We start from the raw sequence: 234835 nt of genomic DNA, 5'->3' as shown, positions 1-234835 counted from the left end.
GTGGACCCTACTACAAATCCTCTTGAGGTAAGCTAACAAAAGTGGGATGAGTTTTGAGGGTTAGAGCACTTATTTGATCTTTAGGAAAAAGGACCCCAGTGATTCCCACCTGGTACTAACACACTAGTATAATCCCTTCATCTTTTTTTTTTTAAGATTGTTTTTTTTGTCGGAGATTGAGCACAATCAGGAGGAGTGGCAGAGGGAGAGAGAGAAGCAGACTCCCCACTGAGCAAGGAGCCCAGGACCCAGGGATCATGACCTGAGCGGAAGGCAGGCACCCAACCATCTGAGCTATCCAGGCGCCCCTATAATCCCCTCACCTTGAATGTGGGTTGGACTTGATGACTGTTCTAACAGGTTAAGTCAAAAGTAGCAAGTACTACTTCTGAGGTTGGGTTACAAAGGGCTGTGGCTGCTGTCTTCTGCGCCCCCCTCTCTGTCTTGGAACTCTTCTGGGCAAACAAGCTGCCATGTGAGTTGCCTTATGGGAACACCCGCAGCCCAACCACCTGTGAGAACCTGCATCCTGCAAACAACCACTGAGCCTGGAAGAATCTGACATCTTAACTGCAGCCCTGTGAGAAACCTGGAGGCAGACACCGTACCAACTCTTGCCAGATCCCTAACCCACAAAAACAAAAAACGTGTAAGCCACTGGAGGTCTGTGGCAATGTGTTACGGATACAACAGGTAACTAATGCAGGGACTGAAACAATGAAAGCATTTAAAATATCCTTCCTGTTCACTTCTCAGATGTAAATGACTAATCCTCTCTTGACCACATCTGCTCAGGCCTACTCATGGTTGGTGAAGCTTGGGCATCACAACCATCCCAACAGCCCAGCCCAAGCCAGAGGCAAGCCAGAAGCAAGAAAGCAATAAGGTGACTTGGTTAGAGGAGTGCTGATTTTATTTATTCTACATACTTCCAAAGAGGAGATTCCTGCCTTTAGGAATTTATATAAGAGTAAAGCTACTTGAGCTGATAAACAGTTACTAGATAGCAACCAAAATTAATCTTGTGATTGGAGAGATTGAATAATGAGTTTCTTTGAAGATAAAGCAAAAGGTCATCTGGGTCATCTGACTCATAAACAGAGTTGCAGATCCTTCCCCAGCACGGGGTCATTCGTAAATGGACTCGGAGCACCTTGGTGAAGCCGGCTGTTCCTGACAAGAGCAAGGTGCAGGCTGTTGGCAGATGCACCCTAAGTCCCCCAGAAGCTTCAGTGGACCACCATAGTTACTATTTTAGCGAGAAATCTTTAGAGGGTAGACTTTTAGAGAAGTTACTACTTACAAAAAGTAAAATTATGAGAAGTAAATATAACTAGAAAAGGCACTAAGCTACAGAATTTATTAGATTCTGTCATTCATCAGGTTTGCATAAAGTAAGTGCCTGACTGAAATAATTCCATCAACACAAGAAAATACAAATGTGATTATTAAGTCCCATCCTAATAGTTTCCATTACCAACAACAGGACAGTCTGTAGTACTCATTCCTAATCCATCTGAACTGTGCAAGAAACCACACTCACTGGACAGGTTGTCAAGGCTTTGATTAAAAATGTGCCCTGTGGGGGCACCTGGCTGACTCAGCCATAAAGCTTCGGACTGTTGCCTAGGTGGTGAGTTCAAGCCCCATGCTGGGGGTAGAGTTGAGTTTAAAGGGAAAAAAAGAAGCGTCCCTTACAGCCCGGGAATGAGAAACCTGCTGTGTCAGTGTCTGCACCTTGATCAAGTAACAAGATCCAAAAAAGTTTTGTTCAGTGTTTACCTCCTCCCCTCTCTTACCAGCGCCCACTTTTTCTCTTTACTGAGTGCTGCACAAGACCAGGAAAAAACACCTGTTTATCAGGTTTATCCACTGTGGATGACCAACAAAACCCAGTTTCCGTGCACCATCCCCAGGCCGGGAATAGCCCAAAGAACCTGTTTGTCTTGGTGTTTGCCACAAGGAGATATTACCTAAATTGAGTTCCCCTCTGGAGGCCGGCAAAAGATGCAGCATTTAGAGTGCCAAACTCAAAGTACTGAGCTTTTTTTTTTTGCAAGAAATATAATCTACTATAACAAATTTCTCAAGCCAGTGCCCAGTTCTAATTGGATCATATAGGGGTCCAAAGGAGAGAAAGTCAGTCTCCTAAGTTTTTAGATCTTGTGTTCACCCAATCTTCATAGGGCTTTCTGATGGATTCAGGTTCTGGTGGCCCCTCCCTTCCTTACCCACCCCAATCACCAATTAAAAAAAAAAATGTGAGAAAGAAACAGAGGACCCCTAAAACCTCCACCTGAAATGATCTAGCACACTTACAAGCACCTCTTCCCCCTCCCCTACCCTTTTAGAGCTAGGTGGCTGTTTCTAGTGTGCCTTCAAACAAATGTATCCTCAGGCAGGCTGGCTGTGGGAAACTCAGACCTGGGAGGCCCCGAGACGGGGACTCACTCAGCCCTCTCATTTTACAAAGGAGAGGCCTTGAGGGGATAAAGTGATCGCTGGTGTAAAAGGGATACGAAGAGAACTGGGGCCCCATCAGAAGAGTACCACCCATTTCTCTCCAAATATCTCTGATGTTGGTCACTGCGGGGCTGCTTGCCCCTGAAAATTTTCTGTATACACACCATGTTCTAATCCTATAGCAAAAGGCTTCAGAACGTCAGGTCTATAGTACCCAGGAACAGGGAAGCATGGAAGGTACAAGTTTTTGTCTCTGAAGAATTCGATTCCTTAATTTTCCATTGTCAGGGAGAGAGTTGACCTGTGGTATTAAAAAAAAAAAAATGCAAGAATATAAAATTTGACATTTTTAAAAAAACAGTCAAAACAAAAAAACTTCCCCATGTATGTTCACATGCGCTCTAACAGTTTGCTACTCAAAAGTGCAACCATTATGAGAAGCAGGTTAGAAACACAGGGTTTATGGCCCCACTCGAACTGAATCAGAATCTACATTTTAACAAGATCTCCAGGTGGGTTGTATGCATATTTGAGTTTGAGAATCATCTAGTAAGTATGGAGGGGGTAGTGCTAGCTTATAATTATTCAGAAAAGTACATCTAAGTGGTCAAGGATTGGAAGGTACTTTGCAAAAATTAAAATAGTTGAAATGGAGATAATCCCTCCTCCCCACACAAAGTGCCTGGCCTGCTGGAGGTCCTCAATAAATGGCAGCATTTGGAAGGTGATACTATGATGGGCCCTTTTTTTAAATGTGTTCCTTAATATTCTCATCAAATCACATTTTGGAAACTTAAAGACAACAAGGAAATTGATATGTGTGCTTCCTTTTCAACCGACATTAAAACAGGTTACATCATATTTTTCTTTTTGCCTTGGCTATTAGGAAGCATAAAGCTAAATTTAATACTCAATACAGTATTTCTGTTAGCCTAGCTTTCTGGAATATTTGTTTTCCTCTCTGTGACTCTTTTATTTTATTTTCTGTTTATTTCTTACAAATCACTTAAAATCTTTCTGAAAATAAAGGCCCAAATTAGAATGCCAATTTGTAAACAGTCTGTTCTTGTTTGCCAGGATCCAGAAAAGGATGAGTTTATGAAACCACCTCCTATTTTTTTTTTAAGATTTTTATTTATTTATTTGACAGAGATCACAAGTAGGCAGAGAGGCAGGCAGAGAGAGAGGAAGGGAAGCAGGCTCCCCGTTGAGCAGAGAGCCCAATGTGGGGCTCGATCCCAGGACCCTGAGATCATGACCTGAGCCGAAGGCAGAGGCTTTAACCCACTGAGCCACCCAGGCGCCCCACCACCTCCTATTTTAAATATTTCTTCCTGTTCTCTGTCTACTTCTCAAGACAGAAGGAGAACTAGAGGGTCTCAAATGCCAGCTAACTCCTGCCAGAGTCCTTCCTCCTCTCCCAGGCCCCACCGCAGCCCACACCAGCCATGCACCCTGCTGAGTCAACAAGGAAACAGGGAGCCCACAGCCCTTCCAAAGGCACACAGACCACCCAACAATGTGGTTACTCACCAAACTTCAGCTGCTTCAGACTTCCTCTGCAAGGAAAAAGAGAACATTATTTGTTTACAACCACGCCTCCTTTTCAGGATAAGTCCCCCCACACTACTCCCTCTCCAAACTAGATCAGATGTCATTTATTCAATCTCAAGAAGGCTTCTTTTTTTCCATAATGCTTCTCAGATTGTAATTCCATATTGCATGTTGTGTCCCCTATCAGATGGCAAGTTCCAATGAGACTGCTTCCCTCACTGCTGTACCCCCACCCCATGCCTAAAGGTGTCGGTGGGCACGTGGGGCCCAGGAGATGGTACTGAGTGGGTAGATGGATGGTGTAAAAAGTTGGAGATCCTGGAAGGACAAAACGGCGAGAGAACTAATAGTTATTAATCACCTGTATAGCGTGCAGGCGCTGTCAGTGCTTTATATGCACTATCTAACCCTTCACACAATCTTTTCATTTTTTTATTCAGCTATAATTCACTAACAAAATTTACTCATTTTAAAGTGTACAGCTTGGGGCTCCTGGGTGGCTCAGTGGGTTAAGCCGCTGCCTTCAGCTCAGGTCATGATCCCAGGGTCCTGGGATCGAGCCCCGCATGGGGCTCTCTGCTCCGCGGGGAGCCTGCCTCCACCTCTCTCTCTGCCTGCCTCTCTGCCTACTTGTGATCTGTCTGTCAAATAAATAAATAAAATCTTTAAAAAAAAAAGTGCACAGCTTAGGGGGCTCCTGGGTGTCTCAGTGGGTTAAGCCTCTGCCTTCAGCTCACGTCATCATCTCAGGGTCCTGGGATCCAGACCCACATGGGGCTCTCTGCTCAGCGGGGAGCCTGCTTCCCACGGGCCCCCTCCCCCTGCCTTCCTCTCTGCCTACTTGTGATTTCTCTGTTAAATAAATAAAATAAGTGTACAGGTTGGTGGTTGTCAATATAATCTCTGGGTTGTGCAACCACCACTGCTATCCAATTCTAGGATATTTCCGTCATCCCAAAAAGAAACCCTGTGCCCATTATCACTCTCAATCACCCCTTCTTCACAGCCGCAGGCAACTACTAAAACCTACATTCTGTCTGCATGGATTTGCCTATTCTGAACATTTTATATCATTGGGATCATACAACACATGGTCTTTCGTGCGTGGCTCCTTTCACTTACAATGTCTTCAAGGTTCATCCCCACGGTAGTAATTCTCAGTACTTCATTCATTTTTAGAGCTGAATATTATTCCTCTGTATGGATATACACAGGTCATCTATCCAAGTCATCATCTGATGCACATTTGGGTCGTTTCCACTTTTTGGCAATTATGCTGCTATGAACGTTTGTATACAAGTTGTGCAAGCATATTTTCAGTCTTCTTGCAGACATACCTAGGAATAAATTGCGAGCCACATAGTGGTAACTCTGTGTTTAACCATCTGAGGAGCTGCCCTTCTGTTTTCCACAGCAACTGCACAATTTTGGATTTTCATTAGCAGCATATGAGAGTTCCAGTTTCTCCACGTGCTCACCAACACCTGTTATTGTTCGTTTGTTTGTTTGTTTTTTCAATTTATCCTAGTGGCTGTGGTTTTGATTTGCATTTTCCTAATGACTAATGATGATGACGACTATCTTTTCATGCGCTTATTGACCATTTGGATATCTGCGGTAGAGAAATGTCTATTCAAAGCCTTTGCCCAGGCGCGCCTGGGTAGGTCAGTGGGTTAAGCATCTGCCTTCTGCTCAGGTCAGGATCTGGGATTCCTGGGACTGAGCCCCGCATCAGATTCCTTGCTCAGTGGGAGGCCGGCTTCTCCCTCTCCCTCTGCTTGCTGCTCCCCTGCCTGCTTGTGATCTCTCTGTCAAATAAGTAAATAAAATCTTAAAAAAAAAAAATCATTTAATCATTTGCCCACTTTAAAAATTGGGTTATCTATATTTTTATTATTTGTTAAGTTGTAGGAGTTTTTAATGTATTCTGGATACTAGAATCGTGATTTGCAAATATTTTCTCCCAGTCTTTGCATTATATTTAGACTTTCTTGTTGGTGTCCTTTGAAGCACAGAAGTTTTCAATTTTTTATGAAATCCAGTTTATATATATTTTTGCTTTGGTTGCTTATGTATTAGGCATCCCATCTAAGAAACCTCTGCCCAATTCAAAGTCACAAAGATTTATACCTATGTTTTCTTCTAAGATTTTTATAATTTTACATCTTACATTTAGGTCTTTAATCCATTTTGAGTTAGTTTTTGTGTATGATGTGAAGTGAGTAATCCAACTTCATTCTTTTGCTGGTTGTTCCAGCACCATTTATTGAAAAGACTATTCTTTCCCTCCACTGAATGGTCTTGGCACTCTTGTTGAAAATCAGTTTGCGGGGCTCCTGGGTGACTCGGTGGATTAAAGCCTCTACCTTTGGCTCAGGTCATGATCCCAGGGTCCTGGGATAAGCCCCGCATCGGGCTCTCTGCTATGCAGGGAGCCTGCTTCCCTTCCTCTCTCTCTCTCTCTCTGCCTGCCTCTCTGCCTACTTGTGATCTCTGTCAAATAAATAAATAAAATGTTTAAAAAAAGAAAAGAAAAGAAAAAATCAGTTTGCAAGAGGGATCTGGGTACCTCAGTCAGTTGAGCTTCTGCCCTCAGCCCAGGTCATGTCCTAGGGTCCTGGGATCGAGCCCTACATCCATTGGGCTTCCTGCTCAACCGAGAGTCTGATTCTCCCTCTTCCTCTGCCCTTTCCCCTCACTTGTGCTCTCTCTCTCTCTTTCTCTCAAAATAAATAAAATCTTTAAAAAAAATCATTTTGCCGTGGATGTTTGGCTTTACTTCTGGACTCTCAATTTTATTCCATTGATCCGTATGTCCATCCTCATGCCAGTACCACACCATCTTGATTACTGTAGCTTTGTAGTAAGTTTCAAATCAGGACATGAATGTCTTCCAATTTTGATCTTCATAATTTGGCTGCTTCTGGGTCCCTTTTATTTCCATATGAAATTTAGAATCCGCTTATCAATCTCTGCAAAAAGCCAGCTGGGATTTTGATAGGGATTGCATTGAATCTGTAGATCAGTTTGGGGAGCATTGCCATCTTCATGTATTAAGTTTTCTGAGTGATGAATATAGATGTTTCCATCTATTTAGGCCTTTGATATCTTCCAACAATGTCTTTTAATTTTCATGTACAAATCTTACACTTCTCATTAAATTTATTTCTACGTATTTTAGTCTTTCTGATGCTATTATAAATGAAACTGTTTTCTTAATATCATTTTCAAATCATTCATTGCTAGTTTATACAAATGCAACAAATTTTTGTATACTGCTTATATCCCGCAACCTCACTGATGTTGTATATTAGCTTTAATAGTTTTTTAGTGGATTATTTAGGATTTTCCATATGCAAAATCATGTCATCTGCTAATACAGACAGTTGTACTTCTTCATCTCCAAACTGGATTTCTTTCCTTTTTTTTTCTAGCCTAATCACCCTGGCTAAAATCTTCAGTACAATCTTCCGCAGCAGTGACAGGAGAAGACATCCTCATCTTCTTGCTGAGCCTTCTCTTGTTCACGACTTTTTGAAGCAGGTATTTTTTACAAATGAGGAGAAACCGGCCACCTCATCTCCATAAAAATGAGGCTCAGATGAGGAAACTGAGACTCAGAGAAATTGAGTAATCTCTGCAAAGTCACAACTAGATAACAATGGAGCCCAAACTTTATTTTTATTTAAATTCAATTCTCATATAATGTATTATTGATTTTAGTGGTAGAGGTCAGTGATTCATCAGTCCTATATAATACCCAGTGCTCATTACATCACGGGCCCTTCTTAACGTTCATCACCCTGTTACCCCATCCCCCACACCCTCCTCCAGCAACCTTCAGTTTATTTCTTATGCTTAAGAGTCCCTTATGGTTTGTCAGAGCCCAAATTTTAAACCCAGATCTGACTCCAAAGCCCACACTCACTCTCTGCCTCCTTAACCCCTCAACAACTATGTACTTGTGCAAGGTTTCATTTCTGCTTTCATTGTTTCGTTCATGCCACACAATAATGGAGGGGACAGAGCAGGAGTTGGTGTCCCCCTTTTCACCTTGAAGAAAGTGGCCTGGCAGGACTGGGACTCAACCTCTGCTTTCCTGACCAATTCTGTGCTTTGACAGAGGCAATAACTACGTCACTGAGTACTTAGATCTATTCAGAAAGGTTATGTGAGTGTTTTCTAACAGGTAATAAACTAAAAGGATAAATTAAGTCCTCCATGATAGTGAAGGAACTAAAATACGGAGAGGAAAAAGTCTGAAAAGATTGATGGCAAGTGCATGGGATCTGAAAGGAGAAAGACAAGGAAGGAGAAAAGAGTGAACAGACATTATGATTGGTAAAGAAAAGTGTCAAAGGGACAAAACCATCTCTTCATAAGAAACCACTTTAGGGGCGCCTGGGTGGCTCAGTGGGTTAAGCCTCTGCCTTCGGCTCAGCTCATGGTCTCAGGATCCTGGGATTGAGTCCCGCATCAGGCTCTCTGCTCTGTGGAGAGCCTGCTTCCCCCTCCCTCTCTGCCTACTTGGGATCTCTCTCTCTCTCTCTGTCAATTGAATTTAAAAAAAAAAAAAAAATCTTAAAAAAAAAAAAAGAAAGAAACCACTTTAGGGGTGCCTGGATGGCTCAGTGGGTTAAGCCTCTGCCTTCAGCTCAGGTCATGATCCCAGGGTCCTGGGATCAAGCCCCGCATCAGGCTCTCTGCTCAGCAGGGAGCCTGCTTCCCTTCCTTTCTCTCTGCCTGTCTCTTTGCCTGTTTGTGATCTCTGTCTGTCAAATAAATAAATAAAATCATTAAAAAAAAAAAAGAAAGAAACCACTTTAAAAGGAATTATGTGACGGCACCTGGGTATCTCAGTTGGCTAAGTGTCTGACTCTTTTTTTTTTTTTAGATTTTATTTATTTATTTGACACAGAGACACCGTGAGAGAGGGAACACAAGCACAGGGAGTGGGAGAGTGAGAAGCAGCCTTCCCATTGAGCAGGGAGCCCAATGTGGGGCTCGACCCTGGGATCAGGACCTGAGCCAAAGACAGACGCTTAACAACTGAGCCACCTAATCTCAGCTTGCATCTTGATCTCAGGGTTGTGAGCTTTGGACTCCATGCTAGGTGTGGAGCCTATTGAATGAATGAATGAATGAATGAATGATGTCAATAGAATTTCTTTCCAGCTGAAAGAATCCCTTCTGAAAAGGAAAGAATGCACATGAGTAATGTAAAATATTCTAAGGCAGGTTGGGCCAGCCTTGAGGCTGAGAGCTGAACAAAATGCCTCCAGCAGCTCCTGCTGAAACTTCCCTGAGAAACCCTCCATCACTGGAGAAAATGCTGGCTGTGCCCATTGCTGCTGGACCCCCCACCTCCAACCTGTCCTCACAGGGTTGCTGTGCAGATTAAATAAAAATGGCTCCTGTGAACAAAACTCACATCACTTCTGCACATGGAAAAGGCTCAGTAAATACTAGTTCCTTTCTCCCTTCCACTTATGGGGTTTACAAGGGACCCAGACCTTAAGTGCTCCCACAATGGAAAGATACCTCACTCTTCTCTCCTCCTTGGCCCAGCTCATTCTAGTAATTTGCTTTTCATCTTTAACCACAAAACTTAGGTGTGTGAGTCTTCTTAAACTCCCAAACAAGGACGAGATGTTTGATTACTTCCTTGTGGAGAAGTGGGTGCTGGGCTGAGCTAGAGAAGACCAGAATTTTGGGTCTTCCTTGTCATCACCTTTTTGTGTGCCTCTGGGTGGGTCTCCCTCCTGGGCTTCAAGTTCCTTATCTGGGAAGGGTCCTTGGTCATGTGGGGGAGGGGGGCAAGGAGGTTTGCCTCTTTCTTGTAGTTCAGGGCAATCGGGTGAAGACAACTATGGGGAAAGGAGACTGGAGAGGTCTCTGTGGAGCCACAGGCCCCTCACAGCGGCCGCCTGCTGGAAGTAGGCATTTGGGGATTGACAAGGGTGTGAGACAGGACTTACCCTATGACTAGGAGATAAAATTTATGTCCCTAAAAGCCCCTTAACACAGGAGAAGTGCCTAATGAGATACAGGAGCAGAAAGTACCCTAGGAGGAAGAAAGGTCAATGGGAAACAGAAAAGGCTGAAGGGTCTGCCTGGCTTTGGGTCAGCTACAACTGACTCTTATGACTCAGGGATAGGACTTGGGCAGGACGGAAATTGAAACAGGATGGCATACAGAGAACCCCAAGGCTCTCTCCCCAGCTCAAGGGAGCACCCACCATCTGCACTCTAAGAGCTGTCACTTCTGCCCCCCTAACCTACCTTTCTCCTCCTGCCCCAACAACTCAGCCCCTCTGCTCACCTGTTGTTCCTCTCTCTACCAAACTCCCAGTGAACTTCCAGACCCAGCCTCAGTGCCACCTTCTACTGGAGGCCATCCCTAGGTCCCAGGCTGGATCAGAGTTCTCTCCCCTGTAGACCCTGATGAGAGTGGGGGTGTGCGGGAGACAGGAGGACACCCTTCTATCACAGACAGCCTCTCTCATCACCTGCTGGCTTGTAAACCCCCACTGGCCCTTGGCTTCTGGAATAAGGGCTGTGTCTGATTGGTCTTGGTGTCCCCAACCCCAGGTTAGGGACAATCCTCTGGCGACTGGTGGAGAGGAAGCCCCACCTCCCAGGGGGATGGTGAATTACCTTTTCCATCTGCCTTGTAGTCATCAGGGAGGAGCTTGTCCTGCCGGTAGCCCAGCACAAAGGCCAGGAAGGAGAGGATGAGGGCGTCTCCAATGCTGAGGATGGCCAGCATGAAGGCCCAGCGGATGGTGCACTGGCCCAGTGTGTACTTGCCTGTCTGCTCCCCACACATGCGCCGCACCTCACTTGAGTCCCAACCGTCGGGGTAGACCAGGCAGCCAATCATCAGGCCTGTGGCTGAGGGGGCAGAAGTGCGGGCAGACAGCATCAGGCTGGATGTGCTCAGCCTGCCACCTCCCACCTTGCACTGCTGCCATCTTGTCACCTCCCTTCTTTTCGTGTTAACAGCCTTGAGAGGTATGGGGCAGTGCCTACCATCATTCTTGTAGAACCCAGGGGAGAAAATTGAGGATCCAAGAGCTAAAATGACTTCCCTTTGGTCAGGAGTAGAGGCAGAAAGCGGAGCTCCCCAGCCCAGGGAAAATTCTGCCATGGCACCAGGTGGTCCTACCAGGCCCGCAGCCACGCCCCTAACTTTGGACTTGATGAAGCACTAGCGACCCTGGCTTCAAACCCCCGCAAAATCCGTTCTCAGCCCAGAGAACTCATCACTTCTAAGATGCACAATTGCTCATACTCCAGTATCTCTGAAATACGTATAATAAGAAAGCTTCAGGCTGTGGTTTGAGTAGAAGTATTTTTCCTGGGCACCTGGGTGGCTCAGTTGGTTAAGCATCTGACTCTTGATATCAGCTCAGGTCTTAATCTCTGGGTCGTGAGTTCAAGCCCTGCATTGGGCTACTTAAAAAAAAAAAAAAAGAACAAGTATTTGCACATAGAATAACAGCATGTCCTACAACTTGGAATCTTAGATTTAATGAATATACAAAGTCTTCCAACCCCCTCTCTGGCTGCTTCCTTTGTGAACCTTTCATTCAAGCAAATAGGTCTCTTGATCTTGACCCAGTACAGGTCAGTGCAGCTACTCACACTTCCCTGAATTTACGAATCCCTAATATTTATTTAAAATACTAATTTCCAAAAAATCCTTTCAGCAGAGCTGTAAGGATTACATGTGGTCATGTAGGGAAAACGCTCACGGCAGCATCTGGTTCATGGTAGGCAACTAGTCCCTGTCCATCGTTGCTATTGTTATTGGCATTGAAGCCAAGTGAATGGAAGCAACTTCAGTGGATGTGGATGGCATTAGAGGTGTTCACAGGTATTTCACGTACATAGTAGGGTTGTACTTCCTTGCTCTTCTCTTTTCAAGTTAGGTAAGGCCTCAAGACTTCCCTTAGACAACAAAATGTGTGCATTTCCAGGCCAGAGCATTTAACCACTAGAGAGAGACCTTCCAGAGCATCCTTTCGCTCTGCAATGACACCAGCCAGATGACAGCAGATGCTCCATCGGCCAGGGTTCCAGGAGAGAACAGTGAGAGCAGAGCCCCCAGCTGGTCATCAGTGGGCACGCACTACAAGCAAAAACTGAAGCTTTGTTTTAAGCCACTAAGATTTGGGAGTTATTTGTCACCTCATCCATCCTGACTGATAAAGTGGCTTTTGTGTTTTTTTCACATTTACTGAGCACCTGCTATGTGTCAAGCGCTGGAGAAGGTGTTTTATGTGTATTAGACATCCCATCCTCACCAGAACCTTGTGATGGGAGGTCTGTTGCTACGTTCTAGAGGTGAGGTTACCAAGACTCAGAGAGACAAGCAACTTGCCCTACCTGGGTTTCTAGGAGCTGGAACCACACACAGCTTACACCTGGCATCCAGAAGCTGGATTAACATTGTTAAACTACAGCCTCACACTGCCCCAGTCATCGATCCTCTTTCCTTTCTCCTGCTCCCCTCCCTGGTCTCAGGCTTCTTGGCAAGGGTAAACTAACTGGTTTAGTCCCATCTGCTGTCTGCCCTCTTCATCCCCCCCTTTGGCTCATCTTTCATTCCCCTCCATTAAAGAATGGAACATAACACCATCTTTACCCTCCCCCAACATAAATGTTTCACAGGATGGCATCCGGCCACCTCTGCTATCACTGTCTCTAGCTTCATGATCTGGAGTCTAATTCAAATGGCCTGCTGATGCCTCTCCCATCCAGGCCTTCCCAAGCACAGTGCCTGTTCAGCAAATGGCACTTGCTGCAGGATGTTGTGGGAGGGGGCAGCATGGAGAATGAGAGAAATGGTTGTGTTTCCAGCCTTCCATAGCTCTGATACGGTGGACCAGCTGGTAACCATGCCAGGGTCCATTCTACTCTTCTTTGTCACAGAACTGCTAAATCTTCATTCTCCCGCCTTCCCCCCAGTGCCCACTGAGATTTACCTTAGCCCTGCCCCAGCCTCTCCCTCAATGTATAGAGACCAGAGGAGAGGGAGAAGGTAGATGGATTGGGGAAGCAGCTCCAGAGCCAGGTGACTACCCTGAGTACAAGATTTTGAAACAAAGGTTTTGTTCATCATTACCTGTGCTAAAAGATAAGTTACCCACTAAGCGCTTATCTATAAAATAAGAGGAATATCTCCCTCACTAAGGTAGGGATGGGGTTCCTCCAAATGATATATATGAAAGTGCTTGGTCAGCCATTATACCTATGTAAATGTGTGGCTCAATAAAAATGTCTTTGGAATACATCCAGTTTCTTAGAACCCACTGCCTTAATTCCCCTAGGTCCTTAATCGCCGGTTGGTTTGCTATAGACTTGGTCAAGTCTTTTCCTTATTCCCAGATTCCTCACTGTAGTTGGCAGGGATACCTACACCTCCCTGGGGTCCCCCTCCAACTCTGACAGAGCGTTTGAGTCTATGTGTCTGGTTGTCTGGGATTCTGATCCCTCCTTTACTCCCCCTGTTATGGATAATACTGCTTCTCATTCTAAGCAATGATGTCAAGATGGTTTTCTCTCTAGTCTGCAGTTCTAGCACTGCTCCTAGACATTTCCCAGTATGGGCAGCCTGTGCCTGGTCCTTGGGATAGGATGGGACCAAGGCCTGCAGGACAAGGCTTAGAGAACAGGACCAGCAGGCTCAAGGGCTGAGAGGCCTGCCTGGGCCAGGAGCAAGAAAAAGGGGCAGGGAAGGCCTTATTTCTGGGCACCATAAGTAGCCACCTACCCCACACAGTTTTAAAGACCCTAGCCACTGGGGGTGCCTGGGTGTCTCAGTTGGTTAAACATCTGCTTTCAGCTCAGGTCATGATCCCAGGGTCCTGGGATCGAGCCCCGAATCAGTGTCCCTGCTCGGCGGGGAGTCTGCTTCTCCCTCTGCCCCTCCCACTCTCTCTCTCTCTCTCTCTGTCAAATTAAAAAAAAAAAAAATCTTTAAAAAAAAAGACTCTAGCCACCACCCTACTCCCCCATCACAAAATACCACTCCCATTTACTGCCTCAAGTATGGAAACCTATAACTAGGGAACAAAGACTTTCATTCCACCATGAAAGGGAACTTAAATGCAAGTTTCTATGGGAAAGGTCACAGCATAACACTCCAAATCAATAACTGACCTTAGAATCTCCCTGAGAGCAATTTGGGGTGGGAGGGAAGGAGTGAGGATAGGGATCTGTGGATCCTTAAAGGAGAAAGAGCAAATGCCCAGAACTGGGAGATGGAGACATCTAGGATGTGCTTGACAATTTTGCCCTGGGTTGGATCCTATTCCCACATGGCCAACAATGGAAGTTTCCTTCTTTTTCCTTCTCAGAGCAAACAACCTCTGATGTGGTGGCCTGGGAGTCAGGACACCTTCTATCAACTAGTTGTGTGCTCCTGGGCAAGTCACTTCCCCTCTCTGGACCTCAGTTCCCATCTACAAGATGAGGGGGTTGAACAATTTGATCTCAACAATTCTTTTGGTCTCAGCCATTCTAAAATTCTCTACTCCTCAGAAGCTTCTGCAGAGCACTGAGTATGGCTGGGCTAAAGGAGAACAGCTGAGGGGCACCTGGCTGGCTCAGTTGGTAGAACATATAACTCTTGATCTTGGGGTTGTGAGTTCAAGCCCCCTTTGGGAGTAAAGATTACTTTAAAAAAATTAAATCTTTTAAAAAAATAAAATAAATGTAAAGGAGAACACCTGGGTAAGAGACCCAGAGCATCCACAGAGGGTGGAATGCTGCAGCTTCCCCGGTGGCCTGGGTTGGGCCCCTGCTAGTCCTCCCATTAATCCTGCTCACCTGCAGCCAGCTGCATCCATGCGCAGATCTTGTAGACAGTGGCCGTGTTGCAGACAAAGAAGAGGCTAAAGCAGATGATGGAGCCAATGATGAGGAACATGGCCAATGCCACAAAAAACATGGCGGTCTTGAAGGCTCTAGAGGGAATGGAGGAGAAGTCCAGCGGGCCACCCTTGCAGATGAGTTCAGAGGACAGCACGTTGCCCACACAGTAGGAGAAAAGGCCAAAGTAGCCTGCCTGGGGTGTGTTAACACTGTCACCGATCCAGTAGGGCTGGATGAAGAGGGCCATGACCAGTACAGAGAAGCAGATGGTGAGTGTGCCCCACATCACACCCACAGCCCTGGAGTTTCGCACATAGTTGGTATGGTAGATCTTGGCTGCCTCCTGGGCAGGCAGCAACTTCACCATGGTGAGGACTTAGGCCCTAGGCTGGGATCCTGTGGACTGTAAGCCAGTGGCTTAGCAGACAGCGGCCTAGGAGTGGGTCACTCCTTAGCCGGGCCGGGAAGGAGGCTGAGGTAAGGATACAAGGTGAGGGTTCCTCCAAGAAGAAGAAAGAGGATTAATAAGACCAGGAAGACAACCTTGGTTTCTTCAGCGTAAGCTTGTCCAGATGCCTTTGTCCGCTCTAGCCAGGCTGTCTCCGGTCTTCTTCCTCTCCAGTCTGCCAGGGTCTTGGGCCTACTGGCGCCGCCCTGCCCCTCCCCCCATTTCCAGCTCCCGGCTCCAGAGAGCTCCGCCTCTTCGCGCGGCTCGGTCCCTCCTTTCTCCCGCCTACGAAAGTGCTGCTTCAGCACCGCGGCCAGCGCCGCGGGAATCGGGTCAGAGGAGGCTTTGGAAGCCAAGACCCGGCCGGGGGAGGGGCGGGGAGCGCCCGGCCCGCCCATCGCGCACTCCAGCCTCAGGAAACTGAGACCTTTCTAAACCCTCCTGAGCGCCAGGGCCGGGGTGTGGGTGGGAGAGCTTCCAAAAACTGGGAGGCTGGGGCTGCGACTGTCACTGTCACAGTCCTCCCGCTCAATTCCTGCTGCAAAACCAAAACCTCGTCCAGAGCACTATCTGTTCCCCCACCCCCACCCCAGTCCCATCCAAACCCTCCCTGGCTCCCTAGTCGCCTTCTCAGAACTCCCAACCCCCTGGAGTCCAGCAAAACCTTTTCTGATTGTGTCTTCTGGTCACTGGTTTCTGGTCTCTGTGGCTTCTCTCAAACAACAATTACTAAGAGCGTACTATGTCCTAAGCCCTATGTTGGAGGATATCTTCCCTAAGCAAAACCACAGAGATAAAAATGACAGAGCCCTTGCCCTCAAAGATGGTGAGATACTTACATACATGTATATGCATATGTATATTTGCAGTGCAGACTGATAGTGTCATAACAACTACGAAGTACCCCAAAGGAAGCCTCCCAAATCTTACACATGATTTGTTCAATACAGTACCTTTTTCCTTTATGTTTTTTCCTGTTTATGTTTTTGTTGCATATTTTTTTAAAGATTTTATTTATTTATTTGACAGATTACAAATAGGCAGAGAGAAAGAGAGGGAAGCAGGCTCCCTGCTGAGCAGAGAGCCCCATGTGGGGCTTGATCCCAGGACCCTGAGATTATGACCTGAGCCAAAGGCAGAGGCTTAACCCACTGAGCCACCCAGGTGCCCCTGCATATTTCTTTTTTACCCCTCTTTTTCAATATATATATTTCTCCTGACTGCATAGGTAAACATGTTTGATGTAGAGAGACGGGAAAATTCAGGAAAGTTACATAGAAGAATAGAAATCATGCACAACCCCAAGAACTAGGGAGAGCCATGATCACCTTAAAAAACACAGTCTTTGGCTTTAGACAGATCTGTATTGAATTAGCCACTTACGACCTATGTGACTGTCTGTGTATTTAACCTTCCTAAGCTTCAGTTTCTTCATCTGTAAAGTGGGGAGGATAATAGTATCTATCATAGAGGTGCTTGGGTGGCTCAGTTGGTGGTTGAGTGACTCTTGGTTTCAGTTCAGGTCATGATCTCAGCGTCCGGAGATAGGGAAAGGGGGCGCCAGGGAGCTCCACACTCAGTGGGAGTCTGCGCGTCCCTCTCCTTCTGCTCCTCCCCTTCCCTCAAATAAATAAACAAAATCTTTTTAAAAATAGTATCCGGGAGCCTGGGTGGTTCAGTTAGTTAAGTGACTGCCTTCGGCTCAGGTCATGATCCTGGAGTCCCAGGAGCCCCAGATGAGGCTCCCTGCTAAGCAGGGAGTCTGCTTCTACCTCCGACCTTCTCCCCCTTCTCATGCTCTCTCTCTCTCTCATTCTCTCTCTCAAATAAATAAATAAAATATTTTTAAAAAATAGTGTCTATCATATAAAGGTTAGGTAAAATAACATATGTAAACTGTTTGGCTCAGGGACTCACATATAAAAGTACTCAAAATGTTTATCACTATTACTACTTCTGTTAACATTTTGGTGCTTTTCCCTCCTTCTGCATATACTGCTTTACACAGTTGGACAATTTAGTACCTAATTTTTTCACTTAGCTGTACACCATTAATATTTTCTCATATTACTATTTTTTCAAAAACATGATTTTAATACTTGTATATTGATACAGAGTATGTAATCATTTAATCATTTGTTTAATTATTTCCCCTTTCTAGAGTATTTTGTCAGTTTCTGATTTTTCACTACTAAAAAATTTTTAAAGAAAAGGGGGGGGGGCGTCTGGGTGGCTCAGTCATTAAGTGCCTGCCTTCTGCTCAGGTCATGATCCCAGGGTCCTGGGATCAAGACCCACATCAGGCTCCCTGCTCAGCGGGAAGCCTATTTCTCCCTCTCCCGCTCCCCCTGCTTGTGTTCCCTCTCTCACTGTGTTTCTCTTTGTAAAACAAATAAAATCTTTAAAAAAAATTTTTAAAGTAAAAACCAAAAAAGGGAAAAAGAAAAAAAAAGTAAAGAAACCCCAAAAACAAAAAAAAATCAGCAGTGCCAAGTGCTGGTGAGGATGTGTAATGCAATTGGAATATTTTTCCTTTGCTGGTAGGAATGCTTTTTTTTTTTTTTCTTTTTTTAAGGAATACATATTAGTTCAGCCCCTTTGGAAAACAGTCTGACATATTTGAGACATTGAAACAAACATTTGCCATAAGACTCAGCCATCTCACTCCTGAGTGTTTGCCCCAGAGGATTGAGAACTTGCACACACACAGAAATTTATACATGAGTATGTATAACAGCTTTATTTTCTCTCTCTTTGTAAAGCCTTATTTTATTTACTTTAGAGAGTGTGCATGGGAAGGGGAGGGGCAGAGGGAGAGGGAGAATCGCAAGCAGAGTCCTTGCTGAGCGTGGAACCCCACTAGAGACTTGAACCCATGACCCTGAGATCGTGACCTGACCCAAAATCAAGAGTTCAGCCCTCAATTAGCTGAGCCACATCAGATGCCCCTTTTTGGTTTTGGGGGTTTTGTTTTGTTTTGGTTTGGTTTTTAAGTAGGCTCCACGCCCAGGAGCCCAACATAGAGCTTGAACTCCTGAGATCAGATCAGAATTCCTCAGATCAGACCCTGAGATCAAGACCTGAGCCGAGATCAAAAGTCAGACGCTTAACCCACTGAGTCACCCAAGCGCCCCTACATATAACAGCTTTATTAATAATTGCCAAAACTTCAGAAATAATCCAACTGTCCTTCAGCCGGGGAATGGATAGGCGCACTATGGTTCCATCCACGCAACACACCATAGCCAGCAATATAAACGAACTCCCTAAGCCTGACACAACATGCATGAATCTCAAATGCATTATGCTAAGAAGCCATAAAAAAAAAAAAGAAAAAATTTAAGTACATACTGTCTGATTTCATCTCTATTACATTATGGAAAAGCCAAAACACTAGAGAATAAAACATATTTGTGGTTGCCAGCACGGCTCTGGTGGTGGGGTTGATTACAAAGGGGTCATCTGAGGAAATTGTTTAGGATGATACAAGTGTTCTGTATCTTGGTTGTGGTGGTGGCGGTGACACGATATATGCGTTTGTCATAGAACTATACACTGCAAAGCACGAATTTTTCTGTGTATACTTTAATATTTCAAAAGAGATTACTGATTTTGGTTGGGTATTCTGACAATCTAGACCAGAGAGTGTGGTAATACACAGAGGGAGCAGAAGGAATGCATGTAGAGCTCAGGAAATGCCTGGGCTGCCTCCCGTTACTGTCACATGCAGTTGTGAAAATTAACAGCAGTCAGGAATAAGTTAGTAAAGACTTTAGTAACCCAGCACAGGGGCAGACCCATCAAGACCCAGATATCTCCGGAATAGAAGTCTGGGCCATGACACAGCCCAAAGAATTCTAATCAGCAGAGGTCCTGACCAAGAGCAAAAGGAACACGGGATCGGGAGCTCCTGACTGGCTCAGTAAGTTCGAGCCCCACCTGGGGTGTAGCGATTACTTAAAAATAAAATCTTAACACAAAAATACAGATTTGAAGGGGTACCTCGACCCCGATGTTTATAGCAGCATCATCAACAGTAGCCAAACTATGGAGAGAGCCCAAATGTCCATTGACTGATGAATGGATAAAGAAAATGTGGGAGGTATAGATAGATAGATAGACAGATAGATATAGTGGTAGAGTGAAGAGCTGGGCTCATTTGTTAGAACGGCTGCTGGAGGCCTGTCTTTGTATGTGTGTCCTGGGGGATCTTGGAGAATATAGAGCAGGGGACACCCAAAAGATGTTGGCCGCATTTCTAGGCCTACAGCCACTGTGCCCCAACCCCACTCACCAAGAGGCATGACATCACCCCAACCCTCACTATCTGTATGCTAGGACTTGGCCAGGGGGAAATCTGCTTTTTAAAAAATACTGAGGATGGGGTGCCTAGGTGGCTCAGTGGGTTAAATCCTCTGCCTTCAGCTCAGGTCGTGATCCCAGGGTCCTGTGATGGAGCCCCGCATCGGGCTCTCTGCTCAGCAGGGAGCCTGCTTCCCCCTGTCTCTCTGCCTACTTGTGATCTCTGTCTTTCAAATAAATAAATAAAATCTTAAAAAAAAAAACCACTGAGGTGCAGTACTGTACTACATACAGTAAAATACTCAAATCTTAAGTGAATCACTAGATATTTATGTATGTGTTACCAACACCCCAAATCAAGATTTAGAACAGTTCTAACACTCCAGAAGGATTCCTCCTGCCCCCTTCCAATCAACTGCCCTCCCAGGGGTAGACCTGCAGATTCTCATCACCATAGGTTAGTTTTGCCTTTTCTTTTAAGATTTTATTTATTTGACAGCACAAGCAGGGAGAGAAGCAGAGGGAGAGGGAGAAGCAGACTTCCTATTGAGCAGGGAGTCAGATGCGGGATTCGATCCCAGGACCCTGGAATCATGACCTGAGCCGAAGGCAGACACTTAACTGACTGGGCCACTCAGGCGCCCAGTTTTGCCTTCTCTTGAACCGCATGTAAATGTAATACACTGTGTGTTTTCATCTATGGTTTTCCTCACTCAACATTGTGTCTTTGAGGTTAATCAATGTGATTGCATGTGGTGTTCCTTTTGGAAGCGAACAAACCCAAAGCACAACACTCTTTAGACTGGGGAAGGGGTAGTTAAACCTTACAAGGTTTGGTACAAAAAGCATCTAATTGGGGCACCTAGGTCATTTAGTTGATTAAGTGTCCGACCCTTGATCTCAGCTCAAGTCTTGATCTCAGGTTTATGAGTTTGAGACCTACGTGGGGCTCCATGCTGGGTGTGGAGCCTACTTTAAAAAATCTAATTAATTTGGGGCACCTGGGTGGCTCAGTGGGTTAAAACCTCTGCCTTTGGCTCAAGTCATGATCCCAGGGTTCTGGGATCGAGGCCAGCATCAGGCTCTCTGCTCAGCAGGGAGCCTGCTTCGCTTCCTCTCTTTCTGCCTGCCTCTCTGTCTACTTGTGATCTCTGTCTGTCAAATAAATAAAATCTTAAAAAAAAAAACTATTCAATTTTTTCTTATGTTTTGGAAGCACAAACATTGGTCAAAGTTCTCTTTGCTATACTCTTCATTAATAAGAGAAAAACCCATTCTTTCTCCTCTGGGAGGCTGGCTGTGACCAGCTAGACATAGGACTCATGCATTTTTCAAAGCTCCCTTCACAGATGGAAATAGCTCCTCCAGTCCCTTTCCCCGCCTCCTGGCCTTGACTTGTGACAAGGAAAGCATAATCACCCTTCCTGTGGCTCAGCTCACAGGGGTGTTGGGGTGGAGGAGGTGCGGAGCAAAGGAGGGACCAGAATGAGCTCATGGGGGAGAAGCAGTTTTAACACTGAGATCTATAAATATATAAGAGAGAACAGTGTTTTTTTAATCAGTGGTATTTCCGTGTCTGGAATTGATAGGTTTCTGCCATTTTGAGGGTCTCCTGGCTGGTTCCTCCAGCTTCTCCCCTATATTCCACCCTCTAGTGGTGTCAGGGGGACAGGAAGGGGCTGGTATCACATGGGCAGAGCGCCTACTACACGCCAGGCACTCCCACAGACATTGTTCAATCCTGACCTTACAGAGAAGGAGCCATCATCTTTCTCAGGTAGATAACTGGAATGGAGGCTCAGACTGCTTACAAATTGAAATGACTTGCCCAGGGTCACACAGCTTGTGAGCGCTGAGTTTAGGAGCCAAGTCTGTCTGGATCAAAGCTTTGCTCTCAGCAACCCGATCAGGGGCCTCCCCAGTGGAGCGGTCTTCCATGCCCTGGGATGGGGAAGGGGTCCTTGGCCGAAACAACCAGCCCTCCAGGGAAAGCTGCTCTGGTCCTACACCTGAGCACACTTGGGCAGCTGCGCCTTTCCCAGCCTCCAGCCCCGGGGCCACCTGAAGCTCACGAGACCTCCTCGTTCTCAGCCAGGACTGACTTACTGTTCATGCCCACACATGGCCTTGGGTAGGGGACAGACAGGGTGAGTGGAAGCCTTCCCTGCAGGGGTGAGTCTCTAATTCTGGGATTGCAGATATTAAAGGAAGGGGAAAAGAAACAGGAAGGGCTCGTCTGAGGAGGACTTTCCTAAGGACCCCTGAGATCGCTCATGCAGGCAGCCCCCTGATTGAGGGCAAGAGGGCAGAACACCTAGAGTGAGAGATACGTGTGTTAAGATACATCTAACAGATTCATTCCCTCAGCACCCCCAACTCTTGAAAGGATCCCCCGTTGACAGATAAGGAGATTGAGACTCAGAACAGAAAACTTGCCCAGTTTATAACTTGTACAAGTAAGAGTGTTCCAGAAATGATTTGTACCCAACCATGATGCAGCATCACCACACACACACACACACAAAAGGTGCCCAGTGCCGCCCAGTGGCTTTATCAGGACCCTCCCCCCAGCAGATTGGCCACAGCTGGGCCTCTGTTCACGTCAAGCCCCGTGGGTCGGGGAAGGTGGGTCACATGTGGACAGAGCCCCTTTTATAGCTCTGCAACCCTAGCGGGCTATCTTCTGCCACCTGACCTGCCAGCTGCCACTTGTCCCAGCTGTGCCCGTTCATCATGGAGAAGATCCTTGTCCTTCTGCTCGTGGCCCTTGCAGTGGTCTATGCAGTTCCTGACCCTAGGGGCATCATTATCAATCTGGTAAGAGGGCTGTCGGGGGAGGAGTCATCTGAAGATCCAGATGGGGATTTTTAAAATTTAGATCTTTACCTCTAATGTCTCCACCCCGGGGCTGCCTGGATCCCTAGAGGCGAGGCATCTCTCCCTTTACTGCCCAGGTCTACCCTGTGCCTCTTTCCCCCTGCGGTGGTGGTTGTGGGGTGGGCGGCTCAGACTAAGCTGATCAGCAGGGAGCATGCTCAGAGCAGTGGTTGGACCGGCTGAGGGAGCTTTATAAAAATCCAGAGCCCTGGGGTGCCTGGTGGCTCAGTGGTTAAGCGTCTGCCTTCGGCTCAGGTCTCGATCCCAGAATCCTGGGATCGAGCCCCGCATCAGCTCCCTGATCTGCAGGAAGTCTGCTTCTCCCTCTCCCATTCCCCCTGCTTGTGTTCTTTCTCTCACTGCCTCTCTGTCAAATAAATAAATAAAATCTTAAAAAAACAAAAAACAAAAAAAAACCCTAGGTCCCTGTGCTGGAAACTCTGGCTCAGAAGGTCCAGCTAAAGTTTAAAAAGCTTCCCCAGTGACTGTGGCTTCTGACCTTGAGTGACACACACTGTTTCAAAGGCCTCAGGAACGTTTACCATTTGGCTCTCATACTAAGCACGCAAGATTACTACTATTAGGGGCGCCTGGGTGGCTCAGTGGGTTAAAGCCTCTGCCTTCGGCTCAGGTCGTGGTCTCAGGGTCCTGGGATCGAGCCCCACATAGGGCTCTCTGCTCAGCAGGAAGCCTGCCTCCCCCGCCCTCTCTGCCTGCCTCTCTGCCTACTTGTGCTCTCTGTCTGTCAAATAAATAAATAAAATATTTTAAAAAAAGATTACTACTATTAGCATCAAACCCGTTTGCAGATGGAAAGCAGTTGTAGAGAAAGGTGAAGCCACCTGCTTGAGGTCATGCCGCTGGAAAGCATTGAGCAGGGATGGGGGAGCCCTGGCTGATGGCCCCAGAGCCCTGCTCTCCCACTGCCCCTTGCCTCCTCTGTACCCAAGGGTTCTTTTCTTTTCTTTCTTTCTTTCCTTCTTTCTTTCTTTCTTTCTTCTTTCTTTCTTTCTTTCTTTTTCTTTCTTTCTTTCTTTCCTCCTCTCTTTCTTTCTCTCTTTCTTTCTTTTTTTAAAGATTTTATTTATTTGACAGAGAGATAGGAGAGGGAACACAAGCAGGGGGAGTGGGAGAGGGAGAATCAGGCTTCCTGCTGAGCAGGGAGCCCGATGCGGGACTCGATGCGGAACTGGATGCGACGACCCTGGGATCATGACCCGAGCAGAAGGCAGACACTTAACAACTGAGCCAACCAGGCGTCCCTACCCAAAGGTTCTTAATGCAGGGGCTTGGGTGCCTGGGAGGGGCCAGGATCCGCCTGAGGTTGTAGGTAAAAGTTTGTCCAGGGAGCGGGGAGTTTTCCAAGGAAGTGGTCCTCCACCTCCATAGACTCCTCAGGGGAAGGCGGGATCCAGGGTCTGGAGATCCTGTTCTGGGTCACTTGTGCACATTCCAAGGGAACACTGAGGCAGAGCGTGACTTGCCCAGGATTACCCAGGGAGCTGGCAGTGCCACGGGTACTAACTAGAACCCGTGTCCCGTTTCGCAGCCACGACCCTGCCCGCTTCTCCCACGACTCGGGGCGGAGGGGGAACGGACGGGCCGCCACCCCCTACACGGCTTCCTCTACACTCGTGGGAGGCAATGTCCGCGGTAGAGGGTCGTGGCGTAAGGGGTGGGGCAGAGGAGGGACAAAGGCGGGGGGAGGGGCCCCGGGCTAACTCCGCCCCCACTGCCCCGCCCGGCAGGAAGACGGCGAGCTCTGCCTGAACAGCGTCCAGTGCAAGAGCAAGTGCTGCCACCGGGACACCGGGCTGAGCCTGGCCCGCTGCGCGCCCAAGGCCAGCGAGAACAGCGAGTGCTCTGCCAAGGTAGGTGCCGGCGGGAAGGGGGACAGCTCAGAGGAGGAGGGCCCTCTGGCTTGGGGGTAGGATCAGGGAGGGGGGAGGGGGAGCCCGGACACTGAATGCTACGATTAAGAGGGGGAGGTCAACAGGCTTCAGAGCACTTTCCCATCCGCTCAACTCTTTTGATCCTCACAACTGACCAGTGAGGTGGGTGCGGGCGGGGATTTGTCATGCCCATTTCGCGCATGGGTAAATAGAGTCTACCCCAGGGAGATTAGCTAGTAAGCGCAAACGAGGTTGAGTGGGACCCAGAACCTGGGTCCTCCGGGCCCACAGCGCCCCCTGGCGTCGCAGTCGGGAGGAGACAGATTGAAAAGGGACGCGGGCCTGGTGTTCTCAGGGTCAGGCCCCGGTGGGCAGGCTATGCCCAAAGGAGCCCCCCACCAGCCTGTGACTTTACTGGCTCTGTGTCTTTGCAGACGCTTTATGGGGTATACTACAAGTGTCCCTGTGAGCGGGGCCTGACCTGTGAGGTGGACAAGACCATCGTGGGCTCCATCACCAATACCAACTTCGGCATCTGCCTCGATGCTGGCGGCTCCAGGGAGTAAAACCCCTGAAGGATGCTCCTCCCGACCACCTCTCCCTGGCTGTCCTCCCACGCCCCCTTGACCAGCACCTCCCTTTTCTGATTGGATTCTCAGCAATTAAAGCTCTTCCTGCAACCTTCCCCAGGCTCCTGAATGTTCTTGCTGAATCAGTGTCTTCCTTGACGTCACATCAAGGCAGGTGTCAGGTCAGGCGAAGGACAGATGGGTCTGGGACCAGGTGGGGAGAGGCTGGACAGCCTGGAGACAAGGTTGTGAAGCAGCCACACTGGGAATCTCTCCCTCTGGGGCCCAATTACACCTCCCTGGGATGCCCTCCTTGGCCCTCAAGTTCTCAGACAGGTTCATGTGCGCACACACACATGCACACACTTCTAGTGGGGAGTTAGAATGGCCCATATTCCTGCCCTGCATCAAAACTTCCCAGTCCTTGTCCTGGGTTCATACCTCCGTTCTGGGCCCAATTCCCAAGCTGACACAAAGCATGTGTTAGGGGCTCAGACCACTAACAATGGCTGAGGGCTGACTCTGTGCTAGCAAATTCTCACAATGATCCAGGAGGGAGAATTTATTGACTGTCTAGATTAACTAATGTTCAGAGAGGTTCAGTAACTTTCTCAATGTCACATAATTCAAAAAAGTTGACACTACATCCATCAAACTTCATCCCCCTACCCTTTCTACAATTCCTGGTTCTTTCTCAATTACTCATACTAAGACAAATGAGTGGAATTGTAGGGAATTTGGGTGCTTTTTTAAAAAGATTTTATTTATTCATTTGACAGACAGAGATGACAAGTAGGCAGAGAGGCAGGGAGAGAGAGAGGAAGGGAAGCAGACTCCCCACTGAGCAGAGAGCCCTACTTGGGGCCCAATATCAGGACCCCGAGATCATGACCTGAGTCGAAGGCAGAGGCTTTAACCTACTGAGTCACCCAGGCGCCCCTTGGGTTTGGTTCAAAAAATGTTATAGCCCCTAGAGCCACCAAGCCTGGGTTGCCTTAGGCAGTACTGAGGTCCCCGTCACTGAGCTGTGCAAGTGGAAATTCACAGACCCTCAATGGGGATGCAGGAGAGAAGATTCACACAAAGAAGTAAGAGAGTAAGGGGCAGCTGGGTGGCTCAGTCATTAAGTGCCATCAGCTCAGGTCATGATCCCAGGGTCCTGGGATTGAGCCCTACATCAGGCTCCCTGCTCTGCTGGGAGCCTCCCTCTCCTACTCGCCCTGCTTGTGTTCCCTCTCTCGCTGTGTCTCTGTCAAATAAATAAATAAAATATTAAAAATCCCAGAAGAAGAAGAAAACAAACTAATTAAAATTGAGATGTTCTCCCAGCCTCAGGATTTTGTAGCTCATGTTAATGAATTAGGTTTCTGAGGCAGAACTAGATTTACCTGAAGGGAACAAAAACTCTATGTCATTATGGCTTAAATGGCTAGGGACACAAATTTCGCACACATCCAGATGTCTGGAGGTAGAAGTGAGGCATCTGTTTGGATGCTGGCTGCCCTGCTGTTCTCGAACCTCCTCTCAACTGGCAGGTGCCTTTCCGACAGCTCCTAACGTCACGTTCTCCCCCCATATTCAAAGTTAGGAAGCATAGAGTAGAGGATGGGTGTACAGAGGGGTGAAGTCAGAGTGTTTCTCTTAGCAGGCCTTCTTATCTCGCCCAAAAGCCTCCAGGCTGACCTCTCCTTATCGGAATGTCTCCAACTGGGTCACATGACCACCTCTGGCCCCAAGGGAAGATGGCAAAGCAAGTGCTGGGCAGAGGGTATGGGATCACCATGACTGGCTTGGACTATATGATCCCTCTCCTAGGGCTGGCCACAGTACTGCCCCAACAGCACCGGGGTTCAGTGAGCAAGCAAGGTGGGCAATGGCTGTTGGGGACCCAAGTAAGTGTCTGTCATGCCTAAGTGAGGGCTCAACCAGAATAGCTTTTTTTTTTTAAAGATTTTATTTATTTTTGCAAAAGAGAGAGAGAAGGAATGACGAGGGAGGGGCAGAGGGAGAAGCAGTCTCTCCACTGAGCAAGAAACCCCATGCAGGATTCGATCCCAGGACCCTGGAATGATGACTTGAGCTAAAGGCAGACACTAAATGGGCTGAGCCACCCAGGTGTCCCAGAGTAGCTTTCAGTACCGTAACCCAGTAGGGGTCTCAGGCCCGAGACAGGGTTGGGTGCCCACATTCAGCCCTGGGTGGAATCTGTATTCATTTGCTTCTTCACACATCCGAATGACCATAGTGTCCACCACTGTGTTACAGACTGTGAAGGACTCAAGGGAAATGTCCCTCATTTCCCAGGATGAGTGGGAAGTTGGGCTCTGTGGGAAGCAAAAGGCAAAGATCCCAACCCCCTGTTCCTTTAATAAAGTATTAAATCCTTTCTACTTGAACTCTTTGGAGTGGTTCTTGTTTTTCTGCACTAATACAAGACTGCTGGGAGAAAGGGAGCATTTGTTGTCCTGTTGTTATTGTTCAAAAGCACCTTCCTCTCATCAAGCCTGGAGCCCAGAGGAGTCTTCATTGTCTAATTCCCACAAAGATGTCCTCTGATGGCGGGAGGGATGCCTGGGTGGTTCAGTCAGTTCAGTGTCTGCCTCTTGATTTTGGCTCAGGTTGTGATCTGAAGGTTGTGAGATGGAGCCCCATGTCAGCCTCTGAGCTCAACATGGAGCCTGCTTAAGATTTTGTCTCCTCTCCCTCTGCCCCCTCCCCACCCCACACCCCCACCCCCGCATGCACACTCTCTCCATAAAAAAAAAGATGTCCTGTGGGTTGTAGCCTTGCAATTGACATACCTTATCTTAATATCCTAATCCCAGGAGCTCCCCATCTTGCTGTAACTTTTTTCTCTAGATCTGCTAGAAATTCAGCTATATAAGCAAGCAGGGGCATTTGCAGGCTTGAATCCATAAAAGATTCCTAATGCTGGACAGTGTAGTAGACATATGCTGTCTAATATAGTATCAATTACCCACACGCTGAGCCCTTGAGGTATGGCTCACCTGAACTGGGATAAGTGTAAAATACAAACTGAGTTTGGAAGTCCCATTACCAAAAAAAGAATGCAAATATCTCAAATATTTTACATGTTGAAATATTATTTTTGATTGAGTTATAATTTAAAATATTATCCTACAACCCAGCAATTGCACTACCAGGTTAAAAACATAGTGATTTGAAGGGGCACATGCACCTCATGTTTATAAAAACAATGTCCAATAGCCAAAACAGAGAAAGAGCCTAGATGTCTAACGACAGATGAATGGATGAAGATGTGTGTGTGTGTGTGTGTGTGTGTGTGTAAAATGGAATATATATATATATGTGTGTGTATATATATATATATATATATATATATGTATATATATATAATGGAATATTTCTCAGCCATCAAAAGGAATGAAATCTTGCCATTTGCAATGATGTGGATGGAACTAGAGGGTATTATACTAAGCAAAATATGTCCATTGGAGAAAGACAAATACCATATGATTTCACTCACATGTGGAATTTAAGAAACAAAACAGATGAACATAGGGGAAGGGAAGGAAAAATAAAATAAGATGAAAACAGAGAGGAACACAAACCATAGAGATTCTTTTTTTTTTAAGGTTTTATTTATTTATTTGACAGAGAGAGATCACAAGCGGGCAGAGAGGCAGGCAGAGAGGGAGGGGAAGCTGGCTCCCCACGGAGCAGAGAGCCCGATTCGGGGCTCGATCCCAGGACCCTGAGATCATGACCTGAGCCGAAGGCAGAGGCTTAACCCACTGAGCCCCCCAGGTGCCCCAAGAGACTCTTAACTATAAGAAACACACTGAGGGCTGCTGGAGGGAATGGATTAACTGTGAGTGATGGGCTTTAGGGAAGACTCCTGATATAATGAGCACTGAGTGTTATAAGTAATAGATGAATCACTAAATTCTGCCTCTGAAACTAATAGTACAGTGTATGTTAACTAAATTGAACTTAAATAAAGAATTTTTAAAAAATAAATAAAATATACTATCAAAATTGGTTCCATTTTTAAAATATGGGCATTAGAAAATTTTAAATTACATATGAAGCTCATATTTCACTTCCACTGAACAGTGCAACTATTTTAAGCTGAAAGCATTTGAGAATAAGCTTTTTTTCTGAAGCCCCTTATCTGCCTAAAAACAGAGCCTCCCAAAAGAACTCAACTCATAAATTTCCTTCTGGGGAGGTTTCTTGCAACCAGGAAAGATTGACTCCTATCTCTGGAGTCTTACCACTGGAGAAGTCAGCACCACACCTAAATAGACATTGTCACAAAGCTATCATATAGGTGCCTGGGTGGCTAGTGGGTTAAGCCTCTGCTTTTGGCTCAGGTCATGATCTCAGGGTCCTGTGATCAAGCCCCACATCAGGCTCTCTGCTGAGCAGGGAGCCTGCTTCCCCTCACCCCCTCTCTGCCTGCCTCTCTGCCTACTTGTGATCTCTCTCTCTCTGTCAAATAAATAAAATCTTTGAAAAAAAAAACTATCATATCTATCATCTACTCTCCTAAGGGCCCATTTATCTTTTTTAAAAGTAATTCACTTTCCCCTAAGTGCCCTTTCTTCCCAACCCTTCCCCTATTAAGAAGCCATTTTCCAAAGTGTCCTTCTCCCATTCCTCTTCTCCAATTAAGATGGTATATATGTCCCAGATTCTAACTGCCCCATTGAGTCACCTTTTTCTGTAAATTCCTCCCACATATGTATGTGAATAAAAATCTGTCTGGGGGGGGTGCAGTGCCTGGGTGGCTCAGTTGGTTAGGCGTCAGCTCAGGTCATGGTCCCAGGGTCCTGGGATGGAGCCCTGCATTGGGCTCTCTGCTCAGCAGGAGGCCTCCTTCTCCCTCTCCCACTCCTCTTGCTTGTGTTTCCTCTCACTGTCTCTCTGTCAAATAAATAAATAAAATCTTTAGGAAAAAACAAAAAAACCCTGTCTTGGGGCACCTGACTGTCTCAGTTGGTTAAACATCCAACTCTTGATTTCAGTTCAGGTCATAATCTTGGGGTCTTGGGATCAAGCCCCACACCAGGCTACCCACTTGGCAGGGAGTCTGCTTGTCTCCCTCTGCCCCTCCCTCTGCTCCCTCTCCCTCTGTCTCACAAATAAATAAATCTTTAAAAAAAAAAAAACCCAAACCTGTCTTTTCTCTTGCCAACCTGTTTTTTTTTTTTTTTTATGATTTTATTTGTTCACTTGAGAGAGAGAGACAGAGAATGATTAGTGGGAGAGGCAGAAGGAGAAGCAGGCTCCCCACTGAGCAAGGAGCCTGATGTGGAGTTACATCCAAGGACCCTGAGCCAAAGGCAGATGCTTAACTGACTGAGTCGCCCAGATGCCCCGCCAATCTGTTTTTTGTCAGTTTAATTTACAGACCCCCCAAACATGAACCTAAGAGGGTAGAGGGAAAGTTTTCCTCCCTTGCATGAAACTAGTTGAATCATATCAGCAATATCATCCCCCTCCCCTACCAAATTTGAAGACATTGGGTATCCTTGGAGGCTGGGTTTTCAGCCTGCAATCTCTCCTTCCAAGGGCATTTCCTAGACTTTCTCCAAATAAGGGTTGCTCACGTACTGCTATGTACTATAACGCCATGTCTTTCTGATGTACATGTAACACTGAGTATCTGTCTGACACATTGAGTACAGGAGCAATTTCTACCAAGATATGGGTTATAGTGTCACTAGGAGTTACAGGGGGTGCTCTAAGCGAACCTCAGTTTCCTTCTCAACTCCTGAGCTCTTGCATCCTGGGGGGGCACCCTTGGCTTAGGTCTGGGGCTCACTTACCCAGAAGCGTAGCCAAGTAGGGAACTTTGGGTCCATAATCTGAATTATTTATCTCCAAAATGTCACCCGAATACAGCAGGGCTGCTGTGAAGCCTGCTTCTGCTGAGAATTCGCGACACATGCAGCAGGAGAGCTCGCATCTGGCTCGAAAGGCTCTCACAACCAGCTGTACAATTTCCCGAAACTCCACTTGATTCATTTTCTGCCCAGAAATCCCCACAGCACAACAGGTGTTTCCATCTTTCTTTTCCTCAAGCTTTTTCCTTGGCTCTACTTTCGTTCTCAACCCTCCTTTCTCTTCTGGTCTCCCAGAAGAGTCCAGAGTCCAGCTTGAAAGTTGTGTGACTGGGAGCAAGTTGCTCAGTCCATCTCGGGCTCCTCCTTTCCCCCATAAAATAGGGGTGATAACAGTTCTGATCCCTCATAAGGTTTTTTGTAGGATTAAATGAGATCATGTGTGTAAGGTATCTAGCACTACCCTGGCATACAGTAAATGCCCCATATATACACTGACAATTTTTTTTTTTAATAATCTCTACACCCAATGTGAGGCCTGTACTCATGACCCAGAGATCAAGTTTTGCATGCTCTACCAACTGAGACTGGCAATTCTTTATACACTTTTGTCTTGTACATTTTCTTTCACATTTCTGTTACTGAAGGTCAGGGGAAACCAAGAGTTCTGGTGTAAAGGAGCTTTTGGAGGGTGGATTATGGAATGGGCTGAAGCTCACTGGGGCGGGGAGGGGAGCTCAAGTCTCCTCTGGGGACTTTCATTCATGCCCCAACAGGGGACTGGGCCAAGCCTAAGCTTCCTGCCTCTCTGTGACCCTTCACTCCCCCCAGCAATCTGTGTAATGCCCATTCCAGCCTGGCCTCCCCAGCCCCCAGTGCCAGGGGCAGCAAACATTGAAAACTATTTCAATGATGATGCATCATCCCTCTATCCCACACTTTCCTGCTGGTGGAGGCTCTCAGAGCTAGGGGCAAGAACATAGTTTTGGGTAGGCATGGGGATTGATGGAGGAGGAAATGGAGGAGGAGGGGGAGACAACAAAGAGGAGGGAGCATTAGGAGAAAATGTTCTTAGCTGACCTCTTTTTATCAATTTTCCTACAACGGCCATACATGATTTTTTTTTAGATTTTATTTATTTATTTATTTGACAGAGAGATCACAAGTAGGCAGAGAGGCAGGCAGAGAGAGAGGGGGAAGCAGGCTCCCTGCTGAGCAGAGAGTCCAATTCGGGGCTCAATCTCAGGACCCTGAGATCATGACCTGAGCCAAAAGCAGAGGCTTAACCCACTGAGCCACGCAGGTGCCCCGGCCATAGATGATTTTAAATGATTTCTCATCTTCAGAAATACACAAGCCAGGTCCAGCAGACAGAGATAACTCATGATACAGGTCTAGGAATGTCTAGGAAAGGGAGGACTTTGACCTTGACCTTAGGGGTTGCTTTGCCCTCAGCCCTAAGAGGCAGCCCCCACTCCCACCCGAGTTTAGCTCTGGGGTCCATCTGCTTGCACACAGCGGTGGAGCCTGGGCTTAAGGGACCCCCCAGACACTGTTCAGTCTGTGCCTACAGTTTCCTTCTCCAGGCTGACCTCTGGGATTGTTGGTGCCCTCCTAGTCTAATCTCTGGCATTACCTTTCCTGTCATTAACCCACGCGCCTATCCTGAGTGAATAAACACTCATCCATAGGGGGCCTCCATCTTTTTTCCTTAAGTCCTTTCACGGGCAAACCAACTATGCTCTCCTGCACACCCATTTCAGAGGCTACCACAGCCCACCACCTCCAGCCAGGAACACCTGGAGCCCTTGGGAAGGGTGGGCGGAGAACCATGATTGGGACCAGACCTTCTAGCTGTGCCCATTTACAGGGCTACTTTCAAAGTTTGCTGAGATAAACCCTCGAGAGCGGCAACTTATATTAGAAGGAGAAGCCTCGCCAAGCTCCACGCCTCCCACCCGGGATTCCAAGCCTTTGGGGTTGGGTCGGGCGAGGGTGTTCCATCTTGGGTCAGTCCACGGGCTCCCCGAGGCGGCTAGAAGGTGCGGTCGCAGCTCCCTGTCATTGCCACCCTCCTGACCGCCTCGGCCCCTCCTTTCCCGGGGCCCTCCCCGCTCACCCCTACCCTACCCCGGGCGCTGACACCCCAGCATGCGACACCCGCTGCCCTCGGACCTCTTGGCGGCGCAGTGCGACTCACAGCACCTCTGACACCCGGCGGCAGCACCCGCCCTTGCGCTTCTTGCTCCGGATGCAGAGCTCCCCGACGTCCTGCGGGGAGCCGGCACCCGGGGTCTTCCCACTTGCTGGCTCCGCCCCACTTCCCTCGCCGCACGCTCACCTCCAAGCTCACCTCCGCGCCCACTCCCGCCAGGCCCCGCGGTCTGGAGCTGGGGACCGCGGATGTCGGCGCCGGCGGCCCCTCACTTGTGCGGGAGCGGGTTAAAGAGATTTTGCAGGTTTACTTTTAGTGTCCCCCTAAGAGGTTACTTCTCTCGCACGCCTGATCCAGGCCTTCCTGTCTTTGCTTCCCGCGGTTCTTTGAGCTGCACGACCTTCTCGCCGCGAACTCCTACTTAATCCTTTTTTTTTTTTTTTTTTTAAGATTTATTTATTTATTTATTTGACAGACAGATATCACAAGTAGGCAGAGAGGCAGGCAGAGAGAGAGAGAGGAGGAAGCAGGCTCCCTGCCAAGCAGAGAGCCCGACGTGGGGCTTGATCCCACGACCCTGGGATCATGACCTAGCCGAAGGTAGAGGCTTTAACCCACTGAGCCACGCAGGTGCCCCGTTTTTTTTTTGTTTTTTTTTTTTTGTTTTTTTTTTTAATGTCGACTTTTGCCATTCTTTTTTTTTTTTTTAAGATTTTATTTATTTATTTGACAGACAGAGGTCACAAGTAGGCAGAGAGGCAGGCAGAGAGGCAGGCAGAGAGAGAGAGAGGAGGAAGCAGGCTCCCTGCCAAGCAGAGAGCCCGACGTGGGGCTTGATCCCACGACCCTGGGATCATGACCCGAGCTGAAGGCAGAGGCTTTAACCCACTGAGCCACCCAGGCGCCCCTCCTACTTAATCCTTAAAGGGGAGCTTGCTTGTCACCTCCAGGCTCCCTCCTCCACCACACAGACGTACACGCGCATATCAGTGATCCCCAGTGCTGGGGTTTAGGACATGACGCGACCTATCACTGCCACCGTCATCTCTCTGTCAGACAAGTTCAGTGTCATTCAACAAGCATTCAGTGCTGAGCCCCTACTGTGTCCGGGCAGCTTGTCGGGCACTGGGAATACAGCTGGGAACAAAACAAACAGAACCGCCCAGAAACGCCATGTTCTGCCCTCCTCCAGCTGACGTTCCAGAGCAGCTGTCCCGTAGAACTTTTGGCAATGACCAAAATGTGCTTTTTCTGCCAGTTCCGGTTTGGTAATCACTAGCCACATACGGCTAATGAACACTTGAAATGTGGCGAGGGGGTACTGAGGAGCTGAATTTTAAGTTTTCCTTAATTTTAATTAATTGTAACTTAAGTAACTCCAGGGATTTGTGACTACGCTATTGGACAAGGGCGCGCAGTTCTAGGGGAGAAGACAGGTAATAAATAAGTGAAATATGGGGCACCTGGGTGGCTCAGTGGGTTAAAGCCTCTGCCTTCCTCTCAGGTCATGGTCCCAGGGTCCTGGGATCAAGCCCTGCATGGGCTCTCTGCTCAGCAGGGAGCCTGCTTCCTCCTCTCTCTCTCTCTGCCTACTTGTAATCTCTGTCTGTCAAATAAATAAAATCTTTAAAAAAAAAAATAAGTGAAATAGATCGGGTGTCACAGACAAAACATTGAAGAAGGAAGCCATAAGCAAAAAATACTGTGTGATTCTATTACATGAAGTTCAAAAACAAGCAAAAGTAATCTACAACAAAAGAGGTCTGGAGAGTGTTATCTTTGGGACTCAGTGACTGGCAGCCAGAGTAAGGGAGCCTTGTGGGGTTGCTGGTAGTATCTTGATCTGGGTGGTGTTTGTGAAGATGTTTGCATGGGTTTTAAATTCACTGATTTTAATGTAAAATCAACATTTGGGCATTTTACTGTACCTAATTTTTACCTAACATATATGTGTTAGTATTAATAATTACTACTTATACATGTGTGATCATCTCTATTATGTTTGACTAAGTACTACAAAGGAAATAAAGCAGGAGGGGGCTGGACTGGCAATAGCCTCTTACTGGTCTCCCTGATTCCACTCTTCCTGGTAACCCAGCCCAGGACTCTGACCTCCACCTCTCAAGGGTCTCCCCCCAACCCCACCTTCCCCAATTCCTCCCAGAACAGGATAAATCTTTTTTTTTTTTTTTAAAGATTTTATTTACTTATTTGACAGATAGAGATCACAAGTAGGCAGAGAGGCAGACAGAGAGAGGGGGAAGCAGGCTCCCCGCTGAGCAGAGAGCCCGATGCAGGGCTCGATCCCAGGACCCTGGGATCAGGACCTGAGCCGAAGGCAGAGGCTTTAACTCACTGAGCCACCCAGGCACCCCAGGAGAAATCTTTTTTTAAAGGTAAATCCCATCATGTCATTCCCTTGCTTCAAAGCCTGCAAGGACTTCCTAGGGCATTTAGATACTGAAATGCTTTGTTGGACCTGCAAGGTTTCCTCATCCCAGGGCTGCCTGCCCATCTTTAGATCTCTTGCTCCCTCACCCCCAAGACATGCACGCACGCATGCACACACATGCGCACACATACACCAGGCAGCCACCACTGGGGATCTGAATGCACCAGATTCACCTGGCCCCTGGCCATTTGCACTTGCTGATGCCTCTGCCCAGAACATGCTGGCCTGTGAGCCCTATCTGGCTGCCTCCCACTGAGGCCTCCCTTGAACACCCAGCTCCAGCAGCTGCCATCAGTTGGCCTCACTATGTTCACAACACTAGGATTCTCTGAAATTATCTTCATCTTTCTCTTTCTCCTTTTGTTTTTAACTTTCTGTCTCCCTCCTGTTCCAACCTAAGTTCCAGGGGACAAGTCTCTTTCCCTATTTTGTTCACGGCCATATTTCTTAGCCCATAGGACTAAAGTCCTCACACACAGAAGGTGCTGAATGCTTAGGTGCTGCATACGTGAGAATATTATAATACTCTATACCTTTAGGTCTTTGTTGAAATTGCACTTGGTCTGTAAGATCTGCCCTACGCACACTGTCTCAAACTCCACCCTCTCCTTACACCCCCATACCTGAAGCCCCTTCCCTGTTTGCTTTGTCACCAGGTGTGTATCACCTGGGCTATATAAATATTGTCCCTATTTGCCTCCTCCAGTGGAATGTCAGCTCTACAAGGGCAAAGCTTTTTGGTCTTGCTCACAGCCCCATCCCTAACACCTAGAAAGATAATTTCCATATATAGTAACATTTGTTGAATGAATGAATGAATGTCTCTCTTACCAGATGTGAGCCTGGGGCAGGGAGTCCTGAGTCTTATTATTCACCTGTGCGGTGGCAGCATCTAGCACAGTCCTGGCATAGCTCCCACAATTAGAATAGGTTTTCTTTCTCCCCGACATCCTCCCCCCAACCTTCCCCACTGCCGGCGGCTTTCGGCTTTTGCCTGCATCAGCCTCTGTGCCCACCCAGCTCCCCAGTCAGCATGGGTCTGGGCACAGTGACTGTACGCTCCAGGTCCTTGCCGAGTAATCGATTTGTCCCTTGTAAAAATAAGCTGCTATGAGGGGGAAGCAAAAAGGAGGGTGAGGATGGTCAGGGGCAGCAGCAGGTGCGTCAAGGCCCAGAGCAGGTGGTGGACTTCAAAGGACCATCGGAGCGCCCTGGCATGTGACTCGGGCCTGGAGGGGAGCTAATGAAGTGTGAATGCCCATTCCTAGGGTTGACTGGAGAGGCGGCTGACAGCTCCCAGGGACAGAAAAACAAGCAATGGGGGTAAAGTGAGAGTTTCCCCAGAAGAGCTGCTGTGTCCTGGACCATTTTCTGCACTCATCCGGCCACCCGCAGAAGAGTCTAGTCCGCACTCAGGTTCTGGCCCTGGCACAATCTGGGTTCAAATGCCAGCTCCGCTGCCTACTGGCTGTGTGATCTCGGGGGGACTTCTTAATTTCCGAGCGAGACTTTGCTTTTCCTTCTCCATCGGCAACACGTCGGCTAATGGAGTCATCGCAGGGGTGGAGGGAACTTTCAGATTAAATAACAGATACTGTGCTTCACTTGGTGTTGACGCCCAGTATATGGAAGCAGTTCTCATTATCTTTAGAATTCGAAGTTCTTCGAGTTCAAGGGATTTGAAAAGAATCTTTCATGTAATCTGATTGTATATTATTGTTAATAAACAGTATTATGAATATTTTGTTTCTCAGATGAGGTGACTAGGGCCCAGAGAAGTTGCCAAACTTCCCCAAAGTCACAAAGCTATCAATTAACAGAAAATGAGGTTCTAGTTTTCATCTTTCCACTCTCTCCCCCAAGAGGCCTTCAATTAGATTTTTTTTTTTTTTTGAGAGAGAGAGCATGCAATGGGAAAGAGGGGTTGCGGGCAGCAGGAAAAGGGAAAAAGAATCTTTTTTTTTTTTTTTCAAAGATTTTTATTTCTTTATTTGACAGAGAGAGGGGGAGGGAACACAAGCAGAGGGAGTAGGAGTGGGAGAAGCAGGCTCCCCACTGATTCAGGACTCAATCCCAGAACCCAGGGATCACGACCTAAGCCAAAGGCAGATGCTTAATGACTGAGCCACCCAGGCCCCTGAGAATCTTTTTTTTTTTTTTTAAGATTTTATTTATTTATTTGACAGAGAGCACAAGCAGGCGGAGTAGCAGGCAGAGGGAGAAGGAGAAGCAGGCTCTCCGCTGAGAAAGGAGCCTGATTCTGGGCTCCATCCCAGGACCCCGGGATCATGACCTGAGCCAAAGGCAGTCGCTTGACCAACTGAGCCACCCAGGCACCGGAGAAAGAATCTTTTTTTTTTTTTTTAAGATTTTATTTATTTATTTGACAGAGAGAGAGCACAAGTAGGTAGACAGGCAGGCAGAGAGAGAGAGGAGAAAGCAAGCTCCCTGCCAAGCAGAGAGGCCGATGCGGGACTCGATCCCAGGACCCTGAGATCACGACCCGAGCCGAAGGCAGAGGCTTAACCCACTGAGCCACCCAGGCGCCCCCGGAGAAAGAATCTTAAGCAGGCTCCACACTCAGGGCAGAGCCCCAGGTGGGGCTGTATCCTAGGACTTAAGGTCATGACCTTAGCTGAAATCAAGGGTCCAATGTTTAACTGACTGAAGCACCCAGGTGCCTCTCAATTAGAATTTCAGTAACTCCCCCTCTGGGAAAATTCCTGTATGCCCAGAGGCATCTCTGCAGGCCAGCAGAAGAATTCCAAGCCAGACATTCCAAGACTGTGAGTGGGTTGGGGTGAAGACAGTCCACAAAGTGACAGCCTTGGCGGTGGGAACAGCTGGTAAGACGGAGGGCAGAGCAGCTGGACATTTTCTTAGAGGCTGGTAACTCAAGCTAGGTAATGCTGTGGGCACAAAGTACCCAGGAATCACAGAGGCTTGACACCACACTCGTGAACACATGTGCAAAGTCAGCTGTGAATCAGGACACTCTCGGGGTCACTGTCCTTCACCCAGTGACTTAGTGACCCAGGCACTGCGCCCCCCCTCCCCAGCCACCACCTTATCCCACCACCTGGTCATGGCAAAAGAGAACTGGAGAACTCAAAGCTTTTCTGGGTGTTTCATGGAGGGGGAGATCAACTCTTGTCCCATATTGGTTTGGATGTTGGGACCTATCATGCACAAACCAAGACGATAGGAAAAGATTGATTACTGGAACACAGGAAACTTCAGGACAGGTGCGAGGAGATGTGAGTGGCAAGGATGAAAGGGTGTGTGGCTTGGCTGTTACTGTGGTGATGGGGCCAGAGTGAGGTTTTCACAGAGCAGGCTGGGGGTCGTGTGGTCTGCGCTGCCCACCAGCACCAAGGGAGGAGATATGTGATTTCTAACCAGCTTGCCTGGTTGTGGCGCCAAAGGGGTTGGAAAGCTATCGCTGGCCAGTCATCCAAAAAGTAGTCTTCCTTTTTATTCTGTCACGCTTGGGCTTCTCTGCTTTGGCTCAGAAGTTACACCTGTCACCTCACTGGCTAGAAATAGTTACACAGCCCAAGCTACCTGTACAAAAGCAATCCTTCTGGTGCCAAGGATGAAGAAAATGAAAAGGGGCTTGAATTCATAGCATTGTCTCTTGCCTTGTATTGGGGGAAAAGAAGAAGGAAACTATTGGGGGTGGGGGTTAGAGACCTCACCTTAGAAATAAGGCTTCTGAGAGAAAGGATGAGAGCCCATGTCTGGGCAGAGAAAAGGCTGATCAGATGGAAGGAAAAAGCTATGTTATATGAAAGATCCCAGCCGTCTTCATGATTAAGAGCCTACTCTCTGGAGCAAGACAGCCTGGGTTCAAATCCCAGCCCCATCCTTTACTCTGAACTTCTGAGAAGGGTACCCTATTTATAAAATATGTTTATTTATTTATTTTTTTAGTGATCTTTACACCCAACATGGGGCTCGATCTCATGACCCTGAGATGAAGAGTCACATGGTCTTCTGACTGAGATAACCAGGCGCCCCCCCTTCCTAAAATAGGGGTAATTATAGTACCTACTCTAAACTTGTAACAATAAAATGAGTTAATATAGATAAGAAAGCACTTTGCGTAGTGTGTGGAACATAAGTGCTCAAGAAATCCTAGCTGTTAGTTATTGTTAGATGACCCCTGGAACTTCTGTGGCTACTGAGAAGGAATCCAGCCTCAGGGGCATGGAGCACCTGGATTCAGCCAGACCTGAAGCCCGCCTGCCACTGAACTTCCAGTTCTAACCATGCATGAATTTCCTGATCATCTATACCAGTTTGGGTTGTTTTGGGTACTTGCAGCAGAAAAACTCCTCATTGAAACCCTCATGGGGTGACCTTGAGAGTCATGTAGCTCTCAGCCTCAGTTTTTTTACCCACAAAATGGAACTGATAATATCTGAGAGAGTGGAGAGAGACCTCAGTGCACCAGGTCTTTCCCCCAACCGGCATGAACATTCTAGCATTTACATTATACATTCTCATCAACATTCTCTCAATGATCTCCATCCTGTGCTCCCCTTGGAAAGCATTTCAAAATTCCTTTCCAGTCCTTCCTACCTCATACTCATCCATGAGCACCCCAACATATGCTCTCCAGCCATATTCCTCAACTCTGCCCTTCCTGTAAAGCCCTCCACACTCTTCCAGGACCCCGCCTCTTCACTCACCTTCCCCTACCCTGTTCCTCTCCTGCAGTTTGGCCTGAGACCACCACAGACAGGGCCAAAATTTCCCGCCCCTGGACTGGAATAATACCTAGCTGGTTCCCTCTCCCAGGAAGTGCAGACAGAAACCAGGGTCAGGAATTGAGTTTAATGTCTCAGGAGCTGGATCATGAGCAATATGGGGGCTCTTCAGGCCTCTGGCCCCAGGGCCGGGGGTGGTCAGCAATCAGCCTATGTCCTCCTCTAAATCAAATGGCACCGGCGGGAACAGAATGGGTCCCTGGTTATGCAACTCAAGCCGCTTTGGCAGGGGCATATGATGTTGATAGCTCCCTTGGTCTGTGGGAAATGCGAACAAGAGTTGGGGGTCACTGAGGTGCAGGGAAGAAGGAGGCTTTAACATCTCGGGGAGGAGGAACACAAGCATGAGTAAAGGGGTGTCAGCTCTGCCTAGGATAGCTTTATGACTTTAGGCAAGTTAATGAGCTTCTTGGTCTCAGTTTCCTCATCTGTCAAATGGGGATAGTAATAGTAACTTGCCCCACAGGGTGATCATGAGGACTGGATAAAATAGAGCAAGGGGCCATAATTTAAAGACCCTCGGGCCACCCCAGCTGTAGAGTCAGAGGACTGGCTGCCTCCCTAGGGCACTGGCAGCTCCCCAGACAGGGACATGGAAGCCGAGCCCATTCTTCTAGAAAGGCATGGGCCCAGGGCCAGATAAGAAATGATGAGTAGTAACAACATGTACGCTGTGTTCTGCATTTCTGCCGGCTCATAACCAAACTCCAGTGAGCACCATTGTTGCCAAGACAACCCAGTGAAGTTGTGGCTTTAGCCCCATTTTACAGATGAGGAAACTGAGGCTCAGAGAGCAGAAGTGACCTGGTTGAGGTCACAAAGACAGGAAGTGGAAAAGCTCAGGTCCAGGGCCCCTGGGTGGCTCAGATGGTTAACCGTCCACCTTTGGCTCAAATCATGATCCCAGTGTGCTGGATAGAGCCCTGCATCAGGCTCCCTCCTCAGCAGGAAGCTTGCTTCTCCCTCTGCCTCTGCCACTCCCCCTGTTTATGTGCTGTCTTTCTCTCTCTCTCTGTCAAATAAAGAACTAAACTCTTAAACAAAGAAACAAACTCAGGTCCCACTCCCAAGCTGTGGTTCAGTTCCCACAGTGCCATGCTCCTCTCAAAAAATTAGGGAAGTGGGGGGACACCTGGGTGGCTCAGTCAGTTAAGCGTCTGCCTTTGGCTCAGGTCATGATCCTAGGGTCGTGGGATCAAGTTCCGCATCAGGCTCCTTGCTCAGCGGGGAGCCTGCTTCTCTCTCTGCCTCTGCCTGCCACTCTGCCTGCCTGTGCGCTCTCTCTTTCTGACAAATAAATAAATAAAATCTTTTTTAAAAAAATTAGGGAGGTGGGGGACGGGTAGGGAAGAGTCTCTTCCCATCGACTTTGTCTCAGTGAGTCAGGGGAGAGATGTTCATTCAACGAACATTCGTTGAACCCCTAATATGTGCAGGTACTAAGTTGGGAGGGAGGGGGTTCAGAGGTGAACCTGCTGTAAGCCCACCCCGGAAGGGCTCCTGCCAGTGGTGAAGGTGGAGGGAAAACAAGGCAAATTGGCTGGAGCCACACTGCACTGAGGGTATGAGCTCCATACCCTTCCATGAGGAGCTCCCCTTGGAGCTCCTATGAGCTCCAAGGAGGGAAGGCTTCCTCGAGGAGGTGACTGGAGTTGTCCTGCAGGACAAGTAGGAGCTTGCCGGGAGGAGGAAGGGGTGAGGGCACCCCAAGCAGAGGGTGGGAAAGCAGGGACAGCCACGTGGGCTTTTGTAGCCTCCCCCACCCCTCAAGGCAGAGTCAGCTGCACCAGCCCAGAGCGTCACCTGGAACAAGCACAACATGGCCATTCTGGCCCTGGGGGCACAGAAGGCTCCAGCACGGTCCAGGTCCATCAGGCAGCAGTCACTGGCACACTCAGAGTGGTGGGAGCACTCAGCCCCATTCACCTGTGGGGACAACCGTCACCAGCTCTCTGGTGGTATGCCAAGGAGAGGGAGGGATGGGGGGCATCGTCAAGGCCCCAGGGGTCCAGAAAGAGAAGCCATGAGGTGGTGACCACCAGGTGCCACTCCCCATCCCGCACCCGCCCCAGCAGTGCTCAGAGAAGCAGAAGAACAGGAGGTTAGTACTTCCCTCTCTGCCTCTCCTTTCCTGGGCCTCCATCTCCCTGGTGCTAGGGGAGCAAATACTCCCAGATCACACCTTGGTTTGGGGGGTGGGGGGTGCGTGGAAAGAAAGGGATGGGGAGAAAGAAAGGGCGGGGGAGAAAGACAGGGAAGGGAAGGAACAGTGATTGTGCTCAGGAGAGGGAGAAGAGGGAGCGCGGGCAGGTTGGTAAGGTGTGGCTGGGGGACCAGGTCTGAGATGGTGGGGGTGGGCACTGGCTCAGGGGAGGTGCTGGTCATAAGACCACTTTCTTTCACCTCCAGGCCCACCGGGGAGGTGAAGCAGAGCTTTGAAGCTCTTTGGGGGTGGGGAGGGACACATTAAGCTTCCAGCCCCGGGAACAAGTCCCCATTTTGGGGTGGTACCCACACCCACCCCCTACTTCACTCTTCAAACCCGACTGGGGCCTCCTGGCTGGTCTGTGATGCCAGACACACACCCCCACCCCCACGCCCACTATAGTAGAAAGTTCAAAATGCTCTTTTGGCTCACCTTCATGAACCTCTTTTTAAAGAGCCGGAAATCGCCCCAGCAAGGGAGCAGGACCCCCACAAGGAGCATGAAGGCTGTGGCCATGGGCCTGGGTGCCAAGGTTAGAGGCTCTGCTGGGGCTGGAGGGGCCGCAGGGATAAACCCCTTGCCTGGCATGTGACCTGGTGCCCCAGGGGCCCGCCCTGGGCTGGAGGTGGAGGGTGAAGTATTTAATGGTCACAGGCTGCTCAGGAGCAGAGGCAGACAGAAGCCCTTTCCAGCACCGCCGAGGACTCCCCCCGGGCCCTGGGCAGCTAATGGAATAAGGAAAAGAGCTCCCGTGACACCCTGAGTCAAGCCTTGGACAGACTGGAGTGCACATTTTAGGGGCCCTAGGAGCCTCCCTAGGCATGACTTCCAAATTGAAAAAAAAAAAAAAAAAAAAAACCTGCGAAAGAAAATTTTGCTTTGAAAAATGATGCAAGGTTGATATACCGAAATGAAATGAGCTTCCTTCCTAATAGTCTGACTCTCTCTTTCTCCTTGTCCTTGGTGGCCCCAGCGGCTCCCCACCCTGTATCTTTTGGAGAAGCCAGCGCCAACTTCTGGAGCTTTCCACTGGACCTCTTGAGGTCCAGTCTTGCTGTCAGTAAGAAACAGGAAGTAAGATAAGATGGCCTCCAAGACCCAGGATGTGTCTGGTCTGGGTTAGATGATTAATTGTCTAAGATTTTGTCTCTGAATTGTATGAAAAGTCAGGGTGTGGGGACAAAAGGGAGGGGAGGAGAGAGGAAGACTCAGAAGGAAAGGGGGTTTAAGGGACAGCAGCATATAGTGATCAGTGGAATTTCGGGACAGGCACCTTCCTCAGGACATCCCTCTTCATGAAACCCCCACCTCACCTCACACTTGCCTGCTTCTGCTTTTAAAAATCTGCTTTTGGGACACCTGGGTGGCTCAGTGGGTTAGGTGTCCCACTCTTGAGTTTGGCTCAGGTCATGATCTCAGGGTCATGAGATCGAGCCCTGTGTAGGACTCTGCACTCCATGGGGAGTCTGCTTGAGATTCTCTCTCTTCCTCTCTCTCTACCCCTCCCCCTGCCTGCTTTCTCTCTCTCTCTCCCTCTCTCTAAAATCAATCAATCAATCAATCTTGAAAAAAAGTTGCTTTTAAGAAGAGATGTGAGAAGGCCTGGCTCAGTAGGGGGAGCTACAGACTCACTTATGCCCCTCCCAAATTCATACGTTGAAGCCCTGCCCCACAATGTGTTGATATATGAAATGGGGACTTGGGGAAATTATTAGGTTTAGATGAGGTCATGAGGGTTCCCCCCTAAGGGGTTTAGTGCCCTCATAGGAAGAGACACCAGAAGGGCACCTGACTGGTTCACTTGATAGAGCATCTCTACTCTTGATCCGGGATCACGGGTTCGAGCCCCACATTGGTTGTAGAAATTACTTAAAAAAAAAAAAAAAAAAAAAAAAAAGACACCAGAGAGCTTGATGTCTCTTTCTGTCTGCTATATGAGGACACAGCACAAAATGCAGCCATCTGCAAACCAAGAAGAGGGCTCTCACTAGAACCTGACCATGCTGACACCCTGATTTTGAGGTTCCAGTTTTCAGAACTGTGGGAAATACATCTCTGTCATTTAAGCTCCCTCGTCTGTGACATTTTGTTATGTTAGCTGGGCTGACAAAAATAGGGGCCTTAAGGCTTTCATCTGAGAATAAGAGCCTCCACTGTACTCAGAGGGTTTGGGATGCATCAACCCATTTAGATCTCCCTGTATTAGTTAGGGTAATTAACACTATCTGCCACAATAGAGAGCTCCTAAAATTTCAGTGGCTTGGCACAATAATGTCTTATTTACCAGTCATGTAAAATCTGGTATGGAACAGAAGATCTTTCTTCTGTTTTGTAGCTACACCATCTGGAAGACTGGCCTCCAGGGTCATGCTGGAAGGTGGAAGAGAGAGATGGAGAAAGGATACAGACACTTCAGTGCCTCAGCCTAGAGTGACACACACCTCTTCCACTCACAGACTATTGACCAAAACTAGTCACATGACCTCAGCTTCTGCAAGGGAGGATGGGAAATTCAAGGAAGTCTCAGAGAATTCAGTGTATTCTATCATTTCTGCTGCATAACTCTTAGCCCCATTTTACAGATGAGGAACCCAAAAGTTCAAGGCACAATAACTTGCCCAAATAGCACAATTAAGTCACAGAGCCTTGATACAAACGCAGGGCATTCTAGCTACAGAGCCCAAGCTCTTACCCCTGTCCCCCACTGCAGTGGGTGACCTTTAGTGGCCTTGTTCCCACTAAAGGGATTTTGTTATCACAGTGTCCTCTCCCTCCAGAAGTCGTGATCTACAGCTCTCCAGACCCGTGGTCTGCTGCTTTGGGCAGCTAGTTACCCACCACGAAGCTCGCAATCTCTCCCAGCCCCACTGTGAACTAGAGAGGATCCCCAGGCACTCATAATTCTTTGTACAGAGTTCTCTCCTTCCCTGAGGTGTTTGGTCATGCCCTTGTGAGTGTTAGGAAACTGGAAAATACTGTTAACTGCCCCCAAAAGGACACATTTGGAGGCAAGAGGCCAGCCACTGTGTGTCAGGATTGGCAAGCTGGGATTCTTGATCTGGGGTCCCAGACCCCTGGGAAGTTCACTGAAGGTTCAGAGGGGATGGCGGAGCCCCTGAAATTCTATGTGCGTGGCTTAAAACAATTTTTTTTAAGATAAGGGTCTGCAGTTTTCCTCAGAAATGACTTAAGACTGGTTTAGAACCTTCATTTTAAGGTGAGGAAACGGACACCCAGAGAAGGACGGACTTCCACAAGCAAAGCAGCAGAGCTTGGCCTAGACCTTGGGCTCTTGTCTCCAAGTCCTGCACTCCTTCTCCTGTACCAATGGCTTGTCTCCCCAGTCCAGCTGGTGCTGGTCACAGGCACAAGTCCAGGACACCTCTGCAGCAAGAAGTGGGGGTGGAAGACAGATCACCAGGGTGTCCAGGGCCAGGGGTATAGGAGTGGTCACTGAGCCACCGGACCTGTGAGTGTGGCCACAGTGCTGCCCATTGGCCAGGGTCCAAACATGGCTGCTCCAGTCTTGTATGAGGAGAATGGGAGTCAGTCCAAAGCAGGGGGACACCTCACTGGGGGACCTCTGTGATCTCCTCCTACCCCCGATTCTCTGTCTCTTCACCTTCTGACATTCTCCACTGTCTCTTCCCTCTTCTGACATTCTCCACTGTCTCTCTCTTCCTTCCTGTACCTTTCTGGAGGTTTCCGTGACAATGTTTTCACTGGTCCTCGGCAAAATGGAGAAAATGGGGGTGATGTAGGATTTTTTGTTAAAGATGAACTTAAAGAATGATTCTTTGTTCTAAATTATGTCCTTCCTGGGGCGCCTGGGTGGCTCAGTGGGTTAAGCCGCTGCCTTCAGCTCAGGTCATGATCCCAGGTCCTGGGTTCGAGCCCCGCATCGGGCTTTCTGCTCAGCAGGGAGCCTGCTTCCTCCTCTCTCTCTGTCTGCCTCTCTGCCTACTTGTGATTTCTCTCTGTCAAATAAATAAATAAAATCTTAAAAAAAAAATAAAAAAATAAATTATGTCCTTCCTACTTTCTTGGTGTTCAAATGTGTTTTCATGAAACATTGGCAATAACACAATGGTCGTTTCTTTTGGTTTTTCCTGTTGTTGTTACATGGTTGTTATATACAACTGGTTAATACACAAATTCTGTCAGTTCCCAGAGTTTTTTGGAAGGGTTTTTTTTTTTTTTTTTTTAAGATTTTATTTATTTATTTTATTTATTTGAGAGAGAGAGCTCTGGAGGGGGAGAGAGAATCTGAAGCAGACTCTGGGCTGAGTGCAGAACCTGATACTTGGCTGATCTCACAACCAAGAGGTAATGACCTGAGCTGAAACCAAGAATCAGAGGCTCAACTGACTGAGCCACCTGGGGCCCCAGAAGTTTTATCAGTCTGGGGAATTCCAAAATAAAATTCTGGAGAAAACTGATGTAATGGAAATTGTCTATTTCTCAATTCATTCCTGAAGGAACTCTCAAGGTAATCTGGGGAGAATGATGAGTAAGGAGGCACTCAAAAGAGTTTGAGATGTGGGGTCAGCCCAGCCAAAGCTTCCTAGAGAAGATGGAGAGTGGGAAATATTTGGGGGTGAAAGGGTGAAGACACCAATGTTCTATATAGAATGCCCAGGACAGTCTCGGATGTCAGCAGGAAAAGAGGGGGGGGTGCTCTTTTTCAAAGCCTTGAAGAGAAACTAGGATTCAGGCAAGCTAAGATTAAAAGGCTTCCAAGCAGGGATCCAGAGTGAGTAAAGATTTGGAGGTAAGAAGGAGCAGAGCACAGTGAGGACAGGCTGTCTGCTTGTGCAAGGGCATGGTGGAGTCGGGAGTCAGTCAAGTTTGGGAAATTTGCAGGGCCCTGAGACTAACAGCAGTTGACGCCTGGGCTAGGGGTGGCAGCAGGGAGATGGGGGATTGCTGGTTCCTGACAAATGGGGATGGATGTTGGCCGGTAGAAACACAGATATCTAGAATATCCCAAGTCATGCCATGTGAGGACTGCTCTAGATCCAGGAAAGGTTCCCGCAAAGGCAAGAGTGGATCATGGACATGTTCCTTTGGCCAGGGACAATGCCAAAGGAAGGGTGCTTAGAAACATGGGCCCACTGCCTCCCATTCCCCAAAAGCATTAGGCTACAATCCACAGACCAATGAATTTCACTTTTTTTTTTCTTTCTTTTTTTTTTTACTAAAGGACATACATTTTTTAAAAAAGGTTTTATTTATTTGTTTGACAGACAGAGATTACAAGTAGGCTGAGAGAGAGGAGGAAGCAGGCTCCCCGCTGAGCAAAGAGCCCAATGCAGGGCTTGATCCTGGGACCCTGGTATCATGACTTGAGCCAAAGGCAGAGGCTTTAACTCACTGAGCCACCCAGGCAATCCTAAGGAGATACATTTTATACTGGTATTCAGACACCAGTAGATACTGTTAACAGCCACTCCAATTGGTTGATGTCTGTGTCATGCTGGTGGTCGAATATTTGGATTACCACCACTGCAAATGTGTGTGTGTCTGTGCATGCAACTGAAGTTTCACAAAGTAATACTTACATTTACTGTATGTGATCTGTTCTGAGATTCTTTATTCATCTTTTAAAAATGTTGGTTGGGGGGCGCCTGGATGGCTCAGTCCGCTGTGTCTGACTCTTGGTTTCAGCTCAGGCTTGTGAGATGGAGTCTTTCTACTCAGTGCAGGCTGTGCTTGGGATTCTCTCTCTCTCCTTGTCCTTCACTCTCTGCCCCTTCCTCCTCTCGGGCTCTCTCTCCCTCTCCCTAAAAGAAATAAAATCTTCAAAAATGTGGGTTAGAATCCACCAAATTGATTTCAGCACTCTACTGAGTCCAGCTGATTTGACTGCAGACATCAGTGTCCATTTATTTGCCCACTGATTCATTCATTCAACAAACATTTAGTGAGCCCTGCTTTATGTTAGGCACGTTAGCATCAGGCTCCAGTTGCAGATAACAGACGCCACTGGGCCTATCTAGCAGAAAGAGATGTAGTAAGACAGACGACTGGGGGTTTACCAGACTGAGCCTCCGGCACAAAACCCCCAAACCACTGCAGAACTGAGCTGCCAGGAAAGCCACAACCTGTGTCACCATCGGGAAGGTAGGATTCAGGAAGCCATCACTGCCACTGTTGGTACCAGGAACACACACCTTAGCTTGATCTCATGATCAGGGACCTACGGTCAAAGGATTGCCTGTGTCTGCAATATCTGCCCTAGCCAAAAAAGAGAATGCCTCCCCCACAAATTCCTCTGCCCCACTCACCTCCGTGCCCATTGGTTCTTAGGCAGTGCAGGGGATCTTTATACCTAAATCACATCTGAAGTCCTGGGTGTGATAGTCTAATGTTTCGCTTTCCAGTCCAGCTCTACAGGAAGGCACACCAGGAGGAGGTGGAACAGAAGTTAAACAAGCCAGTCGACAGCACAGGGACAAAATGTCTGGAAGTGTTACAGGTTACCTAGTGCGGAGGTAGGTTTCTACTCCCTATCTGAAAACTTTTCAATTTTTACAGCTGCATGTCCCTTTGAATGCCAACACATGCCTTTTATTTCTGTTTCTCTTTCATGTATATTTAATATGTTGGATTTTTTTAAAATTACAAATTTGATGATCAGGGTTTTACCTCTCCTCTGGCAGTTTGGTGGGGAAGTCCCATGCCCCACAGCCTTCCCCCTTCCCAACTGTGCTGTTCTTATGTGCCCATCCTGGTCCACTTTCTGGAAGGTCAATGGAAGCTGCTTTGTCAATTTCTTCTGGCAACAATCAAGAAAGAATGCTCCTGCTGCTCTGTGCCATCATCAGCTTTGCTAACAGTAACTTAAACTTGCTCATTCCCTGTAGACTCCCATGGTAATCATAGTTCCTTTCCCTAAAAGTTATAGTGGCTTCATAGACAAAACATGGTATTTGCCACTTGTGGAAACCAAGGCAAGAGATGGTCCTGGGGAAAACAGGCAGATGGATGAGCTCACCTCCCCTGTGTCCCTTGATGGACCAAACTCACTCTCCCCTTTGGTCCTGGCTCTGTGCTCACCTGCCAGCTCCTATTTAAGAGAATACAATAAGAGGCCTCAATGCTCAACAAATGTCTGTCTAATAAGTAAAGTGTGAAACAAATCACTAATAGTGTAATCTCATTTACCAAGACAGGGCTATCGGATATACAATTAGGTGTAGCCGTGGTAAAAGAAACTGCAAAATAAATGGCTTAATTTAGACAGAGGTTTATTTCTCTTTCTTGTAACATTCCAAACATACATAGTCCAGAGCTGATATGGTAGCTCCAAAGCCTCGTGACCCAGGCTGCTCTCTATCTACAGGTACTGCTTTAATAAGCAAGGTCCAAGATGGCTTTCCAAGCTGTTCCTGTTTCAGGCAGCAGAATGGAGGAAGGGGGAAGAAAGGGTGTGAATTCTCCTTTTTTTTTTTTTTTTTAAGATTTAATTTATTTATTTGACAGAGAGAAAGAGAGATCACAAGCAGGCAGAGAGGCAGGCAGAAAGGGAGGGGGAAGTAGGCTCCCCACCGAGCAGAGAGTCCGATGCAGGGCTTGATCCTAGGACCCCGAGATCATGACCTGGACCGAAGGCAGAGGCCCAACCCACTGAGCCACCCAGGCGCCCCCTGAATCCTCCTTTTAAGGACTCTTGCATTCTGTGGACCAGTCATATTCACAGGGCCAAACGTACCTGCAAAGGTAGCTGGGAAATATAGCATCCCACAGAAAATGAGGCATGGCGGCAGTCTAGTAGTCTATGTTGAGAGTGTGTTTGCCAGGGGTGTGCTTCCTGATTCCACAAGGTACATTCCCATTCATGCCCAAGAGTCCTGGCTCTAATCTCCTTAATCATGCAACCTCCATACCTCACCCTCTCTGCCTCCTGGACTCACAGTTGACTCCAGCAACCCCCAGAATCTAAGCACCCAGGGTGATAAGAGAACGGAGAGGCCCTACAGTGAGGATTCATTTGCTTTTGTCATTGTCATCTCAAACTGACAGGGCTGAGCCAAACACAATGCCCACACTTACACCCCTTGGAAACAAAAAATATTTGCCAACCTTGTAACCAGAAGATGTCACCGGAGCCCCGCAGTTAGCCTTGATGGTTCCAGCCTTAGGAAACACGATTCATTACAGTGTCTCTTCTCCACCTTCCAATAATGTGACCTGGGGTACCTCAAGCCTTAGGGAATTTCCCCTGAAGTTCCAACCTGGGGTCAAATCTGAGGAATCTGCTCACTCCCTTGGGAATATCTGAGGTTCTCACACTTGCTCTGGCCACTTGGACCTTCTTGTGCTCCCTGTAGAACACCAGGAAATGGCAAAAGATGTAATCCAAGTTCATGAACTCCGCTCTCTTTCTCTGCCTTCCTTCCCTCTTTTCACTCTATTGTATGTATCTAGGCCACTGCTTCTCAGACAACAATACATCAACTATTTTAAGAAATCCCATTTCTGTTTTTCTATTATTATTTGTTTGCTCTGTTCTCATTCATTTTGAAGTCTCTTACTCATCAGCAGATAAGCTGTAGTAAGTGCCAAACATTTAGGAGAAAAATATCTATTCACTTCACTTTTCCTCCCAATTAAAGAAAGACAGGCACCACTGAGTTTTGGCTATGGGACTCCCTGGCCCAACTCAAGGACAAGAAGTGTCTTAAGGTGGCAATGACTGAGAAGCTCTGGGGCGGAGGACTAAGAGGAGAGGAAGACAGCAGAGAGGAAGGGGGACCTCTCAGGCTGGGGTGTTGATTTATCTTTTGACTTAGTGGGGCCAGGTGTCATGGAGGAGGAAAGCTCTCTATCCACTCACTTTTTATTCCTCTCAAAGGATACCATATCATGTTCCAGGACATTCGAGCGGCTCTAGTTTCCTGTGAGCAGGGATCACAGACATTAAGCTCCCACAGTGAGTGTAGCATTGCAGAATGTTTTGTTCTCATTCTCATTTTGAAAGAAGAGAACCGACCCAGTGACGGGACCCAGGCAACAATCATTTTTTGTATTTGTTACCTATCATTGCGTAATGAAATACCCCAAAGCTTAGTAGCTTGACCCATCATTTCTTGTTTTACAGTCTCTGTCAGGAATCCAATCACAGCATAGCTGGGTCCCGTGACTCTGGGTCTCTCAAAAGGTTACAGTCAAGGTAACCTTCAGGCTTGTGGGGGTTGGATCTGTTTCCAAGCTCCCTCAAGTGGTGGTTGGCAAGTCTTGGTTCCTTGCAGGGTGTTAGACTGACAGTCTCTGTTCTTCACGGGCTTTGGTCTGAGTCTTGCCTGGGTTCCTTGCCACATAGATCTCTCCATCGGACCTCTTGTAGCATGGCAGCTGTCTTCATGGTCATGAGCAAGTGAAAAGCAGGAGAAAGTAGAAGCAAGATGGGAGCCATAGTCTTTTGTACTCTAATCTTAAAAGTAACAGTCTCAGGGTGCCTGGGCGGCTCAGTTGGTTGTCTGCCTTCTGCTCAGGTCATGATCCCAGGGTCCTAAGATCAAGCCCTGCATTGGGCTCCCTGCTCGGTGGGAATTTTGCTTCTGCCTCTCCCTTTGCCCCTCCCCCTGTTCGTGCTCTCTCTCTTTCTCTCTCTCTCTCTCAAATAAATAAATAAAAATCTTTAAAAAATTGTTATTTTTTTAATTCTCTTCCTTTGCCATCTTCTGTTGGTTAGAAGCAAGTCACTAGGTCCAGGTCATATTCAAGGGGGGCAGATTACACAGGGCATATTTAGGAAGTGGGGGTCATCGGGGTCATTTTAGAAGGCTGTCTACCAGGGCACCTGGGTGGCTCAGTGGGTTAAAGCCTCTGCCTTCAGCTTAGGTCATGATCCCAGAGTCCTGGGATGGAGCCCCACATCGGTCTCTCTGCTGAGCAGGGAGCCTGCTTCCCCCTCTCTCTCTCTGCCTGCCTCTCTGCCTACTTGTGATCTCTGTCTGTCAAATAAATAAATAAATAATCTTTTTTTAAAAAAATGTCTGATTTCCTTAAAAAAAAAAAAAAGAAGGCTGTCTACCACACTTGCCAGCTGTTATTATTGGAGAGTGATAAAAGTTATATTTGCTGGTGATAAAAAAAATTTCCTATTTTGCAAAAGATAAATCAATCTCTCTCCTTTCCTTTGTTTCTTCATTCATAACCGCAACTCTGAAGTCCTTATTGCTTTGGGCTCAGGGAGCAGTTAGTGGGAACATGTGAGTTGAGAGGGAAGGAGATGCTCTCCTTTAAGACTTAGCAGCACAAAGCTAGGGACTCCAGTCCCATTTGCTTGAGAATGTTGTGCCAGGATCCTGCTGGAAGTCATCTTGTGGGCACAGCTGAAGTTCCCTTGTCCTGTAACTGACAGTCTGGCTAACTGTCATCTAACACCAAGCCAGCCCCTACCATAGTTCCATCTGAGGGAAACTGACTGGTTTCCCTTTTGGTAAAATTCTCTGCCTTCCTTCCCTCTTCTCACTCTATTGTATGTATCTAGGCCACTGCATCTCAAACAACAATACCTAAACTATTTTAAGAAATCACATTTCTGTTTTTCTATTATTATTTGTTTGCTTCTTGCTCACTCATTTTGAAATCTGTTACTCTTCACCAGAGAAGCTGTAGAAAGTGCCAAAGGTTTCCCACCCTGAGGAGCTCCTCCCTTTCTTTCCTCTCCTCCCCTCTCCTCTTATGAGATCCAGTGCTAGCCCCCTCTTCTCTGAAGCCTTCTCAGAATCAACTGAAAAGATGGAAATTTCCTTGGAAATTGCCTGAAGGTAAAAGAAGGTAAGGAAACAGCTAACCATCTGAGGGAAGAGAGATGATGGCAACTCTCAGTTATGAAATTTCTCTTCTTCTTGAAAGCCAGCCTCTGTAGGGGGAGACAGATGCATTGAGCTTCTGAGCACACAGCAGGTTGTCCATTAGTCCTGGTTGATCAATGCCGCCTGTTGTGGTTCTTAAACATTCACAAATTCTTTGCCACTCTTTCCTTCAAAAGGTAGAGCCTAGGGGTGCTTGGGTGGCTCAGTCGGTTAAGTGTCCGACTCCAGATCTCAGCTCAGGTCTTGATGTCAGGGTCTTGAGTTCAAGTCCTATGTTGGGCTCCACATTGGGCATGGAATCTACCTTACAAAAAAAAAGATTAAAAAAAATTTTTAATGAAAAAAAAAAGTAGAGCCTAATTCTCCCTGCCTTAAATGTGAATCAGCAAATCACTTCTAATGAGTTGAATGTAGCGGAGTGATAAGGTATGACTTCTGACGTTAGGTCCGAAAAATTATTGCAGCTTTTGCCCTGCTTTGTCTTGGATGAACCGCTCTCGGGAAAGCCAGCTGCTACATCATGAGGTCTTCCAAGCATCCCCGTGGAGATGCCCACATGTAGGGAAATTGAGGCCTCCTACCAAGAGCTAGCATCAGCTTGCCAGCCAGATGAATGAGCCATCTTGGACGTGCATCCTCCAGCCCCAGTCAAGCTTTTGGATAACTTTTTGGATAACAGCCCAGGTCAAAAGTTTGACCACAACCGTAGTTTGACTGAATCAGCACTGCCCAGCTCAGATGCGTCTGGATTCCTAGGGGAGATAACAAATGCTTAATGAGGTTTTAAATTGCTAAGAAGGAGAGAGCTGGAGGGAGGTTGCAGGAGAAAAAGATTTTGCTTCCTGGTTCTAGTGTGTGCAACTGGGAATCTCCAGCTTCACCAGTGCCTGGTGCCTGGTGCCAGCAGCTAGCAGCTTCTCCCGGCACTGCCCACCTTGGGCAATAATGTAAGTGGTGTGACTCCTCCCCTTTCAGTGTTTGCAGCTTCTCCAGCACCCAGTCCCTGCTGTACACTTGGCTTCTCTGGCATGAGGCTCCTGCAGCAGTCACAGGGTGTTGAGCACCAGGCTTCTGTGGTACATAGAGGCTAGCTGCGCCCAGTGGGCAGTTTTCTGACTCTTTTTTTAAAAGATTTTTTTATTTATTCATTTCAGAGAGAGAGAGAGAGAGAGAGCACGTGCGTGAGCCAGAGAGCAGGAGCGGGGGTGGGGGGGGGGGGCAGAGGGAGAGGAAGAAGCAGGCTCCCCACTGAGCAAGGACCCCTGATGTGGGGATTGACCCCAGGACCCTGGGATCATGACTTGAGCCAAAGGCAGATGTCCAGCCATCTGAGCCACCCAGGCACCTGGTTTTCTAGCCTTTGAGTTGGCACTTCCCTGTGAAGAAGCTTCCCTGGCATCTTAGAGGGCAGCTTTCTGGCATGTTCCACTCTCATGACAGTACAGCAACTTTTCTGCCATCTGGTGAGCCATAGGCTGTGTTCTCACCAAGGTCTGGGTTTCAGCTTTAGTGGGAGTGGGGGGGGGGTCTCTTCCTTGTGCTATCCTAAGCCTCAGCCCTGGGAGTAGGGCTGCTCCTCCATTTATAATTCATGTATTCTTTGCTGTTTACTAACCAAGTCTTTTGTTACTCTAATCCCCTGGTGTCATAATTATATTAAAATTTCCCTGTTCAGATCACTGTGTGGTTTCTCTCCCTTGATTGGACCCAAACTGACATGCAAAGTTTGGTCATAGTTGTTACACAGCCACAAATAACCAAACCACCCCTCCCCATCTCATCGCCCACTGCCAACTCCCCTATCATTACCATCAGCCAATTGCTATCTTGTGCCTATGCAGAGCAGGCTCTTCCTTCAAGGCTTTATAAGGAGTCAGATATGATCTTCTACAAAAAGAACAAAGTTTATAAGATCAAAGATTTAATTGGCCAAATGCTGAATGAAAGGTTCAGATACGGAGTGCTACAAGAAGCAGCAAAGGCTGCTTGAAGAAAGCTCTAGGCTGCAGTAGGACGTCATTCAACTCTGATGACACTATAGGACACAGCCCAGTGGAAAAGAGAGAAGGGCATTGTAGCCACGGGGAACATTGTATCAAAAGCTTAGAGGCAAGCCCCGACCTGTAGGATTAGGTCAGAAGCGACTACTAGTTCCCTCCAGTTTGGCTTCCCTCCAGTTTGGCAGAAGAGATTTTATATGGTAGGCTAGTGGCAAGCAATAGGACCAGATCATGAAGGACCTTAAATACAAAGCTAATTCATTTGGTGCCATCATGTTAAAAAAAGGGGGGGGGGTGGCCAGTAGCCAAGTCTTTGAGGACAGAACTCAACCTACTTTTGGTATAAGTACAATTATACTTGTCAGATAATGAGACTTGGCTTTGGGTTTGAGAAAAAGTTCATGATGACAGTAGGGAACCCCTGAATGTTTTTGAGGATGATGTAATGTGGGGTTCTGAGATTAGCCTGGAGTATGTTGGGCTGGAGAGAATGGATAACAGAAGTAGAAAATGATACCCAAAAGTCCTGATGGAGGGCATAGGGTAGCAGCAGTGGGAAATGAAGAACTTGGATAGATGTGGGATGTTTGGAATGGCTGGTTGGATGTGGTGGAGAGAAGTTGAAGGTGATGCCCAATACTTAGCTGGTGACATGGGAACATGGGGAGTGGGATGAGGGGTGGATGGGATGATGTTTGCTTTTGACAAGTTCCACTGGGGTAACTGCAGTATATCCAAGAACCAGGAAGAGGCAGCCTCAGGCCTGAACAGGGAGAGAGACAAGGGCTGAGGATTCAGATCTGGTAGTGATAGCCACTCAGGGTGACAAGTCAAACTTTGGGAGATGGTGATGAGGTTGGCTCTCTGTTCAGCCCATCTTCACCAACAACCATCTCCCCACACACCCAAGGGATGAAGTCCTGGGTCAGGAATTCAGTGGGGACATATGTCCTTAAGTAGTTCAGTCCAAAATGGACCCCTAAAAGCCAGAAGCACGGTCCTCCTCAACTGTCACAGATTCTGGTTTAGAATCCATGGTCCACTCCCATGGGGTTCAGCCCAAGGAACTGGAAAGCAAAAAGCCCAAGACTAAGGGGTTCTAACTCTATTCTGGCCCCAGGCCAATCATGTAACCTTGAGCAAGTCACTTTCCCTCTTTGGGTTTGTTTTTTTCCTTCTGCAAAATGCCAGGGTTGGCCTTGGACTAGACTGTGGTTTTAAATCTTGCCTCCGAAGAACAACAGTGTTCCATAGCTGGGCCAACATGTTCTTCCTCCTGAATCAAGTAGTAGCAGATGGAACAGCTCCAATTTTAGGGTTTTCTCCTAATGATTTCTTAAGCCATCAGCAACCACCACTGCTTGTTTTCCAGCAAGGGCTCAAGATCACACAATGAATGAACAAGTGGGAAATGCAATGAAAATAGGTGAAATCGGGAAAAAACAGAAAATTGGTGACCATATTTGGTTTGACTGTCTTCTTGTTTCTGGAGGCTTCATGGTTATGGTTTTTATATGACTCACACAGTCCCTCTGGTTTCTAAAACTAAGTTCCAGTGGCATTTCAGCGTCTTCATAGAGGGTTCTGGGACTCCCCAGTGCCTGTAACCCAAAGAAACTGGAGAAACCTCAGACGCGATGCCCTAAGGACCTTTCCAGTGTCAATCTTTCACTCTTTCAATCTTTGATCTTTGATGAATAACTCTGCACGCAGAACACTGTGTCTTACATTCATTAATTCCTATGATCCCCACATACTCCTCCCAACAGCCTCATGAGATAAGTACTGTTATTATATTCTTTTTCTGGGTGAGGGGAGGCCTGAGGCTCAAATAGGGTAAATGGCTTGCCCAAGGTCACACAGCTAGTAAGTGACAGAGCTGGGATGTGAACCTGAGAGTCTGATTCCAGAGCTCTCACTCTTCCAATTGCCTGCAGTCGCTATAATTCATGCCGTCACCAAATACTTTCAGTTCTTCCTTGGACACATGGTAAGACTGATCTTCCCTACCCCCTTCGGCTAGCAAAATGTGAGCAGAAATGGGGAGCATCATTTCTGGTCTAACTTTTAAGAGCCAGGGATCACTGCCACATTCCCTTTTCCTTCTCTAGGAGTTATAGATCACAATAAGAGCCTCTCTCAGCCTTGGTCACTGAGAGATGATGATTTGAAAAAGATACCTGCTCCCCTACACCCTGTCCGACCTGCTAGGGGCTGTGATAAAGAAATAACCTTGTCATTTTTTTAAGCCACTAAGATTTGGAGGTGGTTGGCTGCTGTGGCACAGGCTAGCCCATTTGGAGGAACCCAGTGCAATACTGTCTCCTATTGATTATCTTTGGCCTCAGTCCCCAAGCACGCCTTCTGAAATTCCCTCTAGGCATTGGCTCCACATTCAAATTGGAAAAGCAGCCAGGGGAGAAGGGAATCTGTTCCCTAAACAGGGAAGTGGGGATGTGTTTTGGGAGATGTGCCCATGCTTTGACCTGCTCAGGGATGAAATCTACAGCCAGCCCTTGGAAGACCCTAGACAGAAACTGCTCCAAGATTTTCTCCCATAGTCATTTATTGGCTCTCCTTAATTATTTTCCCCGCTATGAAAGTAGGAATGACTGGGCCTACAGGAAGAGGGCCGGACTCCCACATCCTGGGAGCACTGCAGGCTGACTATGACCTTGCAGGCCTGGATTTGAACTTCCTCCTCAGGGTGGATGACCAGGGCGAGCAGCCGGTCTGCCAGTCGTGACTCATCCCCAAAGAGAGCTTCATGCAAAGATTGTTCGTTGTAATGCCACTTCACGGCACGGTAGTGGGGTGAATTCCGGCCCTCACTTAGCCGCTCAGCAAACACCAGTACCTCGAACAGCAGACTCCCTGGCTGTGTGGACTGAAACAGGTTCAGGAAGTTGGAGTGCACCTGTGATGGGAGTAGAGAGACCATGGCAAAGAAATCCAAGACAAGTTCTGAAGTTCTCCCTCTTCCATCTTCCAATTGTCTCAACTCCCCAGTACACCCAAGTCTCAGTTTCAACCGTATAGGAATTTTTTAGTTTTCCTTTCATTGTCATTCTCCAACATAATGGCCCTGCGGTCATAAAACATGAGATAGGATCATAATATTGATCCTGGGAAACCTGTTGAGTCCAACATGAAAGCTTAGCATGTGGTTGATTTTTATAAATATTTTGTGTGCTCAAGAGGAATGTATGCTTACTAATTATAGAATGTTCTAGGTGTGTCTAATGGCTCAAGCTTATTTGTATTATTCACAGCAAATATACCCTTACTGGTTTTAGGCTTTTATCTCTTAACTGCTGAAAAAATTAATCTCCCAAATCTTCCATTGTGATGGTAGATGTGTCAATTTTTCCTTATAATTATTCAGCCATGAGAAAGAAGGAAATCCTGCCATTTGTGACAACATGGGAGAACTCTGAGGACATTATGCTGAGTGAGATAAGCCAGACAGAGAAAGGCAAATATTGCATGGTGTCACTTATTGGTGGAATCTATAAGTAAATAAGTAAATAAATAAATAAATATTCACACTTGGAAACAGAGTAGGAAAGTGGTTACTAGGTGCTGGTTGTGTAGAAGAAAGAGGGAGACATTGGTACAAGCTATAAATTGAATAAGGTCTGGGGGCACTTAGGTGGCCCAGTCAGTTGAGCATCCAAATCTCGATTTTGGTTCAGGTCATGATCTCAGCGTCTGAGACTGAGTCCTGTGTTGGGAGCCATGCTGGCTGTGGAGCCCATCTGAGATTCTCTCTCTCCATCTACCCCTCCCCTTGTGGCTTGTGCTCTCACTCTTTTTAAAAAATTTTTTTGAATAAAGTCTGAAGATCTAATGTAAAACATAGTGATTACAGCTAATAACACTGTATTAGATAATTTAAATTTGCTGAGAGTAGAACTTAAATGTTCTCACACACACACACAAAGATACATATGTGAAGTGATGTGTTCATCAACTAGATGATGAGAATACTTTCACAATGTGTCTGTGTGTGTATGTATATATATAAAATCACCACTATGTACATTTTAAATATTACATTTTGTCTCTTCGCTATACCTCACTAAAGCAAAAAAAAAAAAAAAAAAAAAAGGAAAATATTTCCTTGTCATTCTATAATGTTTTGCCATATAAATTTTATGTTATGGGGTTCATATAAGTTTAGAGTTCCTTTATCCTTCTGAACCATTATTATGCAGTGACCCTGTCTATCCTAATAATGGTTTTTGTTATAAGTAATTTTTCTCTAATATGAAAATACCTACATTTACTTTTGTTTTGTCACCTGGATTCCTGGCTCTCAGAGTTCAGAAAGGCCCTTAAAGAGAATCCCCCTCTCAACAAAATGAACTCTCATTCTATTGGGAGAATGGAAGAGGGGATGGTTTTCAATATATCTAGGGCAAAGGCAGGAAGAGAAACAAGATGATCTTGCGAGGACTGACTCTGCCTGGGGTATCCATGATTCTTCCTTCCCTAGGATGTGAGTTGGTATCCATTAACCTTTCTTCAGTTCCTTTCTCACCTGGCAGTTGAGAATATCATACAGAAGGTCATTCTTCTGTGCCAGGTAGCTCAGCAATCGTATGGCTTGCACCTGAATAAAAGAAAGAGTAAAGCATGAGAAGGCAGGTCAAAGTGGGCCCGAGCAGGGAAGGCACAAATCTCTGCTCCTCCCTCTAGGTGCTAGGCCAGGCAGGGCTGGTCAGGAAGGGGGACCAGGGCCATGGTCCTTAGGCACCTGTGCCAGGATATAGTTGGACTGCAGGATCTCCATCAAGGCAGGCATCACCCGTCGCAGCTGTGGATGTACATAGTCAGGCAGTGGGAGGCTGTTGAGGAGTCTGAGGCCTGCAACATGGAGTTCTGAATCCCAGATGGTAGAGATCAGTTCCAGCACCTTGATGGTGTGTTCCTGGAGGGTTGGGTGGGGGGCGGGTAGAGGGGATGAGGAGGGAAGGGTCTGCTTTTATGTGGTGATCCCCAACACTATCCCAGCCTCTGTGTTCACTCTTCCCTACCCCTACCTATGATGTCCAAGCCCAAACCCAGGAGACAACTCTCTTTAACTTAAACTCTCAACGTGACTTGACCTGGTTGGCCACACCTACATCCTTTCTGCACCTGGCTTCTCTTCCACAAACTCCTTTCCTGGTTCTTCTGCCCAACCTTTCCTTCTCTATCTTCCTCACTCTTTCAGTGATATTATCCAGACTCGGTGTTAAATACTGTTGATGCTGGTGCCTTTCAAATTTCTGTCTCTATCCCAAACCTTTCTGAGAAAACTCAGACTTATATTCTGGTGTCAATTCCACTTCTTATCAGAATGCTTCTTTCTCCCTTCCTTCCTTCCTTTCTCTCTCTTTCGCTCTTTCTTAAATTTTATATTTACATAATCTCTATACCCAACGCGGGGCTCAAACACAATTCCAAGATTGAGAGTTGCATGCTCCACCGACTGAGCCAGTCAGACTCCCCTTCCCAGAATGCCTGCTCGACCTTCTCAGAGTTAACACATACCTAGCCCCCCAAACCTGCTTCTCCCACCACCTTCCCTGCCTCTGCTTTTGGTCACAACTCCCTTCCCTCTACTCAGGTCAAAAGCCTGTAATCCTCTTTAACAACTTTCTCTTCACACTGCTTTTCTAGTCCTTCAGAAAATCCTGTCAGCTCTACCTTCAAAATCTGTCAACAGGTTTTATCAAGATCCATTAAGGTCTATCAAGCTGCGTCTACCACCTGTTCCAAGCCACCATCAGTTCTCACCTGCACTTCTCCAATAGCCTCCTGTCTCCCGGCTTCCATCCTCCCCCATCTATTTCCAGAACAGCAGACATGTTAGACACGTCACTCTTCTGCTCATGTCCCTAGTTCATTCAAGGTAAGAGCTAAAGTCCTTCCAGTGGTTTACAAGGTCCAATATGCCCTACCCCTCTCCCCTCACAATGTCTTTGACCTCATCTCCTATTCTCTTCTTTGCTCCCACGGTTGCTGTCACAATGGTCTCTTAGTCATTCTTTGAGCATGCCAAGTACACACTTACCTTGTTTTTGCACAAGCTGTTTTCTCTACTTAGAATGCTCTCCCTTCCAGATAGTTAGAGCTCACTCTTACCTCCTTTAAGACTTTGCTTTAGTGTCACCTTCCCAGTCAGGCCTTCCCCAACCACTACCCTTTTTAAGACTGCAACCACTCCCCACCCAGCCTTCCTTATCCTCCATCTTTATTTCATTCTTCTCCACAGCACTGTCACAGGCAACACACTTTTTATTTTTGAATAATTATAAATTCTCAGGAACTTGCAAAAATAGCATAGAGACATCCTGTGGGCTCTTCCCCCAGATTCCCTCAATGGTTAACCTTATGTACTTACATACAGTATCAACATTGCATATATCGGTACTGGCTCAAGGTGTCTATACAGTCTTTGTCATTTTGTCACATATGGGGATTCATGTAACGACCACGGCTATCAACAGATTGTTCCATCAGAGTTGTCCTCTCACCACAGAGATTTCCCTCATGGGACTCCGTTGTAGTCACATATCCCTCCCCCCACACACACACCAAAACCAGCTCTACCCATTGGTAACCACTCATCCATTCTCCATCTCTGTAATTTTGTCCCTTCAAGAATGTTACATGTTGAGTCCTGCTTTGTGACCTCCTGAGATTGGTTTTCCACTCAGTAGAATGTCCTTGAGATCCAAGTTGTTGAATCAATAGTTCATTCCCCTTTATTTCTGAGGAGTGTTCCGTGGTGTGCATTTGCACAGTTGAACCATTTATCTATTGAGAGACACTTTGGTTGTTTCCAGTTCTTGACTGGTACAAGAGGGGTGCCAACGAATAATTGCTTATGGGCTTTTGTGGGGACGAGTTTCCATTTCTCTAGGATAAATGCCTCAGAGTGCAACTGCTGAGTTGTTTGGTGAATGTATCGTTTGTTTTTTGTTGTTTTTGCTTTTAAGTGGGCACCACGCCCAGCAAGGAGCCCAGCGCGGGGCCTGAACTTATGACCCTAAGGTCAAGATCAGAACTGAGATAGAAAGTCGGGTGCTCAACTGACCGAGGCACCCAGGCACCCTGATGGTTCATTTTTTAAAGAAATGGCCAGACTATTTTCCAGAGTGGGTGCTGTACCATTTTACATTCCCACCAGCAACGTACAAGAGAGCCCATTTCTATCTTCACCAGCACTTGGTATTGTCACAAATTTTGAGTTTGGACCATTTCACAGGCGTATAGTGCTATCTCATTGTGGTGATAATCTGCATTTCCCTGAAGCCTACTGATGTTAAACATCTTTTCGTGGGCTTATTTACAACTCGTAGATCTTCTTCAGTGCAGTATCTCCACGTTTTTTGCCCATTTTCTAATTGGATTTTTTAATATTGAGTTTTGAGAGCTCTTTATATGATCTAGATAGGAATCCTTTGTCAGATATGTGCTTTGCAAATATTTCCTCCCTGTCTACAGCTTGTCTTTTCATCCTCTCAAGAGGGTCCCCCACGAGGCATATATTTTTAGTTTTGATGAAGTCCACTGTATCCATTTTTTTTCTCTTTTAGATCATGCTTCTGGTGTTATTTCTAAGAACTCTTCATCAAGCTCTAAGTACCCCAAATTTTCTCTTTTGAAACTGTACCACCACCCCCATACCAGCCTCCTTATGGCCCTACTTTTATTTTTCCCCCTCCACTTGTTATATGAAACATGCTGTATATTTTACTAATTTGTGTATTGCCTGTCTTGCCCTGCTAGAATGTAAGTTTCCCCCGGGGAGGGGGATCTTTCCTCCTTGCTGTTGCATCTCCAGTGCCTAAACAAAAAGTAAGTGCTCAATATACATCTGTTCAATGAACAAGGGGATCTTGACTTCTGAGATGCAAGATGCTTGGACAAGATGCTTAGGAAAGACAGACAACCCCACAAGCTGTATTTTTTGTGAGCCACATAAAAGGAGGGCTAGAATCCTGGAGTGAGGATCACAGTATTCCCATTAGTACCAGTTTCTGCCTGCCCCAACCCCTTCCTGTCCGCTGAAACCTGAAGGACAGTTAAGAGTTCGTCTGGGTGGTGTTTCAGGCAGAGGAAACAGCAGGTGTAAGGCGTGGGGGGTGGGAGAGCATGAAACATACAGTATGAACGGCTAGGACTGCGGCAGGGAGATGGAGATCATGCTTTTCATGCTGACAGCCCTGAGGAATACCAAGTGAGGGGCTGATGGGATCAAATCCCTTGGGATAGAGTGGTCTGACTTAGGGAATGGGGGCAAGGTCCATTTTGGACATGCTGGGTTAGAGGGTCCCTAGGATATCTAAGTGGAGGAGTTGGCCCTGGATCTGGTGGTTTGGGGATAAAGCAGAGGTGGCCAGCAAGTGGAGACTGAGACCTTTCCCCCCTCCAAAAAAGATGTTTTTTCTTTATATTTTTAAGTAGGCTTCACCCTTAACATGGGGATTGAACTCATGACCCCGAGATCAAAAGTCGCATGCTCTAATGACTGAGCGAGCCAGGCGCCCCTCTCCAAAAAAGCTTGTTGCCAAAAATCAAAGTGTGAGAATATCAAATTGGGGGGAGGAAATATAATGCAATGGGAAGACTCAGGCAGAGCTGGAAGAGCATGTAAATCTTGAGAAGTTGGGCGTACATTGTCACCCAGCCATCCCACTCCTGCATACGGATCCTAGAGCAACTTCTCTATCCTAGAGGGAGATGTGTACAAGAAGCCTCATGACACAATGTGGAAACAATTTCAGGGCCCACCCATGGGCAAGTGGATAAATATAATTGCAGGATATTCATGAACTAGAACTATATAGCAGTGGAAGATGAGGAAACAGCTATCCACACCAAGAAAGGTCAATCCTTCAATGCTGGGCTGGGGCGGGGGGGAGGCAAACCACAGACTAGCAACTGTGTATTTCCAGTTTTATGGAGCTTAAAAAATCCCAAATGGCATTTTGCCTATTCTTGACATTTTGCCTTGCCCTGATAGAATAGGATACCTGAATATACAGCAAAACTATACAGAAAGTCAAGGAATCGATGCACAAAACATGCAGGAAATAATTGTCTCTGTTTGGGAGGTATAGTTTGAGATCAGGGAGGGTCTCTGGAACACCTAAACTGTTGGCCAAGTTCTAGTTCTCAGCCATGCATTTTGTTTTATGGTTCTTTCCACAGTACATATATAAAATGTTAAGTCTTCAATATTTTACTGATTTTTCATTCATGAGAAACCAATCGCTAGAGAGAAATTTGGAAGTCAAGGAAGGAAGAGGGGTTCTTTTTGGAGGGGGTTAAGATTGGAAGAATGAGAGCATGTTGAATCCTAATGGGAGGGAGTAGGGGGGAGGCCATTTCAAAGAGGCTAATTAAGAAGAGAGGCCATTAAAGAAGGGGAAGGGATCCAGGACTGAGACACACGCTGATCCTAGACAGGAAGAAAGCCATTTTTTTCATAGCATCAGGAGGAAAGGATGGATGGGGAAACAGGTAAGCCTGGGAACATTTCGTGGCTTCTATTTTCTCTATGTGGTGGTAGTGAAGGCATCCACGGCTTAGTCACTAGGATCAGACTAACACAGTACAGGGGTGGGGGTTGGTATATCTGATCCTCGTCCCTGGTTTTAGGCACAAAGCTCCTAAAATCCTTGCATTTGGCGGGCGGAGGGTGCCTGGGTGGCAGTCATCTGGGCATCCAACTCGGTTTCGGCTCAGGTCATGATCTTAGGGTCCTGAGATGGAGCCCTGGTCAGGCTCTATGCTCAGCACAGTCTGCTTGAGATTCTCTGCCTCTCCCTCCCACTGCCCTTCCCTGTGCTCTCTCTCTCTCTAAAATAAATATCTTTTTTTTTTTTAAATCCTCGCAATTGCCTGATAGAAGATCCTTTTATTATTCTCTTAGTTACTCCAAACCTTATGCTGACTGGGTGACTCTTGGTGGATGGTAGACAGCTTCCGGATGGGGGCACTCGTGGCCAGAAAGGCCAAGCCATGATTAGGGGGTTGAAGGAGGAAGGGAGGGGTTCGAGATTGAGTTCGCTTACCAATGGCCAATGATTCATCAATCACACCTACATAATGAAACCTCAATAAATACCCCAAACGACAGGGCTCAACAAACTTCTGGGTTGGTGAACACATCAAGGGGCTAACACAGTGGCTTGCCTAGAGGTCCAGAAGCTTCGCACCCTTTCCCCCCATACTTTGCCCTACATGACTCCTCCATTTGACCACTCCTCGGTTGTATCTTTCCTAATAAACAGGTAAATGTTAAGTGTTTTCCTGAGTTCTGTGAGTCATTCTAGTGAATTATCAAACCAGAGGAGGAAGTCTAAATTTATAACCAAATGTACGGGCACTTGTGACTGGCATGGGAAATGGGGGGGTGTCTTGTGGGACTGTCCGTTGTCCTTTACTCGTGGGGTCTCTGCACTATCCCCAGGTAGACAGTGTCAGAATTGAGTTGAATTGTTGGACACCCCCACTGGTGTGGTAGAATTAGTTGGTATCAGAAAGACCCTCTGTGCTTTCCACTGTTTAGGGCTCAGAGACACTCCAGCATCCCAGTTCAGTTTCAGCCTGAGAGTCAAGACTGATGACCTCCGAGGGTCTCACTTACTACAAAGGAAAAGGTTATTTCTGGATCACAGACTCAGACCCAAACAACTTCTGGAACATAACCATTTGCCCTATGCCCATTAAAGAACCCATGGACTATGGACATCTTGTGTGCTCTAATCCACTACTTGCCTCTGGGCTCACCTGGATTTTGAGCCTGAATTTTCTGATGCCAGAGAAAGCTTTAAGTGTGTTCAGAGCTTGGATTTTGACACTGTTGTCCTTGTCATCCAGCATGGAGCCCACCAAGCTGATGTCATCGGCAGTACAAGAGGAGGCCTGGAGTGGGCCAGGAGAGACAGAAGAGGGAGGAGAAGCGGGTGTCCTGGGTCCACTGCATCCACCCCCCACGTCAACAAGACCCCTCAGCACAAGCCCTCCCGCCATCGGCCAGAGAGACAGGTCCCAGGACACAGTGTGGCCAGCCAGGAGGGTAGGGATTGGGCGTAGCCCCCGGGGGCTGGGCTGGCTGGGAGGGGCCTCCTACTTCCTTGCCCTCACCTCGGCCTCCAGCAAGTACACACAGCGGGTGATACTGTGCAGGATCATACTCTTGGCGTACTCATCCTGTTTGTACTCCAAGGAGTTGAGCAGCCTCCGGAGCTCACCCGAGTCCCGCCCGTGCCGTTCGCGCTCCACTGCCAGGCCTAGACAGCCACCCCAGCCCAGTTCAGGCTGTGGACTCAGAAGTGATCAAAGAACGGGGTTGGGAAGCGGGGTAGAGGGACCTGGGGATGAGGCTGCCTTGCCTTTTCTGAAGATGCCTTCTTGCTCTATGCAGGAACCCCCCGTGTACCGCTGAGCCGTGTGTGTTGCAGGAGGGGCGCTAAGTCTAATGCTGTGTCGTTCAGATCATAAGTGTCCTAGTTTTGTATGTTTACTGTAACAATTTGCTGGCCTACGAGTCACGTGCACTCTTTCGTCATAATCACTGCACGGCAGTGACAGCCCAACAGATGGCAATGAACAAGTCTTGCAGAAGGGTGCTTCTTCTGCAGACTAGTGGAGGCTCTCGGCATGCAGGTGGCCCAGCTTTTCCTTAGGGAGTACTGCTAATGCCAGGTGTCCAAGCAGGGGCATCCCGGGAGCTAGAGGGCAGGCAGAATCAGGAGACCCGCCAGATGAGGCCCGAGGATACACTTAGAGTGCCATCTACTCCCTGGGGACTTGGAGCTAGCATCTCTACGGTGGGTTGGAGGCAGATGGAGAAGAGGAAGGAAGGACAGAGGAACTTGGAGGAGTCACCTTTGGGCCCTCCCACACTGGAGGCCTCGGGAGCAGGTGCCTCCTGAGGCAGAGCCCTCTCCCTAGGGCCCGTACACTCACGGGCGATGCAGATGGGTGAGGCAGTGCAGAGGGGCGGCTGGCATTTGATACCAGCCTTGATGGCCTTGTAGAGCAGGTAGATGAACCCAGCACCTGTGGCCAAGCCCACTACACCTTTGCGGATGTCCATTTGCCCCAGGTACTGGGGGATGCTCATACCCATGTCTTCAGTGTGGCCTTGCGCCTGGGTGGGAGCAAGGCCCAAGGCACCTGGCAAGGGCCTTCTGGAACCAGAACTCTGGTGGGGCCAGGAACCAAGATACCAGAATCAAAACCTGGGCAACAAAGGAAACTGGGGAAACGGAATGGAGGGCGGTGATCAGGAAACAAGGCAACCAAGAGTGCTTGGAAGGGGAAAAGATTCGTCTTCAGAGGCTGTTGGAAATGAAGCTCAAGACTCTAGGGGAATAAAAAGTCGGGGGGGGGGGGGCGCAGGAAGGTCCTTCACATCCCCTTTCCTTTAGGGGAAACAGGTTGGTTGGGTCCCGGCAGGCAGCGCTAGATGCTGCTTTCCTCCATTAGAGGGCAGCAGAGGCCCAATTTCTGGCCTGGTTTTTTTGGAAGTTTCTGGGAGGGGTATTTGGGATATGCCCATAGGCAACACCTTTCTCTCACTGACGGGGTTCCCATCTTTGATTTCCTCACCATAGATCCACTGCTGGGCCTTGAGGTGCTTTGCAGGCAGGGCCCCCTTCCATCAAGGGGAGCACTTCATAAAGTCCTGCAGTCCTCAGGCAAACCCATCATTTTCGGCAGCTGTAGTTCCCCTGTAGTAGGTAATATCTACCCGTCTGGCCAGAAGCTCTTGAGGGCAGCCCTCTCCGCATCTCCAACATCCGGTAGAGTCTTGTACTTAGTAGGTGCTCAAATCATGACTTCTGTCATTCTTGAGGACTTGAGGGCAGAACCATGACAAGAGAATCTGGGTACAGGGGCTCCAGGCCCATTTGGCCAGTGTGACCCTGGAGGAGGAAGGGACTGCCCCTGCCTGGGTCACAGTCTGTGACTGTTTGCAACCTGGGGGGATCCACATTTATCATTCTTTAACTCCAGGATTACAATCTGGGTATGCCTTTCCATGATGGGGACCTAAATCTGGGAGTACCACAGTCCAGGGCCCCGCACCCTAGCGCCCAGCACGCTGTCCCATTCAACCCTACAGGACGAGATGAGGTTTGAGGCCCCCTGGGGAGTCAGAAAAATGCCACTATCCCAGAAACATGAGAATCCCGCTTTGGAGGACTTGGTCTCTCTCAATAGGATGGGGCAGGTGAGAGCAGACCCTTCTCTCTTTTCCCCTTCCCTGCTTGTCCCCATACCCTGCAGCCTCGCCTCCTTATACAAAACAGGGAGGGGACAAGTCCCAAGCCAGGCTCAGGCCCAGAACCAGCATGGAGCATTGTTGGGCCAGAAGAGGGCTTTACCTGCCTGGCTTTGAGCTCCTGTTGGAAGGTTCTAAGCCCCGGGCTACCTGGGCTTGAAGGAGGTGGGGAAGTAGGGAAACAGAATCCTCAGGCTGCTGCAGCCAGCAAGCCCTGCCTGCCCAGAGCCTTCACCCGTCACACCCCAGGATGTAGGCAACACTCCCAGGTGGCTGTTCTCTTTCCTTCCTCTCTACTGTTCCTGGCCCTCCTCAAGGTCATTCGTAGCACTCTACCCAGCCCCGAGGTGGGTGACTACTGCAAGGAGGGGTAACAGAAGCCCTTGGAGGTCTCCAGCTGCCATAAAACCACCTGTCATACCCTGTGAACTCCAGGCAGGAAATAGCTGCCTGATGGGACAGCTTTAGGTTCTAAGGCTACCCTAGTGGATCTGAGGATAGATCCTCAAGAACAAGGTTCCTTCCTTTCTCTGGGGTAGCACCCAGAGCTACTGGCCTCTCCAGTCCATGGACTTGATTCTGCAACCCTCGTTTCCTAAGCAAATGCAGTGCTTACCTGCTCTTTAAAGGTTTCTGAAAAAGGAGTTCCTTCTTGGCTTTAATCTAACACTTTTCTGCTACACCTAAGGCCCACTTCTTTTGGTTCTGCGCTCAAATGATGCAGAGGGATGGAGAGGCAGAGGCCATGCCCAGAGTGACATTTTCACTAGTTTATAGCACAGTGAAAAAAAAAAAACCAAACGGGGGGAAGTCCATTTGTTGGTGTGAAGTCAATGACTGTCCCTCCTTGGGAATGACTGCTTTTTATTTAGATGAGTTCTTTCTTATTTGGGGAATTAAAATGCATTTGCTTTTATGAAATGATGATGCTAATAGATGGTAGTTGTGTTTTGAATGTTCTTAGGGTGCCTAAATGAAAGCTGCAACTTTGCAGGAATGTGGCTTTTGTTTCCTTGCATTGTTTCTTCTGTCAAATGCAAAGATCTGGAGTCACTGACTAGAGAGAAGTCTGAGATTCCATATACACACACTGTCAGCCTCCAAGTTTCTTACCTGCCTTCACCAAGGCAAAAAGTCCTGGGCTGCCTGACAACACACCTCTCTGTCATCTCCCCTAGCTTTCTACTTTCAAAGCTGTTGTTCCCATCACTGGCAGGTGCAATTTAGTTTAGTGAAGGAGAGGGTGGGCTCTAGCCAGATTACCAGGGTTCAAAACCAGTTCAGCCACTTAGTTTTGTGCTTTCTTTGTACCTGACTTTCTCTACCTGTAAAATGGGAATAATAATGTCTGTCTCATGGGGTTGTTTGTGAGGATTAAGTACTTGAAACCACCCAGCACATAGAGCCCATCAAATGTCAACTGTAATAATTACCATTACAAGCAGGTTTCACCTGGACAAAAGTGTTGGGTGTGGGAAAGCAGTGAGTACACAGATGGTGGGCCTCAATGACACCTGAAAGACATTATTCATCCCACCTACCCCTCCCACTCTGCTCTTCTTCAGGCTAATCAGTCCCAGCAACCCTAACCCATTTAATTGCCTTGAACAACTCTGGAGGCCCCCTTAAAGTCCTCCCGTCAAATACTTATCAGCCTATTCCCCACCTATGAAACCTCAAACTACCAGGCTCTGGTAATGACTGTTTCAGCCTAGTTAATTAGAAAAGCCTAATGTACTATTGGGGGCCTACGGTGCAAGACACAGTGCTAGGCCATTATGATGGGTGACTCTAGAAGGGACCGGCGCTTGAAGCCAAGGGGAAATTAGCGTATTCTATAATGAAAAGCTCACTGGAGTCCCAAAGGGCTTGGGTTTGGGCAAATTCCATAATCTGAGCCTCAGTTTCCGCCTCCGGAATACGGGTCTATTGACACCTACGGGAAGTGCCGCTGTCAGACTGAATTTGAGAACCTTTGTTGTGATTCTCGGTGAATACGGGGCAATTCACACGTGTGAGCCCCCACCCCGCCCCGCCCCAGTAGAAAGCCAGAAAGTGGAGAGGCGAAAGACTGGGGGTACCGCCCGCGCCCTGACGTAGACCCACACTCTCCGAGACCGTCCCCTCCCCAGCTGGCGCTTACCCCGGCCCAGGAACCAGATTCGGGGGCCTCTCGGTAGCTCGTTACTCCAGCGAAGGCGTGGGGACCGGGAGAAACGCAGCGAAAGCACTGGGAGAGGCGCCCCCAGAGGAGAAGGGCCGGGTGGGGTGGGGGGCGGAGGCCAAGCCTTTCCCCGCCCCGGGCCTCCCCTCCTCTAGCTCCCCCACCCCGCCGGACTACCTCCTCCCCAGGCGCGTATCCGGCGGCGGGCACAGGATGTTCTTTCGCTCCGTCCCCTCCCGCCCCCCGCCCCCGCTCTCACTTTCCCTTCGCTCCCTTCCCCCACTCCCGCTGCGCCCGGAGCCGGCACCTTGTTTAACCCCTTCCCTCCCGCGCTTCGCAGCGCCCCAGCGCCCCTCGGGCTCCCACCCTTCCCGCCAACCCCCCAGGACGCGGAGCGTGCCTAGGGCTGCCCGGGAAGGGGCGGGTCTGGGCTGAGCGCCCGCCCGCGTTCTCCGGATCCATTGGCCCGGCGAGGGTGAAGGGGTGGAAAGGGATCCCAGAGGCTGAAGCCGGCATTCTCCGGACCCCAGCCAGTTCACCGGCGCCGGGAGGGCTGCGGGTGGGGGGCCGCCCTAGAGCGAGCCACGCGTCCGCGGTGCGCGGGAGGGGAGGGGTGGTAAGCGCGCAGCCAGGTGGGCGTGGCTAGCTCCAGGCCCGGAGGCGGGCGGTAGGTTCGAAGACCCCAATCTCATCCTCTCGTCTAGTCTGGGTATGTAGGAGCCAGGGCTCCGGGAGAGGATGGAGAGAGATCACGCCCCTCACGTACACGTCACTGTTTCCACGGCAACCGAAGGCGGGGGAAGCGGGCTGGAGAAGACTTTCGAGAAAGGAGGCTACCAGAGGTTTTGGGACCCGGGTGGGGGTGGGGTGGGGAGGCGGCGGGGGCGGGCTTTTCAATCTGCTTCTCCACTCGCTGCTGCAGCACAAAACTGAAGGGAGGACCGGTTCTGCTCATTCAACAAGCGCTCATTGAGCTTGGGCTCTGCTTGGCGCCCTAATGCTTAGGCGCTGGGCTACGGTGCCTCGGGATCCGAACCCTGCCCTCACCCGTCATTGTAAGTTAGGGTAGGATGGCCTTGCGCCCCGGGTCAAGTCTGTGGAACTGGTGTAATGATTAATAGTGTCCTTTTTCACACTTAAAAGTGTTCCACTATGGAGGGGACTAGTTACGGAACTTTGTCTCCCAATACCGGAAAGACTCCGGCCATACAGGGAAGGAAGACAAGCCACTGTCTGATCACTATGCAACAGGCACTTTCTTGGCCCTTTGTATTCTCTGTGTTATCTTTGCCCCTTTTCTGCAAGGTAGGTATCACTTGCGACTTTTTTAGATGAAGAAACTGGCTCAGAGAGGTTGAGAGACTTGCCCAAGGCCAAACAACCAAATATTAGAATCCAGATCCAGGTTTATGCGCCCTCCAAAGTTGGAACGTCCTATCTTATGCTTCCTTTTCAAAATAAATAGATTATATTAAATACGTAAATGAGATACTGTATAGATTATAAGGAATTTATAATCTATGAGGTTGAAAATATTACAAGACAAAATAAGCAATAAAGAGATTGAAAGCAGCTCATAAGGCTCTGAAGGAAGCTGACAAAATGATCAACATTGGGTGGAAATGATCAGAGCCTTCCTGTAGGAGGTGGATTTTTAAGGATCATGGGCATCAGACCAGGGACCCAGAGCTAGGCAGGCTGGACTCTCCAACTGTGAAAAGACCCCTCTATAAACCCAAAGTCACTGGTTGTGCCCACTCCCCTTTCGGCCTTCCACCCCCTCAGTGGTTTTCTGCTCCCAGCGGGCACTCAAGGGCTCTGCAGTTGGCATTTGGCACAGACTCCTTGATGTTAACTTGGATGTCTGCTTCTCCCTTCCTCACCCTCTCTGAAGATTGGGTAGATAAAAAATTGTGACTTTTCAAAACAGAAGGCCTGAGAAAGTACCAGGAACCAGCAGGCTCGATGGGAATGAGGAGGCCGAGTCAGGAGAAAAAAGTGAGAGAGGAGCACAATCAAGTGGGTTGGTCACTTGACTAATATCTGCTGCCCTTCTGCTATGAACTAGGCCCAGGGCTAGACTCTGTGATCTGGGCACACCACGAATGAGCCCAGGTCCCCTCATGTGGAACACACAGCCGAGAGGCTGGTGTACCCAGTGCGCTTGGCTGAGGAGTCTGAAGTTGAAAACATACACAGTTTTCCAGTAGGCTAGCTAGGAGAAAGGAAAAACGTGGGTCAGAAAGGTGTGGCAGAGGCTGTGGGAATTTGAGCCAAAGGTGGAACCTCTGGGATAGAGAGGAAGAAGTGGATGAGAAAAATAAGGAACAATACATCTTGTAATAAAAGCAACAAAGGAAGGAGTTTGGGCATAGATCAGGTATAGGATGGTGAAGGAGAAAAAATAGTTAAAAATTAACCCACCTTCGGGAGCCTGGGTGACTCAGTGGGTTAAGCCTCTCTGCCTTCGGCTCAGGTCATAATCTCAGGGTCCTGGGATGGAGCCCCACATTGGGCTCTCTGCTCAGCAGGGAGCCTGCTTTCCGCTCTCCCTCTGCCTGCCTCTCTACTTGTGATTTCTCTCTGTCAAATAAATAAATAAAATCTTTAAAAAAAAATTAACCCACCTTCATGGTGAGTGTGGGGGATGGGAAAGTCACCGTGGGTAATGGGGAAGAGCTGGTGTGAGCGATATGAAGATGAGTTCAGCCACTTCCGGGTCATGTGAGGACAGGTGTCCCGTAGGTAACTGAACTCGGAGATAATGGGCTGCCTTGTGAGAGTGTCCCTGTCACCGTGGGTATGCAGACAGCTTCAGAACAATGACTGACCTGGGATATCATGGACAGATTTCATACATTAGGTAGAAGGTTGGAGCTGATAACAGTTAAGGCACCTTCTGGCTGGGAGATTCGGTGAGCACTGGCTGGATGAACACATATATGGGAAAAATGACTGTCTGTGTGGGAAGGGGGTCCATGGCCCAGACCTGCATTGGCATCCATCTCCTCAGAGAATGCCAGAGATGCCATCAGATGGCCCAGGGGCATGAGGCCCAGGTGAGGCGCTTCTGCTGCCTGGGGTCCCTCCCCCAGCCCCACCCTCCAAGGCCCTGGAGCCCAGGCCTGTGCTGGCTGCCAGGGCCTTTCCTGGAACTCAGCAGAGGACGGAGCCCCTCCCTGCCAGCTCTGGCACACTCCAGGCACAGCGTGTCCCCTGGGGCACCTAGCAGACACCCCAGGAGGCTAGGGTGTGGGACAGATCTACGCCTCCAGGAAAAGTCCAGCTCTGGGCTGTCATCCTCACAGTGGCCCCACTAGGACAGCAGGCCCAGAAGAGGAAGAAGTAGCTTTGTGGCTGGGTGGCAGGATTCATGGGTCTTTGTTGTGGCTTTGGGTGGGAGGGTGGGTAAGGCAGAGAAGCAGGGTCTCAGGCTTCAAAGCACCTCCCCACCTGCTCTCCCTCCCTCTGAGGAAATCTTCAGGGGCCTAGTGGTTTTGAGGGGAGGGGACAGGAAGAGACTCTAAACTCTGGGTCAGCCAAGGACAGAGGTGGTGGAGATCTTCTTGCCCTATATCCCATTTCTCTCAGCATCCTGTTCTTGTGCTCCCCACCACCCTAGGACAAATATCTACCCCCACCTGCAGGATGATGAGTTCCATCCCCCATACCAAGACCTCCAGAGGTCTCCCAGAGTGATGGGCTTTGAAACGGTAGTTGGGACACAGAAGCTGTAACCCAGGCCACACCTGCCCGGTGGCACGAGGAGAGCGCCTCTCCCCAGGGCGGGGGGTGGGGGGAGCCGAGCCTGCTCCGCTCGGGCTGGGGGCCCTGTGATGCTGGAAACGCAGGGGGGAGCAGGCAGAGGGATGCGCAAACGGGCCACGTGGAGGTCCCGCGCGGCAGGCAGGGGCGGGAGCCGGGGAGCCGCCTGTGCGCCCGCCTTCCCCCTCCAACCCCACCCCCACCCCCAGTTCGAGGGAGCCTCCGAGAGTCGGGTCGTCGCTGACCGCAGGCTGCAAGAGCGGTTGATCTGGTGAGCGAGCACACCCACTTACCCAGCTGCTGAGTCAGGCTGTTCTCGCTCCCCGCTCGCCCGCCCGCTCGGGACATTGTGTTCCAGCCCCGGCGCGCTGGCACCAGGCCCAGGCGCTCACACCAGCCTCCTCGCCCTGTTTGTGCTCGCGGCTTGCGCTCGGCGCGCAGCCTCCCCGCCGACGCGGTCTCGCCGCCGCCGCAGCCCTGCGAGTGCGCGCTGGGGCCCGGCCAGGGGCGGCCTAGGGCCGATGCGGAGCCCCGGGGACGCGCCCCTGCAGGGAGTGGGGGTAGGGGGAGCCCTCCAGCCTTACAGCACTCAGACCTCTCCATCCCCCACCTGCACCCCGCTGTAGCAGCGCAGGCGTGTGCGGGGCCCAAGTAGCACAGTTGTGGGGGTAGACCGGTGCTGGTAGCTCCCCGAGGGAAAGGAGCTGCCCGAGCTGCCGCCCGAGCCCCACCAGCGCTCGGTTTGGTCTGGAGGAGAGCGGCGAACGCGCCAGCCCCACACTTGGAAGACCTGGGACGCGGTCACGTGACAACGGAAGCCCTCTGGAGGGGGCCAATGCGCGCGATCCCCCGGAGGAGCCTCCTCGTGCCTCGGTCCCCCTTCCCCGACCGCTCTTCACACCAGCCTGGAGACTCCAGGGATTCCCAGGGGCTGGCGAACCAAGCCCGGCCTTCTGGGACAGCTTGGGAAACCCCTGGCGGGACGCCAGGAGTACGAAGAGCCCGGGAGTGGACGGCGAGGTGGAGGAGAGGACCCCAAACTGGAACCTGACCCCTCCCTTTGTTCCAGCCCCAAACCCGGATTTACTCAGAGCCACGTTTTCTCTTTACCCATCCGTCTACAGAAGGACGTCATCGAGTGCAGTTCCTGAAGGTTCCACGTCTCCAAACCGAGCACGGGACAAAGGACTTGCCTCCCGAGCACCTACCGTATGGAAGACCTCTGTGAGGTCCTGCTAAGGACGTCATTAGAAGGTTGAAGACACAGTTCCGAGAGCCCTTCCATCTCCCTCCTTCCCACCTCCGCAGAGTGCTGTACCATTTCTCCTGCCCCGAGTGCCCATCCTCCTAGTCTACCCATCCTTAAGCCCCAACCCTTAAAGTTGAAACAGCGCCAGCCAGATCTGATTCCTCTCCCCTCTGAATGCCCAGCATATTCAGTCTGCACCTTTCTCGCGGCACAGCCTGTGGCCTCATATTCTAGTGATCTGTTTACTAATCTTGTTCTTCTAACCAGATTAAAAAGTCCTTGAGGTCCTTGAGGCAGAAACAAAGTCTGCCTCTTCGAGGCCTCCCCCCATCGCTTGAGCTCATCCCCCACAGGCCAAGCTTGGCACTGGAGTTGATGTTCAGTAAATGTTGGGTGTATTGAAATGATTTCCTGCCCTTGGGCAGATTGCAGACCAGTGGAAGAGACAAACACAGAGCTCGTGAAGTTAAATAATAACCCAAGGCAGCAGGTGGTGAGTACCAAACGTTAAGAGCTATAGGGACTCAGGAAGGAGGTGGTGATATGGGAGAAAGATCCCAGGAGGTTCTAGGCCTTGAGCTGCGTGTGTGGAGGAGGAGAGACGAGGCGTGGAGGTGACTCATGCTGGTTGACATCACCATAAGCCAGCCTCCGTGCTAGCCACTTTCCATGCATTATCTCTAATATTTCGATGGGGGGAGGAGGGTAGGTTTGGAAGGAGTGGAGGGGCTGGTGCCCAAGCCAGACTTGCCCAGAGCTAACCAGAGCACAGAGGCAGCCTGGGATCTGGGCTCCCCACCCTCCATTCCCGGGCACTGCCTGTTCCCTGGCCCGCCACGCCTGCACAGTACACCCAAGAGAGCTGCCCAGCACTGCCCAGCTCTGGATGCACTCTGGTCCCACCCCGGTGAACAGCTGCCTGTGTGATCTTGGGCAAGACACTCCCTTCCCTACACCTCACTGCCATCTGGACCTTCCTTGCAGCGCTTATGCTTACAGGCTGGGACTCTGTGAGTTAGTGTTCCCAGTGATGACGGCCACCTTCCTGTGTTACCTGGGCTGCTGTGGCTGCCTACATCCACCCCCCCACCCCCCCTCCGCCAGCCCTCTCACCCTCCCCCACTCACGGCTCCCTCCCTGTCTGGAGCTGCTGAAAGGAACACTGGGTACAGAGTGTGAGCCGGGATAGTAGGTTTCCTGTGGTTGCAAAAGGAACATCGGGACTTTCCCTGTGGTGCCTGAGCTGTGGGAGAAGTGGGGGAGGAGGAGGCAGGGCCAACCTCGAAGGAACCTCTGCTTCTCTTCCCTCCCCTCCACAGGGCTCCCAGCTCTCCAAAAGGCTGGTACAGTTTGTTACGCTGGGGCCGGAATGTACCGTGTGTTTCATATGGCCTCTGTCCAGTCCAACACCGGCTGCTTTATATTTATACTTCCTTCTTCAGCTGTGGCATCCTGCTGGCAGTCAGTCACCCCTGCTCTCATCTGCCCACCTCCCACCTGGGCCCTGCACCCCACCGTAAGTCAGTCCTTGGGTTCTAAACTCTTGTGAGAGGGTGGAGTGGGGTGCAGAGAACACCCTGGAGGACAGAAGTCGGACTCCAAAAGGGTAAAAGCCCCAGTCCCTGTTCTCTCTCCTATCACCCAGCCCTGCAACAGCCTCCGAGGTCATGGACCCTCCAGTTTGGGTCTCATGGTTCTCTGTGGCCTTGAGGTTGATCCTCCATTCCTTGCCCCTCTTGTTTACCCAAGCACTTCAGAAATATTCTTGAGCCTGGCTGGACAAGTGAGCAACAGGCTCTATTTATGTTGCCTCCCCAAAAGCTTGGCAGACCTCTTAATCCATGATCCTCCCCCATCAGTCATAGAGAACATGGCAGAGGTGGGGTGGGCGGGGGATTGGAATCCCCACCACCACCACCAGGAATCACACATTCCTAATAGAAGCTGCAAAATGGAATTTGACACTTGGTGACTTAATGATTTTCTGAGTCATGACCAGTTTAACTTCCTCAAAGTGGCTTCAATGTTCAGAGATTGATCTGGCCTTCCTCCCCCGGTAGCTTGTGATATTATTATTCACAATAATAGCGAATATCAATTGCTACCGAGGACCAAGCGTTGGGCTCAGGGCTTTATACACACAAGCTCATCTACTCTTTGCAACAGCTCTGGGAGGTGGACGCTATTGTTAGCCTCCTTTGACGCTTAAGGAAACTGAGGCTCAGAGAAGTGACAGAGCTAGGATTCACGTTTAATTCTACCATCAGTGCCAGTATTTCTGAATGTTCTGCCAGATTGCTTAGATCATGTGTCTAAATTGTAAATCCTCCATTTCTCAGGCCTCCATTTCTCAGAGTCTTATTCCCTTCGTCCTCAAATGATTCCAGGAACTCTGCCTCCTTGGAGTTCATACGCCTTGCGGTATAATCTGACAGCCAGAAAACTGTTTTCAGCCCATTTGACAGGCTGAAGTGTAGAGGCCCTGGAGGACACTCAGTGGTGGAGCTGGATGGTCAGGTTTGTTGGCTGAGGGCATCCTTAGTTGTCTCTCAGCCAGCTGGCATGCATGCCACCGCCACTCATCCCCTCACCTGGGAATAAACTTTGCCTTGTCGTATTGATCTGGTATCAAATCCAAAAAACCAGAGGCTGAGTCTCTGAACTTGGGTCTGTCTGCGGCACTTGGTGACATAGGGGCATGTGAACTTAGGTTCCTCCCTTAGGACCCATGCACAGCTGGACTTCGGGAGAAATCACCACTGTTAGGTCAGTCCCTGGCATTTGTATTGGACTGTGTACATTTCCCTGACATGTCCTAACTCAGTGTGATCTTAACGTTCCTCTAAAGTAAGAATAGTGCTTGCCTTCCTGATGGGCCAACAGGCAAGAGTGGCTCAGTTGCTCACCCAAGGGCAAGAAGCTAGGTTTGTGACTGTGATATCTTGGGTGCCGTGTTTCATAACACAGGGCCTCTTCTGAGCTAAGAGAGGAAGAGTTTCTCAAGATGTCCCCAAAATCTCGTGACATGTGTCCTTTCATCCAGCCCTACCACCGGGGGAAGGGACCAGAGTACCACATTGCCCGCACCACCCTTATCTACCCCCAGAGGCTGAAGCAAGGGCACCAGACATCCTGTAGTGAGTCGGCCTGTCCCAGTCTCTGGCTTCCTGTCTTCTGCGGCTCTCATGGGCACATTTTGTCCCCTTGGAGCCCAGTTCTTCCTCTTTCATCCTTCTCTCTGTCTTTGCTGAGAGCCCTGTTTATATGCCTCCATCCATCTGTGTTTGCTTTTCATTTTTGTTGTTTACGTGTTCATTCTCCGGGAAGTGTCCTAGGGTCCCCTCTGACACCGACTTGTTTCCAAGGAAGCCATTCCTAACCCTACCTTACCCCTTTCCTCCACCTTCTGCCAGTGTCAGACTGCCGAGCCTCATGCATTAATGAGGTGCTTAATGAGCACCTACTGTGTGTTCCAGGAATTGTGTTAATTCCTCAGGACCCGAAGTCTAAAAGCTGTGTCTGAGCATCTAGTAATTGCCTACTGTATGCACCGGGCACCGTGCTTCATCCTGGGGTGCACCAAACCTAGTCACTGCCCTCAAGAGATCTCTGGGCTACTTGGGAAGATGAACAAAAATACATCATTACACTGCCTGGGAAGTTGGGGACTGGGTGTGGCCAGAGGGGTCAGGGAGGACCCCTCTGATCTGAGAGGAGTTAGCCAGGCAGAGCCAGGGTGCAGGGTGTTCCAGGTAGAAGTAGTGTCTATAAAGGTACACTGGTGTGAAGCAGACTGTGTTTTACAGTGGGCACTTTGAGTGGTTTGGTCTGGCCTGGACATGGAGTGCAGGTTGGGGAACCCAGGGAGACGAGGCCAGAGACAGGCAGGCCCAGATGGTGCAGAACCTCATGTTCCAGTAAAAGGGTTGACCTTTATCCTGGAGCAGCCAGAAGCCCAAGCTGCCTCATGGCTCCCTGCAGCCTGGGAGCTCCAGAGCTGGGCCTGGGCCAGGCCCAAAACCCTCTCTCGAGCCCTCAGTAACCCACATTTACTGGGGAGCCTGGGTGGCTCAGTCGTTAAGCGTCTGTCTGCCTTTGCCTCAGGTCATGATCCCAGGGTCCTGGGATCAAACCCCGCATCACATTGGGCTCCCTGCTCAATGGGAAGGCTGCTTCTCCCTCTCCTACTCCCCCTGCTTGTGTTCCCTCTCTCACTGTGTCTGTCTCTGTCAAATAAATAAATAAAACCTTTAAAAAAAAAACCACCCCACATTTACTGCCCTTTGGCTTAGTGAGGCCTGTGAGAGAGTCAGACACTGGAAAATAATGCTGGTTTTAAAATTTTTATTTTATTTATTTGACAGACAGAATAATGTTGGTTTTAAAGCACAATCATTCATTCATTCATTCATAAATATTTAGGAAGCTCTGATGTTTGCCAGGTGCTGCTTTGAGCATTGGGAATGGGTCCTTAAACCCTACAGAGATCCCAGCTCTCAAGAAACTTAGATCCTTGGCAGTTGGAAAGGGAGGATAGGCGCCATAAACAGAAAAACAAATGAAACAAATAAATTAGCAAGATAATTTCAGATTGTAAAAACAGAGTGCTGCAGTTGGGGGTAATGGGGTAGTTTGGGTAGTCAGGGAAGGCTGCGCTAAAGAAGGTTACATTTGAGCTGAGACTGAGATGACAAGAACAAACTGGTATGTGAACATCTGGGGCTGAAGATTCCAGGCACAGGAAACAGCACATGCAAAGGCCCTGAGGCAGTAAGGAGCTTAGAGTTTTCCAGGTTTAGAAAAAATGCTGGGTTCAACTTTATTACTCTACAGCAATTCTATGCAAGGATTATTGTACCCATTTTGTAGAGATTGAGACCGAGGCTCAGAATGGTTACATTTCTTGGCCAAGGCATAACTGGTGGTAAAAATTTTGTCTCTAAAGCCACTGTGTGTGTGTGTGTGTGTGTGTGTGTGTATGTGTGTTTTAATCAAAGTATCAAGTACAGTAACCGTCCAGTTTCCAAAAATTTGTCTCATTGTTCTCTGGACGTTCATCATGGGCATTCTCTGTTCCAAATCACAACTTTGAGCCCTGTCTCTGCCATGTACTACCAGTCGGATCCTAGGACAAGCACTTCATCACCATAAGCTTCAGTGTCATCATCTGTAAATAGGCAGAGTAAAATTTCAGTAACACAGGCTTGCTGAGAGGATTAAATAAGATAATCCATGTAAGGCAGTACAAAGCCTGGAACACGACACACATTCATTTCATTCAATTCATGATAGTTTTTTATTGTTACCTTTGGAAACTGAGGTCACCTGTCGAATGGTCCTGTGGCCACGTGAAGCCTCTGATGCCTCAGACAGCCAGGGGAGCTGTGGTCAGTGGGAGAGCAGGAGAGGGCGGCCAGGGGTGCCCTTCGCCTGTGCTCAGCCGCTTACTCCTTGAGCTGGGATCCCACACTGACACTTCTTGTACTTCCCGTTTCCAGGGAAATTCCTCGCCACTGGACCACACCCGCCCTTGAGGACCTCCCCATCTCTTTGGGCAGAGCAGAAGCCAGAGAGAGCCAGGGACTGGGAAGTGACAGTCCTCACCCCTGTGTGTCCAGGAGCCCCTAAGGGGCAGGCGCCACACCGGCAGGAGGACAGGCCCACCCCACCCCTCCACAGAGGGAGCCGGGTGTGGGCTGCTAGGACAGAGCTCTTCTCAGAGGAGGTTGGGACCCCATGGAGTACGTGACTCCTGCCCTTCCAGCCTACATGTTCCAGTTAGCAGGAGAGAGACCCCTCCCCATCCATCTCCAACCTTCCCCAGCTTCCTGCTCTGCTGGGAGGCCCTGTCACCACACACACACACACACACACACACACACACACACTCTCTCTCTCTCTCTCTCTCTCTCTCACACACACACACACACAATTCACACTCACAACCCCCTTCCAGGCACCCCTGAGAGGACCAGCTGCAGCTGGGAGGTGGGGGTGGGGAGAGCACTGCCAGGGTTCTCAGATCCCCAGCCTCCTTCTCCCACCCCTCCCTCGCCCCCAAATGCTGAGCTGCTTCTAGGTTTAAAGCAAAACATGATTCTGTCCTTCCTGCTGCTCGGTGGCAGCAGCACCGCCTGGGATTATTTTTAGCATGGATGTAGGGAAGGCACATTTCTCCTTGACTTTCACTGGGGACATCCCCCATCCCCCAGCCAAGACTTGGCCTGGGGAGGCCAGTGCGGAAACCCCCCTCCCAGAAAGGGGAAATGGGTGTGTTTTCTGTTCCTTCAGCTCACCAGAACGGGAGCTGTAGTCAAGCTTGGGGTTGCACTGATGGGAAATTCTAGGTTCCAAAACTCATGGGTTCCACCCCATCTCTGTCTCTGTGTCCCCCTGCATCTGGGGAGCAGGAAGTACACAGTGTGTGCAGCCAAGATGCCCAATCTGTGGGTGCTGGGGCCCAAGGGGTGTCACTTGATTCCAGTCAGCACTGTGGACTACATGGGGGTTCCAAGCATTCTGGGTGATGTTCACACGGGTGCTTGCTTTATAATTCATTAAACTGAGCATGTCTGTTTTACATATTTCTCTGTATCTGTGTCTTTTAATTAAAAAAAATTTTTTTTAAGTAGGCTTCACACCCAATGTGGGGCTTGAACTCAACACCCTGAAATCAAGAGTCCCATGATCTACTGACTAAACCAGTCAGAATATGTGTCCTTTAGGTGCTAGCATTACTTTATTGAGGAATAATCTACATACAGTAAGAGTACAAATCTTAAGTTTACAGCTTGATGAATTTTGACAAGTGTGTAGACCTGAGCAACCATCATCTAAATCAAGATTTTGAACATTTTCCATACCCCTGTATTCTCTCGTTCCCCCTCCTAGCTAGTCCCCACCCCCGGGGGGGCAAGCGCTATCTGATTTCTACACCACAGGTTGGTTTTGTGTATGCACACATATTTGTGTTTTAGAAGGTTGTAAGAAATACAGCTGCTATCATAGAAGAGGGAAGTGGGCAATACAATCTTTAACATGAAAAGGGGGGCTCAAAATAGAAGGGTTATTTCTATTTGAAAAAAACAAGGAATCACTGGCATGGGAAACTGTAGATTCCAAGGCCAGCCCAACCTCTCAGGATTGGAACAGGAGGTCTGGGGACACTTCTCAGAGCAGACAGAGTGGGGAGAGCAGGAGTGAGGGAGAGGCCTGCCAGGGCTCCTCCTGGGTCCATCCAGCCCCTTATTTCGCATGAGGTCCTTGCCCCTTCCCCAGCCCCCTCACTACAGCAGTTTTCGGCAAGGCCAAGGCTGCAAGGAAGGGCACTCTCAAGGGCAGCCGCCCAGGGACAGGGAGAAGTCAGGGCCTCCGTGTGGCCAGATTATTTATTTCTCTTGTTCTCCCTTCCACAGTCTTTCGCCTCCTTCATTCTATGTCCTGCCCAGGGAGAGGCTGAGGCTCTCAAGGTAGGGTGGTACCAGAGTCATGGAGCTCATCATTCTTTCCTTCCTTCACTTAAAAACAATGATTTGAGGGGCACCTGGGTGGCTCCATTGTTAAGCATCTGCCTTTGGCTCAGGTCATGATCCCAGGGTCCTGGGATTGAACTCTGCTTTGGGCTCCCTGCTCTGCCGGGAGCCTGCTTCTCCCTCTCCCACTCACCCTGCTTGTGTTCCCTCTCTCGCTGTGTCTCTCTCTGTCAAAGAAATAAGTAAAATTTAAAAAAAAAAAACACACAAAAACAAACACTTATTTGAGCTTCTGCTCAGCACTGAAGAAAGGAGGATGACTAAGATAAACGTCAGTCCACAGGGAGTGACAGGTAGCATTCCCAGTTGAGGCAAGTCTTTTCACCCCCTTGACATTGGAGATCAAGGGCTCAGAGAGGCAAAGTGACTTACGCTATATCACACAGCAAGCTGCTGACAGAGGGAGGCGAAGAACAGGGCCTCCCTACTGGGGATGAGAAAGTGAAGGAAGCAAAATCAGCAGCCTGACACTCCCTGGTTTTCTTCCCCGCAGGCTTTCTGGAGTAGCAGAAAGAGCACTGACCTGGAAGTCAGGAGACCTCATTTCTGCTTCTAGGTCTTAGAAGCACTTCCTTTCTCTGGGCCCCAGTTTTCTCCCATATCCAGGAGGAAGGCAGCCTCCAGAAGAGATTTACATTTCCTTCAGCTCTTGTTTTCTTGCTTTCTCGAATGTACCCAGCATTTCCCCCACTCAGTGGCTTCGCTTGCCCTTGCTCGGGTTTCTCTGCCTCTTGGAATGCCCCTTCCCCCTCTTCCTCTGATATTCTCCCAGTCATCTGTGACCTAATTCACATGCTGCCCCCTGAGGCCCCCACAGCATTTGGGATCTATTGAGAGGTGGCCCTATGTCTCTGCTATCAGAACAGACAGAGCCTCCCTCATGCTGCAACCCTCCCGCCCTAGGGCAGGGCCTCTCTGCCAGGAAGGCTGCTGTTTTTGTCAGCCACCCCTGGAAGAGTGGGGTGAATTCTGCCCCCCGCCACAAACCCCCCTTCCAATGCACCTCTTTCAACTTCCCAAGATGGAGCTCATCCTTCCTCAGAGTCTCTAAGAGATTGTGCCTTCCTGCTAGGCAGATAGCCCCACCTGGGGCATCATACCGAGGCACTTCGGGCAAAGGCAGCCACCCTGGGAGGTGACCCCAGGAAGCACAAGGACAACCAGGGCCTCTGCTGGAAGAACGGCTGCCCCACCTCATCTGTCCCGTCCTCCTTCACAAACACCTGGGAAGAAATCCTCCCTCACAACAAACATACCGCTCCTGTTCCCACAACCACACCCAAACCCACTCCTACCTACCTGCCCACAGAGAGACCAGCAACTTTGAAAAGATGCAGCCCTCTGCTCCCCAGGCCCCTGCCCTGGGCCGCACAGCGCATAGATTTATTACGCATGCGCACATGGACGGGACGCGGACACACACGAACACGCGCATGCGCACAGACACATACACATGCGGACCTGTGTATACATACACGTGCATACACGTGGGTGTATACATGGGTAATATGAGTGAATGCGTGGGCAGGCCGTGGTGCCCACATGGGCTCCTTGTCACCTTCCTCTCTCAGGTGAGCCAGCTCATCCTTGCCAACGGAGGATCCTCCTGAGCAATGTGGGGTGAGGACAGTGCTCCATTGTTGGCTTCTGGCTGCCTCTGTACTTCTCCTAAACTAGGCTCTTTTGTCTTAATTTCTCTTACTGATGAATGACTCTGGGTAGCTGAGGCGTGGTGGGTTCTCTATGGGCAGCGCCTTGCTTGGCTGGCTGACAGGAATGGGGGCGCGGGGGGCGGGGCGGGTAAGTTTTCCATCACTTATGTGAACAGATGTCTCCAAGTAGCCATCCTTTTGCCGGACCAACCGGAAGATGTGAGGCTGATCTCATTGCTTTCACTGGCAGGCCCTTGCCTCCATTCCACCCATTCTTCCCGTTGCTGCAGGGGTCTTAGGCTCATAGTCTCTTCCCACAGAGAGGTAGGAAGGCTTTGAAGAGGGCCCAGTCCCAAGGTTGATGTGGCACCTCTGGGCCTGACAGCAGGGTCCTAGGCAGGCTGGCCTAGGACCTCACGTGGGGTGGGGGTGGGGGGCTTCTCTTGGCCACTTCCAGGGCAGCGCAGCAGCTATCCAGAGAATGGTGAGACAGAGTGGTTGCATTTGACACAATTACCCAACCTAGGGGTTGGGCAGGGAGCAAGCTAGAATTCCATGAAACCCAATTCAGCTGGAGTCACTGGGCACACAGCATGGGCCTAGCAAGGTGCTGGGATGGCTGGGGACGGTGAGGGGGTAGATACAGAAATGAATAAGATACAGCAACTATCTTCTAAGAGTGCATGTGTGCCTGGGTCTCATGGAACTACCACATGGGTGGAACAGCCCAGAGAGTGGAGCTGAGGGGCCGCCCCAGGTCTGTCCCCCCCTACCCTATCCAGTCAGTCGCCCGTCCCCTGGGTGATTCTTGTTCCATCCTTCTCATGCATTCTCTCCTTTCAGCGCTTACTGCCACGGTTTCAGTATCTCTTACCACCTCCCTCCGGGGGCTTCTAATTGGGGGAGGGGGTCTCACCTCCAGTCTTGTATCATCCCTCACTCTGCTGCCAGAACCAGCTGCCTCAGACACACAACTGATCTGTAACTGAGAGCCCTTCACTGGCTCACCATCACTATCAGAACGGAGGTCCAAAGGCCTGACATGGGAGAGTGAGACCTTTGTGCACAGCACATGTAACCCCTGCCCATCTCAGCCTGCCCTCAGCTACACACTAGGTCCCAACCTCCCTGTTCCCCTAACTGGCCATGCTGGTGTACACATCTGAGGCTTTGTATGTGCTGTTCCTATTGCCTGGAATGCCTGTCCCCTCCTTGACCTAGCAAGGACCTCCTTATCTTTCTAGACAAAGGGGTCCTTTCTCATTCTCTCTTAGAACACATTTTAGGGGCACCTGGATAGCTCAGTCGGTGAAGCATCCAACTCTTGATTTCAGCTCAGGCCATGATCTCAAGGTTGTGGGATCAAGCCCTGTGTCAGGCTATGCACTAGGCATGGAGCCTGCTTGAGATTCTCTCTCTCCCTCTCCCTCTGCCCCTCACCCCCCTCTCTAAAAAAAAAACAACCACGCTTTAACATAATGCTGACAAATAATGATTTAAAAGCCAACATTTCTACATAGCAGGCACACTTCTGATTGCTTTATATATTACATATAAACAGATAATTATATTTATTAGTACACATTAGCTCATTTAATCCTCACAACCTTGATAGATACTGTAATTATAATTTCCATCTTATAGGTGGGAAAGCAGATACACAGAGAGTTTAAGTGGCTTCTTTACCTAAAGTGGCATGCCTGGGCGCCTCAGTCAGTGAAGTGTCTGTCTTTTGCTCAGGTCATGATCCTGGGGTCCTGGGATTAAGTCCCACATTTGGCTCTCTGCTGGGAGGGGACCCTGCTTCTCCTTCTGACCCTCCCCCCTCACTTGTGTGCATGTGCTCACATGCTCTCTTGCAAAAATAAATAAAATCTTTAAAAATTAAAAAAATAATAAAGTGGTATGTCTAATAAGTGGTAGAGTGAGATTTACACATAGCCATTTCAGCCAAAGAGTCTGTACAGTTCAGCCCTACACTATGCTGCTTCATTCTGTCTTACATATTTGCCAACTTATGTAGCTTTGAGCAACCAGATTCATTTAATGTTTGATGAATGAATGAATGAACTCATTAAAATTTAATGCAGTGAAGAAGTAGGGCTCATCTTCATTCATGTAAGATGTCTGCTATGCCAAAGCTATTTTATTTCAGAGGATATAGAAAAAAATTTTTTTTAAGATTATTTTTTTATTTATTTGACAGAGAGAGAGACAGTGAGAGAGGGAACACAAGCAGGGGGAGTGGGAGAGGGAGAAGCAGGCTCCCCTCTGAGCAGGGAGCCTAAAGTGGGGCTCGATCGCAGGACCCTGGGATCATGACCTGAGCAGACATTTAACATCTGAGCCACCCAGACACCCCAGAAAAAAAAATTTTTTAAATAGATTTTTTTAAAGATTTTTAAAAATTTTTTATTCATCTGGCAGAGAGAGAAAGAGAGCACAAGCGGGGTGGGGGGGTGGCAGAGGGAAAGAGAGAAGCAGACTCCCCACTGAACATGGAGCCCGAAGCGGGGCTCTATCCCAAAACCCTGGGATCATGACCTGAAGTGAAGGCAGAGGCTTAACCAACTGAGCCACCCAGGCACCCCTTAAAAATAGATTTTGAGAGTAAAATCCCATACATCCTATTTTCATTTTATCTTCTTGCCTTTTACATGGAATTTATATGGATTTCCAAGCCTAAGTTTTTTCAAGTCAGTGAAGAGAGAGGTCCTCAAGACCTTCTAATGACCCACTTACCATGACCTCCTGCCCATGACACAGGCAGGTGTTGGCTCATACTGAGCGATCTCTGTGCTTAAGCTGCCAGGAAGCCAGATCCACTAAGTGACCTAATGCCAAGTGAATTATGGCCGAAGCTGAAAGAACATCCTATCTCAGCACACCAGCCAGGGACAGAGTTGTTCCCAGGGATGTCTGTGAGGGTTTTCTGGAAGAGGTGAGGTTTGAACTGAGTTCTCGGAAGATTTTGATAACTGGAGAAAAAGGAGGAAGACATGCTTGGACCCCCAGGTTTGGTGGTAGGAAGAGTTGGGCAGCCAAGCAGGGGCAAGAGAGATGTGGCGGGAGGTGAGACCACCAGGCAGATAGGTAACCACCACCAACCAACATTTTCAGTCTCCCTATGCTCCCTTCTGAAAGGTGGAGGAGCTTAGGGGAAGAGACACAGCTCTGCCATTTGCTGGCTTGTCAGATCATTTACCTTCTCTGTGCTATAATTTCCTTAGTCTGTTTTTGAAGATTGAATTAGTGAAGACACATAAAGCATCTAGAACATGGCCCAACTTCCAATAAGTGCCTGGTGGACATTAGCTAATATGCATATTGTAGCCAAGGGTCTTCCTAAGGATGCCAACTTCACTGGGTTATCCCTCTCTTAGGCCACAAGATTTGGCCTTCGATGCTACCTGTCTCTAGTACAGAGTTCTCCCCCAGGATGTGATTCCTGTTGACCTAAGCCATACCCTCTTCACCCACCAAATGCTTAAGTCAGTCTCCCCTCTTTCTCGCCTGCCCACGTAGGCCCCTAGGCTGATACGCTGGCTTCTTGGGATATGATTAATTCTGATCCATGCTTGTTGGGCCTGGACAGGGAAGCAAAGCTGCAAAGAAACCTGAGTAAATGCTTTCTGGGAGTTCACGGGGCACAAGGCCAATTTCAGTTTGAGGGTCAGCCAGGTTCCAGGCATCAGAGCTAGGTCCCCAGAGAGTAGGCGTTGGTGCCTCTGTGTCTCCTCGGGGGTAGCCAGCTCCTAGTCCTGCATGCACCCAGGCTTGGGAAATACCCCTGGCTGTTTGCAGGACAGGGTCAGAGCAGCATCTAGCTGTGCAGTGACAGCCCGAAGATCTCTAAGAACAAGGTTGGGACAGGATAACAACCTGGCTCTTCCCAGCAAAGGGGAAAGTGGAGAGGGGATTATCTTGTAACACAGAGCCTGGGGCACCTGGGTGGCTCAGTGGGTTGAGCCTCTGCCTTCCGGCCTAGGTGGTGATCTCAGAGTCCTGGAATAGGAAGCCTGCTTCCCCCTCTCCCTCTGCCTGCCTCTCTGCCTACTTGTGATCTCTCTCTCTCTGTCAAATAAATAAATAAAATCTTAAAAAACAAAACAAAACAAAATAAAACACAGAGCCTGGGCCCTTCCCCATGCCCAGCCCAACTGGTTGCAAACCGAGAAGACCTTGACAGTTCTCTTTAAACTCTCAGGTTCACCTTCCCCCCATTTTGCCCTTCTCACCCACTTCTGGGACTTTCTGCCAACACTTTCCACCCTGCAAAAGCTTTCTCTTAAATCCTGGGAACCAAGTTTCTCTAGATCACTGTTTTTGTTTTTTGGTTTTTGTTTCCTAACAAGTTGTACCGTGGTGAGATTTCTTGTGTATTTATCCTGCTTGTGGTGCATTCGTCAAATTTGGAACAATTTCAGCCATATTTTATTCTAAATGGTTTCAGTATTTCTTCCGTCCCAGCCACCGTTTCTCAAAGATAGTCTGCATCAGACTAACAACATCCCACTCAAAGAAGAATCTCCTAGGGACTCAGAAGTCTGTGTTTCCAGCAAGTTCCTGGACATCTCAGGCCCACTGTACCAAGACCACTCAGCCAAGATTGTGGGTGCTTCAGTGGCAGGGCCTGGATGTCATTCACCTCTGTCCCCAGTCTCTGTGGAGCCCGTTTGTTGCATGGAACATTCACTGGGGACTGAACTCAACCAAACTGGGGCTACCTCCCTTCCCAGGCTCCTAAAGTCCTGACACCAAAAGGATGATACTCAGACCAAGAATTTCAGGCATTAGCTGGCAGAGGAAAGAAACTTCGGGGGTTTTGAGGGACTCTCCTCAATTCACCAAAGAGGCCTGCAGGGAAAGCACTCTTGCTGACTTCGCCACACTGGACCTGTGTTCTCTGTAAAATGTAGATGAACATTTCTGTGGTGAGGGCTGAGGTGATAAAGTCAGCCTCAAAAGTTAGAAGTTTTGGGTGTCACACTTCTCTTTGGGGTTAGGGGTAAGGGAAAAAACAGGGGAGCAGGTGAGAAATTATTACTTGCCAGCTATTGCCTAGAAAATACAAAGAGAAACAGACAGATAATGTAACAGGCTAATAAGTAGGCACACACCTTGTGTGTGGGAGTTGGATCAACTTTACGGAGGCGGAATTTACATATAATGCAGTATACTCATGTAGGAGCACTGTTTTATGAGTTTCGACAAATGTGTTTACTTGTGTAACCTCTATCACAATACAGATCATTTCCATCACTCTAAAAGTTTCCTTGTTATAATCAATCTATCCCCACCTGGCCCCAGGAGCCCCTAATCTGCCCTCTGCTGCTTTGGGTTAGATTGGCCGTTTCCTAGAATTTCAGATACAAGGAATCACCCGGTATGGACTCTTTTCCCTGCCAGCTTCTTTTGCTCCACATAACGTTTGTGAGGGTTGTCTGTGTTTTTGCTCCTATTAAAAATCTGTTCCTTTTCGTTGCTGTTTTGTGTTCTGCTGTATGGCTACACCACAATCCGTTCACTCATTCTCCTGTTGAAGATTGAGGTTGTAGTTTGGGGCTATTGTGAAAAAAGTTGCTGTGAACGTTCTTTTTTTTTTTTTTTTAAAGATTTTATTTATTCATTTGACAAAGAGAGATCACAAGTAGGCAGAGAGGCAGGCAGAGAGAGAGGGGGGAAGCAGGCTCCCCGCTGAGCAGAGAGCCCGATGCAGGGCTCTATCCCAGGACCCTGGGACCATGACCTGAGCTGAAGGCAGAGGCTTAACCCACTGAGCTACCCAGGCGCCCCTGCTGTGAACATTCTTCCACAACTCTTTTTGTGAACATGTTTCTATTTTACTTGGGAGCAGAATTGGTGTGTTATATAGTAAGTTTATGTTTATGTTTTTGTTTTTCGTTTAAGTAGACTCCACACTCATCACGGAACTCAGTATAGAGCTTGAACTCACGATCTTGCGATCAAGACCTGAGCTGAGATCAAGAGGCTGCTGCTTAACCGACTGAGCCACCCAGGCGCTCCAGTAAGCGGAGGTTTAACTTCAAAAGAAACCGCCAAACTGTTTTGAAGTGAATGTGTTATGTTCCCACCAGCAAAGTGTGAGAATTCCAGTTGTTCTACATTTTGCCAGCTCTTGGTGTTGTTGGTCTTTTGTAATTTTAGTAATTCTGGTTAGGTGTGTAATGGTCTCTCACCGAGGTCCACATACGCCTACCCGCCAAGATCTTCTGGAACCATTCCTCCTGACCACACACTTCTCCCCAGCTCTCCAATCATTCCTCTGTTTCTCCCATGCTCCATGCTCCCATCCCTTGCCCGGATTTCTCATCCTCTTGAAATTTCCATAACGGACCCCTTCTCATCATTCAGGCCTCAGCACAAATGTCACCTCCTTGAAGACTTTTATTCTCCTCTAATGGTGGACTCAGCACTTTATTTTTTTTTTATTTTATTTTTTATTTTTTAAAGATTTTATTTATTTACTTGACAGACGGAGATCACAAGTAGGCAGCGAGGCAGGCAGAGAGAGAGGAGGAAGCAGGCTCCCTGCTGAGCAGAGAGCCCGATGCGGGACTTGATCGCAGGACCCCGGGATCACGACCTGAGCCGAAGGCAGAGGCTTTAACCCACTGAGCCACCCAGGCGCCCCGGCCTCAGCACTTTTTATCCCACTTACCCTCTTTGTGTTCTTTGTAGCAGTGAGCCCTATCTGATAGAATCTTATTTGTTTGTCTACTTGTTCTCTTCCCCATGAGAACCTTAAGTCCATGAACAGAGGCATCTTGTCTGTTTTATTTACCTAGAACAGTGACTGATAGATAGATGTTTAATATATATGGCTGAAAGGCTTTGCAGTCCCAAGGATGCATTCAGCATATTGGCCTTTTAGGTCCTGGGAATGAAAGGCTATGCACATCAACAAAATACAAATATTTAAAACATAAATTATTTGTATTGTCTGGGCCTATTCAATTTTTCATGTAAATATGCTTTAGAAATCTAAAAATATACAAAAATAGAAAGAAGAGGAAAATTGACCATCGTTTCACCAAATTACTGTGGTTTAAAAGTGTAAAACATTTCACGTTATTAACTAGTTTTATTTTAATTTTAATTTTCTTTGGATTCCCTTTATTTATTCATGAGAGACAGAGGGAGAGAGAGCCAGCAGCAGAGGGAGAAGTAGGCTCCCCAGCAAGCAGGGGGCCCGATGCTGGATTTGATCCCAGGACCCTGGGATCATGACCTGAGCCGAAGGCAGATGCTTAACCGACTGAGCCACCCAGGGGACCCTATTAACTAGTTTTAGATTTTTTATTTTTTTTTAAAGTTAGCTTTTGAATAGGTAATTTGTGCGCATAGTAAATATTCAAACAGTATATCCTTTTGGAAAAGGTTGCTCATATACAAACATAGATCTATCTATTTGCATTTTCCCCCCAAAAAGCACCATACTGCATACATTGTTCTGTACCTTGCTTTTTTCACTTAACAATTTATCTTAGAAATCATTCCACATCAATAGGTGTATCATTTAAGACTATATTCAGCTGTGAGTGACAGAAAATTCAAAATACCAGTGCCTTGTAAGATTGGACATTGATTTATCTCTTACTGATAAAATCTAGAAGTAAGTAGCCAGGCAACACTACGACCTGACAATTATCAGTGTCCTTCTGCCTTTTGCTGTGACATGCTCAGCATAGGGCCCTACTTCATGGTCCAAAATGGCTGTCTGAGCTCCACCCATTACATCTGCATCTAGCCAACAGAAAGAGAAATGGAAAGAGAGGTACATGCTTCCTCCCATTAGTGATACTTCCCATGAGTTTTCTGCTCAACTCTCATTGGCTGGAACATAGGGACGCACCTAGTTGTAAGGGAGGCTGGGAAACATTTTTTTTTTCTTTTAAGTAGCCTCCATGCTCAATGTGGGGCTTGAACTCATGCCCCTGAGATCAAGACTCACATATTCTACCAACTGAGCCAGCCAGGTGCCCCTGGGAAATATTCTTTATTTCAGGTAGCTATGTACCATGTTGAAAATCAGGAGATGAGGGGAATAGTTTTTCCTTTTTTTTTTTTTTTTAAGATTTTACTTATTTAAGAGAGAGCACAAAGGGAGAGGGTTAAGCAGATTCCCTACTGAGCAGGGAGCCCAATGGGGGGCTCGATCCCAAGACCCTGAGATTACAACCTGAGCCAAAAGCAGACGCTGTACTGACTGAGCCACCCAGTTGCCCTGAGGAGAATGGATATCAGGGAATAACCAACAATCTATGCTACAGTATACATAGATTTGTCTCATTTTAAAAAACTGAATTTTTTATAGCCAGCTGTCCAAGATAGAGTGGGAATCCTTCACCAAGCCTCATGTTCTGCTCTTCCAAATTGAAGTCTCCCTTGGGTGTGTGATTGGTAGAGTTAGGTCACATGTCCATATTCTAGTTGCCAGGAAGGCTGGGAATTAGAGTTCTGACTTACAGGTTGAGGACAAAACTCATAATAGGGGAGGGGCGCCTGGATGGCTCAATGGGTTCAAGTCTCTTCCTTCAGCTCAGGTCATGATCTCAGGGTCCTGGGATGGAGCCCAGCATCCGGCTCTCTGCTCAGCAGGGAGCCTGCTTCCCTTCCTCTCTCTCTGCCTGCCTCTCTGCCTACTTGTGATCTCTGTCTGTCAAATGAATAAATAAAATCTTAAAAAAAAAAAAACCAAAACCTCATTATAGGGGAATTCTTCCAAATACAGAAAAGCCACTTAGAATATGGACCAATTCTCCTGTCAGAGACAACTACAATAAATCTTAAAATATTTTAAAATATTTTTTTAAAAGATTTTATTTATTTGTCAGAGAGAAAGAGAGAGTGAGCGCGCAAGCAGGGGAGCAGCAGGCAGAGGGAGAAGCAGACTCATCTCTCATCCCAGGACCCTGAGATCATGACCTGCCCAGAAGGCACTTAACTGACTGAGCCACCCAGGCATCCCCAAATATTTTTAAATTTAAAAGCATTGGGGCCCCTGGGTGGCTCAGTCGTTAAGTGTCTGCCTTCAGCTTGGGTCATGGTCCCAGGGTTCTGGGATGGATCCTGCCATCTGACTCCCTGCCCAATGGGAAGCCTGCTTCTCCTTCTCCCACTGCCCCTGCTTGTGTTCCCTCTCTAGCTGTCTCTTTCTATCAATTAAATAAAGAAAATCTTTTTAAAAATCTTAAAAGCATCAAAAATATAAGAAGATAGTGAGGAATTACTGAACCAAGATACATGAAAAGATAGGAATCCAGGGAGATCAGAGCTGCCAGATAAAATACAGGACTTTCAGGTATATTTGAATTTCAGATAACCAACAATTTTTTTTTTTTTTTAGTGCATGTCCCAGTCCAATTTGAATTTCAGATAAACAAGAAATTATTTTTTAGCATAAGTGTGCCCATGCCATACTTCTGGAATACTCATACTAAAAAGCGGTTGTTTATTCAAAATTCAAATTTAACTGGATGTCCTGCATTTTTATTTATTAAAGTTGGCATCCCAAGCAGAGAAGTGAGTCCAGCAGTTGGGGCTGCTCTTGTTCAGGGGCATTTGCCAGTTTGAGTCATCAGAGAGGTTGAGCTGTGCTTTCAAAAGCTTATTAGGATTAAGGGTACAAAGTTGGAATGCAGAGCCTACCAAGGTTGGAGACTCTGATAAACCACCCCTGTGGTAGAGGCACCTGGGTGGCTCAGTGGGTTAAAGCCTCTGCCTTCCGCTCAAGTCATGATCCCAGGCTCCTGGGATCAAGCCTCACATGGGGCTCTCTGCTCAGCGGGGAGCCTGCTTCCTCCTCTCTCTCTCTGCCTGCCTCTCTGCCTACTTGTAATCCATCAAATAAATAAATAAATAAAAAGAAACCACCTGTGTGGCAGACTATTACTTTGATAATCCCCGATGAACCATGGGCATGGGTATTCATGCTCCATGTACTCCCCTTAACTCTGAGCGGGCTCTGTGATCCATTTTACCCAATAGAATGTGATGGAAGCAATGTTGTACCTGGTCTTGTTGAAGACTTAAGAAGGCTGGTTCCATATTTTGGCTCTGGGGAAAGCAAGTTGCCAGTAGTAAGTCCAACTACCAGAAGAAATGGGAGCTAACTAAGGAAGGTGATGTGTACCCAGTTGGATTTTAGAATTGCTATGGACTTGCGGCTGCTATGTTTCTGCCAGTTCCTCCTTTTAATTTTTTTTAAAAATTTTTAAAAAATATTTTTTATTTATTTAATAGAGAGACAGAGAGCACAAGCAGGGGGAACGGCAGGCAAAGCAGGCAGAGGGAGAAGTAGGCTCCCTGCCGAGAGAGGAGCCCCATGTAGGGCTCAACCTGGGACGCTAGGATCATCACCTGAGCTGAAGGCAGCCACTTAACTGACTGAGCCTCCCAGGTGTCTCCAGTTCCTCCTTTTTAAAGAGGAATATATTTAGGGGTTTTCCTATGGGGAGCAGATAACTTGTCTCTTTAGTTCAAAGGTTGTCAGAAACAGAGGAGGATCACTTGAGAAATCTCATTCATACCTAGATTTGATTCAGATCATGAAATTATGGACCTCAAACCCAATTCTGGTAGAGCTATGAGGTGAGATTCTGCGGGGTGTGCGGGTGGTCTAAAGGGGTGGTGAGTCTGTTTTGCATGGGGGAAGAAGTGAAACATTAGGGGACAGAGGGAAGACTGATTGATTATTATTTTAGTGACTTCCAGTAAACCATATATCTATACTCACATCATTATTAGTTCCCTCCCCTTGAACCTGGTGGCCCGTGACCTGCTTTCACCAACATAACATGGTGGAAATGACACTGTTGGTTCCAGATATAAACCTTTAGAAGGGCTGGAAGCTTCCAAATTTGCTCTTTAGAGGAAACCAGTCATCATGTAAAGGTCCAATTATCTTGAGACAACCATACTGTGACAAACCCAACCTACCCTCATGGAGAAACCATATGGAGAAGAACCTAGGACCCTCACCAATATCCCAGCTGAGGTCCCACTTGCCCTCCATTTGAGTAAGGCCATGTTGGCAGTAGATCATTCAGGACTGGTCAAGCTTCCCTAGGTGATGCCACACAGAGACCAGTTGTCACTGCTCCAAACTGCAGCATTGTGAGCAACTAAATAGAATAGTTTAAAAAAATTTTTTTTAATTTAATTTAAAAAAATATTTATTTATTTATTTATTTATTTGAGGAGGGGAGGCGGAGGGAAAGGAAGAAAGAGTCCCAAACAGACTCTGCACTAAGCACAGAGCCCGATGTGGGGCTTGATCTCCTGAGCCTGAGACCATGACCTGAGCTGAAACCAAGAGTCAGTTGTTTAGCTGACTGAGCCACACAGGTATCCCTAGAATAGTTATTGTTTTAGGTCAGGAGTAAGCAAATTATGGCCCACAGATGGCTGCCTTTTCTTTCTTTCTTTCTTTCTTTTTTTTTTTTTAAGATTTTTATTTATTTATTTGACAAAGAAAGAGATCACACGTAGGCAAAGAGGCAGGCAGAGAGAGAGGGGGGAAGCAGGCTCCCCACTGAGCAGAGAGCCCAATGTGGGGCTCGATTCCAGGACCCTGAGACCAGACCTGGGCTGAAGGCAGAGGCTTAATCCACTGAGCCACCCGGGTGCCCCTCTTTTTTTTTTTTTTAACTGCTTTATTGAAAAACAATTCACATTCCATATATTTCACCCATTTTTAAAAAAGATTTTATTTACTTGAAAGACAGAGAGCGAGAGAGAACACAAGCAGGGGGAGGGAGAGAGAAGGAGAGGCAGACTTCTCACTAAGCAGGGAGCCTGACACGGGGCTCAATCCCAGAATCCTGGGATCATGACCTGAGCTGAAGGCAGATGCTTAACTAACTGAGCCACACAGGCAGCCCCAATTTACCCACTTTTAAGTATGCAACTCAGTGGTCTTTAGTATGTTCACATATATATACAACTATCACACAATCAACCTTAGAATATTTTTATCACCTCAAAAAGAAACCCTGTACCCTTCCCCTATACTCCCAGTCCCTAGCAGTCACCAATCTACTTCCAGTCTTCTGTCTTTCATATGAATGGAATAATATAATATGCAGTCTTTTGTGATTATCTTTTTAAACTTAGTGTAACATCTTTGAGGATCATCTATATCATTGCTTCTATCAGTACTTTGTTCTTTTTAATGGCAAAATAATATTTCATTGTATGGATAAACCACATTTTGTTTATCTGTTCATCAGCTGATAGACATTTGGGCTCTTTTGAGCATCGGTTGCTAGACCTTCTATTATGAATGGCTATTCATAATGGCTATTATGAATGATGCTAATATATAGGTTAGTGTACAAGTACCTGTTTGAGTCCCTGTTTTCAGTTCTTTTGGGTATATATCCAAGAGTGGAATTGCTGGGTCATATGCTAATTAGATGTTTAACATTTTAGGAAGTACCAAACTATTTTCCATAGAACCAGTACTATTTTACAACCCACTGGCAATGCACAAGGCTTCCAACTTCTCCACCTATTCACCAATGCTTAGTAGTCTTATTGAAAATCAGTTGACCATGGATGTGTGGGTTTATTTCTGGACTCTTGATTCCATTTCATTGATCTACATGTCTATCCTTGTACCAGTACCAAGTATTAGTTACTGTTGCTTTGTAATACATTTTGAAATCAGGAAATGTGAGTCCTTCTAATTTTTCTATTTACTTATTTATTTTTTTAAGTAAGCTTCACAACCCCAAGATCAAGAGTTGCATGTTCTACTGACCGAAACAGCCAGGCGCCCCGTGTTCTTCTTTTTATTTATTTGTTTACTATATATTTATTTTTAAAGATTTTATTTTTAAACAATCTTTATACTCAACCTGGGGCTCAAACTCAAAATCTTGAAAACAAGAGTTACATGCTCTACTGACTGAGCCAGCCAAGCACCCCCTGTTTTTCTTTTTCTTGTTTAAAAAAGATTTACCTATTTATTTGAGAGAGAGAGAGAGAGAAAGGATGCAGGTGGAGGGGCATGGGGAAAGGGAAAGAGAAGCAGACTCCCTGCTGAGCGGGGTAGGGGGAAGCCTGACTTCGGGCTCGATCCCACAACCCTGAGATCACAACTGAAACTGAAATCAAGAGTCAGATGCTTAACTGACTCAACCACCCAGGTGCCCCATTTTTCTTTTTAAATACTGTTCTGGCTATTCTGGGTTCCTTGTAATTCTATATGAATTTTAGAATCAACTTGTTGATTTCTATAATGAAGTCAGCTGGGACTCTGATTGGATTGCATTGAATTTGTAGATAATTTGGGAAGTATTCCCATCTTAACAATGTTAAGTCTTTTGATGCATGGATATAGAACATTTCTCTGATTACATACGTCTTCTTCAATTTCTTTCAACAATGTTTTGTAGTTTTCAGAGTATAATTTTGTGACCTTTGTTAAATTTATTCCTAAGTATTTTATTATTATTATTATTTAAGATTTATTTATTTACTTTAAAGTTGTTTTTTTTTTTAATTTATCTATTTGAGAGAGAGAGAGAGAGAGTGCTAGCAGGGGGAGTGGTAGGGGGAGAGGGAGAAGCAGACTTCCTGCTAAGCCGGGAGCTCAATGCGGGACTCAATTCCAGGACCCTGAGATCATGATCTGAGCCAAAGGCAGATGCCCAACCAACTGAGACACACTGGCTCTCCAATATTTTATTTTTAAGTAATCACTATTCCCAACATGGGGCTCAAACCCACAACCCCCAGATCAAGGGTCTCATGTTACACCAACTGAGTCAGTCAGGTGCCCCTATGATTATTTTTTAAAGTAAGCTCTACACACAACGTGGGGCTTGAACTAATGACTCCAAGATCAAGAGTCACATGCTCTACCAGGATTGAGCCAACCAGGCGCCCCCGTGTTTTATTCTTTTTCAGCTACTATAAATGAAATTTTTCTTTAATTTCATTTTTGCATTGTTCACTGGAAGTGTATAGAAATATAATTGGTTTTTGTGACTTGCCTTGTTTCCTACAAACTTGCTGAATTCATTTATTATTATTTTTTTAAGTAAGCTCTACCCCCAACGTGGAACTTAAACTCACAACCCCAAGATCAAGAGTCACATGTTCTACTGATTGAGCCAGTCAGGTGCCCCTGAATTCACTTAATAGTTCTAATAGTTTTTATGTGGATTCCTTAGTATTTTCTTTTCTTTTTTTTTTTTTTTTAAGATTTTATTTCTTTATTTGACAGAGAGACACACTGAGAGAGGGAGCACAAGCAAGGGGAGTAGGAGAGGGAGAAGCAGGCTTCCGGTGGAGCAGGGAGCCGGATGCGGGGCTTCGACTTGAAGCAAAGACAGACGCTTAATGAATGAGCCACCCAGACGCCCTAGTATTTTCTTTTTTAAAAATTTTTATTTTAAAAAGAATATTATTTATTTATTTATTTTAGAGAGAGAGAGCTAGCACAGGAGAGTGAGCTAGGGGAGGAGCAGAGGGAAAGGGAGAGAAGCAGACTCCCTGCTGAGCATGGAGCCCAACACAGGGCTCTATCTCAGGATCTTGAAACCATGACCTGAGCTGAAATCAAGAGTCGGACACTTAACGGTCTAAACCAACCAGGCACTCCTCTTTAGTATTTTCTGTATACAAGATCATGTCATCTGTGAGTAGAGATAGTTTTATTTCTTCCTTTCCAATCTGGATGCCTTTTAATTTCTATTTCTTGCCTAATCATCTGGCTAAAACCTCCAATACAATATTAAATAGAAGTGGCAAGAGGGGATATCCTTGTCTTGTTCCTTGTCTTTTTCTTGGAGAAGGTATCTAGTCTTTCACTATTAAGCATGATGTTAGTTGTGGGTTTTACACTCATGTTTTTTTATAAGCTTGGGAATGACTGCCTGGCTTTGTAAATAAAGTTGTTTTTTTTTTTTTTTAATTTATTTATTTGACAGAGAGAGAGATCACAAGTAGGCAGAGAGGCAGGCAGAGAGAGGAGGAAGCAGGCTCACTGCTGAGCAGAGATTCCGATGCGGGGCTCGATCCCAGGACCCTGAGATCATGACCTGAGCCGAAGGCAGAGGCTTAACCCACTGAGCCACCCAGGTGCCCCTGTAAATAAAGTTTTATTAGAACACAGCCATTCCATTCATTCATGTATGGTCTATGGTTAATTTGAACTATAATGACAGAGCTGAGTAGTTGTAACAGAGACCATATGACCTGCAAATCTAAAATATTTACCATCTGGCCCTTTAAGAAAAAGTCCACTGACATCTGCTTTAAACTGCTAAATTTTGGGATAGTTTGCTGTGAAACAATATATGACTAAAACAACTCCCAATCTTTGACTAGAACCTCAAAGAACTGCAACATGGGGTAAGGAGGAAACATAAATAAACAAACTGTCCCACAAATTGTCCTTCAGCTTCAAGTCATCTGGAATGCTCAGAAAATCAGAAGCCCTGAAACTGAGTTAAGGTGATCCTAGCTTGCTAGTGTCCCCAGATGCCTGCAGAAACCACTGGAAATCCTTTTGGGAGGAAGATATTATTATTGTTGCCTCAAATGATTTTTCAAATACAATGTCCAAAATATAACCAGGTACATGAGGAGATAAAACAACATGAGGAAGAACCAGTAGTTTAAAACTGACAACGGAAGCAGGCCCATAGGGACACTAGATTGAAATTAATAGACAGAAGCCATAAAACAACTATACTTTCTCTGTTTAAAGAGAAAAAAGCTGAGCTTGAAAATTATAGCAAGTCAAGAGATATAAGAAATATAAGAAGTGACAGAGCAGATCTGAAAAAGACCCAATTAGAAATTTTGGAACTAAAAAACAAAACAGGGAGCGCCTCGGTGGCTCAGTGGATTAAGCCTCTGCCTTCGTTCGGCTCAGGTCATGATCTCAGGGTACTGGGATCGAGTCCCACGTTGGGCTCTCAGCTTGGCGGGGAGACTGCTTCCCTCTCTCTCTCTCTCTCTCTCTGCCTGCCTCTCTGCCTACTTGTGATCTCTCTCTGTCAAATAAATAAATAAAATCTTTAAAAACTAATAAAAAATACGAAAAATAAAACAAAACAAAAAACAAAACAAAACCAAACCCAGACAAACCAAAAAACTAATTAAGAGCTTGATGGATGGGTTTGAGAAGATAATTTTTTTTTTTTTAAGTAGACCCCACACCCAATGTGGGGCTTGAACTCATGAGCTTGAGATCAAGAGTTGCATGTCAGGTACCCCAAGAGGAGAATTTTTTAAAAAGCTAAAGGCTTTTTATTTTTTTTTTAAGATTTTATTTATTTATTTGACAGACAGAGATCCCAAGTAGGCAGAGAGGCAGGCAGAGAGAGGAGGAAGCAGGCTCACTGCTGAGCAGAGATCCCGATGCGGGGCTCGATCCCAGGACCCTGAGATCATGACCTGAGCTGAAGGCAGAGGCTTTAACCCACTGAGCCACCCAGGTGCTCCAAAGCTAAAGGCTTTTTAAAGGGGCGCCTGGGTGGCTCAGTCATTAGTGTCTGCCTTCGGCTCAGGTCATGATTCTGCTCTTGGGATGGAGCCCTATATCGATCTCCACATAGAGCCCTGCATCCAGCCCCACATGGAGCCCCACAACAGGCTCTCTGCTCGGCGGGAAGTCTGTTTCTCCCTTTCTCACCATGCTTCCCTCTACCCCCCGGCTTATGTTCCCTCTTTCGCTGTATCGCTCTCTGTTAAATAAATACATAAAATATTAAAAAAAAAAAAAAGCTGAAGACAGAATTAGTGAAGTGAAAAGTAGTCACAAGAAACTTTTAGAACATAGCATTGAAGAACAAAAGATAGAAAAAATGAAAATAAAAGGATGTAGTGAGAAGGTCTAATAGGTATTTCAGCTGGGGGCCCAGAAGGAAAGAGTCAGAAACAGTATTTAAACATACAATGGGTGAATTTTTTTCAAAATTAGTGAAAAATTGTGCAGATGTGATAAGAAGCCATGAAATGACATATATTCACTCCACCACGTGTTCTGACTCTTAAAACAATGCATCCTCGGGGCACCTCTCTGCCTCAGCCGTTAGAGCATGCAACTCTTGATCTCAGGGTCATGAGTTCAAGCCCCATGTTGGGTGTAGAGCTTACTTAAAACAAAAACAAAAACAGAAAACCCCACTACATCCTTCCTGTGCAAATCTGTCTTTGAAAGGATTTTAAAATCAACAACAGGTAGCTCCATAGCAGATGGAATAGGGCTTGTGTGGGCTAAGTTCAAATACAAGCTTTGCCACTCCTTGAGGCGCTACCTGGAGAAGTTAGCCAAACTTCAGTTTTCCTGGCTAATAAATAGGGCTAGTAACGCAGACCTACCCCACATTTTCATTGTGAGACTCAAGTGATACAGTGCATGTGAATAAACCTAGTGAATGCCAAGTACTTTAAAAATGAGATATGATTTGAGCAGGATCACAGAATTACCAGTGACAGTGACAGGTAGGACCGGCTACATAATTTGCAGGTCCCAGCGCAAAGTGAAAATGCAATGTTGAAAAATTATGAAGAATCTCAACACAGTGACAGCAGAGCATGAAAGCAAGTGCAGGTCACAAGCCCCTGAAGCCAGCCTTGGTAACAGGCCCTGCAAAGAACCGCCCTATGCATTAGAAAAGGTGTCTGCAGCCATAGCCCACGTTATCTTTGAGTTCTGAAGGGCAGCAGTGTTTGGGGAAATTGCAAGCACACGTGTTTCCAAATGCCAAGGAGGGCAAGTGCAGTGACCGGAGTGGTTTTCTGAGAGAGTGGGTGGGGCCAGCCAGGCTGCCATCAGAACTGTGGAACTGACTGTTCCCCACAGACTCTGGCCTAGAAAAAAAAAAAGCCTGCAGCTGTATCTACAGGCCCTGTTGTTGTTTGCTGCGGTGTGTTACAACACAGCCTGGCAGCCTCCGGGGCCTTTCTGTCTTCCTCCTGGAAGAGCCTGGTCCCAGAGCATGTGACATGACCACACAGCCCTGCAGATTTGCCCATATTTCTCCACGCTGTTCCCTCAATTACCAGGCTTTTCCAGGTCTGCGTGCTTTATGCTCACACTATCCTCTGGAGTCCGGGAATCCCCTTCCTTCCTCTTCTACATCCCTCCGTCTGGCAAACACCATCTTTGAAGACTCCATCTTTTAGGAGTCAGCTCTACTGTCACCTCTCCCGTGAAGCCTTCCCTGCTTTTTCCAGGAAGGGCCAATTGCTTCTTCTTCGAGCTGCCCACTGTAATGTAAGTGGTATTGACAGGTGCTGTGGATGTTTCTATTTCCTTGGCTAAAGCTTTCAAGGGCTGTCGCAGTGTCTTTTCACCTATGTATACTCTGCACACAGCACTTGCTATTATTAGTAGATTCTTTTCTTAAATTAATTTATTTGAGAGAGCGCATGCACACAAGAAAGGGGAGGAGCAGAGGGAGAGGAACACGCGGACTCCCAGAGCCGGTTGGGGGAATTGATTTCACAACCCTTAGATCAAGTCCCACACTTTACCAAGCCACCCAGGCTCCCCTGTTGGTAGATTCTTAATCAGCTTGTGTTGGAAACTTTTAGAGCAAATCATTGAAGAATAAAAGGTTGGGTTTGGGTTTAATCACCAGTGTCTTGTTGAATTAATGCATGAATCAATTGTTTCAGTGGCATCTGGTAAAGAGCGAAACTTTCAGGCATTAAGCCAGGTCCCTTGCCCTTGAGGAGGTTTCAGTGTTGGTTCTAGTTGCCCTCTCTGCAGGCACCACCTCCTGAAGGCGGTGATGGTGATTTGTTGAAGAGGTTCTTCAGAAATACCTAAATGACCAACATGACATAATGCAGAGAGCAGATTTGGAGCTAAGAGATGTGGCTTCTGATCTGGTTATGAGACATCAGGTTTCCACAGGTGACTATTAAGCTCCATAGCTATGGGACTTTAGGTTTCAGTTTCCTTAACAGTGAGGGGATTGACTTAGTTATCCCCTAAAGGCCAGGTGCGGCCAACTCAAACCCCTCATCTGAATCTCTATGGGGAACTAGCAGAGGGAGCCAGCCTTCCGGCTGGAGGAGCTTGGCTCCTCCTTAAGGAGAGTTTGTTCAGCAGGTCTACCCTTTGTTGATGGCAGGGGTGGGGTGCGACAGGAGGCGATCAGAGAACACAAACATTTTTTAAGGCCCTTTGCCGTCTCAATCGCCTCGTATCTCACGCTTGAACGGCAGAAAGCCACAGCCAAGCACTGTCTTCACAGTCACTTAGTGTCCATGGGAAATGCTGCGTGCTAAACTCGGTCTCAAAGTGGGATTTCCCCAGGCTCAACTGGGCATCTTTGACTTCCTGGCACTAACCTAGTCCGCTTACCTGACACAAGCAGCCAGGCCTACCCCTCTCCATCCTCCGAGGCCGGGTAAACAGGAGGGCAGAGCTTTCAGAGATACTATTCAGATGTGAAGTCAACTAGCTTGTTTAGGCATGAGTTTCTCTGGAGGTAAGAGATGGTGTGAGGGGGCGTCGGTCAGTTTCCTCCATCCCTTCCCTCCCGCCCCACAAAGGCCAAGGGCCAGACACGTGGGCTGCTGTGGAGAGGCGGAGTTTACACTAAGGCGGAGGTGCAAATGGACGGGGGCGGGGTCTTATTTGCATGGACGGCGCGCGGCCACCAATCCGGACAGGCGGAGCGACAGCCCGCGCGCCTTTTGGGGGCGGACTGACAGCCCCAGGGCCCTATGGAAGGCGGGTCCTGCGGCCGGCGGGGGCGGGACCGTGCCGGGCGCTGCCCGGGGGATTCGGGCCGGTTCGCGGGCGCTGCCAGTCTCGGGCGGCGGCGTCCAGCGCGCGGACGGCCTGCTGGGCGGGCTGGGGGCCGAGCAGCGCGCGGGTGAGGCAGAGAGAGACCGGGCCGAGGAGCAACCACTGCGACAGGTACCGGCGCCATGGCCTTAGGGATGGGGCGGGCGGCCAGAGCGCCCCAGGAGCCGAATTCCCTCCTTCGCGGTCCGGGGGCCGCCGCGCTGCGGCGCCCCCTCACGCACGGGTTCCCAGCCCCTGGAGCGGCGCTTCGGGGCGAACGGTGCCGGGCAAGCCTCGAGGCGAGCGCGCCGGGTGCCCCTAGCCCCACTGCGGAACCCCTCTGTGCCCCGCCGGCGCGCGGGGCCGGTACTCCCTCTGGGAGGCGCGGAGTCCGGCGGCCGCGAGAGTCGCTCCCCGCCCCCGCCGCGCTCCCCCTCGCGGAGGCGAGGCCGGTCGCGCCCGCTTGTCCTCACCCGGCTTTTGTTTCCCGCCCGAGGTGACAGGTCCCGGCTCCGGCTCCCGTCGGCGGTCCCCGACTCGCCCGAGGCCCGGCGCCTCTGACCGCGACCGCCCGGAGCAGGCTGCGGGACCCGCCGAGAGCCGGGCGGCGCGTGAGCAGCAGCCGCCGCAGGCGGGAGAGAAACTTCACCTTTTGGGGCCCGGGCGGCGGGCGAAGTCGAGCCGGGGTGAGCGGTGCGCCGGGACGCCGCGGGCGCGATGGAGCCGCGCACACCTGGCGGGGCCCGTGGCGGGCGAGGATAACGGAGTGTCCCGCGGCTGCGCTCCTCGCTTTCGGTTTGCGCTCCCCGGGCGGTGGGTGTGAATGCGTGTTCTCCGCCTTCACCTGCCGCCATGGGACAAGTGGCTGGGATACAGCATCCCGGTGCTCGGCTGCTCTTGGAGGGTGCCAGTGCAGCGCCGTTCTAACAGGTGATTATTCTCTTGCCAGGTGAAAGCCAGTTAAAACTTGTTCTAGGGCTCCTCATTCGGTTCACTCCTAGAACGTTAGAACTGCTTCCACTGATGTCTGAAAAGCTGTGCTGGCGATCATATAGAAGCCAAACCCAGTATCGATTAAAAACAAACCCAGCCATTCGATGGGGTCAGCGTGTAGGACGAGCTTGGAGGAACACTGTAGTCTTACTTAACAGTTCGGTTTCTGCAGTGGTGGCAAAAGCATAGTAAGGTACAAAGTAAATGGAGAATGCAGAACTCTAGATAGCTGTGGTTCAGGACAGCGTGTACAACGTTTGGCCGCCATTCAGTAAATTCTGCATGAAGTAGTTTGAGCTCGTGGTTTTGGATTTACTTTTCAGGAGGATGTTTTCCAGTGGAATAAGGCTTAGCGTTGAATGGGAGCTTTCTTTGCCTCGCTGAGGATAGACAGGAGTGTTTATTTTCATTGTCTTACCATTTTGTTAGATTGTGGACAAGGGAAAAGTTAAGGCATATTTCGGTTAAGTATTTTTAAGTCTATGGAATTCTGCCCCCCCCAACTCCCGAGGGTTTTTTACTTTAGAGAATTATAGTAGCTTTCTCTCTTGGTGTTTGAATCAAAATTCAAGGATAGACTTGAAAGATTTTTTATTCTTTTAAGGAAATCTTTATTTTACATACTTTCACTTACCATTTTCTCTTTGTCTCTCTCCCAACTGACCTCCACTTAATCTACAGTTACGGCCCTGACCAATGTAAGGCATCTACAGAAAAAAATACATTTAAAAATAATATATAACAATTTTTAAAATGTAGTTTTTACATATTTAAATTTATTTATAACACCTGATTTAGCTCGATTTTTTTCTGATGTGTCTTTACTATCTTCTGGGGATGATTTATATTTAATAGAAGTGTAACTTCTTAAGAACAAAGTTATAGTTTTGATTTAATTATGCTACTTTATTAGTATTTTACTGAATTGTAATTTTACTATTTACCTAGCTAGTTAGTAACACCATTTAAGCTGAACGCTTTAACCAATAGGCTTGTTGTGACTGGGATTTTTAAAAACAAAATCAAAGATTGTCTTTATGAAATGTTTTCTATCACTGAAACAACGGGCTTAAATGTTATGAGGTCTTTGTCTTTACAACATTTAACAGAACAAATATTTTCCTGAATCTTTAATTTTTTGGTTATGGTAGTTTAGATGAATTTCTTTTTTAAAACATAATTTTAACCAGTTCAACATGAAAAACGTAAAATACTGGATTAGGCAACTAATTAAAACTTCAATTTTCTGTTTATTCTTGGATTGGAAGAGAACACATATTTTGGGATATTTAGTTTCCTAAAAGTTTCTTAGCTTAGAATGAATCAGTCTAGAGAAGAAAGAACATCATCTTTCTGTAGCTGTAGAAGAAATTATTGCTATTAAAGCTAAGTTGTCTTTTTGATACTTACGGTAGGTTGCCTGAACAGTGATTTGTCCTGTAGAGTGGGTTTTATTCTATATAAATAGTTGTAAGGAATCTTATAAGTCTGGGGGTCCTCATTGTTTTGGATGATTTAGGTGGTGGTTCTTTAAAGTGTATAGGAATATACTAGTTTTAACTACTGTGTGTAATTTACTATGTATAATAAGTATTATAATCGTATCCTATGGTGATATTTAAATATACCACATATGATAAATTAAACTTATATTCCATAGTTTTATTTATATAAAAGCATAATTTAGGAACTTTATAAAGTACCTTTTAATTAAAAACCCATTTCCAAATTCAGTTTTTAGGTATTTTACTGAGTTTTTTTGTCCACTTTAACTTGTGGTAGACCATATCATAAAATTATCAACCACATTTCAGTTTCAAAATTAAGCATAAGATGAAGTCTCACATCTATATGGTAAACACTGTGTGTTTAAGTCCTTTATCCTCAGGTGTGGTTCCTTTTGAATTTTGAATTTGGGAGTGGGCAAATTATTTTTGAATGAATAGAACCACAAAAAACAAGGACATTTATTAAAATAGCTAATTTGAGGAATAAATCAGATTATCCTCTTAGACGTGAATTTGGCTTTATTTGACAGTAATATGCATGTTATACTGGAATATCTCTATATAGGCCCTTACTATAATTTTTCACAATTCCTAAAGAAAAAATCTGTACATATTTTTTTAAAAGATTTTATTATTTACTAATGAGAGAGGCAGAGGGAGAAGCAGGCTCCCTGTGAGCAGGGAGCTCGACTGGGACTTGGTCCCAGGACCCTGGTATCATTAACCTGAGCAGCAGGCAGACGCTTTACTGCCTGAGCCACCCAGGCACCCCAAGAAAAAAATCTATATTGTACATATTTTGCCACACCATATTTTGTAATTACTTAATACTGAACAAACAAATATGTATATTTTATAATTTGAAACTATTTGAACCTTTTTTTTTTTTTTTTTTTTTTTTTTTAAGATTTAAGTAATCTGGGGCACCTGGGTGGCTCAGTGGGTTAAAGCCTGATCCTAGGGTCCTGGGATGGAGTCATACATCAGGCTCTGTGTTCAGCAGGGAGCCTGCTCCCCCCACCCCCCTGCCTGCCTCTCTGCCTACTTGTGATCTCCGTCTGTCAAATAAATAAATAAAATCTTAAAAAAAAAAAAAAAGATTTAAGAAATCTGTACACCTGGTGTTGTGCTTGAACCCACAACCTGGAGGTCAAGAGTCACATGCTCCACCGACATAGCCAGACAGGCACCCTGAAACTATTTAAACTTTTTAACCTACCTGATTAATAAATTAGATTTTATTTTATTATACATTTCTGAATTTTCTACAGTGCATTATGTTTTTTCAAACGATCTCTGGCCAGTTTTATTTATTTTTTTTTTAAAGATTTTATTTATTTGTTTGACAGACAGAGATCACAAGTATGCTGAGAGGCAGGCAGAGAGAGAGGGGGAAGCAGGCTCCCCGCTGAGCAGAGAGCCCGATGCGATGCGATGCGGGGCTCTCGATCCCAGGACCCTGGGATCACGACCTGAGCCGAAGGCAGAGGCTTAACCTACCGAGCCACCCAGGCGCCCCTCTCTGGCCAGTTTTATTAAAGAAAAAAAATTTTTTAAAGATTTTATTTATTTGACAGAGAGATTACAAGTAGAGAGGCAAGCAGAGAGAGAGGGGGAAGCAGGCTCCCTGCCAAGCAGAGAGCCAGATGTGGGGTTTGATCCCAGGACCCTGAGATCATGACCTGAGCCGAAGGCGAAGGCCTAACCCGCTGAGCCACACAGGCACCCCATTAAAGAAAAAGTTTGCATGATTTACTTTTACAGTCTTTTGTGGCATGTTTTTAATGATATCAGAATCGTGTGGATCATTGATAACCAGGGTGCACACTTTGGTATTTTGGTATTTTCCACATGCTGTGTCCAATTCAGTATTACTGCCACTTTAGTAATGAACACGTTTTGGCCAACGTGATACCATACTGTATTTCAGAGTTCCTCAAGGCAGGCAGTTGTTGGCTAGGATGACCAGTTTTGCTTGGCCATCTCTGATCATTTTGTCTGCTTGTACTCCATCGTGTACTGTCCACTTATATTGAGTTGGAGCCCAGAGATAATCGACTCCAGTGACTTTTTCTTCTGTGCAGCCACCATCTTCTTTAGATGCAGGACAAACCCCAACCAAGAGCAGTCGCCAAGATGGCCAAGGAGAGAGGAACAATCTACAGGGCACTTTTAACTTCTGATAATATATCCCCAAAGCATAAAAGAAAATGAAATCTACACACATAGGAGATTAAGTGGTTGTTAGTATGAAAGTAACTATTGATTTAAAAACAGTAACCAAGGGGGCGCCTGGGTGGCTCAGTGGGTTAAGCCTCTGCCTTCGGCTCAGGTCATGATCTCAGGGTTCTGGGATCGAGTCCCGCATCAGCCTCTCTGTTCAGCGGGGAGCCTGCTTCCCCCTCTCTCTCTGCCTGCCTCTCTGCCTACTTGTGATCTCTCTCTGTCAAATAAATAAATAAATAAATAAATAAATACAAAAACAAAAAAAAAACAGTAACCAAGGGCGCCTCGGTGGCTCAGTGGGTTCAACCTCTGCCTTCAGCCCAGGTCATGGTCTCAGGGTCCTGGGATTGAGCCCCGCATCAGCCTCTCTGCTCAGCGGGGAGCCTGCTTCTCCTCTCTCTCTGCCTGCCTCTCTGCCTACTTGTGATCTCTCTGTCAAATAAATAAATAAAATCTTAAAAAAAATAAAATCAATAACTACTTAAGTGTGACTTAATTTATGAAAAAGATACATACCAGGTAAAAGACTCTTCTGTCAAAAGAGACAGCTTAAAATTAATTATAGTAGGTCCTTATGCACCCTTGTAACTAATCTGTGTAACAGGTTACTAAGGATATTTTAGCAGTATTTGAAACACTAAAATTCAAGTACTCAAAATGATTATATCTCATGTTTTTTAATGTAAAGAATGCGCCTGTACTCAGTTGAACCTTAAACATTTAAGGCTATATATAATCCTTAAATGGAGCAAGTTCATTTTATGCTTAATTTAGTATTTACTTCCAGTCTTTTGGAAAACGGCTAGTTAATGAGCATAAAGGACCACCAGAGGGAGTATGGGGTCTACACATTCGCTGTATCTGTTTTCTACTCTTGGTCTAGAAGAAAAACACTTTATTTATTTATTTATTTATTTTTTAATTTTAATTTTTATTTTTTAAAGATTTTATTTATTTATTTGTCAGAGAGAGAGAGGGAGAGAGAGCGAGCACAGGCAGACAGAGTGGCGGGCAGAGGCAGAGGGAGAAGCAGGCTCCCTGCTGAGCAAGGAGCCCGACGTGGGACTCGATCCCAGGACGCTGGGATCATGACCTGAGCCGAAGGCAGCTGCTTAACCAACTGAGCCACCCAGGCGTCCCAGAAAAACACTTTAAAAATAAGAATAAGATTGTAATTCTTTAAAACAGGAAAAAGATAATGAAAGTTGGAGGTTGTAGCTGTTTAGAGCTGCTGTCATTTTTGTAACAGTTAATCGAAACTGTTTTCCTAGTTTTAGAAAATGGTACAATTATTAGAAAAGTGAAAATGATGTATTTTCAGAGTGAATAATGGGTTAAGTGAATAATTACACATCTGTGAAAGTTAAGGAACATCCAGATGTTGTTTTTTTTTTTTAAAGATTCTATTTATTTGACAGACAGAGATCACAAGTAGGCAGAGAGGCAGGCAGAGAGAGAGAGAGAGGAGGAAGCAGGCTCCCCGCTAAGCAGAGAGCCCAACGTGGGGCTCGATCCCAGGACCCTGGGATCATGACCCGAGCTGAAGGCAGAGGCTTTAACCCACTGAGCCACCCAGGTGCCCCAAGAATATTTTTTAAGATTAAAAACGTAGTACATTAGAATTATGTTTCCTTGAAGTTGTTCATTTTGGGGGAGGAGGAGTAAAAGGTGAACAAAGATCAAACACCTTTAAAACAGGGTTGTTTCCTCCTTTTATAGTTGCAAACCCTTCCTAAAGCAAGCAGTGGTAAATTTCTAGAACGATTTGTAGCATTCTGCCTCCATCTTGGCAGTTTATAAGTGATGTTAAATGAGGATCCACTTCTAGTCCCTGAAAATGATCATCTAATTATCAAAAGCAAGGTTGGGAATTTCAAACCGATCTTTTAAAAAATCAGATTTGTATGTATGTTCCTTAATGTTACTACTTCTGGAAATTAAAGAACCTCCTCTGCTTTCAGCTGAAAATTATGCAGTGGAATTTCAAAGTCAAGATGTGTTTGTCATAGACTTAATGCTGTAGTAAATTACTTTTTGGGATTGAGAAAACATTCTAGAGATTGAGTCCTTTTCAGAATATATTCTCCATGAAGTTGGAATGGTCTTTACCCATGTTAAGTATTAGCCAATGGATTATTTCCCTGTTTAACTTTTTAAAAAAGCAAGACAGTAAGATAAAACTTGTAATTTTAACACATATTTTGGGTTTTACACCTTGCATAAAAAATTATTATGTAGTGGAGGTAACATTTAATATTTTGAAGTTCTAGTTTGGGGAGGAGATTTGTTCTGAGAAGGAGCTATTTCATTGAAGCAGAACAGGGCAACTTAGATGGAAAGAAATCTGTTTCTCTTTTGAATCATTCTTGAATCATGATTTTTGAATGATCAAAAATCATTGATTTCTGAATCAATCATTATGGGTTAAAACATAATACTTACTAAGAAAAATTAAACAGGGGCGCCTGGGTGGCTCAGTGGGTTAAGCCGCTGCCTTCGGCTCAGGTCATGATCTCAGGGTCCTGGGATCGAGTCCCACATCGGGCTCTCTGCTCAGCAGGAAGCCTGCTTCCCTCTCTCTCTCTCTCTGCCTGCCTCTCCGTCTACTTGTGATCTCTCTCTGTCAAATAAATAAATAAAATCTTAAAAAAAAAAAAGAAAAAAAGAAAGACAGCATTCCCATCTTAGATTTATTTTTACTATGAACTTTTTATGAAAAATATTTTAAAATTTTAATTTTAAAATTTAAAATTTTAAAAAATATCTTTGTTGGTTCTAGGTGGACTTCTCAGAATCTATTCATTTATACACTCCCTCACATAGATAAAACACCTATATTTTTTGTATTTTATATAACTATATATTTTTGTGATATGTTTATGGGCAATCAGTCCATCTTTCTATACTATATGACTTTATGGGCCCATTTATATGTGGGAACCCTCCCCTTTTTAAGTGAAATCTTATTGCATTAAGGGGAATAAAGTACATGTTTGCAAAAAGATTGATGTAAAACGTTCGTGCAGCTTTTTTCATAATAGGAACGGACTACTGATTCACACAACATGGATGAATCTCAGGAATATTATTCAGAGCAAGAGAAGCCAGGCACAAGGATGTACCAAATGATGCCATTTATGAGAAATATAAGAACAGGCAAAACTTTAGGTGTGGTGATAGAAATCAGGAAAGTGGCTTCTGAGTAAGGTTGTGGTTGACTGGAAAGGGGTAAAAGGGACCTTTCTGGGGAGATGGAAGTATTCTGTAACTTGACTTGGGTAATGCTAATTCAGTGTATACTTGTTGGGTAACTTCTTATTTTCATATAATTTTTAACTTACAGAGAAGTTGCAAGCCTAATACAAGGAACATCGAGATTCACCAGTTGTTGGTGTATGCGCTTGATCAAACTTACTGAGCTGACTACTTAAGATCTGGACACTTTACGGTATGTAATTTTTACTTTAATTAGGAAAAAAGCTACAACAATTTGTTGAAGAGGACAGTGATCTTGGTCCCTGCAAAAAGTGAAATAACCTCAATTCAGACTTATCATCAGTGCTTTCATAGTGATGGGGAAAAAGAGAATCTCTGTCAGCCTTCTTTTGTCTTTACATAGATGTACACACCCTGCTTCTCTCTAAAGTTTCTTAATGACCTGTTTCATTAGAAGAAATAAGATTCAAATGATTCAAGGCAGAACTGCCAGCAAGGAAACCCTGCTTGATTTTGTTATCCTATGCACATCACCTAGGAAGTGAGACTGATAGCTAGCAATACTTTTCTGGGAATTGAAGGTAGTGATTATTCCTGTTAGAAGAGTTGTACCCCTACAGTGTGCTAGGTTTTGCACAGACATATATAGTTTTTATTTCTTGGAACTTACAGATGAAGAGAAGGCAAACAAATCTAGTTATCATTTTCGGGTGGTGCTGTTTACCATAGAGAGGAAAGATACGCGCTTGTAAACCATATATACTATTCTTGCTTATCAGTAAGTGGTAAATCTAAGCGGTCAATTTGTTCTCTGCTAGTTGCGGTACTATCACAGTCTTAGTAGAGTGATACGACTTAAATGTCATCCATTTAAATCCTAGCTTAAACTATGATCATTGTTAAAAATGTTCAACTTTCCTCCCTCATTAGTTTATATAATTTTAAATATTTGTTTCTAATTTATGGATATTGGTCCTTTTTTTTTTTTTTGCATCTATGTAAAAAGTTGTTTATTTGATTACTTACTAGAGTGGAAGATTTTTGAGATAATATGATAGCTAACCAGCATGTCCAATGAATTAATCATTGATACTGGGAATAAATGTTCATTTTGCCTTTCCTAACTAAAACCGTATGTTTATATGGACTATATATTTTTTTTAACAAAAATTAAAAGTTCTTTGAAGAGAAAAATAACAATTCTCCAGCGTCAGCCAGCATGGGTAAATGGAATTTTTTCCTTTTAATGAACATATTTATAGTCCTCTAAAATGACAGAGGATCTTTTCTCCCTTTCATACACATTAAATTTCATTAGTCTATTGAGAATCAATAAAACATTATTTGAAAAGTTTTTGTCTGTTAGAATTTTGTTTTGAGTTGTCAAGCCTTAACGACAGATAGAATTTTTAAGATATTTGGAGTGCCTGGGTAGCTCAGTTGGTCTTGATTTTTGGCTCAGGTCATGATCACAGGGTGATGAGATGGAGCCCCATCTTGGGCTCTTGCTGGGGGTGGAGCCTTCTTGGGAGTCTTTCTCTCCCTCTCCCCGCCCCTCCCCCACTTGTGTTCATGCTTTCTCAAAAAAAGTTTTATTTTTTTAAAGATTTTATTTATTTATTTGACAGATAGAGATCACAAGTAGGCCCAGAGGCAGGCAGAGAGAGACAGGGGAAGCAGGCTCCCCGCTGAGCAGAGAGCCTGATGCAGGGCTCTATCCTAGGACCCTGAGATCATGACCTGAGCTGAAAGCAGAGGCTTTAACCTACTGAGCTACCCAGGTGCCCCAAAGAAGTTCTTTTAATTAAAAAGAATTTTTAAAATATCTGTAGGTAGGCTTTTTAAAGACTTTTTTTTTTTACTATGGAAGTTTTAAACTACACAGAACTGGGGAGAATAATATTATGAACTTCCGTATACCTATTCTCCAGATTTATTAATTATCCACATTTTGGTTAATGTACTTTTAAGTTCTCACCACTATTGTAAAATAGTAGTAGTATTGGTACATCAGATTTTTCTGTTTTTTCCAAAAGTTTTGTTACAAATAGAGAAACTTCAGAAGCAGCATGTTTTAGTTCAGAGACTTGACTTTGGACAATCCATAATTATGAAACTATTTTAATCGTCAGGTTTTCTCTGTTAATTCATAGGCTGAGAAAAAAATTAATTTTTTTAGCTTTTCATTTAGAACAAAGCAGTCCAAAATATTCCATATCTGTATGATAAGTATTATTCATCTGAAAGGTTAGGTTATCTTCAAAGTGTATTATCTGAGGGTTGCTATTGTTTTAAATGTTTTTTTCCGTAACCTTCTCTTTCTCTGTAAACTTAATCATTGCTCTGCTTTCTAGACCGCAAATCTCTATCTTTTGTCTAAACTTGAGGCCCAAATTTTTACCTATGTCTTGAAACTAAATATGTTTAAATACCATCCCTGTAGCAGCTGCACACAAACACCCCTCCCCTTACCCCCAGCTGAAAAGCTCTTCCCAGTTTTCCTCTTCAGCTGTTAGTAACTTCATTATTCTTGTTGGTTATTTTTACTCTTACTTCCTAAGTTCATTGAGTCAGTAAAACAGTTTGTTTCTAACTTTATAAGGACTCTTTTAAACTTTTTGTCCTTTTCATTTTCAGTATAATAATCTTGATTTGGTTAAGATGTTAAAGCAGGAGATTGTTCCTAATCTATAATGAACTTCATATACATAAAAAGGAAGCTATGTTCCTAAAGTAAACTAAGACATTTTCTTCCCTTCCAGAGAAGGTTTCAGTCAGCCTTCTATAGGCAAACACATCAGTATTAAGGCCAATGTGTTCACTGTATTTAAGCTAAGGTTCTGTTTAAGACTTCAGGATCAGCTCAAATATCCTGGAGAACAGTGGCTGGCAGGGCCCACAGTTTATGGAGGGGGGGCAGACTTCATGAGGCCACAGCCTAGGATGAGTTCCTTCCAGCCCAGCATATCTTGAAGTGCTTTTCAGTGGAGGAAATTCTAAGTGTACATAACACATTTTCAGGAATTCCTGGTGTTTTTAAGGCTAAAGGTATGAGTCTATGGGTTTACGTTAAAACTTATCCCTCACGCCATATTTCCTGGTCAAGATAGTTCCTGTCTAAAAGCCACCTTTGCTGAAAGGGACAGGATACTCTCTTCATTTCTTTTCTTTACAGACTCCTGGAATTGATGTTTGTCAGAAAGATAGGAACCTGTGGTTAGTTAGGAGGGTATAAAATAGAAACGGGAAAATAAGTTATATCCATTGCATTTCCCACTAGCTGTCATCCAGCCTCCAGGGGTCTTGGGCTTGATTCCTTGCCTGGTGGATTATAGTTTATCAGTTTGGCTTGCTTTTGATCAGCTTTTGGAGATCTTTTTTCTTTATGCTCTTCTGGGAAATGTTTGAATCTCCTGGTAAGAACCAGGACCCTATTTGAGATTACTGACTTTGGGAATAAAAGAATAAAATTCCATATTGCTTTAACCTAATCCAGAATGGTTATTTTCTTCTAAGGGAATTAGGAATAATAAGTAGATTCTGAGATGCTTATGCAGAAACTAATTAATAGTTATTAAGAGCGGAAAATGGAGGAGTAAAATACATTTCTAGGAAGCTTAATTTGGTAGGAGTAGACATTGGGGTGAGATTCAGTAGCCATTTGTTCTTAGGCAAATTAAAATCAACCTTTCTGAGCCTTATTTTAATTGTAAAATGGGTGGGTTGGATTAGGTAGTATTTTAAGGTTTCTTTGCAGCTCTGAAATTCTAAAATGAATGGTTTCTTGGAAAAAATCTCCTAATTTATATACTGCTTCTAGTAAATGGTTTTTCAGTTGTTTTATATATATATATATATATATATACATATATATATATACACATGTATGTATATATATATATATATAAATTTTTTTTTTCCTATTTCCTTTAGAGGCTAGGAATAGGAAAAAAGGAGTCAGATATCCTAAAATGGATTAGATTTTGGTATTATTTATCTGTGTTTCTCCACTGAATTTATGCTGGACTCTACTTTCTACCTTATATTTGTGCACATTTTCTTGCTTTTTTCTTTACACTGTAACTTTCATATCCCTCTTTTCGTTACTGCTTTTTTCTAGCTGTTTTTCAGTACTCATTTCATTATGGGCATGGAATTTATCAGATATACCCTTGAGTCTGATATATCACTAAATTAAATTTAGATATCCTAATGGTTGTTAGGATTAACGGGACCCTTCTACTCTATAATACAAAAGCTTAGAGAGAGGAGTCTGAGCATAAAGGAAGTGAGGGAGCCTGAAGGGAGTGTGAGTGATGTGGAAGAGAGTTTCCCAGGATTATTCTGATATTTTTTTTTTAAAGATTTTATTTACTTATTTGAGAGAGAGATCACAAGTAGGCAGAGGCAGGCGCAGAGAGAGAAGGAAGCAGGCTCTCCGCTGAGCAGAGAGCCAGATGCGGGACTCAATCCCAGGACCCTGGGATCATGACCGGAGCCGAAGGCAGAAACTTTAACCCACTGAGCCACAAAGGCACCCCTATTCTGGTATTTTGATTTAAAATATAAGTTAACATTTTTAAGTTGGTGATGGTGACTCTGCCAGTGATAGGACAGTTTGGTCCCGAAGTCCTGCTGAACTACAAATTTCTTGGGTGCAACAGCTGCACCTCTGGTCCCGAATCCTTATTGTTTAGAGTCACGCCGCAGAGTAAGTGCAAGTTGAACTTCATTGTGGTTAGGACTGATTCTTCAAGGCATTCTGTGATGCACTGCAGATGAAGAGTATGGTACAGACTCTTAAGTAAGACTATCACTACACTGTGATACTGAATAACATATATAGCTTCTCTGAGCCTCATTTCTTCATTTGCAGTATTGAGGAGGGGCAGTTGTGAGGATTAAATGAGGCTGTACATATAAAGGCACTCAGCCCAGAGTCTGGTATATATCTCCGATATGTTGACAAAATGTTATTTATAGTTACATTAATAAGCACTTTTATATTTCAGATACTAGCTTCTCTTAGGTTCTAAGTAGTGTTGTTGCAGAATAAGTGAGAAAAAAGCCTGTTCTTAGAATATGTGCACAAAAGATAGATAACAACCTAGGTTCAATGATAAGTTGTAAATGAGTGGTTTACTTAAGGACTCAAGAGACAAGAATAATTGTTAAGCAGCTGAGAACTTCAGAAAGGTGACAGAACTTGATCTGAGCTTTGAAGGACTAGTTAGCAAGTTCGGAGGACAGTCTCCTTGGAGCCGTGTCAGAATCCTAGCTCTGCTGCTGTGTAACCTTAAGGAAGTTACATGACCTCCCTCCTAGGGTTGTTGAGAGAATTAAATGAGCTGATACATGTCAAATACTGAGAATGGTGCTTCAAATATGGTTAAAGCATGATAAATTATTAGTGTAAGTTGAGAGAAGAGAAAATACATTTCAGAAAGCCTTGAGTGATAATGAAGGGGAGAGAGTCGAGGTTTGTTTGAAATGATGAAGTCAGATTGACTGAGGGGAATAATCTGTGGGAAAATAGTTGGTGATTATGTTGGGGCAGAGTTATGAATGATCAAGCCAGGTATTATGAGGTCCTTTCTGTATGTACTGAGGGAATGTGGGGAGGATTTCTTGGGTTATTTGTGAGGCATTCTTGTATAGATAATGTTTCTAAGTCTGTTATCTCTGGCATTTCTCTCTTTCTTTCCTGATTGCAGTATAACTGAAACTTGTATTCAAACTAATTTTGACAATAAAGCTCATGATCTTCTATCACGAACCGTTTGTCCACTTCTTTTTATAAACATGAATTTTGGACTTTTTTCTCTCCATATTCCAGTTGTTTACATTATCCTTATTCCTTTTCTGCAGATTTTTGTCTCCATCTTCAGAAACCCCAGTCTGGATCCTAAATCGCTAGAGCCTTAAAGTAGAAAGAGCCAGGGAGACAGAGAGGAAGGGAGGGAAATAACCTCTAGTCCAGCCATCTTGCCTTTCAGATGAGGACACTAAGGTCCAGAGGAAGTAAAATCACATGTTCAAGATCCACAGCTAATTACTGAGCAGGCCTGTACCTTTTAGAGCTAAACTAGGGCTGGTTTTTTTTTTTTACTGTCATGCCTAGTGTGATTCTCAGCCATGTGGGTGGAAATTATAGTAGTACTCCTGATAATTTTTCTACTAATTGCTATTAAAAACCAAGATAAAAAATAATTTTACCACTGGGAAAAATGTGATAGTAATACACACTTCTTTTTTTTTTTTTTTTTTAAAGATTTTATTTATTTATTTGACAGAGAGATCACAAGCAGGCAGAGAGGCAGGCAGAGAGAGAGGAGGAAGCAGGCTCCCCGCTGAGCAGAGAGCCCGATGCGGGGCTCGATCCCAGGACTCCGAGACCATGACCTGAGCCAAAGGCAGCGGCTTAACCCACTGAGCCACCCAGGCGCCCCAGTAATACACACTTCTTAATGAGAAGTCCATGATTACACATCTTGTATGAGCATTACTATTCTTTTTTTTTTTTTTAAGGTTTTATTTATTCATTTGACAGAGATCACAAGTAGGCAGAGAGAGAGGGAGAGGGAAGCAGGCTCCCCGCTGAGCTGAGAGCCCGACGCGGGACTCGATCCCAGGACCCTGAGATCATGACCTGAGCTGAAGGCAGCGGCCTAACCCACTGAGCCACCCTGGCGCCCCGAGCATTACTATTCTTTTTTTTTTTTTTTTTTTTTTTTTAATTTATTTATCAGAGAGAGAGGGAGAGAGAGCAAGCACAGGCAGACAGAATGGCAGGCAGAGGCACCGAGCATTACTATTCTTAAAGTAATATTTGAAACCAAGGCTCCAAAATCTGCCTTAAGAAGAAAAGGGTTTCTTTCTTTCATTTTTAGAGATTTACATTATAAATACAATAGTGTTGTAATCATAAATAGCATTTTCAAAAAGAAGTGGGCTTTTGTTTCTATCATTTTACAGATTGTTGTGCTGGTAAGATTAGCATGAAGAGTTGGGAGCTGTTGTACTTTGGCCTCCCGGCCTCCAATCCAGTACTGCTAGTACAGTAGTCTATTAAGTTTACATCTTTTCTAGCCTCTTAGATTTTAGTATATGCCACACATCATGATGAGAAACTTGTTTAAACATTGTTTTCTTGTACACTGTTTTCCTGTGGAGATGCAGTGTGGTGGAAGATCTGTAAAACCCTAAGCTTAGTTTCACTCTAGATGCTCAATAAATACCCCCTTTTTACAGAGTAATTTTTTTCCTCATATATAAATAATGTCTCTTCCTAGTCAGCAAATAAATCATTATCACACTTGTTTTTTTTTCCCCCTTGAAATGTATTGTTTTAACTTTGGCAAGATGGCCTTCCTGCATTTGGAAAATTTGCATGGTGTACAAATACTTTTTTGTCACTTTAAGCATAATCTTATCATGAAATCATTTTGTACCTGGTAATAATGTTCTGTATTCTTCCCCATGATTACAGAAAGAAACAGGCATGGGTTACATAAAGATGCCCCGGACCTTTGCTTATCCTGCTATATTCATATACTTCAAAGAAAGTAGGCTTCTGGACTAGATTCTTTTTTTTTTTTTTTTTTTAAGATTTTATTTATTTATCTGACAGACAGAGATCACAAGTAGGCAGAGAGGCAGGCAGAGAGGAAGAAGCAGGCTCCCTGCGGAGCAGAGAGCCCGGCGCGGGACTCGATCCCAGGACCCTGAGATCATGACCTGAGCCGAAGGCAGCGGCTTAACCCACTGAGCCACCCAGGCGCCCCAGGACTAGATTCATTTTTACTGAAATACTAATTATTCTTATTTTCAAATACTGTGAAGTTGAATTGTATAATCCAAGTGTATACAACAATTTTTTTTTTCATGTCCTCAAAGCTTTGTATCAGTCAGATCGCTTACTTCCTATTTCCCATGGTTTGGTTTCTTTTTTCCTGTCTTCATTTTTTTGAAGGGAGAAGGGAATTTTTTTTTTCTCTGTCTTATAATCTGCAACTTGTTTTGTACTCGGAGGATTCTTTAGGTAGAAGCCCTGCAATTCTTATACATTGAGAAAGAAAGAGACTATTGATGTTGTAATTTTCATTCTTATATCAGTAATATGATTTATATTTCCATTTTTATAAATCATTAAATTCCTGTTATTGCTATGTTAACTGTCATGTACCATTTATATACGCTATAGTTATGTTTGGTCATATTAAGTTCATCCACTGTTGTCAAAAGTGGAAATACCACGGCTGGGGTGTGTTTATATATTGCCTCTGGAATTGTAGCCATTGACGAACAGGAAACTGAAAGCTGAAAGTTCAGGAAATGTATTGAGACTTTGTGGAAAAAATATATATGATACTTAACTGCTGAAATTCATGGGCATTTGAAGATTAAAATTTTTATATATGAGTTTAGTTAGAGATGAATATTGTGGATTCTTAAAACAATGCTGTCGGATGCTTAAGTATGGTAATAGATGCAGTATGTGCATTGTAGGCCAGGAAAGTTATGCAATGCTAGAGAAGAATGCAACAGATTATTATATGTGTTCAACTATATGCTTTGAAGAAAAAAATAGCTGGCACATCCGTCAAATTCTTCAAGGATGTCAGATTTTCAGAGACTTGCAGTTTTGGTTATAGTTTAGTTTTTGGGAAGGGGAGGTCTCTATGTTACAAGGTAGCCCATTTTACTCTTAGGAAGTTCTGATGGCTTAAGTTTTATTTTCTCATTTTGAATTGAACTTTGTTTCCCTATAATTTATTAATATATTCTTTTTTTTTTTTTAAGATTTTATTTATTTGTCAGAGAGAGAGGGAGAGAGAGCGAGCACAGACCACAGAATGGCAGGCAGAGGCAGAGGGAGAAGCAGGCTCCCTGCTGAGCAAGGAGCCCGATGCGGGACTCGATCCCAGGACGCTGGGATCATGACCTGAGCCGAAGGCAGCTGCTTAACCAACTGAGCCACCCAGGCGTCTCTATTAATATATTCTGTAATTTTTTTAGTGTTGACAATAAGATAATTAATCAAAATTACTTAAATTACTTAAAAATTTAAATGTATGCAAGGTTTTTTTTTAATGAGCCATTTTAGATGCCTCATAAAATACTATGCATAGGAACCTTTGTTTTTGAACTTATTTTTTTAAATTTTTGTCAGAGGAGATGTGATTAATGTATATGCCTGGTAACCTGTATTTTCTCTTAGGGTACTTACCTATTTTAACAGGTTGTGGTTTATATGGATTCAACATTCTTACTCTTTGAGACAAGTAGGAAGTTTTAAATCTTAAAAATGGGAATTTTTTGAATATTGTATTTTTGTTGCTGTTCTGTTGTATATTTCAACAAAAGAGGTGACTAATGGCTATTTCACAGCCACATGAAATGAGAATTCTGTTTCTTACAATGTTCTTTTTAGGAATTTTAGCTGCATTATATGTCTGTGGTTATGGTCATTTTAGTAGTCTCATTAAAATTAGCCTCTTTTCAGGATTGATTTTGTTTTGTATCTGTTAAGGTCACATGTTCACCTCTGAACCATTTTGGCAGCTAAGGGAATAGAAAGCAATGGCTTGGCAAAGATTCGAGATTACTGGTTCCAACTCCAGGAGGTGAGCAGTGGCTCCCTACTGGAAAGTCTCAGAATGCTGTTTCTAGAAGAAGAGGGGGAGAAATGGACTTGGGGCTGACAAGACAAGGAGTCTTAATAAGGCCAGACCACAAACAGACTGGGATGGAAGGATAAGAAGTTGAACTTCATGTGGTAGTTGCTCTGTTATTGCAGTAGATAGTTTTTTTAAGAACAAGAATTTACTATTATTATACTTCTCGTATATGTTCTATTCTATAGCTTTTTTTTTTTTCTTTAAGATTTTATTTATTTATTTGACAGAGATCACAAGTAGGCAGAGAGGCAGGCAGAGAGAGAAGAGGAAGCAGGCTCCTCGCAGAGCAGAGAGCCTGATGTGGGCCTTGATCCCAGGACCCTGGGATCATAACCTGAGCCGAAGGCAGAGGCTTTAACGCTCCGAGCCACCCAGGCACCCCCTATTCTAGAGCTTCTTATGCAGTACATGTTCATTGTACAAAAATTTAGTTAACGTGTATAAATTAGTGATGAAAATTAATATTTTGTATAACATTTTTTCCCTCCTCAGATTTTCTTAATTTCTCTTAAACATCATTTAGCATCTAGCCTAATTCTTATTTATATGGAAGTGTGCTTGTTGAACTATTCTTTTTATAAATTGTGCTTCTGATAACTTAAAATTAATTAGGACAGGAATAGGAGTCCATTTTTAAAGCTTTTGTTTTTGTTTGGTATAATTTACCTATTAATTTGTATCTATTTTATGGGGAACTGTAAGCATGAGAGCAGATAGATACCTAGAAGTCAGAGTGGCTTTTACTGGGGAAATGGAAAAATAGAGACCAAAATTCCTTCGTTAGCTCTTTGAGAGCATGATCTAGGTTTGTCTTGTTCACCATTATGTCTGTATCCTCAGGCACAGTGCTTGGCACATAGGAAGTGTTCCGTAAATGCTTGTTAAATGAATGGATGAGTTTTTCCTTAAGCATTGAGTGGCTTGTATTTCCTGCACTGTGGGTGATCAAGAACGGTTATATGCATCCAAAATTAAGAACTTTTGCTATGTACGCCTTTTTTTCTTTTTAAATTTTATTATTGAGGTATAATTGACATGCAATATTATATTAGTTTCAGGTGTACTATATATATTTTTTAAAATTTTATTTATTAGAGTGTGTGCACAGGAAGCATGTTTTGGGGGAGGGCAGAGAGAATCTCAAGCAGAATCTCAAGTTGGTTCGGCCTTGAGTCCATGACCTGAGCTGAAGTCATGAGTTGACCGCCTAACCAACTGAGCTGCCTAGGTGCTCCTCGGGTGTATATGTTGATTCAACAATTCATTGCACTACTCAGTGCCCTCCATAATAAGTGTAGTCACCCTCTGTCACCATACAAAGTTATTGCAGTGTTATTGACTATATTCTCTATGCTGTACTTTTCCTCTCATGACTTAATTATTTTATAACTGAAATTTTGTACCTCTTAATCCATTTCATCTATTTCACCCATCCTCCCATCCACCTCCCCTGTGGCAGCCACTAGGTTGTTCTCTGAATTTAAGAATCTGTTTTAGGGGGCGCCTGGGTGGCTCAGTGGGTTAAGCCGCTGCCTTCGGCTCAGGTCATGATCTCAGGGTCCTGGGATCGAGTCCCACATCGGGCTCTCTGCTCAGCAAGAAGCCTGCTTCCCTCTCTCTCTCTGCCTGCCTCTCCGTCTACTTGTGATCTCTCTCTGTCAAATAAATAAATAAAATCTTAAAAAAAAAAAAAAAGAATCTGTTTTAGGAGGTACCTGTGTGACTCAGTCAGTTAAGCGTCCAACTCTTGATTTCAACTCAGGTCATGATCTCAGGGTCCTGAGATCAAGCCCTGCATCAGGCTGCATGCTGGGCATGCAGTCTGCTTAAGATTCTCTTCCCCTTCTGCCCCTCCCCGCCACCCAAGCTCACAAGCTTGTGTCCTTTCTCTCTCTCAAATAAATAAATAATTAAAAAAAAAGAGGCTTGTCTTTTATTTGTTTTTTTCTTTACTTTTTTTGGAGGAGGGTCAGAGGGCAAGGGAGAGAAAAAATCATAGGCAAACTCCATGCCCAGTGTGAAGCCAGATGTGGGGTTTAGTCTCATGACCTTGAAATCATGACCTGAACCAAAATCAAGAGTCAGAGGCTTAACAGACTGAGCCACCCAGACACCCCTTTTTCTTTCTCTTTTTAAGTGAAAATTTAATACTGATTTTTTTTTAAGATTTTATTTATTTATTTGACATATAGAAATCACAAGTAGGCAGAGAGGCAGGCAGAGAGAAGAGGAAGCAGACTCCCCACAGAGCAGAGAGTCCGATGCGGGGCTCGATCCCAGGGTCCTGGGATCATGACCTGGGCTGAAGGCAGAGGCTTTAACCCTCTGAGCCACCCAGGTGCCCCAATACTGATTTTTTTTTAACGATACATATGACCTGAAAAGATACATGCACCCCTGTGTTCGTTGAAGCATTATTTACAATAGCCAAAATATGGAAGCCACCTAAGTATCCATCGATAGATGAATGGATGAAGAAGGCATGATGCACATGATTATTACTCAGCCATAAAAAAGAATGAAATCTTGCCGTTTGCAACAACATGGATGAACCTAAAGGGTATTATGTGAAGTTAAACAAAGACACATACCTTTGATTTCACTTAGGTGGAATCTGTAAACAAAACAGAAACAGACTCATAAGTAGAGAGAGCAAACTGGTAGTTACCAGAAGGGAGAGGGTGGGAGGATGGATGAAATAGCTGAAGGGGATTAAGAGGTACGAATTTATAGTTATAAAATAAATCAGGGGATGTAAAGTACAGCATAGGGAATATAGTCAGTAACATTGTAGTAACTTTGTATGGTGACAGGTGGTAACTGCTTATTATGGTAAGATTTCATAATGTATATAAATATCAAATCACTGATGGTATACTGAAACTAATATTGTATGTCCAACCATACTTAAGTTAAAAAAAGGATGTATATGTATGTACCTATACACACATATACACCCCCAAAAGAGAAAATCCCTTGTTTCTTCCCCTAAATCTCATTTCAGGATTAACTATTAGTGGTTTGTTACTATTTCTTTTTAGATATTTTCTCGCATTCACAAATAAATGAATTTCCTTTACACAAATAGAATAATAATGTACATCTGTTTTGTGACTTGCTTTTTTTCCCTCCCTTCAGGTCATTCTTTTTTTTTTTTTTTTTTTTTTTTTTTTTCTAAAGATTTTATCTATTTATTTGACAGAGATCACAAGCAGGCAGAGAGGCAGGCAGAGAGAGAGGAGGAAGCAGGCTCCCTGCTGAGCAGAGAGCCCGATGCGGGGCTCGATCCCAGGACCCTGAGATCATGACCTGAGCCGAAGGCAGCGGCCCAACCCACTGAGCCACCCAGGCGCCCCCCTTCAGGTCATTCTTAAATATCTTTCTGTATTAATTCACATACAGCTGCTTCTTTATTTTTATTTGCTGTATAATATTCCACTATGGGATGGATAATAATAGTCCAGTAAGGGGACACACAAGTGGCTCAGTCTCTTGAGCATCCGACTCTTGGATCTTGAGGTCACTGGGCATGGAGCCTACTTTAAAAAAAAAAAAAAAGTCTAGGGGCGCCTGGGTGGCTCAGTGGGTTAAGCCTCTGCCTTCGGCTCAGGTCATGATCTCAGGGTCCTGGGATCAAGCCCTGCATCGGGCTCTCTGCTCAGCGGGGAGCCTGCTCCCCTCCCCCTTCTCTCTGCCTGCCTCTCTGCCTGCTTGTGATCTTTCTGTCAAATAAATGAATAAAAATCTTAAAAAAAAAAAAGTCTAGTAAGGAACTTTTAGTTTGTCCTATTTCCTTTTTTACACTATTACAACTATGTTGTGCTTAATATCCTTCTGCATATAATTTTTCTTCTGTGAGAATATCTACAATAATTTCCTGGAAGTATTGTGGGGCTAAATGATACTTTGCACTTAAACTTTATAGATATTGGCAAATTCACCTTTAAAATATTTTACTACTTTGTACTTTCACTAGGAATATGAGGTGTTATTTTCTAATAACTCTACACACTTTCATTTTGTTGATTAAAAGGGTTCAACTTGGGACCCCTGGGTGGCTCAGCTGGTTGGACGACTGCCTTTGGCTCGGGTCATGGTTCCGGAGTCCCGGGATCGAGTCCCACATCGGGCTCCCAGCTCCGCGGGGAGTCTGCTTCTCTCTCTGACCTTCTCCTTGCTCATGCTCTCTCACTGTCTCTCTCTCAAATGGATAAATAAAATCTTAAAAAAAAAGGTTCAACTTTTTTTTTTTTAAAGGTTTTGTTTATTTATTTGACAGAGATCACAAGTAGGCAGAGAGGCAGGCAGAGAGAGTGGAGGAAGCAGGCTCCCTGCTGAGCAGAGAGCCCGATGTGGGACTTGATCGCAGGACCCTGGGATCACGACCTGAGCCGAAGGCAGAGGCTTAACCCACTGAGCCACCCAGGCGCCCCAAAGAGTTCAACTTTTGAAAATTAATCCTTCCCATAGTAATTTGAGATGTTTAGAAAATGATAGATTAATATATTCCCATTGCCTGATGTAATTAGCTGAAATCAAGTGGACGATGGTGGTCTGTGTTGTCTATAGAGACCTGTAGTGTGCATTGCACTGATTCAGATCAGAGAGATCAAGATGTTGGTTTTCTCGAATTTTTTAAATTTTTTTAAAGATTTTATTTATTTGACAGAGATCACAAGTAGGCAGAGAGGCAGGCAGAGAGAGAAGGGAAAGAAGGCTCCCCACTGAGCAGAGAGCCCTACCTGGGGCTCGATCCAAGGACCCTGAGATCATGACCTGAGCCAAAGGCAGAGGCTTTAACCCACTGAGCCACCCATTGCCCCGGTTTTCTCGAGTTTTGTCTTAGAATGTTTTCAGATAAACATTTATTAGTGATATTCCAAAGGGGTAGAAGGCCCTGAGTGCTGGTTTGGGAAGTTTTGGATTTGTTGTGCTGGGGAGCCATTTAAAGTCCTTGAATTGGGGCACCTGGCTGGCTCAGTGGGTTAAGCCGCTGCCTTCGGCTCAGGTCATGATCTCAGGGTCCTGGGATCAAGCCCCGCATCGGGCTCTCTGCTCAGCAGGGAGCCTGCTTCCTCCTCTCTCTCTCTGCCTGCCTCTCTGCCTGCTTGTGATCTTTGTCTGTCAAATAAATAAATAAATAAAATCTTTAAAAAAAAATAAAGTCCTTGAATTGGGAGTGTACTGTGTGTGTGAGGCTTTACTGGCAGTATGTATAGAGTGAATGGAAGTGAGTGCTGGAAGTAGGTAGGTGAGCGGGACAACTGTGGTAATTCAGGAAGGCAATGAAGAAAACCCTGAATATGGTGATAGATACGAATTTGAAAGTAAGGTAATAGGAAATACAGTGAACAGTTGGCAGGTCCTGTTGATAAAATGGAGAAAAAATATATTAAAGTACTAAACCTAGGAGAATAGCAAGATAATACTGATTAATGAAATAAATAGAGAATAGGCCAATTTTGGAAAAGTTGATTTTCTTTAAAAAGGTAGGGATATAAAAGGAGGTACTGAAGTATCTAAGGTTAGGCCATTAGAGATCAGAAACTGCAAAAGGGAAGAACGAGCAATTATAACTAGATTTGGTTATAATAGAGGTAGCGGCGAATTAAGAGTGGTAAGTTCCGGTATGAAGTAGCTGATGGGAAAAGATGTTGATTGAGAACTACGTTTTGGAAAGGCGCACGTGCTCTCAATAATGGAAAATGGGTTGAAAGAATCAGGGAAAGAAGAAATTAGTAATCTGAGGTGTAGGGAAAGAATCAGGATATGTATCTGCATATGATACAGTATTTACTTGGTATTTTCCAGGTAGATACTTTGTTCTTCCTTTGGTAGCGATACCTCAGAAAATTGTAATAGTTATTTTATTTTATTTTATTTTTTTATTTTTTTTTTAAAGATTTTATTTATTTATTTGACAGACAGAGATCACAAGTAGGCAGAGAGGCAGGCAGAGAGAAAGGAGGAAGCAGGCTCCTTGCTGAGCAGAGAGCCCGATGCGGGGCTCGATCCCAGGACCCTGGGATCATGACCTGAGCCGAAGGCAGAGGCTTTAACCCACTGAGCCACCCAGGCGCCCCTGTAATAGTTATTTTAAAGATGGATTTGATGTTAATATTCTACTTGAAAAAGGGTCTTGGAAAAGTAGTTTTGGTGTCATATGCTTTGTTTTTTTTAGTTTTATAAAATGTTTTCATCTTGTTTTAATATCTCTGGGTCCTAAACAAGAAAAAATATTGCTTACTGCTGGGTAAAGTCCAGATACCTTGTGCAGTTTAATTGGTCATTTTAAAAAATGTTTCCTGCTAATAACCACTGGTAAGAATCCATCCTTTTAGGACATAGTAAAATCTGTCATAGCACTTGTCAGGATGGAGCCAATTCACAGGAAATGATCGAGGATCAAAGTCAGGACCTCTGACACCGTGTGAAATGATTATAGTTGCAAGTTCAGGAGTCATTCAACTGGTTCCTCTGTTCACTAGCAATATTGTGCCTCTTAATTTCACCATCTGGAAATGGCAATAACACTTCCTATAGCATAGGGTTATTGAGAGAAGCTCCCATCATAGAACTTACATTCTAGTAAGGGGAGATAAGAAATAGCCAAGTAAATCTATGTGCCAGGTGGTAAATGGAGGGGAAAAATGGTAGGGTGGATTGCGGTTGTTTCTTGTTCTTATATGTTGGGTAATAGGGAAGCCCTCTCTGATAAGAAAGTGTTTGAACAAAGACCTGAAGGAAGTGAGGGAGCAAACTCTGTGTTTCGGGGCGGGGAATGGTGCTAGAGGGGACAGCAAGTGCAAAAGCCATGGGGAGAGGCATGTTGGTGGGGGTATAACAAGGCTGGTGTGGCAGAAACAGAGTAAGTGAAAAGAGAAGCAATAGGAAAGTAATTTCAGAGCTAGCCACTGACCAGCATGTAGGGTGTTAAGTATAAGAAGGACTTGGATTTTATTCTGTGTGAGCTGGGAAGCTGTTGGAGGGTTGCCAGAGTAATTTTATTTGAATTTTATTTTATTTTTTTTTAGCTACTCTGATTGTCACCTCTTCCCTTAAGAATGCTTCAGTTCTAAATAAATAAAATCTTTAAAAAAAAAAAAAAAAGGGACGCCTGGGTGGCTCAGTTGGTTAAGCAGCTGCCTTCAGCTCGGGTCATGGTCCCAGCGTCCTGGGATCGAGTCCCACTTCGGGCTCCTTGCTCATCGGGGAGCCTGCTTCTCCCTCTGCCTCTGCCTGCCATTCTGTCTGCCTGTGCTTGCTCTCTCTCCCTCTCTCTCTGGCAAATAAATAAATAAAATCTTTAAAAAAAAAAAAAAAAGAATGCTTCAGTTCTGTTTGCTTTGGAATAAAGTTCAAATGCTTATTCTGGCACACCAAGTCCTTCACAGTTAGCTTCTGCCTATTTAGTTAGCATCATCTGCATCCTTTTCGCATGTACCCTCCACTTTAGCCAAATTGGATTACATGCGGGTCCTTGGATGGGTCATGATGATTCACGTCTTTGTGTCTTTCTGCATGCTCCTTGCCCTGTGAGAAACCCTCCCTCCCAGCTCACAGAGTCATTGGCTGTGTTTTAGAAGGCCCTTTTTGTGCTCCTAGAGACCCTGTGCCTTGTTCTCTCCCCATTCTCCCCGCTAGCAACTTCCTACTCAAGCCACAGTCCTGGAATGTGCTGTGTGCAGTGTTCTTTTACCAGCCTTGATTTTACTCTTGCCACACCCTTGCCAGTTGAAATTAATGTCCATCTTTAAAGAACCAGCTGGAGCACTGCCCTCCTTTGCCTGCTTTATAAACCGCCATCTTTTCCCTACGCTTACAAATACTTTGTAGCTCTGTCATACTTAATCATAGTTATTTTGAATTGAAATGTTTCTTTGTTTTAGGCCTCACACAAAATCCTTGACCTTATTTGTTTTAGTTTCCATTGTGGCTCCCAGTGTAGGGTCTTGTGCAGAGTTCACATTTGGTAGGTACTCATGGTATGCAGGATTCATAGGATTATTAGAAAACCGTTGGGTTTGAAGATGCTCAGGACCACAAGGAAAGTTGAGACATCTGTTAAATTAACAAAAATTTACTGTAACATAATGTTGGTGATGGCATGGCCATCTCGGTTCTCTCCTATATTTGCTATTGGTATGAAAAATTAGTGTACCCCCTTTGAAATGTAGTTTGGTAAAATGTATTCAGACACATAAATGTTTCGTGGGTTTTGACCCAGTGACACCACTTCCAGAAATCATCTTAAGAAAATAATACAGTGGTCGCTTCTCAGCACATGCACCAGAATTGGAATAATACAGAAAAGGTTAGCATGGCCCCTGTGTAAGGAAGACACACAAATTTGTGAAGTGTCCTATATTTCTTGTAAGTAATACCTCAATTAAAAAAAGAAAAACCAAAAAAAGAAAATAAACCAGAATGACGATTTTAACTACTAATATTGAAAGTTTATTATGTGACAGACACCATGCAAAGCCCTTACTTAATTTACTCCTCAAAATTCCAAGAGGGGTGACTACTGTTATTTCTCATGAGAGAGGAGGAAATTACACAAAGTAGTTGAGCGACTTGCCCAAGCACCACTTCTATAACTGCTATGTTGTCAAGCCAAGATTCTCACTGAAGCAGTGTGTTTAAAGAATCCATATGCCTGGGTGGCTCAACTGGTTAAGTGTCCGACTCGATTTCGTCTCAGGTCATGATCTCAGCATTGTGGCATCCAGCCCTGTGTCAGACTCCACGCTCAGCAGGGAGTCTGCTTGAAATTCTCTCCCTCTCCCCCTGCCCCTCCTTCTTATGTGTGCATGTACACTCTCTTTCTCTCTCTAAAATAAATATTTAAGGAATCCATACCTTTTTTTTTTTTTTTTTTAAGATTGTGTCTTTAAATAATCTCTATACCCAACATGGGGCTTGAACCCACAACCCTGAGATAGAGTTGCACATTCCACCAGCTGAGCCCGGCAGGCACCCCAAGAATCCATGCTCTTAATTATATGATAAAAGCCTAGGCACAAAAATGTTCACAGCAGTGTTATGTAGTATAGATATATTGGAAGCAATCTATGTTAGGAATTAATGTCCATCTATTCAATGGGGTAATTTTTCTAAAAGCTTTATAGACATAAAATTCACATAGCGTGGTATTCCCCTCTTTAAAGTGTATAACTCAGTGGTTTCCAGTATATTTACAGAATTATGCAGTTATTACCATTATCCCACTTAAGAGCATTTTATCACTCCCAAAAGAAATCACACACCCATTAGCAGTCAGTCACTCCTACTTCTACCCTTACGCTAGGTAACCACCAATCTACTTTCTGTCTCTGTGGATTTACGGACATTTCATATAAATGGAATCCTACAATATATCGTATTTTGCATCTCACTCTCATTTAGCATATTTTCAGGGTTTATTCATGTAGCATGTTATCAGTACTTCGTTGCTTTTCAATAATGTGTTGTATAGGTACACTACATTTTATTTACCCATTCAGTAGTTAATGGACATTTGGATTGTTTCTACTCTTTCGCTATTCTGAATAATGCTGTTATGAACATTGATGCACACGTTTTTGTGTGGACACAAAATGTTTTCGTTTTTCTTGGAATTGATCAGATGATAACTTTAACTTTAGAGGAACTGCCACACTATTTTCCAAAGCACCTGCACCATTTTACACTCCTACTAGCAATGTGTGAGGGTTCTACTTTTTCCACATCTTTGTCAATACTTGCTATGATGTGTCCTTTTCCTAATAGCCATCCTGGCATGTATGGAGTGGCTTTGATTTGCATTTCCATACGGAACACTAATGTTCAGCATATTTTCATGTAATCATTTGCTATTTTTATATCTTCTTTGGAGTAATGTCTGTTTGAATACTTTGCCCATTTTTGTAAAAGATTTATTTATTTATAAGGTTTATTTTAGAGCAAGTAGGATGGGGGTCAAGGGGCAGAGGGAGAGAGAGAGAGAGAGAATTTCCAGTGGATTCCCTACTGAGTGTGGAGCCCACAACCCTGAGATCATCACCTGAGCTGAAATCAGGACACTTAACTGAATGAGTGACCCTTAAGGGTATTCAATGTAGGGCTTGAACTCCTACCCCTGAGATCAAGAGTCGCATGTTCCACTGACTGGGCCAGCCAGACACTCCTGCCCATTTTTTAATTGGGTTATTTGTTTCTTTGTTACTGCGTTGTAGATTTTTTTTATTGAAGTCTTGTTGAGATAATATATTAGTTTAAGATATACAATATAGTGTTAATAATAATGTAGTTAACTATATTATGAAATGCTCACCATGATAAGTGTAGTTATCTATTATAAATATAAAGTTACAGTGTTATTGACTGTATTCCTTATGCTCTACTTTTCATCTGGGACTAATTTGTAACTGGAACTTTGCTCATCTCAATCCCCTTCACCTATTTCACCTCTCTCTAGCCCCTTCCTCTCTTGTAGCCATCAGGTTTCTTTTTTCTGTATTTATGAGTCTGTTTCCACTTGTTTTCTTTTTTAGATTCTATATATATGAAAACATGTGGCATTTGTCTTTCTCTGTCTGACTTATTTAGCATAATACCCTCTAGGTTCATACATGTTGTTGCAAATGTATGATTTCAGTCTTTTTTTTTTTTTAAAGATTTTATTTATTTATTTGACAGAGAGAGCACAAGCAGGCAGCGAGGCAGGCAGAGAGAGAGGAGGAAGCAGGCTCCCTGCTGAGCAGAAAGCCCAATACAGGGCTCGATCCCAGGACTCTGAGATCATGACCTGAGCCGAAGGCAGCGGCTTAACCCACTGAGCCACCCAGCGCCCCTGATTTCCGTCTTTTTTAGGGCTGAGTAATATTCCATTGTAGATTCATACCACATTGTCTTTAGTCGTTCATCCATTGGTAGACACTCAGTTTGCTTCCATATCTTGCTTATCGTAACTAATGCTGCAATAAACATAAGGGTGCCTGTATGTTTTTGAATTAGTATTTTTGTTTTCTTTGAATAAATACCCAGAAATGGAATTACTAGGTCTTATGGTATTTCTAACTTTCTATTTTTTGAGGAATCTCCATACTGTTTTCTGTAGTGGCTGCACCAATTTACATTTCCAACAACTAATGCAAAGAGGTTCCTTTTTCTCCACATCATTACCAACACTTGTTATTTTTTGTCTTTTTGATAATAGCCTTTCTAACTATAGGTGTTAGGTGATACTTCACTGTGGTTTTGATTTTACTTTCCCTGATAAGTGATGTTGAGCATCTTTTCATGTACCTGTTGGCCACTTATATGTCATCTTTGGAAAAATATCTGTCTATTCAGGTTCTTTGCCCAGTTTTTTTTTTTTTTAAGCAAGAGAGAAACATTTAATTTTGCTTGTGTGGAAGCTCATAAAAATAGGAAACTCAAAGAAGTAACCAAAGCAGGGAGCTTTTATACCTTTTAGACAAAGAAACAATAAATTTTTGAAGAAATGACAAGACAAAGAAGTTTGGGCTTGGTGTAGCATTTCCACTCTTCTCTGCCCAGATTTTAATCAGTTTGGTTTTTCAGTGTTGAGTTGTAGGAGTTCTATATTTGCATGTTAACCCCTTATTGAATATATTAGCTGCAGATGTCTTCTCCCATTCAGCAGATTGCCTTTTTTGGTTTGTTGGTGGTTTCTGTCACTGTGTAAAAGCTTTTTAGTTTGATGTCCCAGTTGGTTTTTTTTTTTTTTTTTTAAGATTTTATTTATTTATTTGACAGAGATCACAAGTAGGCAGAGAGACAGACGGGAAGGGGGGGCTGAGCAGAGAGCCCGATGTGGGACTTGATCCCAGGACCCTGGGATTATGACCAGAGCTGAACACAGAGGCTCTAACCCACTGAGCCACCCAGGCACTCCCCACTTGTTTGTTTTGCCTTTGTTTTCCTTTCCTGGGGAGACATATACAAAAAATATTGCTAAAGCTGATGTCCAAGAGTTTACTGCCTGTGTTTCTTTTGGAAGTTTTATGGTTTGAGGTCTTATATTTAGGTCTTTGATACATTTTGAGTTTATTTTTGTGTATGATATAAAAAAGTGGTCCAGTTTCATTCTTTTGCATGTAGCTGTCCAGTTTTCTCAACCGCATTTATTGAAGACACTGTCTTTTCCCCATTGTATATTTTTGTCTCTTTTGTCATAAATTAATTTCACCATATAACCTGGGGTTTATTTCTGGGCTTTCTATCCTGTTCCATTAATCTATGTGTCTATTTTTGTGCCAGTACCATACAGTTTAGATTACTGTAGCTTTGTAGTATAGTTGAAATATGGTATTGTGATACCTCCAGATTTGTGCCTTTCTCAAGATTGCTTTGGCTATTTGGGTTCTCTTTTGCTTCCACACAAACTTTAGGATTGTTCTAGTTTTGTGGGAAACGCTGTTGGTATTTTGATAGGGATTCTTTTGAATCGGTGGATTGCTTTGGTAGTATGGACATTTTATTTTACTTCTTTTTTTAAGATTTTATTTATGTATTAGAGAGAGAGACATACTGACAGTAAGTGGGAGAGGGTGAGGGCCAAGAGGACTCTGCACTGAGTGTGGAACCTGATACAGGGCTTGATCTCAGGACCTTGATATCATGACCTGAGCCAAAATCAAGAGTCGGACACTTAATCAACTGAACCACCCAAGTGCCCCTGGATATTTTAACAATATCAATTTTCCCAATCTATGAGCATGGTATATCTTTTTATTTATTTGTGTCATCTTTAATTTCCTTCATCATTGTCTTATAGTTTTCAGAGTACAGATCTCTCACCTCCTTGGTTAAATTTATTCCTAGGTATATTATTATTTTTGATGCATTTCTTTTCTTTCTTTTTTTTTTTTTTAAGATTTTATTTATTGATTTGACAGAGACACAGGGAGAGAGGGAACAGAAGCAGGGGTAGTGGGAGCGGGAGGAGCAGGCTTGCCCCGGAGCAGGGAGCTCAGTGCGGAGCTAGATCCTGGGACCCTGGGATCATGACCGGAGCTGAAGGCAGATGCCCAACGACTGAGCCACCCAGGTGCCCCTGATGCATTTATTTTCTTAATTTCTTTTTTCTGATAGTTGTTAGTCTATAGAAACACAACAGATTTCCTTATGTTGACTTTTGTATCTTGCAATTTTATTGAATTCATTTATTCTATTTTTTTTTTTTTTGGTGGCGTCTTTTAGGTTTTCTTTTTTTCTTTTTTTTTTTTTTTTAAAGATTTTATTTATTTATTTGACAGAGAGAGATCACAAGCAGGCAGAGAGGCAGGCAGAGAGAGAGGAGGAAGCAGGCTCCCTGCTGAGCAGAGAGCCCCATGCGGGGCTCGATCCCAGGACCCTGAGATCATGACCTGAGCCGAAGGCAGCGGCTTAACCCACTGAGCCACCCAGGCGCCCCTAAGGTTTTCTATATATAGTATCATGTCATCTGCAAATAATGACAGTTTAACTTATTTCTTACCAATTTGGATGCTTTTTATTTCTTTTTCTTGTCTAATTACTGTTACTAGGATGTACAGTATTACAGTGAATAAAAGTGAGAATGGGGATCCCTGTCTTGTTCCTGACCTTAGAGGAAATTGAATATGATGTTAGCTGTGGGTTTATACATGGCCTTTATTATTTTGAGGTATATTTCTTCTGTACTCACATTGTTAAGAGTTTCTATCATGAATGGATGTTGAGTTTTGTCAAATACTTCTGCATCTTTTGAGATGATTGTATTTTTTATTCTTCACTTTGTTAACATGTTGTACCATGATGATTGATTTGCAGATATTGAACTATCCTGCATTGCTAGATTAAATCCCACTGGATAGTGTTGAATGATCCTTTTAATGTGTTTTCAAGTTCAGTTTGCTAATATTTCATTGAGGATTTTTAAATTTATGTTCATCAAGGATATTAGTCTAAGTTTTTTCAGGTGGGGTAGTGTCTTTGTCTGGTTTGGCAGTAGGGTAATGCTGGCCTTGTAGAATGAATCTGAAAACATTCCTTCCTCTTCTGTTTTTTTGAAATAGTTTGAGAAGGATAGATACTGTAACTTATATGTGTTTGGTAGAGTTCACTTGTGAAGCCATCTGGTCCTGGACTTTTGTTTATGGGGCGTTTTTTTGACTATCAGTTGAATTTTGTTCCTAATAATTGGTCTGTTGAGATTTCCTATTTCTTCTTGACTCAGTCTTTGAAGACTGTATGTTTCTAGGAATTTATCCATTTCTTCTAGGTTGTTCAGTTTGTTGGCCTATAATTTTTCATTGTGGTGTCTTATAATCCTTTGTATTTTGTGGTCTCATTTTGGTCTCTTTCATTTCTGATTTTATATATTTGGGTTCTCTCATTTTTTTCTTTAAGAAGTTGATTAAATGGGGGCGCCTGGGTGGCTCAGTGGGTTAAAGCCTCTGCCTTCGGCTCAGGTCCTGCTCCCAGGGTCCTGGGATAGAGCCCCGCATCGGGCTCTCTGCTCAGTGGGGAGCCTGCTTCCCCCCTCTCTCTCTGCCTGCCTCTCTGCCTACTTGTGATCTCTATCTGTCAAATAAATAAATAATCTTAAAAAAAAAAAGAAGTTTATTAAATGTTTGTCAATTTTATCTTTTCAGTGAACCAGCTTAGTTTCATTGATCTTTTCTGGGTTTTTTTTTTTTTTTTTTTTTTGTAGTCTATATTTATTTCTTCTCTGATGTTTATTGTTTTCTTCCATCTACTAACTTTGGTCTTTAGTCTTCTTTTTTTTTTTTAATTTTATTCATTTATTTGACAGACAGAGATCACAAGTTTGCAGAGAGGCAGGCAGAGAGAGAGAGAGAGAGAGGAGGAAGCAGGCTCCCCACTGAGCAGAGAGCCCGATGCGGGACTCGATCCCAGGAACCTGGGACCATGACCCAAGCCGAAGGCAGAAGCTTTAACCCACTGAGCCACCCAGGTGCCCCTGGTCTTTAGTCTTTTTTTCGTTCATTTTGGTGTAAGGTTAGATTATATATTTGAGATTTTTCTTATTTCTTGAGGTAGGCCAGTATCACTAATAAACTTCCTTCTAAGAACTGTTTTTGCTGCATCCCAAATATTTGGAACCATTGTGTTTCCATTTTCATTCATCTCCAGGTATTTTTTTGTTTTTCCTCTTTGATTTCATTTGATCCAGTGGTTGGTTATAGCATGTTTTTTAGTATCCACATATTTGTCGGGTTTTTTTCCAGTTTCCTTCTTGTAATTGATTTCTATTTTCATACTGTTGTGGTTGGAAAAGATGTTTATATGATTTTAATCTTCTTAAATTTATTGAGACTTGTTTTATGCCTAACATGTAATCTACCCTGGAAATGTTCCATGCGTACCTGAAAAGAATGTATATTCTGTTGTTTTTGGATGGAATGTTCTGTATATATCTGTTAAGTCTGTCTGGTCTAATGCATTGTTCAAAGCCACTGTTTACTGACTGATTTTTTTTTTTGTCTGGATGATCTATCTATTCATATAAATGGAGTGTTAAAGTCTCCTGCTGTTATTGTGTTCCTGTTGATTTCTCCCTTTGTATCTGTTAATATTTGTTTTATATATTTAGGTGCTCCTATATGTATGGTGCATAGATATTTACAATTGTTATATCCTCTTATTGGATTGACCCCTTTATCATTATGTAATGCCCTTTTTTGTCTCTTGTTACAGTCTTTCTTTCAAAGTCTATTTTGTCTGATACAAATATTGTTTTCTGAGCTTTTTTTTCCCCCCACTTTGTTTTACATGGAATATCTTTATATCGCTTTCAGTCTATATATTTTTTTAGGTCTGAAGTGAGTCTCTTTTAGGCAGCATATAAATGGATCTTGTTTATCCATTCTGTCCCCCCGTTTCTTTTGATTGGAGCATTTAGTCCATTTCCATTTAAAGTTACTGATGGGTATGTATTTATTGCCATTTCTGTCCATTGTTTTTTGGTTGTTTTTATAGTTCTCTGCTCTCTTCCTTTGTGATTTGATGCCTTTTCTTAGTGTTATGTTTGGATTTCTTTCTCTTTACTTTTTGTGTATACATATTCCAGGTTTTTGGTTTGTGGTTACCATGAGGTTCATATATAACAATCTATGTACATAACAGTGTATATTAAGTTGATGGTCACTTAAATTTGAACACATTCTAAAAGCACTACATTTTTACTTCCTCCTCCAAGTTTTTATATGTAATGTTCTATTTTATATCTTTTTATAATTTTACTAATTTTATCTTTTAACCTTTATACTATTTTTATAAGTAATCTGCCTTTTCTTTTTTTAATTTATTTATTTGACAGACAGAGATCATAAGTAGGCAGAGAGGCAAGCAGGGAGAAAGGGGGAAGCAGGCTCCCCACCAAGCAGAGAGCCCAACGCGGGGCTTGATCCCAGGACCCTGAGATCACGACCTGAGCTGAAGGCAGAGGCTTTAACCCACTGAGCCACCCAGGCGCCCCAAGTAATCTGCCTTTCTTAATGGATGTTTAAAAAATTTATTTTATTTAGAGTCAATTAATTAACATATGGTATATTATTACTTTCAGAGGTAGAGTTCAGTGATTCATCAGTTGCATATTAACACCCAGTGCTCATTACATCACATACCCTCCTTAATGCTCATCACCCAGTCATCCCATTCCCCCATCCATATCTGCTACTACCTTTTAATATATGTTTGCTTTTACTGGTGAAATTTTTTCCTTTCATAATTTTATATATGGCCTTTTCTTTTCCAATTAAAGAATTCTCTTTAACATTTCTTGTAAGGTTGAATTACTGATGATGAACATCTTTAACTTTTGTTGTCTAGGAAGCTATTACTCCTTCAATTCTGAATAATAACCTTGCCAGGTAGAGTACTTTTGGTTTTAGGTTTTTTCCTTTCAGAGGTTTGAATGTATCAAAGGCTCCAGCCCCTTCTGGCCAGCAAATTTTGTGCTGGGAAATCAGCTGACAGCCTTATGGAATTTCCATTGTATGTAACTGTTTGCTTTATTCTTCCTGCTTTTAAAATTTTCTTTAACTTTTGCCATTTTAATTATTATGTGTCTTGGCATGGATCTCTTTGGGTTCATCTTGTTTGGGGCACTCTTTCCTTCCTGGACTTGGATGTCTGTTTCTTTTTCTAGGTTAAGGCTGTTCTTAGGTATGTGTTCGAGTAAGTTCTCTACTTTCTCATTGTCTTCGCCTTCTTGGACCCCTATAATATGAATGCTGATATACTTGATGTTTTCACAGAATCCCCTTAACTAATCCTCATTTTATAAATTGTTTTTCCTTTTCACTATTAAGCTTTATTGTTTTCCACTTTTCTGTCTTCCAGATCTCTGGTCCATTCTTCTGCATCTTTTAATCTGTTGATGCCCTCTAGTGTATTTTTTCATTTCAGTTATTGTATTCTTCAGCTCTGAGTGGTTCTTTTTTGTATTTTCTGTTTTGTTGTTCAAGTTCTCATTTCATTCAATCTTCTCTCAAGCCTGGTGTTAATTTATGACCATTACTTCAAGCTGATTGCTTATCTCTTTTTCATTTAATTTTGGCTTTGTTTGTTCTCTCGTTTTGAACATATTCCTCTGTCCCTTCATTGTGTCTAAATCTGTGTTTCTGTGTATTATTTAGGTCAGCTATATCTCCTGGTCTGAAAGTAGTGGTTTTATGTAGAAGATAATCTTTGGTATCCAGTAGTGTGGTCCCCTCTGGTCACCATAACCACATGTTCCAAGGGTGTCCCCTGTGTTGGCTGCATGTGCTCTCCTATAGGCTTGCTTGTGTTGCAGGATTTTTTTTCTCCTTCAGTGCCCACGGTTCTTCGTCACTCCACTTCAGAGAATGAAGAGGTAGACCAGAGTGGTAGAAAGCAAAGCAAGGTTTGTTGAGCAATTTACTGAGTGATAGCAAAGTGATAGTACAAAGCTCCCAAGGAGGGAGGGGACCTGAAAGGATTGTACTGGAGTTTCTAGGTGTAGGGGTTTTTATGGGTTTGTTGGTGAGCTGTTTCAATCTGATTAACCACCCCTACACCTGTTATCCAATCAGATTTTTTTCACCTATCATATGGGAAAGGGTGGAGGGTTCCTTCCAGGGTGGTGTAAAATCCTTTGAAGGGTGGTTTCATCTTAGGGCAGGGGGGACCCCTTGTCCCTGCCTGCCTGCCTTCCAGTTATCCCCCATCACTGTTGGACATAGCTGACCCTCAGACTGGCTGTCAGCAATGACGGGCTACACCCTCTAGCAGGGGGCACTGGTGTGCAGGTTTTGCCCCTTGCATGGCTGCTGAGTGGTTCTGCTGTAGCTTTTCGGGACATGCTAGTGAGTGGGGCTAGCCCTCAGCCCTGTTATCTGCAATGACTGGCTTCTACCTCTGGGTACACTGGTGGGCAGGGCCCCCCACCACCACCACTTTATTCCGATGGCTAGCTGAGAGACCCCACTGTGGCTAGTAAGAGCATGCTGGTGTGTGGGGCTAGCTTCCTCATTCTTCAGGGCAGGAGTCTGGAGGTGTGCTTGGAGGGGTACCTCCTAGCTAGAGCTGCCTGTCAGGTATGACTGAGCAGTAGTTGCCCCAGGGGAATATTGAAACTGCCCTCCAGGTATGGTGGGGTGGGAGCCTTCAGGGAGGGGCACCTGCCAGGTTGGGCAGGTCACAGGGGAATGCTGGGGCTGGGCTAGCATGCTTACAAGGTAGGTAGAGAGTGCCAGAACAGGCTCCCACAAGTATCTGGCCAGCTAGGTTGAAGGAGGGCCAGAAAAACGGTGCCCTCCAGCACTTCCATTTTCCAAGAAAGTTCCTGCAGATTCCTATCCCCTCCAACACACGTTTCCAAAATTAGTCAGTAAATCTCCTTTACCTAAAACCCAGGTACTAGGTGCTTTCCAGACCCTGCTTCTGTGCTGGGTTTGAACTGGGTGATACTAGTGCCCTGGCCCTTTAACAGAGGAGTCTCAGTTTCCTATAGCCTTGTGGCTCTCCCAGAAATAAGCCCCCTGATTTTCAGTTTCCAATATTATGGGGTCTCATCTTTCTGGTGCAGGTCCCAGGGCCAGGGGTGTCCATTGTGGGCTTGATCTCCTGGCTTCTCCATGCCTGTGATAGCTCTCCCTCCTGCTGGGAGTTGCAGCATTGGGGGTTTGGTTCACCATCTGTGTATCTGCCCTTCCTCCTCTTCTTCTCCTTTTCTTTTTAAAGATTATTTATTTGAGAGAGAGAGAGAGAGTGCACACATGTGCATATGTATGCACAAGTTGAGGGAGTGGCAGAGGGAGAGGGACAAACAAGACTCACCACTGAGTGTGAGCTGGTGCAGGGCTTGATCACAGGATTCTGGGATTATGACCTGAGCCAAAGGCAGATGCTTAACTGACTGAGCCTCCCAGGTGCCTCTCACTCCTCCCCATCTTGATGTGGTCTTCTCCTTTTGTCTTTAGCTGTAAAAGATTTGTTCTGCCAGTCTTTAGTTCCTTTTCAGAGTGAGTTTTATCACAAGTAGTTGTTCCCTCTGTATGTCCTTGATAGGAGGTGAGCTCAGGATCCTCCTATTCTTTCTTTTCCCTCTCCTAGACGCCAAGACGTTAATATATTCTAGATAACAATGCCATTACCAGATACAGGATTTGCAAAATTTTCATCCCATCCTTTACCATATTTTTTCACTTTGTTCATGGTGTTCTTGGAAACACAGACATTTTTAATTTTCATAAGGTCTCATTTATCGATTTTTGTTGTTTCTTGTACCTTGTTTCACATAAGAAACCATTACCTAGGGAAAAATGAAAGAAGGCTAAACCAGAGAGGGAGACAAACTGTAAGAGACTCTTAATCTCAAGAAAGAAACTGAGGGTTGCTGGAGGGGAGGGGGTTGGAAGGGATGGGATGGCTGAGTGATGGACACTGGGGAGGTATGTTCTATGGTGAGTGCTGTGAATTGTGTAAGACTGATGAATCACAGACCTGTACTCCTGAAACAAATAATACATTATATGTTAATTAAAAAATATATCATTTGAGTTTAAAAAAAAAAGAAACTTTACCTAATCAAAGGTCAATGAAGATTCACAGTCCCTATGCTTTCTTCTAGGAGGTCATCTTAGCTCTTACATTGTAGTCATTGATCCATCTCGAGTTCCTTTTCATATATGGTGTGAGGTAGGGTATCAAACTCTAATTTTTACTTGCAGAAATCCATTTGTCCCAGCACCATTTGTTGAAAAGACTATTATTTCTCCCATTGCATTGTCATAGCAACCATTTTGAATATCAGTTAAACATAAATATAAAAGTTTATTACTCAGCTTTCAGTTTTCTCCCATTGATCTGTGCCTCTCCTTATCCTAGTACCACATGGTCTTGATTATTGTAGCTTGATTATTGTAGCTTTGTAGTAAGTAAACCATGAAGTGTGAGTCCTCTCAACTTTGTAGTTTTTGAGGTTGTTTGGCTATTTTACTCAGTTTTGTTGTGAACCTACAATAGTTTTAAAAAACAATGTCCATTAAAAAAAAAAGTACCTTTATGTTGTAATAATTGGGATTGTGGTAAATTCTTTCTCCCTTTCTTCATTCCCCAAACTTTGTATAATATATAACTATGTCAAATTTTATAATTTTAACAAAGTCTTGTCTAAGAGAATAAGTTTAACTCAAGAGGCAACTTTTAGTTCTGCGGATAAAAACTCAAGCTACCTAACTTTCCAGGAAGTGTGTGAAGGTGAGGATATAAGGTTATGAGTAGAAATGAGCTAGTCTCAGATTTAGTGTTCAGTTTTTTGATTCTCTTTTATCTCTCCAGTGCTTCCTTCATTTATTTCCTTCCTTTATTTTCTGCCTTTTTACCCTCCCTTACACCCCAGCTTAAGACTTTACTCAGAACAATTAGATGAAATTTTGGGACTCTCGCTAGTTTGTATAATTGCCGTTGATAACTGGAATGAATGGCAGGTGAGTAGCATGAGGGCAAGGAGCCAGATAATGCAATCTGAGCCACAGAAACTACTTTGGTGGAAAATAAGGGGGCCGGGGGGAAGGAAGCCATCCAAGCAGCACTCTTTAAGAGCCTTCTCTGCCTTTCTTGTGTTCTGTCAGTTTCTTTGCATCTGTATTGGTTGTTTTCTTATGATACTGTATGCTTTTTTAAGAGCAGATACCTGCAAGTGGTGCCAGAGCTAGTTAGAAGTTTAAATAGATACACAGAGAATCAAGCCATGTGGCTTGGTGACCGACTGCTGTTCATATGTTGTTTTTAAGGGCTGGTACAGTGTGTGTGTGTGTGCGTGTGTGTGTTCTAAATAGTTTGGGGATTTTCTTTCCAGTTTAAGCAATATTAAAATCTCAGTATACTGATACTTTGTAGGTTTTGCATATAATCAGTGTCCATTTGAAGTTTGTTGTAAAACAAAAGCAAGTTTTATAGACACACTAAAGAGTAATGCCAATTACAAGCCAACTTTTGTGGCATTATGAAGTATTTGAAGTATTAAGGTGATTTTTACTATGTAATTTTCAGGTGAATTAAAAGAAGAGGAAAAATAGCTCTTCAGATGTTTAAAAATTGTGGTATATGGCCTTTAGAAATGTAAAGTCACACTTTTTTCATTCTTCTAAGGTTTAAAACAGTCATTTCTTACATAGATTAAAAGAAAAAAAAGAGAGATTGCAATTATCCAGATTTCCAGAAATAAACACAAAACTATAGTTATGACTGCCATTTTTTTTTTAAAGTAGCTGCCATTTTTGGAGGTAGGGCCATTATCAGTTGTAGGCTTTGACTTTTTTAACGTTATGGAAAGCCTATACCCTTCAAATTTCAGACTCAAAATTTGTTCTAAACAGTGCTTATTTTATCAAATATCTTTTCTCCCACTTGAAACTCCATCCATAATACTTGTGTTTTTTACTGGGTCTCCTTTCTCTGGCTTGAAAATGTACTTAAGGACTTGTGCTTCTGGCCAAGATAGATTAAGAGAGATTGATTTACTCTCTTGGCTGTAATCATATAATAAACAAAAACCCCAGAAAAAATATATAAAGTTTCAAATACTGAACAATAGGCAGCACAAGACAGTGATCACTGAGAAACCAGAAACAGATGAGCCCTACAATTATCCTAGCTTACTTCATAGAGAGAGAGTTTCCAGGATGCGGTGTAAGGAGTGGGGAGCTCAGCTGTTGCCTTGAGTTGAGGAGAGAGAGCTGGAGTTCAAGGAGGCCAGGGTTGCTACAGTTAGGAAAGGAAAGAACTGCACAAAGAGAGAACTCCATAGTCTGCAAAGTCCCTCTAAAGTCTTCAGGTGAGTGCTAATCAGGGCATGTATTTTCTGGAAGCTACCCAAAGCCAAGAAAAAAACCACCCAAAAGGATTACAGGGAACAATTTCTGATTCTCAGTTTGTATTCCCAACAGCCAGAGAGGAAAATATAAGTCTAGGATATTGGATAGAATACTCAGATTAGCAGTGGGGCAAATGCCTTAGACTAAAGACTGTTCTGGTCCCTTCTAACAAAGCATAAAAACAGACCTCAGAAAGATTAAGCTATTTCCAAGTAGTTTAACTGCATCCCAGAACAAAGCTTAATATTTATAATTATACAAAAATATTTAGTACTCACCAAGGTAAAATTCACATTTGGCTTCCAATAAAAAATATCAGACTTGGAATGAAGCAGGAAAATACAGGCCCTGAGGAGGAAAATCAGTATGTCAAAACAGAGGCATAGATGATACAATTAGTGGACAAAAACATTAAAACATTTATTATGAGTATATTCCATATGTTCAGAGTATTATAGGAAAGATTGAGAATGTAAAATATAGATATGTAATATATTTTAAAGACCAAAATTGAACATCTACATATGAAAACTACAATGTGTGAGATGAAAAATACACTTCATGGGATTTACAGCAAATTAGTGCAGGAGAAAAGATTAGTAAACTTGAAGCCAAATCAATACAAATCATCCAAAATAAAAGGAAATAAAGACTGGGGAAAAAAATCAATAGAGTATCAGTTAGCTATGAGACAACTTCAGGTGGTCTAATATAAATGTAATTGTAGTCTTGAGAGGGGGTACAGAAAATAATATTAAAGAAACAATGGCCAAATTTTTCCAGATTTGTTAAAAACTGTAAGTTCAGAGATCCAAGAAAAAGAGGAAAAGGGGAACAAAAACAGATGTGACAAATAGAAAACAAATAGCAAAATGTTACATTTATACTGATCTATATTAATAATCACACTAACTATAAATGACCTAAACAACCCAGTTAAAAGGCAGAATTTAGTAGATTGGGTACATAGTAGATTGGGTATGCTGCCTACAGAAGCCTACTGTTCATATTAAGATACAAATAGGCTAAACGTAAAAGGTTTGCAAATGATATTCCATGCTAATGCCAGTCAGGAAAGTTGGAATAACCATATCAATTTCAGACAAATTAGATTTTAGAGCAAAGAATATTAACAGGAATAAAGAAGACCATTTCATTGGTAAACTAGCCAGTTCAAAAAGTGGAATTAATGGGGCACCTGAGTGGCTCAGTGAGTTAAAGCCTCTACCTTCAGCTCAGGTTATGGTCTTAGGGTCCTGGGATCGAGCCCCGCATCGGGCTCTCTGCTCGGCGGAAGCCTGCTTTCCCCGCCCCCCCTCCGCCCGCTCTGCCTGCCTCTCTGCCTACTTGTGATCTCTGTCTGTCAAATAAATAAATTTAAAAAATCTTTAAAAAAAATGTGGAGTTAATAGTCCTAAATATTTATACAGCTAATACACTTCAAAATACATGAATCAAAACTGACAGAACTGAAAGGAGAAACAGATCCACATTACAGTTGGGAATTTCACTATCTTACCTTTCAATTGATAGAACAAGAAGACAAAATATCAGTAATGATTGAGGTGATTTAAACACTATTATCCAGCTAACCTAATTGACATTTATTTGATGTCTGTCCAATACAGCAGAATACACATTTTATTCAATTGCACAGAGAACATTTTACTAGTATAATATGACACATTTTGGTCCCTAAAATAATGTCAATAATTTAAAAATTACTTACATCATAAAAAGCAAGTCATCTGACCAAAATGGAATTAAATTTAAAATTGATAACGGAAAACCCCTAAATATTTATAAACTAATACATCTTTAAGAAATTTATGAGTCAGGGTGCCTGGGTGGCTCAGTGGGGGTTAAGCCTTTGCCTTCAGCTTAGGTCATGATCTCAGGCTCCTGGAATCAAGCCCTGCATCGGGCTCTCTGCTCCATGGGGAGCCTGCTCCCCCCACCCCCGCCTGCCCCTCTCCCTACTTGTGATCTCTCTCTCTCTCTCTCTGTCAAATAAATAAATAAATAAATAAAATCTTTTTTAAAAAAGAAATTTATAGGTCAAAAGAAAAAAAGTCAAAGGTGGATTTAGAAAGTATTTTGTACTGAGTGGAAATGAAAACTGTTCAGAATTTGTGGGAAGTAGCTAATGCAAGTGCTCAGAGGGAAATTCTTAACATTATATGCCTTAACATTATATGCCATATATATTAATGTATATATAACATTAATGTATTAATGTATGTATAACATTATATGTTTTATGTATATAACATATATATATATGTATATATATATATGTTAAAGAAGAAGTAAGGTTGTAAATCAGTGTGTTGAGCCTCCACCTTAAACTAGAAAAAGAAGAGAAAATAAAACCCAAAGTAAGCAGAAGAAAAGAGTTAAAGATAAAAGCTGAAACCAAGGAAAAGTAGAAAGTCATTGAAATGAAAAGCTGGCTTTTTGAGAAGACCAGTAAAATTGATAAACCTCCAGCCTAATGGATCAGTAAAAAGAGACGACACAAGTCATCAAAATCAGGAACAAAGAGTTGGTAAAAGCTGCAGATCCTGTAGGTATTTAAAGGATAAATAAGACAGTGATATTAATTACTTCATGCCAGTATGTTAGATGGATGAAATGGGCAGATTCCTTAAAAGACACAAAATACCAGCCCTTACTGGTAGTCCTTTACCTATTAAAGACATTATATTCCCCCAAATAAAATTGTGGACCCAGGTGACTTCCCTGATAAATTCTACTGAACATTTTAAGAAGTCATAATACCAGTTTTACATAAATTCCTCCATAACATTGATGAGGAGGGAATACTTCTTAACTCACTCTATGATACTGGTATTATCTTGATATTAAACCAGACACTGGTGCCTGCCTAGCTCAGTTGGTAGAGCATGGGTCTCTTGATCTCAGGGTTGTAAGGTGCTTGAACTTACAGATTGTAGAGACTTGTAGAGATTACTTAAAAAAATAAAATAAGTAATAAATATTCCATCCATCCAAGTACATTGCAAGAAAAAAAATTATAGACCAATATTCCTTATGAGAACAGTCATAAAATTCTTTTTTTTTTTAAAGATTTTATTTATTTATTTGACAGACAGAGATCACAAGTAGGTAGAGAGGCAGGCAGAGAGAGAGAGAGGAGGAAGCAGGTTCCCTGCCGAGCAGTGAGCCCGATGTGGGACTCGATCCCAGGACCCTGAGATCAAGACCCGAGCCGAAGGCAGAGGCTTAACCCACTGAGCCACCCAGGTGCCCCAGTCATAAAATTCTTAACGAAATTTTAGCAAATTGACCCCAACAACATATAAGATGGATAAAGTACAATGACCAAATGGGATTTGTCTGAGGAATGCAAATAGTAATCTCTCATTATTTGTGGTTTTGCTTTCCATGATTTCAGTTACCTGTGGTCAACCTCAATCTGGAAGCATATGATTCTCCTGATATATCCTTAGAAGCTCAGTAGTCACTTAACACTACGTCACAATGCCTACATCATTCACCTCCTTCCCTCTCATTGTGTAGGCATTTTATGGTCTCACATCTTCCCAAGAAGGTTGAGTACAGTTCAATTAAGATATTTTGAAAGAGAGAGAGACCACATTCCTGTAACTTTTATTATAGTATGTTGTAATTGTTCTAGTTTATTATTATGTTGTTAATATCTTACTGTGCCTAATTTATAAATTAATCTTTATCACAGGTATGTATGTATAGAAAAAAAACATAGTAAATATACAGTTTGCTACTATTTGTAGTTTCAGGCATCCACTGGGGGTCTTAGTTATTTCTCCTGCAGATAAGGTGGGGAGCGGCATACTATGTACCACATTAACAAAAAAGAGAAAAAAAATTAAAAAGAATATTATTATAGTTAAATTTTAAACATTCAATACCTAGGGATAAATTATGTAAAGGATGTGTAAAATCTTTACACTGGAAGCTTTTATAAAATATTACTGAGAAAAAAATAAAACCTAGGTAAATGAAGAGCTATTATGTTCAAGGATTGGAAGACTCAGTATTGTCACTTCTCTCTAAAGATGTAGATTCAGTACAATACCAATCAGAATCCCAACAGGCAATTTGTAGAAAGTGATAAGCTGGTTTTAAAATTCATATGGAAATGAAGGTCTGGAATAACCAAGACAATCTTGATGAAGAACAGAGAGGATCTAACGCTATCTGACTTCTAAAAATTATTATAGCTATAATAATCAAAACAATGATATTGATGTAAATATAAACAAATAGATTCATGGAACAGAGAGTCCAGAAAAAAACATGGTCAGTTAATTTTTGAGTGTGGTGCCAAGGAAATTAAATGGAAAAAGAATAGTCTTTTCAGGGCGCCTGGGTGGCTCAGTGGGTTAAGCCGCTGCCTTCGGCTCGGGTCATGATCTCAGGGTCCTGGGATCGAGGCCCGCATCGGGCTCTCTGCTCAGCAGGGAGCCTGCTTCCCTCTCTCTCTTTCTCTGCCTGCCTCTCCATCTGCTTGTGATCTCTCTCTGTCAAATAAATAAATAAAATCTTTAAAAAAAAATAGTCTTTTCAATAAATGGAACAATGATATTCCTATACAAAACAAAACAACCTGAATCATACCTTAATCCATACTTTTCATCATATTTAAAAGTTAATTCAAAATTGGGGTACCTGGCTGGCTTAGTTTGTTAGACGTCTGATTCAGCTCAGATCATGATCTCAAGGTCCTGGTATCAAGTCTCTTGTTGGGCTCTGCATTCAGTGGGGTGTCTGTTTCTCCCTCTTCCTCTGCCCCTCCCCTGCTTGCTTGCTCTCTCTTTCAAATGAATAAATAAAATCTTTAAAAAACAAAGAATTAAAAAGAGACATGTTTCCACTTATACGAAATTCTATAAAATACAAACTATTCAGAAAGCAGATGAGAGGTTGTCTGGAGACATCAGCTGGAGAAGAATGAACTATAAAATCATTTATTTTGGGGCGCCTGGGTGGCTCAGTGGGTTAAAGCCTCTGCCTTTGGCTCAGGTCATGGTCTCAAGGGTCCTGGGATCGAGCCCTGCATTGGGCTCTCTGCTCAGCGGAGAGCCTGCTTCTCCCTCTCTCTCTGCCTCTCTGCCACTTGTGGTCTCTGTCGAGTGAATAAATAAAAATCTTAAAAAAAAATCATTTATTTTATTTTTTAAAATTTTATTTATTTATTTGACAGAGAGGGATCACAAGTAGGTAGAGAGGCAGGCAGAGAGAGGGGGAAGCAGGTTCCCCACCGAGCAGAGAGCCCGATGTGGGTTCTGAGCCACCCACTGACCCACCCAGGCATCCCAGGAATGAACTATAAAAGTACACAGGAGGGGTGACTGGGTGGCTCAGTTGGTTAAGCATCTGCCTTCAGCTCAGGTTGTGGTCCCAGGGTCCTAGGATTGAGCCACACATTTGGCTCTCTGTTCAGTGGGGAGGGAGCCTGCTTCTCCCTCTCCCTATATAATATCTACCCACTTATGTTCTTACTATCTCTCTCAAATCAATAAATAAAATCTTTTTTTTTTTTTTAAGATTTTATTTTTCAGTTTGACAGAGAGAGACACAGTGAGAAAAGGAACATAAGCGGGGGAATGGGAGAGGGAGAAGCAAACTCCCTGCTGAGCAGGGAGCCCCACGCAGGGCTCAATCCCAGGACCCCGGGACCAAGACCTGAGCAGAAGGGCTCAATCCCAGGACCCCGGGACCAAGACCTGAGCAGAAGGCAGAAGCTTAACAGCTGAGCTACCCAGCTGCCCCAAATAAATAAACTCTTAAAAATAAAAGTACAGTATTTTTCTTAAAAAAATAAAAGTACATAAGAAAAATTTGGGGGGTGAAAGATATGTTCATTATGTTGATTGTAGTCATGGCTTTATAGCTCTATATACATATATTAAAACTTACCAAGTTGTATACTTTATTATTTTTTATTATTTTTTAAAAAGATTATTTATTTATTTATTTATTTGACAGAGATCACAAGTAGGCAGAGAGGCAGGCAGAGAGAGAAGGAGGGGAAGCAGGCTCCCTGCTGAGCAGAGAGCCCGATGCGGGACTCAATCCCAGGCCCCTGGGATCATGACCTGAGCCGAAGGCAGAGGCTTTAACCCACTGAGCCACCCAAATGCCCCAAGTTGTTTACTTTAAATATGTACAATTTATTATAGAGTCTATGTCACATTTGTTTTAAAAATGTACTTGAGGGGGCACCTGGGTGGCTCAGTGTGTTAAGCCTCTGCCTTCGGCTCAGGTCATGATCTCAGAGTCCTGGGATCGAGCTCCACATCGGGCTCTCTGCTCAGCGGGGAGCCTGCTTCCTCTTCTCTCTCTGCCTGCCTCTCTGCCTACTTGTGATCTCTCTCTCTCTCTCTCTGTCAAATAAATAAATAAATACTCTTTAAAAAAAAATGTACTTGAGTGTTTTTCAGTGTTTATATTTTGCTGCTCAAATTTCAGGATCACATAAGGGACTCAACTGTAATTTTTTTTTTTTTTAAAGATTTTATTTATTTATTTGACGGAGATCACAAGTAGGCAGAGAGACAGGCAGAGAGAGAGAGAGAGAGGGAAGCGGGCTCCCCGCTGAGCAGGGAACCTGATGTGGGGCTCCATCCCAGGACCCTGGGATCATGACCTGAGCCGAAGGCAGCGGCTTTAACCCACTGAGCCACCCAGGCGCCCCTCAACTGTAATTTTTTGGTGGTTAAGTTTGAGGTGGGAAAACATGCACTGTATGTTATCAAGTTCACTTAATGTTTTAACTTATCACAAAACTGAAAAACTGTAATAAATGTACCAACTTGGGCTTTCTGAAATTCTGAAGGAATTTTCAGAATGATACATATAAAATATTAGATTTAATTTTGCTGTCAGATTAGAACATTGCTCAACTGGATGATAAAGAGAGAGATGGGAAAGAATGTTACAAGAACCCTAAAGATAAAATGGAGGAAGTTAACAGAATTCTAGGCTTGGGAGAAATTCTTAGGATTTTGTTTGGATGACTAGGTATTTATGTAAATAATGGCCCCTCAGATAAGTCCACATCCTAATCTCTGGAATTTGTTAATATGTTACCTTACATAGTTGAAAGGACTTTGCAGATATGATTAAACATTTTGAGATGGGAGATTATCCTGGATTATACAGATGGGCCCAACATAATCATAGGGGTTCCTAAGAAATTTAAGAAAGCAGAGAAACTTTCCTGGCTATGGTCAGAAGGAGATGTGACTGCAGAAGAAAGATCAGAGACATACAGTATTGCTGTTTTGAAAATAGGAAGGAGCCGTGAGCCAAGGAATGTGGGTGGCCTCTAGAATCTGAAAAAAAAAGGCAAGGAAATAGATTTTCTTCTAGAGTCTCTAGAAGGAATACAGCCCTGCTAACACCTTGATTTTTTTGTCCAGAGGGCTCTATTTCTGACCCCAGAAACTGTAAGATAATACATATGTTTTATATAAGTGGTTAAATTTGTAATTTGTTACTGCAGCTATAAAATACAAATATAGTATCCAAGGTTGTAGAGCTCAGAATTAATAGTGTTTTGCCAGAGCATTGCAATGGAAAGTGAACTCTGTAATACCAAAATAACTTTTTCCATTCCTTGGGACTTGTTTTCCCTTCCGCATTTCAAATCTCATTTTTCCATAAAGTAAAATGTGTATTATTCATTAAAAAGTAATTCTAAACATAAAATATTATAGTTGGAATAAATCTTAGCTATCGTTCTAGTCTGATCTCCTGAAATTTACAGTTGGAGAAACTGAGCAACAGCCAAAGATTCCATAGCTAGTTGCCAGTAGATCGGAGCTTAAATTGAGGCATGGTTCGGTGTTCTGTCATATATGCCCTTAGAAATTTGTTCTGGAATTGTGGAATATCTGAGTCACTTTTTGGAAGAGGGTGTTTACTTAGGGAGATAGATGAATCTTTGTCTAGTTGACAAGATTAATTGTGGGATTAATTTGTCACCTTGGAAGGCCCTAAGAACCTGATCCTTAAGAGATGGAATAAGTCACAGTAACAGACTTCACTGGTCAGTAACTTGACATGCATGTGGGGGAAGGTACCAGCTTGGGAGAAAATAAATTTTCTGGGACATCTGGGTGGTTCAGTCAGTTAAACATCTGCCTTCAGCTCAGGTCATGATTCCAGGGTCCTGGGATGGAGTCCTGCATCAGGCTCCTTGTTCAGTGGGGAGCCTGGTTCTTCCTCCGGTTGCTGCTCCCTCTGCTTGTGCTGTCTCTCTCTTTCTCTGACAAATAAAATCTTTACAAAAATAAGTAATAAAATAAATTTCCCTTATTCTTCCTTAGATCTGTTACAGTATTACAGATTCTGTTCTTGTCAGACTTCTCCCCAGACACTGCATCTGTCCTGTAATGGAAGATCTGCTCGTTCTCAGAACCCAGTGGCCGCAGAGGATTCTAGACATCAGACCTGAGAGCAAGCGCTCTTTCCCTTCTCTATCCTCCTTTGCTGTTCTCCTTTGGCACCTTTATGGTGGGGATTTAAGTTGGCCAAGGTTTTTATTCCTTCTATATAAGGTTTTGTTCACAGACCAAAAATGCTATTCTCATATAGTTTTTCTCTTGGACATAATGACCTTTGGAAAGACTATATTAAAGCCATGTCTTAAATCTGCTTAATGTATATTACAGTGCTTTAATAAGACGGTACTAGAAGAGGATACAGTATGACACAGAACTTTTATCCTACCTTTCTTCCCTCTGCATTTTAGCTCTCTAAAGAGCAGAAGACTCTTGACTGCCCATGTTTAAGGAAAACTGATATAATTCACAAGATGAACCTGCTGTGTGTGTGTATGTATGTATGTATGTATGTATAGCCATATATTTACAGTGAATTTTGGAGATATGCTAATTTTGCCAGCATTTTATTAGAACAGAATGTTATTTTGACTTTTTTTTTAATAGTTGAACACTCAGGTACAATGTAATTCTCTAGATTTTTCAGAGTAGATTTGGAGAAGGAATGTAGTCAATTGGTAATGATATTTCAACACTAATTCCTTACCCTAGTGTCTGATATTTTACCCTTTTTATATTGACTGCTATTGAAAATCACAATTCACTTCAATGTTTGTTGAGTGCCTCTTCTACTCCATTCACTTACATGGTGGAGGTATAAAAATGAATAGGACACATTGTCTATTTATGGACCTGTCTGTAATGTTCATAGATCTTTGTCATGTTACCTTGTTGGCTTGTTCTTAGAAATCATCAGCCAACTTGGAAGCAAACTGTTTGACCCTGTGAGTCAACCCATGGTGATAATCTCCAATGTGATACAGCTAGAATTTGATTTTTCTATCAAAAACATGAGCAGGGGTGCCTGGGTGGCTCAGTGGGTTAAAGCCTCTGTCTTCGGCTCGGGTCATGATCTCAGGGTCCTGGGATCGAGCCCCACATCGGGCTCTCTGCTCAGCGGAGAGCCTGCTTCCTCCTCTCTCTCTCTGCTTGCTTGTGCTCTCGCTCTCTCTCTCAAATAAATGAATAAATAAAATCTAAAAAAAAATGTGTATAAAGGAAACACAGCTATAATAAAAAAAAAAAAAACATGAGCAAACATGTTCAGAAGATGAAGTAATAGAGGCTTACTCCTGTCTTTACCCTTAGCAGAATGTAAGTTCTGAGAAGATAGAAATTGTTTTCTGTTATTTACTGCTGTGCCTCCATTGCCTAGAACAGTGGCACACAGTAGGTACTCAGTAGCTGTTTGTTGAACGGCTCCTTATCTTTCAACTTTGAACTCAGATGTGTGTGTGTAATGCTTTGGCTACCTGTTCCTCTATGGATACATTTACCTTATCTCCCAGTGTCCTGGATTTAGTTACATGGCCAAACTTACCTGCAGGGTAGGACACAGGTTTGTTCTAGGAAGCTTTGTGTCCTGTTAAAAAATAGACGTCTTATTAACAAGGAAGAAGTGGAGAAAAAGAGACTTGAGAATTACTGGCAGTCTCTTCCATAACTCTAACCAGTGATATCTGTCAGATGTATCTTTGAGCTAAGAGGTACCATGATTTGGTATGGAGTAGGCTACAGCTAGTGATAGCTACAAGGCAGTGCGTAAAGTCAAGAAGGTACCAGAGAAGGATTCACATGTTTCTCTGAAGTGGTAAAAGAGCAGTAAATAATTTTATTTGAACAATGGTATGGTATTAAAGGAATGAGAGGAACTGTGCTTTTGAAGTGCTGAGAGAGCTTTTTGATTTGTCATTGGTAATATTGCTGGCTGCTTCGGGGATGGTTTGCAGTTTTTAAACTGTTCAGCTGTATTGCTAAGAGTCCTAGTAATCAGAAATGAGGCTTAGACATTAAAAGTTTGAGAACATGGTTTTATTTACTTAGTAGAAATTGCTGTATACTTTTATCTTAATTTCCATGTAGAGTCTGATAACTCCCCAACGAACATCCAGACTTCTCTCCTGAGTTCAGTCCTTATCTCTCTGACTGCCCTCTGGATATCTCACAAATACTCTTTGCTCAACCAGAGTTCTCTTCCTCTACATTGAAGATGCTCCAAAATGTTTGAACTAAATTTAACAGTAAAAGTAAAAATTCCTGATGAGGGATGCCTGCGTAGACCAGTTGGTTGAGCATCTATCTGCCTTTGGCTTAGTTCATGATCCTGGAGTCCCTGGGATGGAGACCGATGTCAGGCCACCTGCTCAGTGGGGAGTCTTCTTCTCCCTCTCACCCCACTCGTGCATTCTTTCCCACTCTCTCTCTCTCAAATAAATAAAATCTTTTTTTTAATTAAAAAAATATTTCAGTGGTTTTACATTAACCTTAGCAATTTGTTTTTAAAAAATGATAAAAGTCCTGATGAGTGGAACCGGGAATTGTTTAATCTTTTTGTCCTATGTTTGAAAAAAATCATGAAAGTAATACATGCTTATTGTTAAATGATTTAAATGCCCTAAAATAAAATTTAAGAAGTGAAAATTTCTTCCTCTCTCCCCCTTCTCCCAGATCTCATTCTCCAGAGTTAATTTTACTGGCTATTTTGATAGTAGGTATCTTTCCAAACTTTTTGTGTAACATATACGCTATTTTCCTTCGGAAAATAAGATCATATTGTAGATTGTTTGCAGCTCACCATTTACTTAATAGTACATCTTGGACATCTTCCCATCTTTTCATGTCATTATTAGAAAGTTATTTTATCTGGAATGGCTAAGACCTTACCTGTTCTATATTAATATTTCCAGGGTTTAGCTTTCTTAACTCTAAGGAAAAAAATAATAAAAAAGGCATGTAATATTCACATAATTTGTAATCTAGTGCTGTAAAATGATTGCACACACCAAAATCTACAAACAGCTGGGGAACATGGTTGGTTGCTGTGTGTAATTACAATATGGCACATTGTCACATGTATTATCCCCCTGTGATATCATCAACTGAATTTTATTTGTTTACTTTTTTAATAGCCCAGTGGACCAAGTTATCACTGGGCACTATGTACCATGACAATACACTTCACTTATTACAATAGTATTCTTTATCAGTGAATGAGCATTTATAAAATCTTAATTCAGCTGTTTGGATGTTTTTGGTATTTAGACTCTTAATGATTCTTTACTGTCTAGATTTCTCATCCTTTTCAAAGACTGTATTTTTGTGGTATGAATTTGCCAGATTTTATTTAAATACTCCCACAACCATTTTATTGAGGAAAAACTTTAGCATACTTTTATTTAGTCCTATGGTAAACTTAGTGGTAACTTAAGCAGTCTGTAACTGTTTGATGAACAAATCCATGCTTGACTCTTTCCCCTATGTATTTAAGTGTTTCTGATCCTTTCTTCTTAAGCCTTTGCTTTCTCTTTCCCTTTTACCTAAAGCATTTCACCTTTTCCTTTGGTAAGCCTAGTGCAAGTATCACATGGCTCACCTGTCACTTTTGCATCTTTATGCATCCCCCTTCTACTTAACTTGTAACTCATAATATGCTGTCTTCTCTCATTTCAGTTTCTTAACCTCCCAGCCTTTACCTCTGCCCAGTGCCTATGGGAGATCCTAGGGGAATCCCTGGATCTCCCAGCAATTCCCCTGCACAAAATGAAAAAAAAAAATTTTTTTAGCCAAATACTTATTCATAGATGTCCCATTTTATTCTAAGTAGAATCCCTGAATATTTGAGAAGTAATTGTATCCACAAAATAAAGACATGTAATAAAAATGTGCAACCAGATATTAAGAGTATACAAAAATCAAAAACTTTGCTTTAAAAGATCCTTTGAACAGAGTAAATGAAATAATGGACATAGCTGATAATCAAATGGTGATCTAGATATTCCATTAAAGAAAATCTCAGAATATAGAGCAAAAAGCCAATGATGGAATCTAAGAGAAAAGCTTAATGTTTCTTAACTTTTTGTGCACATTAGAATCATCTGAGATAATTTTTAAAAACACTGATGTGGGAGAGGGAAGATGGTGGAGGAGTAGTAGACTGAAATGACATCAGATCGCAGGAGTTCAGCTAGATAGGTATTAAACCATTCCAAACACGTTCAAACTCAGCAGGAAATAGAGAAGAAGAGCAGCAATTCTAGGAACAGAAAATTGATCGCTTTCTAAAAGGTAGGAAGTGCAGAGAAGTGAATCCGAAGCAGTGGGAACATAGACCGCAAGGGGAGGGGCCTGCTCCTGGGAAGCGGGGGAGCAACAGAGCACAAAATTGGAACTTTTAGAAGTCTGCTCCACTGAGGGACATCATTCCAGAGGCTAAGTGGGGGTGGAGCCCTCACAGGAACAGTGTGGTCTCAGGTCCCGCGGGGTCACAGAAGGATCAGGGGTGTCTGAGTGTAGCAGAGCTCCCAGGTATTGGAGCGGAGAAGCTGACTACAGAGACAGAGCCAAGGAGTGAGCTCTCAGCTTGGGGTTACATTAAACTGTGATCCTCGGCACAGTCCCACCGCTGTTCCTTGAGCAGGGACCCCACAAGTGGCAGATCTGGGGAGACTCACCTTCCTTCTCTGGAGGCAGGAATCTGCTGGGTTTGGAGACTCCAAATAGGACCATGTGTCAGACACAAGTGCTCGGTCATGGGCTGGATGAGCTCGGAGCATGGGTGGAGACCAGGGAGATGAGAGGGATTGACTACTTTTCTCTGAGGGCGCACTGAGGAGTAGGGCCCCAAGCTCTCGCCTCCTCCAGGCCAGAGATTGGGAGGCTGCCATCTTCATTCCCATCCTCCAGACCTCTATGGAAAACATTCAGGGAAAAAAAAGCTCCAAGAGCGAACCTGAGCAGATTACCTAGCCTGGCCCCTAGCAAGGGTGGTGCAATTCCACCTCCGGGCAAAAACATTTGAGAATCACTGCAACAGGCCCCTCCCCCAGAAGATTAGCAAGAACATCCAGCCAAGACCAAGCTCACTGATCAAGGAGAACAACGGAACTCCAGAGCTAGGAGAAAGCAACCCATAGAATTCCTGGCTTTTCCCCCAGGATCCTTTAGTCTTCCAAATTAAATTTTTTAAATTTTATTTTATTTCTTATTCTATTTCTTTTTTTTTTTTTTTAATTTTATTTGTTTATTTGACAGAGAGAGAGCAAGCACAAGCAGGCAGAGTAGCAGGCAGAGAGGGAGAGGGAGAAGCAGGCTCCCTGCTGAGTAAGGATCCTAACATGGGGCTTGGTCCCAGGACCCTGGGATCATGACCTGAGCCGAAGGCAGTTGCTTAACCAACTGAGCCACCCAGGCACCCCTCTTATTCTATTTCTTTAACTTTTCCTCTTTCCTCTTTTAACGTTTTTTAACTAGTTTATCTTAACAATACCTTTCTAAAAAAAAAAAATCTTTTTAAACCTTCATTGTTAAAGTCATATTTTATCCCTTCATTGTATTTAACCCTATTTTCCATATACATATAGGTTTTTTTTCCTAAAAAATTTTCAGATACAATTTCTTACAGTAGATCAAAATATACCCTAATCTAGGGGCGCCTGGGTGGCTCAGTGGGTTAAGCTGCTGCCTTCGGCTCAGGTCATGATCTCGGAGTCCTGGGATCGAGTCCCGCGTCGGGCTCTCTGCTCAGCGGGGAGCCTGCTTCCTCCTGTCTCTCTGCCTGCCTCTCTGCCTACTTGTGTTCTCTCTCTCTCTGTCAAATAAATAAATAAAATCTTTAAAAAATATATATATATACCCTAATCTAGCACATGGCTTTGTTTTCATCTCCAGCCTGAGCACATTCTCTCCTGTTTTCTTTTTTTGAATGAACTTATCAATTCCTTTTTTAGAATTTAAAAAAATTTTTCATCTTGACAGTCATATTCCATCCCTTCATCATGTTTACCCTTATTTTTGTATATATATGTGTGTGTGTGTGTGTGTGCGTGTGTGTGTGTATTTTCTTTCTTTAAAATTTTGGGAGGTTGTTTCTTTTTTTCTTTTTATAATTTCTAATTTTTTTTATTAACATGTAATGTATTATTAGCCCCAGAGGTACAGGTCTGTGACTTGCAAGGTTTACACACTTCACAGCACTCACCATAGCACATACCTTCCCCAGTGTCCATAACCCCACCACCCTCTCCCTCCCCCCTCCCCCCAGCAACCCTCAGTTTGTTTTGTGAGATTAAGAGTCTCTTAGGTTTGTCTCCCTCCCGATCCCATCTTGTTTCATTATTCTTTCCCTATCCCCCAAACCCCCCACATTGCCTCTCTACTTCCTCTTATGAGGGAGATCATATGATAATTGTCTTTCTCTGATTAACTTATTTCACTAAGCATAATACCCTCTAGTTCCATCCACGTTGTCTCAAATGGCAAGATTTCATTCCTTTTCATGCCTGCATGGTATTCCATTGTGTGTGTGTGTGTGTGTGTGTGTGTGTGTGTGTGTGTGTGTACAGATATAGATAGATCTATCTATCTAATCTATATATACACACACACATACATACATACATACCACATCTTCTCTATCTATTCATCTGTTCATGGATCTAGGTTCTTTCCATAGTTTGGCTATTGTGGACATTGCTGCTATAAACATTTGGGTGCATGTGCCCCTTCAGATCACTACATTTGTCTTTATCTTTACATTTGTCTTTATCTTTAGGATAAATACCCAGTAGTGCAATTGCTGGGTCATAGAGTAGCTCTATTTTCAACTTTCTGAGGAACCTCAATGCTGTTTTCCAGAGTGGTTGCACCAGGTTGCATTCCCACCAACAGTGTAGGAGGGTTCCCCTTTCTGGGAAGTTGTTTCTTCTAAGAGACATAAATACACCCAAGTTCAAGTGGGTAGCTCTGTTTTTTATACACACACACACACACACAAATGCACATGCACACATACATACATACCTTTTTTTCCCCCTTTCTCCCCTTTTCTTCTCCCCCTGGTTTTGGATCTCTTCTGATTTGGTTAGTGTACATTTTTCTGGGGTCTTTGCCACCCTTTTAGTATTTTATTCTCTCGTTCATATATTATCTGGATAAAATGACAAAGCGGAAAAACTCACCACAAAAAAAAGAACTAGAGGCAGTACCAATAGCTAGGAACCTAATCAATACGGACATTCAGAACTAGAGTTTGGAATGACAATTCTCAGGATGCTAGCTGGGCTCGAAAAAGGCATGGAAGATATTAGAGAAACCCTTTCTGGAGAAACAAAATGCCTTTCTAGAGAAAGAAAAGAACTAAAATCTAACCAAGTTGAAAGAATGTTCAATGGAAAAAAGACAGTCTCTTCAACAAGTGGCGTTGGGAAAATTGGACAGCCACATGCAGAAGAATGAAACTGGACTATTTCTTTACACCACACACAAAAATAGACCCAAAATGGCCGAAAGAGCTCAGTGTGAGACAGGAATCCATCAAAATCCTTGAGGAGAACACAGGCATCAACCTCTTCGACCTCAGCTGCAGTAACTTCTTTCTAGGAACATTGCCAAAGGCAAGGGAAGCAAGGGCAAAAAGGAACTATTGGGACTTCATCAAGATCAAAAGCTTTTGCACAGCAAAGGAAACAGTCAACCAAAAGACAGCTGACAGAAGGGGAGAAGATATTCGCAAATGACATATCAGATAAAGGGCTAGTATCCATAATCTATAAAGAATTATCAAAGTCAACACCCAAAGAACAAATAATCCAATCAAGAAATGGGCAGAAGACATGAACAGACATTTCTGCAAAAAAGACCTCCAGTTGGCCAACAGACACATGAAAAAGTGCTCCACATTACTTGGCATCAGGGAAATACAAATCAAAACCACAATGAGATACTTCCTCACACCAGTCAGATTGGCTAAAATTAACAAGTCGGGAAATGATAGATGTTGGCGAGGATGTGGAGAAAAAAGAACTCTCCTACACTGTTGGTGGGAATGCAAGCTGGTGCAGCCACTCTGGAAAACAATGTGGAAGGTTCCTCAAAATGTTGAAAATAGGCTACCCTATGATCCAGCAATTGCACTATTGGGTATTTACCCCAAAGATACAAATGTAGTGATCTGAAGGGGCACGTGCACCCAAATGTTTATAGCAACAATGTCCATGATAGAAAAACTATGGAAGGAACCTAAATGTCCATGAACAGATGAATGGATAAAGAAGATGTGGTGTATGGGATGCCTGGGTGGCTCAGTTGGTTAAGCGGCTACCTTCAGCTCAGGTCATGATCCCACCATCCTGGGATCAAGTCCCACATCGGGCTCCTTGCTTGGCGGGGAGCCTGCTTCTCCCTCTGACTCTGCCTGCCACTCTGTCTGCCTGTGCTCTCTCTCTCTCTCTCTGATTGATAGATAGATAGATAGATAAATAAATAAATAAAAGAAGATGTGGTATGTATATATATATATACAATGGAATGAACAGATGAATGGATAAAGAAGATGTGGTATGTTGCATAGTATTCCATACAATGGAATACTATGCAACCATGAAAAGGAATGAAATCTTGCCATTTGCAGTGATTTGGATGGAACTAGAGGGTATTATGCTTAGCAAAATAAGTCAATCAGAGAAAGGCAATTAAATGATCTCCCTGATATGAGGAATTTGAGAGGCAGGGTTGGGGGTTTGGGGGGTAGGAAAAGAATAAATGAAACACGATGGGATCGGGAGGGAGACAAACCGTAAGAGACTCTTAATCTCACAAAACAAACTGAGGGTTGCTGTGGGGAGGGGGGATGTGGCGAGGGTTGTTGGGTTATGGACATTGGGGAGGGTACGTGCTATGGTGAGTGCTGTGAAGTGTGTAAGCCTGACGATTCACAGACCTGTACCCCTGGGGCAAATAATACAGTATACGTTAATAAAAATAATAAAATAAAAATGCTAATGCCCTTAGGGCACCTGGGTGCCTCAGTTAGTTGAGCATCATCCAGCTCTTGGTTTCTGCTCAGGTCATGATCTCAGGGTCATGAAATAGAGCGCTGAGTTAGGCTCCATTTTCAGCGTGGTGTCTGCTTGATATTTTCTCCCTCTCCTTTTGCCCCTCCCACTCATGTGTGCTCTGTCTCTCAAACAAATAAATCTCAAACAAAAAACCCCACTGAGGCCCCGGCCCCACCCCAGACCAATTAAATGCAGATTCTCTGCGAGTGGGGTGCTGGCATCAGTGGCTTTTTTTAAAGCTTCCCAGATGATTCTCATGTTTATCCCGTGTTTAGAAATATGCTTAAGAGATTTGAAGGATAAAACTGAGATGTGTACAGTCTGTCTAGTAAGACTTTGAAGTAGAGGACAGACAATGAAGGAAATGAAATAATAGTAGGAACTTCCCTGAGATCCCCAGAGACTCATCTTAAGCAATTAAAGACCAGGATATCAAGTCTTCTGTGGGAATTAAGGAAAGAAGTCAAATACCACAATATATCCTGTGATAAGTCTGAACCCCAGGAATAAAGAAAATCCTTATACCCTTTATAAAGAATGGGAGCCACCTTGTACACTAGGGAGAGAAGGAAACCTGCCCAACCTAATTGGTCCAAACATGGCTTCTTGACCCAAACATGGCTTCTGCTTTCTTCCCTAGATGTGGTTCTCTGCTTAATTTCTCTTGTCCACTCCTGCTTTTGATAATGCTCACCCAAGACTCCTTTGGGAAGAGCTCTTCTTACAGTTGCTGTTTAAAAGCCAGTTTGTGCTTCTTTGTCCTCTCTTTCAGTCTGATCCCTTCTGCCTTCTAATTCAGTGACACACCTTTTCTTGTTTTCCAGCTCAGAGCTTTATCGATTTTTCTATAATTCCAAGGCCCTCTTGGAGAAAGTTGATAATTTAGTACTGTCTTTCAACCTTTGGAATTTGGATGGTCTAATATTTTCTAGATTTTTTTTTGTTTTAATACTAATATAATACTTGAGAACAGTAATTCATCGAAGTAGTCATTGACAGAGTAATTATAAATTTGGGGGCACCTGGGTGGCTCAGTCATTAAGCATCTGCTTTTGGCTCAGGTCATGATCCCAGGGTCCTGAGATCAAGCCCCGCATCAGGCTCCCTGCTCAGTGGGAAGACTGCTTCTCCCTCTCCTACTCCCCCTGTTTGTGTTCTCTCTCTCTGTTAAATAAAAAATAAAAATCTTTTAAAAAATTATAAATTTGGTCTGTTAACTTTGCTTTCTTCAGTAACTGCTTGACCTGAGAAAAGCAAGTGTAGCAAAACATTGCGTGTATCTAAGAGATGGAATAAAGGAGGCAGTAGTTTGTAGCTATAACGTGGTAATTCTGTTGAGGATTCTTTTTCCTCTCCCGTCTTCTTAACTGGACATCTGAGTCTTAGGTCCCTGAAGAGTTGATGCCGTGGTTCCTGCTGGAGGCCGGGCTCAGCGTACACTTTTGATGTACACTGAGGATGTACACTGGAAATGAGCAAGGCATCTTCAGTTAAGAGGATTAAAGAGAGAAGTTAAGTCTGGCTGACTGTTCTGTTAATTCCTGTCTTGCTCTGGCCTCAGACTTATTTCTTTTTTAAAAGAGTGGGGGGGAAGGGCAGAGGGAAAAGGAGAAGCAAGCTCCATACCGAGCAGGGACCCCCACATTGGGCCTCCATCCCAGGACTCTGAAGTCATCCAGGACTCCAAGATCATGACTAGAGCTGAAGGCAGACGCTTAACCGACTGAGCCACCCAGACCCCTCTTTTTTCTTTTTTCAATTGTGCTTAAATATACATAACATAAAATTTACAGTTTTTACCAGTATTAAATGTACAGTGCAGTGACAGTAAGTACATTCACACTGTCGTGCTATTATTACCACTTTTGTTCTCCAGAATGTTTTCACCTTCCCAAACAGAAGCTCTGCACCCATTAAACAACAGTCCATGCCCCCTTCCTCCAGCCCCTACTAACCTCTATTTTACTTTTCTGTGTCTATGAATTTGCCTATTCTGGGTACCTCATTAGAAGTAGAGTCCTAGAATATTTGCCGTTTTGTGTCTGGTTTATTTCACTTAGCATAATGTTTTTAAGGTTTATCCATGTTGTAGCATGTGTCAGTATTTTATTTTTATGGCTGGATGGTTTAATCATACATATAAGCACAGGCACCATATTTTGTTTATGGACACTTGGATTGTTTCCACCTTCAGGCTGTTGTGAAGAGTGCTGCTCTGGAGATTGTTGTGCAGGTCTCTGTTTCAGTCATTTTGAGTGTATATCCAGGAGTGGAATAGCTGGATCATAATGGTAATTCTGTGTGGAACATTCCGATGAACCACAAAGGATGTGCCATTTTATATTCCCACCAGCAATGCATGAGGGTTCCAGTTTCTCTACAGTCTCCCCAGACATTTGCTATTTTCCATTTTTTGAAAATAGCTATTCTCATGGGTGTGAAAGTATCTAAGGGGGAGCATAACATGTAATCCCAAAATATGCCACTTGGGCATGTGGACTCTTTTGAGCGGAAGGCAATCGAGGTCTAACAGATTGAGGAGAGGTAGGTTGATTGATCGATTCAGTCATACATACATACATACATACATACATACCTCTCCCTGTGCTGACTTAAAGAATTTACATGGAGGGCCTGTAGCAGGATGAGAGCTAATACCAGAGATAACTTTTTATATAAAAAAAGACTTACCTGCATGGCAGGGCAAACATTTGTTTACCAAACCCTTGTTCCTCCCATCATCCTGTGAATTGTCTTCCTCCACTTTGAAGCCCCACACCCCTACTCCCTTCTCCTTCGCTCAGGATGGCTCATAACATGCAGTTGCTTATGTGTCTGGGAACTTCATATCTTAGGGGTTCCCATAGGTTCAAAATTTGGGTTTTTTTTTTTTCTTGTTAATCTATCTTATGTCAACTTAAATATTAGACCAGCGAAAGAACCTGGAAGGGAAGAAGGGGAAAGTTTTCCCCCTCACGTATTTCATTGTGATTTTTATTTGCATTTTCCCTAAAAACTAATGATGTCGAGCATCTTTTCATGTGTTTATTGGCCATTTGTACATCTTTTCACAGGTTCCTTTTTTGAAGGAGAAAAAAATGTATGGGCATGTGTGGGAATATCAGTCATCATCTTCCCATTCCCCATACTAGTGTGGAGGAAGGAAGTTAACTTGGGGAAAATAGATGGCTAAACATAGTGTGCAGCTTCATATTGATGTGTAGTCTGTCCTCGGATGTGATCTTGTTTCCTCTGCTTGCATATTTATCCTTTTTGTATGTGTATCTTGTCTACAAAGAGATAATTCCTCTTGACACTCCCATGTGTTAATGGGCTTGTATGTTTTGACAGTCATGGGGTTGAAAGTCAATGAGGGCTTTCTGGTTCATCCTTACATGGGTATTTTCAAAATTAAGATAAACTATTGCATTTAGTTACAAGTCCTAGGGTATACCTTTTTCCTTGTGTGTTTTCTTTCTTTTATGTTTTAGTTTTAAGAGGCTGAAAGCTGTTATGGCCCAGGCATCTGCGGTACTTAGAATGCTATTGTTGTTTTTCTTTGCCATTAACAAAGATTCCAGTTCTGATATTCTTTTTTTGTCTTCTCTCTGAAAACTCTCCTGTTAGTAGGATAATCTGATTCAAGTTATCTATATTTTAACAGAGAACAACACAGTGAGTAATACACATGGAGAACTAGTGGATAATGCTTTAAAATGATTTCTCAAAAAAATTGATTTCTCATTTGGGGGATCTGACAATTTAGTTATGTTAACTGAATTTTTCAATACAGTGTTGGTGAAATTTTAAGCGCATTCTCATTTTTCTGTTATGTCTCAGGTGTTTGCTGACTTGCACTTTGGAAAGTGCCTGCTTATCTGGCATGTCCATAACAGAACTGTGTGTTCCCTCTCTGATGTACTGGGTAGGAGTTTCCCCCCTTTGGACAGTTCAGAACAGTGAGCTTTATCATAGATTAATATCCATAGCTACATAGTGATTTTAAATCCAGAATAAACCCAGAGTAGGGGAAAGAAGAAAAGGCTCCCTTATGAAAAAAGGGAAACTTTCTCAGTGTGTCTTGCAGATTTTCAGGAATTGTCTCATCTTACTGCCTTTTTTCATATAAGACTAGGTCAAGGAAGAAGGTTTTTTAAAAATTTGTTTTGTTTGTTTATAAAAATCTGTACCCCAAAGGACAAACTGAAATTGATGGGAGAAACTTGAAGAGTTCAGTTTATTTCTTTATTGTTCCAGATTTATCTGCTTTTGAAAGTTGAAAGGTGTTTCATTGTTTTTTATTTTTGTGTTTTAATTACTCGTGCTACCCCTTTTCATATACTCCATACTACTCGGAACTATTGTCTGAGATTACAATTACTTGCATTCCTTTAAGTGTTAGAACCAAATGTGAAGACCAAATTCCTTTATCAAATGAGACTTATAAAGTTAGCAAATCAACTTCTAAGTTCTCTATTGAATTTTAGCAAGCTGTTGTTTCTAAGGGGTAAGGTTAGAACCAAAAGAATTGGCTTTTTAAAGATTTATTTATTTGATAGAGTGATGTGAACAAGTAGGAGTGGCGGGGACCCCGGGGGGAGGTGGTGCGGGTAGTGAGAAGGGCAGAGATTGTCAAGCAAACTCCTGGCTGAGGACAGCCTAATGACCCTGAGATTATGACCTAAGCTAAGATCAAGAGTCAGACACTTAACTGACTGAGCTGTTTTTTGATTGACAATATTTTCATTTAAAAATGTAGTGGATCCCCAATTGATAAGAATTAAAAAGAAAGGCAATGCCTTCGGATGTGGGGTAGTCATGCTTTTTCAGAACTTTTAGTTTTTTTTGTGGTATTTGTGCTTGCGTGCACACGCACACACACACACACTCTCACTGTCCCTCTTAAATTATATGAAAGTAAGTAGCAGACGTCATGACATCTCACACCTAAATAATTCAGGATGTGTCTCCTAAGAATGAGGATATTATCCTACATAGGACCACAATACTGTATCACACTCTAGAAAGTTAACATTATAAAGTAATAATATCTAATGTACAGTCTCATTTTTTAAGTCTTTCTAATTCTCCCCAAAATATGCTTTTATAACACTTTCATCCCCCTAATCCAGTTTCTAGCCACAGATCACACATCTTATTTGGTTGTTGTATCTCTTTAGTCTTGTGTGCGTGCGTGTGTGTGTGTGTGTGTGTGTGTTTGTTAGTCACCATAAAACACATCATTAGTTTTTGATGCAGTGTTCCAGGATTCATTGTTTTTGCACCACACCCAGTGCTCTGTACAATATGGGCCCTCTGCAGTACCCACCACCAGGCTCACCCATTCCCCCACCTCCCTCCCCTCTAAAACCCTCAGATTGTTTCTCAGAGTCCATAGTCTCTCATGGTTCATCTCCTCCTCCAATTTGCCCCAGTTCACTTTTCCTTTCCTTCTCCTAATGGTTGTTGTATCTCTTTAGTCTCCTTTAAACTGGGACAGGCCCCCTATCTTTTTCTGAGTGAGGGATACGTTCATAACGTTAACATTTTGAGGCATCTAGTCCAGTGGTCTTATATGATATTCCACAACTGATTTTGTATTTTTCTTCTTTTTTTTTTTTTTTAAGATTTTATTTATTTATTTGGCAGAGAGAGACACAGAGGAGAGGGAACACAAAGCAGGGGGAGAGGGAGCGGGAGAGGGAGAAGTCAGGCTTCCCGCTGAGCAGGGAGCCTTATATGGAACTCTGTCCCAGGACCCTGGGATCATGACCTGAGCCTAAGGCAGCCACTTAACGACTGAGCCATCCAGGCACCCTTGTCTTTTCTTCTTGATTAGTTTCAGATTAAATACCTTTGGTAGGAATACTACATGTATAGTTCCCATTCCATCACATCACATCACAATGTAGTTCCCATTCCATCCAGGAGGCACAGTGATCGCCGTGTTTTATTTTTTGGTAATGCACCATTAGGTCATGATGCAGACTGCTTGTGCTAAGGGGTATCTGTCAGATCATTGGAAAGTGCTTTTTCTTTATTTAGTAATCTGAAGGTTCATGCTTTGAGACTGTATCGCTGTCCTATTCCCTATAACCTTCCACCTGTTTATTTTAATTTTCTCATTTATTTTTCTTTTTTAAGATTTTATTTATTTGACAGAGATCACAAGTAGGCAGAGAGGCAGGCAGAGACAGAGAGAGTGGGGAGCAGGCTCCCTCCCGAGCAGAGAACCCGATGTGGGGCTCGATCCCAGGACCCTGGGATCATGACCTGAGCCGAAGGCAGAGCCTTTAACCCACTGAGCCACCCAGGAGCCCCTCTCATTGATTTAAGTCAGGATTTGCCAGGGGTCTATTGATGGATGTCAGTTTATCTATGAAGGCCAGGGCATTTTTTTATGTCAATGGATTTTTCCAGGAGTAAGATTCATGACTCCCCAAATATTTAAAAGATCTTTTCCTCTCTGTTTTGGAGGTGCCTTCTACAAGTCCCCATGCATTAGAGAAGTCTGTCATAAGCAGCTGGTTACTAGAAGCTGGAAACCAACCCTGTTCATGTAATTTTCCTAATTATCTAGCCTAGCATCACATACAGCTGGGTACGTAATTTCTGTTGTTGTTTGTTTGAGAATGCTTTGTTCTGGCCTCTCCCTTATCCTGAGCCAAGCATTTGGATCTTTTGTGTTTGGTATAAACTGTACTAGAAAATAAAGCAAAGGGGCTTAGCCCCTGGTCTTTGGTGTTCTCTTTGAAGATTTTTGGACACAGCAGAATTTGATTTGTCTTTGTTGACACTGAAGTAAATTTAGGTCAGTTGGAAATGAGTGAAAACACTGCAGTGTGTTGTTATTATATATTGACTTTAGGGAGCTTTGTCCATTATTATTAGCTTAATAGGGAATAGCTGTAGCGTGATTAATCCTTGACTTTCCCCACTCGACCAGGAGAGCCGTGTGGAATCAATCATGGCGGCAGCCAGTGAGGTGTGTTTTGTTGCATCTATTCATTGGCCCGTGGGCTTGGTTTGCCTTCATGAAAAGTATCTGTCATTTGGGTGACTGATAGTAAGAGCTAACATTGGAATGTATACTTCTAAAAATACACATTATACCATTTAATCCAGAAGATCACTCTGTGAAAGTAGATGTTATTATTCCAATCACACAGGTGGGGAGAAAGGCTTAGAGAAGTTAAAGATAGCCAACATCAAACAGCTTGTAAGGGGCTCCAAATTCCTTGCTTGTTTTGTTGTAGCAGTCTGAAAGGTAGAGGCAGTCTAGGGGATCTACCTATGAACAAAGCATGGCCCTTGCTCTCAAGGACCTTTTCTTTTTATTTTTTTCAAGATTTTATTTATTTATTTTGGCGGGGAGGAGATTGGGAAAGGGAGAGGGAGAGAGCACAAGCAGCAGGGGTAGAAAGGGAGAGGGAGAAGCAGGCTCCCTGCTGATCAGAGAGCCCAATGCAGGGCTCGATCCCAGGACCTGAGCCAAAAGCAGACGCTTAACTGTCTGAGCCACCCAGGCACCCCTCAAGAATCTTTCAAATCTAGCAGATGTGTCTTCTTAGAAATAAATGGTAGCACATCGAGGGAAGAGTTCAGGAATCACTGAAAAGTGCAGACAACTTCCATGCATAGAGTCAAGATTGGCATGATGGAGGAAGAATTTGAGAGGGAGGAGTATTTGGAGGGGAAGAAAAAGAGTGACCAAAGCATGGAGATGGGAAAACAGAGGGTTTGTTATGGCTGAGGAATTGCTCTGGTTTGACTAGAGCATGAACTGCATGAAAGAAAGTAAAAGAAAGCAGTGAAAGCTAGACCTGTGAAAGCCAGGTTAGGATCAGATTGTGAAGGGCCTCGAATGCCATGCCAGAGAAGAACCTCCTTCTAGATAGATATTTGAGCAGGAGATGAAAAATGTATCTCTAAAGGGGACCCAATAATAAGCATGACAAATGCTTACATTTTTATGTAAGTTATGATTCTGTACTAATCTCTTCACATACATTATCTCATTAACGCCTCACAGGAACTCCAGGAACAATGTACTCTCTCCCTTTTACGGATGTGAAATTGAGGCTCAGCCAGATTAAGTTTGCCGGTGTCAGACAGATACTGCTGGAGCTGAGACGTGGACTGGGGTCCCTCAGCTTCTAACACATGTTCTGTTTACCACTATGACATTTTGCCATTTAAAACAAAAAAAGGTTTATTTATTTATTTTAGAGAGAGGGCACATGATAGGGTGAGTGTGCATGGGTGGCGGGAGGAGCAGGGGGAGAGGATTGTCAAGGAGATTTCCATCTGAGTGCAGAGCCCAGCTTGGGGCTCCATCCCAGGACCCATGAGATCACAACCTGAGCTGAAATCAAGAGTCGGAAGTTTAATGACTGAGCCACCAGGCACCCCTGTATATTGTCATTTTAAAAATCATATCATCTAATGGGTTAATTCTCTGTCAAGAATATCACTATAGGAAAAAAGACATTTTCAAAGTTCTGAAAGTACTGCCTGTGGGTGTGTAATCACATTAAGGAATATAATGACTACCAAACCTGACTTGTACTGCTCTCTAATTTGACACCAGTGCTGGACAGGAAATTGAAGAGTTGAATGATATTTTATGTACATGCCTCTTGACATCAGTACATGCTCATGGCAGATGTTTTTGTTTTCATGTTCAATGTTTAACCTTATTGGCCCTATGTAAATCTTAAATTGGGGAAGGCTTGTTCCTAGGGACGTTTTCAGATGCTTAAAGCAATGATATTTTACCTAGCTAAAATATGTTTCTTCTCAGCAGGTTTTCTTACTTATAAAAGACCATGACTACTGATGAGGGTGCCAAGAACAATGGAGAAAACCCAGCAGCAGCTGTGGCTGAACGTGGAGAGGATATCACCTCTAAAAAAGATAGAGGAGTATTAAAGGTGAGGTTACGAGGATGAATGACATGCAGGGAAATTTGCTATCTGGAAGGATTACATATAAAAACCTTTGTTTCTTTTGGCTGGAGGTAGAGGTGACTAATGTTTATTGGGGTTTACTAAGTGTTAAACACTGCAGTCAAGTTCATCTGCATGACCCGAGGTTTATTTTATTTTATTTTTTTAAGATTTTATTTATTTATTTGACAGACAGATCACAAGTAGGCAGAGAGGCAGGCAGAGAGAGAGGAGAAAGCAGGCTCCCTGCTGAGCAGACAGCCCTATGCGGGGCTTGATCCCAGGACCCTGGGATCATGACCTGAGCCAAAGGCAGAGGCTTTAACCCACTGAGCCACCCAGGCACCCCAACCCGAGGTTTATTTTTAATCCCAGATTATAGATGGTGAAACTGAGGCCTAGCTGGGTAAATAAAGGCAGGTCTGGGATCTAGATCCAAGTTCTGTGTGACTCTAAATGGCTGAGTCTCCCAGTTCTCAAGAGTGTACACAAGGGTTATTATTTTAACATAATATTTAAGTGTATTAAAGCTAGCTGGTGACAATTCAGTTTGAGACGTATTAGAGGAAAATGAAAAGCTGACTTGCAGAGTTCAAAAGGGTTTGTTTTTACATACAGATTATTGTTTGTGCAGTGAAGATATTTTTTGAGGTTTCATCAGAGAATATATCTTTGAATTAGCTTTCCTTGTTAAAACACTGAATATTTTTCACTCTGTAATTAACCATTTCTACATGTGTGTTTTTGTGTCTCACAATAGTTTTGTGAGACAATGAGCACATCTTGACCCTTCCATTTATGGAAGGTGTATTTTGGTATTCCATGTAAGTAAATAAAGCGGAGCTGAGAGAGATTAAATGATATTAGTCATATTAAGTCATTATTTCTCCTACACTGTTGTTACTCATGCAAGTTTTGTATAATTATTTTCTTGCTGAACTCTGATATTACCACTAAGCTAAGTTTTAATATCTCCTTGTGTCAGCAGCAGCAAATGAGAATTTCTTAGTTTGTTTTGTCTAATCTTGCTTATATGAAAGCTTTTTTTCTGTGCCTCGATCTTCTAAATATACATGTTTTACTGTTAGCTTGCTATATGCCAAGGTAAATTTCAGAGTGTTTCAACTCTAGAATGAGGGACTTTATGCCCTAGATTTATATCCTGCTGTCTTTCAGAGGGCCTCTCAACCCATAACTATATGAATCACTTCTCCCAAACTCCAGGATACTTCTGGAGACAGTAGGTATTTTGCAGGCTGTCCTCAGCATCTCCCTGCTCTATGAGAGTCCTTCTCTTTCATTTTTCAGTGTACCCGACAAAGAACATAGTCCCCAGTCTGCCTTCAGCCCTGCTTTGTTCCAGGGAGTAAATCTGCTAAGATTTTTAGGCTTGTAAGAAATATTTTGAGATTGTAAGCCCTTTAAATCATATCATTTATTCCTATCTAGAGCCTTGGGTTTCACTGTGGGGCTTTTGGTTAAGATTAAATAGGTCTACTAACTGTGTGACTTAGGGCAATTTAGTTAACCTCTCTGTGTTGAAATTTCCTCATTTGTAATATTGGAACACTACTTTCTACTTCATACAATTATTGGGATTATATAAAGCATTTGGCACAGTGACTCATCTGTAGTAATCTCCATATATATGGAGATTATATTATATTATACATATAAATATATATTATATATACATATATACATGTTATACATACATACACATATGCATACATATATACATTTTCAGTGTGTGTATGTTTTATTTTGTTTGTTTTTTTTTTTAAAGACCAAGGCACGTCTGGGAAATCAGTGACTAGCTCAGGAGGATAAAATTACATTGTGGAGCTTACATTTTTTTTTTCAAAGATTTTATTTATTTATTTGACAGACAGAGATCACAAGTAGGCAGAGAGGCAGGCAGAGAGAGAGGTGGAGGCAGGCTTCCCGCAGAGCAGAGAGCCCGACGCGGGGCTCTATCCCAGAACCCCGGGATCATGACCCGAGCCAAAGGCAGAGGCTTAACCCACTGAGCCACCCAGGCGTCCCTAGAGCTTACATTTTTAAAACAAATCTAGACTAGATTGTATCCTTAAAGTATCTCCTTAAGGTAACTCTTCACATCTTCCCATTTCTCCCAATCCAGAGCCCCTAGCAACTAACATTCTACTCTCTGGTTTTGTGAGATCAGCTTTTTTAGATTCCATATATATTAGTGAGATCCTACAGGATTTGTTTTTCTCTATTACTTAGCATAATGCTCTCAAGGTCCATCCCTGTTGTCACAGATGGCAAGATTTTATTCTTTTTTATCACTGAATTAACATTCCACTGTGTATATATATACCACATTTTCTTTATCCATTTATCTATCTGTGGACATTTAGGTTGTTTACATAGCTTAGGCGTTGTGAATAATGCTGCACTGAACATGGGGGTACATATATCTTTTTGATCTAGTGTTTTCCTTTTCCTCAAAGAAATACCCAGAAGTGGAATTGCTGGGATTATATGGTAGTTCTGTTTTTAATTTTTTTGAGGAATCTGCATACTGTTTTCCACAATGGCTACACCAGTTTACATTCCCACCAACATGAGTACATGAGTGTTCCCTTTTCTCACAACCTTGCCAACACTTATTATCTCTTGTCTTTTTGATCATAGCCTTTTGAACAGGTGAGGTGGTATCCTGCAGGTTTGATTTGCATTTCTGTGCTTGTTTCATTTCTTTTTCAGTTCTTCCCTTGCTAGGAGTGTATAGAAACACAACTGATTTCTGTGTGTTGATTTTGTATCCTTCCACTTGACTGAACTCATTGATTCATTCTAACAGGTGTTTGGTGGAGTTGCAGTAATGATTCTTTTCCTTCAAAGAATGTCTGGACCTTTGAACTAAGAAAGTTGTAGAATATAAATTTACAGTGTTTATGTGGTAATATGAGAGTGGGGCTGGGAGGACACATCTTAAGGAATTTCGGAGTGGATAATTGAATTCTTTATATAAAAATTCAGACTCTTCCCCTAAAATGACGTTTCTTGGACATGAGCTACCAGTCCCTGTTACCTAAAAAAGTGGTTAATTTAGCATAGGTGATTGATGGAATAAATTATACCACCACATGCTTGGATTTTCTTTTCTTTTCCCAGAACTGACCAACTGCATTAGTGGTCTGCTCTGCCAAGAACAAAATAAATACACTGAATTTTATGATAGCTAACTGTTTTTCAGCCTGGAGCTTTTTTGGCATTTGTTTTACTAGAAAACAGGTTGTTCAGTATCATATCAAACTATGCAGTGATATTGGTTTTTTTTTAACACGTTAAATAGTCCTCACAAAAGAGGAAGTATAACCTGTTCTATCAGGAAATCGAGCTTTTTGAAATTAAACCGAACTAGTGGGATCTAGTCAAAAGGTAATGTTTTTAGCAAAGGAGGGAAGTAAATAAAATCTCACTGTTGTAATTTTGCTTTGGACTTCTTTTTGAATGGTTTTGAAAGTCCACTAATCTTTTTGATCTAATTTAATTTGTGTATGAACTAGCTCTGTGTTTTGAGAGACTTTAGCATGAAGCAGGATCTCTTGGTTATATTATTAAGTAATTTTGAGGGAATAATTAAATATAGCAATAAAGATTGAGAGTAGTACAGGACAGTTTTCTAACAGCGGGGGTTATTGAGAGAACTGGGAGGAAAGCCTTCAGAAAGGGCATAATTGTCTGTAAACCTGCCTGGGTAATGTGGAATGGATTGTGTGACATTTCTATTCTCCAATTATAATGAAATCAGCTCCTTTTTCTTGATGTTTGTCTTTTCTAGATTGTCAAAAGAGTGGGGAATAGTGAGGAAACACCAATGATTGGAGACAAAGTTTATGTCCATTACAAAGGGAAGTTGTCAAATGGAAAGAAGTTTGATTCCAGTCATGATAGAAATGAACCATTTGTCTTTAGTCTTGGCAAAGGTAAGAGGGTATTTTTGAGTTGTGTTTTGCTTGGATTTATTACCATTTATAACATAGAGGAGCTAGTCAATTCTGTCTAGGAGCTAGTGGATTTTTAGGGGGTCCATAATGTCAAAATTGTTTTCTTAATACTACTAAGATGTTGTTTATCTTTTTGCTGTATTGACACTTGCATTGAAGACACACAAGCTGCAGTGGTAGAGGCGGCCAGGGCCCCGGCACAGGTCTAGGCGCAACACCAAGCTCTGCCAGTAATCATTTATGCCTCGCTGCCCTCATTCATTGTGTAAATAAGGAAAAAAAGGGAAGCCATTTTCACTTAATGTGGTTGATGAAGTGTAAGAAATACTAATTTTATTAAATCCTAATCCTTGAGTTTCACGTTGTTTCGCTGCTTTGTAACAGATAGGAAGCACACATTGAGCGCTCCTGCAGACCCAAGTGTAGTGGTTATCTCATGGAGAAGCACTTGTGCACTTAACTTGAGTACATTTTTTCAGAAAGCACCATTTTTATTTGAAAGGGCAAACTTGTTATTTAGACTTGATTATTTAGTATTTGGAAGATACTTTCTTAAAAATGAATGAAGTAAGCCTATCGAAAACTATCGAGTTTTCAAATAAAAATTACGGTTTTGGGGAATGTGTATCTGCCACTCTGACCTTGGCACCTTTCCAAAACTTAAGAGTTCTGATGAGATCAATGGGTTTTAATGAATGAGATTTTAAAAACATATAATGAAATGTGCTAACATTTGGAAGATCTGCGTAACTCAGTGAACCAATATTTTCCCAATACTAGATGTTACAAGATCATGCCTGACTAAAAGATCCATTCATTCATTGTGCAAGCTAGACCAGTGGATTTTAATGTAATATGATATGAAAAGTTCATTGATATGCTTTCACATTCTATACTACAGCTCACCGTTATGAAACCTACCACTAGTCCAGCTTTGATGTCATATCAGATGGTTATATTCATAATTACCTTGAAAGGCTATTAAACTACTCTTACCTTTTCCAACTATTTATCTTTTGGGGTTTGGATTTCTTCCATAGTCTTAAACCAGAATTGCAACAGGTGAATGCAAAAGTAGGTATGAGGGGGTGCCTGGGTGTCTCAGTGGGTTAAAGCCTCTGCCTTCAGCTCAGGTCATGATCTCCTCAGCAGGGAGCCTGCTTCCCTTCTTCTCTCTCTGCCTGTCTCTCTCTCTACTTGTGATCTCTGTCTGTTAAATAAATAAATAAAATCTTTAAAAAAAAAAGTAGGTATGAGAATCTGGTTGTCTTTTATTAAGGTAGACACATTTTACACTTATAAATTTGTAAAAACAATGCCATCCTCACTAATAATTTCTTTTAAAAATACAGTTACTTTTCATAAAAATAACTTGTGTTAACATATAATGAGGTTACTACTATTTTTCAGTGAGTTGGTAAATAATTATTTTCTTTAAATTTCAATAATTATCAATAAATAATTAGAAGTTCCTTCAGGTCCTCAATTTTCAAGATTTAAAGAGGGTCCTGAGGAAAAAATGTTGAGAACCACTATTTTCAGGTCTTAAATGTGGTTTATACTAATTATTTTCGAATGCTTTTGAATGTCTTCAGTTAATTTCGGTTGTTTGTTTGTTTGTTTGTTTAGTCTTGTAAGGAGAATAGTAGCCCATACATCAAATTGAACTTTATGGGCCATGTGGCTTGTTGAAAGTTAGTGGCTGAATTACCAATGTTTTTTTATTCTTATCTGCTACAGTTATAACAGACTTCTAGTTGGTTTCCAGATTAAGTGTGAGAGAAAAGGAGTAATCCCCCTATCTACCACTATGGCTCTGTGTTGATTATCATCCCTTTCTTCTTTTTTTAAAGATTTTTTATTTATTTATTTGACAGAGATCACAAGTAGGCAGAGAGGCAGGCAGAGAGAGAGGAAGGGAAGCAGGCTCCCTGCTGAGCAGAGAGCCAGATGCTGGGCTCCATCCCAGGACTCTGGGATCATGACCTGAGCTGAAGGCAGAGGCTTTAACCCACTGAGCCACCCAGGTGCCCTTCTTCTTCTGATTGTACCATTTTAGATGAATTGTTAATTAAGCACGGATCTGAGAAAGGAAACAGCAAATAGGAACTATGGAGTTAAACTCTTTTTTTTTTTTTTTAAGATTTTATTCATTTATTTGACAGATCATAAGCAGGCAGAGAGGCAGGCGGGAGCGGGGGGAAGCAGGCTCCCTCCCAAGCAGAGAGCTCAATGTGGTGCCCGATCCCAGGACTCTGAGATCACGACCCCAGCCAAAGGTGGAGGCTCAACCCACTGAGCCGCCCAGGCACCCCTGGAGTTAAACTCTTTCTGCCCCTCTTATACTCTCCCTTCCCTGGTACTCAGGCATAGGTCATGGTGACTTCTGCTTCCTGTTCAACTGTATTCTCTCCAAGCTCTGGTGTTGGCTAGGCCACTGCTCCCTTCTCCTTTGGGTCTTGAGTGAGTTAGTGGTCATGTGAGAATGTGAGATTAATCTTGTGTTTCAGTATGATACCAGTCAAAATCAAATACACATTCCCTTTCTTGATAAAGCAGATAATGATTGACAGTTAAATTAGAATTTGTCTCTTTTTTTGTTGATTTAGGGATGTGAACTTTCAGGGCCACCAGCATGGCTGTGCCATCAGTATTTAATTGAGATGACCTCAGAGTAAATGGCCTCATCAGACATCTTAGACATCTTTCTTCCCACTGTCCTGTCCCCCAAATTCTCACTCTACCCTTTGAATTTCCGTCTTGAAGAAGTTGATGGAGTTAAGATAACATACCTTCTCTCAGCAGCTATCTTTGCAAGTAGACTTAAGAATTGCTAAGAAAGGGACACCTGGGTGGCTCAGTTGGTTAAGTGGCTGCCTTCGGCTCAGGTCATGATCCCAGCGTCCTGGGATCAAGTCCTACATCGGGCTCCTTGCTCGGCGGGGAGCCTGCTTCTCCCTCTGCCTCTGTCTGCCTGTGCTTGCTCGCTCTCTCTCCCTCTGTCCCTGACAAATAAATAAATAAAATCTTTAAAAAAAAAAAAAAAAGAATTGCTAAGAAAAAAAAATTGCTAGGAATTTACGCTACTATCTTCTCTACCCACATTTTCTTGATAAACTACCCTATGATGAATGAGTCTTTTATGTTTCCTAGAATTTGGAGCTGAGATAAAATAGGCAACTTCCAGTTAACTTGGTACTTATGGCGGCACGCCTCTCTAGAGACACTGGTTTCATGGGGAGAGGAGCATCCACCTGGGTGTTCGGAAGCCAGGGCTCCTGTTGTCACTCTTTCTGTGTTATTTTTTTTTTTAACAGACTCTTTTTTTTTTTTTTTAATTTTATTATTTTGACAGAGAGAAAGATCATAAGTAGGCAGAGAGGCAGGCAGAGGGGGAATCAGGCTCCCTGCTGAGCAGTGAGCCCAATGCAGGGCTCAATTCCAGGACCCTGAGATCATGACGTGAACCGAAGGCAGAGGCTTAACCCACTGAATTCAGGCACCCCTTTCCTGTGTCATCTTAACGCGAGTAAGCCACCTAACCTTCCCTCCTCCTCTAAAAAGGAGACCTCTGGGGCGCCTGGGTGGCTCAGTGGGTTAGGGCCTCTGCCTTCGGCTCAGGTCATGATCTCAGGGTCCTGGGATCGAGCCCCGCGTCGGGCTCTCTGTTTGGCGGGAGCCTGCTTCTCCTCTCTCTCTGCCTGCCTCTCTGCCTACTTGTGATCTCTCTCTCTGTGCCAAATAAATAAATAAAATTAAAAAAATAATAAAAATAAAAAGGAGACCTCTATGGAAAAGCTTGAAGATTAATCCTGGCTATGATTTCATTCTTGGACCTTCTGTAAAGAGTACAGCGAGGTACTGTGTAAAAAAAACTGTGTAAGAGACTAAAAACCAAAACAATGGCAGAAACTTTAGAGTTCTCCATTAGATGATAATTAGAAATATGAGAAAAGAGCAATATACTTCTGGTAAATCTTCTGTAGCAGAATGTGTTCAGTTTACTGTAAATCAAGAAACATGGGTTAGACAGTTTATACTTTTATATCTATATGTTATGGCAATAGCTACTTCACCAAAATGAAGAAAAATACCATAAATGGACAGTAGCATAAATACTCTATATTGAGCTCTCTTGATTCCTTAAAATTCACCTCTCCCAAGGGAATAAATAGAAATATTTCAGTGGAAAGTCACACTGATTTGGAGATTCTGTTGTGATTTCAGTATTTAAAATAGAATTATGGGGTGCCTGGGTGGCTCAGTCATTAAGCATCTGCCTTCAGCCCAGGTCAAGATCCCAAGGTCCTGGGATTGAGGCCCACATCAGGCTCCCTGCTCTGTGGGAAGCCTGTCTCTCCTTCTCCCACGTCCCCTGCTTATGCTCCCTCTCTCTCTCTCTCAGAGTCTCTCTGTCAAATAAATAAATTAAAAAATAAAAAAAAATAGAATTATGAGTGCTTGTCTGTAAAAAATTGCCATAAAAATACACAGACCATATATATGTACATTTATACATCCACATATATTTGAGCTTTACCTACAGGTTGGGTGTCTATGTGTCTATTGCTCTTCCTGTGCCGTCTTTTAAACTCTGTGCCTCACTTCTCTCATTTGTAAAGTCATGATAATGATAATATATACTGTTATACACTGAAGAGTAAGTAAGACATTGCACACCTTTGTTTAGCACATAGTAAGCACTCACATGTTTGTTACTGTTGTCACAGTGTTAGGATTATTGGCTTCCTAGTGGAATGGCAGAAACTGTGCCACAGCAGTTTGGGTCCTAACTCTGTTTGCTCTGCCTGCATACAGACTTTGCGAAATAATGCTTAACTATCTTTTTTAGCCCCAGGAAGTCTGGAAAGACAAAAACTGAATCAATCTAAGACAACCAATTATTACTACTTCAGAATATGTTACACAAATTAGAATGAAGAGATGGTGGTTTCCCTCATTGGGTTTTCTCTCTTTTCTTTTTTCCTTTTTTTAAAAGATTTTATTTATTTACTTGACAGAGAGAGAGTACAAGCAGGGGGAACGGCAGGGAGAGGGAGAAGCAGGCTCACTGCTGAGCAGAGAGCCCGGCATGGGGCCCAATCCCAGAACCCAGGGATCATGACCTGAGCCAAGGGCAGATACTTAACTGACTGAGCCACCCAAGCTCTCTGCATATTGGGTTTTCTTAACTAAATCTTACATGTTCTGAATTCCTAGAACTGTGTTCATAACTCATTTTAAAAGAAGTTGAAATAAGGACTCAACATTTTCCAATATACTTCCATGGTAGAAGTTCTGGTTTTTCCCCCTTCCTCCCTCCAACAAGTATATTATCACTAAAATTGGGAAGGGATCGATTTGGGAAATGAATGAATTATATCTTTCACTTCTTCGAAGTAAATCCAGGCATGCTTAGGCTTTGCCCATCCCCACCTACCCTTATCTAGATCTAGTGATTTCTTATGGAGAGCTGCTTCAGTGAAGTTGTTTTTGATGTTCTTGGTATGTGACAAACATGGCTGGGAATTATGAAGTGAAAACTCCTGTTATATTCTTCCCCCAGATCTGAGAAGAGAAAGAAACCAATCATTTTGGATTCTTCACATACCTATACTTCTCTCTTACTATTGAGATTAGATTATAATGAAGTAATATCAGCAGTCTGCCTATAACATAGTCTTCTCTGCTGTGTGATGACCCATGATCACTAGTAAAACCAACTGTTAATTTTGTCAGTCATTAGTATATTAGAGTAAGAGGGAGAAAGTCCATGTTGAAAGACTAATAGCTAATACTAAAGGGAAATGGGGAGTTGTTTAATGGGTAGAGTTTTAACATTGAAGATGACAAAGTTGTAGAGGGTGGTTGTACGACAATGAATATACTTAACAGTACTGACCTGCACACTTAAAAAGGGTTGTGATGGTAAATTTGTATGTGTATGTGATGAAAATTTTGCATGTATTTTACCACAATTAAAAAAAAATTTTTTTAAGATTTTATTTATTTATTTGACAGATAGAGATCACAAGTAGGCAGAGAGGCAGGCAGAGAGAGAGAGAGGAGGAAGCAGGCTCCCTGCTGAGCAGAGAGCCCAATGCGGGGCTTGATCCCAGGACCCCGAGATCATGACCTGAGCCAGAGGCAGAGGCTTTAACCCACTGAGCCACCCAGGCGCCTGGTGACTTCTTTCTTTTTTTACAGAGGGGAAGAAAGGGGGATGGGACAGGGAGAGAGAGAATCTTAAGCCGGCTGCACACCCAGTGCAGAACCCAACATGCGGTTTGATCCCACGACCCTGAGAGTAAGACCTGAGCCAAAATCAAGAGACGGACACTTAGATTGAGCCACCCCAGTGCCCTACTGACACTTATTTCCCTTAGCTTTATACCATCTAGATCCATCCACATTGTTGCAAATGGGAAGATTTCTTTCTTTTTTATGACTGAGTAATATTCCACTATGTGTATGTGTATATATCTATCTTTATCTACATCTTTATCCATTCATCTATTGATGGACACTTGGGTTGCTTCCATTAAAATGTGTTAATATGATTTTTAATAGACTTTAGTCTTAGAGCACTCTTAGGTTCATAGTAAAATTGAGCAGAAGTTATAGAGTTCTGATACATGCTCCATGCTCACACATGCACAGCCTCCCCTCCCCTCCTTTATAGCATACCCCACCAGAGCAGTACACTTACTGAAATTGATGAACCTACATTGAACCTATAAAATTTTATGGGCTTTTTTTTTTTTTTAAGATTTTATTTATTTGACAGAGCACAAGCAGGGGTTGTGGCAGGGAGAGGGAGAAGCAGGCTCCCCGCTGAGCAGGGAACCTGATGTGGGGCTTGATCCCAGGACCCCGGTACCATGACCTAAGCCGAAGGCAGACACTTAACCAGCTGAGTCACCCAGGTGCCCCAATTTTATGAGTTTTTTTTGTTTGTTTGTTTTTAGAGAGGGGAGTGTAGGGGAGGGACAGAGAGAGAGAGAGCAAGAATCCAAAGCTGGCTGCACACCTAGCATAGAGCCTGATGAAGCCTGACAAGGGGCTCAGTCTCACAACCCTGAGATCATGACATGACCCGAAACCAAGAGTCGGACATTTAACTTACTTGAGCCATCCAGGTGCCCCCAAATTTTGTATTTTAAAATGTATTCTTTGATTGAACTTTGCAGAAGGAAGAAAAAAGTACAGTTCATTGCTTTTATACTGGGCTATTTATATACTTTTAAACTTTTCCAAGTTGCCTACAGTTAGGTATATATGGAAAGCATTTGAACTTAGGGATAGCTACATTATACATTTGTTTAAATATGTATTTTTACTTCAGATAGTGTTAGAAATAGGACTCCTGAAATTGATAAATTGTGTTTGAGCTAATGGAAGTCCAGGTCAAGTGTTAGAACAAATTCCATATTCCTGGTGTATTATACCTATTATTACTATCCTAAAGCTCAAAAGAGCCTACAGATTAAAAATCTTAAAAATGTTTAATTCTGCTTCTAAGAATTCAACCTGAGAAAGTATGGTAGAAGCTTGCTTAACAAACTCCAGATTATGCTCTCCATTCTGTTTGCAAGTATGTTGAATGGTACTGCTATGTTCTTACTCTGTGGTAGGGTTCTACACTCTGCTTCAGCCAGTTCAAGTGGGCCTTGTCAATGCCCTCCAGTCACAGACCACTGGGGACACAGAGGTTATAGAACAAGTTGGGTTTATTACTCATTGTAGGGAGGGAAATCGCATATGGGAAATTGTGGGGTATTTTAGTAGAAGTGTTCAAAAGGATTTATTATGGAACTTGAGCTTGTATTAGGTGATTTGGGGAAGGGTTTAAGGAAGAGGGTCTTTGCTCTGGATGGGATATTGTTAGGATGTGGGCTGAGTCTTTAGGTGTCTTAATAAGTCTTCTCTAGGGGGAAGGCTGAATAGACAGAGACTAAAAGCTACACCTGTTGGAGAAGCAGCAGTCACCCCTGTCAGCCAGGAGAGGGGGATGTTTGGTATTTGGTAGGTTGCAAAATGACCTTATTTTTTGTCCAGACAAAATTTTGAAGTGTTTTTGTTTTGTCTCACTTTTTCATGGTCTTGGAGTGACCTTGTCTGATGTTGATGTTTTGTGAGATTGTTTATGTCCAACAGGAAAATAGCATGGCCTAGCTTCCCCCTGGCCTGCTTCAGACATCATTAAGGCCTAGCTGTCAGTGTCAAGCACTTTTTCTTCCTCTTAGTAAGAATCAGTTGAAATCTGTTTATCTCTATTGTGCTTTTTGTAATTATAGAATTTAATTAGATCATATATAAAATACTTTGTGTTTTACATAAAACAATTCGTGTAGAAAGAAAGGGATTATTTCAATGAAAACTTGAACATTTTTGGAAAGACTTACTAAGATGAATTGCTAAAAGCATTTTTTTTTTTTTTTTAGATTTTTATCTTTTATTTATTTGACAGGCAGAGATCACAAGTAGGCAGAGAGAGAGAGGTGGAAGCAGGCTCCCTGCTGAGCAGAGAGCCCGATGCGGGGCTCGATCCCAGGACTCTGGGATCATGACCTGAGCCGAAGGCAGAGGCTTTAACCCACTGAGCCACCCAGGAGCCCTGCTAAAAGCATTTTTTAAATTGCTGTTGAATTAGGGGTGGATAAAAGGCAAAAACAAGTAGGCCATTTAGACCACATTTTTACCAGAATTTTACTGATTGCTTTACAAGTATCTTCTGGTTCTCAGTCCACTTTAAAGAAACCCACATTATAAATTGAAATGATATATCATAATTATGACGTATACAGTAAAGATGATGTGAAACTTTTTATCACCAAAGCCATACCTACAGCCAAGGAGTTGACTTTGTTACAAAGATCAGTGAATTAACATACTTTGGTATGTTTTAATTTAAAATAAATATTTGAGACATGTATATGTTCTTTTTTTGATTCCTCACTCAAAGCAACATTTTAAATTAACCTACCAACTATAGTTCTGATTTTCAGGTAACAGGCCTTTACTATGCAAAAAAAAAAAAAAAAAAAGCTACATGAAGATTTAGGTGCAAAATTGTTCATTAAAATTTAAAATAATAGAGGCGCCTGGGTGGCTCAGTGGGTTAAGCCCCTGCCTTTGGCTCAGGTCATGATTCCAGGGTCCTGGGATTGAGCCCCTCATTGGGCTCTCTGCTCAGCGGGGAGCCTGCCTCCCCCACCTTTCTCTCTGCCTGCCTCTCTGCCTACTTGTGATCTCTGTCAAATAAATAAATAAAAATCTTAAAAAAATAAAATTTAAAATAAGAAAAAAAGAAAGAACCTGTTTATTAATGGAAGTGATGAAATTATAATCAAAGATGAAATACTATATAGTTATTAAAAGTCATTTTTCAGATACTATCTTTTAATAAGAAAAATGCTCATACAGTATGAAATGTAAAGAGTAAATCACAAAACCAAATAAACTATGACCGGAATTTTAAGAATGAATATGTAAAAATTTTAAATGCAAACAAAGTGTACATTTATAATTTGGAAGAAAATGAACCAGGAAATTGACAGTTTACCCCAAATACTGGGATTTCAGAGGTTTTAAATTTTATTTTCTATGCTCCTCTATACTTTCCAGGTATTCTATGATAAGTAGCATTTTAATCAGGGGAAGTACATTTCTTTTTTAAAAGTTTTTATTTAAATTCCAATTAGTTAACATACAGTGTAATATTAGTTTCAGGTATACAATTTACTGATTCAGTATTTCGATATAATACTTGGTACTTATCACAAGGGGAAATACTATTGGTTGTTGTTTTTTTTTAAAGATTATATTTATTTATTTGACAGAGAGAAAGATCACAAGTAGGCAGAGAGAGGGGAGGATGCAGGCTGCAGGCTCCCTGCTGAGCAGAGAACCGGATGTGGGGCTCGATCCCAGGACCCTGAGATTATGACATGAGCCGAAGGCAGAGGCTTAACCCACTGAGCCACCCAGGTGCCCTTGGTTGTTCTTTTCTTTTTTTTTTTTAAGATTTTATTTATTTATCAGGGCGCCTGGGTGGCTCAGTCATTAGGTGTCTGCGTCCAGCTTGGGTCATGATCCCAGAACCCTGGGATCGAGCCCCACATTGGGCTCCTTGCTCAGCAGGAGGCCTGCTTCTCCCTCTCCCACTCTCCCTGCTTGTGTTCCCTATCTCACCGTGTCTCCCTCTGGCAAATAATAAATAAAAAAGATTTAATAAATAAAAAAGATCCATCTCACAACTCTGAGATCATGACCTGAGCCAAAACCAAGAGTAGGTTGCCCAACTGACTGAGCCACACAGGTGTCCCAAGATGTATATTAAATGAAAAGCCAAGTTGAATGTATAGTATGCTGTCATTTGTGTCTTAAATCTTTTGAGAAGTGACAGCACACACCGGAAGGATATAAAAGAACAATAGTGGCTTCTTACAAGGAAAGAATGGATACCCTTTCACTTTATATCTTTCTCTCTTGTGTGTGCTTTAATATAATAGTTATATATAACTTAGAAATTTTTAACTAAAATAAGTGTCTGATCTTTTGAAAGATTGTAATACTTAAGCTGTAGTCATAAGTCATGAATGTTTAATCCATCTCTACTTACCTACGTAAGTATAGAGTTCCCCTTATTCTAATATCCTGTCATCCACTCTCAGTTCAGGATAATAGCTTTCTTCAAAATTTACTTCCACTGGGATTCATTGTTTATCTGAATTTGCTATCCTTAAGTTTTTGATTGACGTTATACCTTATTTTCGTATTTTATTCCTTTAGCTCACCTGCGTTTTTTATTGTTTCCCAAAGGATTTAAGACTACTTATTGTAAGATATAATTACAATTATATAAGCCAGGGGCACATAGGTGGCTCAGTCAGTTAAATGTCTGCCTTCGGCTCAGGTCATGATCTCAGGGACCTGGGATGGAGCCTGCTTTTCCCTCTCCCTCTGCCTTCCACTCACCCTACTTGTGCGCTCGCGTGCTCTCTCTCTCTCAAATAAAACAAACAAAAAAAAACAATTTATAAGTTAATATATTTCCACAGTTGAGGAGTAAAATCAACTTCTGTTTCCTGGAAGGGGAGAAGAAATTCTGAGTTTAGTAGTTCTTGTGATTTGACAAAAGAACACATAATCATTTTGTTTAAAAATATATATATGTATATATATTTTTTCTTTTTCTAAATTTTGAGAAGACACCTTTCATGGGCCCTTTTATGCAATTTATACTTCTCCAATTGTTTGTTGTTTTTGTTTATCCAACTAAATTATAAGCTTCCTTAGGACAAATTCCATTTTGTTCCATACTATTTTTGTTCTATCTATACCTAGAAAAATGCCCTTATTATAGTTGAAATTATAAATTAAGCAACAACTACAACCCAGCTACATTTTAAAGATTATGTTATTGCCCCTTTTCAAAGATACAGTCTTTGAGCAATTTAGAAATTGATCCTACTTTCATTCTTCTCAGCAGGGAATCTACTCTGATCACCCTCAAAAATCCCAATTTATTTCTTAGTGGGTAAATGTTACCAGGTTCTTTTGTAGCCTCTATTTACTGAGTGTGTAATGTAAAGAGAATAGGAAATTCGTTTGAAGTTGTGTTTTTGATGGTTAAATATTTTTAAATAGGGCCTAGAGCTTTCAACCACATTTTTCTTTCTCTTAGGCCAAGTTATCAAGGCATGGGACATTGGGGTGGCTACCATGAAGAAAGGAGAGATCTGCCATTTACTCTGCAAACCAGAGTATGCATATGGATCGGCTGGCAGTCTCCCCAAAATTCCCTCAAATGCAACTCTCTTTTTTGAGGTAAGTACGTGTGCGATGTTGCCTTGTTAGCGTCTGTTCTACTATAGTGCTGGCTCTGAAGCAACAGGCAGTGGAACAAGTAGCTAGGCTTGCCACTGAGAATCAGATCCAACTTATTTATTTTGGAGCTTGGCTTCTTGAATTGTTTCCCACAAACCCAAGGGGTGTGTGCCAGTGCTTTCTTAGAAACATGTTTCTGGCACAGAAAGGTTGTATCCAAATAAACAAAAGACACCAGGCTTAAGAAATAAAGGTTCTGGTCAGTGGTGTGAGTATAACCTACTTGAAATTGCCCAGAAGATAGGTTGGAAAAGGGGAGGTAAAGTGTTGAAGTGTACCCAAACCAAATTGTAAGGTATTCTCATATTATACAGGTTTACTCTTTGTCACAGATCTCACTCCTTCGTTAGAAGTGGTAGGTGGTAATAATCTTATTCACCCTATGTTGACTTTTACATATTTGTCCAAATCTGATTAAAAAAATTAAGGGAGGAAATTCCTGAAACATCATAACTTAGGTAAAAAACACCTATAGTTGATCATAGGCCTGATTCATAAGATTTATTTTTACATTAAAAAAGGGAATTCCATGAATCTGGGGTGGAAAGGTGGTGGCCTTTAGAGTCAGATAAAACAGTTCTGGGCCAGCACCTTGTAGTTCTGGCTTTTTGCCCACAAGGCAGCTTTCCTAGTATTTCCTGTCTGTCTTTGCACTGCAGCCACACAGGATGTAGTCCTAGACATTGTCATTACGTGAAGGCTCTTTCCAGGTATTGAAAGTGCAGTGTTCCTTTTTTCCTACTTTTCCAATAACTGAGATGCATAGATAAATATAAAAGAGTTTTATTTTGTAAAATGAAAGGAGAATTGGTTGCCCTTGTCTTTAAGTATGTTCTGTTGGCTCTGTTTGGTCTTTTCTCAGCCAGATCCTTTTTTTCCTTTCTAGATTGAGCTTCTTGATTTCAAAGGAGAGGATTTATTTGAAGATGGAGGCATTATCCGAAGAATCAAACGGAAGGGAGAAGGATATTCAAACCCAAATGAAGGAGCAACAGTAGAAAGTAAGTGTTGCTGTGACAACAATACTTAGTCCTTAAAAGCTGGGCTCCATTTATGGGGATAAAATGGAGATTTCTTTCTAAAAATGGGTTTATAGTAATAAATATAGCCCAAGAATAGTTTCAAATTGAACATTTATTAAATAGTGACTTTATTTGGTAAATATTCATTCCAGCATGTCCATGCCAGGTCCTGTGCCAGCTTCTGTAGACCCAGAAAGTGAATAAAAGGTAATCCCATCCATCAAGTCCAAATCTATGGACTCCTTCATGTGCCAGCAACTAAGTTAGCTGCCTTACATATTTATTTATTCATTTATTTCTCCCAATAACATTATGAGATAAGATTTATTATCCCCAGGTAAGAAAAGTAAGTTGAGGGAAGTTACATAAATTGCCCAAGGTTACAGAGTTACTAAACAGAGCAGTTAGATTATAGTGCACTTCAGAACTCTCAAACCTATTTCACTGGCTTTTCTCAAGATGAAAAAGTTCATCTTATATCAAAATTGGATAAAATTGTTCATTCTATTCTAGGAGTCCTTGGTTCAAGTTCTCCTTTGCCATTTATTGGATGATTTAAAGCTATTCCATTTTTTATTTGCTAAGTTGGGAGTAAGGATACTACTGAGGACTGGCATACTGATCACTCCTCCTCCCTCCTATATGACGTACCGTCATATACCCCATTTGTCATCATGTACCCTATACTATAATCAGTGCTTGCCCCTTTGCCCAGTATCCAGCTTGAGCACCAGAATCTTTCTTCATCTTTTTGTTTCCAGCATCACCTACAGCACTTTCCACTGTAGGTGTAAGGTAGATGCTCTCTACTTGGACAGATGTTTGAAAGATGCCATTCTCTGGGCTGAAGTACTTTCAAAAAGTTGTGAGAAGACATGGAAAAATACTTCCACTAAGAAAACACTCAAAGCACTAAAAAAGGATGGCAAATGAACTATGATAAAAGTTTATTTTATATAAAATTTTTATTTTATTTAAAATATTTTATTTAAATATTTTATTTAAAATAAAGAGTTCATTTGGAACAGTAAACTAGAATGGTTGATCTTCTTATCTTTACCATTGTTTATACTATTTGAGACCCATGTTTCATTTCTGAGAGTCTGGCAAATTAGTTCAGATTGAGTTACTCATTTAATTGGAACCAGTTATAGTAATACTGTACTATTGCAGTTGAAATGTTTAGGTAACTATTATCATGGTAACTTTTGGAATAAATGAAGAGGAGCTCACATGTTGGAGAAATAGCTAGACCAGGAGTCAGAGATAGGATTCTAGCTTCAGCTGACTCTAACTAGCCCTTGCCTCTCTGAGTGTTAGCTTCCTTCCTTTCTAATGATACAGGGGTAGACATCTTGATTTGTAAGGTCCTACTAGCCCTGAACATTCCATGACAGAATTCTAGGAAAGTTACAGGGATGATAGAAAATTACCTTTAGCAAGTGCACAAAAGGTTATCTATAACATATATTTTAATTTTTTATTATGAAAATTTTCAAACATATACAACAATAGAGATTTTTCCCCATATGATATAGTAACTCCCCAAATTCAACAATTTATAATGAATATTTTTAAACTGGAGGTTTTTGGCAACCAAAATAAAAGGAAAAACTTTTCCTGATTATTGACAAGGCCACAAAGCCACCACTGCAGAGTTAACTTTGGGGCAGGCTAAATTCAATCAGATCTTGCTTTTAGTAGTATTTTCAGTGGGAGTCTTTATTTTTAGCTTTCCATTTTAAAATAATTTTCAACTTACAAACTGTGAAACTAGTACAGAGAATTTCTCCTATATGCTTCACCCAGCTTCCCCTAATGTTCACATCTTCCCTCGCCACGCTACATCTATCAAAGTCAGGAAATTAACCTTAATGGAATACTGTTAACTGTTCTGCAGATCTTATCTGAATTTCATCAGTTCCCACACCGATGTCCTTTTTCTGGTCCATGGTCAGATTCAGGATCCACCATTATTATTGTATTTAGTCCCTCTAATAGTAGCCTCTCCAGTGTGTGACAGTTGATAAGTCTTTCTGTGATTTTCATGACTTTTACACTTTTGAAGATAACTGGCTGATCTTAGAATATACTTCAGTTTGGGTTTGTCTGATTAGATTGAAGTTACACATTGTTTTGAAAAATACCATATAAGTGATGTGCCCTTCTCAGTTCTTCATTATCAAGAGGTACATGTTAGTGATGATACTAACTTGGGTCCCTTGGTTAAAGTGGGGTCTGCCATGTTTCTCCTTTGTAAAGTTCCTATTTTTGCCTTACTAAGTATCTCACTGGCAGAGAACTACTAGGAGACCATGCAGAGGTCTTTTATATCATACCTTCACGTGCTGATTTTAACATCCATGAATGATTTTTGTATGCAACAGTTATTACTGTAGTACTTGCCTAATGGAAATTTTTCTACTTCCATTGTTCTTCTACAGTTTAATTGGAATTCTGCTATAAGGAAGAGCTGCCTCCCCTCCCCTGTTTATTCAGTTATTTTCAATAGTGTGGACTCATGGGAATTTATTTTATTCTGTAGGTTATTATTCATTGCTATTCTTACTTGTTGCTCAAATTGTCCCAGGTTTGGCCATTAGAAGGTTCTTTTCAATGTACCTTCTTTGATTTTTAAGCACTTCCTTACTTTTTGTTGTTGTTGTTTTTTAAGATTTTATTTATAAGGTGCCTGGATGGTTCAGAAGTCTCTGCCTTCAGCTCAGGTCACAATCTCCGGGTCCTGGGATTGAGCCCCAGGTCAGGCTTTCTGCTCAACTGGGAGTCTGCTTCTCCATCTCCCTCTGCCTCTCCCCCGCTTGTTTTCTCTCTCACTCTCTCTCTCAAGTAAATAAATCTTTTTTAAAAGCAATTTTACTTAATTATTTTAAAGAGAGCAAGCAGGGGGAGAGGGACAGAGGGAGAGAATCCCAAGCAGACTCCATGCTAAATGCAGAGCCCAACCCAGGGCTCAGTCTCATGACCCCAAGACCGTGATCCTAGCTGAAACTAACAGTTGGACGCTTAACCAGCTGAGCCACCCAGGTGCCCTAGTACTTCCTTACTTTAGGTACAAGATGCTCTAGGCTCATTTTGTAACTTCCTTGCCCCAGGGCTGGAATTAGCTGATTCGTGGAGGAGCTCTGATTTATTAGAGAAAGGTATTTAGAAACCAAGATCCAGGTGCTAAGTATACTCACACTATGGAATGTTACTGCTTCTAGAACCTCTTAAGCAGACAGAGCTAGGAAATGTATGTGCCTCGATATGCATCTCTAACCAACTACAGTTATTCTTTCTCAGTCTGTATATATATTACAAACTCTGAGTACACACTAACACTCACAGTTCCAGTCCAACTCCACTGGTTCATTCATATTTAAAACTGCTTTCTCCAGCAGTGAGAAACCTCACTCTCATTATCCACAATATATTTATTTGTTTAATTGTAGTTTATACAGAAAGTAGTTTTTAAATTGCTAACCCACACCCTGTGAAAAACAAACTTTCTAAATATAGGAAATACTTGTGCATAGTTCCTTTAGTCATGAGCCTTAGAGCATACATTTGAAAACACTGCTTTCCAACTTAGGTTAGTTCCTTTTCCTCACTCCCTTCAGTGTGGTCATGCTATTTCTTTATAATGCAGTTATGTTCATTTGTTATGTTTGTGTCCAGCACACACTGGTTGATGTTAACTATTTGTGTTTGGAGTAGATGAAACATTACCATGATTCTAAACTATACAATAAGATATACACAGAAATGTTCTCCCCCCCTCATCTCTACTAACTTGTTCTCATTTTCCCATTATTTCCACCTTCCTTCCTACCTACCTCCTTTGGCCACTAGTCACAGTTCCTGGTTTATACTTCTTGTACTTCTTCTGCAAAAATGAGCTAATATCTGGGTTTTTTCCCTCTTATATCCCCTTCCCTTAACATTACTATAAATGGATTTTAGAAATATTTGATTAATTCTTTATCTCATTTTACTCTTTCTATTTCCAAATATCTTAAGACAGGGTTATGACTGATTTTTGTCTCTCATCTTGTTAGGATTGTACTTTCCTGGGAAATTTTAGAGTAAGTGGTTTATTTTTACTTTTTCTCCCAAAAGCCCTTTTTGGTTTTCTGGAACAAATCAGTTATATAAAAATGTATTTTCACTTATCAAGGGTAAGGTGTCCTGCTCTCCCTCTTTGAAACAAGTTCGCCATGTGGGAGGAAGACAGAAGTTTGACTCTGTCCGAAACCACGATCAACTTGTTCTGGAAAAGTCTTCTCCGTCTTTACCAGTTTGCCATTTCTGATAGCATCACCTATACATTTAGATTCAAGGCCAGGAAGACATCCCAGAACTAAAGCCAGTTCTGCAGTGAAGGGAACAGAAGACAGTGATGATCCATCATATATCATTATAGACACACAAGAGTTAAGAGTGCCTGTCACTTCTGTGAAAAGGGACAGTGAATAATTGGGGAGGGACACACAAGTTTTGGAAGTGATGGACTTGAATTCTGAATCTTGGAATCACTACTTGATATTCTTAGGACTTTAGACAAGTTACTTGACTACCTTGGGCATCCAGATTTGTTATCTGTAAAACAGGAATGATAATCTTTATACACACACAGGTTGTTGTGACAGTTAAATGAAGAAAGTTGCCTAATTCAGGACATTTAATTTCTTTTTCTACCTTATATTCTGCTTATATAATTTGTTTTGCTTCCTGAAAGTAGATTTAAGGAAGGAAATCCTTGACTCCTCTTTATCTTATATCCTACATCCTATTCATCATCAAATTCTTTTGACTCTACCAGAGTTGACCTAGAACCCCTGACTAATTTGCCTTTGTTGTTAACAACAGTCTTCAAATTAATTTTATAGCTTCTTCATACTAATTGTACCTAAATCCTATTTCTCCAGGATTGTCGTTTGTTTGGGTTTTGAAGAATAAAGTTATGGACTGAATCAAAAGGCTTTTACTGAATTACGAACTTTTGCTTCCTTTTAATTATTTTGTATGTGGAAAGGGAGAGAACTTATGTTCGTTAACAGGATTTATTCTTCCTCAAAAATTTTTTTTAAGATTTTATTTGAGAGAGAGAGAGAGAGAACTCAAGCAGGAGGAGGGGCAGAAGGAAAGGGTGTGAAGCACCACGGAGCAGGGAGCCCGACACGGGACTGGATCCCAGGACCCTGGGATCATGACCTGAGCTGAAGGCAGACGCTTAATTGAACCACCTAGATACCCCTCAAAAAAATTTTACTCTCTCTGTCAGGATCCTAATAATTGCAGATCAATTTTTAGATTCTGTTCCAGTTTGTTTTTCTTATGTCAATTAAGATGACCATCTTTTCATTTTTCTTCAATCTTGTTCTTTTTCCATTAAAAAAAAAAGTCAGTGTTCTAAGGTAGTCTATTTGACAGTGGGATGAAGACTGATATTTTAGTCATCATACTTTAGTTGCCAACAGTAGCTACATGGTTACCTTTAAGGTTTGCTTTCTTAGAAATCTGACACAAGGCTCTAAATAGCTACCACTCCTCCTTCCCCAAGTCCCCTGTCGGGTCACTTTTTTTTGTTTGTTTGTTAATTTCAGTGCTTCAGAGTCAAACATCAAAATGCTGGCTGTCTGTGGCTCTCTCGCCTCACCGTGCCTTCAACCTCATTTGAATGCAAAAAATGCAGACAGTCATCAGTGTTTTCAAATATGAACATTTCAGCAGAACCACCTGCAGGATTCAGTTTGCTGGAATACTCTTCCTTCTCACGTCCTTTCCCTACCCAGATTCCACTGAATTCCTAAGAGATGGACAAGGGGTTTGGAGAATGATTTTTAAGAAAGAGTAAGAAATCCATAATTGTGCTGGAAAATAGAATACAAGAAGTGGGTCAGGAATTATGAAGAATTTCTGGAATAAAGTAGATAAAATTGGACGTATGGAAACTAGACTTAGGAAACCCAACTCAAAACAGGTGTAGAGAAGATCTCTGCAGAGGTACATACCATTCTTCTCAACAGACTTGGGCAGAACTCCAAGCTCATAGTCAGCTGGTGCAAGGGAGCGAAAGCAGGCTATGGGGCAATCATCAGGTTTCTTATAAAACAATATGGAACAGCTGGGGTAGTAAACTTTAGTAGCAGTATTCAACTTTGGCTGAATTTAGAATTACCTGGGGAGCTTTTAAAATCCTGATGCCCAGACCAGCTAAAAAAGAATCTTAAATCTCATAGGCTGGAACTCCAGGCACACATTTTTAAACTCCCTGGGTGATTCTAATTTGCAACCAAGGATTGAGAATTACTCTAGGGTCTGGCTATGTCTTTGCTCCTGGGCTAAAGTCACTAAGGCCAGATTTCTAAAATAAAATAGGGATCTCTGCCTCAAAAGACTCCCTGTATTAGGAGTTGGACTAGAGAATGAGGACATATTGAATGGCTTGAACTTACAAAGCAGATTTGAAAGGGAAGGAATGTGAAATAGCTCTGTGCCATAGTAAAGAGCCTCAAGTGTTTTATTCCTGAAATAAGACCTTTTCGTATATCACAGCTGGGGAAAGGTTTCCTCAGCCTTCATGGCGCATCGTGCTCAGCTCATAGTAAATACTTCGTAAATATTTCTGGAACCTCCACCCCTAGATTTCCATAATCAGCCCACCCCTTTGGGGGAAAGACTACCATGGAAATGTATCCAACTGCTTAGAAAAACTGAAAACCAGTGCCAGATATCAACAATCATTTGATCTTTCTGAATCCATCCTTTATAATATGACCAGATAACAAAGAAATGTCAGCAAGTACCCATGAGAAAAAGAAGCACCAAGATAGACTAAGAAGAAATAGAAGAGAACTTTAAAAATATTTATTATTACTGGGGCGCCTGGGTGGCTCAGTCAGTTAAGCGTCGAACTGTTGATTTCAGCTTAGGTCATATCTCAGGGTCCTGGAATCAAGCACCATATTGGGCTCAGCATTCAGCACAGAGATCTGTTCATCCCTCTCCCCCTGCTCCTCCTCCCCCACCCCCATGCGAGCACATGCGCTCTCTCTCTCTCAAATAAATTAAAAATCTTTTAAAAATATAATATTTATTACCGTCTAAAGAAAATCCAAGATATGGAAGGTGGAAGAAAGAAGATAGGGATGAAAAAAATCAAAGATAGACCAATTGAATCTAATCAAACATGTGATAGAAGAAAATTTCCTAAAGATAGAAGAGGCTTAAGAGCCTAAAGTGCCAGTTGAGAGGGGCCTACAGCAGTAAAGAATGCTTTTTCCCCTAGATACATTCTGATAAAATTTCTTAATCCACAGCTTAGAAGAAAATTTTGAGCTTTTCCACGGAGGAACAAGCTCTATGGAAAGCAGTGAGAATCACAATGACATCAGACTTACTCATGATACTGAACGCTATATGGCAATGCTTTGAGCATTGCGACTATGAGTATTTTGAACCTAGAGTTGTATACTCAGTCAATTCCTTTAAGTGGAAGAACAAAGTTAACTTTTTGGAATATGCAGACTCATGCCCTTTTTGAAAAAACAAAAACAAAAAAACAACTGTAGGATATACTAAAATATCACAAAAAAGTAAAGCCAAGAAGTAAAGACTTCAAGGCATAAGCAACATTAGTGAGCAAAAAAGTAATTTCCATAACATGTCAGTAAAGTTGGATGCATTTAACTTGACAGATCCTGAAATGGCAAAAACTATAATACAAGTAATGGTAGTTTAACAACCTGGAACTAGGTTCTGGGTCATTTCAACAAAATGCCATGCAGATGGGAAATGGAGGGGGAGGCAAAATTGCCCCGGTGGCTCAGTCGGTTAAATGTCCAACTCTTAATTTTGGCTCAGGTCATGATCTCAGGATGGTATGATCGAGCCCTGCATCAGGCTCACACTGGGCATGGAGCCTGCTTGAGATTCACTCTCCACCTCTTCCTCTGCCTCTCAATCACCATCCCCCCTCTCTCACATGTTCCCTCCCTCTCTCTTCCTCTCTTCCTCTCTCTCTCTCTCTCAATAAATAGATAAGTATCAAAAACCAAGTGGTACCAAAAATTGAAAATAGAGGAATGATTTCATGTATGCCCATGTTGAGATCTGATAGAGCTCTGAGGTTTTTTTGGTTTTGTTTTTCATATGCTTTTTTTTTTTTTTTAAGTTTTTATTTATTTATTTATTTGACAGAGAGAGATCACAAGTAGACAGAGAGGCAGGCAGAGAGAGAAAGAGAGGGAAGCAGGCTCCCTGCTGAGCAGAGAGCCTGATGCGGGACTCGATCCCAGGACCCTGAGATCATGACCTGAGCCGAAGGCAGCGGCTTAACCCACTGAGCCACCCAGGCGCCCGTTTTTCATATGCTTTTGAAGTATTTGTGAATGTCCTGGTAAATTTGGTCCAGTGAGAGAGCAAATTCTTGAAACCACTTTATTATATGTTTTCACAAAATAATGCAGTGTGGCACTTGGTCTAAAATGGACACTGTTTATTCTTTCAAATATCTTGAATTTATGTAGCTCCTTGTAAAAAAGGCAGCTTCAAGTCTTCAGGTAGAGTAAAATCTTCGTAGAAAATAGTCTTTTTTGTTAATTTTAAAAATCCAGCCAATGGATCGTTTATTTTAAAATAGTATTAAAAGACAGAAGCTGCATATCAGTAAAAAAATTTAAATAGCTCTTGGAATTTATTAAAAATAGGAGTACTGACTAGTATTCAAAAAGGAAAATTCCCAGAAGTAAGTGAAAATCACTACCGTTTTCCTTAAGGCCCTGTTTTCAAATTAATTGTTAAATAAATATTTACTATCTGGCCTTGAACTGTGTGTTAGGCACTGTAAGGTACAAAAGAAGGGGAAGACATTGTCTTTGTCTACCAACTTTGAGTTTTATTCATACTGCGACAGCCCTCTCTGTGGAGCCATTAAGTGGCTTCTCGAGCAAAAGTTCAAAAACATGTTTAATCTGGTATAATTTACCTCTGATTGCAGAAAAATAATCATAGCCAACTTCCATTGAGTTCACTCTGGGTATCACAATGTCTTCACATAGTAGGTACCCTGACATAAGAATGAACGAATGCAAAAAAAAAAAAAAGAATGAACAAATGCCAGGTGTTGGGCTAACAGCTTTCATTCGGGCCCTGATTTAATCCTCTCTGCAATTACTAGTTAGCTAGTATTGTTTTCTCTATTTTGTGGATGGAGAAACTGAGCTTCAGATAATTTAGATGACCTTGCCCAAAGCCACAACTGTTAAGTGGCAGAATGGGATTGGAATCCAGGTCTGACTAAAGCGCTCTCCCCGTGTAAAGACAGGAGTGGTGCAGATTTGTGTTCGTGTAGGATTTGTTGCTGTGCGTGTGGTCACTATTTAGACTAAGATCTACCATCTCTCATCCATTTGCATGAATTCTTCTAGTCAGGTAGCTAGGGTGTCTGCCTGCCTGCAGTTAGCCACTGCCCCTCAGTTCTGTCAGCGATCACGCGATGGTATTTGGTCATCTTGCACAGTAGAAAGTGGTGCAGAGGAGCAAGAAGGCAGTTTGGGGGAAATCTGACCACCATGCTTGCAGTTTCTCTTCTAATCAGTGATTAATATGCCTCTCCTGATTTAGAACTCCATCTCTGTTTCCTTATTTGCCTTTTCAGGGGGTCATTAAGAATCCACTATCTCTTGGATGTTCTGCTCTATTAGGCAGGCAGAGAGAAACTCATTTGGCATGAACTAGGCAGCAGAAAAAGCCCTTGCCATGTGGGAGTAACCTGTCACAACCTGGTTTTCTCTGGCCAGATGACTGGTCTTGTCTAGTAGTAATGCCATTACAACATTCCCATTCAGATCCCCATGACCCAGTAATTGTTTTGGGAACGAGTGCAAAGCTATCAGACACCAGCTACTATAATTAGAAAAGGGAAAAACAGACACTCACCAGAGCTAACGTCTTTAGGCTGGAGCATTTACGGCACATTTTTTTTTTAGGTTATGGAGCCTCCTTCTCAGTTTTGCTTCCTAAAATACAAAGTCTACAGTTTTTGGGTTCTCGCATACCAGTTTTTGTTACTGCAGTACACTCTTTCCTTTTCCCCCCTATTTTAATCGGAGTACAAATTGCTGTCAGCACATCGAGTTCATGTGCCAGCCACATTCAGAACAGGGTGTTCTGTGCTCTTCAAAACAAAATTGCTCTAGGGCAGTGAGAGAACAATAAGTCAGAGCTCCAGTTTAAGTGATGTTTTGCAGCAGACCCGGCTTACTTGATGTGGTTACACTCGGATTGCTCAGCAAAGCTCGAGTAATTTCATTTGGTTTGACTTCATGGGGTTTGGAGGACCTCCCCCTCCAAGTTCCATGGACTTTAAGTCAAGAGAAAATGTTGTTCCTTTTTGTGTCTTTTTTTTTCCTCTACCGAAAAAGCCCTAAGTAGAAGCATCCTGTATGTACTTTTATTCTCTTCGGACACGTCATAGATCATTTACTTCCCGTAAATCATGCTGGTTGGAATTAGCAACAGACCTCCTGAGCCCTAGAGGCCGAGCTCCCAGTGAGTCATGATGGTTATTATTAAATATTTATTAAGTGAGTATTTGTACTAAGAGATGCAAGGTCAAAAGCAACCACAGGTCTTCCTAGCCAGAGCTGCCACAGTTTTCTTTTGTATCAGTTGTTGAGACAATTAAAAAAAAAACAAAAACAAAACCCAAGCATTGGACCTGGAGGAGCCAGGCATGTTTGATCTGTCACCATGAAGGGGGTCCCTGCTGTGGCGGTCAGTGGCATTTTTGTGGCTCCAGGGTGGTGCGTGAGTTCTTGTCAGCAGTCTTGCAGAACTTGTCACACCAGTGTTCTAAGTTTAGAAATCAGTTAACAGAGAGATAGCCTTTGCTACTTGTAGATGTAAAGAATCAATGGGTTATATACTCCTTGAGCCTGTGACACCTTCTCTCACACGGACATTCCAGATTTGAAAAGGTTGTGGTTTTCTTTGTACATATGAACTGGTATGTGTGTGTGCGTGTGTGTGTGCCTGCATGTATCAGTTGAAGATTTGATGGCACTGTAGGTAGTGTTCAGGTCCAACTTAAAAGAGTTAGATTTACCAAAAAAAAAAAAAAAAAAGTTAGTCCATATAAAAGGTACTAAATATGAGAATTATTGCGGATTTTTACTTTCCTATAAGATAGCCATAAAAATTGGTTCTGTTATTTATTGTCTTTTATTGTCTTGCTTTCATATGAATTTCATTCATAGTTTCCTTACCTTCCTTATAATTTGAAATCTTCTTTTGCTTGCTTGCTTCACTTATCTTTCCCAACACATTTATTAGTAGCCAGTCTTTTTTTCCCCCTAATATGGGTTGTCCCACGTAAAGAGAACTTCTAAAATTATATAATTTTAACACCAAGTATACGCATCAAGCTGAAAACTAGCCTAGGAAACTGACACACAGGCAGGAATCCTTTGCAGAGTCTCTGGATTTCCTGTTTTGAAAACACATTCAAACTTGATCAACCAAAAACCACAATGAATGTACTGATAGTTTCCTCCCTGACTAAATGTACTCTCCTTTAGGGAGGAAGACATTTCTAACAATAAACCTGAGACAGAAAAATCTGTCAGCTGAATTGTGATATACTAGGATAATAAGTCTCAAGACTTGAGAATATTCCTCAGTTCATGAGCTGAAACTCACTTTGCTCAGCAATTTTTTTTTTGTTCATGAAAAGTATCATCGCATTAGTCTACATCAAATTTCTTAGGCAGATTTTAAAATATGTAAGAGCATAAACTTCTCAGGACTTTCCATTCCTTTAGCAACATCAGTTTTTATTTATTTAAGTAAAAATATCTTAAGCCTTAGACACCCTGCAGAACCTCTCTAGATGTATCTGAAAATAATAAAGCTGAATTTATTTTGAGACTATTTTCCAATTCAAAAGAATTTTCAATGTGCTATCAATTGATTGAGTTTTATGTGATCTAGAACATTCCAAAAGTGATTGTAATAGAGAGGATCATCTACTTTTATGACTGTGGGACATGGAGCAAAATTCCTTTATATCAACTCCACCCTGAGAGCCAGTGTATTTCTTGCCCTTGTTTGGAGAGTCACACCTCTCTCTAATTTGGCCCAAGTTTCTTGGACTCCATTCTACGTCTTTGTTGGAAGCACATCAGGATGGTCTTATCTTAGTAAATCAGAAAAGGATAGAGAACTTTATTTATTTATTTTTAAGATTTTACTTATTTGACAGAGAGTGAGAGAGAAAGGCAGAGCGGCAGGCAGAGGGAAAGAGAGAAGCAGGCTCCCCGCTGAGCAGAGAGCCCGATGTGGGGCTCAATCCCAGGATCCTGGGATCATGACCTGAGCAGAAGGCAGATGCTTAACCCACTGAGCCACCCAGGCACCCCAGGATAGAGAGCTTTAAAGCATAAATGTCCATGTGACATTGTGGCACTTGATGACTATACCACTACCATTTGCTTTTCGGGGTTTCTCGAATTTTTCAGGCTTGGGCTTAAAGGTAACCTGATCAAATAATTAACTGCAGGAATTGGCTTTGAAGCTGGTTTCTGGCCTGTATCAGAGAACTGTATCACTGGGTCATAGTTTCATAGAATTGTAGAGTTTCAGAGGACCTTTGAGATCATGTAATTCAAAAGTAGAGTAAGTTGGAATTGAATTTGTGTTTGGAAATTAACGATTGTCTCATGAAACAAGTATAACAGAATGAGTAATTTTTAGTCTCTCTAAAGCAAGTTAAAGTTAGAGAAACTGGTGTTAGAAAAGAAGAATTTTAGGAAATTGTTACATTTGAATCTAGGCCATTACAGAGGTTAGAATAAAGAATTTTCTTAGGAAAGACCAATTATTACATTGCTTGGTGACTGCTGTGCTATCGCGTGAGCCATTCATCTTTTCTTTTCTTTTTTTTTTTTTTTTTTAATTTATTTGACAGATCACAAGTAGGCAGAGAGGCAGGCAGAGAGAGAGAGGAGGAGGAGGCAGGCTCCCTGCTGAGCAGAGAGCCCGAATGCGGGACTCGATCCCAGGACCCTGGGATCATGACCTGAGCCGAAGGCAGAGGCTTTAACCACTGAGCCACCCAGGCGCCCCGCCATTCATCTTTTCTTACTGAGTCAAAGACCCAAGTGGAAGAGAATGAATGTCTTTCATATGAAAAGTAGTTGGAAAGATTCAGAGAGTTGCTTATCCTAGAAAAAGAAGTAATGGATCAAGAAAAAATCTATATGCATTTTTCCCATTTTGTCTTGAAACAAAAGCTTTTTATCTGATAGGAAATCACCCTGGGAATGAGGTGAGTGAGTCTAAGTGGAACAGGAAATTAGGCCCCAAGAAAGTGACCTCTTAATGTTTCAGAAGAGATGGTTAAATAATTTGATTTGTGAAGTTACAGTAGACTGATGATTCCTTCCCACTTTACAGTTATCACTCCACTAAAGGCATATAGCTATGATACAGTTATTGATGATGCTGGCTTTGAGTTTTCTGTTTTTACTCAAATATATTTGTGAATGAGATTAAGACTCTTAAGAAAGAAAAAAGCTGCTTTATTCAGTTAACTTTTGTTTATCTTTGGGGAAATAGTCATTTAGTTTTTTTTTCCCCCCCCAAGCATCTGAAGTCAAAATGTAGTTATAAATGTTTAGGTCATTATATACTTGATACTAAATTCATTGCACCTTGATAATTATCTATTAAATATTCTAGCATTTCTTGATCCTGTGTTATAGGTGAGGAAATTTCTGTCATGTAGTAGGTTTAAATTAAACCTGTGTTTCTGCTTTGTTTTATTATGCCCTAAGTTATCTTATTTTTTTTTTCAAGATTTATTTGTTTATTGTATAGAGATGGTGGGGTACAGAGGGAGAGGGTGAGAGGGGACTCCTCAAGCAGACTCCCCACTGCTGAGCAGGGAGCCTGACACAGTGCTCTATCCCAGGACCCTAAGAGCATGATCTGAACTGAAATCAAGAGTTGGCCACATAACCAACTGAGCCACCCAGGTGCCCTCCCCCACCCCCCTGCCCCAAGCTATCTTATTGATAGAGTTGTTGATAATTACAAGTTTAAACTTAGAAATAGGATTACTCAAATTTTCAGACTGGGTAGGTAAAGTGTCAACAGGACATACCCCATGTATCTCTAGATGAAATGAGAAAGGGGAAATAATCATTTATCACTTCTCTAAATTAGCCAGACCTGTGGAGCAGCTTTATTGACTGACCTGTCTCCTCACCCTCAGTTCACCTGGAAGGCCGCTATGATGGAAGGATGTTTGATTGCAGAGATGTGGTATTCATTGTTGGGGAAGGAGAAGACCATGACATTCCAATTGGAATTGACAAAGCCCTGGAGAAAATGCAACGGGAAGAACAATGTATTTTATATCTTGGACCACGGTAAGCAGCATACCAGCTCAGTACACAGTGAAGTTATCTAAAGGACAGGGATTTTAGTGTGTGTGTGTGTGTGTGTGTATGTGTTTGTGTGTGTGATATAAGAAGGAGGTCTACTTTCATTCTTTTGCATATAGATCTTCAGTTTTCCCTGCATCATTTACTGAAGAGACCGTCTTTTCTCCGTTATATAGTCTTGCCCCTTCTGGCACAGATCAATTAACCAAATAAATGTGGATTATTTCTGGGCTCTCTATCTTGTTCCATTGATCTATTTTGTGCCAGGATTACTGCAGTTTTGTAGTCTATCTTAAAGTCTGGGAGTGTGATACCTTCACCTTTGTTCTTCTTTCTCAAGATTGCTTTGACTATGCAGGGTCTTGTGTGGTTCCTTATAAATTTTGGATTATTCTAGTTCTGTAAAAAATACTATTGATATCTTTTTTTTTTTAAGATTTTATTTGACAGAGATCACAAGTAGGCAGAGAAAGAGGAGGAAGCAGAAGAGGAAGCAGGCTCCCTGCTGAGCAGAGAGCCCGATGCGGGGCTCGATCACAAGACCCCGGGACCATGACCCGAGCCGAAAGCGGAGGCTTAACCCACTGAGCCACCCAGGCGCTCCAAAATACTATTGATATCTTGACAGAGATTGCATTGAATCTGTAGATTGCTTTGGCCAGTATGGATATTTTAATAATATTAATACTTCCAATCCATAAGCATGGTATATCTTTCCGTTTGTGTCCTCTTCAATTTCTATCATCAGTATTTTATATTTGTGACAACATGGATGGACCTAGAAGGCATTATGCTTAAGTGAGAGAAGCCAGACTGAGAAAAATACCATATGATTTCACTTATATGTGGACTCTAAAAAAAAACAAAACAAATGAACAAACAAAACAAACAGAATCATAAATAGAACAAACTCGAGGTTGCCAGAAGATTTGGGGGTGGGGGGTACCTGTTGAGCACAAGGCGAAGGGGGAATTAAGAGGTACAAACTTATGGTTATAAAATAAGTCACAGGGATGAAATATATAGCATAGGGAATATAGTAAATAATATTGTGCTAATATTATATGCTAATAGATAACTGAATTTATCATGGCGAACCTAGTGTAACATGTAGAATTGTCACATCACTATGCTGTACACCTGAAACTGATATAACATTGTACCCCGCTGTACTTCAGTAAAAACAAAGAATATGTATATACTTGTTTTTTCAATCAAGTTTTAGAGTTTTCAGTGAAGTTAATGCTAATAGTGGAAACAAATCAGGCAACAGTTAGTCATGGAGTGAATTAATGGGCCATATAATATCACAAAGATCTGCGAGCCTGTTTACTTGACTGTTGTGTGTCAAAGAGAGGACCAGCAGGCAAGTTGGCTGCTTATTTGTTTTGCCTGCCATATTGCCAAGATAGGAAGCTATTGGCCCATCTCACATGATTCTCCTACCTCTCTCCGTCCTTTTCTCTAAATTAGATGGGAGGCAGTAAAACATGTGAAGGTTGGAAGTAGAAGAAGCATTTGGATGATTTATTACCACTTGAATTTGTGCCACCTGTTCTTATACAGAGTCCCTGGGAAAAAAAAAAAAAAAAAAAAAAAAAAACCTGTTCTTCCTGGATCTAAAGGCAGCGGAGATGACTCATTTTTGCCTAAATTTTTCCCATCATAAGGATATCCATTAGCACTTCCCAGCTTAGAACTATCAGACACCAACAGCTCTCTTGTGAAAACATGTTTGGTATTATTTTTAGACCTAAAATTATACCATGAATCTAACCCTTCTATCTTGAGAAATAGACCCTTGAGAGAAACCAGGGTGTTTTGATTCTGTTTGCATGAAAGCGCATCTGCTTATCTGCAGTCTCCTCCCTCTCTGGCTCCTTGGATTTCAGCCCCTAGGATTCTGAGTTCTTGAGGATCCGGATGGCCTGCACTCACCAGTAGGTACAGTCGGCCTTTTGTACCATTGCTTGCCTTTGTGGAGCCTCAGGAGTAACCCAGTAGCATATTCCTCTTTGCCCTCATACTCGAGCCCTAATTCTATTTCCCAAGTGAGGGTTTGACCAGGCCTACAAATGCTCCACACCTTGACCCCTTTTATAGCCTTCATGGAGGCACCTTTTATTTCATGCTTTCTTTTTCTCTGTCATCCTTTTTCCACTACTATATTCCCATTTTAGTGTGTTTTATTTACATTTACCCTATAGTTGTAGTTCACTTTCAGGTGAACTTATTTCTCTCATTCTAGAAGGAACTGTTTTTTACTCAGAGCATAGAGAAGCTGTCTCCTCCATATCCAGGTAATAGCTAATTATTTTTAATGTAGCTTTCTAAAATTGTAGTTCTAGACTCATATGAAGAGAGTGGTATTTATGTTCCCTGTATGCTTGCTGATTTAAGCTCCTTGAGGATAGATAATTCTGCATACATGCAAGCGTAGATTATATGAATCAGTTCATTGTATTTTGAGCTAGCTAACAAGACAGCCTGGGAGGCAGCTGTCTCAAGTTTAATGGCAAAGAGATACAGAAATCATCCTTACATACATCCAGGCAAATAGTTCCTTGCACACTTAAATTGTTTGTTGTATCGTTAATGGTTAGCACCCCCCCCCCCCCGCCGCTGTACCTTACCAGCTGTGTCTACTTGGGCAAGTCACTTAACTCCCCTCAGCCTCAGCTTCTCCTTCCATAAAATGGGGATAACGGGATCTACGAACATAAAGTTGTGGAGGTCTGAATGAGGTAACTAATGCACGTGAAGAACTCTGCAGCGTGCCTGACACCTAGAAACTCTCGGTGTATTTGCTGTGATTGCTACTGTGGTGACGATTTTACTACTCCATTTTGCCCCTTAGACCGCAAGAAAAAGGAAACCCTGTTTTAACATACAATGGATTTTTCCAATCTTTTCAGTCATAAAAGTAATCAAGTTTTCAAAAATTTCTAGATATAAAAGGTTTTCAGACATTTCATGGAAACAATTGAGCACGGTTAGAAAGAAACCTGTTCTTTTCAAGATCCTGGCTAGTGTGTTGAGGTATATGATGTGCCTACTTAGCAGTGTGTGGCCGGCCGGACGCGCCTGGCGGAATGCTGTCCAGATAGGCAGGCCATCCCCACGGCAGGCGGCTGTGAGTGCCCGCCGTGGGCTTGCTTGTGTTGCTCAGATCCCCACACACCACAGAACACTGCATCCCAGTGTCGCCGTGAGTGTGGCTGCCACAGACTCACGCTCTATAGTTCTCTTGCGTTATCTGCATTTCTTTCTCTAGAATATGTTCAGGGCACACCTGTGAGACTCTGACAGACTATTTGGTGGGATGTTTTCATAATAAATTCCTAAAACACATCCACAAAACCAATTTTTTTCCTTCTCAGCAAACAGCATCTTTTATATTGTGTTTAATACTGTTCAATACTTTTATATTGTATTCATTTCAGATAAGGTATGGCTAGTTACAATTTTTTCCCCCTCCCTTTCCTTATGTTTCTGTCCTGCACCAACCCCAGACTAAAACACGGGCTGCCAAGAGACATAGTGTTTTGTTATGAGGCAGCGCAGGTTGAAAAATAAACAGTTTTCCAGGGACACAGAGAGTCTGAATTTAAATTCTGGCTCTGCTGCTGCCACTTTGTGTGACTCTCCGGAAGCGCTACTCTCTGAGCCTCAGTTTCTTCGTCTGTAAAAATGAAGTCAGTAAGCACTTGTGGTACAAATACTTCTTGTATGCACATAAAGCTTTAATGGTCATTAATAGTCACGTTTTGTGTCTCTGCTGTCTGCAGGCAACTGTTAATTCCAGAACATTACTACCAGATTCTTTCTGTTACTGTAGCTTTGTATCTTTGGGCTAAGTCCTGGAATTCCATTTGTAGTGTTCTTTCAGTCAAATGAATTTGTGAGCCCCGGGTCCTTCCGTGCCCAGGCCCATCTAGCATAAGTTAGACAGCTTTCTGCATAACCTGGAAGTCAGACTAGATGCTCTCAAAAGAGTTTGGTGTGGGCTTACTCTACACAAGTCTTCTCAGAGTCCCCCACCCCTAGCCGTGGGACTTTGATTCATGAGTTCCTCTAAGCAGCTTGTCTTATCCTCAGCACTGTCGACATTTTGGGCCAGATCTTTCTTGGTTGTGGGGGCTTTTCTGCGTGTTGTAGGATGTTCTACCCACTACATGCTGGAAGCACCCCGGTAGTTGTGGCAAACCCCAAATGTCTAGATACTACCAAATGTCCCTGTTGGGGGGGGTGATTAAAATCACCCCTGTCGAGAGTCACTGGCCTAAGGCAAGTGTCATACCGTCTGTTGGGTTTGTACCTGTTGAGCATAAGGTTCCAAATGCCACATGCTGTCGGTAAACATGATCAGCAAGGACTCACCTGTCTACCTAGTTCCCAGCAGTTAAGGAATATTCTGTTATTTACCAGATGGTAGAAAGCAAATAGGAGCTACATAGGTCTAAGAGCTCGAAGTACAAAACTAGTCATGACTGCCTAAAATTGGCCACTGATAATTATGTCCTCTTTGATTTCTTTGCTGAAGATACCCTTTGCCCTGGTATTAAAACTACCACATTTCTACCGACTCTCTTTGTGCCTCTGTGCCTCTCTCTGGCTCCAGCTTTTATTTTCTTGTGTAATAGTGGAGGTGAGTAAGCACTTTCTTCCTGAAAAATTCAGGCAGGGGGTAAAGAAAGTGGTATAAGCAGCAGGATAGGAGTCTACCCCCTTCTAGTCGTTTTGCCCCAGAGAAAGTGGGAGGTATTAGCAGCCACCGGGTTTGGGCATCCTTCAGCCCTGAAAAGAGGGGTTTACTAAGTTATCTTGCAGTACCATTCCGTGTATTCAGGAGTAGTTTGGCCTTGAAACATACAGGAACAGAATATATTCCAGTGAACACTTCCAAAATATGTTGGGCATTGTACTGAATGCTGGGAATCCATTGGACCAGACAGACCAACTACCACCAGGACTTCCATTCTAGGAGATGTGTGCTTCTTGAATGCTTTGGGTTTTTCTAAAGTCTTTTGGTGATCTGAAAGAAAATAGAAAACAATTTATAGACCCTCAGTCATTTTCTTCAGTACATTTTGGCTCCCAGACGTTGTGTTTATGGCATGATAGCTGCGGAGCTCTGAGAGTGTTTCTCTTGAGGGGGGTTAGAGCTTTGCTAGGGCTGGTCTTTTTGATTATGTTTTTGTTCTATCATTTGTGTGTTCCGGTGTCTTTTTAAATGTCTTGCAGAAATACTGGGGGGATGAGTTTCCTTCCTGATGTTTTTCCTTCCTTCCCCCCACCCCTGCCATTTATCTGACTGGAAGTGGTACTACTGGAAGGAGAGTGCCCTGTAAAGTTAAAAGCATCCTTATAACATAGCTGCTAATAAACAGCGTTGTAGCAATCAGTGTCTGTTGTCTCTGTCCTGCTGATAAAGCTTCGAGGGAAAGTCCTGATAACCAAACAATGGCTATTTTATAAAAAGAACTAGATATTACATAAAGCACAGGAAAAGGCAGCATTTAAAATCCCCTCAAGGGGCGCCTGGGTGGCTCAGTGGGTTAAAGCCTCTGCCGTCGGCTCAGGTCATAATCCCGGTGTCGTGGGATCGAGCCCTGCATCGGGCTCTCTGCTCAGTGGGGAGCTTCCTTTCCCCTCTCTCTCTGCCTGCCTCTCTACTTGTGATCTCTCTGTCAAATAAATAAATAAAATCTTAAAATCCCCTCAAACAAGCTTTCCCAAGGTGTACAGGTGTTAACATTACATGTGATGATGAAGGAGAAAAGAAAACAAAATCTAGCCTGGTTCCTTCAAAAGCCAAGCAGGGATACTACACTGTACCTTCTGACCCACAGCTGGTTTGTCTTCAGGGTCCCCAATGTGTGTAGAGTGCAGATGAGAGCTCTGTGCTAACGTGATGCCTCAGAACACCAGAGGAAGTGCCTGGAAATACATCAGTTCTTTTAAAGTTTTGTTTTCTTACTCTCCATTTCAGATACGGTTTTGGAGAGGCAGGGAAGCCAAAATTTGGCATTGAACCTAATGCTGAGCTTATGTATGAAGTGACACTTAAGAGCTTCGAAAAGGTGAGAAAATAACCAACTTCTCTAAATCATGGTAGATTTCTTCTCCGTCCACTTCCCAGAAACGACTATCTTACATTATTATTAGTGGTGTGGATAGATGGTATTTATTCGTATGTTGGGCTTTTTGTGACGAAGTTTGTCTCTTGCCTTTGACACTGCTCCCAGAGTCTGGGAGAACTGATACTGCACAGCTGATACACAGCTAAGGAGCTCAGTGTTCTTATTTTGTTCCTACGTGTCAGCCTTTTTTTTTTTTTTTTTTTTAACTTTTTTGGGTAGAATCCAAGACTTGTTCCCTTATTTGTTCCTAGACTTGTTCTTTCTGTACTTTTTTTCCTGGGTTGAAGACAAAAAGGTTCACGTTCTGCCAAGCAGCTCCTTGGGGGAGTGGGGTGCAGTTTTCCGAAGCTGAATGGATTGTACCCTTCTTGGAGTCGTGGAAAGGAAGTTATCCAAAATGCAAGGCATCATGGACCACCAGGCTCTGTGACAAGAGACACAAGAGACAAACCTGCTGACCCTCCAGCCTTTTCTTTTCCTACCCGTCCAAGTCTAAAAAATGAGAGAGTTTGTCAGTTGCTTTGGGTTCCAGAAGCAGCAGCCCTCCTGGAGCGTGTTTGTCTCAGGCCTACCTCTGGAGGCTCCAAGCAGCAGTTTCACCAGACACACACAAAGCGGATGCCTGTGCTTAGGCATGCCATCACGGCCAGCAAAGTCCCCTCTGCAAATCCAAGGCCCCACTTTCCCCAGAGAGCTTCTAAGAACTGCATTCTGTAGGCCTGTAGCGCTACCTCTGTGTTCTGTACGTTAAGCTGTGGACTGGAAATGTGATTATTCATATTCTATTAGACTTAGTAAGGAAATCATTGTCCTGTGGGGCTGGAACTTTGGGCCAGGAAAGTCAGGGGAATACTGCTTTGGGATTTTCCCCCAACAGTGATATTCCTGATCATACCCCTCACACTCCATGTTCCCCCAGACAACCACATTATGCTCTTGTCATGACCATCACGTATTGTCCGGGTACCTCTCCTGAAGGCCTGCCAACTCAGCTCCGATCCTCCAAAGCTGCCTCCATAGCACGATGGTTTTTATTATTAGAGAGAAAACAATTTTTAGCATATGGTTATTTCAACCTTGGCTTTCCCATTTCCATTTTAATCAAGTAAGCCACAGCTCCCTCCCATCCACAGCCCAGCGGACGCTTCTTTATCGTGGTGCATTCTCACTGTTGTGTGCTATAAGGAGCCCCCACGCACTCCCTGCTCCGAGAGCATGGCTCCAGGATATTTGAAACCATGTATATTTGAAACCATGTGAAAGTGTGATGTTGTTGGAGGCAACATTTTAATTCTCTGCCTCGTAGTATTAATAACACACTTATACCCCATAGAAACCAAACTTTGTATAAAAAATGCTGAGGCCCCTTGTTACTAGATTTTAAAATAATAGAGCTAAATTGTCAGAAGCAACACAGGGTTGCCAGAAAGACTGGTAACTCTCATTATTCACTTGGTGGGGCGGGTGGCAGCAGGAATACATCACTAATTGTTTCTTGAATAGAGAGAATTGTACAGTTACCCACTCAAGTTTCGTAATTCCTGCAGTAGTAGCACTGACACAGCCACTGTCGTTTCCCCTAAAGGATCCCAGATTGTTCTCTTGACTCTTGACACTCCCTTTAAATCCAGCTATTCATACTGAAAGTGCAGTTGGCTCTGGATTCCTATCTCTAATGGTGAAGAGTGATAATACACATGATACGAAATAGCAAATGGTCACGAAATCCCTGGAAATATTTCTGCATCTATGTTTTACTTGAAATCCCCCAGGTATCCATCTGCAAGTTGACCCAGTTTGGAAGCTTTAGTTGTTCCAGTGGACAGACGATGACCTGGCCTGGCATTTAAAAAATTGTGTGAATATACGCCTAAGACTTGACTACAGTAGTGTTCCCATTTTAGAGTTTGAAACACTGAGGCTTGAGAGAAACAACTTGCTGAAATTGTAATGGCAGTTTGCTGGGGAAGTTTATGGGAGGGAGATGAGGGACGTTGGGTTTTGTTGTGTGTCCTCACCTCATAACTCCAAAGATGCGCTCTTCCAACAGCACACAATGGCTTAGGTTCCTTACTGTGCTTTTGCCTGCTCTTCCTTCTTGGGCACCACGGGCCAGACTGCAGCTTGGTCATTGTGGAAGGTGAGTTCTAGCCTAGCAGTGAGTGGGCAGTGGCACCCAGTTTTAAAAGCCAGTGCATTTTGAGGCGTGGGTATCCTAGAAGAAGCCACTGTGTGTTCTTACAGCCATTAGCTAATGCTCTTTCCTTCTCTGTTCATCTAACCGTTGTTACAAATTTACACAACAGGCAAAAGAATCCTGGGAGATGGACACCAAAGAAAAATTGGAGCAGGCTGCCATTGTCAAAGAGAAGGGAACTGTGTATTTCAAGGTGTGTGAGTCCTTGTACAGTCTTTTCCATCACAAAGAATTTGTTCAGGTTGTCAATGAGTTGTGCTGACATCCCCTACTCTGAATTCTATCAGCACCCTTTTGGGTAAGAGTAAGTCTGAATTTTTACAAATCTATCATTTTCAGTATTAGAAATGGTGAGAAGGAATGGATTAATGTGACAAAAAGAATACAGATGTTTCTTTTACACATTCTACTCCAGATTGTAACCATCCATAAAGGCAGGCCAGGTCTGGCTTGCCCACCCTCCACTGTATCTCGCAAGACCTAAGGCATCTTTTTTGGTATATAGTTGGCACTCAGCAAGTGTAGAATTAAACAAAGAATGAATCGGATAATTGTTAGCAAGTGAGAATTCGTGGAGGTAAGTTTCACATCATCTTCCTTTCCGCTGTCTCGGTTGAGCCACTGAGGCACATGACAAAAGGAAAGAACTCGCACAGATTCCAGAAGAAACCAAAAGGAAGAGAATATTCATTTCCTCTAGTGGCCAAAATGATCCCTGCCACATTTGGTTTTGTGAGGAATCTTGAGAAACTCCTGAATGACATTTGTTATTGATTGCTTCTTGAAAGCCCTTTCTAGTTATATCTAGGAATGTGTTACTTCCCTCACTTAGATCTTAAACCCTCAGATATAAGAGAAAAAGAAATAGCAGTTCTCATCAGAATGCTCTGCCCATTGCCATGGCTTCCCCACCCCCAACCAAGTACTTTCTCCATGTCCAGCAGAAAGGTTTTAGAGAGGAAGAGAGTGAAAGAATGGAGTTTTGTCAAGGCTTTTTTTTTTCTTCTTGCCACTGCCATCCAAAAAATTAGATGTTTTCAACAGCCTAAAGCAATGATGCATTAAATGTCCTTCAAGTTTTTATGGAGCATCTGCTCTGAGACTTGCTCTTGCACGGACAGCCTTGTCTGGGGTAGGGGGGAAGCAGTGTTACCCCCCCATGAAACAGCTAGAGAATGATGTAAGACTGTATAACCAAGGCAGAATTCACACAGCCAGGGGCCAACATGTGCGGTGGTTGTTTTCAGACTGTGAAAACAGACCCATTATTGGGCCATGATACCAATTTAGTGGAAGTATATTGCATTATGTAGTAAAGACAAATTTTGTTTCATAAAATTTGTTCAGTTGTGTGTGAGTGGGCACTGGATCATAATTGAAAACGTATTTCTTACTGTGGGTTATAGCTAAACACATTTGGAATCTGTTGGAATAGTTAATATATGATTATTTATATTTATCTATAGCTATTATATATACTAAGGTAATATGTATGGATCACCAGAAAGCTTGGGGGAATAGTGTAATAAGCTCCAAATTGGGAAAACCGGGCTTTATGGCTCCAAGTGGTTTAAAGCTATTTAACGTCGAAAGAGGTTACTTTTGTGTGTGAAAGGTGATGGAGTTATGGGTGCCTTTGTGGCTCAGTCGATTGAGCATCCGACTCTTTTTTTTTGTTTTTTTTTAAGATTTTATTTATTTGTTTGACAGAGAGAGACAGTGAGAGAGGGAACACAAGCAGGGGGAGTGCGAGAGAGAGAAGCAGGCTTTCTGCTGAGCAGAGAGCCTGATGCGGGGCTTGATCCCAGGACCCCAGGGTCATGACCTAAGCCAAAGGCAGACGCTTAACAACTGAGCCACACAGGTGCCCTGGGCATCCAACTCTGGATTTCAGCTCAGATAGTGATCTCAAGGTCATGGGCTTGAGCTCTGCATCGGGCTCCACACTCATCGGGGAGTCTGCTTATCCCTCTCCTTCTACTCCTCTCCCTGCTTTCTCTTTCTCTCTCTCAAATAAATAAATAAAATCTTAAAAAAGTGATGATGGGACACCTGGGTGGCTCAGCCGGTTAAGCGTCTGCCTTCAGCTCAGGTCATGACCAGGGTCCTGGAATTGACCCCTGCATGGGGTTCCTTGCTCAGCAGGGAGCCTGCTCCTCCCTCTGCCTGCCCTTTCCCCTGCTTGTGCCCTCTCTCTCTCTCTCTCAATTAATAAGTAAAATCTTTTTTAAAAAGTGATGGGGTTAGATTAAATGATCCCCAAGTCTTTTTCCAGCCCTAAAGTTCTGTGATATTCAAAATTCTTGAAAAGTAATTTTGATTTTTTTTTAAATTCTAATTGAACTATATTGGATACTTCTAAGCTATTCAAATAAGCTTCCACATGAGTTATGTGTAGACTCAAATACACAATATGCTAGAATGAAATATTTTTTGTAAAATCCCTTAGGACCATAGGTCCCAAATGGTGTTTCCTATAAACCTGGAGTCTATAAAAGTCCTTACTGTATTTTTATTTCCCAAACTTCTAAGTAGAATATTAATAGTTTGGGGATGGGGGAGGAGTTGGGGTTTTGGCATCTGACTAGAATTATATCAACTCTGTGTAGTAAAACAGCTCAGCTATTCAGAAGCTCTAATTGGTTGCTGATGACTCAGAACTTTAGGGAACGGTATTGGTAATGAAGTAATGTGGCAAAGCCACGTGTTGTATAGCCGTGTGCTGAACACAGAGATGGCCAGAATTAGTGATCGGTGGCAGAAAGCAGGGCTTCTGTGTCCGTACGGTTACTTAACTTTGTTGCTTCTGAGCATCACAATTGCAGTAGTGATTTGTGTATTTCATAATATTAAGAACTTTCTAAAAATTACTGATCTTTGGATAAAATCTGGATCAGCAGTCACACATATGGAACATATTATTTTTAACATGCAGTCTGATAGACAAAATCTGTCAAAACATTAGTCTGTTGGGGGAAAATTAATGTAAAGTTGAAAACCACTGACCTAAGACTTTTCTCCCAGAATGTCTCCGAACATTTTGTACTACTAGAGACTTCCTTGGAGGCACCTTCATAATTATAGGTAAAAGATCCCAGCAGTGATCCTAGTTTTAGATGTAAGACTTAAAAATGGTTGGTAGATAGTTTCCTGTACACATTCCCTTTTAAAATTTCAGGGCAGGTTTCAATCTGCCACTCTGCCCTCCTGGGCTTCGTATTTCCGAGTGTTTGACTTGGCACGTTGAGCACATGCACAGAGTCCTGATGTGTGGGTGAGAGCAGAGATGGGGCAAAGTAAAAATCTACACTTCATGCCATCTAGTACATTACAGCTCCATTTTCATCGACCTGTGGGTTTGGTTTACACATAAGTAGGTAGATTTCTCCCCTTAGTAAAGAGCTGAATCGCACTCAGTTTTAAAATGGGAATCGTGGGCACCTGGGTGGCTCAGTGGGTTAAGCCTCTGCCTTCAGCTCAGGTCATGATCTCAGGGTCCTGGGATAGAGTCCCACATTGGGCTCTCTGCTTGGCAGGGAGACTGCTTCTCCTCTCTCTCTGCCTGCCTCCCTGCCTACTTGTGATCTCGCTCTGTCAAATAAATAAATAAAATCTTTGAAAAAAAAAAAAAGGAATCGTTTTGCTATTTAGATTGTCAACTCCTCATATCAACCTCTGAAGGCTAAAGAGAAGAAAGGCAGAAGACTCTCTTCATTTAGCTCTGAAAATAATTAACAGAGAACAACATGCCATTCATTGTGCCAGGCATTGTGCAAGCCAATTAAACAGACCTGATTTTTGCCCTCAGAGCTGATAGTGTCCTGCAGGACAGGAGCATTAACTATCGGACTTGACTAGTGTTTCTCTTTTCTGACTTGGAGACAGAGTGGTAAGAAGGCTGAGGACACTGCAGTGATACGGGGCTCTCACGCCCCCTTGTGCTCCTTGGGAAAAAAGCATTTCTCGAGCAAGTTAAGGATCATCGTTCAACCGCCAAACCCTTTTCAGACAAACCAGGCTTTGCTGTGTTTTGACTTTGCTGAACCAAGAAACCAATGCTGTAATTTAGAAACAAGTCATCCATAACTCTAGAATTTCAGATTTTAAAAAAAACTCCCAAGGAAGTATCCGCCCTGCCTTCTTTCTCCTCCCTTTATTCATTTAGTACAGCATTTCTCAGCTGTGACACTACTGACATTTGGGGCTGTGTAGCTCTGTGATGTGAGAGGCTGTCCTGTGCTTTACAGGATGTGTAGCAGCAGCCCTGGCTTCTGCCTGCTAGATGCCAGTAGCACGCACACTCCTTACACACACTCCTTGCAGTTGTGACAAAATATTGCCAGATGCCCCCCAGGGAACAGAATCACCCCCACGCTGAAAACTCTTGTTTTAGTACATTAGAAGCAGAAATACCACAAAACAAGATTCTTGTTCGTTGGAAGTTGAGCTCTAAGTACAGTTAGGAGACAGATGAAAGAGCTTTCAAGAAATTAAAATGCTGTATAAATGTAAAGGAACTATACAAAGTCTGTTAGGTTTTTTGGGTTTTGGTTTTTTGGTTTGTTTGCTTGTTTTTTGAAACCATAGCCCTCTACTATTCTGATTATTTAGAACCTACCATTATTATTATTATTTTTTAATTTATCTGAGAGAGAGAACAGGAAAGTGCTCAAGCGAGGGGATGGGCAAAAGGAGAAGCAGGCTCCTGGCTGAGCAAGGAGCCCAATGTGGAGCTCGTTCCCAGGACCCTGGGGTCACAATCTGAGCCAAAGGCAGGTGCTTAACCGACTGAGCCACCCACGTACCCCAGAACCTACCATTATTATAAGATCTGGATCACTGTCCTCCCTGGCTTTTTTCTTTCCCTATGATAATACATTAGGAGATACAAAGAAAAGGTAACAGGTACATTTGAGGAGGACAAGAAAGAAGCAACTGTCAGAACAGAGAAAATACCTGTCCTCCTTACCTAATCTGAATAAACTGATACCTTTCATTTCTATGCATTTCTCCATTTTTGCTCCCCATGATAGAGAAAGTTTTGATTGCATAGTTATATCTTTGACCTTAATATTTCTTCAGACCTTTACTAGGGCTTCTTTGTGCTAAGTATCTTTGGATATTCCAAAGGGATAAGACATGATTCCTATCCTCAGTTGCTCCCCATCCAGCACGAGAAAAGACAGGGAAAGAAAGAAATGACAAACCCTGAAACTCGGGAGGACTTTCTTCTCTGTAGTGCCTCGAAAAGTAGTGGGCCTCAGGCTCTGATAAAATATGTGTTGTCTTCATTACCTTGGGCTGCCATAATAACATTTCATAGACTGGGTGATATAAAGAACAGGAGTTTACTCACATTTCTGGAGACTAGAAGTCTAAGATCAAGGTGCCAGCAGGGTTGGTGTCTTGTGAGAATGCTCTCTTTGGGTTCCAGATGGCTGCCTGATTGCTCAAGCGTCCTGAATGAACTATCCTAGGTGCTAGCGGCAAGGGAGAAAGCGAGGAAGGAAGTTCTGTAGTGTCTCTTGCAAGGGGATTAAGTACATCATGAGGGCCCCACCCTCGACCCCATTGAAACCTGATTACTTGCCAAAGGCCCCATCTCCAGATACCATCATATTAGAGATAGGCCTTCACCCTGTGAATCGGGGGCACAGAAGACACACAATTCAGTCCATAGCATGCATAATATAATTTCCTCAAAAATTTCAGCATTTGTTATAAAAGGGCCTGGATTTCATTTTCTTTTTTTTTTTTTTTTTTAAGATTTTATTTATTTATTTGACAGAGAGAGATCACAAGTAGACAGGCAGGCAGAGAGAGAGAGAGAGGGAAGAGGCTCCCTGCTGAGCAGAGAGCCCGATGCGGGGCTCGATCCCAGGACCCTGAGATCATGACCTGAGCCGAAGGCAGCGGCTTAACCCACTGAGCCACCCAGGCGCCCCTGGATTTCATTTTCTTATAAATAACCGTATCACAAATGTCTGAGGCCGAGAGGATAATAGACTTTGATTTTAGTACGCTTTCCTTCAAAACTCTTCAGAATTTTTTTCACTCTGTCCTTCTATCGCAGAACCCGTGGGTGCTGTAAGTCTTCTGTTCCCTAAACAAGTCACCTGTGAAGTGGGATGTTCAGTGGGAGATGTAGCTTCCTTTAATTCGGACTTAGACCTTCCACTTGGAACTGGTCTGCTCCATCCTCATCACCAAAAATCAGCATCAGGGCTTCTTTCTACAAGTGGAGCTCCTTTCTTGCACCAGCCACTTGAAGTCTTTTGTAACTGGAACATTCTCGTAGATTTGCTCTGGGTTTCTCTCTTCTTAGTCTTTGGGTGACCTTTGGAGTATGGGGAGAAACCTCTACATTGAGGGATATACACTGCTTTGACTGTGCTAAGTCCTAGCAACATGTTCTTAACACTGTTCATGGGTCACGCACTGGATCTAGTATCTTTAGGGATCTGGCGACAATTCTGCCACCTGGTAGGATGTGTCATCTGCTTTCAGGCTTATAGTCAAATCCTGCAGAGGAGATTGCTCACCTGTACTCCCCTTTTATTTGTGTATTTACCAGCTGTCACTTCTTTCATCTTAAAATGGCAATAAACACATTGTCCTGGCCCCATAATTTCTTGCATGGAGCATATATATAATTAATTCACATGAATTAACTACACAGTTGTTATTCAGAATTGTTAATTTTCTACCAATCAGGTAAGAGCAAAAATACGGTAGGAGAAAGATTTTTTCATGTAGTTCGCCGACTGACATCTGTGTGATTCGGGTCTTAGTTATTTATGTTGTATGCTGTTCAACTATGTGTATTTCCATTGTCTGTAGATCAGAGGTCAGCAAACTACACCCTGTTTTAGGAAGTAACATTCTACTAGGACACAGCCACATACACTGACAAGCAACCCTTGAGCAACATGGGTTTGAACTACACCAGTCCAATTATATATATGGACTTTTTTCAATAAATGCAGTACAGTATCATAAATGTATTTTCTTTTATGGTTTTCTAAATAACATTTTGTTTTAATCTTACTTTATTATAAGAATACCATATATAATACAAATAACAGGTAAAATGTGTTGCTCAGTTGTCTGTTATCAATAAGACTTCCAGTCAACAGTAGACTATGAGTAAAGTTTGGGGGAAGTCACAATTATATAAACACTCATCATCAGGGAAATGCAAATGAAAACCACAATCAGATATCACCTCACACCTGTTAGAATGGCTAAAGTCAACAACACAAGAAACAACAGCTATTGGCAAGGATGTGGAGAAAGGGGAACCTCCTTGTACTGTTGGTGGGAATGCAAACTGGTACAGCCACTGTTAAAAAACAGTTTGGAGGTTCCTCAAAAAGTTAAAAGTAGAAGTGCCCTGTGATCCAGTAATCACACTAGTAGGTGTTTACCCACACAAAAACAGCAATTCAAAGGGATACAGGCACCCCTATGTGTATTGCAGCATTATTTACAACAGCCAAGATATGGACCCAAGTGTCTATCAGTACATGATAAAGAAGATACAGCATAAATATATAGTAGAATATTATTCAGCCATAAAAAGAATGAAATCTTGCCATTTGCAATGACATGGATGCAGCTAGAGAGTATGATGCTAAGTGAAATAAGTCAGAGAAAGACAAACACCAGATGATTTCACTCATGTGGAATGTAAGAAACAAAACAAATGAGAAAAGGGCCGGGGTGTGAAGACAAACCAAGAAACAGACTTAACTATAGAGAACAAACGGACAGTTACTAGAAGGGAGCTAGGTGAGGGGATGGGTGAAACAGGTGAGGGGAATGAAAGAGTACCCTTGTCATGATAAAAAAAATTAATGATAATTAAATCATTTAAAATAAGTTATACACAGATTTTCAACTACACGGGGAGTCACAGCCCGAATCCCTGTGTTCAGGGATCAAACATATTTACATATTGTCTGTGGCTGCTTTTGTACTACCGTTGACCGAGTTGCAACAGAGACTGGCCTGCAAAGCCTAAAATATTTATTATCTGCCCCTTTACAGAAAAAGTTTGGCAACTCCTGGTTTAGATAACTAAGGTTTTCTGTATTTGTGACTGGCACTTACTAGCACGTAGTCTCTACTGTGGAGTGCTGATCATCAGGAGAAAAGGGAAAAGTAACTTCCCTTTCAAGTAAACTAGTGATAGAGTCTAAAACTACTCACCAGCCTTATGAAAGTGTGATAAACAACTAGCACCAAAGAATGTCACCCAAAGCCTTGACGCCCTCCTGCTGGAAGAACTCTCCCCTTGGAAAAGGATGAGATGGTACTTGCTGGAGAACAAACAGCATTATAGAGTGCACTGTCCTCAACCAGCTCAGAGGCCACTGGCACTGCAGAGAGAATGGGAAAGGGGGCCTGCATGGCCATCTCCTAAGAGCAAAAAGAAAGGATCAAATATCATGGTTAGTATGAGGGGATTGTTTCATTTGGAGGATTTGGTTGTCTCGGGGAGGCCTGAGCTTACAGTTCTTGGGTACCCCCTCCAGAGCCTGTACAAGAAATAATCCCTAGCTTTTTTTCTCCCAGGGAGGCAAGTACATGCAGGCAGTGATTCAATATGGGAAGATCGTGTCCTGGCTAGAGATGGAATATGGCTTATCAGAAAAGGAGTCTAAAGCTTCTGAGTCGTTTCTGCTTGCTGCCTTCCTGAACCTGGCCATGTGCTACCTGAAGCTTCGAGAATACACCAAAGCTGTGGAATGCTGTGATAAGGTAATGAGTGACGTGCATGTAGATATTCCAGATCTTTTTCTCCATCTTCATACTTGGTTGTCTTTTACTTTTTCTTAGTCAAGGGGTGGAGGGCTTTTCATTTTGCTTTCTTATATTCACGTGTTTACTTGGGATTATTTGTTTCTCATTATGAATTGGGAAACTCAGAAAGATTGCGATTGCATTCAGATTTTTAAGATTTACGTCTTTTAGAGGGAAAGAGTGTGCACACGCACGCAAGAGAGTGGGGGAGGGGAGAGGCAGAGAGAGAATCTCCAGCGGACTCCCCACTGAGCAAGGAGCCTGACACGGGGCTCCATCCCACAACCCTGAGATCATGACCTGAGCCAAAATCAACAATCAGATGCGTAACTGACTGAGCCACCCAGTGAGGCTTTTCTGATGCATAGACTAGAATATGTTATGAGTAGTTTTGTTAAAATTGGGGTGCCTGGGTGGTTCAGGGAGTTAAGCATCCAACTCTTGCTCTCAGCTCTGGTCATGATTTCAAGCCCCACATTGGGCTCCACACTGGGCATGAAGCCTACTTTAGGGGAAAAAAAAAAAAGTTAAAATTCTTACAATCCATGACTTTCCTTCAATCTATGGTATTTGATATTGGATATAAGAACTCCTCAGGTTCAGTGTAATAAGAACAGACTTAAGCATTTCAAAGACTTAAGTATGATAAGACTTGGAGCTGCTTCCATAGAGGATGTACACAGGCCACTTCCATATACTTCTGGGATTGTTTCTACAGGCTCAGTTTCCAGGTATGGAAATACAGAGTCAAAACTTAGGATTATTGAATATTATCCATGTATTTTTTTCTCATTATTATTGGCAACAAAAAAATTCTTGTTTTCGTTTTTATTTTTGGTTACTAATGAAATCATACATCTTTTCATTATTAGTCATTTGCATTTCTTCTGTGAATTGCCTGTTCATATCCTTCAACTAGATTATTTGTCTGATTTATATTGATTGAGGCAGTCTGTACATTATTACTGTTAATGCTTTGTCTGCCAGTAGGAACCTTGTTCTCACTTGTAAGAAAAATGTTAATATTTTAATATCTGTCACATCTTTTACTTTCTAACTAGATAGTTCTCCCCCACCCTAAGATGATGAAAATAATTCTGTTGAGTACTTGCAAAACCTACTCTAACTCAGTGTGCTTTTTAAAAAACTGATTAAAAATAACTCTATTATATTTTGCTGGGGGAGATTGCATGTAAGTGTATTTGGCCTAGAATCTTCCGTGTTTTGCTATGAGGTAAAAATTTAATTCTTATTTTCCATGTTTATAGCCAGTCTTGGCCCCATTTATTGCAAAGTTAATCCTTTCCCTACTGATTTACATTCCCACCTTTGTCCCTGTTAAATCTTTTAATATACATACACATGAATCTGTTTCTGAATGCTTTGTTCTGTTCCATGGAACTGTTTGCCCATAGACTAGCAATCAAACTTTTAATTTCAGTGGTTTCATAATGGTTTTTTTCCCCTTGTGGTAGGTCAGTCCCCTCCTATTTTTTTTCCCCCCAAAATTTCTCTGCCATTTTGGGCATTTACTTCTTCCATTGAATTTTAAAATGAACTTCTGCAGAGGCCCCTCCCAAATCCCCTTGGGATCATTATAGAAATTGCATTAAATACAAAAGTTCATTTGGGTATAGTTAGTTGTATTTTGATCAATAGTATTTAATTACCTTGAGTTTTATCTCTTCAATACACTTTTTCGAGTCAACCCTTGGCCAGAAAGCTTTGGTAAGTCATTTAAATACTGAACTTCTTTGAAATGTCCACAAATTATATTCATGCTTTCTAAAATGTAGACCATCTGTCCCTAGGCCCTTGGACTAGACAGTGCCAATGAAAAGGGCTTGTACAGGAGGGGGGAAGCCCAGCTGCTCATGAACGAGTTCGAGTCAGCCAAGGGTGACTTTGAGAAAGTGCTGGAAGTTAATCCCCAGAATAAGGCCGCACGACTGCAGATCTCCATGTGCCAGAAAAAGGCTAAGGAGCACAATGAGCGGGACCGCAGGATATATGCCAACATGTTCAAGAAGTTTGCAGAGCAGGATGCGAAGGTATGTATAGACAGAACCACCTTGCCTTCAGGTATGTCAAAAACTGACCTTGCCCCTTTGATTTTTGTGTCAAGAAGGTTAAGCATAGGCACACGGGCAGGTAGACAACCCAAGAGGCACAAGAATGGACAGAATGATTTCTGACCCGATCTGAGGCTGGTTTGGATCCAGAAGTAGAACAGGCTGTTCTGCTTATCAGACATACACAGTTGTGAGGCACTGACATGTCCATGGAAGAGAGGAGAAAAGGAAGTTCCTTGGAGATGTACTAAAGTTTGCTAGTTTTTAAAAAACAAACACATCAAGTATTTTTTCAGATAATGCTTCTTTGTCGAGACTTCCCATGTTCCCAGGAAACGGGCCACTATGGGGAAGCCCCACCATCATGCCCTTTACATCGTCAGCTTCCCCTCCAGCAAAGTTGTATTCTGGTCCTGAACTCCTCCTCCACTCCCCAGCCCTCGTGTCGCGGCACTCCCTCCTCCCTCCACCAAGCTAGTCACGTTCACCAAAGAAAAGTGAAAGCTACCCCCTCTTAACTGTTGGCAGCACTGCCCTGACTTAGCCACCCAGGCAGGCCTGGCGCAGTATGCGCCGTGCTCTCTTGCTGTCTGAGGCCAGACCAGCAGTCAGCAGGAGCCAGGAATTATTTGAATGTTTCAGTTCTTTTGATTTCTTATTTCTTCCTCAGGAAGAGGCCAGTAAAGCCATGGGCAAGAAGACCTTAGAAGGGGTCACCAATGAAAAGGAAACAGAAAGTCAAGCGATGGAAGAAAAAGCTGGAGGCCACGTATGACCCCACGCAAAGGAGGGAAGAGCCCTAATGAACTCGGCCCCCTCCTCCATGGGCTTTCACCCAACTCAGGACTAAGCAGTGTTTAATATAAAGTTTGTTAGAGTCTGTGTGAGTCTGGAAGCAAATGGCAAAACCAGTAGCTTCCCAAAAAACAGCCACCCTGCTGCTGCCCAGTGCTCTCCTTGAGGGAGTGGCATGGGACCACTCCAGGTGGAACAAAACAGAAATGACTGTTGGTGTGGCGAGATTGAGCCAACAGCGAAGTCCAGCTCATTTCAGTTTCTGTCAACTTTCAATATCTAATTCAGGGTCCCTTGAGATAATCCTAACAATCTGAGGCTGTTAGGTTTTACATCTGATTAACTTTAATAGCACTGCAGAAACCTAAAAATAAATGCTTCATGACTTTCTCCTTTCCTACCGTTGGGTGGGGGAGAGGAAGAGGAGGTTTTGTTTTTTAATTGACTGAAGTGCTAGCATTTTTACCCAATAGAACCCATGGGGAGAGGGGTCTGGAATCCCCTCAGGTCCTCAGTAGCACCAGACTCGAAAGCCAGAATCTCAGCGGTCACTTGCTTGCTGACTTAGCCGAACTCCCCCCTCACTAAGCCAGCCTGCTTGGGAGAGTGGGACTCTCTGCACCCAGCCTGGCCCTGGAGGAGGGAGTCTGTCCTTCCCAAAACATTCTTCAGCAGTGATAATGAGCAGAGGGAGTTTCTAGATTAGCTTCCCCTGCAGTCGATGAAGTTCTGAGATGCTGAAATGTGAAAAGAGTAATCAGAATTGTGCTTTTTCCCCTCCTCTGTCCCTTGTAGGATGTAATGTTGAGTACAGTACTGCCAGCTAGCATTGCTGCTGCTCCGTTTTTTATTACCATTCTAACCCTTGCTATTAAGATTTGAAGACCTGTTCTTACAATATCTCTGACCTGGGGTGGATTCATTTACATATCCATTTAGGATCCACGCAGCTTTTTTTTTTTTGTCTTTAAAAAATTACCGGCTCATAAACATGTATACTGGTTTATGAAACTTTACTTACACTCCTCTATCATGCAAAAAAATTTTTTTTGACTTTTTACTACTAAGTAGCTTGATTTTTTAAAAACAGTATCTGTGGAGTTGAAAAAGAAGGTGGTGTTCTTGTACATTAAGGGTTTTCCTCACAGGTTTGGCACGCAGTAGCTGTCTTTTCCTGCCGATGGCTTCTTCGTTCTGGTGTGAGTTGTGAAAAAGAATATTGAAAACCGCTTCCCATGCAGACACATCTCACCTAAAAGCTCTAGTCCCACGGCAAGTCTTAAAATATGTACACATAGTGGAATCTTGGTCCTCACGGATAAGCGAGACTGAGCGTGGCTTTCTCTCCCTGTGGCCTGAGAAGCACTTGCAGGCCCACGTTTGCAACCGAAGGAAACAGTAGCTCCAACCTGGAATATCTCACTTGGTAAAATCCTAAAGAACACTGGCAATTATTAGTTTTTACCTTAATGGTGGTTTTAGCAAAACACTTCAACTGTTAGGACCCACATCGAAACCTAAAAATAAAATCCTTTCCATTTATACCAGTTTTCTTTTCCATAGAACAAATGAAAATTGTTTCTCCTTTGACAACTAGAATCCTTTTAATTTCCCATTCTTGTCTTTTTTCATAAGATTTCTTTAAAAAGCCCCAGTCTCGCCGAGGAAACATGAAAACCAGAAGTCAATTTTGCTTTGTTTGCTTGACTCCTTAGTATTTGTAGCTCTGTTGACTAGAGCAGGACTCCAGTGAGGCCAATACTGAGATCTGATCCTAAAAAGGCCAGTTAGCTTTTTGCAGGTAACAACCCAAAAGCGATTCCAAAACTTAGATTATCCCAGCCAGTTGACTCCTGGGTGTGTATTACGGGTCACCTCGTGGCAGGGGAGAGCTGGGGTGTGCGGGTGGTTCTGAGCAAAGGATGGTGAGGTGCCCATCACCACTCGAGAAAAAGAAACTTCGTATATTCTTGTATCAAATTCAGTAATCTCAATTTGTCTGGAAACCAGCAGATGTCTTTGAACCATCTTTCAGACTGCATTTGGAGGGCTGAGGCAGCATATGATGAATTAAAAATTTGTTTAAAAAAAAAAATCATTCAGATGCACTTTTTTGTGTTCCTTAATCAAATGTGATTTCCCATTATTCTTGGGTTTTGTTTAAATAGTCCTCAGGCAAAGTCGTTTTGGTTGGAAAACTAGTATGGGCCAAGCTGAAGAAATGCAACCTCAGAAAATTGGCTGGAGACCGTGCGGTCCTCCTCGAGCTGAGGCAGACCTGGAAATCAGCATCGGGCTAAAGGAGTGATGCATCTTTGTTCAAATGAACCCAACCACCAGAAAAACAAGAGGAATTTGTTTTTTTTTTTTTTAAGATTTTATTTATTTGACAGACAGAGATCACAAGTAGGCAGAGAGACAGGCAGAGAGAGAGAGGAGGAAGCAGGCTCCCCGCTGAGCAGAGGGGCCGATGCGGGGCTCCACCCCAGGACCCTGGGATCATGTCCTGAGCCGAAGACAGAGGCTTTAACCCACTGAGCCACCCAGGCGCCCCAGGAATTTGTTTTCTTGTCCCCTGGTAGGTTATTCCACCACGTTAACTGATTGTGTAAGGCAGGTTCAGTTTGGGAAACGAAGAGGTTTCATTGTGCCCTCTCTATGTAAAACGTGAACACGTGGCAGGGATATTCTGGGTTTAGCATGTGTTTCCTCTTCCTTAAGTAGCATCAGATACTCATGGTTACATACCCTGAAGTCCTAAGGAGAGGCCACCTAGACTGCAAAAGAAAGGCGACACAGCTGTGGGCTGGTAGCGAGCCTGCCTCTAGTCATTCTTACCACTGGCACCTGTGCACGGCCCTGGTGGGCTCCTGCCGCTGCCTTTGAGTCCCTCAGAATTCCTTGCTTCATCTCCAGGTTGAATTCGACTCCTACTGCTCTGCTGCTAAGTTACCTGGGAATGAAATAATTCCCTTTATTTGCATGTGTTTGCTAAGCAAATATCGATCATACTAGGGCTATTAAGGGTAGCCAGAGAAAGTTTCCCAGCTGTAAGTTTGTGACCTGGGTGATTCAAGGCAGCCTGTGTCCATTCCAGACCACAAGGAATATCAGTGAAGACCTTTGTCCACACTTGTTCAGCCTTCTTAAGCACAGTGCACTGGGATGTATTCTCTCAAGACTGCAATGCTGGGGGACCCACCAACATTTGTGACAAAATACATTGAATTTGAGCTGTTTAATCAAAATCCCAAAGTTCCAAATTCCCTGACCTAGCTGTATATTATTTCCATCAACCGGCTGCTTATGTGTTTGAATAGCAATGACTGGCAAAATTGTACATAAAGGGACATTCTTTCATGGCTTGAGAAAGTTTTCAGGAACCGTCATTCAGCACTTCCTTTCATATTTTTCTCCTACTTGGCTGACATTCGGAGTGGGGGGTAGGGACAGAATACCAAGAAAGTAATTTCCAATAATTTAAATTCAATAATTCAGTAATTTCATCACTGCTGTTTGTATAATTTATCTCGATCGATAATTGCACATCAGGTACACATGTGACCTTAGCAATACAATGCAGAAAAGGGACACTGCAGAGGGTAACTCCCAGGAGGACCTTTGTCAGCATCCCTTTGGGGCTAACCACTACTTACAGATGGGACAACTGGAGCATAGTACCCAATACAGGAATTCCTGGAGGCTCTTGGAAAACCAAGTGGGGGAAGACCCAGAATGGTGAAGTGGTCACCCACAGTCATCCGGGTCAACTGATGGTCTCTCACGATTCCAAAGTAAATCTTTTTCTAGTCTGCAGAAGATGTCCTGACCACTGGAATGAGCTGTTGGTAGTTCTTTAAAATCCTCAAGCATTTGGTAAACCTGAAATGGCAGCAGAGCCATAGGCCTCATAATTCTACTTTGGAGTAAAAAGAGGGGAAATGCACTAGTATGTAAAGGATAGGCATGTTTTGCTTTTTAAAGAATGCTCTGGCAAAGCTGGTCGAAGGGCATTCAAGAACTTTCCGTGCCATCTTTGCAGCTCTTTTATAAATCTAAGTGTATGGGTAAAACACTCTACCCAGCTCCAGAAATTCTGCAGTAATTTAAGGAAATAACTTAAGATGTATGCAAAGAATTAGTCCTAAGATAGTAATAAGAAGTAAACATACATAAAAGGGGATTAGTTAAGTATAATGAAGCATTACATCAGTGGTGTATTCTACAGTTAGTAAAATGATACTTTACAAATATTTTCAATGATACAGTATAGGAGTGCTGACAATACTGACTTCATCTTTGGCCCTCCCTCTTGTTCATCTTTGCTTAGAAACCTCTCTTGGGGGGCGCCTGGGTGGCTCAGTGGGTTAAGCCTCTGCCTTCGGCTCCAGTCATTATCTCAGGGTCCTGGGATCGAGCCCCACATCGGGCTCTCTGCTCAGCGGGGAGCCTGCTTCCTCCTCTCTCTCTGCCTGTCTCTCTGCCTACTTGTGATCTGTCAAATAAATAAAAATTAAAAAAAAAAACAAAAAAAAGAAACCTCTCTTGGGACTGTGTGTTCTGGGTCTCGGAGGTTAATACATCCGTTAGAAATGCCCACCAAAGGCGTTTTTTTTTTTGGGGGGGGGCTTCTTTTGCCTCCCGTGAATCTGTTCAAGATCATCATCTGTTCCTTTCTGATGCACAGGTGGTGCCACAAGATCTGATCAAAAGTTAGCTGTAGTTAGGTCCTTGTACACCCTTTGAGGTGCATGTGAACCCCCTGGTCTCGCTACAGTGCCCTTCAGCGTGTCCCCCTACCCTAAAATCTGTGGGGGAAGGTCTGGATCTTGCAGAGAACAACTATACAGCCACCATGGACCATCCTCCCTCCAATCCCCCACTGTAGTAAGTTACCCTGAATAAAACTCTGTGTAAACCATTAAAAAAAGAAAAATGCTCTGGGTTGAGAGAAGGAATTTTGGTGTTTAGGTTCTTTTTCAGATCTTCTTCTCTGGGTATTAGAACACAACCTTGGAGTCTGATTGAAGCAAGAAAATGCAAAGGTTTTCCTTTCGACTCTGCTCATTATGAGCAGACACTTAAATATTCCTACTTGGAGGACCTGCACCTTTATCTCCTTAAAAATTTTGACCAAAGAGATAAGGTGGGAAGAACAAGGAGCCAATGATTGGTATTTGGGGATGTCATGTCCAATCCTAGGTGCTCTGCTAACTTGATGTCTGCTCACAGCCATCTTTTCCCACTGAGAATTCCTGATCTCATCAGTCTAAAAATTTAAGCCTACATGTATACTCTCACCCTGTACAGACACCAAAGTCTTCCTAAAAATGACATAGCCTGGACATACAGTTAATACTCATGTGACACCACTGAGGGATCCAGGAACTCACTTATTCTTTGACTCCTCACTGTCTCAGTACCTAGTACACCATCACGAATCTAGTACACAGTAGATGCTCAATAAATTGGTTTCTTGTCTTTCTCATACAGCAGCCCTACACCTTGATCTCAGTGGCCCTTTATTCCTTTACTTGTCTGATAATGTGGAAGCCAGAACCATGTGGTTTCCTAGCAATTCCTACAACCTGATTTTGGTGTTAAAGTCCTTGAGATGGTGAACCAGCAGCAACTTGAGTAGAGGGGGTGGGACATAACTGCAAAATGGATCTGTATATTCAGGCTATGCTCATTTTAAATCTGCCTCCAGTCACACTGATAACTCAAGAGTACATCCTGAACAGATCAGGGAGGAAGATTCTGGGAAGACCGCAGAGGAGGCAGCACCAGAAATCTCTCCGTACCTCCACAACAGTTGCACTGGCAGAATCTGTCTACTATAACTATTTTGCAACTCTGGGGTCTGTTGAAGACCAAAGGCAACTTCCCAAGGAAGGCATGGATGGTAAGTTGCAGTCAGTTTCACTCAATTTCAAGTCTTAGCACCATAGCGGTTTACCCATCTGCCACCCCAGCCAGGCAGGAAGCTCTGCAGGTTTTTCTGGAGCAGCTTCCACAGCAAAAAGCACTCTGCCCCTGAATATTGGGGATCACATTCTGCTGATGGCTGCTTCTGTTCACTGAGGTGCAAAGAGGTGGGTAGCATCATTTCACCTACCCCTGTTGTTGCAAACTCTTCCCACTCTAGTGAAAGTGACTTCCAGGGAGATTTAAAGGGTCAGCAACCTTTTTGCCCACCCCTTTTCATTTTTCACATTTTCCCCTTTTGAGAGGCAGCCATTAAAGACTAGAACATTCAGAAACAAGTGTGCATATTGGGGGCAATTAGCAAGTGACAGTACATGTCTAGGAAAGAGCTCAGGAAAGACCTTAAGAAAGACATTACAGGAGAGGAGTCAAGATGGCTGAGAAGTAGCAGGCTGCGGCTACATCAGGTAGCAGGAGATCAGCTAGATAGCTTATCTAAACATTACAAACACCTACAAATCCAACGGGAGATCGAAGAGAAGAACAGCAATTCTAGAAACAGAAAATCAACCACTTTCTGAAAGGTAGGACTGGCGGAGAAGTGAATCCAAAGCGATGGGAAGATAGACCGCAGGGGGAGGGGCCGGCTCCCAGCAAGCAGCGGAGCAACGGAGCACAAAATCGGGACTTTTAAAAGTCTGTTCCGGGGGCGCCTGGGTGGCTCAGTGGGTTAAAGCCTCTGCCTTCGCCTCAGGTCATGATCCCAGGGTACTGGGATCGAGCCCCACGTCGGGCTCTCTGCTCAGCAGGAAGCCTGCTTCTCCCTCTCTCTCTCTGCCTGTCTCTCTGCCTACTTGTGATTTCTGTCTGTCAAATAAATAAATAAAATCTTAAAAAAAAAAAAAAAAAGTCTGTTCCGCTGAGGGACATCGCTCCAGAGGCTAAGCTGGGGTGAAGCCCACGCAGGGTCAGCATGGCCCCAGGTCCCATAGGGTCACAGAAGGATCGGGGGTGTCTGAGTGTCGCAGAACTTGCAGGTATTAGAACGGGGAAGCCGGCTAAGAGACAGAGCTGAGGAGTGAGCTCTCAGCTCGGGGTTACCTTGAACCGGTCGCAGCCTGGATGAGCTTGGAGCGCGGCAGGAGGCCAGGGTGACGGGAATAATTGGGCGCTGTTCTCTGAGTGAACACTGAGGAGTGGGGCCCTGGGCTCTCGGCTCCTCTGGGCTGGAGACTGGGAGGCCTCCCTCTTCATTCCCATCCTCCGGAACTCTATGGAAAGCGCTCAGGGAACAAAAGCTCCCAAAAGCAAACCCGAGCGGATTACTCAGCCCGGCCCCTGGTAAGGCCAGTGCAATTCCACCAGGAGCAAAGACACTTGAGAATCACTGCAACAGGCCCCTCCCCCAGAAGATCAACAAGAAATCCAGATAGGACCAAATTCACCTACAAAGGAGTGCAGGTTCAATACCAAGGAGAGCAGTGGAATTCCAGAGGAGGAGTAAGCAAAGCACGGGAAATCATGGCTTTCTCCCCATGATTCATTAGTCTTGTAGTCTTGCAGTTAATTTAATTGGTTTTCTTTGTATTTTTTTTTCCATTTTTTTTTCTTCTGCTGCTAAATTTTTTTTAACTTTTACCCTTTTCTTTTTTGACATTTTTTAGCTAGTTTATCTAATATATATATATTTTTTTCCTTTTTTTATATTTTTTCTCTATTAGTTTTCTTTTTTTAATTTTCTTTTTTTTTTCTCTGAACCTCTTTTTATCCCCTTTCTCCCCCTCCCCACGATTTGGGGTCTCTTCTGATTTGGTTAAAGTGTATTTTCCTGGGGTCTTTGCCACCCTTTTAGTATTTTACTTGCTCCTTCATATACTCTTATCTGGACAAAATGACAAGGCGGAAAAATTCACCACAAAAAAAAAGAACAAGAGGCAGTACCGAAGGCTAGGGACCTAATCAATACAGACATTGGTAATATGTCAGATCTAGAGTTCAGAATAACGATTCTCAAGGTTCTAGCCGGGCTCGAAAAAGGCATGGAAGATATTAGAGAAACCCTCTTGGGAGATATAAAAGCCCTTTCTGGAGAAATAAAAGAACTAAAATATAACCTAATTGAAATCAAAAAAGCTATTAATGAGATGCAATCAAAAATGGAGGCTCTCACTGCTAGGATAAATGAGGCAGAAGAAAGAATTAGTGATATAGAAGACCAAATGACAGAGAATAAAGAAGCTGAACAAAAGAGAGACAAACAGCTACTGGACCACGAGGAGAGAATTCAAGAGATAAGTGACACCATAAGACGAAACAACATTAGGATAATTGGGATTCCAGAAGAAGAAAGAAAGAGGGGAGCAGAAGGTATATTGGAGAGAATTATTGGAGAGAATTTCCCTAATATGGCAAAGGGAACAAGCATCAAAATCCAGGAGATGCAAAGAACGCCCCTCAAAATCAATAAAAATAGGTCCACACCCCGTCACCTGATAGTAAAATTTACAAGTCTCAGCAACAAAGAGAAAATCCTGAAAGCAGCCCGGGAAAAGAAGTCTGTAACATACAAGGGCAAAAACAATAGATTGGCAGCAGACTTATCCACAGAGTCCTGGCAGGCCAGAAAGAACTGGCATGATATATTCAGAGCACTAAATGAGAAAAACATGCAGCCAAGAATACTATATCCAGCTAGGCTATCCTTGAAAATAGAAGGAGAGATCAAAAGCTTCCAGGACAAACAAAAACTGAAAGAATTTGCAAACACCAAACCAGCTCTACAGGAAATATTGAAAGGGGTCCTCTAAGCAAAGAGAGACCGTAAAAGTAGTAGATCAGAAAGGAACAGAGACAATATACAGTAACAGTCACCTTACAGGCAATACAATGGCACTAAATTCATATCTCTCAATAGTTACCCTGAATGTTAATGGGCTAAATGCCCCAATCAAAAGACACAGGGTATCAGAATGGATAAAAAGACAAAACCCATCTATATGTTGCCTATAAGAAACTCATTTTAGACCCGAAGACACCTCCAGATTTAAAGTGAGGGGGTGGAAAACAATGTACCATGCTAATGAACATCAGAAGAAAGCTGGGGGTGGCAATCCTTATATCAGATCAATTAGATTTTAAGCCAAAGACTATAATAAGAGATGAGGAAGGACACTATATCATACTCAAAGAGTCTGTCCAACAAGAAGATCTAACAGTTTTAAATATCTATGCCCCTAACGTGGGAGCAGCCAACTATATAAACCAATTAATAACAAAATCAAAGAAACACATCAGCAATAATACAATAATAGTAGGGGACTTTAACACTCCCCTCACTGAAATGGACAGATCATCCAAGCAAAAGATCAACAAGGAAATAAAGGCCTTAAATAACACACTGGACCACATGGACATCACAGATATATTCAGAACATTTCATCCCAAAGCAACAGAATACACATTCTTCTCTGGTTCACATGGAACATTCTCCAGAATAGACCACATCCTGGGTCACAAATCAGGTCTCAACTGGTATCAAAAGATTGGGATCATTCCCTGCATATTTTCAGACCACAATGCTCTGAAGCTAGAAATCAATCACAAGAGGAAATTTGGAAAGAACCCAAATACATGGAGACTAAACAGTATCCTTCTAAAAAATGAATGGGTCAACCAGGAAATTAAAGAAGAATTGAAAAAATTCATGGAAACAAATGATAATGAAAACACAATAGTTCAAAATCTGTGGGACACAACAAACGCAGTCCTGAGAGGAAAATATATAGCGGTACAAGCCTTTCTCAAGAAACAAAAAAGGTCTCAAATACACAACCTAACCCTACACCTAAAGGAGCTGCAGAAAGAACAACAAATAAAGCCTAAACCCAGCAGGAGAAGAGAAATCATAAAGATCAGAGCAGAAATCAATGAAATAAAGAAAAAAAAAACAATAGAACAAATCAATGAAACTAGGAGCTGGTTCTTTGAAAGAATTAATAATATTGACAAACCCCTGGCCAGACTTACCAAAAAGAAAGAGAAAGGACCCAAATAAATAAAATCATGAATGAAAGAGGAGAGATCACAACCAACACCAAAGAAATACAAACAATTATAAGAACATACTATGAGCAACTCTATGCAAACAAATTTGACAACTGGAAGAAATGGATGCATTTCTAGAGACATATAAACTACCACAACCGAACCAGGAAGAAATAGAAAACCTGAACAGACCCATAACCAGTAAGGAGATTGAAACAGTCACCAAGAATCTCCAAACAAAAGCCCAGGGCCAGACAGCTTCCCAGGGGAATTCTACCAAACGTTTAAAGAAGAACTAATTCTTATTCTCCTGAAACTGTTAAAAAAAATAGAAGTGGAAGGAAAACTTCCAAATTCATTTTATGAGGCCAGCATCACCTTGATCCCAAAACCAGACAAGGATCCCATCAAAAAAGAGAACTACAGACCAATATCCTTGATGAACACAGATGCGAAAATTCTCACCAAAATACTGGCCAATAGGATCCAACAGTACATTAAAAGGATTATTCACCACGACCAAGTGGGATTTATTCCAGGGCTGCAAGATTGGTTCAACATCCACAAATCAATCAATGTGATACAACATATTAATAAAAGAAAGAACAAGAACCATATGATACTCTCAATAGATGTTGAAAAAGCATTTGAAAAGTACAGCTTCCCTTCCTGATCAAAATTCTTCAAAGTGTAGGGATAGAGGGCACATACCTCAATATTATCAAAGCCATCTATGAAAAACCCACCGCAAATATCATTCTCAATGGAGAAAAACTGAAAGCTTTTCCGCTAAGGTCAGGAACATGGCAGGGATGTCCATTATCACCACTGCTATTCAACATAGTACTAGAAGTCCTAGCCTCAGCAATCAGACAACAAAAGGAAATTAAAGGCATCCAAATTGGCAAAGAAGAAGTCAAACTATCACTCTTTGCAGATGATATGATACTATATGTGGAAAACCCAAAAGACTCCACTCCAAAACTGCTAGAACTTGTACAGGAATTCAGTAAAGTGTCAGGATATAAAATCAATGCACAGAAATCAGTTGCATTTCTCTACACCAACAACAAGACAGAAGAGAGAGAAATTAAGGAGTCAATCCCATTTACAGTTGCACCCAAAACTTTAAGATACCTAGGAATAAACCTAACCAAAAAGGCTAAGAATCTATACTCAGAAAACTATAAAGTACTCATGAAAGAAATTGAGGAAGACACAAAGAAATGGAAAAATGTTCCATGCTACTGGATTGGAAGAACAAATATTGTGAAAATGTCTATGCTACCCAAAGCAATCTACATATTTAATGCAATTCCTATCAAAATACCATCCATTTTTTTCAAAGAAATGGAACAAATAACCCTAAAATTTATATGGAACCAGAAAAGACCTCGAATAGCCAAAGGAATATTGAAAAAGAAAGGCAAAGTTGGTGGCATCACAATTCTGGACTTCAAGCTCTATTACAAAGCTGTCATCACCAAGACAGCATGGTACTGGCACAAAAACAGACAAATAGATTAATGGGACAGAATAGAAAGCCCAGAAATAGACCCTCAACTCTATGGTCAACTAATCTTCAACAAAGCAGGAAAGAATGTCCAATGGAAAAAAGACAGCCTCTTTAATAAATGGTGTTGGGAAAATTGGACAGCCACATGCAGAAAAATGAAATTGGACCATTTCCTTACACCACACATGAAAATAGACTCAAATGGATAAAGGACCTCAATGTGAGAAAGGAATCCATCAAAATCCTTGATGAGAACACAGGCGCAACCTCTTCGACCTCAGCCGCAGCAACATCTTCTTAGGAACATCGCCGAAGGCAGGGGAAGCAAGGACAAAAATGAACTATTGAGATTTCATCAAGATCAAAAGCTTTTGCACAGCAAAGGAAACAGTTAACAAAACCAAAAGACAACTGACAGAATGGGAGAAGATATTTGCAAATGACATATCAGATAAAGGGCTAGTGTCCAAAATCTATAAAGAACTTAGCAAACTCAACACCCAAAGAACAAATAATCCAATCAAGAAATGGGCAGAAGACATGAACAGACATTTCTGCAAAGAAGACATCCAGATGGCCAACAGACACATGAAAAAGTGCTCCATATCACTCGGCATCAGGGAAATACAAATCAAAACCACAATGAGATACCACCTCATACCAGTCAGAATGGCTAAAATTAACAAGTCAGGAAATGACAGATGCTGGCGAGGATGTAGAGAAAGGGGAACCCTCCTGCACTGTTGGTGGGAATGCAAGCTGGTGCAACCACTCTGGAAAACAGCTTGGAGGTTCCTCAAAATGTTGAAAATAGAACTACCCTACGACCCAGCAATTGCGCTACTGGGTATACCCTAAAGATCTACATTACACTACAAACGTAGTGATCCGAAAGGGCACGTGCACCCGAATGTTTATAGCAGCAATGTCTACAATAGCCAAACTATGGAAAGAACCTAGATGTCCATCAACAGATGAATGGATAAAGAAGATGTGGCATATA

At 43.4% G+C, this 234835-nt stretch overlaps 5 protein-coding genes, 1 long non-coding RNA gene and 1 other non-coding gene across 19 annotated transcripts; 5 read left to right on the top strand and 2 right to left on the bottom strand.

Moving 5' to 3' along the window:
• Positions 1-2647: 2647 nt before the first annotated feature.
• LHFPL5 (LHFPL tetraspan subfamily member 5) lies at positions 2648-15282 on the bottom strand. Of its 2 annotated transcripts, none has more exons than XM_047735166.1 (4): positions 14854-15282; positions 10675-10911; positions 3997-4022; positions 2648-2764 (listed from the first exon to the last, which is right to left on the bottom strand). In XM_047735166.1, exons 1-3 carry the CDS (start codon positions 15263-15265, stop codon positions 4012-4014), a joined length of 660 nt encoding a protein of 219 aa, XP_047591122.1. In that variant the 5' UTR covers positions 15266-15282; the 3' UTR covers positions 2648-2764; positions 3997-4011. The 2 variants fall into 2 exon arrangements, 1 of the variants encoding a protein (XP_047591122.1); XR_007128328.1 differs by lacking the exon at positions 2648-2764 and adding an exon at positions 3519-3571 and having other exon boundaries at positions 3776-4022.
• Positions 15283-22291: 7009 nt separating this feature from the next.
• CLPS (colipase) lies at positions 22292-25102 on the top strand. Its single transcript, XM_047734038.1, has 3 exons — positions 22292-22465; positions 24274-24396; positions 24852-25102. The coding sequence occupies exons 1-3, from the start codon at positions 22382-22384 to the stop codon at positions 24981-24983; spliced, it is 339 nt and encodes a 112-aa protein (XP_047589994.1). The 5' UTR covers positions 22292-22381; the 3' UTR covers positions 24984-25102.
• A 32676-nt stretch (positions 25103-57778) lies between these two features.
• ARMC12 (armadillo repeat containing 12) lies at positions 57779-70857 on the bottom strand. Of its 6 annotated transcripts, none has more exons than XM_047733451.1 (8): positions 70666-70857; positions 69956-70036; positions 67121-67493; positions 66377-66522; positions 66020-66154; positions 59988-60161; positions 59772-59843; positions 57779-58145 (listed from the first exon to the last, which is right to left on the bottom strand). In XM_047733451.1, the coding sequence occupies exons 3-8, from the start codon at positions 67362-67364 to the stop codon at positions 57807-57809; spliced, it is 1110 nt and encodes a 369-aa protein (XP_047589407.1). In that variant the 5' UTR covers positions 67365-67493; positions 69956-70036; positions 70666-70857; the 3' UTR covers positions 57779-57806. The 6 variants fall into 6 exon arrangements, with proteins under 6 accessions (XP_047589407.1, XP_047589403.1, XP_047589405.1 ...); XM_047733447.1 differs by lacking the exons at positions 69956-70036; positions 70666-70857 and adding exons at positions 67847-68095; positions 69139-69276; XM_047733449.1 differs by lacking the exon at positions 69956-70036 and having other exon boundaries at positions 67121-68095.
• Positions 69182-77561, top strand: LOC125102340 (uncharacterized). Its single transcript, XR_007128108.1, has 3 exons — positions 69182-69303; positions 75653-76193; positions 77020-77561. It is a non-coding gene; the product is annotated as an uncharacterized LOC125102340 (long non-coding RNA).
• A 26567-nt stretch (positions 77562-104128) lies between these two features.
• LOC125102683 (uncharacterized) lies at positions 104129-170973 on the top strand. 7 transcript variants are annotated; one of them, XM_047734089.1, is made up of 4 exons: positions 104129-104805; positions 105170-105359; positions 112744-112848; positions 168518-168641. In XM_047734089.1, exons 1-3 carry the CDS (start codon positions 104356-104358, stop codon positions 112758-112760), a joined length of 657 nt encoding a protein of 218 aa, XP_047590045.1. In that variant the 5' UTR covers positions 104129-104355; the 3' UTR covers positions 112761-112848; positions 168518-168641. The 7 variants fall into 7 exon arrangements, with proteins under 7 accessions (XP_047590045.1, XP_047590044.1, XP_047590041.1 ...); XM_047734088.1 differs by lacking the exon at positions 168518-168641 and adding an exon at positions 170847-170973 and having other exon boundaries at positions 104158-104805; XM_047734085.1 differs by having other exon boundaries at positions 104189-104805; positions 105177-105603.
• Positions 130563-130668, top strand: LOC125103385 (U6 spliceosomal RNA). The gene has a single exon (XR_007128387.1). It is a non-coding gene; the product is annotated as a U6 spliceosomal RNA (small nuclear RNA).
• Positions 170847-224289, top strand: FKBP5 (FKBP prolyl isomerase 5). The gene is made up of 10 exons (XM_047734082.1): positions 170847-170973; positions 174803-174947; positions 186658-186800; positions 187747-187861; positions 202161-202317; positions 208325-208415; positions 210782-210865; positions 219250-219435; positions 221289-221528; positions 222220-224289. Exons 1-10 carry the CDS (start codon positions 170869-170871, stop codon positions 222322-222324), a joined length of 1371 nt encoding a protein of 456 aa, XP_047590038.1. The 5' UTR covers positions 170847-170868; the 3' UTR covers positions 222325-224289.
• The last annotated feature ends 10546 nt before the right edge of the window (positions 224290-234835 follow it).

Source organism: Lutra lutra, chromosome 6 (assembly GCF_902655055.1).
Source record: "Lutra lutra chromosome 6, mLutLut1.2, whole genome shotgun sequence".
Lineage (NCBI taxonomy): Eukaryota > Metazoa > Chordata > Mammalia > Carnivora > Mustelidae > Lutra > Lutra lutra.
Note: the sequence above shows the minus strand (reverse complement) of the source record. Positions and strands in the feature narration are given on the sequence as shown.

What these genes read in the sequence shown, in the direction of transcription:
- LHFPL5 (XM_047735166.1), bottom strand. Translation starts at nt 15,265, where the DNA reads ATGGTGAAGTTGCTGCCTGCCCAGGAGGCAGCCAAGATCTACCATACC. An exon ending in ATGGATGCAGCTGGCTGCAG is followed by an intron (nt 10,912 to 14,853) that starts GTGAGCAGGATT and finishes CTGCCCCCTCAG; the next exon opens with CCACAGGCCTGATGATTGGC.
- CLPS (XM_047734038.1), top strand. Translation starts at nt 22,382, where the DNA reads ATGGAGAAGATCCTTGTCCTTCTGCTCGTGGCCCTTGCAGTGGTCTAT. An exon ending in GGGGCATCATTATCAATCTG is followed by an intron (nt 22,466 to 24,273) that starts GTAAGAGGGCTG and finishes CCCGCCCGGCAG; the next exon opens with GAAGACGGCGAGCTCTGCCT. An exon ending in ACAGCGAGTGCTCTGCCAAG is followed by an intron (nt 24,397 to 24,851) that starts GTAGGTGCCGGC and finishes GTGTCTTTGCAG; the next exon opens with ACGCTTTATGGGGTATACTA.
- ARMC12 (XM_047733451.1), bottom strand. Translation starts at nt 67,364, where the DNA reads ATGGGTATGAGCATCCCCCAGTACCTGGGGCAAATGGACATCCGCAAA. An exon ending in TGTACTTGCTGGAGGCCGAG is followed by an intron (nt 66,155 to 66,376) that starts GTGAGGGCAAGG and finishes GGCCCACTCCAG; the next exon opens with GCCTCCTCTTGTACTGCCGA. An exon ending in CCAACTATATCCTGGCACAG is followed by an intron (nt 59,844 to 59,987) that starts GTGCCTAAGGAC and finishes TCTTTTATTCAG; the next exon opens with GTGCAAGCCATACGATTGCT.
- LOC125102683 (XM_047734083.1), top strand. Translation starts at nt 104,356, where the DNA reads ATGAGTTTCTCTGGAGGTAAGAGATGGTGTGAGGGGGCGTCGGTCAGT. An exon ending in AGGAGCAACCACTGCGACAG is followed by an intron (nt 104,806 to 105,176) that starts GTACCGGCGCCA and finishes CCGAGGTGACAG; the next exon opens with GTCCCGGCTCCGGCTCCCGT.
- FKBP5 (XM_047734082.1), top strand. Translation starts at nt 170,869, where the DNA reads ATGACTACTGATGAGGGTGCCAAGAACAATGGAGAAAACCCAGCAGCA. An exon ending in TGTCTTTAGTCTTGGCAAAG is followed by an intron (nt 174,948 to 186,657) that starts GTAAGAGGGTAT and finishes TCTTTCTCTTAG; the next exon opens with GCCAAGTTATCAAGGCATGG. An exon ending in TTGCAGAGCAGGATGCGAAG is followed by an intron (nt 221,529 to 222,219) that starts GTATGTATAGAC and finishes TTTCTTCCTCAG; the next exon opens with GAAGAGGCCAGTAAAGCCAT.